We start from the raw sequence: 207891 nt of genomic DNA on the forward strand, positions 1-207891 counted from the left end.
AAAAAAAAAAAAAAAAAATCGTTAGAACAGCAACCATATTTCAAAAGAATGTTCTAATATCAAAATAGCAGGAAGGGCACAATTTCAGAATAAAGAACAGTATTTCAAAAAGAAAAAATGATAACCTTATTTTAAACCTACCGTATTATACTAATTCTTCTCACTTCAGAATGGGTTGGTGATGTCTTTACCTCATTTAGTAATTAGGAGAGAGGAAGGGAGGGAAGACCAAAGAATTCAAGGAAAACTTAATAAGAGTACAAAAGTGGGCAAAGAATATCTTATTTTTAAAAAGGCTTATTCCCTAGAATTAAGAGTTAGTTTCTTATTTACATGTCTCTCCATTGCTCCAGGCTAGATAGCTAACACAGCCAACTCACTAAACTTTCATAAAACCCTCACACTTAGCTTAAAGTTCAGAAGACTTGCAAAAATTTCTGAGCATATTGTAATATTTATTTTAGAATGTTGCTCATATTCTTGGCAAATAATAAAACAGACCTAATGTCTTTGGGGCTTAATAATGCTATAGCCTTCTTTGAGAGGCTCCTAATAAAGATTTTTAAATGGCCTTTCTTAAATACATTCAGGAGGAAAAGTGCTGGTACTACATAATACTTGATTCTAGAACATCAATGATCTTGTTTTCAGGTGAACCCAAGTCTACCTACAGCTGATATTCTTTCAAAACCTACCATGTCACATGACAGCAAGGGCCAGGTCCTATGCATTGTGAATACCACGGTGAGTCCTGACCTACAATGACTTCAAACCAGTACTCACACTGAAACAATAGAGACTCAGAGCAATGTTTTAGAAAGAAAGAAGAAAGAAAGAAAGAAAGAAAGAAAGAAAGAAAGAAAGAAAGAAAGAAAGAAAGAGAGAAAGAAAGAAAGAAGATAAGACAAGACAAGAAAAGAAAAGAAAGGAAAAGAAAAGAAAAGAAAAAGAAAAGCATGATTATGAATATCTTTAAACAACACTACCAGGGAGTTCAGAAATTTTCCCTTAGCATTTAAGTCCAAAAACTACTTTAATATTGGTCATTGCTGCAATGTTTCTAAGCCATCATATTAGTTGATCATAAAAACAATTATTGGGAGGGTGCCTGGGTGGCTCAGTGGGTTAAATCCTCTGCCTTCGGCTCAGGTCATGATCCCAGGGTCCTGGGATCAAGTCCCACATTGGGCTCTCTGCTCAGCAGGGATCCTGCTTCCCCTCTCTCTCCGCCTGCCTCTCTGCCTACTTGTGATCTCTCTGTCAAATAAATAAATAAAATCTTTTTTAAAAATTGAAAAAAAATTATCACCCTATATGAACAACATGCCAAAAGGGAAAACAAAACAAAACATTGGTGGTATGATTGAAAAACATTGGGAATCTTATCAAACTCAACACCCAAAGAACAAATAATCCAATCAAGAAATGGCAGAAGACATGAACAGACATTTCTACAAAGAAGACATCCAAATGGCCAACAGACATGTGAGAAAGTGCTTAACATCACTTGGCATCGGGGAAATACAAATCAAAACCATAGTGAGATACCACCTTGCACCAGTCAGAATGGCTAAAATTAACAAGTCAGGAAAGGACTGGTGTTGGTGAGGAGTGGAGAAAGGGGAACCCTCCTACACAGTTGGTGGGAATGCAAGCTGGTATAGCCACTCTAGAAAACAGTATGGGGATTCCTCAAAAAGTTGAAAATAGAGCTACCCTACGACCCAACAATTGCACTACTGGGTATTTACCCTAAAGATACAAATGTGGTGACCCAAAGGGGCACATGCACTACAATGTTTATAGCAGCAATGTCCGAAATAGCCAAACCATGAATAGAGCTCAGATGTCCACCAACAGATGAATGTATAAAGAAAATGTGGTGTGTATATATATACAATGGGATATTATGCAGCCATCAAGAAAATGAAATCTTGCCATTTAGATGTGGATTGAACTAGAGGGTATTAGGCTAAGGAAAATAAGTCAGTCAGAGAAAGACAATTATCATATGATCTCACTGATAAGAGGAATTTGAGAAACAAGACAAAGGATCATCGGGGAAGGGAGGGAAAAATGAAACAGGATGAAACCTGAGAGGGAGACAAAGCATCGGAGACTCTTAACCTCAGGAAACAAACTGAGGGTTGCTGGAGGGGAGGCAGGCCGGAGAAATGGGGTTGCGGAGTGATGGACATTGGGAAGGGTATGTGCTGTGGTAAGTGCTGTGAATTCTCTAAGACTGATGAATCACAGACCTGTACCCCTGAAACCAATAATACATTATATGTTAAATATACACATATGTATATGTATATGTATATGTATATGTATATGTATATGTATATGTATATGTATATACACACACATACATGTGGGGCTGTGTGGGTGGCACAGTTAGTTAAGCAACTGACTCTTGGTTTCGGCTCAGAGCCTGATCTCAGGGTCATAAGATCAAGCCCCATCTTAGCTCCATGCTCAGGGCAGAGTCTGCTTAAGATTCTCTCTCCCTCTCCCTGTGCCCCTCCCCCTGCTCTCTCTAAAATAAATAAATAAATCTTTTTTAAAAATGTAAAAAAAGAATGAGGAGAAAAACACTGGGAATCTATAGATAAGACTCTTCTTGCACTGGGTTTTCCTAATGTCTTTCATTATACCAGTATTGAGCAATAGACAGGATTAGAAAAGCAGTTCAGTCTGTATGGAGCCTTTCAAGATGTTAAAATAAGTACAGTGAGCATAGCCCAATGACCTCAAAGAAAAAGAGGACCAAAGAAACACTAAAAATTTACAAGTCATGTGCTCAAGGTCAGGTATCGCATATGAAAGAGAAAATCTAAAACGCTATTTTTATATTGTTAAACACTATTGTTTACTAACACTATTGTTTGTAAACTGTGGATATGGAATTCAATAAAGAATTCTGAATTTTGGAGAAGGAGCATGGTGTAAATGTTAAGTCTGTACTAGGAGAGGTCTACCTTCACATCAAAGCTCTTCTGAGTTAATGATCGTAGCTATTACATTCCATATATAATGTCAATGTCTCAAGAACACTTTGGCAGAAATAGTACCATTTAACTTAGCCCACTTTTTGTCCTTCACACATCCTCTGTTAAGAAATAAATTATTGTGCTAAAGAAAGAAGTTTGTGATATTAAATTAACAGATATAAGCTAAGCAGTTCGCCTGGAAATGCCACTGTTGGGGTTATAGCCTTTATAAATTGTTATTGGAAGTTCTGAAAAATCAATTTTAACCTTGTACAGGAACTAAAAGCAAAATAATCATGAAGTGTGTGGAGGCAGAAAGGAACCATAAGCCAAAGAATAGAAAAATGTGGACTTTAGGGGATAAAAACAATAAATCCTAGATCCATTGGTACAATTTCAATAGTAAATCGCTTTGGATTATTTTATACTCTGTACATTTTTCTACCATTATTAAAACAATAAATAACATCTGAGAAACAAAATTGTGACTAAAAAAAAATCCAATTAAAAGGAAATAAAATCTTGTGTTTTGAAAATGCAGGCAAGTATTTGGCCTAAATGAGAATATACAGTGTTTGATGCTTGGTGCTTGTAATTCACTTGGTCCTCAAAGGAGAATTTAGTTATTATATAAGACAAATTAATGCCCCATTGATCTTCCCTTATTTTCCTGCGATAGACACCTGTTGAAGTCAAATCTCAAGGTAAAGACTGAACCTGAACCTAGTCAGGCAAATCTGTACTCACATCTTGAAACCTCAGTTTCTTCACCCAGTTCTTTAGGACAATGATCATCATCTTCTTCATGGGGATGATCAGAAGATTAAATGAGAAAAGTACTTGAATACTGTCAAACATTAAGCATTCAAAAGAATCAGTAGTAGTCACAGTAGGAAAAGTTGTAATATTAAAGTACATGAATCAGAACAAGGGAAAGTAACTGAATTAAATATTTCATGGCATTAGGCATGATAATCTGATTCATCATTCTTGCAAGTAGGATGGTGTTGCCAATGGAATTCAAATAGTCTGTACAGAAGGACATTTTGCAACTTGTTCTATTAGGAATGTCCTTATGATTAGCATAGAAATAGTTGAAGTACTTTCTCCTTCTGAGAGTGGCCGTGGCTCTGCCATCATCTGCTTGTTCAACTTCCATTTTTCTAGGCTTCCCATCGTGCCCAGCCTCTCTTGGGTCATATCCTTGCCACTCTTCCCTTAGATATGCTAACACCCTTAACCTAGTGACAGTCTTACAGACCCCAAAGTCACTGTCCCTTCTCCTATGATGCAAGATGATCGGTTAAGGAATTGATCTTACAGCTTGACTTTCTGGAGGGCAAACTTTACCTAAAATTTCAAGTTGAAGGGGACACCACCAGGAATAATCTAACAAGACTATCTGCAAAATGTAGTCATTTTTATCTTAGTGAGTATGAAATCCAGTTTGAACCTGAGTTCTGTTAAACCTAGTATTGGACATGTCCGGGCATACCTGGAAGACTAGTCAGGTCAACCTGGCAGGGCTCTATTTAAATAACAGGCAAGGAGATTCCTTGAAATATATTCATCTTTTTTTTTTTTTTAAGATTTTATTTATTTATTTGACAGACAGAGATCACAAGTAAGCAGAGAGGCAGGCAGAGAGAGAGGGGGAAGCAGGCTCCCTGCTGAGCAGAGAGCCCGATGCGGGGCTCGATCCCAGGACCCTGGAATCATGACCTGAGCTGAAGGCAGAGGCTTTAACCCACTGAGCCACCCAAGCGCTCTGAAATGTATTCATCTTAAGGGGGACATTAGGATACACATGTTTAGTGAAAGAACAGCAGAGTGCATTGTAGAGGTGATTCTGAGCACAAGATGGTTTCTGTCTCTTACATGTTCTTGAGTACAGGGGCACCAGTCTTACATTCTAGGAAGAGGAGCTGCAAGAAAACTGAATGAAATCCAAAAAAGCCATAAATTACAATCCCTTTAAGAACAAAATCACTACTAGACAATACTATTTTAATCATTTTCGTGAGTGTGGCTCATCTTAGAATGATAGAATTAAGAACTCAGTGAACTGAAGGAGGCAGCTGGCCCCACCAGTGCCAGGAAATCCAGGAGAAGCTTTTTAGTCAGAGACCCTTAGAAAGGACCACTCAGGCATACCCCCTTAGCAGAATTAATCACAACAAAAAGGAAGAATCGTCCAGAAAAAAAAATTAGGGCAAACCATGATATTTCATCAAAACATCCCCAAAAGAATCTCAAAACTATTTGGGGGTAGAGTTTGAGCTGGTTGGGATTTCCATGGAGGAAGGCCAGGGTGTCAGTGAAACTCTATTTTGCTTCTAATGCAGTAACCTTGTTTTTACCTCTAGGCAACTGTGAAAGAGGAATTGTGTAAATAGATTATATTAACATATTATTTCAAACAGTTTCAGCTAACCAACTCAGCTTTTTTTTTTTTTAACTTTATTTTTATGTATTTGAGAGAGAGAAAGAGACAGAGTGCAAGAGAGCAGGGGCTAGGTGGGGTGGGGTGGGGTGGACAGAGGAAGAGAGAGAAGCAAGCTCTCCACTAAGCAGGGAGCCCAATGTGGGACTCAATCCCAGGACCCTGGGATCATGACCTGAGCCAAAAGCAGATGCTTAATTTACTGAGCCACACAGGTGTCTGCCAACTCAGCTTTTTAAAATCATTATATCTGGTCCTTCATGACAAGCCATACATTGGACATAGAGAAGGAATTTTGTCATTTGTTCTGATAAGGAGGAATATTTTACAATCCACCCAACAAGCCAAATTAAAAGATTAGAATAGTTGTCCCTTCTTTCAAACTACCATTTTAATATACATCATTAAACCAGGCAATAGTTGTTAAGAGCATGGACAGTGGAAATAAATCGCATGAGTTCTAATGCCAGCTGAAACACTTACAGCTCTGTAACCCTGAACATGTTCTCTAAATGCATGGGTCACTCTGTCCTTATTTGTAAAATGAAGACAATAGTTGTAACTACCTCATGGTTTTGTTGTGAGAATTGGAAGAGTTAATATGTCTAAAGTACTTAGAACAATGCCAGGTACTTACTTAAGTTTAGCTGACTAAGACTTAGTTAATAAATGACTAAATACACATTCATCCTGCAAATATTTATTGAGTGCACATGAAAGCATAATGAGCACTTCTGACTGGGGATATGGGAAAGAGCAAAACACACAAAATTACCTTCCTCAAGGAACTTCTATTCGAAGCATTCTCTAAACCATAAGCAAGAGCTAAGTACTCCAGGGTACCATATTAAAAATGTTTCCATGCCATCAGGAGGACATTCAGGCCTCATGATGTCTCATGTTCCATATAGCACTACTAAAAATCAAAATTTTCCCCACATTTTGAATAGAATGAATATCCCAAAGTAGAAATACTAGGTCAAAAGTTTTCAACCTTATATTTTAAAGAAGGTATGCCTGATTATTCAAAATAATCGTGCTTAAACCACTTTGGAAATTAACTAAAATGGTGACTGCCAGCACTCTAATTCTGACTGTGTTAATAACAAATTTAGGCTTTGGAAAAAAATATAAATAACCTTAGACCTATGCCTAGATAATATACTTCTGTTGTATTGTCCCTAAGAATAGCTCTGCATGGTAAGGTCTTTTTTGGAGGGATTCCGTACTTGTTGTGATTAGAGAAAAAGCTGTGAATTTTCAACACTCAGGTACATCTAAAAGCTTCAAGAGTTAATGTGTTTTGAAGCATGAATGGCCCATATTAAGATAATTTTCAGTGTCTTACTCAATAAATAACCAAGAAGAGCTTAGATTGTGAAATGCTATACGTTCATGCATCAGAAAACCGATAGTATTAAATCATGTAGAAATTGAGTCATTGGGATCATTATTTCCCACTTGCAGTAGGTTGTCACCCCATTTTCTCAAACTTTTAGAAGACAATTTTGACAAGTATGGTTTTATTAAAAAATGCATCTCTTTTGCATCACATATGAAAACTACTCCTTTGAAGATTTTTTGTTACAACACTGTTGCCTGAAGCTATCATCCATTGTTTTATCTAGTATCCTTTATTTTTACTTTTTTTTAATGATTCATTTATTTGACAGAGCATGAGTGTGCATGCACATGCAGGGGAGGGGCAGAGGGAGAGGGAGAGAGAAACTCCAGCAGACTCTAAGCACGGAGCCCCACACAGGGCTTGATCTGACAACTCGATCAGGGCCTGAGACAAAAACCAAGAGTAGGACCCTTAACCCACTATGCCACCAAAGGACACTTATGTCATAGGCTTTATTTTAGAGCCAGAAAGATTGCTCTCCAGAAAAACCTGTGTGCTTCCATTTGGGAAGGCCAATGGGAAATACAGAACATTTTATGTTTCCTTTGTCAAGAACTCAGCTAAACTTAGAACTTGGCTTCTATCATAACCCTACACCTACTATATTTATTTTCTCTTTTCCTTTAACTAAAATTAGTCCTTTTGTTTTCTTTTGAATTGTCCTATTTATTATGTACTCAAAGATTCAAAACACTATCAAATCTGTGTGGGGAGAAATTGAGCTCAGAAGTCATATGTAAATAGATTATAGTAAAACCAATCACCATTCTTCAATTAAAGTCACATAATCAGTGACAGGCACATCACCATCACTCCTAGTCCCACCATGGCACTTAGTTCAACTAAACATGGCCTCAAAAAGGGTCTGAGAACCGTTTTACCACCAAGTATTTGAAGACTAGCAACTGGCCTTCTAGGGCAACTGCACAGTAGGAAATTTGAGGGGGAGGAATTAGTCTCTGTATATGGGTATAACTTGAATTCTAGAACTACTATTAAAAAAAATAGTTCATTCCTTAAACCAGTAATTGTTCCCACTGAACTGGCAATTTAAATAGAAAAGTAATATCCAAAGCTGACTAGGGTATAGGGAAATAGGAATTCTCATACACTTCTGGTGTGAGTGTCCATTAGCACAACCTTTAAAAAGGCAGCATTGCCTAATGGTGAGCAACAAGAGTTGTTGACTTAGGAAGACCTAAGTCCCAGTTCTGGTTTTCTTACTTCCTGCATATGTGAAATTGGCCAATTTTTTTAGCCCTTTAGGCCTCATTTTTTAAAAACCATCTTTAAAATGGATATGATGGTAAAATTAAATCTTAAGGTCATAGTAAAGTTTCAAACGCAGCATCTAGCACATTGTAAGCATTCATATGTTTGATTTCAGGATGATGATTACTTCTTCATATTCTGATCTGGCTATACATACAAAGCCTTTAGATTAAACATTTAAATTAAACATCTCTGATCAAGAAATTCCACTTTCAGGAACTCAGCCTCAGTAAATAATTAAGGGCACCTACCGCCGAGACGTTGTGGAATTTCAGAGACAGAATTCCGAACATCGCTTGTGCGTGTTGGGTTTGGAGCTAGAGCAAAAAGGCACAAACTGAATCTACAGAAACTTCAGGTCTCGCCTGTTGGTAATTAACCTTTCTAAAATTGTTTCAAAGTGAAATAAAGAACTTAAATGTTTGACTGTTCTATGAGAATAATATTCTCTGGGATGGTGGTCTTGAAATTTGGGGTCAAAACAATACTCAAGAAAATAATTGTCAATTTGCAATTTTCCCTGAAGCTTTAAGTTTGGGTTTTGTTTCTCATCTCTAGTGAAGAAATGTTTTTAGTTGACAATAACTAATTAATAACAAGATTAGCCCTAGGGCAGTGTTTACTTGGTGGGATTCCCTAAACCCCCTGTATGAAAATTCACTGATTTGTTTGTTAAACATGCAGCTTCCTGTGTTCATCTCAGATCTGTGAAATCAGAATGCTGGACAGGGAGTCAGAAATCTGCACATTCTGAAAGCACCAGAGGTTCAACAGGCCGAAGCTTTGGTTCTGGGCCCCATGGGAATGAAGAGAAGCAGCCTGTCCAGGAGAGAAGTTGCAGATCTCAGGTTGAGAGATTCAAGGTCAGGACCTGTCACGGCATTATTTGAAAAGACAAACATAGAAATAAATTACTTTTGAAAGGAAAATGGGAGAAGGTCGGGTGATTTTGCACCCTGCTGGCTTGTGAAGCTATATTAGGTCATAGGTCCTCCTCATCTGTTTCTACATACGTATATTTATAGGATTCTACCAGTAGGTTTTTCCATAGGACTTTCTTCTGTAAAGATTGTACATAGAAGCTTTCCATTCCTTAAGGGGCACTTTCTTTAAACTCTAATATCCCTAACAAAAAAATAACAGCTGCCCAGCCTAGCTCTGGCAAAGGGTTTCATTTTTCTCTCTCTACTCTCTTTGTTGGTGTAAGCCTGAAATTTATCATCACAGATGAATGCCGTTGAAAGACTGGCTTTCGGAAAAAGTAAAGATGGTCCCCTCCATGGCCACCATTCTGTAGAAGAGAAGGAAATTCCTCTGCATTCCTTCTACATTGTCAATTATTTCTCATTTAGGTTGTTTGAGGTGACAACAAGGAATTTTATTATATTGGTTTTCAAGCAACTTTGTTTAAAAAAAAGTGAGAGCAGCATTTTAATAATGCAACTCTATGATTATGGACCTGTTACCAGGGTGTAGAATATTTGCTCTGGAGCTTTCCATATATAATGCCACAGAAGTCAGCTATTGAAAAATGATGTGGCTCAAGGAAATTGCTGATGAAATAAAGAGAAGGGGGCAGCTGATACAGAATTTCTTAACTGGCCAAAGATGTATATATGCATGTGTATTCAATTCATATATGTCAAATATGCTTACATATCCTTGTCTGTACAATAGGTTATGCCTTCTTCTTATACTATATAATTAGGCATAAAAAGGGTTCACATTAATGACAAAAATTAAAATTTAACATGAACCAGAGTTTTAGGCATTTCCCCCCATATTCCAATGTCTGAAATCTGAGTCTAATATGTAAAATCTGAAACCATGTATTTTTTTATTTAGCTTGGTCAGCCTGGCACCATCCAGTCCCATTCACCCCATCCTAACTCCCATTTTCCCCACTCACACACATACACACACAAGTTATCCACATGTAAATAGGCAAAATCTTCCAATGTAATTTCTCAGTAACTGAAATTACAACTCTCCGCGTGGGGTGTCATATCTAAATGCCCCCCCCCCAACCCGGCTGAGATTCTTTGTGTTTTATAAAGGGCTATAAGTCCCCATCCAATGTCTCTCTCTCTGTCACACACAACTGACACACCCTTTGGGCAGTAGTCCAGTCTCCCAGCTTGGAGGGTGTGAAATCCTGGCCAATGGCCAGCAGGGTAGAAAGAGGAGAAGGACCCCAAGAGAATGGTCTCTTGGCATCAGGGAATCTTGAGGCAGAGGGATAGAGACAGGGTGGTAAGACCAGAGTGGAGAAGCAAGAAGGGAACAGTCTATAGTGATAGCTTAAAAATATAGCCAAGGCTGGCAGACATGTCCCAAGCCCTTAGCACTAAAACCCCAGGACCTGTATGCCGAGATCATCCTCTTTAGGCAAGTGGGGAGACTGAGGAAGGGGAGGGAACATTTATCAAATGTTCTTACCTGATCGCCTGGGCATTCTTTGAAAGATTGTTTTCTAAGCTTCCACTGTCCCAATAATCTGCAGTTCTCATTTACAGATTTAAAATAAAATGGATCTTATTGTTCAATTAGAATTTAAGGGTTTTTTTTTTAAGCCTAGAAAATAACATGTTGGCATAAACACACTTTCTACAAAGAGTAAATAACTGTAATTAGAGCCTGTCTTATTTTAATTGAGAGAAATTTCTGTAGCTAAACACAAAATAGGAGCTGGAAGGGGAGCAGGGAGGCCACCAGAGCTAAGGAAAGAGGAAGAGCAGACCAAAGGCATGAGACATGATCTTTGCTCAAGTCCTTCATAGCTTCCCTGAGGACCCACCTCTCTCCTTAGTGATGGAACTTGGAGATATGTAAATGCACTTGCTGTCTTCAGTGTTCTACTTGGATGAGCACAAAGTGTGTTGGCCTGAATGCTGCCTGAGTTAGCCCTGGCGCGGCAGATTTCTCTACTTGGCTTGGTCCATAGTGCCAGCTGATTCCTGAAACTCCTGAAGCATCAGAACAAGATGCTGTTACATTATCCATTTGGAAACTCTCTCACACCTCTGTCCTCCTTTTGGAGTTGCCTTTTCAACTTACCATAGTCCCTCCAGCCACCTTCTTTAATGTTTCCTCCATCCAAACTCCAAGGAGTTCTGTCTTGAGCTTCTCACTCAACCCACTCTTCTAGAACAATCTCATCCGTTCCCATGGCTTCAGTTATAATCTTTATATTCAAAATATTCTAACCCGAGTTTGGAGCTCTGTCTTGAATTCTAGACTGTAACATCCATCTGTACATTAAAGAACTCCCCTTGAATACTCAGCGGATACCTCAAGCACCAGCGTTTAAGATGGAACTCATAGTTGTCTACTCTCCCCCAAAGGCTGCATTCCCCAGCTCAGCACACATCACCATCAGTCTGTTGCTGGGTCAACAACCTAAGCATTGTCCTGGGCTCTTCATTCTTTCTCACAAGTCCCCTCTATCTGTTACATACCATACCAAAACAGTCACCAAGTCCTATCATTCTAAAGGATTCTACCACTCTCCATTTCCCTGCTTCTAGCTTAGTCCAGGCTAACACCAGCTCTTTCCTCTGTTAAGGAAAACTGGTGCTTCATATTCCCTTCTGTCCTCATTAGTCACCATTGGAAAAATCCAAAGTGTTCTGAAAAATGCAAAACTCATGAAGCCAATTCTTCATTAAAGTACATTAGTACTTTCCAGTGCTCACAGATTCAACTCTAAAAGTTCTGATGCTGCTTGAAAGGAGACCTTTGTTTCTCCTACTAGTCTTCATAGAGAGTTATGCTCCTCTCTTGCCACTAGCATTATTTTCAATGTGTTTTTCTTTACACTCTTTGAGGTACCAAGCTCCAAGCCATTCTCGTACTTAACCTTCATTCCAGATTGTTCTTTCAGCTTGAACGTCACTCTTGCTTTGGTCTGGCCACTTCTTCATGTAGTATTTGTGATACTACTACTTGTAAGACCAGCCTTCCCAAGCTCTCAAGCTGGTTAGATTCCTGTGGTAACATGGCTACTTTCTTATGTGGATGGAATTCACTCTCCCCATATTTCATAACAATAGAAACTAGACGGTGTTCATGCAGCAAGGTGACTAGCCCAAATTCTCACCTTCTGTGCAGCAGAGGTCATGTGGTTTAGTTCTGGTCCTAAGAGGCCATTGAAAGTCTCCTAGGACTTACAAAAATGATTTTTTAAAGAGAAAGACTCAATTGGCATGTACCTTTGCCTTTTGCCCTCCGCCTTTGTCTTTCCCTTTCCTTTCTCCTTGGACCCATGATGTCTGAATGGAAGACATCCCAACATTTTAGGATCATGAGGAAGAAACTCACATTGTGATGGTAGAACAGGAGGGTAAAAAGAGCTTGAGTTCTCGATGATACCTCTGGCCTCTGACATATGAGGGTGGAAAAACCTCACTTTTTTGAGCTTATTGCCTTATTCATTGCTCTATAACTCATAAAGTACTAGACACAAAGTAGAAGCAAAAGCTCTGGGGTGAATAAATGTGAGTGAATAAGACTGCTACACTCTAGGCTGTGGCAGTCCCTAGAAACAGTAGGAAGGAGTTTCTTCCAATGCTGAATTATTCCTTTTAAAGTTTTAAAGATCCTGCAAATACTTAAATAGGAATACCTAGATAAGTTTGTCTGATATTCTCTTATTGATCGTTCCTCTGATTTGAAACCCTGAATCAAGGCAGATATTGTGGGGCACTTGGGGGCCTCAGTTGGTTAAGCATCATACTCTTGGTTTCCACTCAAGTGGTGACCGCAGGGTTATGAACTCAGAGTTGTGGGATTAAATCCAGGGTCGTGGGATTGAGCCCTGCATCAGGCTCCACGCTCAGCAGTAAATCTGCTTAAAGATTCTCTCTGCCCCTCCCTACAAATGCACACACGCTCTCTCTCTCTTTTTCTCTTGCTCTCAAATAAATAAATCTTTTTTTTTTAAGATTTCATTTATTTATTTGACAGAGAGAGATCACAAGCAGACAGAGAGGCAGGCAGAGAGAGAAAGAGGGGGAAGCAGGCTCCCCGCTGAGCAGAGAGCCTGACGTGGGGCTTGATCCCAGGACCCTGAGATCATGACCCGAGCCGATGGCAGACGCTTAACCTACTGAGCCACCCAAGGGCCCCTAAATCTTTTTTTTTTTTTTAAAGGCAGACATTATATGGGAAACAAGCTGAGTCGTTAATATTAACAATGAAGTTAGTTTATCAAGTAATCTAGTCATAATGTGCTTACCTGGAGCTTCAGAGAATAGGACAGGACCCCAGACAAATATTCATGAGGAAGGGGAAGCAAACTGGAGATAATGAGAGAGAAGGGGGTGTCAAAATCCAGTCTGAAATGAGGAAGCATTCTACCCCAGAATCTGTGTTGACCATAAACAGAGCTATTTTCTTCCTTTCACACAAAACAGCTCTCTGAGGATCTTTAAATATAATTTTTCATCTCCTTTACATTCAAAACATTTGCCATACTGGCACCGTCGGCAGAGGAGTGATATCATTTTTACTAACTTAAACACAGCTATGTAACTACATTGAAACCTGCTACCGGAAAGCAATTCAGAGTTGTGGCTGGAAGTGTTGGTGGAAATGGAAATACTCTCTTTGTGACAGTTGCTAACCTCTGGCAGCATCCATGGAAGTAATAGGAACTGACCTCCAACTAGCCGCTTTGTGTATCACCACATGTAATGTGTATCATAGTAAGTAGAAGGAGGAAAAGGTAAAAACAACACAATAGTGTCTCCTGCAGTTTGTTTCTTAGCAGGTTACTGTCATTACTATATCAAAACCTAATGATGTGCTGTATGGTGACTAACATAACACAATTTTAAAAATGCAGATAAAAAAAGACCAAAATTAATTATCATTACAGAGTTAATCCTGAGCATCTAAGAAAGGAAATTAAGTGCCCATTGAACTTCCTTTGAAACATGTCACTGAAACGGTGGACAGACAACAAAGTGATGGGATACAGAGAGGAAAGAAATGGATACAGAGTTTTCTAGTATTTTGATGCTAAGTCTACCTTGAAAATTTTCAAAATATGTAAGGAGTAAAAGATATTTTGAGCCAGGGGCGCCTGGGTGGCTCAGTGGGTTAACCCTCTGCCTTTGGCTCAGGTCATGATCTCAGGGTCCTGGGATTGAGCCCCACATCAGGTTCTCTGCTCAGCGGGGAGCCTGCTTCCTCCTTTCTCTCTGCCTGCCTCTCTTCCTACTTGTGATCTCTGTAAATAAATAAAATCTTTTAAAAAAAAAAAGATTTTTTGAGCCAATAACTAAAAAGCACCAAGACAATGCAAAATAGATCAGCAAGTTGACAGCCAACCCATTCTGACTTGAGATGTCATACATGAGCCAAAGGAAATCAAATACAGGTTCATGGAAACAACAGTTTTTTGAAAGGCCTTCTGTTTGGCTTTGGTAAGTGAACAATCTCTGTGTTCAGATAATTAAATGAAAATGATATGCTGTTCCTTTTTTATGTGCTCTTTTAATGAAAGGAATTTCACTAATGTTCTCCATTTCCTGCACAGCGACAGCAATGATCTTCCCGAGTTAAATACTGCGGTCTGTGACTCAAAAAAGACATGTAGGAACGCAAACCTCTCGTAACAATTGAGGTACTATGAGCAGGAAGAGGGACAGGCTTCAACAAGACCAACAGGGAATGGCATTTCTCTTCTATTGGGGGGAAAATAAACAATTTGGAATGATCGAGGAAAGATTGAAAATGTATTGAATGACAAATGGAAGGCAAAAAAAAGATAAACATTTGTCCTCTGTAGGGGAAAACAAACCTTTTAATCTTCCAGAGGGAAAAAAATCCCAGCAAGCTAGGAAAGGTGTTAAAATTGCCGAGAAGCAAACGCAAGAAAAATTCATCCCTGTGCTTTGCCCCGGAAATCACTTAAGAGTGAGTAAAAAGCCCTGGGGCCTGGCTAGCAGGTGTGTGACCACATTCTGATCAGAAGGGAGACGAGAGAAGAGTCTTTCTAGAATTTGTTTGCAAAATGATATTTCCATCTAACCACCCGAAATATGGGTGGTTTATGCTGACATCAAAGGGGGATCTCTTCAGCAAAAGATAATACTGATGGATTGAATCCTTCAGGATTCACCAATGGACAGATTGCCTTCGTGTGCATTGCAGTGTCTGAGGCCTCGTGTAAGGTATATCTGGATAGGCAGAATATTTTGAAAAGACTACTTCAGGAAACATCAGAGCCTAAGAAATGCTAAAACAACAACAACAACAACAAAAACAAAAAACAAAAAACAAGCAAAAAGAAACCCAAAAAACCCAGAGACTCCCATAAAAGATGAATGATGCCTATTTGCAAGTTTCTAATTCCACCAAGAGGACAACCCACCTGTTGTCACTCTGAGGCAGTCACCTGAGAGAGACAGCAGACACGCAACCAAGTCCTAAAGGGAGTAATAAAGGATTTACCAGGTGAACGTTCTCTGCCTTCAAGGAACATGTTATCTTCTCTACTTCCTCAGATGTTTCCCCAGGACAACCCTTGGCACATGGGGAGGGATCCAGGATCCCCACACTGAACCCTGGGCCTCATCTCCGACCACCTCCCCAGGCATAAAATTTCTCTTCTGTAGGACATGTCATCAGAAAGTTTACAAAAATAAGTCAGGGCTGCTGTCCTGGGGCAGAAAGATAGCTGAAATAATTTCTACTTCCTTCCCTTCATCATCTTCCCCAAGGAGAGCCACGAGCAAGTAAAAAGAATAGGTCATATAGTTTTAGATTTGGTATAAATCTTAAACAATGGTACAAAGTACAGCAGAAGCATCATAATTATGAGGCTAGTCTCTGAGGCATTTCCTGCTTCCTTGAAACACAGTCCCTGGTAATTACTGCCTCAGGACTTTATATCTACTTTTATTGCAACACTTGATGAGTTGAGGTAAAATTAATTATTTACATGTCCATCTCTTTGCTCTCTTAAGTTCTGTTAAGTTATGAGTCCCCCACAGCACAGCTAATGTCTTATAGACCACAGCTTCTCACTCCGAGGCCAACCCCCTTGTCCCCAAACCTGCAAGGGTCTAGTATTTGCCCCTTACTAGGCAGTAGAAAAACACACACTTGTTGAACAAAGAAACGAATGACTGACAGATCCGAGCCAGTACATTAAGTGGAGAAAAGTTTCCAAATGGGACATCAAAAATGACCCTGCCACATTTTTTTATCCCCCAAGAATTGCAATATATTAACTTCAAAGCCAGAAAATAAAGAAGCTTGTATTAAAATATATGAAATGTTTCAGGGGTCTGTGTGTACCTATGTATGCATTTTTCTCCAAGTAGAATGTTATTTTGAGTCTAAATGTGCCAAAAGCATTCTTCTGAACGACATGAAATACTGTATTTCTGTTCGTGAACGAAGTTTCCACCAAATATTGGAGCAGAGGCATAAACGACCAAATGAGTGTGTGACAGGAGGTCCAAACCCGGAGGCAGCCTTGCATGGGATCTGGGATACGACGTGCAGTTAGGGAGCTCACAACATCATCAAGCCAAAAAAGAAAGAAGGAAAGAAAAAGAAGTCTTCAAACAAGTCTAGGAAGGGAAAGGAGAAGGACACACTGGTTGTTTAAGGCCAAATCACGCTCACCAGCACAGCCTGTGCCCACTGAGCATTTAGGTTTGTCATTTGCTCGGAACCTGGAGAATTACATTCAGTATTGCTTAAGGAAACTGACACTCCTCACCTCAGCCCTTCCGAACATAAGGTATAGCCAGACATCAGGGGACTGGGCGCCTAGAGACACACGATAGAAAGGTAGAGTTGCTCAGAGAGCAAGTGAGAATCTAACAGCAGAGTAATGTGCCCAGGTGGGGGAGTGAGCCCTCGCTGGCTCCCTCGTGCCCAGGGAGGGGTGGGTGAGATGCACCTACATTAGCAGTCTGCATATATAAAAAGATAACAACCAAAACTCCTTCCTATGCAGATTCCAGAGTCATGTTCACATTTTTTCTTCTAACCTCCTTTCACTGTATTTTGAACAATGGTTATGTCAACGTATGTCAACATTTTGCCTTGAAAATCTGTTGCAAGGCACCTCTTTTGAAACCACTGGGGAAGGTCCAGCTGCTCTTTCTCTTCTGTGTTTTTGGTGCTGCTAATCTGGAGGATAAAATTAGAGAAACACCCAGGGAATAATGCAGGGACCTTGTTAACAGCAGTTCACAGAAGCGATTCCAGAGAATTCCAAGCCTGGTACAGAACACTGGAAGAATGTTTAAGGAGTACAGGGGGCCCTGCACATTGGAGCAACCTCACCCAGACCCAAGGAGCAGGTGAGGTTTTCATAAACAACATTCCTGATGGGTGCACAAAGGGGAGTCTGTGGGTGTCTGCTTTGACCATCTTTTGTCCATCGGGGAAGGAAGACTGAGGGGTAGGGGTGAGCAAGAAGTGTGGGAGAATGCCAATCTTACCGCCATTTGAAAGACTTACGTATAAATCAATAGTCATCCATGTAGCCTCAGTTTCAAGTGTTAGACACAGTTCTTTTTGTTAGAAAAATATAGTGAAAGTTCTAAGTTGCTTATAATAATATATGCTCATGTGGACAAAAATATTTTTTTTCTCATTTGAGGATATATGAACCTATTCATTGTTTTCTTTGAAATAAATCTATTGGTAAGACAGTTATACACAAAGCACACCATCTCCAATAAGATGGTTCTGGCTCTTAATTTGAAGCCCTTTAGCAGAGATCAGAATGCCTTGTTTCTTCTAGTTTGTCTAACTCTTTTTCATCCCCAGAGAATGCTAATGACTATGTTTTTATATGTTATGGGCCTCCTGCTGAAAATTATCTTCTAATCCTCTTTAAAAATTTTCTTTTTCTAATCAACCTCCAGAGGAATTTATTGTCTGAACAGAGATTTTCTTGTTTTGATTTATACAAATCACTGTGTGATATCAACAAATGCTTGCCTGATGATTTCACTTGCATGGATTTGCCTGCAAATAATGAATACCATCCACCTAATATTCTAAAGAAATTGGCATGTTCATTTGTGGCATTTCTACCTACATTAAATCTTTGGGGGGGGGGTTTGTTTGTTTGTTGTTTTTTTGGTTTTTTTGTTTTGTTTTGTTTAGAGATGAGGAAAATCATTCTAAAGTATTCAAGGGTATTTTAATATTTGAAAAATACACTTGTGTCTACTTATTTTCCTTATTCTGCAGCCTAATGTGTATAGTCCTTTTGAATCTTAAGCAATATAAATAACATGACTTGTCAAATAAAAAACTTTGTGTCATCACGATCAGGTGTAGAATTTTTATTATATAGGCAGACCATTTGAATGTTTTACATTAATTTCAGTTCTCCTTTTAATTCTAGGTTTGTTTTTATTGTTGTTGCTGTTCAACAAATAACCTATTAAGCAAATTCTATGTACAAGTTCACCCTGACAATTATATCAGGGGAGAAGAAAGAGGCGACACATTAATCCTATTTCTGAGAAGCTTAAAAATATTTGGAGAAGTTAGATTTTAATAATAGATAATCATAATATTAACAAGTAATGTTTATAAGGTTTTAATAATTTGCCGAATTCTATCCCATACATGGTCTAATATGATCCTCTGAGAAATCCTGAAGTAGAATAGATATTTTTATCTGCCTTTCATAGATGGAAAATGGACTCGGGAGGTAAAATAACCTGCTCGCCCAGTGGATGAGCCGAAATTGAAGCTATTGTCACACTTCATGTATCCTCTTATTTCTCCTGCCCCAAATGACAAGAGCTCCACCAGCATCAAAGGGTGACATGAGAATGGTTTCCTATAGTGTTTAGACAAGGGTACTATTTCCTCTGTTGATAGAGGTAGCATTAAAGCTGAGCCTGAAGATGGAGTAAGAATTTGTCCAATGTAGACAAGGCCAGTAGCATTCCAGGAAAGAGAATTACATAAGGAAAGCCACAGAGGTGGGAAAGGGCAGGACATATCAGGGAGAGATCGAGAGATCAGTTTGTCTGGCTTATGGGTTACATCTTGGACAAAATAGGATTAGAAGGCACCTTAAAATCAGAATGCAAAGGATCTTGTAATGCAACAAAAATCTTCATTTAATAATACATTTAATATGTTAATTAAGTTGTTAAATAAAAAATAAGCAATGGGGAGCTAGTAGAGATATTTTTATTGAGAAAAATGATATGCTGAGTTTTGCACACCAGAAAAATTACTCTGACAGTGGCATATGAATGAGACAGAAGGACAAAAGGTTTAGAGATGAGGAGAATATTGCAAAAGCCTAGGAAAAATAAGAATTTGAACTTGTATTAGAGTATTAGTGGGGGCAGGTCAACAAAAGAATGAACAGGAAGATTATTTCAAAAGTAGAAACAAAAGACAAGACAAAAGACACAGCAGGGGCATATATAAAGAGAGACATCTTTAAAAAAAAAAAAAAGATTTTATTTATTTACTTGACAGAGAAAGACACAGCGAGAGAGGGAACACAAGCAGGGGGAGTGAGAGAGGGAGAAGCAGGGCCTCCCACGGAGCAAGGAGCCTGATGCGGGACTTGATCCCAGGAGCTCCAAAAGAGAAATCTTGAAGTGGAGAGAATTTGAAGATGTATGAAGAATGGCTCCAAGGATGCTTGGGTGACTCAGTCAGTTAAGTGTTTGACTCCTGATCTCAGCTCAGGTCTTGATCTCGTGGTTGTGAGTTGAAGACCACCTTGGAGCCTATTTAAAAAAAAAAAAAGAGAAGGGCTCCAATTTTTATTCTTGCCCCTCCAAAACAATCGACACCAAACAGTGAAAATCACCAAGATCCAATTCTATTTCACGTGTTGCACAGAAGCAGAATTAGACTGATTAGAGCTTACAAAGTATAGCTAAGGATTAGAAAAAAATTAAAATCCATCTGATTCCGTTTAATTTCTTCAGCAGTGCATTAGCAAGGGGCTTAAGTGACAAAGAAGCTTATTTCTCTTTCTCGTTAGTGTGAGGTGAGTGTTCTTTGTCAGAGAGAGTTTCCACACAGTCGTTCAGGGACCCAAGGTGTCCACAGACTCACCATCTTTAACACATGGTTTCCAAGGTGGCATCAACAGCTGTCCAGGAACAAAAATTTCCTCTTTAGGAAATTAGTTGGTGGTAAAGACCTCACTTCCATTCACATTCCTTTGCTACATCCTATGGTCCCATGGACACACCTCATTGTTGGGGGCTTAGAAAATGATGTCCCTTGCTGGGCAGTTACAAGCTAGCTATGATTCTATCTCTAAGGAAAAAGAAGAGCTCAGATGTTGGTGGCAAACAAAAATTCCTTGCCTCTCTTATGTTTAGAAAGAAACACTTAGTTGTAGCTTGTGCTTTAGAAAATGCTCTTCTAAACAAGATTATGGAAATGGCTTTGCTTCTGAGGAAATTTCTCCAAGTTGTAAAGAAATAAGCCTAGAGAAGAGAGTTAACTGATGAGTTTATTTCTTACTGGCTGCACTGTAGCTAACTTTCCCCTTTGGAAGGACAGATAAAAGCCCAATAGATCATAGATGCTTATTAATTATTGACATAAGTAACACTTACTATCCCACACTTATGTGATCTGAAAATTCTCTGGGTGAAATTAATTAGAAATGAGATCAAAGCTACATACTCCTTTTGATGTCCTATTTATATAATTTATTTCTGTCAGAAGAAAATAGTCATAATGCCATGTACCGTGTAAATATAGGCAAGTTCGTTCTGACGTTGTTGTTTTGAATATCTTAGCTTTTTCTCACAAAGTTATGTTCTGTGATGTGACATCTTGTCTACACTCACTGCTTCCTTTTATATATACAGACTTGGTGGTCTTTCTAACTATTTCAGTCTTCTAGCTTATTTTTACTTTATTGATGTAACTTTTTGGGGTTTCATGTTATTCACTTAAAGCTTCTGGACCTCAAGTCTTTTCTTAGGTAAACAACACAATTGAGGATACTGTGCTAATATTTGTTACTGTGCTTAAATTGTTATTCTAATGGTTATTACCTATATTCACTGCCTATGGAATTTTGATAAGATGGGGTTCCACATTTAAAAAGCTATTTGGAAACCAGCTATTTCTAATTCAAACAGTTACCGTTAATAACCTACCAAATATTCTGAAAATACCCAGTTGTATGTTATCAACAAAACGGTGCTCTTTTAGTACATCTGCATAAAATTGGTTTTTGGATGGCTCTGCCGTGAGATACTTCTGTCCTTTGACTCAAGTCTCTTACGTTTTCTGTATTCCTATTCTATCCTCACTTGCCACGTGTTAATAACATCTTCCCAACCTGCCTTATCAGGTGATTAGAAATTAAAAAAAAAAAAATCAAGATACTTTCAGAGGCAAAATTATAAGCATCATTATTTTAATTTCTCAAAATGACTTTAGTTTGCTGATAGTTCCAAAGAATAGCAAGAGTGAACGAAAAACTCAACAGCAAGTGATCATACCAATAATTGCTGGTAGAAGTTCTCATCTCATTCTAAGGATTAGGAAAATCATATTAAAGACTTTTTTTTTTCCCTCTAAAGCTGAGAAAATAATGTCACAGTATTAGCAAGAAACAGATTTTAATGGGGAAAGGATAAATTTTTCTAAAACTATCTCTCATTTTATTTGGGCCATTTTTTAAATTAAAGATCAGATGAAAATTAAAAATCCTTGTGAAATCAATTATAATTGGTTTTTAAATGGGATTCTGCACTTAGAAGAAAACAAGGAAAACTTTAGTTATTGAAGTATCAGCTGGATTGCTGTTACTCAGAGACCGCAAATGCAGTAATTTAACTAAGATAGTTTATCTCTTACACAAATAGCAATCCAGAGACGGGCCGATAGTCCAGGCTGGCAAGCCAACTGAGCTTACACATTCATTCAGGGATTCATATTTCTTCCATCTTGGTGCTCTGCCATTTCTTAGCACAACAATTCCCCAAATTTTTGTCCTCAGAATGCTTTACACTTTTGGAAAATTTCTGGGACTCCAAAGAGCTTTTGTTTGTATGCATCATATCTATCAGTATTTAGCGCCTGTGAAATGAAGACTAAGAAATGTTTTAAGTATTTATTAAATTCTTTGAAAAATAACATCATATTCTTTTCCTATTTCTGCTGTAACAAATTACGGCAAAGTAGGGACTTAAAACAATACATTTATTTTCTTATAGTTCTAGAAGCCATGAGTAAAATGGACATCTTGGCTGGGCAGCATTACTTCTGGAAGCTTCCAAGGAGAATCCATCCCCTTGCCTTTTGCAGCATCAGAGGCTGCCTGCATCACGTGGATGATGGCTTTTCCTCCATATACAAGGTACATCACTGCAATCTCCAATTCCTTCATTACGTCTCCTTTCCTTGCTCCTGGCCCTCCTGTCTCCCTCATGTAAGTACCCTAGTGATTACGTGGTGCCCGTCCATATAACCACAGCCTCTCCCAATCTCAAGATCCTTAATTCAATCACATCTGTAAAGTCAGCTCTATAAGGAACCTACGTACAGGTTCCAGCGATTACAGTGTAGCTATCTTCAGGCGGCCATTATTCAGCTTACCACAGACAATGAAATCATCATTTTTAACATAAATAAGATAGATTTTAATGAAAAATAAGTGTATTTTCCAAAACTCAAAGTAAAGTTGAGTGAGAAGAATAACATTATTTTACATTTTGCCAATCTCTTCGATGAGAGATCTGCTTAGCAGAAACCTATTGGATTCTTATATCTTCTTTGGCACTCTGTCTGTTGTAATGTGTTATGTTGGCTGAAGTCTGTGAAAAAAATCCATTTTCATAGTCCTATAACTGTAAAAAGGAGGAGCATTTTAAAAGACCTCTCAAATAATTATGGGTAGGTTTATTTAATACTACACCACAACTTGACAAGTGGTATTTTATTAAAGGTTGGCTGCAATGTGGAGCCCAAAACAGTATTAATGTAGTTTTCATACTCTTGTCACATGAGAATCCACTATTCCAGCTTTCACTTCGATATTTTTCCACATGAATTATTTCATAACATCATAAATTCATCATTTGGTAAATATCAGTTCACTGAACTGTGCGTATCTTTTGACTATTAGAACACTTTATTACACAACATTAAACAACATTTATGAACATCACGACCAAATCTCATTAGAAAATTCTTTAAACATTAGGAAGCTATCACAGAGGCAGATATAACTTTTCCAATTCTCTCTCTCTTTTTTTTTTTTTTCCTTTAAAACTTGAATCTTATCTCTGGCAACAAACACTGTCAGTTGTTTTTTCTTGAAGCCATAAGCTTCCTTCATTCATTTTCAAGAAAATGTCTGCCAAGTACCCAAGTCTGAATAACCATGGTTTGTCTGCCAGTTGTTTTTCCAAGTAAAAATGGTGTGACATTAGAAAAAAAAGTGAATGGTTCGGTTCTCAACTCAACAGTTGCAGAAGATATTTGCTTCAAGACGATCCTACCCCAGCATGCACAGGTGTGTTAGGCATACTTTTCATTTCCTCACACATACCATTAAACTTATGAACTCAAGGTCCTTGATTTAACAATATTCATTGCTGTGTGTGACTGCTTCATCAAGGATGTTTTTTAGTGAAACTGTCATTTTTCTTCTGTGGATCAGTGGATAAGGCAAATAAAATCCTAGTATTATTACTGAAAGAGTTTTGGCAATGTGGACCCACTGAAAATGTCTCAGGGATCCCTAGAGGTCTGAAGACAGCAGATTGAGAACAGCTGCCTCAGGACATTACCTCGCCTGCCTTTGAATCAATGCCACACCCACAATCCAGCGTTCATGAAAGAAGGAGAGCAGAAATGGAGGGCAAGCAATTCCTTTTTGGAGAAGGGATAGAGTAGTGGTCCATATGACTTCCACTCAAGTTCCATCAGTGAGAACTTAGTCACATGACCAAACCTAGTTGCCATGAGGACGTGACATGGGGCCTCCAGCTTCGAAACCCTGCATGTAGGAAAACTGGATTATTATTAAGGAGAGAACAAATGTTTAGGAAACGAGGAACTTTCTGCTACATGAATCCCATTAAACAGTATTGCTTAAGTTGCCATTTAACTAACTTCCCACCTACTTATTTTAGGGTGTGCACTTCTTTAAAAGGACCATAGGTTTTCCAAGTAGTTCATTTTAGGAGTCAGGTTCTGTGGACAAACATCCATTAAAATGGTACAAATCTGAGATTGAAAATAGTAATATTAACTCAACAGAGACATTGTTAGAGCTAGGATGAGCTCCAAGCCATGGCTCTGCGGTGGTAAGGAGGAACCTAATGCGGGTAGCAAAGCACATTGTCCTGTAGGTGGAACCAAACTGAAATAAGCAGTGGGATAATTTTAAAGAAAAAAACTAAATGTCTGTGGATCTCTTTCTTATGCTGTTCTCCCATTTCAAGACAGGAGCGTTTGCAGTAATGGAAGAAGCATGGCTTTAGGCGAGACAAAGTTTAAGTTGTCTTCTCAGGTGCCACATTTGAAAACGGTGATAAATAATATCCATCTCATAATAATATTGGGATTGATTCAATGAGATAACCTATGCTAATACACTTCCCACAGGCTCCTTAACAAAAACAACAAAACCATGGTAGAAATCATGAGGCAATGAGTAATTTTCCTGGTTAGGGGCCGATGCTAAAGATATTGAATCATCTCTGGTTGTCTACTTTTAATCATGCCATTTAATGGTCAAAGTCAATTCACGGTAGGACTAGTCTTTAAAATATCCCAAAACAGGAGCACTGGGTGGTTCAGTCAGTTAATTGGCTGCCTTTGGCTCAGGTCATGATCCCGGATCCTGGGATCGAGCCCCACATCTGGCTTCCCACTTAGGGGAGTAGTCTGCTTCAGCTCCTCCCCCTACTTGTGCACACATACTCTCTCTCTTTCTCTCAAATAATAAATAAAATCTTAATAATAAAATATCCCCAAATAATTAGGTGAACAATAGGACAATTTCCAAGGTCAAAATTCCCTATATCACAGAGTGTACTACACCCTTGATTTTTCTGAATCCAGTGCTTTTATAGATATGTTTTAATAGCTTCTTCCCATCTAGATGAAAGGATCTATTTAGATCATATCAGTTAGTGCACTCCACAGTCTCTCCCCACAGGGGTGGGGGCAGGAATGAGAATCAAGATGGTAACCAGTTAAAAACAGATAAGGGATCTTAACCAAGAGCTCCTAACATGATCTGGTCCCTGAGAAGGTAAACGCTAGTATCCCCATCATTTACTGATCAGGGGTCTGTGTGCTTTCTGGCTTCTCTTCAGCCAGAGGGGGGGCCCGGGGTGGCCTTAACATATCCTTATCCTCCGCCATCCCCAACCTTAGGCAGGTGCTCTGCCTTTTGTTAGTGCGAGTGTCTACCACCTGTTCAGTAGTTTCCAAACACTGTGAACCTTTGAGAACGAAGACGAATTTTTTTTTCTCAATCGCTTGGTTGGTCTGTAGATTGATCAATGAGAGACTGAATGCCTTGCTTACATAAGAGAAACAAAGCTTTCAATGAACTTGAATGCAGGGATTTGAGGCCACTTCCCATTAGGACTCGGGTAGGGGCAAAGAGAGCGAGGGCACACAGAGGGCGCAAATGAAGGCCTGTCATTCCGCAGGACGCAGGGACGCTGAGCGTGAAGGGAAGGAGTGCGGTCCTGAGCCTCACAGCCCGCGCCACAAGCACGCCCAAGTACATCAAAAAGAAGACGGAACAGGAGAGGACAAAGGGCCAACCAGACCGTGATGGTGCAGAAAACAAACATGATTAGGCTGAGTTAACCCTGACGGTTTCAGAATGAAAAAACAGACCATGGAGTTCTGTCAATCATGTAGTGATTCATCCTAATCATTAGGAGCAGGATGAAGTGACTGCATCTAATGTGCTACATTTTTTAGAACAAATCTGCTTCAGCTACATAAAAGCTCAAAAATAGTTTCTCCTTCTTAAAAGGAAAAAACAAAAAACAAACAAGCAAAAAAAAACCATACCAGAGAGTGGAAATGGCTAGCCATCTTAATTTATATGTGATGACATGGGCTGGAACTCAGATATGCCTCAACACCACGCAGCACAACCCTCCTTCACAGACTTCTTTTCTGGAGGCCCCAGCCCCACTCCTTGGGTGGGATGGAGGTTTGAAGCAAAGCTGCGGCCAGACCAGCTCCACACAAATTCACAGAGTTGACAGAGGCAACAATTACCACCAACCCCTGCTAAAAAGCCCTCAGGAATCCACACATGTTGGAAGCCGGGCATGCTCGGGGCTGTTGAAGTCCTAGGTAGTAACAGGATGCTTAGCACTTCCAACTTTATCCCCTGAGCCTTTCTTAAAAATGTTGAAGCGTGCCCTGGTCACCAACAGAGAGCTTAGAAGAGTCTAAGTCACTTGTGCAATGATGATAGTGCTCATTATCCCATAATCCAGTAAATAAAAATAAACAGTATAAAATCAAATCTAAAAGCAGAGATGGAAAGTCAGAGCATATTAGGAGAGCATAAATAATTTAGAAGTATTTACTATTTCTTATATATTTTTCAGCAAAGTTTTAAGGGAAAGTTCTACTTCACAATAATTACATACTTCAGGGTTGATTTATGTTTTCTTAATATCACCCTCTCTACTTCTCCTTTATTTGGAGAATATATCCAGGTGGTTTTAAAACATTACAGCAAAACAAAGGATGCTTGCTTCCCCTCTGCCTGGGTTGAAAATTTTCCAACTTTTCTCTTTTTTCCATTGTTTGCTTTAAAAATAACACTTTTTATAGAAAATAGAAAATTAAAGGCTAGGAATTCTAAAGCAATTCTGTATCTACCAGACAAACACTGATTTGTAGCAATTTTTAGGTTGGTTTTTTTCTTCCTCCTAAACAGTTAGATTCTCTGGAAATGTGGATCCTACAACGACTTTCTATTCTTATTCTCCCAGGTGTTCATTTCTCTGATTAGAGATCAAAACGCTTATTCTGTTCAGCCCATTGCTGTCAAATTATTGGTACTCAAAAGCTTATTATTCACAAGTCATGCAGGGAGACCTACTTCATTTTTATCATACCTGAAATGGAAATCACATAGTTTAAATGAAATTTTCATCAAGATTAGTGATTAAGTCAACATGTAATTATTTTGGATCTCAAAAATTTTTTCTTTTCTTCTGAAACACAGTACAATCTGTCCCTACCCTATGGAAATTGTGACGCAGCTGAAATCACAGTTCAACACCTTGCTTCCTATAGATGGCCCCATTTCCGTGTCTCCCAGAGTCCTTGCAGGAAGGCTCCACCAAGTCCAGGTCTAGAGACTTTCCCACAGCTACACCCCCACTTGGAATGCAGTAAGCACCCAGTTAATGTTGGCCATTACTATTATAGTCATAATTATTAGGTTTAAAATGCTAACATGATCCCGTGTCTTTAAGGCCTAAAGCTACGAAGCCTGCTGTCTTAGTCAGCTCTGGATGCTATAACCATCGCCATAGGCTGGGTGGCTTAAGCAATACTTCTTTCTCACAGCTCTGGAGGCTGGGAAATGCAAGACCAATGTCCTGGCAGATGGTGGGGAGAAAATGACGGGAAGCAAGTCCCCTGATGTTTCTTCTTATCAGGGCTCCAATCTCATGACCTCATCTAAACTTCATTCCCTTCCAAATGTCCCATCTCCAAATACCATTACATTGGGAATTAGGGATTCGACACATGAATATGGGGGGGGGGCACAATTCAGTGCCTAGAATTCAGCCCCTGCTCTTCCCAAATTCTTGTCCTCTCATGTGAAATGCACTCATTTCATCCCAAAAGCCCCGGAAGACTTAACTCATTCCCAGGAGCCCCTTTAAGCCTAGGATCCAAAGCCTCGTTTAAATATCATCTGAGTCACATATGGAGGAGACTTGTGATAGGATCCTTGAGGCAAAATTCCTCTCCAGCTGTGAACCTGTGAAACCAGACAAATCACATGTCCCCAAAATGCAAAGGTGGGGTAGGTATAGGACAGACATTCCCATTTCAAAGGGGGAAACAGAACCAAGGGAGATGGATCCCAAGCAAGGTAAATTCCATTAGATCTTAAGGCTCAGGAATAATCCTCTTTGGGTCAGTGCTTTGCCCTCTAGGCCCACGGAGTGACAGCACTACCTCACAGCGATGCTGAGAAAGTGGGGTGAGATGCCCTGCCTCCGGGCTTCCTGCAGCATGAGCCCAGCTTTCTCTGAGAGGTCCCTCCCCTGCGGCACTGGGTGCGGGGATCCCAACTGCTGATCTGACAGTCAGAATCCAGGCTGACGTATCAGTGGGTGCTTATTGAGATAGTATTTTGAGCCATATTCCTATTCTTTTCAAAGTGGGTTCTGATTTATCTCCATTGGCCTAAACTTGAACAGTGGGAATTTCAAGTTCACCTGCAAGGAAAAACTATACCAGATGTTGAGGAAAAATCAGAAAGGGCAAAGGTTGGTAACCCACCATCGTCTTTAGGTTTCATACAACATTTAGCAGCCCCTTGCTTGGCAGAGGAGTACAAATGCCTATCCCAAAGCATTGCTCAGTCTGTAAGAGACAATACTTACTTTCATCCTTTGCTTTCCATAGCCTAGAACATAGGACTGCTACCTGTTTTGTCTTCTCTACCTGATAATAAATACACCCCATAGTAATATTTGTCTCTCAGCAGAATACAGCAAACATTTTTATTTTTTTAAAATTTTTTAAGGTTTTATTTATTAGTTGACAGAAAGAGCACAAGCAGGGGGAACAGCAGAGGGAGAGGGAGAAGCAGGCTCCCTGTTGAGCAAGAAGCCCAATGCGGGACTCAATCCCATGACCTTGAAATCATGACCTGAGCCAAACGCAGATGCTTAACTGACTGAGCCACCCAGGCACCCCTACATCAACCATTTTTAATCCCTTTCTTTGACATATACTATATACCTAATGAATAATTAAGTCATGATTCACAATTGGCCAGTTTTTCTTTGCTTTTCAGACTTCAAAGGTAGAAGGTGAGGCTGGTGGGAAATGTCAGCCTGAATTATCTTATCACTCATATGTGTTTTTGCTAAGAGAATTTCATTCTTCAGCTATGATAAGAGAAGGCCCAATCTTCAGCTTCAAAGCTTTCAAGTCTTTAACAAATCCTTGCTCACTTCAACCCATAATTCCGAATTCCACCTGTACCTGCTCACTCATCTGAATCTGGCCAACATGCAGTGACTTCAGCCGCCACCAACCAAGGCTGCCCCCTCCTACTGAACAAAGTTATGCAAGTGGAGGCCAGATTTCCCAAGGTCAAAACACAGACTTTCTATAGCAGTACAGGGTATGAGTGCATAGGGAAATGGAGTGGGTCCAATTTATAATAAAATCTGTAGGACATGCTCTTTACTAAATATTTTGTTCCATAACTTGGTTTTTAATAGCAAGAGGCTAAGCAAAAACAATCATTAGAACACACATCAATTCCTCAACACATCAATTCCATTCTTTAAGGAAAAAGTTAAGTGAATCACTGAATTGAATCCAATTACAGTGGCTAGTAAAACAAAGCATACTTTAGAAATGTGTTGCAGACATTCATTTAGTATTAATTATGGACATATTTGGCCTTCAATAGGTCATGTTCAGTATTTAATTATTTTGTGAGATGTTTGGATCTGATTTAACTTCCCTCGTTTAGTTCCTTTAATCCATTGTTCTTCGTAGGAAAAAAGATGTGTTCAGGGCCCATGAAGAGGATTAATTTAAATTGTCTGCAAATCCACGTTGGCCTCAGGCCTCTGGGTCACCCTCTGGTAGGGGATCCCTGTAGGGGATGGTGTTGGCACTTGTTTGCCAGGGAACTATTCCTGAGCTAGGCCAAAGGCACAACACATAAGCTGCCACCTCCTTAGACAAGTGGACGATTGGCACAGGCCTCAGTGTTGTCCCTTAGGAGTAACGAACGAGTACCTTCCCATAGGATCATCATGCAGAGTAAATGCATTTATTCACAGAAAGTGCTTAGAACAGTGCCTGGCACCTGGGAGGCCTTCAGCGAGCAGCAGTTTATTATTTAGTTAATACTGTTGCTGCTTCTCTTATTGCCTCCTCCCATGAAAGGACAGTTAGGGAAGCAGCTCTTTATTTATCTTGCTGGAACTGGCAAGGCCACACCCAAGGGGAATGAGCCTCAGTAGAGCACTTGATATTTTTACGATCGATTTCATGTGGAGATCTCAAAGAAAGCTCTTTCTTGGAACACCTAGTACATGACTGAATAAAGGTAGCACATGCAGAGGTCACTGCATCAAACTCAGAACAAACTTTTCTCTGTACAACTAAGAAAAAAATATTTCAAGGCTGAAGTTTGGTTCTAAATGGAGGATTTTGAAGACCAGGAAAGATGGGGAGAAAGAAAACAGATGTAAATTTAGGGAAGGAGGAATGTACATCATCAGCGATGGTATCTTTTTGATAGAACAAGTCCGGGCATATTGCATGCCATTCATTCCCCATTCTGAATTTTCCCAGAAGATGATTCAGAAAGGCTAAGTTTGATTCCACTGTCTTCTCAAAATAATTGTGTTCATCAAACCATGCATCCCAATGTTTACTAAATCTGTGTTCAGTCACTTCATTAGTCAGGAGATCCCATTTTCTCACCCACTCTTTCCCACCACCCCAATATAAAAACCTTTCCATACAGCTTGCTAACGCCTAACATTCCATTAACAGAGGGGAGAGCCTTGCATTTCGCAAAAAGGCCCCGTGCATGGTATTCAAGCGCCTCTGATCCCCTCTAACTTTAAAATTCAAATTAAATTATGCACTGCTGAGCTCAGATTGTTTCTAGAAACTGGCAGTGGAGAACAGGTGCTCTGGGACTAAGGGGTGACAGAGGAGGAGAAATGCAACCCAGAGGGGGTAATGGGTGAGTAACAATTAATAATAAAGGCTGGGGGCCCAAAGACCAGTGTGTCTTCATTAAGGATGTTCAAGCATTAGACCTTGACAGCAGATTTGATGGAATAGGAATGAGAAGATGCTGAGGTATAAAGCCAAGGTTAAATTAGATTTGTGTGTAAGTTAAGAGAGTTGCATTTGGTTTTCCATCCTCTAGGGACAAAATGGGCACCAGAGGAGTGAGTTCAGTAATTCCACAGGGAGAGGGAACTGTGTCCGGAGAGCAGATCTTGCTGGTAATCAGTCCAGAAGAGTCAACAGAAATGAGGCTTCTGAACCCTCTTCCTTAAACCAAGCCCCCAGAGTCAATCCCACAGACTCCCCTCATTGGGTGACTAATAGAAATTGATTCTCTCTCAACCCTACTCAAGTATAAACTTACTCTTGGAAAGAACAAATGGGGCTTGCTGCAGCTTGTTCTTCTAGAATCAGTAAGAACAAAGGATTTCCCTAATTCTTCTCCTCCCCCACCCCCCTCATTAACTAAAGCAAACTGCATTTGGCCTCCCACAAATGTTGAAACCACTTGGCAGGCAGTCCAGTATTGGTATGTCTGCCATGAGGGGTTCTTCCGTCAATATGTGTTAGAGTCCCAGTTAATATCCATGCAATGTTCAATTAATATTTTTAATACTTAATTTATTATTTAATTTTTAATTTATTTTTTATTTAATTTATTAATATTCCATACTAATCCCAAGAATATCTGTGGTTTTTAATGTTTTCAGACTTCTTTCATAGCTAGTTTTTTCATTCCATAAAGAATGTTTTAAATGTTTTTAGTTTAATTCCAGTATAGTCAACATAGTGTGTTTTAGCTGTACGATGGAGTGATTGACCACTTCCATACAATACCAAGTGCTCCTTAAGACAAGTGCACTCCTTCATCCCCATCACCTATTTCCCCCGTGTCCCCACCCACCTCCCCTCTGGCAACCATCAGTTTGTTCTCTATAGTTAAGAGTCTATTTCTTGATTTGTTTCTTTCTCTCTCTCTCTTTTTACTCATTTGTTTTGTCTCTTAATTTCCACATATGAATGAAATCATGCAGTATCTGTGTTTCTCTGTTTGACTTTTTTTGCTTAGCATTATCCTCTCTAGCTCCATCCATATTGTTGCAAATGGCAAGATTTCGTTCTTTTTTATGGCTGAATAATATTCCATTATCCTCTTTATTCATTCATCTGTCACTGGATGCTTGGGCTGCTTCCATAATTTGGCTGTTGTAAATGATGCTGCTATAAATGTAGGGTTGCATATGTCCCTTCTAATTAGTCTTTTTATATCCTTTGGATCAATACCCAGTATGCAATTCCTGGATCATAGGCTAGTTCTATTTTTAACTTTTTGAGGAACCTCCGTATATTTTTCCACAGTGGCTATACCAGTTTGCATTCCCACCAGTAGGGCTTGAGGGTTCCTTTTCCTCCATGTCCTCAACAACACTTGTTGTTTCATCCCTTCAGAATGTAGTATCAGTGTGTTGGGCGAGCAAACGTTATCTTCTTCTAAATAAGTAAAATTCATATCTTGGGTATTTGTCACTTCCTTCAAAACAGAAAATAAAAATAGATGGTCACATCCAAAACACCCCTCCAGTGCAGAAGAGCATACCATACCCCAGACTACACAACCAGGGGTGAAAAAAAAGGAAGAACAGGAAAATGACTGCATTTCTGGTCCAATGCCAAGGAAGAGGAGATGTGAAGCAGAAGTTGCGGTAAGGCCTTAGGGTCACACACTGGGCCTTTGAAAGACAGGGTGTGAACCTCTGGTGAACAAATTGAATCTTCATCAAGAAGAAGCCCCAGCTAATGAGCAATAATACCTTAAACTCAAATTTTCAAGCCCAGCAAGATCTGCCAGGGAGGTATGGTTTCTCCAGTGTTACATATGAATAAACCCCAGGGGTCAGGAGATACAGTGATTCCCTTAAAGTCACAGGGCTGGTATGTGCCAGAACCCCGATCTGAGCTGAGGCCAGACCAGTTGAAAAGGTGGGCTTTTCCCACCACACCATGTTGCTGAAGCAAAAACTTGGCTTCTCTGGCAATTCAGTTGGGCTTCCTTTAGGTGGCAGACATTCTGATTCTATATTCATCATCCCATATTTTGTGATATTCCTCAAGCTTAGTCAACTTGCACGTAGACTGCATGGAAATGTTTCTTCTACGAGGCTGTTGTAAATAAAAGGGTCAGCGGCGCTCATCTTATTTGCTGGCGGACTATAAATAGATCCCCTTTGAGTTGCAAATGTAATGCCATGTTCTAGAAACAATGTGGAAATATGGTAATGCGTGGCGTTTCCACATTGTTGCCTTTATCCCCATTTGTAAGTGTTCCTCCAGACGAGCACCAGGTGAGGGTGGGCTCATGGTAAAGAGCTGACCGCGGGAATGTCTTCCATGACACAGTAATTGAGTTCATTATGGCTTCTTAACCTTCTTCTCCCAGTGGCTCCAAGTAGGAAGCTGGGCTGGGGCAGGAAGGGCCCCAAAGAGCCAGTAGGTTCTTCACATGAGGAAGCAGCAGCTCTCTTTTCATGCAGTGAGCTAACAGAGCCTCGGTAACTGGATTAGAGAATTTAAACCTTAGCAACTCGGCCTTTTATTTCTTTAAAAACACTACACCCATCTGTTGGCCTCATGCACAGGCAGCTGCACTAGGGCCTGAGTATAGACATTCTTAATGTCAAGGGGTTGTAAAATTTTGCTTTTGTGACAAGTCTTCAGGGCCATAATTAACAGAGTAGAGAATTTCAACCCAAATATTATAACTTCTTTAAAACTATGCCATCTGCTAGCCTTATGTCCTCAATTGAGCTTGAGTCCTTGAAAACAGCAGGGAAAAAAAATCACAAAACTTAATTTTTATTTCAGTAAAGTTGATCTGGGGAGGGGGGCATGCAGAATGGTGAGAAGGGAAGGGTGGGCATTGTTCACAATGTACAAAGGAAGTGAACAGAACTCTTATAGTTGGACTTGCATTCTGCTTTTTAAATTTTTCTCGCTAGAAGTAGGGTTATAGGTTTGGATTTACTGTGATACGATTAACAAAGTTTATGCTTTTATTATTGCTGATGTTTCCTTCTTCCCTTTCTCCCCCTTCACCTCATTTCTTTCCAGCCTTCCCCAGGTTTGCAAAGCAACCGTGTTTTCTGTGTGTCATGTGGTAATGTGCGTAAGCCTCACACTGACACTTCTTTTGGCCGAGGTGGGAGGAAGTTCCAATAAAATGTCAAAAGCATAGAGTCTGGCATTGTTACATGGGTATCCTTCCAGTCTTTTTTATTTTTTTTTTTCTGTTTATCTAGCTTTTTCCTTTCTTCCAGCATTGAGATCATACCAGAAGCATTTCTTAAGCCCCTATGGCAGCAACTAAGGATATAAAGATGCGTAAGACATAGTCTCAGCTTGAGTGATAAACCATATAATAGTTAAACAGATTATTTCAACCCAGGATGATAATGCTACAATTTAGGAGGCCTCAGAGTACAGTAAACCAAAGAGCCTCTGAGTCCAGGATAAGCAATTCAAGAAAGACTGTCCAGAAGAGGTGTCACCTGAACTAAAGGATTTGGAGTTGGTTTGGTGACAAAGGGTCAAGAGGACATTGCAGATCAAAGGAAGAAGTGGACCCTAGAGTCGCAGCGAATTGACAGCTGCTCAGATTTGTGAGAGCAGGAAAGGCCACGTCGGAAGCTCTGAGACAGCAGAGGCCAGGTCTAGAGAGCTGTGCAGAAGAGCTTCGATGTTATCCTTTAGAAAACAGAAGCATTTTAATTGGCCTTAAGTTGCCATTTAGAGAGATGACACCAGAGGCAGTGTGAAGCTTGAATTTGAGAGAGAATGCACCAGAGCCTGCAAGACCAGTCCGGAGAGACCAGAACAAATTCAAATGGGCAGCGAATAAGAGAAGAGAAGAAAATCCAGGCTGTTTGCTGGGTTTAGTGGACTTGGTGATTATCGTTTGCAGGTAGGAGTTGTGAGAGAGAGAGTGTGTGTTCTCTCTAAATCACCACCTGAGGGAGGCAATAATGACCTAATTAATTCATTTAAGCAAAGCAGGACATGGTGTTTGTATGGATACAGGGAAGGGAGGCAAAAGCTTAGGGCAGTTGTCTAGGTTTCACGCATAGGGTCTAATACACACAAGGCCGGAAGAAATGCTGCTTACATTCAGAAAGAGGATGAGGCATAGAGGTACACATGTAGACTCTACCTGCGCGTCAGTGACAACCAGGACGGCGGGGGAAAGAACCCAGAGTGTACAGAGGGAGAAGAATTGCAGACAGCGCACCCCAACCTCACGCTCCAGAAGCCTCCCCAGTGTCAAATGCTGTGGTCGCCATGTTGAAGGGTCTCGCTGAACACCTGTTTAGTCGTAAATCAAGATGTACCCTCGCTCAAAGCACAAGAGATAACTTATGGGTCGACCTTTCCTCTAAGGTTATTCCCACTGGTTTAACTACTTGCATGAGTCATCTGTCTGTTCATCAAATCTCTGTTAAGCACCATGAGGCAGGCAACAGTTCAAGACACTGTGGGTGATGGTGTGAATGTAACAGTTTTTAATATATTAAAATATTTCTGTACCAGATGGCATAAAAAAACGGTGGTTTTCATTTTGCCTCCTGGGAGATGTTTGACAATATCCAGAGATATTTCTGGTTGCCACGGCTGAGGGTGAAGTGACAATGGAACCTAGTGGATAGAAACCAGAGACACAGTTAAGCCTTCTACAATGCACAGCACAGCTCCCAAAAACAAAGAATCATTGGTCTCAAAATGTCAAACATTCAGACCCTTGGCGTGTAGTCACTGTTACGAGCCCCGTTTACGAGTTTCCTCTCCCTCTTCTGCCTCTTGCTTGGCTCACCACTCCTCCCACCTTCTCAGGATCCCACAACCAAAGGGTTCACATCTGTCGCTAAAGGGCCCTGCTGAACTTTGTTCAGCTTTATGGCTCAGGTCTATTCTGATTGGTCAGTATCCTAGACTTATCAGTGGTTAAATATTTGGAATATTTTATAAATATTTATAAAATATGGTCTTTCTTGTCAATAAGTTTACCTAAATCATCTTAGTGATGACACTGACTGGGGTTGCTTCCTTTAAGAAAGATCAAACCTTCTATTAAATAGTATGTATCACCAGAAAAAAAGATTTGATGCACCCAGCAACTTGTGAAGGGTTGAGAACACATCAGTTAGGCAGACATGATGGCACAAGACAAAATAATAACATGTTTATTGCTAACTCAATAGAAAATCTGGAAAAACTTTGAGAAATTTAGAAGGAAATGACCTGGGCCTATATAGTTTCTTCCAAAGCATATTAAAGTCTGAAGATCTAAACAATGTTCAAAAAGACATTCAGACTTTAATATGCTTTGGAAGAAACTGAATAGGAAGAAACTATCAATAGAGCAGATAACAGGAAAGAAATTTCCTTAAACAGTTGTTGAGTCGATAATTTTCCATCCTTAACCATTATATAAATTGCATTAAATATGTGGTACAAATACCATTGGGATAGGTAGCACATTTTTTTAAAGCTTTCATATAAACACTTTGAAAAATGAACTATCCCAAAGAAATGACATAGCCAAGGAAGTCTGTTTTGAATATGATGTTTCTTTCAGAACATCTTCGCATGGTGACATGGTTAGTTACTAAAGATAAACAAATTATTAACCAGCCACCTATAGTGTTACTTTCTGCTCTGTGTTACTGGGAGTTAAATAACTGAATTATGCTTATTAAAATGCACTGTAAATTAGAAAACTGGTTTTGTAAAGACTTATAATTTTCTTGGTCATACAACTTAAAACAGAGTAGCACGCCTGTCATTTTAACAGCCCTCAAAGTTCCCCTCCATTTTAACAGCCCTCAAAGGTCCCCTCCGGTTCACCAGGTTATCCAAGAGCTTAATAGGTGACATTAGCATGAAAGAAGTCTCCCCCACCAAGGATTTCAGGATTTTTTTTAGCCAACAATGTCAGTGTTGTAACTGTACACTGCTCACATAATGTGTAAGCCAGTGCCGCCTTCACTATGTTCTTCTATTCCTTCTGTGACATTAATTCTCTGCAGGAAAATGCTATCACAAAAAAAAAAAAAAAAAAAAAAAAAAAATGAGGTTGGACCATCTTCCACATAAGATTTCAGCTGACACTTCCCTGCAAGTGTCATCCAAGAATTGACATTAAGGGGACACCTGGGTGGCTCAGTTGGTTAAGTGTTTGCCTTCAGCCTGGGTCATGATCCCACGGTCCTGACATCAAGTCCCACATCAGGCTCCTTGCTCAGTGAGGAGCCTGCTTCTCCCTCTGCCTGCCAGTCCCCCTACTTGTGCTCTCTTTCTCTCTCTGTCTCTCTCAGTCTCTCTCTCTGACAAATAAATAAGTAAACAAAATCTTTAAAGAAAAAAGAATTGACATTAAAAATCAAAGGAGATAACAGAACCAAAGTGCTTTCACAAGCATGAAATAAAAAGTTGCAAAAATCGTCCTTTCATTGTGGCTCATCCACAGGGGACTGGAATGCCAGTGAGGTGGTGACTTCCTCAAGGTTAGAGACACTATTTCTTTTACTCCAGGTACACCTGGTGCTAGCCACAGGGGCGGCTGCGTGAAAGCTGCCTAGAAAGCCATCATCTCTTGTGGTGCCTGGGTGGCTCAGTGGGTTAAGCAGCTGCCTTTGGCTTACTTCATGATCCCAGGGTCCTGGAATCGAGCTTTACTTTGGGCTTCCAGCTCAGTGGGGAGCCTGCTTCTCCCTTTTCCCCTCTGCCTGCCATTCCCCCTGTTTTCACTCTCTCTATCAAATAAATAAAACCTTAAAAAAAAAGAGAAAGCAATCATCTCTAGAAATCAGCTCATGCAGCCAGTCACTGATACTTTCTTAAAAAAAATAGTCACAGTTGATGCTCAGCCATGATTGTTAACAGAAACCAAAAAAAAAAGTGTATAAAGTGAGAAACAAGTATCTTTACTCTCACTGTCACTGAGGAAATCAAATCTTTAGAACAGTGCAGTTTTGGTTTGGCACAAGAAAAGCCACAAAGAACCAGATATGCATTGCCCTTATACTAATAACATGATTTATATATTGCCATCTGAAATCCCACCTGCTAGAATGGCCTTTGATTTGGCCGCTTTTTTCCTCAAGAAGCAAATCTTCATGCTATCTTTAATTCAGTGTTGACTCACGGCATACCTGTATTATGTGCAAGGTTCTGTGTTCTGTTCTAGAGCACAAATGGTCTGGCATTTCGAACTTTCTTGTGGATGCCGGGATGTGCCTCACAGGGCCAAAATGCATTGTGTGTGGTCTAAAGGACAATCAACCTGGACCCCAGGCTCTATCCCATGGCACCTCCATGAGAGCTGACCCCACTCTTGTCCAGGTAGCTCTTGAGACATACTAAAGGTTCAGAGTCACTTAGAATAAAGAGGCCCATAGTAAACGCTTACTAAATACTTGTTACAAGAATGAGTTTCATCTTTTTAAATTTAGAGAACTTTCACTTATTTTTTAAGACATCTTAGACCTAATACATACTATTGATTCACTTGATTCCCCTGAAATTTTAAGACATTTACTTTTGTACACATGCGTGCACACAAATCCAGATGGAAAAGAATCTGTTTTGTGAAATGCTCTTATTGTGTCTTACAAATGAAGGTTTGTATTGAGATGCAAAATTTTTATAATGGTTAAAGAAATCCAATTTTTTTAATGTTTCAGAGCTTCAAAAGACATCAAATGTCTAATCCTTTGAGTCTCAACTACTAAAAATGAACACTATCATGCATGAAAAGTCAATGACTGGATATTTCTGTGAGAATAAAAATTGGAGCACCCCTAAACTTTCATTGTTCAGCATCTATTGAGAATCTGTTTTATCAGATTTTTATTCTCTTTAATTCTATTTCTACACCTGTTGAGTACAAATAATAAAACTACTTGTGGTACAAGTTTGTTGTTAGGAGTAAATGAAACAGTGCATGCAAAGGAATGAGTACATTTTTTAAAGCTAGATTTTATTAGAATTTTTAATTGCTTTTAGAGGAAGAAAAACTTTTTCTTTTAAAGGTTTTTTTTTTTTTTTTTTTGGACAGCGAGAGAGAACACAAGTAGGCAGAGAGACAGGAAGAAAGAGAGGGGAAGCGGGCTCCCCGCTGAGCAGAAAGCCCAATGCAGGGCTTGATTCCAGGACCCTGAGATCATGATCTGAGCCAGAGGCAGAGGCTTAACCCACTGAGCCACCTAGGCGCCCCGGGAGAAAAACTTTTAAAATGATAATGGTAAGCATTAGTAATGATTTTGTGAAATCTCCTCTTTTTTACAGATTAGTAGTGAGAAGCTCTTGAAAATATTCACATACTTTGACCCAACAATTCCAGGATAAAATTATTTTCTAAGGAAACATCTAAGGTCTACTTAAGAATGTTGAAATTGGTATTAGTTGTGAAAACAAACTATAAATAATCTAAATTCCCAACCTTAAAGAAAACTTAATTCAATTATATGAGGAATGAATATGAGAAATGAAACATTAGGGAAATTGGATTTCTCTAACCATTAAAAAAATTTTGCCCTCAATACAAATCATCATTGGTAAGATACAATAAGAGCATTTCTACAAAATAGATTCCTTGAGGAATGAGGAATTTATTCACAAATTGAACTTTAAAGCTTGGAAGGACCCCAGACCTCTTTGGTTTAGAAATGAGAAAATTGAGCCTCAGATGGAGTAAACTGAAGAAAGTCACAAGCTTGTCAGGGCAAAATCCAGAATCAAAACTTGGGTCTCAAGACATCCAGTTCAGGGCTATTTCCATAGAATTATACTAGAGTATGAACAAACTCTGAAATAATAAATAGTAAATTTTGTGTCATAAAAACCCACCATAAACTTCTACCCTCAAGCTAAGCCATTCAACAACAACAACAACAAAATATATCTTATTTTGGATTGTAATGCCAGCCTCAACAGTGACTAATTTGATTTATTTTCCAGATTAGTTACCATAGATGCTTTTCCACAGGCTTTCTCATGGAAGTAGGAGCTAAATATGAACACTCATTAATCTTTTTCTTATATCTGAGAAGGAATTTTTTTTTAAAGATTTTATTTATTTATTTGACAGACAGAGATCACAAGTCGGCAGAGAGGCAGGCAGAGAGAGAGGAAGGGAAGCAGGCTCCCCGCTGAGCAGAGAGCCCGATGCGGGGCTCGATCCCAGGACCCCGGGATCACGACCTGAGCCGAAGGCAGCGGCTTAACCCACTGAGCCACCCAGGCGCCCCGAGAAGGAATTTTAATAGAACCACTAGCTCTCCCATCAAACATCTTGAATTCTTTTGCACTGTCTTCTCATCACTGAGATTGTGAGTCCTTGAGAATGACCTGCTGCCCGCCCCTGGGAGAGCTGTCAAGGAAGTGGGCAAGCACCTGGGGACAGTGGCGGGGGGAGAGGGGTGCTGTTTCAGCCTCTCTACACTTGCCTCTCTTTCCTTCCAAGGCCTTCTCTACCCAAATGATTCCCGAAGCTGGCTGATTCATTGGAACCAACTGGGGAGTCTGAATGTTTGTTTAAACAGAACTTGTTCATGTATTTTAATTTTTTAGCCTTTTATTATAGACATTTATAAACGTGCACGAAAGGAGAGACTGCAATAGAATGAATGCACTGTGTTCCCACCTTGGTTCAACAAGCCAGCCACATTTTGTCCATATTTTCTTATTTATCGTTCCCATTTCTTTTTGCTCTCTTCTGGATTTTTTAAAAGCAAATTCCAGTCACCATATCCATTTCACCCACAGAGATAGTTACATATACCTAGCAGATAAGGACTTTCTAAAAAACAAACAAACAAAAAAACATAATCATAGTTTCATGCTCACACTTGACAAATTATCAGCAAAGCCTTAATATCATCCAACACCCAGTTTGTGTTCGATTTTCCCAGATTTTTTTAAAGATGTATTTTAAAGTTGGTTTGTTGGGATCAAAGTCCAAATAAGATCCTAAGATGGTATTTGGTTGACATGTTTTCTAAGCCTCTTTAGATATGTACTGTCTTCCTGTTCCCACTCTCATTTTCTTTATGCCATTTGTTTGTTGAAAAATGGGTTTTTCTATCTTTGAAGATTTCCCTTATTCTCAATTTGGCAGATTTCATCCTCAAAGTATCAGTTTATATGTTCCTCTTTCCCTCGTGTTTCTTATAAATTGGTGGATCAAAATGCTTAATTAGATTCAGGTTCAATTTTTGAGACACAAATACTACATAGGAGATACTTAATATCTGGTTGTCTGCTCTGTTCCATTTTTAGTGATAAGACTGATCCGTGGGTTCAGATATTATCAGGCTGCTCCGTCCCTTATAAAGTTTTCCCTTTAAGTTTCTACCTAATGATTTCAGGAGCCTGTGTGTTTTACTGCCTAGATCCATTATTTTATTAAAGTTTGCAAAATGAACATTCTCAAATTCTATTATTTCTTCTGCATTTTATTTATTAGTTAATTCCCTTATTTATTTTCAGTTTTATTGAGACATAAGTGACATATCGCACCGAATAAATTTGAAATGTACAGCATAATGACTTGACAGGCTTGTATTGCAAAATGACATGCATTTATCACAGTAACTCTCATCCAAACTCATTACCTCACATATTTACAAATTTTTTCTTCTTGCGATGAGAGCTTTTAGGATCTACCCTCTCAACAACTTTCAGCTGTATTTCATAGCAGCATTAACTGTAGTCACATTATTCCTTATGTCCCCAATTCTTATTTATCTCACAACTGTGGTTTTACCTTTGACCAACCTCACCCACTCCACCACCCCCCACCCTTGCCTCTAGTAACCACAATTAATTTTTTTGGAGTATCACTATTAACTTAGGAATTTTTATTTTATATACTTGATGTGTTGCAATCCATTGCTCTTCTTTTTTCTGCTGAAACTATCATGTCTTTGGCCAACAGACTCTCTCCAGTTGGCCCCTGTGTCCTTTTGGCAAGACCTGGCTGTGGCAGCCTCCTTACTTTCTGACACAAGATGCCCCAGAATCATCTTCTCTGCTGCTGGGCCTGCAGATCTGGTGTAGCAGACCCCACTTATGTGCCTCCCTGGATTTGCTTGGCTGTGAGGTTTTGGCTCAGAGCTACTAAAGACGGTCCAAGAAGGCCAAGCCCCCGTTAAAGCGCAGAGAGGCTTGGGTGAGGACAGGCGCAGTGAGTTTCATCACCAGCTGCGTGGTGGAGGCCCGGCGCTGCCCAGTTGGGCTCACTGCAGCAGCTGCTCCCAGTCCTCCAAGTCACTCGGAGCACGATCCCACAGCGCCTCACCTCATGCCTCAGACCTCATGCCTCTACCCTCCCACCTGGACTTTCTCGGTCATCACTCAAGTGCTCCTGCTCACTTAGCGGGCCTCGAGGCTGCCAGCTTCACACAGTGGTGCTGTAAATTGCACCTGCTCACGAGTTCGCCTTGTGTCCTCCGGCTCTGCTACCCAGGCTCCTTGAATAGCCTTGGTAAGAGAACCAGGAACTCAGGGGAATTCTGACCAACCCAAGAAGGGAGAAGGGAAGGAGTTGGCAAATTCTTTACCCTTCCTCCTCATTGACATTGTTCCAAAATGCAATAGTTCCATATGACCTCTCAGAAGCCATCCCTCATGACCAGACAACCAGCTGTGTTTTCTAGTAGAACTGAGGCTCATTGGCGATATACTATCTTGTATTTACTTCCCTCCTTTTTCTGCTGCTTCTCTGTTTTATTTTTACGCTTGCTTCCCTGGGTTGCAACACTTACACACATCAAGTAAGAGTTAGCATAGAGGTTTGAAAGATAAAAACATATTAATATTTTAATAAATGCCAGCAAAGCATTGTCAGCTGAGAGCACAGAGATCTTGAAAAGAAAACCAGTAAAATGTTATCATTACAATATTTCAGTTTGAAAGATATCAGTTGCCAAAATAATGTTCTCCCTGACTTTGCATATTCATATCCCCCACCTTGAGTCGGAGTTGTGGTACATACTTTGGGTAGAAGGCATTCACACCCAGGGAACACAAATACTCTTAGCACAGCTGCGAGAAAATCTTTCATACATGACAACTTGTAAATGAAATTCGAAATCCAAGGCTCAGTAGGGTAACTCTGTAACTGGGTTGCTCTCCTCCCTTATAAGTTTATAATACTTGTGCAAATCAATTTTTATATAATGTTATTACTTTTGTTAATACTTTTGCATTTCCTGGTTTGCTCTGTTTTTAACACCTGCTTACTGCTTTATACACAGATAAAATGGATAGTATCCAGCAGTGAGGAGCAAATCCAGAAGAGAAACTCAGTTGGTAGAGACTTGGGGGATTGTGATCCCTTGAAAGTAACAGTAATTGTAGGAAGCTTTAAAAAAGAAAGAAAGAAAAATAATAAAGATTCTCTGCCTTATATTTGGAAAATCCAGATTTGGTAGGATCTGAGGTGGGAGCTGGAAAATTATGCTTCCCGGGAGCTCTCCAGATTATTCTGACATGCTGTAGAGTGGGTTTTGTTTTGTTTTTAAAGATTTTATTTATTTATTTGACAGATAGAGATCACAAGTAAGCAGAGAGGCAGGGAAGTAGGCTCCCCGCTAAGCAGAGAGCCCAATGCGGGACTTGATCCCAGGACTCTGGGATCATGACCCAAGCCAAAGGCAGAGGCCTTAACCCACTGAACCACCCAGGCACCCATGCTGCAGGGTTTTGAAGGCAACGCTATACCCCCTTCCTCCTGAAGGGAAGGGAAGAAGTGGCTGAAGGAGTGGGTGAGAAATAATCACGCCCACCCCAGTAGTTCTCTTTTCTTGTCTTCACTTAAAACAAATGAGGGGAAATTGGGCTTCCAGTGCAATCTCTCAAAGCCTTGCCGAGCATTTCTACTGAATTCAAATCAAATCAAATTTTCCAACCAAGTAAGTGAAACGGCATTCAAGAAAAAGGAAATAACAGGTCCTGAATGCTTATTGACGCTCCACGGCTTGGTATCTGTCCATGTTTAACATACAAGGCCCAACCTGCAAATAGTCTGAACTGCTTATTTCTATTGTGTCGGTTTTTTAATCTGAGAATCTCAAAATCCCAGCCTCACTCATCAACCACAAGCCGAAAGCTGCTGGACCCAAGGAGCTGTCAATAAAACAGCACTAACAGAAGCACTGTTCTTTAAAGGATACTTTTTGTTGTGCGGAACAACTCCAATCATAAAGCAAAGCAGGTAGAACAGTGTATCTGCTATATTTGACATTTATTCTGCCTTTTTTTTTTTTTTTTTTTTTTGAGGAACAAAGCTATAGATCTAGGAGAAGCTCTCTATTCTTTACCCCTCAATATCTTGCTATTCACTCTTCTCTGAGAAGTAACCAATTTTCTGAAATTGGAATTTATTATTCTAGTCACCTTACACTAGTTTCACTACAGATATATCTATAAGGAACATGGAATCCTATTTGGCATTTTCTAAAATTTCTATAAATTATATTAAACTATATGTAGCTTTGTGCAGGGTGGCTTTTTTTTTTAACCTTGTTTTTAAGATTTATATATTTGTAGAGAAGGCGATTGTTCATTCAATTTAACTTTTACTCCACTCTGAATATTCTACAATTTATTTATTCTTTTTAAAGAATCGTTAGACCATTTCCAAATGCCCCTGGTAAAACAACGCCACAACAAACGGGTACGCATTGGTCAGCTTTTGTTGGGATAACAACCTTCAAATCTCAGAGGCTCATAACACAAAACACTTACTTTTCTATCAGTGGGACAGCGGTCTGGCTCCAGCTCCGTGCTAAGACGGGGGCAAGAGAGCCCGCAGAAAAGGAAGAGAAGGGGCGCCTGGGTGGCTCAGTGGGTTAAAGCCTCTGCTCACGATCTCAGGGTCATAAGATCGAGCCCCACATCGGCCTCTCTGCTCAGCGGGGAGCCTGCTTCCCCCTCTCTCTGTGCCTGCTGCTCTGCCTAGTTGTGATCTCTGTGATCTCTGTCTGTCGAGGAAATAAATAAAATCTTTAAAAAAAAAAAAAAAGAAGAAGAAGAAAACAAAAGGCAGGGCTCGCTTCCCTCTCTGAGCATGCGCATTCCCTTTCCTGCGCTCCCAGCCTGAGCGAGAGCAGCCTCCGCACTCCCCAACAACTGGCTGGAAATGCAGATTCTCAGGCCCCGACCCCACATACTGAATGGAAGATCTGCGGGTGCGGTCTGGCAATCTGTGTTTCAATCAGCTCCTCCTGGCTCTGATGCCTGATAAAGTTTGAGAACCACCAGCACAGAACAATAAAGAATTACCAGTAATTAAATTCCTAGAGGAGTTTCTCTTTAATTTCCTTAGGGTAGGTGAATGAATGGGTGTTTATTAAACAATGGGATTCTCTTTCACATTATGGGTTACACTAACAAGTATTCAAATTGTATAAACTATGAAACATGAAGAGAAACCAAGAGATGGTACACTATCGACATATTTATAAAAAATCTTGATTGATGTCATAACGGAGTGTATTGCTGTTGATTTATAGGAAGGTTCTACTTTGATTTATGCTTTTGTTTTATTACAACTGACCTTTGTGTGATCCCATTTTGTGAGGAAGTTCTTTGGATCAGAGTACTACAACATTGGTCTCTAAATGAATACTTCTACCAGAGTTCATTTTCTGGCTAATTTGCATCCAAATGGCCTTATCTGAAATACTGATAACAGGGCTAAAGATAGTTTAAAGACCCAAATCTTTGGAAGAAAGCGTATTAGAGCTCAGCATAAAGAGTTGTATTATGCTGGGAGATAAAATTCCCTATATAACAATTTTCTAATCTATGCTTTTTAAAGATATAAAACAGACTTTTAGGTTATTGCTCAAATAAATAGAATTTGAATACATTTTACAACAGTTAATAGATAACAAATACATTTTAAAAGGGAGAAGGTGGAAACCTATATTTGAGGACATGCTGCGTTTCAGACTTTTTCAGGTACTTACACATGTTATTTCAATAATCTATTGGCTAAATATTATCATGTAAGTGTTTAGATAGGAAAACTAAGGCTCCGAGCCGTGAAATAACTTTTCTCACGTTACAAGCGGCAGCCTAAATCCCATGTTCTTTCCTCTGTATCACTTGTGTACTTAAGTAATAACAATTTTTCCATGAACTTTCAAAGAATAATGACCGGGTAGGTGCGTTAAAAAAGGAGTTTTCGCACATGGAAAGTGCAGCACGAGTTTAGCCAACCAAAGGGTCAAATCTGAGCCTAAAATAAAGGTAATTGGTAGGTAAGTTCATAAAATGTGTAAAAACATTCACCACTTTTTAAAGTTGAATGAAAAGCATTCATATTAGCTCTCTACATTTGGCTATGGAATCTTGTCCAAGAGTGAATTAGGGCAGCATGCCAAGATAATGATCACAGGTAGCATAATTTGCTATGAAAAAGCTGCTTAATGAAAGAAGCCAAGGATTCGTGGCCACTCTCCTGGATGATGTGTCTGCCTTGTCCTTTCTCAAGAAGTACCAACGATCAGAGTCACTGTGTCCTCTCCACGAGGCCTGTCTGGGACAGCACCGGGAAAGCGGATACTCAGCAATCTAAATCCTGCTGTTATTAATAAGACTCTTGCTTCCTATGGCGAGTTGTGAAACTGAAGTTGGGCAGACTAAAGGGTTAAAATAAAATGCAATACCGAATAGAAGTTGCCTTTATAATGGAATTCAAAAACGAGCTTTTTGTCCATTTCCAAAGAACATTAGACTTACAAAGAAAGAGTTTCAGGGCACCCTGAAGATTTTCAGAAATGGGTTTACTTGAATTGGTAGACTAAAGTCTACCAAAAGGTTAGCACTCTTAACAGAAACACTTAGTATTTTTAAAATATGCACTAAAATAAAAACACGATTAAAAAATACTGTTAAAAAATCACTATTCAATAGGAAGTATCCGGACCTGAAGGTAGTCCAGAATACATTCCCATAGCTAAACCTGTCCAAAATACATACACATAGTATAAAGGCAAATTATATACATTTTTACTTAAACAAGACATTTCAGAAGTAGAACATTTCTTGGGAAATGGGTATCTTTATAAATATATATACATAATATACAATACAATCTTTATATCATTGTATAAGATATAACTTACATCTTTAAATAGATATAGTACATAATTTTAAATATATAGTTAATATAAAATTATATATATTTTAATATATAATTTTTAATATATAACCACATATATGATATGTAAATATCTTTATATATATTATATATCTCTCCTTTATTCCAGACAAAATTTAGAAACCTGTATCTTCGTTGTCTCTTCACAGGGAAAATAAACAGACCCCAGATGACAAATGTACAAGCTCAAAAAAGAAAAATAAAGAAACAAACAGAGGTAAGCCAGTTACTTTAGCTTCTGTAGTCAAAGTATTCATTTCCAGAACCTTTCATTTCATATCCAAGCAATATGATATCAGGGAGTCAGCGCCAAATGAAGCACAATGTAAACGCATTTTATGGCAGACTATTTAATCAAAATGCACTTTACCTCAGAGAGTCATTAAATGACATGATTAAGGAGGATTTCCAAAAAAAAAAAAAAGCAAGAAATGTTAAAAATGAATAACTCGTAACTTTCATCAAATTAAAGATTGAGCAATGAGGTTTTTGATAGGTTTTCTGCATAGGTGCTATGCGCTATGCAGTAAACATTAAATATTGAACCCCTAAAAGATCATACTTCCTCGGAGCTGACCAGGTAGTACTGGTAGCAATCTTGGAATATTAGGCTATAGTGATTTATGAGGTCATGACAAAACTACTTTTTCGTAGGATCATTTCTAGTTATTATCTAAGATGTATAGGACTTTAGAGAACCATTCCTTGAGCTCTCATAATGGTCTCCCAGACACAATGATGTCATCCACTCACACTGTTGGATTGTCACTTCTCCACGATGTACTGAAATGTAGAAGGGGGAGCTGAGGTCCCTGGAAGGCCCCTCTCCAGTGGTAAATCCTGCTGTAAGATAAGAGGCATTTTTCTCCCCACCATCACAGCTTTCTGTTTAGTAATAACCAGTTCATAAAATTAACATAGTAAATATCCAGGGCACCTGGGTGGCTCGGTTGGTTAAGGGTCTGCTTCAGTTCAGGTCATGATCCCAGGGTCTTGGAATAGAGCCCTGCATCGGGCTCCCTGCTCAGTGGGAAGCCTGCTTCAGTCCCTTTTCCTCTGCTCCTCCTTCCACCCTCTCTTTCTCTATCTCAACTAAAGAAATAAAATCTTAAAAAGTAAACATCCAATAAGCTAGCAAGTTCTTCCTTGAGCTGGAGCTACTAGACTCTGGCCTGCCTCTGCCCTGTTATTGCAAGGAGAGTAATTGTCACACACTGAAATTGTTTTGTTTTGTTTTTCCCACTCACTATGAAATTTGGGGATGGTATGAGCTGTAGAATTAGAGGATGATCCCATTAACACAACTGTCTTCAAGAGGATCCTTCAGTTCATTGATCTCCAATAAAGTAATCTATTTAGGACATTGTTGGAATAGCCTTGAGTCACTGAACACGATGGAGTAATGATCCCCTGAGACTCACCCCACATTAAATTAATCTAGAGGGAATGTTTTTCTCCTGGTGTCTAAGCTTCCCTTCTAACCTCTTCTACCTCTGCAGTGTTGGAGAATTCCATAAATGTCGGTCGGCCAGACTCAGACTGTGCTGTTTCCTGACATGATGGCAGAAAATTGGGACAAGAACCCCAAACGTGTGTTGCCTGTCTCTGGTCCCATCATCTCACCGTCAACTTTCACTTGCAGTTAGGGCTGCTAAATAGGGGATGTGAGTTGGCAGGAACCTAATGTCTTTCACTTGCCCCTCTACCTGCTACCCTTCTACACTTGGCTCTCTGTCTTGGAGATTGGGCCTTGTGGATTATATCAATGGCCTTCCTTGCTCTTTGGTTTCCATCTGAGGAGCTCAGATGGAAATTAGGGGAGGGAGGCTATGAAGTCAGGGTGCTTGTCCCCTGTTTCCCTTCCTGTGTGGTTACCTTGGGTTGCCTGTGTCCTTCAAAGGCAAGTCACTTCTTTCTCAAGGTGGCTAAACCTGACTCTTGTCTTCTGTTTTCTAGGAACACCCTTCTTCCCTCCTCCCTTCAGATTATATTATATTACAAATTAATAGTAATCAAAACACTATGGTACTTGCACAAAAACAGACCAATGGAACAGAATAGAAAGCCCAGAAATAAACCTAAGCACACAGTGTTAACTCTTTTTTATTAATTTTATTTTTAAGCAATCTCCATAGCCAACATGGGGCGCGAGCCCACAGCCCTGAGATCAAGAGTTGCATGCTCGATTGACCCAGCCAGGTGCCCCAGTGTTAACCAATTTTCAACATGGACATCTAAAATATACAGTGGGGTTTAAAAGAGAGTCTCTTCAGTAAATGGTGCAGAGAAAACTAAATATCTATAAGCAAAAGAATGAAATTAGATCTTATCTTATATCAAACACAAAAATGGACTCCAGATGGGTTGAACACTTAAACAAAAGACCCGGAATGGATCAAACTCCTTGTAATATACGGGGGAAACTCCTTGACATTCTTATCTATGAATTTTTGGATATGACATGAAGAGTACAAGCAACAAAAGCAAGAGTAAACAGGGGCTACGTCAAACTAAAAAGCTTCTGCATGTCAAAGAAAATAACATAATGAAAAGGCAGCCTAAAGAATGGGAGAAGATATTTGCCAGCCATATATCTGCTAAGGGGTTAGTATCCAAAATATATAAGGAACTCATACAACTGAACAGCCAGAATAATAATGATAATAAGAATAAGATGGTTAAAAAATGTGGACAGAAGACTTGAATAGACATTTTTTCAAAGAAGACGTCCAGATGGCCAGCAGACACATGAAAAGATGTCCAACATCACTCATCACCAGGGAAATGCAAATCAAAACCACAATGAGAGATCACTTCCCACTTGTTAGGATGGTGGTTATCAAAAAGACAGAAGATAAATGAAGTGAGGATGTGGAGAAAAAGAGGAGCCCTTGGTCACTGTTGGTGGGAATGTAAATTGGTACAGCCACTATGGAAAACAGTATGGAGGTTTCTCTCCATAAAAATTAAAAATAGAACCACCATATGATTCAGCAATCCCTCTTCTAGGAAGGTAGCCAAAGGAAATTAAACCAATACCTCCAAGGGATATCTGCATGCCCAACATTATTTGCAACAGCCAAGATATGGAACAGCTTTAGTCTCCATTGATAGGTAGATAAATGGATAAAGAAATGGTGGTTTACATATATAGGAATATTATTCAGCCTTTAAAAAGGAGATCCTGCCATTTGCAACAACACGGATGAACCTGGAAGATATTATGCTAAGTGAAATAAGCCAGACACAGAAAGAAAAATACTGTATGATCTCACTTAGGTGTGGAATCTACAAAAAGTCAAAATTATAGAAGCAGAGTAGAACAATAGTTAGCAGGGGTGGGGAGTTGAGGAAATGGGGAGATATTAGTCAAAGGGTACAAAGTTTAAGTTTGTGGGATGAATAAATTCTAGATATCTAATGTACACCAGGATGACTAGAGCTAATAATACTGTATTGTACAGCAGAGATCTGCTCAGACAGTAGATCTCAGAAGGTGCTCTTAGCACGCACACACAAAAAAGGTAATTATGTGAGGAGATCACTATTTTTTTTTTCTTTTTAAGATTTTATTTGAGAGAGACAGTGCAAACGAGTGAGCTTGAGGGGGGCGGGGGAGAGCAGAAGGAGAGGTAGAAGCAGACTCCCCATGGAGCAGGGTTCCACGCAGGGCTCCATCCCTGGACCCCAGGATCATGACCTGAGCCTAAGGCAGACACTTAAGCCGCTGAGCCACCCAGGAGCCCCGAGGAGCTGGGTATGTTGACTGGTTTGACTTTAGTAATCCTTTTTCTATGTGCATGTATATCAAAGCATCATACTGTAGACATATACAGCTTTTATTTTAAAAATAGATGTTCAGGGGCGCCTGGGTGGCTCAGTGTGTTGAGCCGCTGCCTTCAGCTCAGGTCATGATCTCAGGGTCCTGGGATCAAGTCCCGCATCGGTCTCTCTGCTCGGCAGGGAGCCTGCTTCCCTCTCTCTCTCTCTCTGCCTGCCTCTCTGTCTACTTGTGATCTCTCTCTGTCAAATAAATAAATAAAATCTTAAAAAAAAAAAAATAGATGTTCAGTTGCTATTGGCTGCAGGATGCTGCTGTATCTGTTGTGATTCCCGTAGGTTCATGGTCCGCATGCTTTAACACATATTGGAATCACCTGAAAGGTTTATTAAAGCGGATTGCTTGGCCCACTACCAGAGGTCTGGACTCAGTAGGTCTTGGGTGCAGCCACACTTTGCATTTCTAACAAATTCCCAGGTAATGTTGGTGCTGCTGGTAGGAGACCACACTTTGAGAATCACCGCTCTATACGACACCTTTGTTTACAAAGAATATAGGCACATTTGTATGGTAATAGCTGCCAGGAAACCACGCCCAGGGTTGCCAACAGCTGGTTTGAGAGAGATAATTAATAGGCCTGCTTGTATCAGTTAGGGTCCCAACTGGAAACAGATGGCACACTTCAAATAAGGTAATTCCCTACAGCCAATAAGTGAACGTGCAAAGCTTGTTAGACCCTGAGGTTTTGTACCAAAGACCGAAGCACACAGGTTAAAAAACTGAACTCTGCTCATCTTCACACACACTCATTTAAAAGAGCTGACACAAGGTCAAGTTACGAGGTTACATCTGTACTCTGGCTAGAAGACCAAGGTAGATATCCTAGCTGTATATTCTGCAACTTTGTTTGTTTTTTCCCTAAGAGTAACTGGTAGCTTTGGCCTCTTGATCCCACTAATTCATCTTTACTCAAAGCATGACTTTTGAGATTTTTAGTGTCTAGGAAAGCTTTTTGTGATGGGTCAGACTTTTATCTAGGTAGTCCTGTCTCCCTTCTTCTAAGCTATGGCCCATTTCCCTACTACCTACTCTAACAGCCTCTTCTCACTTCAACACATGTGCACAGGGTCATTTTATTTCTCTCCATTTCTAAATTTGAGGTTATACTCATTCTTGTTAACCTTCCATCTCTCCAAATATCTGTCAAAAGGTATTCAACAGACATGCTGATGGCTTTGGGTTACAGATGCTCTCTATGTAGCACTGATTATTATAGCATTTTCCTTTGCTCATTTCATTTTGGTATTACGTGTTTTTTTTTAAAAATTTTATTTATTTATTTGAATGACAAAGCTCACAAGTAGGGGGAGAGGCAGGCAGAGAAAGAGGAGGAAGCAGGCTCCCCGCCGAGCAGAGAGCCTGACTCGGGGCTCGATCCCAGGACCCTGAGATCATGACCCGAGCTGAAGGCAGAGGCTTTAACCCACTGAACCACCCAGGTGCCCCAGCATTACGTATTTTTAATAGTAATATATTTTTAAGAAGAGCTTACATAGAATGTTTAAGTTAATAAACTCAGAACAAATATAATCATCTAGGAACTCATTCCTCCATTTCAGGACTGGAATATTCTGTACCAGAATATATCTCCCCATCTCATCCACCAGCCTTCTCTCAAGTAGCCATGAACAGTTTTAAAAACAAATATGGTATCTTACACATGTTTTCCTAAGCAACATATTATTTAGCTTTGCTGGATTTTGAACAAATTTTCTGCAATTTCTATTTCTCCCTCCGTACGCCTTAAAAATCATTCATGTTATTACAATAAATATTGTTACATGTAACAATAGCACATTCATTTTTCCCTGTGAACATGCTGCAAATTATTTTTTCATTAGCATGTTGCATACTCTTGTTGTGTGTACGGTTTCCAGTTTTTTGTCAGGATGAAAAAAACTGCTATAAATTTTGGGGTCACCTGGCAGGCTTATGATGGACCCTTTGACTCTTGATCTCAGGGTTGTGAGTTTGAGCCTAACGTGGGGTGTAGAGATTGTTTAAATATGAAATCTTTAAAAAAAAAAACTGAAATTTTTCCTATACGTATCTCTTGGGTGTGTGTTTTAGAGTGCCTTTGGGGTGTGTTAAACCTAGTGGTGGAATAGCTTAATTAGGAGGATATGTGTAGATTCATCTTCACAAGGCAAGACCCAGTTGTTCTGCAACATACATGCACCAATTTAGAATCCTACCAGTATCATACCAGAGTTCCTATTGAACCATAGCTTCATCACCTTGGATACGATCAGACGTCTTAATTTTTGCCGATATGGTTTGTCTATAAGGGTATTACACTGAGGACTTAACTTATATTTCTCTAATAACGAATGCAAGTTTCTCTTCTTATGCACCGTATTCGTTTCTGAGGGCTGTCTTTTGCAAATTACCATTACTGGGTGACTTGAAACAACAAAAATGTATTCTCCCATGGTTCTGGAGGCCAGAAGTCCAAAATCAAGGTGTCAGTCGAGTTGTGCTCCTTCTGATGACTCTCAGGAAGGATTCTTCTTTGCACCTTCCAGTTTCTGGTAGCACCAGGCATTCCTTGGTTTGTGGCTGCATGGACCCAATCTCTGCATTTGCCTTCCTGTGGTCTTTAGCTCCATGTGTCTCTCACCTGAATGTCTCATAAATCCACTGGCCACTGGATTTAGGCTCACCTGAATAATCAAGGATGATTGAAAGGATCAAGATTCTTAATTTTATTATATCGGCAAAGACTGTTTTTCCAAAAAGGTCACATTCACAGGTTTTAGGGATTAGGGATTAGGACTTTTTTTTTTTTTTTTAAGATTTTAGTTATTTATTTGACACAGAGAGAGAGATCACAAGTAGGCAGAGAGACAGGCAAAGAGAGAGGGGGAAGCAGGCTCCCCGCCGAGCAGAAAGCCTGATGCAGGGCTTGGTTCGGGGCTTGATCCCAGGACCCTGAGATCATGACCTGAGCTGAAGGCAGAGGCTTAACCCACTGAGTCATCCAGGCACACCAGACATGGAAAGATATTTTGCAAGCCACAATTTACCCACTACCTGTATAATCATTATTCATGGCTTCTTCCAAATTACAGGTTTGTGATCTTCCCCATTATTCTATTGAATCTATTCTATTTTTCTATTGAGTCTTTTTGTTTTTGATTTGTAGGACTTCTTTATAGTAAAAATGCTAATTTTTTGGTTAATTATATTTATTTAATGAACATCATTCCAACCTGTGGATTGCATTTACACTTTTTAAAATTATGTCTTTGGGTGGCACCTCAGTGACTCAGTTGGTTGAGCATCTGACTTCAACTCAGGTCATGATCTCCCAATCTTGGGATAGAGCCACATGTGGGGTTCCCCGCTCAGCAGGGAGTCTGCTTGTCCCTCTCCTTCTTCCCCTCCCCCATTCATACCCTCCCCAAATAAATCAATAAAATCCTTAAAAGTAAATAAGTAGATAATAAAATTATGTCTTTTGGGGTGCCTGGGTGGTGTAGTCAGTTAAGCGTCAGACTCGTGGTTCTGGCTCAGGTTATGATCTCAGGGTCATGAAATTAAGCCCAGAGTTGGGCTTTGTGCTCTGCATGGAGTCTGCTTGAGATTTTCTCTCCCTATCCTTGTGTCCCTCTCTCTCTAAAGTAAATACATAAATTTCAATAAATAAATAAATAAAGTGGTGTCTTTTGATAAATAGAGGTTCTTAATTTTTATGAATTGAATTTTTCAGTCTTTTCTTTCATGGTTAGAACATCGTCTGTCTTATCTAGTAAATCCTTCCATAGTCCCAAATAATTTTTTTTCTTATATTTTCTTCTAAATATTTTTAGTTGGCCTTAGAGTCTTACATTTTTAATTCACCAAGGGAAAACTTTTGTGCATAGTTTGAGCTAAGAATCTAATTTTACTTTTCTCCGTGGAGGGGGATAACCACTCACCTTCATCCTGTCTCAGTGTCAGGAGTAGCAGTGGACTGCAAGCTTGAGGCTATAAGGCATGATCTGACATGAGAAGGGATTTTATGTTAAGGATACAGTCAACATTTAAATGACATCAGCTTTATTACAGAGCACAATTCAACATATGTCATTTAGAAAGAATAAGAAAATCCAGATGAACATTCCTGACCTACGAACAACATTACATGCATGGCGTCCTACAAGCTTCAACTAAGACGATCTTGTATACACTTAAGTCTATCTCTCGTTAGATTTAACTGTCATTGCGAGTAACTTACAGTAGTTGTGTTGGCATTTGGAGTCTCATAATTAGCAAACGACCTCACTAAATAAAGTGGTGCCAAGAAACACTCAGGTCATTAACCCTTCCTCACCCATCAGGTGGATGAATCAGCAGTGCCCCGTGTAGTTAAAGTAACAGTGGGCACATTTGGTTCATTGCATGCCTTTTCCATCAACCACGCAAATTAGCCAGTTGTGTGAGCCAGTCCATTGAATCGATAATTTCATGTTTAATAAATTGCATACATACACACAAAGGGAAATCTATCTGACGTCTCAAAAAACCCAGTTTTACAAAATGCATTATTTCTTTTCCTGCAAGGAAGGAAATTTTACTTAAACTCAACCCATAATTTCTGAACTTCATAAAAACACAAGTCTTTCTTTAGAAAGTCATAACTGGTAAAGATAGTATGCTTGTGATTTTTATATACTGGGTTCTTTTGGACTCTTTTTTAGAATAGTCATTTGTTGTTGGGGCACCTGGGTGGCTCAGTGGGTTAAAGCCTCTGCCTTCGGCTCAGATCATGATCTCAGGGTCCTGGGATTGAGCCCCGCATTGGGCTCTCTGCTCAGCAGGGAGCCTGCTTCCTCCTCTCTCTCTCTGCCTACTTATGATCTCTGTCTGTCTAATAAATAAATAAATAAATAAAATCTTAAAAAAAAAAAAAAAAGAACAGTCATTTGTTGGATTAGAAACCTCTAGACCTGTTCTGTCCAAAATGGTAGCCATTAGCCACCTATGACTATTTAAATTTAAATGATTCAAAGTAAATAAAAAATCCAATCCCTCATTTTGCACTAGCCATATGTCAAGTACTGAGCACATACAGAATGGCAGAGATTGAACATTCCTACCTGCACATAAAGTTCTTTTGGATAGTGGTGTTCTAGACATGTTCTCCCACTGTATTTGTATGGCTCTAACATTCACGTATACTTTAAGGTTTTCTCATCCATGATAATACTGAGAACTCACTGTGTTCTTGGTAGGAAGCCATTTTTCCAAATTTCTTTACCCATTGTTGAGCAACAAAGTCCCCCTAACACAGCACTTTAAAATAACAAACATTTATTATCTCACATAGTTTCTGTGGAGTAGGAGTCTGGGAGCAGCTTCATTGGGTGATCTAGCTCAGGGTCAGTCACGAGTCTGCAATCAAGCTATCTCCAGGGGCTGCACACCTCTGAAGGTTTGACTGGGGCTGGTGGATCAACCTTAGCTTTGGCGTTCCAAGTTGGTTGGTTCCAGGTTGGTTGGAATCGTGGTTGTTGGAAGAAGCCTTCAGTTCTTCACTATGGGGGTTTGGAGCTTGCCCCAGAGCAAATAATGAAAAAGAGAGACAAAGAGAGCTCATTGTCTTTTATAACCTAATCTCAGAGGTGACATACCATCACGAAAGCTTTCTCTATGGTCACAGACCCTGGTTGGTAAGATGTGGGAGGAGATTACACACAAAAAAAAGTGAAAGTCAGAATGGAGATCGTGGGGGCCCATCTTGTAGTCCAGCAAATCACATGGCTATTTATGAAGCTCAGTATCTTGCCAGTAGATGTTAGAGGCAAAATTCTCCCTTATATCCTTTGACTTTTAACTCCTTTCTTCTCTAGTACTTTGCTTTCATACATTTAGGCACTATCTCAACCTCTTCGAACAGTCTGGCATTTTTATAAACCAGTGACACAGACTAATAATGTTAACCTGCAAACATTACAGCTGAGATTCAGAAGGTCTTAGAGGCTTGATTACTAACAGTTATTCCTCTCTTTTCTTTGCTTGATTCAGGAAAAATGATTACAGGAGAGTAGAAAGAACAGAAGGAGTCTGCTACTGACAAAGACTCTCCTGGGCCAAACTCTAGAAGGCTTCTTTAAGCCCTCTAGGCTTTGACGTTGATATCTGTCCTTGTCAGGCCAGCAACACTCAGTTGTAGCAAGAAATCTGTTAAGTTGGCTTAGTCAGAATCCCCCACCTTGGATATGTGATCAAATGTCGTCATCCCCATCTCCTCCCAGGTAATATTGGATCACATCTTGGCTGCCTTCAGCAAGAATCCTGCCCCATTCATTTGGTCAGATTCCTCTCTCACTCCCCTTACCTTACATAGATTGCTTTGTTATTTTCTACTTACAGAGAAGAGAAGAGGCTTTTTTACACATTGCTGCTTAGAAAAGGGGCAGAGGCAGACTATCTCCTTTCCTACACATATAAAACAATAAAGCTGATTTAAAGATCACCGTATCTTCAACCATAGCACATGTTAATTAAAAAAAAATTTTTTTTAATGATTCCATTTCAATAAAAGACAAAGTGTGGACAGAGTGGGCCATGGTAAATATAAACTGATTTCACTTTTGGGCTTGGCTTTGGGGTATTGGCAATCAGAGGAACAAATAGATACAAATTCCAAATGTCATGGATTTACTGCTAGTGGGCAATACAGCTGACTGTTTTATCCTCTGATAATTATTTGAAATCCTAGTTTGGTTAACATTCACTGTAGATTCTAAGAAATTACTTCTGGGTGTTCATTACCAAGATATTGGGAAATACGCTAAAAAGATTTTGGCACTTGCAAGGAGAGAACAGTAGGAATGAAGGAAAAACTTTTAGTTGAATAGATAAAATTTCATATCCTTATATTAATCTTCCTCATGGTAGAAAAACGGACAGTGTGCAAGATTGAATCATTTTGTATCTAAAAGCTTCTTTCTCACCATTAAGGAAAAATCTCCAGATGTCCTTCCATCTTGTCATTAGAGTCAGGCTGAATTCTTATTGATCAATGAGTTGGGGAGGAACATCCACTTATTTTTTCCAAACAATTCCTACTATATTTCAAAGAGGATTATCTAGCTGTGGGAGATGATGTCAGGTGCAAGCACTCCAAATCCTGACACAACCCAGATTAAATAAGATGGAAATTTATGATCTCCCATTAAAGAAATCTTGAGTTAAGATGGCCTTCAAAGATGGTTGATTCAATGTCATTGAGAATTTTATTTGCCTTCCCTGGTTTAGGTCTCATCCTCAGCAAGTGGGATAACTATAATAGTCCCAGGCATGAATTTCTAATCTGACATTGTCCAAAGAAAGACATAATGTCTCTTACGGATCTTTCTTATGAAGAAAGCCTCCAGCAAACTTTCTCCAATATCTCATTGGCTGCGGTTGGTCCACATGCCCATGACCAAGGCTACAGAACTACCCCTTGGGCTTAGATAGATCATTTTTTAGAGAAAGGATTTTGGGGGACTATTACAATTCCCATTTCCCAAAGGGGATTCTTTCAGTCTCATATTAGCTTTTATGACCAAAAAAGTTCTCTCAGGAAAAGGTGATGGGATCATAATTGTCCACAAGTATCTGTAAATGGAATTTCCCACATTGTCATATAGGAAAGTAGAAAAGAAAGAAAGAAAGAAAGAAAGGACACACTTGTGGTCGCAGATCAGGAAAAGGAAAAGTGAAGTATAAACTGAAATGCTGATCAGGAAGTCCTGTGAGATAGTCCTTACCAGAATTCATTGAGAACCATTTGTGTGTATTTTTCTGCTGTTCAGACTAAACAAGTTAAGAGTCAGACAATGATTTTGAACCAAAATGTGTTTAAGAGTATGTATATCTATCTAGAAAATAGGAAAGCCAAACAGAGGAGAAGAGAAGAGGCTTTTTCACATTATTGCTTAGGAAAGCCAAGCAAATAATGGGTGTATTACATAGAGATACTCTTAAAGCCCATCAGTGATGCTCTCATTCTGTGATCTCACTTTTATTTTATTATTATTTTTAAAAGGTTTTATTTATTCATTTGAGAAAGATACAGAGAGAGAGAGAGAGAGAGAGAGCGCATGAGCAGGGGGAGAGGGAGAAGCAGACTCCCTGCTGAGCTGGGAGCCCCAGTGGGGCTCCATCCCAGGACCCGGAGATCACTACAGGAGAAGACATTTAACCATCTGAGCCACCCAGGTGCCCCAAAGGACCCACTTTTAAACAATTTCTTTTCCATACTCCATGTAGCTGCTACAAAGGAACATCTTCCTCCAGCCGTCATTTGATAGATTTTTGTGCTTCTCTTAGGACGCTTCTCAAACCGTAACAACCACCTTGGTTCATAAAGGGCTCAAACGAGATAAAGGGTATAGGAATTAGTGTATTAAATTGATAAAGAGTATTACCTAATCTACCTAAACTTTAGTTTCTCATCTGGAACAAGGTAGTAGGGTATTAATTACTAATACCATGTAGAATTTCCTAAGAATTACAGGAGATGATACATATAAAGAAGTCTTTATGGCTTCATAAAGACTTTATGAAACAGAGTCTGGGGCACAATTGGCTTCAAATCAAGGTTACTTTTTTTTTTTTTTTTTAAGATTTTATTTATTTATTTGACAGAGACAGAGAGAGGGCACAAGCAGGCAGAGGGAGAGAGAGAAGCAGGCTCCCCACCAAGCAAGGAGCCCGATGCGGGACTCAATCCCAGGACCCCGGGATCATGACCTGAGCTGAAGGCAGCCGCTTAACCAACTGAGCCACCCAGGCGTCCCAAATCAAGGTTACTTTCTACTACTGGGTCTAGAAAGCCTCATAGCTGGAATGAAGTGACAGGGTGAGAAATTTGAGGAGAATACTGATATTATAGTCATTATCAACACTGTTTATTGGTATCTCACAACTGTCAAGGGAGTTTTTTTTTTTTTTTTCCTGGTGTTCTTAGAAATGCACCTTTGTAAAGGAAAGTGAGACTCCCAAATTCAGTAATAACCAAGCATTAGATTTTATGGCAAAGACCAGATCTACTGACCTTGAGTGCAGTGTTCTTTCCCTTACCTTTATGGAGAAAGTGTTTTAACATTTTCTGAAAAGATTCATTGCTTACTGTTCAAAAAGGTAGACTTGGGATCCTTCAGTCACTGAGCTGAGTAAACATTGTAAGTATTCTATTTATCCAGCAAGATCCCTTTCCAAACCACTTGGGGATGTTGATTTTATTTTTGTAGGGACAGAATGTTCACAACCAGCCTATTCTACTATGTATTTATTCCTAAAATGAAGGTACACTTTTTTTTTAATAGCCCTCCCATAAGTGATCTGTAATGCCTCCAAATATTTGCCCAACTGGCCATGGCATCTGGAATTTCACCATTAGAATAAAATTTTGCCATTAAGTTTTAGCTTTAAGAAGGCCCTTGATACAAGGCACTTGGAAGGGACTAGGAGTATTAACATATTCACACACCTAGTTAACCACTACTGATTCTTATCAGATCGAGTAGTTGTCCGTTCTAATGGACCCCTTGGAGAGTACAAGCAGATCCCAGAGGAGAGCTGTATTTGAATGCAAAGAGTAAAATAATTCCAAAGCTGGGGAAGCAGAGAGAGCGGAAGAGGGTGTTACCTCCAGGAAGTGTAGGCAGAAAGGGAGCTCAGGTAGATGGATGTGAGAGCAGGGACAAGGAACAGAGAAGTCAGTCAGACTACTTAGAATTATTTAATCCTAGGACTAGACCTAGAAGTGTCTTAGAATTCTTTTCTGCTTTAAGTTTAGTGATTTTTCTCTGGTTTTAGTGTTTGGCAATGGAAGCAAACAACTAAAAGTCCATGTTAGGCCGTGTTAATATTTCTTAATCACTAAACATATCTAACTCATTAAAATTCGAGTCCTTTATAATTTCTCATAGCATTTTGTTGGTATTTGATAAATATTTGCAGAATGAGCGAATCCTTCCATAATTCTGGTTGGGTTTTTTTTGTTTGTTTTTGTTTTTGTTTTACTTTGGAAGTGACTCAATATTGGGTCCATGAAAAACTATAATACTTGATGTAGCATTCCAAAAACAATAGCAAAGTCTATAATAATACTGTCCAATAGAATTCTCTGTCATGACAAAAATATTCTTTCATTGGCCCTGAACAAAAAGTAGCCACTAGCCACAAGCTGACATCATATACTTGAAATGTAGCCAGTGAGACAAAAATAACTGAATTTTAAATTAATTTAAACAACCACTTGTGGCTTGTGTATCTACTTGTGTATCTACCTAGTAATACCTATGGTATTGGATGGAGCATGCAGGTCTGGAGGTGAAGAGTTTTCTGCCCCTCTCCCTTTGTTTTTAAAAATAGCTATTTTGATTGGTACCATCAATTCTAGATAAGTTCCTTTTGTTTGTGTTTTTTTTTTCTTTAAAAAAAATGGAAATACTTTGATTTACCTATGGTGACTCTAAAGATCAAATTGACTGGCACAGCAGCATCAAGGGGAAAATGTATGTACCTCATTAATAAGAACTTATACTATGTGGTCAATTTCTAACTTCAACTATTAACATAAAAGGAGTGAGCCTGTGTACTTGAAATAGTGAAGCCTGAGAAGTGTGTCCTCTGCACTGACAGGCCGGCCTCCCAAACCAGTCTTTCTTTTGATTGCCCCTCCCTCCTCAGGAATCTTGCACCTTCTGGCGGCCCTCTGGTCTGCAGAGGCCCCTAAAGTCCTTTCCCCAAATTCTCTGTCTCCTAGCTCCTCACTGCCCTCTCCTCTCTTCTAAATCAAAACCTATCTTGAATTACTTGTGATAACTTCCCTTTTACTCTTCCAAATTTTAGAAATGAGAAAGCTGACCCCCTGCAAAGGATAGGAAGGGTAAGAAAAGGGCTACTGACTGACAGCTGGTGTGCTTGCTAGACATTTTAGATGGTGTTCAGTGAAAGTGTTGCCCACATGAATGAATGTTATCTCCCTGGCAAATACATGGCATTCAGTAATTTTTTTTTTGAATGGATAAATACACGAATGCATTTTTACCGTGTGAAATAAATACGATTCCGTATCACAGATGAGGAAACTGAAATTTAGAGAGGTTACACGACTTCCTCATACACACTACTCCAACATTTAATATTCCTTGTCTGGTAACTGTTTAACTCCTTGCCTTGTTTCCTGTGTCCTCAGGGTTTTGCTCTTTACCCAGCAAGGAGAACGACCAGCTCAACAGACCAGATTTACATCAATGGCTGCAAATGTCCTGATAGAACCCGCTCCCAGCGTCCTCGCCCTTTCCGGGGTTCTCTGAATTTTAATGCCAGCGTTCTGTGAACAGTGTCAACTCACAGAAATGGCTCCCTGGGAATTTCACGCTGATCTCTCCTGATTTTATTTTGGTACTTTAGCGGCATTAAAACACACACACACACACACACACACACACACACACACACACACACTCCACAGTAGATATTTTTCCTGGAGTCTGGACGCCTACATAAAAACGATGCGTTCATTTATAAATTGAGTTTCAGTAGTGTTTGCATTTGTCTTAGTCTACATTACGACTAGACGACTGATTTGTGTCTTGGCCCCTATCACTATGTATGATTTGTAAGACACATTAAAAATTGGCTCCTCCTCCATCTCTTCCCCACACCCCTCGGAACCTTCTACGTTTCGGAGTACCGTGTAAAAACGTAGGCGCGTTTGGAAAGCATTTGAAAATTAAAATATGGCTCTGTGATTTTCAACACAAAGACCACAAACAGCGCTAGAGCACAAGAATTATTTAAAATACATCACATCCAGAAGTTGGAGGGCTACAAAGTACAAGTCGTCCAGGCCAGTCTGCAGAGACTGTGCTTGCTTCCGCCCTGCAAAAACCCGGCAGGCGACACGTCGCGACGAATTTCAGCTGCAGAAGAGGAAGAGCATCACCTGCAGTTCGACGCGTGGGAAAACGCTGCGGGAGGGGGCCTGCAAGAAAGAACACCAGAGAGGTGCGCGCCGCGGGGCTCCGGGGCCGCTCCGGTGTTGAGTGCGAGGAACGCCAGCGCTCGGCGGAGCTGGGGAGACGCCGCAGGGTGGAGAGGGATACGCGCCTCTGAGTACACAGCTCTGCGGCAGGGGAGGCCGCTCCAACCCCGTGCACGCTCGTAGCTACTGTCGGGGAGGCGGACCCCGCAGGAGAATCCCGTCCGCGCCGCGGGGCTGGGGGCTAGGCGGGGCGCTGACGTCACCTCCCCTCCCCCACCTTCTCCAAGAGGGAGGGAGTGGGGGAAAAGGCAGTGATCCGCCGCAGTTCTCGGCCGCAACTCCTAAACTCGGGCGGCTTGCTGCCTGGACATGTCCTGACAAACTTGGCTTCTCCTCGGCCCTATTCCGTAGCCCTCGCTTACTCTCATTTCGCCTCCTCTTAGTGCTCAACTTTCCACCCAGGACGGGAGCCTCCGGAGATGTGGCCACCTGGGTCCCGGCAGCGCGGGCGGATCGCACTCTCGTTAGGGACATGCTGAAGATCGGAGGGTGGCAAAGTTGGTACTTCAGATACGGCTTTTAACAAATACCCAAATTGCTTGGGGATTACGGAGCTGCCGAGGACTTTAAAGCCAGCACCCAAGGACTCGAGCGGCTGGACTGGTGAGTTCTTCGTTTAGTGTAAGCCTTTTGTATTTAAGTTTAAAACGTAAATGAAATTACGTGGGGGTGTTTGGCCCTGAGCTAGTGCACGGAAGCGTGTGCATCCTACAGGCTCTCTTCCTAGCGAGCTGCACACCCCTCTGGTTGTACATGGCTCGGGAATGGAAAGATCAGTCTGCAAAGGTTTTGGAATTCATAAAATACATGTGTAGCACTGTTCAAAAGAACTTGAAAAGCTATACTGTTTGTGCATTATTTTGAATGTAACTTATTATAGAAATGGTGCCCAGGGAGGGCGCAACTTGGGGCCGCGCTATCTGCAGTGGCGCAGCGCCCTCTAGTCCGGGCACCCGGCAAGGCGCGCGATCCCTGTTGGGCTCCGCGCGGACCGAGAACTTGGACCTGCCGGGCGCTCCAGGGACGTGGGCGTGAGCCCCCAGCCTTCACTCACCACCCGCCCCCGCCCGTTCGCTATCTAATTTTCAAATACTAGCTTGGGTGGACTGGATGGAGAGGCCGTACCGGAGGAAAGCGGTTGTTTTTTTTTTTTTTTTTTCCTGGAACCGTTCCCTATTCCCCTAATTTCCAAAAGCCTTTGGGGACAGGGTTAGGGAGGGCCAACGACCGAAAGGACAAACGTGGAGCTTGAACTACATTTTTCTTTCTTGTGAAGGTAATTCGATGGTGGCAAAGAGGCATCTCTATTTCGTTAGGGCTAAAAGAGCAGAAAAACGCGGCAGCGCCAGGGTCTGAAATCTCCATCTCTGGCTCTCGGCTGTTCCTGTGGCGAAAAAGTGCAACTTCTTCCAGGCAGTTACGTTTCGCAGTGAGCTTGGAAAATCGGGATTCCCAAGCAGATGTTTTTAGCTCGAGTGAGGGTTTTTACTAATGAATGGTAGTTTTTGTTTTTTTTTTTTTTTTTTTTTCAGGAGTTCTTTTGTGCCATTTAAGACATCTTGTGATTTTATGTTACGGGATGATGTCTTTTTACTTACTATTCTTTCCCTTCCAATTCTACCTTCCTCCTCCAGCAAACTGTTGGCGTTCTTGTGTGACTGATTTGTTGAGAGTTAGAATTCAGCAAGGGGCGCAAGCCGGTAGAGCTTGGAGATCAGGTCACCTATTTTCTACGTGTTCGAAGTATAAAATTGACCTGTAACTCCAGGAGCACCTTGCGCATTTATGGCCATGGCCAAGGGTTTGGAGGATGGTGTTTTCTGGGTGTGTGGATTTATGTGTATTCCAAATAATGCGCAGGGAATACGCCACATACTCTTAGTACTACGGCTCAGCACATTCATTCTGCAGGCATTATCTTTTCCTTCCCAGCCATAACCTGCTGGACACCTTTATTTTTACAAGCACATTCTTTGGGATGGTTTAAAAAAGAGACTGCATTTAACTTTGAACCAAGGAATTTCTCTCTTTAACCCTAGACTCACCCGCCCGCATCTGCCTCGCAGCTCCCCCAGCAGCCCCCTCCACCGGTTCCGGGGAAATCAGATCTCTTTGTCTTCACAGTGTTAAATGTTCGAGTCCCACAAACTTTCCGAGGTCATGTCCGCCCTCTTCTCTGGGCTGTTTTCCAATGCCCAGGGGCACCCCGGGCTTCGGCCGAGGCTCAGCTATGCGGAGCCTGCGTCTGGAGATTTGCCGGCGCTGAGGATGGGCCCACAGTCCCCGGACCCCGGACTGCTCGCTCGGGCATGGGTTGGAGCGGGGCTTCCCCGAGTGGGGCGTCCAGCGCCCGGGGCTTCCCCTTCTCCCTAGAGAACTTGTAGTTCCACGTTAGACTGGGTTCACAGTTTGTGCGGCTGGGAAAGCGCACGAGGCGACACAGCAGCCTTTTGTCCCTCAGACGTGGGAGTCTGGGGTGTCTGCCGGAAGAGGCCGGCGTTGGGGTTCGTAACCCTGGTCGGGGAGGTTATTTAACTAGCTCTGCAACATGAAGTGGCGGAGGAAGCGCTTTCATTTTCCCTGGATCTTCGTGTAAACCGAAGAAGGAAGTAGATCCGATCCGACTGCATTCCTTTTGAGACCTTTTGGAAGATTTTATTCCACCGAGCAATTGTAGACCCAGAACAGAGAGGCTTTCAAATGCAGATTTAGGAATTCTCCGAAGGTTCTTGAGAATCTAAAGGGAGTCGGGGGAAGTCTTAGTAGCCTTAGCTGCCCCCCCCCTTTTTTTAAAGCTAAACTGTTTCCCCTTTCCTAGCAGGAAATATTCCATACTAATTCCCTGCACAAATCTGTGTACTAGCCGTAACTAACGGCCGCACTACAGCAAGACCCACACCGTTCCTCGGAGGGTCGCCAAGAGCACCCTGGGCACTCGCTTGTCTCCTCGGAGGAGTGTGCCGCTCTAGCGGCAAGGGATCACTGACCCGCGGCGGGGAGTCGCTACCCGGGACCCGCGAGCTCAGAGTCTGGCCGCTAGGGAAAGTCAGATCGAGTTTCCGCGCGGGAGAAACGAGCGCCGGCGCTCGCGGGCGTGGCTGCGGGCGGAGGGATATATTCCGCGCCGGGCGCGTGAGGCGCCGGTGCCGAGCAGGGCGTCCGCGCAGCGGCCTCGGAGCGGGGCGCGCGGGGAGCGAGGGAGGGCCGCCGCCACTATGCGGACCCGCCCGCCCAGTGAAGCCCCGGGAGGACCCGGCCCGCGCTCGGGGGCGCGCTGAGGCGACGAGGCGCGCGTCCCCGAGAGTGCCGCCGCCACTTGGGGCCAACTTTGCTGTAAGTTTGGTAGAAACAAGTTGGGGCTGGAGGGCCGGGTGAACGGGGGGCGCAGCGAGGCGCCGGGGCTGCCGGTGCGCGGCCGGGGCGGAGCCGTCTGCGCCCAGGAGGCATGCAACTTGCTGCTTCGGGGTGGCGGACTTTAGGCTCCCTGGGTGCTTTTCCCTCGCTGTCCAGCCCAGGACGGCGCTCGGGCCGGTGCTCTGGGAGATGGGATGAAAGCAAGCTCCGCGGGAAGGTGGTACAGTGCCGCGGCGCCTGCCGGCTTGGAAAGTCAGGACGGGCTCGGGATTCCGGCGGCGGGGAGGACGTGGGGGCGGAGGGGTGGGAGGGGGATAATTTGCAACGTGCGCCGAATGGTAATTACCTACCCAAGTGCCGCTGCGAGCCGGCTGCGGGCTGTGGCGGCCCGGGGCTGCGTGGGTCTGGTGCTGGAGCCATTGCTGGAAATCAAAGCGGCGGCCGTGGCGCGGGGCTACCGGGCGGCGGGAGGGCGAGGACTTCCGCTGCGCCCTGGAGCTCGGAAACTTCTCCGTCGCGCCCCGCGCGCTCTCCCCGGTAACTCTCGTGCCTGCTAATGGCTTAACTGATCTCGCCCCTAGGTTAATTCTTCCAATTTCTGAGAGTCCCGGCGTAGGTGAGATGAAAGGAGAGGCCGGTAGCCAAAGAGATGGGATCTTTGAAATGGAGTCCCCGAGTTCTCTCAGATGTTTTGTGCCCCGAGGGATCGCTGCCCTGAGGGTTAAGTACTAACTGGTTAAATGTAGATAGAATAGGTGCGATTGGTAACTTGCGGGGGCTAAACCTTTGCAAAAGTGTGCTGCTTCTTAGTTTGTTTTTTTTTTTTTCCTAGAAGAGAAACTTGTAAGGTTTGTTTTGTTTTGTTTTGTTTTTAAGAAGGGATTCTCATTCTTCACTGCTTTCTCTTACTCGCAGTGCTTTCTTCTAGGAAGCTAACTTTTTGTTGTCTCCGTGAGATTTTTTGTTCCCAGTGATGTGAGTTGCAGAGCTTTGAAAACGAGGACGCAATTGTATGCTTTAGGAAAGTAAACTCAAACATTATTTATGCACTTAAGCTTTTTTTTTTTTTTTTGCATGTGTTTGAACTACGGTTTCATTAAGTGGCTTTTGTTAAACCACTCTGGTGCTTGGTAGAGTGGATTTTATTTTCCTTTTTTATTAGATATTTACAGTGAATATTAAAATCGGAAAAAATGTAAAAGGCAAATGATCTTCATTTGTTTATCTTTAATAAAGGCAGCTTCTTAAGGCATGGTCCGTTCAGACATGGGTTCCATAGTTGGAGATATCTGCACGTGTTAAAACTAGGTTATGGTAGAATTTTTTCCAATTTTTAGAGTTGTGGTTGTTACCCATCGTGTCCAGTTGTTAACAGTTATTCATGAAAATGTGTTTCTGCAGTTGTATAGGTTAATATACATGAAATACATTTGGCTTTATCTTTGGGTTTTAAGAGAACGGCTCTGGTTCCACAACTAGAATTATTATTCCTCTGTCCTCATTGTACTATCAAACCTTAAGATGGATTTAAAAATATTTAAAGTATTGATAATTTTAAAAAACAACAGTTGACATAACTCTGATTAAGCTAAACATGGCATTTAACAAGCTCAGAGTAAGGTTTGACTTGAATAAAGTATGTATTTGTGTACCCATTTCTTTAAAAAGGAACATCTTAAATGAACCACATTCTTTTGGGACTCTGAGCGGAAGCAGGATTGTTAGAGGACTTAATAAAAGCATTCAGGCCACCTGTATATTCCTTGTATCTTTTAATTAGTCACTAGAAGTTCCCCCAGTGGGTTATCATAATGTTAATAGATCATTTAATCCATGTTGTGGACAGGTGCCAAAGGGGAATCTGAAAATGATGTGTAAACTAATACAGTTTTCCGTCCCCTGCTCTCCTGCCTCTCTTGTGTATCTCTGTAGACTTAGCTTTTGAGCCACTGCTGAAGCAGTTATTTCTTTGAATGTTAGAGGTGAAAGGGATCTTACTGGTCATTTAACCTCACTTTCAAGTCTGCCACCACCTGTTTTCCACCCCAGTTTGGCTGATTTTACATAGACTCAGTAAACTGAATCAAATTAGTGCATTATTGTTGCATTAAATGTTGTCTCAGTGGCCTAATTTGTGGCCTAAAGGACCTGACTTAATAGCAGGAAGCCATAAGGCTAGGTGTCTGTTTAATCTTTATGAGTGGTAAATTGCAGTAGGTAAGCTTTCTTTTGACCAATTGTATAAATGATGAAGCCAAACTTTTTTTTTTTTTGTCTCACTTAATTGGTCAATTTGCAAGTGTTAGTTTATCCTTAGGCACTGAAAAGGAGTTTTTGAAATGAGTGATCCAGGCTATTCATTTAAGATCTTTACATTGCTATTTTGTCTTCTGATTTCAAATGTAGTCCATCAGAGGAAGAATCTATATATTTCACATTTTAAACTTTAAGGAAAAAAAAACTTACCTTTCTTTAAGTTCCAGATTTAAATATATTCCCCAAATTCTTGTTTAATCCCAAAGGTTTATTTTATGTGTGGATATATATCTATAGTTTAGTGTCTCTTTGTGAACTATTTAGGAAAATGAGGCAGAATTGAAGCCTTACCCTTCATAGACTATTCAAGCAGAGAGCTTCAGGGTACGCTGTGCATCGCAGAAACTGATCTGGCATCTGCTATAGCAGGTTTGGAAGCATTCTGAGGTGGGTGGTGACCTCTTTCTCAGCTGCTAGAAATCAGAGCCATCTCTAGGGCAGCCATCTGCACTCTTGTTACTGGCCTGGTGGTGGTTGCAGCAGGATTTTCAGAAGGATGGATGTGCTTTTTCCCATGTTATCCCTCCTTCCCTTCCATCCCCTACTTGACCCCTGCCTCCCAGTCTCCATGCATTCATGAACAGAGCAACTGCGGATCTCCTCTGTGCCAAACACTGGGCCAGACACAGGATACAGGGTGAACAGATCACATTTTCTGCCCTCACAGATCTTGCAGTCCTTTGGGGGAGAAGGACAAATAAGCAGTTGGTTATATCCACTGTGATAAAAACACGGTAGTTCATCCTAGCATCTTGGTGAGCTGGGCAGGGACGGAGAGGTTGATATTAGGGTGAGTTCTGGGGGAAGAGTGAATCAGAAGGGAATAATGCAAGGACCCTAAATGACATGTGCAAAGCAGATCTTAGAAACCCTAGTTGTGACATGATTTGTTATTGTTAGGAAAAGGGTTGGTGGTTTATAGATGTCTCTTCGATTCTGTTTTTATATGACTTATGACTTATACTTTTTTTTTTTTTTTTTTTTTTTTTTTTGGCACAAGGAGAAAATAGAAAATCCATGACTTGGGCTTACGTTGTTTTATAGACAGGAAGGATAGTTTTTTTATGGGGCAGGCGTTAAAAGGGAAGGAAAGAAAGAAATGTAGAAGACAGGTGACAATAACTAAATGTGAGGAGTAAAGGGCAGAAAAAAACCAATGATTAGCTTATCTTTTATATAAGAAGGTGGGGTGGAGATTTTTTAAGTTTAGAACCCTCACCACCAGGTGGTGTCATGTGCTCTGGACAGCTTGGTTACTCCCAGCCTATGGGAAGTATGACTTTTTGGTTTGAAATAGAAAGTAAGCTAATTAGAGATTCAATTAGTAAAGTAGGTAGAAGTAAAATTATCAGAGGTCTTTAATACAAGGCTAAGAAGAATACACTTAATAAGCAGGCTAAGGGGAAACACTGAGTATTCGCCGACTAGGGACTGATGTCGCAAAGAAGTTTTTGTGAGTGTGTGGTTAATAGGCCAAGTAGTGCGGGGGCCAGAAAGTCGGAATACTGGGAAGCTAGGAAATGCTGTGCCTGAGCAAATACAAGAACTAGGAGGCAGCAGCAGAAATAGGGAACAATTTTCAGAAATTGAGGGGGGAAAGTCCAGTCTCGATAACTTTAGATAGGAAGGTTTGGTAGTTAGAAATAAAAGGAGTGTGTGTGTGTGAGTGAGTGAGTGAGAGAGAGAGAGAGAGAAAGAGAGAAAGAGAGAAAGAGCGCGCCTGAGCGAGACAAAGGGAAGTGGTGGGGGCAGGGTGGGGAGGAGAGAAGTGTCTCCCTGGAGGGAGGAGGCTGTAAAGATTTTAGTACAATCTCTAGCTGTGCGAATAAAGAAATGGAATCCAAGGATTAGGTAACTTCCTTCAACCCACAGAGTTGGTTAGGGACGAAGCCTGGGCAAGATCACAGTTTTTATGTCTGCCAGCCCGTTTTTTCTTACTTGATTTCTTAGGTTGCAAGCCTGAGTGATCTGTGGTTTGGGAAGTGGTGAAACTCTTTGCTGGCGTAGAAACAGTGCAGTGGAATGAGAGAGTGCAATGGCTGGTGTTTTGCAATTGGGGGTGGGTGAAAGGCTGGGTCCCCACAGGTCTGATGGTATCTCAGGAAGGTGTTTCCGCTCTTAAGGGAGGTAAGGCTGGAATGTGGGATTCCAAAGTGAGGTAGTGGGTGAGGTATTTGAGGATGATACCTTGTGCCAATAGTGGGAAGGACGAGTTTATAATGACAAACTTGAAGGCGAAAGAGTGTTGAAGAGAATCAGGACAACTTAGTGTCATTCATCGTTCACCTGTTGTGCTGTGGCTTGCCATGTTTTAGGTAGTCTATGATGCATAAAGGACACAGCAGTATTGGGGAGAGTGTGAGTAGTGTGACCTTGAGTCAGGGAGTGCTGAGAAAAGGGCATCTGATTTGCCATTGGCTTGTGACACCAGGAGAAGCTGTTTGTGAGGCCCTGGAGAGCATTGAGGGGGAGAAATGGTCTTCTTTACAGGAGGCAGAAGTCAAGGTAGCCCAGAGCCCGTTCAGTTTTAGAACTTCCTCTGAACAAGAAAGTGAAACCTAAGGTGTGAGTTTGAAGGAGGGGAAGGTTTGAATGAAGTTTATTTTCCAGAAGGGACGAAGGGGTGTGTGTGTGTGTGTGTGTGTGTGTGTGTGTACACAAAGGGGCCTTTTGAGAACAGCACTTATTTGAGTGTGATGCTTGAGAGGGAGTGATAATTTACAGAGGAGCTTCAGAAAAGGCAGAATGTTTTGGCCTCACAGGGTGTATTTATTTGTAGCTGGGGTGGATCCCGTCTTTGCTAAGAGGTGGGAAGAAGGGAGAATAGGGGAGGAGAGCATTTTAAGGAGAAGAAGAGGAGGGACTCTCCCCGGCAGACTTTGCATTTTCTTACCATACAGGGAACTATTCACATTCCTGATCTATTTAGTGAAATACCTGTACATACATCTGAAAATAACTCTAATTATAATTCGGCCAGTAGTAAAACTTTACTAATTTGGGAGTAAAGGAAGTGGCCAGTGTTAATTACTGGCTACCCTGCCAACGTGACATTTAAGTGATTTCTGTTTGCAGAAAAAAATACATTAGGTGAAATGATCTTAAATCACAGGGGGTAAACTGTGTTTATGGAACCTCTCTGAGCAACGTTTGCCCTGGAGCATAGGTGAGGAGAAAGTGGTTGGAGGTGAGTAACAGGTAGTGGTCACGTCTTGTCTGTAAAAAGAGGAGAGAAGTGAAGAGCGAGGCATCTCTAGCGCAGCCAGAAATGTGTATGCCGCTGGCGTTCTCCTGACTTCTTTTATGTCACAGTAGCTAGGAACAGCCAGAGACCATCCTCTTGAGATACCCGCAGACATGTCTTATAGATCTTATAGATTCATATAGGAGGTAAATCACATAGCAGATTTTATATGGAGGCTACTTAAACATTAGGAGGTCTCTAACTTTCTTAAGGTTTTAAGTCCTGAAGAAGAGTTCTGAGGTGCTGAGGGGAGAGATGTGGAGTTCTCAGCTGTCAGTATTAGTAGTTTGGAGACTGCTCAGAGGTAGACTGGAATCAGTTGTTGATCGTTTGAAGGCAATATCTAAGTCATGTCTTTGCGAGAGTAATCAGGCTTCTTGCAGCTTCAATCAGAACTAACAACATGCAGAATTACCAGAAGCAGTTAAGTGATACATACCGAGCCTAAGGCTGCTCTTCCGTTCTGCATCATAGCTGGGCCCTCCACTCCCATTTTTACCCACAGATGCCTTAACAAGGCTTAAAAAAATCTGGTATGCACCTAGAAAATAAAGAGACCCACCCGTTAATTTTTTCAGTGTAACAATAAAAACTTCTAAGAGTCCTGTTCATGGCTATTATAATTTATTAGGAAAATGATTTTTTTTCTCTTGTCTATGTTATGAAGCTGCGAATTGGTCATAGCTGTATTAACAGACTTCCTTAGTAGGATACAGTCTTTTTTCTGACTCTTATTAAATGATTTTAGAGGCCATTAAACGTTTATTTAATATACTATATTTTTAAAAAACAAGAGTCACTTACATTTCATGTTTTCTTTGACATCTTTGTGACATTTTTCTTTGAAAATGTAGGTATCTTCCCTGCAGTTTAGACATCTTCAAAAATACTTTTAAAAATGTGACACTATTCAAACTGAGCTTTAAGCTCTGAATTTCCGTAATAAGTTCAACTCCAGTGACGCTCTTACTGCTGCTGATACAAAATGGGAGTGTGTGGGAGAGAGCACGGGGAGGGAGAACACAGAGCTCTTCGTGTGAATATTTTTGTGTATTTTTGTCACCACGCGTGGAATTGATACTGTCTCCCTATGGCGTGGAGGACTAACAGGCTATTAAGAATTGGGACCTCTAAATAATAAATGTACAGCAGTTTATAGAATTTATGCATGTGTAGTGCTGCATCCCACCTAATCCTGTCTCAGGAGCATACGAAACAGGCCTGAATCTTCAGCTTAGACCTAAGTATTTGAATTGATGCAGTTATGTTCTCAGCGCCCAGGCTGTGTTCTGTTTTGTGAAGAATGTGCGGTCACAGTCATTGACTCAGAATACTTGACGGGAAGGTCTCCTGAATGAAGAAATATGAGCATGTTAATATCTGATTTCTACTAGAAAAATTATCTTTCTCTCATTTATGGATTTTCAGAAATCTCTGCTAAAGATTTTTCAGCTGTGGACCTGAGGTCCTTTTCTGTAAGGACTGAACTGAGTAAACACGCTTGGTTTTCACTTTGGAAAATGCATAGCAGAACTAACTTACTGTGAGTTCAGGGAGTATGACCACCTTCCAAATACCAAAATATAGTTTCAGCTAAAATCATTGTAGTTTTCATGAGCCTGAACTCTAGGTCATGTACTTTTCAGATGAAATAATACTAGTATCTTTATGGGGTTTTTTTCTTTTCCCCTTCAACCTTGTGATTTGTTTGGCACAGAGGAACGACCACCATTTCTTGGGTCGTGGCATTTTATAGCAGAACCTGAGTTCACGGTTCTGGGTTATGTTATTAAAGGTTAACAGTAAGTAGGAGTACTTAAAAATGGATTTTTCCTTCTCCTGATCCAAAGAATTGCCTTTACCATTGATTGTAATCACAGCGGCATTCTGTCAGCCAGGTCTGCGAGAGTCGGTTCCGGGATGGAAAGGTTTCTGTGATGGGTGTGGTCCATAAGGTGTCCTCAGCTTTGAGGTGTCCCTGAGGAGAGCTGGTGGGTGGGTTGAGGAAAGTGGTCCAGCCTCGGAAAGGGGCTGTGAGAGTGGAGTGGTGCGGGCAGAGCCCAAGTGGCTGAGCTGGAGTGGAGGGAGGACAGAATCAGTGAAGTGATGTGTTGGGTCTCCCCTTGGGTGGGGGTTACTGGCTGAGAAGGCATCTGGGGTCAGGTAGCAGCGTGGGGCCAGCCAGTGTTTATGGGTCATTTCCAAGTTGTGATGTTGGGCTTCAGCTCTTCAGAGATTGTTGGACCTGTCCTGTCTTTACCGTGCCACCGTTTCCTGCTTCTACGTCAGTGACTGTGGCCCCGTCTCCTGTGCTGGTTCTTCTCTTCCTCTGTCCTCCACATCTTGGGGAGCATCAGGGCTTGGTTTTCTTTGCTTCCCCATCTGTGCTCTCTCCCTGGGTGATCTGATTCAGTTTTTGGTTTTAAATAGCATCTTCTGTATTTTCAGGCAACTCTCAAATTTTTGTCCTCAGGCTGGACCTCTCCCACACATCTCCCTGCCCACTTGAAATCATTAGTTGGGTAACAGTGGGCATTTCCACTTTAACTTCCCAGGACTGAACTTCTGATCTTAATCACTAGATCCCGTTCCTCTCGGAGTGCCTGGCAGCTCCTTTCTGCATGCTCAGCACCCAGTCCTTGGAATCTTGGTACCTGTCTTCTTTGTCCCCTCTCTCTCCTCTTGCTCCCTCCACTCCCCCCCACCCTGCCCCTCCTATTCTTCCAGAATTTAACTGCTGCTCCCCACTTCCAGTATTAGCATTTCTAGGCTAAGCCACCAAGGCCTGTCACTTTTTTAGTGCAGTAGTTTTCTAACTGGCTATTAACAGTGTATCAGTACTAGTTCACTAGTTGTGACTAGTGTACCATAGTAATGTGAGATGTTAACAATAGGGGAAACGATCTTCGTAAATTTTCTGCAAGTCTAAAAATGCCTCTAAAATTAAAAATTTATAGGAAAAAAAAAAAATCTCCCTTACTGCCCAACCCCCAACCAGTGTGCCCCAATCTCAGTGGTCTCTGCTGTTTCTCTAACTCCTGCTTCTCTGCTGGAGGTGATTTGGGGCCCCAAGGAACATTGGCAGTGTCTAGAAACTTTTTTCGGTTGAGGGAGTCACAGCGAGTGAGATGGATGAGATCCAACAGGCTTTTAGTCGGGTAGAGACCAGGATAATGCTAAACATCCTAACATGCATCCTGGGCCTTTCGAATTTAGGGTTTTCTCTTTCCCTTCAGGTTCCTGACCACAGTTGCTTGCCCTTCTTTGTTTTCCTGCTTACTGCCTCCTCATTAGCATGTGACACACTCTCTGCTTGTTTCGCACCAGGAAACGTGTCTTCCATGAGGCTTCGTGGCCAGTTGGCTCACTTTTGTATCCCCAGCATCTAGAACTACTAGCCCATAGCCGGTGTTCATTACATAGTTGCTGAGTGAATCAAAGAATTGGGTGAGGGGAGTGAATGGTTAATACAGATACCACGGACCTGTGCTAAAAAATTCATCTAGAAGAGTGAAAGTGGAGCATGAACATTCCCCCTCAGCTGCCCATTCTCCAGAAGTTACCACTGTTGACAGTTTATTTTTTATCCGTCCAGAATTTTTCTATTCATTTTTCAGCGCATTCATGTCTTATGCACACAATTCATCTCCTGTCTCTTTTTACAAACGTAAATGGGGTCAGTTTCATTTTGCCAGTTAGCATATCTGGATGGTCTCCACAGAGCAACATGTAGAGTGCTGTCTTATTCCTTTTAGTGGCTGTATAATATTTTATATGTAGAATATAGCAAAAATAATTGTTTAGAATCCTGGCATAATACCCTGTTGTAAAGTAGATAGCAGTAATAGATCTTGTATAACAGAAGACAGTGCTTGTTAAACATCAGCTTTTTAAGTGTTTTCAAAAGCATTTTCTATACATTTATTTATATACACATATATACATGCACACACGCACACACACATATTATTCCTAGTTTGTAAATGCCGCAGAATCAGAAAGTGACCTTTAGTTCCATGTACTTTACATGATAGCAGATTCCCAATACCTGTAGATTAAGTTGAAGTTTTCCCTTGTTTTGATAAAATCATTGGATCATTACATAATTAAAATTTCCCTGGATATTAGAACTGTTGACCAGTTGAAGAGATTGGAGAGAAAATCGTTTTCATACTTTGTTTAAATGATGATTGTTCTCCTGGAAGCCAAAAATCTATGTAATCTCCTGACTTTATTGGCCGAGGATATGGCAGGAGAGCTAAAGAACAAGGTGGGGTGCCCAGCCGCAGCGTAATTCTGTATCCGTGAAGCGCGTATCAGGGCTTCTTTTTTTCCTCCTCCTAAAATGACTAATGGGGCAGAGTTGGCAGTGGTGCAGTTAAGATACTATAAATTAATGGCGCTGTGCTAATTTCAGCTGGCCTTTGAACCCGCACTCCAGTCCGCTGCCACTTTCACGTTTGGGTAGGGCTCCCATTCGGTGAGTTTTCATCTGAGAGTTACTTCGCCAAGGTGCAGTCTTGCCCTCTGCTGAGTCCTGGGATGTTTTGTGAGGCTCCCTTGATTTGCAAGGTGAATTTGTTGGCATGTAGAGGAGCAGTCGGTCTGAAAATAATTGTTCTGCTCACCCAGTAGGCCAGCCCAGTGGCCTTCCTACCTTCCTGCGTTAAAGGCAGTCCTGTCTCAAATGCCCCCTTGCCTTCCATCTCACCCTCTGACCTTCCTACAGCGCCCGCCTTCTTGCTGCCTTGATCGGTCTCTCTCCATGTGTTTAGCTTAGATGCTTTAGCTGTGTGCGTATGTGCATGTCTTGTATTCAGTAGTGAACACGGGTCGTTGACAGCAGTGGTGAGAACACATTGACGTGGCTGGTGAAATTTGCTTTGCTGACTTAGGAAAAGTTCTCTTTGACATTAAGCTACTGGTTTCCCATTTGTAAGTGGACTCTTTTTGACTCATGTTGTTTTAGAAGTGACCTCAGTATCAAAATGATGTAATTATTTTAATACCCTTAAGTAGTTATGTAGTGCTAAGCAAGACAATAAACCCTTAAATTTTGTAGGGAGTGAAGTTAATTACTCTTATAAAGAAATAATTTCAGGATAAATTTTGAAAGGAGATTACATTATGTCATTATGGGAGGTCATAGGAAACCACCTTTTAGAGTTTTTGTCCTAAATTAATTGTTCAAAGCTTCTTGAGCTTAGGGTACTATAGTGGCATTAAATTTCTGAGTTTTACGGCATTAAATTTATTGTGTATGAGTAAACCTAAAAAATGTTTGATGTCTCCCTTTGTTAACAATTTGTCTTGAAGATTTAAATATCAGAATACAACTTAGTTGTTAATAGTTGGCAGTCTTTGACGCGCCTTACGATTCTTTAACTTGAGTCATCTAAGAATGAGAAAAAGATTCTCCTAAACCTAGTAATTCCAGACATGTTAGAGGTATTGATACCTGGAAAACAGGGAAAACCTAATAACTATTACATTTATTTACGTTTCATACAGATGTACAATACTTTATTAAGATGTAAGGTCCCAGACAAACTAACAGAGCAAATTTACATTGTTTGTTTCATTTCTTTGAGGTCTTGATTCTTACTTCTTTGTTCTATTTTAGGTTCCTGAGGGTTAAGCGATGGGGAGACCCCTGGTCTTGCTTCCGCTTCTTCTCCTCCTCCTCCAGCATTTTGACGATGGTGATGGAAGCCAAACACTTGCCCAGATGCCTCTCCAGTTTACACATTTCCAGTACAACGTCACGGTGCACGAGAACTCTGCAGCGAAAACCTATGTGGGGCATCCTGTGAAGATGGGTATTTACCTTACAGATCCATCTTGGGAGCTACGGTACAAAATTGTCTCCGGAGACAGCGAAAACCTTTTCAAAGCTGAAGAGTACATTCTTGGGGACTTTTGCTTCTTAAGAATAAGGACCAAAGGAGGAAATACAGCTATTCTGAATAGAGAAGTGAAAGACCATTACACCCTGATAGTCAAAGCCATTGAAAAAAATACTAACGCTGAAGCCCGAGCAAAGGTCAGGGTACAAGTGCTGGATACAAATGACTTGAGACCTCTCTTCTCACCCACCTCGTACAGTGTTTCCTTGCCTGAAAACACAGCTATAAGGACCAGCATTGCAAGAGTCAGCGCCACGGATGCAGACATAGGAACCAATGGAGAGTTTTACTACAGTTTCAAAGACCGAACAGACATGTTTGCAATTCACCCAACCAGCGGTGTGGTAGTTTTAACTGGTAGACTCGATTATGCAGAGACCAGGCTTTATGAAATGGAGATTCTTGCTGTGGACCGTGGGATGAAACTGTACGGAAGCAGTGGTATCAGCAGCATGGCCAAGCTGACCGTCCACGTGGAGCAGGCCAACGGGTGTGCTCCTGTCATAACTGCGGTGACGCTGTCCCCGTCAGAGCTGGACAAGGACCCAACGTATGCCATCGTAACCGTGGAGGACTGCGATCAGGGTCCCAACGGGGAAATAGCTTCCTTAAGCATTGTGGCCGGCGACCTCCTTCAACAGTTTAGAACAGTGAGGTCCTCCCCGGGGAGCAAAGAATATAAAGTCAAAGCAGTGGGTGCCATCGACTGGGACAGTCATCCTTTTGGCTATAATCTGACACTGCAGGCTAAAGATAAAGGGACTCCTCCCCAGTTCTCTTCTGTAAAAGTCATTCGTGTTACTTCTCCGCAGTTCAAAGCTGGCCTGGTCAAGTTTGAAAAAGATGTTTATAGAGCGGAGATCAGTGAATTTGCTCCTTCCAATACACCTGTGGTCATGGTGAAAGTCACGCCTAGTTACTCTCATTTGAGGTATGTTTTTAAAAGTACACCCGGAAAAGCTAAATTCAGTTTAAATCACAACACTGGTCTCATTTCCATTTTAGAACCAATTAAAAGACAGCAGGCGTCCCATTTTGAACTCGAGGTAACAACGAGTGACAGAAGAGCCTCCACCAGAGTCTTGGTTAAAGTCTTAAGTGCAAATAGCAATCCCCCTGAATTTACCCAGACCGCTTACAAAGCCTCTTTTGATGAGAATGTGCCCACTGGGACAACGGTCTTGAGCGTGAGTGCGGTAGACCCTGACGAGGGTGAGAACGGGTATGTGACCTACAGCATTGCAAACTTAAATCACGTGCCGTTTGTCATTAACCATTTCACTGGTGCTGTGAGCACTTCAGAAGACTTGGACTATGAACTGATGCCTCGAGTTTATACTCTGAGGATCCGAGCATCAGACTGGGGCTTGCCGTACCGCCGGGAAGTTGAAGTCCTTGCCACAGTGACTCTGAATAACTTGAATGACAACACACCTTTGTTTGAGAAAATCAACTGTGAGGGGACGATTCCGAGGGATCTAGGTGTTGGGGAGCAGATAACCACCGTCTCCGCCATCGATGCCGACGAACTTCAGTTGGTCCAATACCAGATTGAAGCCGGAAATGAACTAGATCTGTTTAGCTTAAACCCCAACTCTGGGGTGTTGTCCCTGAAGCAGTCACTCCTGGAAGGCGTAGGGACCAGGGTGTCCTTTCAGAGCCTGAGAATCACAGCTACAGATGGAGAAAATTTCGCCACCCCGTCATATGTTAATCTAACCGTGGCCGCCAGGCGCAAGCCAGTGCACTTGCAGTGTGAAGAGACCGGCGTTGCCAAAATGCTGGCGGAGAAGCTCCTGCAGGCAAATAAGTTACACAGTCAGGGAGAGGTCGAGGATATTTTCTTCGATTCCCACTCTGTCAATGCGCATGCGCCTCAGTTCAGAAGTACCCTTCCAACTGGCATTGAAGTAAAAGAAAACCATCCAGTGGGTTCCAACGTAATTTTCATGAATGCTACTGACCTTGACACTGGCTTCAATGGAAAACTGGTCTATGCTATTTCTGGAGGAAATGAGGACAGTTGCTTCGTTATTGACATGGAAACTGGAATGCTAAAAATTTTATCACCACTTGACCGTGAAACAACAGATAAGTACACCCTGAACATTACAGTCTCTGACCTTGGTATACCACAGAAGGCCACTTGGCGTCTCCTAGACATCAGAGTTCTGGATGCCAATGATAATCCCCCAGAGTTTTTGCAGGAGAGCTATTTTGTTGAAGTGAGCGAAGACAAGGAGCTGAACAGTGAAATCATCCAGGTTGAAGCCACAGATAAAGATTTAGGGCCCAATGGACATGTGACCTACTCTATTCTTACAGACACAGATAAATTTTCCATTGACAGCATGACGGGAGTTGTTAAAATCGTGTACCCTTTGGATCGAGAAGTACAGCATGTGCATTACTTAAAGATTGAGGCCAGGGATCAAGCCCGAGAAGAGCCCCAGTTGCTTTCCACTGTGCTTTTGAAGGTATCATTAGAGGATGTTAATGACAACCCACCTAGATTCATGCCCCCTAATTACCGTGTGAAAGTTCGAGAGGACCTTCCAGAAGGAACCATAATCATGTGGTTGGAGGCCTATGATCCTGACTTAGGCCAGTCTAGCCAAGTGAGATACAGTCTTCTGGACCATGGAGAAGGACACTTTGATGTGGATAAACTCAGTGGAGCAGTCAGAATTGTACACCATTTGGACTTTGAGAAGAAGCAAGTGTATAATCTCACCATGAGGGCCAAAGACAAAGGGAAGCCAGTTTCTCTGTCTTCCACTTGCTATGTTGAAGTGGAGGTCATTGATGTGAACGAGAACTTACACCCACCAGTGTTTTCCAGCTTCGTGGAGAAGGGTGTCGTGAAAGAAGATGTCCCTATTGGCTCCTCCATATTGACAGTATCTGCTCATGATGAGGACACAGGACGAGATGGGGAGATCCGCTATTCCATTAGAGATGGTTCTGGTGTTGGTGTTTTCAAAATAGATGAAGAAACAGGTAAATATGTTCTTACTACTGTGGTTTTCCTAAAGGAAATTTCTGCCTGGCGCTAGCTGCTTTATCGTTGACCTCTGTCAGGGTACATATTGCATGCTTTTTGTTCTTTTATAGGTGTCTCTCTGTGTAGTAAGCAATGAGTTTGGAATTAAGGAACCTGAATGACTTGGCATAAAATGAGTCAAACAAAAAAATGAAACAAAACAAAAAGAAACCAGGAGAAAAGTGTCATCATCACCACTGATACTGATCTTTTAGTTTGTGCTCTGTATTATCAGAGGCCTAATTGTGGTTTTGCTGTAACTTTGAGAAACCCTTCCAGACTCTTTGCAGACTTAGAACAGCCCCTCGCACTACCCAGCACACCTCTCAGAGATTACTGTACCCCTAGGAGACAACACAGTGCACAGAGAACGCTCTGCTGAAACTTCCATGATGTGGGCTGCTATCCTTAGGAGGTCCTCCAGGTTTTTTTGAGGATCAGAAGCAGGGCAGGTCCGTGTTGCATGGAGGGAACTTGGCTCTTTTCAGGGTGATCTTGACAAGTTAGTTATCTTACTGAGACGGACGTCTTCTCTGAGATGGGCTCACTCAAAATGGCTGCAAGATGAGTGGGCGATAAAGTGAAATAACGTGTGAAGTCTGCCCAGCATGTGTTAGAGAGTCTGTTCGTGTCTTAGAGATGGTAGGAATGCTTTGTTACGGGACTCTTCCACCTGGAGTAAGAGCCTAAAACCAGAATATCCAAGACAGCCAGTTTAGGCTAGAGTGTGTATTGTTTGGTACTTTGTGCAGATCTCTAATGTAGCTGCTTTTCACAGACACTAGAGTTATGGGTCCGTCTCCCTGATGGAGAGGGCTTGCCGTAGCAGAGTGCACAGATGGGGTGGCTTAAACCACAGACACTGGTGTTGTCACAGTTCGGGAGGCTAGAAGTTGGAGTTGGAGGTGTGGGCATGGTTTTCTTGGAGTCTTTTCTCCTTGGCTTGTCTTCTCCCTCTATCTTCACATTGTCTTCCCTGTGTGTGTCTGGGTCCTGATCTCATATAAGGACATCAGTCCTGTTGGATTAGGGACCACCCTGATGACCTCATTTTATTTCTCTCTTTTAAGTTCTTATCTCCAAATCACGTTCTGAGGTACTGGGAATTGGGACTTGAACGCATGAATTTTGGGGGACACAATCAGCCCCGTACCACCTTCCAGGAGAGGCTTTTAGCGCCTGTGTTTTCTGTCCTTAGCCCTAGCAAGAAGTACCAGGCATGTAGAAACTGCTCATTAAGTGTTAAACTGACATATGAGTAAATTAATGATTATTTTGGCTTTGAACGTCCTGCCCTCTGAGAATGATAGTGGAAATAGAAGGAAACTGGGTAGTAATCACAGTGCTAGGTGAACTGTCCTAGATGGAGTTCAGTTTATTAATCTCCTTGATGTTTCCTTTGTGAACATATCCGTTCTAAAAAAGATGCTTTTCTTAATATATTGAAAATTTAAGTTTATATTCAGCAATACCACAAGTAAATTCTTTTCTTAACACCCACCCCAACAACCATGTGTACATCTAATATGTATAAAGTACAAGAACCATGTAATTATCCTAGAAATCAGTTATTTTGGAGGCTATTATATTTTAATGTACTTTTGTTTATTAAAGGGATTCTTTTTCTAATGAGTTATATACCACTCACCTGTGTTAGATGTATCTATGGATTATATGCCACTCATCTAAAATACCAGATTTTTATTTTTCGTTTTTTACTTATTCTTTTAGTTTCTAGAGATTTACTTTTTCTTTTTGGGTTTTTTTTTTTTTAACTTTTTAATTTCAGTGTAATGTATACAATACCACATTTTTATTTTTATTTTTTTACATTATACTGCCATTTATAATCTTTAATCAAATTTCATGAGATTGTCAGCTGTATGATGGGGCCATGATTAGCTTTCTATAAACCACTTTGCTTTTATGTACAAATTAGTCTCCATGGCCTAAAAAATAAAACTGTATACTAGGCAAAGAATTTTATTAGCCTTGTTTCAAACATTATTCCCAGCTTCTTCAGCATAATTAGCTGCAAAGAATGAATTGTGTCTAAGCAAAAACTGAAAAGAGCTGCAGTGTCCACGGGGCTTGGACTTTGGGGCTCTAGATTTTAATGGACCCCAGAACCACATTTTAAAAAGGAGTGCTCATACATGATAGCCTTTGTCAGTAACTTCTTCAGGTTCTGTCTTCTTTAGAAGTTGACTCCTTTCACTTTGCTTTGTTCTTAACTGGTACACGATCTGGAATGTCCCCGTTACCCTGGTCTCCAGCAGTAAGTGGGGCTTTGCCATCTGCAGGTTGTGTGGGCAGAGCGGCAGCCCGTCTTCTTGGACTGGTCAGACCATCTGCACCTAGTTGCTTTGAGATGCCAGGTAGTGTTTCTGTCTTGGCTATGTCTCAGTGTGGTCACCGGGAGTGTTTTCTGCGGGGTAGGCCTGCATGGCAACAGTGGCCAGCCGCGCATCCCTGCTCCTTGGTTTCTGAGCACAGTCACTCCTTTCATACTGGAAATCGTGTTTCCCTCTAACTTCTTCAAGCAAAATGGAAGTTTTTTTTATCATCTGCTGTAGCTGTTCTGTGAACTACCTTCTTTTGACGAGCATGTCTTCTCCCACCGATGTGCATTTGTGTTCACTGTTTGGCCAGCTTCTCCTGGTTCACCATCATGTCTCTCATCTTGTTGGAGCAGAGGTGGGACTGCAGGGGCAGGGTCGGGGGGATGACATAGGGACAGGGGAGTAGGGTTGGTGCTCAGCGTGAGTCTCCAGTGGCCCAGCTGAGATGAGGTGCTCACCCCTGGGGACAGAAGATGGCTGCTAGAGCTAGATTTTTAAATAATAGTTTAACTGACTGCTGTTGGTTATGCTGTTTTCTTTTAGTCACTCACCTAAAGAGAAATTTATATATATATAGTCATACTATCCGGTATTAATTTGAATTTTCAGGTATATGCAGGATATCCAAAATTTAAAGAACTGCAGCTGAAACAATGACTATGTTTGTGAATTTCCTAAAGACCATTATTCCTACCTTTTTTTTTTCCTTTTTTCCTTTTCGCTCTTGAAAGCCTAAAAAGAATTGGTACAAGTTAAAGTTGAGACAGAAAATAGAACCATAGTCTTACTTTACATTACCTGATGACTTAAATTATGTGAGCACTGCCTTTTGGGTTTTTCTTTCAAGGGAAAAGAGTATTTTTATTGTTGCTTTTTATGTGTGTATGTATTATTTTTTAAAGAGATTGAGAGCACATATGAACAGGGGCGAGGGAGAGAGAACCTCAAGCGGGTTCCATGCTCAGCACAGAGCCTGGTGTGGGGCTCCCCAAGCTGGAGTCAAGAGTTAGCCACTTAACCCACTGAGCTACCCAGGCACCACTTTTGTTGCTTTCTAAAGACTCATTTAGAAATGAGTATTTTTTTGCCTATAAATTTAAGAGATTGGGATATTCTTACTACCAGGAAAAAAGGGGAAACAACCAACCAAACAGGTCCGTGTTCTGAAATCTATTAGTAGTTTTCAGAGCTGAATGGCAGTGTCAGAGCTTCCTGGTGGTACTTAGAGGGGGATGAGGGGAGGAAGTGAGACTGGGCAGTGGGGTTGGTGAATATGTAAGAAACTGTTGAGTATCTCTATAAATACTGAGATTTGAAGGTGCAAAGTTGGAAATTCTTGGTCATCTGTTGTGTAGTCTTTGACTTTACAGAAAAATGTACTTAATAACACAGTAGATTAATGTTTATCTGTTTTTCTGGAATTGAATCAAAATTATCGAGTAGTATTTACACATTGGCCTGTTACACATTGTAAGATGTGTTTTTGGCAATAGAATTATCAGCCCAAGTTATTTTAGAGACTCTTGACGAGACGGTTGGTGTCGTGGTACAGAATTCTTTCAGGAAAAGTCAATATGTTTGGTGCAGTAGAAATAGTAAAATTAGGTATGTTCTTTTTTGGAGGTTTGTCTAACGAATTCCTAGTGCAGGTCAAAAGTGTGGAGAGGTACCCGTCAGATGAAGAAAAGTAGAAGTTCAGGAACACAGGCAGGGGGCCCATAGGACATGAAGTCAGCATGAGTTGAAGATGGCCTGGCTCAGGTCAGCTTTAATAGCAGCTTTCTAGAACTTCAGATGCTGTTTATTGCCTGTTTCTTTCACGCTGTTACTTTGTTTTCTAGTGTAACATATTGTACTGGGCTAATTGCCAAGGAAGGGCCTGTGTAGGACCATGAACTTGCCCACTTAACTGTTTGCTTTTTGCCTTTGACTTAACTTTAAACAATAGTGTTGGTTGAGTAATATAAGTAAGTTTTCTGGGTATTGTACTTATTTCAGCATTGTCAAATAGGTGTATCATTTGCATTCTTTTCATAGAACAGAGAATATAATCAGCAATCTGAATTTAGTTCTTACTATTTTTATGGTCCTGTTCTTTAAAAAAAAAAAAAAAACTACTTAAATTTGAAACATCCCCTGAAAAGTAGTTTTTTAGTTTTTTTTTTAACTAGAAATTCAATGAACAACCTAAAATATGTAGGCAAATGTTACAGTCCTGTTAGCTCTGCATTTTGTACATATTTTGCTAATTGGCTTTGCAAGGAGGTAAATGGAATCCCTGCGTGGGGGTGATTGTCATTTGACTCCTCTGATAATCTCTCACTGTGTCACATGCTTTCCCTGGAGTGGCCTCTGGATGTTGGTGAACTGTCCTGACTAATCTGTGCCCACATGATGGCTCGTCTGTTTTGGGTTTGGAGGTTCGGTGAAAAACGATTTGGGAAATAGGTCTTGTTAGAGAGCCAATCTCCAGGGCTCTTATTAAAATCACCCCCTCCCTTTTGTCTCCTGAAAAACCTACAGGGCTGGTCATAAAGCAGATTTAACAAATGTTAGTGGAAGATCTCTGAAGCATGTGTAATTTCACATTTAGATTTTTATTTGTCCGACTTTTTGCTTCTCAGCATTCACCCCCATTTTCAGTTCATGTATGTGCCCAGTTGCTTTGTTGTCAGCTTTAGAGTTGAGCAGAACAGAATCTGGAGGATCCCTCTTGCAGATTTCAGGAATGAATTCAGCTTAGTGTTCCTGGCCAGTAGGTACACATCAAGTTAATTATTACTTGAGCATCAGTAAAAAGGTGCAGCTTCTTGTTAGCCTTTAACCTAAGGTAATGTCTAGAAACATGCTTGGCCAAAAGATTTCTTTTTTTTTTAATTGTTGGTAATTGGGGTCTAGTCCCCTGATGTATGTATTGTAATGAGATGCCTTAAGTATGTTTTCATTGGTCTAGAGTACTTTGGTACAGTTTTTGGCTGTTAGTATAATGCATCCCAGTAAGAGGGTTGCCCTTTTCCACTTATACTTCTCTACTTATTTGGGGAGACCATGTTTTTCATTAAGATAAGAGCAATTTTCTAAACTTACAAATTTCTAAACTTACTAATGCCGTGTTGCTCTTAGAATCCCAGTTGTGGTTTCTGAATTGAAATTTACATTTTGGTGAAAAGACTTGGGAAGAATTAATGTGGAAGTACAGCTCTTACAACAAGATAAATCACCATTCATGAAGTATGGGAGGGAAAATAGGCACAAGAGTCCATGGTTGCATTCACACCACGAGGGAGTGTTACTGCTCGGTTCCTGGATTACCCATCTGGGGACTGGCTCCTGGCTCTCCTTGGTTAGGGGATACAGAATGAACAGATTTGTATAGTGGGACCAGAAGGGAATTTCAATCCAGGCTTTTTTTTTTTTTTTTTAAGATTTATTTATTTATTTGACAGAGAGATCACAAATAGGCAGAGAGGCAGGCAGAGAGAGAGAGAGAGGGAGAAGCAGACCCCCCCCCACTGAGCAGAGAGCCCGATGCGGGGGCCCTGTCCCAGGACCCTGAGATCATGACCTGAGCCCAAGGCAGAGGCTCAACCCAGTGAGCCACCCAGGCACCCCTCAATCCAGGCTAACCTTATTGTTGACCTCAGTGAGAGGGCAGATGTTTCCGGGGCTTCTTTCTGATCTGGCCGAAGTCTGAATATTTTAATTATCTTAATTACTCCAGTTAAAACAAAACACTTTCCCAACTTAAAGTAGGGTATCATGCATACAGCCGAGGACCTAGGTTTTTTTCCTAGGGCCTGCTGGCATGACAGGACATAGAATGCAAAGAATGATATTAATGACCTCAAGTGTTGGGACCAAAAAGTCTGTAAGAGTGGCTAACAGCTGGGCAGTCCTGAGGAGTGTGGTGTCTGTGGAGGGACCTGTTCCCGCTGCTGGAGCTGCGTCTAGAGTGTCTGGCAGCACGGACTGGAACAGGGACTGGGGGGAGGCCGCGTGAGGGAGTCCACAGATTTGTCGCTGGAGGGGCTTTGGTGTGGGCATCTCCTGTCTCCTATGCAGTGGCTCCTGTCTTGTTCTTTTTGTTCTCTTCCTCAAGAAGTTGAACAGAAAAGGAACCGACTTCTTAGCCACAGTGAGATTGAAAATTAGGGCTTGGCAGAAATTATGTGATGATAATGTGCTGTTGCTGGGTTTAGGAGTAACAGTCTGTGCGGGTGTGTGTGTGTGTGTGTGTGTGTGTGTGTGTGTGTGTTTAGGAGTAACAGTCTGTGCGGGGTGTGTGTGTGTGTGTGTGTGTGTGTGTGTGTGTGTGTAACAGTCTGCGCGGGTGTGTGTGTGTGTGTCCCCGTCCGTCCAGGGAGGGAGGGCATGTCATTTCTGTCAGGGGTAGGTTCCTCCTCTGAAGCTGGAGGATGTTAAGGTGAAAATAGAATCTAATTGTGTGTGTGTGTGTGTGTGTGTGTGTGTGTGTCTCTGTCTGAGTCCAGGCAGGGAGGGCATATCATTTCTGTCAGGGGTAGGTTCCTCCTCTGAAGCTGGAGTATGTTAAGGTGAAAATAGAATCTAATTAGGAATCCTAAAGAAGTTCATTTTGTTTTAAGAGAAAAGCGGATCCGCTTCTCTTTAGTTATTTGTATGATACTGAGCAAGTTGGTGCTTGAGGTCCTGATTGAGTACTGGTTGGGGGAGGAGTTGGGTTGTAAATCTCTCGGGGCTGAGATACAGGTGGTATTCTGCAGAATGTGGGGGGGAGCTCTGCATTGCCTTTATATAATCCTAAAGGATGTGTATGGGCCAGATCCAGGATGGAGTAGAAACAACTGAAAATATGCTCTGTGCTTTCGGTGATGATGATAAGGATGAAGGGCGTCCTAGAATAAACCACAGACACTGTCACCACTGGCGGCTGTTCCAAGCACTCTGTGTGTTTCCATTAATTTAGTTGTCACAACTACCAGATAGATAGCTATCCCGGTGTTATTGGTGAGGGGACATTCACAGAGAAGCGAAGTCGCTTGCTTAGGACCACTTGGGTACTAAGTGGCAGAACCAGCTGGCCCGCCAACACTACACTTCACTGCCTCTCACCCTTTACAGAGTGATCTGGAGATGCCCTCAGGAAGCCCATTTGAAAACCACTAGTTGGGGCGCCTGGGTGGCTCAGTGGGTTAAGCCGCTGCCTTCGGCTCAGGTCATGATCCCAGGGTCCTGGGATCGAATCCCGCATCGGGCTCTCTGCTCAGCGGGGAGCCTGCTTCCCTTCCTCTCTCTCTGCCTGCCTCTCTGCCTACTTGTGATCTCTGTCTGTCAAATAAATAAATAAAATCTTTAAAAAAAAAAATGAAAACCACTAGTTGAAGATTTATTTATGAGAGCACAGTGGGAGGGGCATAGGGAGAGGCAGGGAGCCTGATGCGGTGCTCGATACCAGGACCCTGAGATCATGACCTGAGCTGAAGGCAGACGCTTAATGGTGAGCCACCCGATTGCCCCCAAAAACTAGTGGGGTGGGATTCTGGGCTGAACTGGGTTGAGTGGAGCTGGCTGGAAACCTGAATCCTAGATTTGAGACTTGGTCTTGAAGGAGTATTGACTCTAACAGTCTTCTTCCACCATTTCTTCTCAAGGTAATGTATTGGTCTTTAGCATTGAAGTGAACAGGATTTTAGAAATATGTAGGGTGGCATTTAAGCAATTTAAGATTATTCCAGTGAAGTGGTTAGTAGTGGGGGACTCGTGCTGAGTACAGACAGTGAGTTTTCCCTAGTGAAGACGGACTGGTTTGTAATTGTGAAGGTCCAGTCATCTCATAAATAAAAATGCTGCTGGTGTGAACTGTACAGGATGTTAATTGGAACTTTTTCTCATTGAAACAATGTTTTAGATGGTTGTTAGGGTCCTGGCTAACCTTTAAAACTAATTTTAACTCACGGAATGAATAGCTGACGTTAACTTAACAGTCCCCCATTTCTCCACTGAATCACGGTCCTGATAGTCCTTGTTCTCTGGCCTTGTCCTCATTGCAGGTCTTGGCTTCAGCATCTGTCCTCACTGGCCATCTGGTTTGTGCCAGTGAACTTGTTCTCCTTCTCAGCCCTCTTGGCAAGGGACAATTTTTATGTTCCAAGACTTGCTGAAGACTTGAGTGTTCATAACTTGATGAGTGGCCTCAGTGTGTAGACATCTAATGCTCGGCTAATATCTGGCCTGTTTTTTTTTGTTTTTGTTTTTGTTTTTGTTTTTCCTCCTATTGCATACCTTGCCCAATTATGAAAATTGAGTGGATCTTAAAACATTTTAGTGTTTTGTCCCTTGTTGGATTTTGGTTTTTAACCATTGAGTTCCTGTTGTTTTGATTTTGTGGGTTGTTTTTTTTTTAAGATTTTAAAAAATTTTTTATTTGTCAGAGAGCATAAGCAGGCAGAGTGGCAGGCAGAGGCAGAGAGAGAAGCAGGCTCCCTGCTGGACAGGGAGCCCGATGTGGGAGCCCAATGCAGGACTTGATCCCAGGACCCTGGGATCATGACCTGAGCCAAAGGCAGCGGCTTAACCGACCGAGCCACCCAGGTGTCCCAGTTTGTGGGTTATTTTCATTCGTAAGGCTGGATTTGTCAGGATTTTATTATCTGTTTGCTTGTATGTTGTACAGTGTTGTTTTGCAGTTACCTTCATGGCACTTTTTAAAAAAAGTCAAGCAATGTTGGTTATAAATATCCTGTCCAAGACAGCATGCCATGGAGCACAGTCTTTCATATCTTTGTTCCCGGGAATAAATGGGCTTGGAAAGCTTCCTCTTCACAGGCACATGCCTGTACTTGCTGAATTGGCAGGTCCCCGGTGTAACGGCAGTGACAGGAGGTCCAGGGAACGTGCACTTGCTGGGGCAGCCTGCCCAGTGAAGTTGCCTTGCAGGTGACACGGTGGCCGCTCCGGAAGAACTGAGGAGGGTGTGGAACCCGCTGCATGGCAGGGCCTCTGCATGGCTGCGTGAGCTGACCTGTCTGAAGAGATTTGTCAGGATTGTCGTCTTTTTAGTTTCAGCCTCAATGATTTTTTTTTCTTCTTTTTGAAAAAAGTTACCTAGCGGTTTCCGTAGTTTCTTAAGAATTATTTCTCATTTGTGGTTATTTAACCCATATTATCTTTTGATTGCTGATGAACTTTTTCTTTTTTTAAAGGTTTATTTGAGAGAGAGAGAGAGAGCTTGAGAGGGAAGAGGGTCAAAGGGAGAAGCAGACTCCCCACTGAGTAGGGGGCCTGATGTGGTACTTGATCCCAGGACTCCAGGATCATGACCTGAGCCAAAGGCAGTGGCTTACCCGACTGAGCCACCCAGGTGCCCAAGCTTTTTCTGCCATCATCTGTATATAATGATAGGTCACATTAATTGGATGCTTGTTGTGAACCAGCACTGTTTTCAAGTTCTTTTACTAAGTTATCTCCCTAGATTGTCCCAATAATTCGTGAGTAAAATTAGACGGTAATATGCTGTGTTCATGTAGGGCCTGTATGAAATTCTAAAGATAGGATGAGTGTTGGGGATGATGGTACATACTGACCTCGTGCCATTGAATTGTGCAGTCTTCTTGTGTGTGTGTGTGTGTGTGTGTGTGTGTGTGTGTGTGTGTGTGTGTGTGTAAAAGTGGTATAATAAAGATTGATGTGGTTTGAAGTGGGCTTTGAGGGTATTGTGGTAATACAGACCTGATTCTTGAAACAGGGGCCTTCTGTCTCTCATCAGATCTTTTTTAAAACCATTTGGTGTCTCCCTTACATAAAGCCCGAAGTTTTTAGTGAGGCTGACATGCCTCCCTCTGCCACTAGTCCGTGTTCTCTCCTTGGCTCCCATCCGTCCCCTGTGCTTCAGCCAGATGGAGCCAGGCCCTCCCCGCCCTGCTCTGCCCCATTGTGTCCTGTCTCCCTGCCTTGGGGTGACACATTGACCACTAGATGGGCTCTTATTAACCCTGACTGCATAATAAATATCTCCTGACAAGCCTTCTCCTTCTTAGGGAGCTCATTTTTCTTCTTTTTTTGTATGTCTTTTTAAAAAATATATATTACTATAAGTATCACTCTTGTTTGAATATGTATTTGTCCTTTTTCCCCTAAATTGTGAGCTTCTTGTGTGTGTGGATGCTAAATCTTTAACCACTGGACTCACAAAAGAGGCACCCAGTAAACATCGGTTAGGTTGGCCTCTCAAGCTATTGTTGCCTTTCTTGGAATAGGTAGTCTGCTTTGTTCCAGGAGCACTTTCTGTATGTTCTTCTGTCACATGTCAGGGTGGTGTTTATCTCTTTCTTGTCTGTCTCCCAGAACTCAAGGACAGAGTAGTCTTGTCTCCTTTTCTAGCCTCTCCTAAGCACAGTGGCCGACAGGGCCGACAGGGCCACGTGTAGTCCTTGTTTGCACAACAAACAAACCGATTGTACCATATTAATGATGGTACTCATAAGGTTGAGGGAAACCTTTCCTTTACCTCCTGCCATTTCTAGACTTCCAGGCACTGGTTCTTAATAGTTTTGACATCATAGAAACCTCTGAAAATCTGTGGAAAACTGTACGTTCTGTCTTCAGAGACTGCAATTAGGTTGTCGTAGCAGGAGGCTCGTGAAGAGCTGAATCTTCATGTCCCGGGATTTCTGGGTTTATCTCTCTCTGTTCTGGGAGTTCCAGGGCTGCCAGTCCTCATGAGTTCTCTTGAAGGAGAATCAGATAGCAAGGAGAATGGTGGTGGTGGTGGTGGTGGTGGTGGTGATGGTGGTGGTGATGGAGGTGCTAATGGTGGAGGTGATGATGGTGGTGATGGTGGTGGTGATGGTAATGGTAATGACGATAGTGACTGTCGTAGTGACATGCATTTGAAAAAGGCTCAACAGCTGCACCTATTTGTATACACTTCATGGCTTTTAGTCTTACATGTGCTTATTCCACAGTGGGTGTCATTGCTGTTTTATAAATAAGGTAGAGCCAGTGTACGGTAGATGAGTAGCAGCCACTTTCCTGTATACTTGGTGTGTGCTTGAGATAATTCAGAACACTCTGTCGCCTCCAAGTGATGCGGTGGCCTGTAGTTCTTTACAAACCTGTGTCATCAGCCTGGTCTCCTGTGTAAGTGACAAGACAATTACAGTAAAATAATTGCAGTACACACAATACACAATATATCTTTTTTTTTTTTAACAATACATTTATTTTTAAGTGAAGCAGCCCTCTAGGCCAGGATCTGATCTCTTGTGTTGGCAGTTTACCATGGAAACCTCTGCTGCTCTGCTAGCATGCTTTTATTTATTAAGGTAGAATAATCTGTCAGACTTCTAATCATAACGTTAACTTTCTTCTCAGACTGGATTTTATTTAAATGGGCTTAAAAAATCAGAGAATTTGGGAATTAATAAACCATTTTAGTTTTGTGTCAAGAGTCCCTTATTCCATACAAAAGAAAAAAATGAAAGATAATGCCTGTTGTTAACAGGTGCTCTTCTCATAATGAAAAGGAGGTTTTCTCCTATTGTAAAAGGAGCGGTGAACAACTTTATAGTGACAGATGGAATAAATGTATATGTGGCAAAATGTTCTGATCTGCGAATTATACTCCTATCCCTTCAAGTCAGTATGTTTTTTGACCCATGGAGATGAGTCTTTGTAAACAGTTATTCTGGAATCTTTCAGGAAGTTATGTTTTCTTTTTCGTAAGTTGAAGACATTTGGTTAGTTGAAAGCAAGAACAGCTCTTTGGAAAATGACTTTAAAGTTGGATTAACTTTAAAGTGTTTTAAAGCAGTCCCACTGTAAATTCTTAGTTAAAAGTTCCTCTGAAATTCATTTGTTTTTAATTCTTAATATTTTTATTTGCACCTTTACTCTCTCTCTCTCTCTTTTTTTTAAAGACTTATCTATTTATTTATTTGACAGACAGAGACCACAAGTAGGCAGAAAGAGAGAGGGAAGCAGGCTCCCTGCTGAGGGACTCGATCCCAGGACCCTGAGAGCATGACCTGAGCCGAAGGAAGCGGCTTAACCCACTGAGCTACTCAGGCGCCCTGCACATTTACTCTTAAAGCTGCTTGACATCAGGCAGTCCCAGACATCTTTCTTTGTCTTCTGACAGTGCTAGGCACAAAGCTGGTATTTAGTAAATACTTACTCAGTGATGTTCATCTTTTGATAAACCCAGGAAAAGTTTGTCACATAATGTTGTTCTTTTGATCTTTTGCTCAGCTGAAGGTGTTTACATTTTTAATGGAAAAAAGATGAATTTGCTGTGTAATACTGAGTTAATTTGTTGGGTGAAGCATCAGAATAGAACTCAATTTCTTTTAAAGGCTTGATCTAAATACTTTTTTTTTTCTTTTTCAGAAGTATCTTTTCTTGATAGTGTGTGAGCCTCATGTAGAAGATGAAAGCTGATTGATTAAGAAAGCATGAACATGAATAATACCCATGTTTGGTTTTAATTAGCTCAGTACTGTTGATTTTTAAAATAAGTCAAACTAAGGATCATCACATCTACAGAATATAAAGTTTTATAAATTAAGGCTCATAATTTTTTCAGTGGTGTTTTACATGTAGTGTATGTCAAGAGTGATTTTAGCATATTAAAAATCTGCTTTGGTCATTTTCTTCCACAATCTAAGCCTTATGAGCATAGGTAGGGACTTTGTTTTGTTTTGCTCTAGATTGCTGGTGCCTGGATTCCTGGCATGTGTGTGGGAGGTCCCCAGCTAGCACTTGACGAACGGGTCCAATTTGAACTTGAGTTCGATTTTTCCAGAATATTAAAAGGAAACCCATAAGTAACTATTACTGGGAAAGATGTTTTAAATTTGTTCTCTACTCCCAATTAGAATTTCCTTTCTGTATCCATTGGAAGTGTCGTATGTGCCTGAGGATGCCTGTTCTTTCAGTGTGGTTAAAACTGCTCTTCCCTTTCAAATGCCCTCTCGTTCTGTACCTCTGAAGTAGCTAAAAACAAGAAAATTACAACAACATCCATAACACTTCAGTAGCAGTGCAGTTTCCTTTTGTTTATATTTCATTCTGTGAGGAAACAACTTAATATGTCAGATTGAGTACCAAAGCCTAGAGTTAGAAATCTTAAAATCTGTGATGTTTCAGGTGCATAATAGTGGGTGAGGCCTTGCTGTTTTCTTGGGCTGTGGAGTGGGCTATTGCCTCTAGCATCCTCTGGAATGGAAAATACTACTTCCTTTTTTTTTTTTTTTTTTAAGATTTTATTTATCCACTTAGAGCGCGCACAGGTGCTCTGGCGAGAGCATGCAGGGAGAGGAAGGGAGGGTCCCTTGCTGATAAGCTTGTTGTCATCTGCATAAGGTGATTCAGCAGTAAAGGAAATACAAGAAGCAGACTCCTTGCTGAGCAGAGAGCCCGAGGTGGGACTCAGTCCCAGAATCCTGGGATCATGACCTGAGCCAAAGGCAGCTGCCCAACCGCCTGAGTCACCCAGTCGTCCCTACTTCTAAGTATAATAGATGAATATCCATTTACATTATACATTATATGGCAAAATTTTCAACTTTTGAAAGACTGTCAGTAGGATCTATTTTTGTTATTATCACTATTGGTGAATTTCCTAAAGCTTCAAAGAAGTAATTACCTCTAGAGATTCACAGAGTCTTTGAAACTGTCCATTTCCTGGATTAAATTGAGCAGTATAAATGTAACCTTTTAAAAAGCTATTTGTGTTTATTTTAAGTCTTTTGTTGTTTCTGCTGATGGGGTGCTATTTACAGATAAGCAGACCCTTCTTTTAAAGCCTAGTTGAATTAAGGGAAATCCAGTGATGAGGCTTTTTGAAGGAGAATAAAGTATGCGAAAACTAAGAATATTTTTCTCACATAAAGGAATGCATCTGAATAGCAAATTTTTAAAAAAACTTCTGCTTGGCCTTCGTCTGCCTTCGTTACCCTGGTCTCTAATTCTGTGACCCTTTCATCCATGTGAATAGACAGCAGTAGCTTCTTAGGTTAATTCTGTTTTTCTAATTTATAAAGAATTCCTTGGATGACTAAAGGAAGGTCTGAAAACCTTTGTGGAAGTTCTCTCTGCATATTTGGGTAGAGATCTGTTTGAGGAGGCACATTGGACACCTGAGAACAGGTGAGAATTACACAAATGGGGAGATGATGGCTAGGTTCTAGATTAGATGAGGGAGATTAGAAAACGTGGTGGGTCAAGTGCAGAGATGTCCAAAGCTCAGTTGTAACTTTTACTCTATATGGGCTGATAATAAGCACTGTGGAGGAAATTATAGAGAGAATTGTATTATTTAGCCTCTTTTGGGAAATAAACTGCCCTAAAATGTAGCAGCTTTAAACAGCCACCATTTATTTGGGTTACAGTTCATTTGGTTGGCAGTTTGGGCCGGACCCGCGCTGGGTTTGTCCTTTGCTAGTTTCAGCTGGATTTGTTCCCATAAGGTCCCTTGCTGATAAACTTGGTGGCTTGGCTTCTGGGAGTTGGCTGGATGTTGGCGGTAGGCAGGGGCTCCTGGGGACTGTGTGTGTCATTGTTCAGCTGCCTAGCCTGGATGTCAGGCTTCTAAGAGCTGGACAAGAGAAGTAGCTAGATCTCATGGCCTAGGTTCAGAACTCGTACATACTCCTTTCCCCCCATCCTGTCGTCCGCATGAGGTGATTCAGCAGGTAAGAAAATAGGCTGCCTGTCTTGATGGGAGGAGTTGCAAAGTTTGGGGTTCATTTTTTAGTCTACTGTAGAGATACTTTATCTGATTTTTTTTCCCCCTTTGTTGAGGATGTTCCTTTTGGATATAAAATGTGCACAAGAATTTAAAGGCTTTTGAAAATGGGGAAAATATCTGTGGTGTCTTAAAAAACTTACACCTTACTCAGCTATATATTCAGATTCTTAATGCTGTTAAAACATTTACTAGTATTAAAGTACTTTTTCAAGTTATTTTTAATAAGTTTCTACTTAAGCTAGACCTTTAAGAGATACCAGGAGGATTGCATGAGGTCTGGCGATATCTAGATAGTAGCCCTCTCTTCCTTCTCTATCTCAGTTTCTGTCACAAAGAGTTCTTAAGTTTCTTGCCCCTGGGAGGATCCCAGTTCTTGAACTGCATTTTAATGTGGAAGGAAGAGGTGGGTTAAGGAATAGAAGGCAGCAGGGAGTTCTCCACCATGGCTTTCTGCTTCCGGATCCCGTTTTTGCTCATTAGTACCACCTTTCTTGCTAATTAATTTGTCAGAAATTATTTCACTCATTTATTGCTTTTTCTTAGAAGAGGAAAGATGTGGGGGAAATGGCATGAGAAGGAGGTGGAAGATTTGGGGAACGTGAAGGTGAAGATAGAAACAGGAATAGAGGGGAGAACACCAGTGTTGCTTTGGTGTCTTTGGGCTTCATACACATCCCTGTTGTCTCTGCTGAGTTTCAGCTTCAATGGCAATGTATTAAAAATAAAGATGCATTTTGTAGTGCTGCTTACTGTTATGTTAAATTTGGCTTGTATGAGATTTGTTAGGGGACATATTTGCAACAGAATAAATAGGAAATAAGGCTCTGTGATGAGTTGAAATAGAAATCACAGGATTTGAAACAGAAATTCCTAATTATACTGATGCACTAAATATTCTAATGTTTCTGTCTGGGAATTTTGGAAGAGTTAATGTCTTTGAACACATTGACTTGTATGTGGAAAAGGAAACTTGTATCTTTCACAGGGTTCATTTAGAGAAGATATAAGGAAACCCCAGTTAGTATTTTTTTTTTTTTTACCTCAAAGACATTAGAAAAGCAAGTAAAAATCACTGTTAAAGATGAGAAAAACAAGCGACCTCAGTAAAGCGTAAGTGTTTGCCGTTGTTTACTGCTTAAGAGAGTTCAGTGATCATTATTGAAATGGTCAAGTTTCTAATAAACTCTCTCATGAGGGGTTGCCTGGGTGGCTCAGTCAGTTAAGTGACCAGCTCTTGGTTTCTGCTCAGGTCATGATGTCAGGATCCTGACTGAGCTCTGCCTGGGGCTTAGGAGTCTGCTTAAAGATTCTCTCCCTCCCTGCTGTGTGCGCGTGCTCTCTCAAATAAATCTTAAAAAAGTAAAATTCTTTCATGGGATGAAATAGAGATTCTATAACAGAAATATAGGTTTCATGAGAAACCTAATCTAGAGGTGCTGACCTAAAATTTGATACTTTAATAAATAGTGAATCTTGAATATAGACTACAGAAGACCAGTGATCTTAGAGAGTGACAGTCATAAATTCTGTTTTGGAATTAGAGATGATCCTGAATTATAGGTACCTAAACTGTACAACCTGTATACATGAAAAACAACAAAACACTTCCTGTCCCAGAATGTACCATAAAAACGTTTATTGGAAGTATTCCATTGTTTAGATTCTGTTAGATACGAGTATCCATGTGAAAACATGAGCTGATTTTCAGTTTATATTAGCACAATTGTATAAATTCTGCCAGTGTTTACTTTTGCTTTTTATTTTTCAAATCTCCAAAGGAGTTGTGCTAACAGGTTAAAGCAGCACTGCTCAGTAATACCGTCCACATATGTAATTTTAAATATTGTAGTCGCCACTCTAAAGAGGAAACAGATGAGGTTAATTTTATTAATAAATTTTATATAATCCAGCAGATGGAAGAGGGTCATTTCAATCTGAAATCAACATAGAAAAGTACTAATGAGATCTTTTACATTCTTGTATTCACGTGACATCTTTAAATCAGTGTGTATCATGCATTTAGGAACACCTCTCAATTTGGACTAGCCCCATTTCCAGTGTCCATTACCACAGCAGAGGTTTAGAGATCTGTGTAGAATTCAGCCACTTTAAAGAATATTTGTGGATGAAAAGCGAGGTTCAGTCACCTGGGTGAGGTGGTGGCCCCCGTGGTCTGTCCCTTCTGGCAAGACTGGCTGGCGTGCCCTTGCGGGATGGGGAGGTGGAAAGGGTTAAGTGATTTTGCGTGTTGCGTTCAGTGCTGGTGGGAGGCAGATACCCTCTTCTAATGGCATTCACTGAGGATGTTAGAAACGCATTATGCTGGTGTTGCAGAAAATTTCTTTGTCAAAGATGCTGATGGCCTAGATCCTGGCATGGCTTTTAAAATATTACAGTAAAGCAGTTCTTGTGATGTTAAACTAGTGTCAGAGGCAGATGGAAACTCATTTTGCAATTATTTGACTCGGGCTCTCTCTTGCTTTGTGTTAATGGATGTCAGAAAACAACCTAACAGTTAATTTCAAATTAGAATTTTGTTTTCAATTTAAAAATTGTCCAGTGATAGCTTTTATAAAATTCTGAGTGAATCAAGTGCCTTTTTTGTTTTCCAGGATATACATCTGTTATTTAATTTGCCCATTCATATTGCTTTTTTTGCAGGCATATTTGGGGTTGGTGGAAAATCTAATTTGATTTGACCTATGAGATATAAATCTTTTTCTGAAAGTATCATGTCTCAAGACAAATTTGCAGTTATTTTCCAAAAGAATTGGTTAGATGCAGTCTGCCATTTCCAAGTGAAAGCAGCCTTCAGTCATTAACAAATAAGTTCTTGTGGGTTTACAGAATTGTTAACCTGTATAAGAAATTCAAAGCCCTTATTTTTTATACTTCTCTTTGGAAATATGGGCAGTCAAGAGAAGTCCCTCTTACATAAACTTGCTCTTTGTGTTGTTTTGATGTTGTCCTTTTCTGAGTTAAAAAGTCATATTTTTAGATTTTGGAATTTTCTGTGTAAATTTTGGGACGTGCACACCGAGATGACTTTTGCAGTCATCTAGTATTTATTCTAGTCATGACCATTTTTATTGGCATTTTAATGGACACAGACTCTTAAAATCTACTATGTTCTCGCACTCCTGCCCTTGGAGATCACGGATCTACCTGTTTCCATTTGGGCTTCCACAGTTTCACATCAAAAGTTGTGAATGAAGCTTCAGTAAATATGTTTATTTTGTGCTGCTGGCCAGAAGTCTGCTGAAACGCCTGGAGGTTTTTTCTTTTTTTTCTTTTCTTCTTCCTTTTTTTCCCCCCTTAAACCCCTGTCGGGTGAACCATCACTGTGACAGGTAAATAGCATTTCTCTGTAAAGCCTGAACTGGTTCCCCATCCCTGTTCGTTTCTTCAGAACTGTTGAATGTAGGGATTATCTTGCTGGGGACCCCATTGATTAGGTCACAGCCTGGTCTTCGGAAAACAGAGATGCCCTGGGGCCGCCTCACTGCAGGGGTTTTGCTAAAGCCCGTGTGAAAGGGCCCCGTGGGGGTCGCAACTATTACCTTGTGAACAGGAATCCTTTCGGGCAGCAGAGCACCGTATTAAGGACCTATTAACTTCCTCAGGCTTCTCCTGGAATTGAAAAGCACTTGGGAGCGAAGGAATAATAAAAGGAAATTGTTGCCAAAGCCACTGACTGCGTGCCCTGCCCTGTCTCTGTGGGTGCATCCCTTCCGCAGCAGCTTTATTTCCTGCTGGGGAGTCTGTTAGCTTTAGAAGTCCCATTAAAGGTCATGGAAGGGGAGTTTGAAAATGATTATATAATGTTGACTTTTTTTCTTTGAAGAGTTGATTTTCTGTTCAGGCATTTGGGCAAAATGGGCAGAGACCTAACCCACATTCTAAAATGAGCTTTATTTTCCAATAAAACAATATATCACCACTGTAGAAGTTTGGGAAAATGTAGACTATTATATAAAGAAGGAAGAAACTTCTTAAAACTCTACTGTCCAGAGCACCCTAGAAGTTTTGTTAAATTGTGTGTACTGTATACACACATACACACACACACACACACACACACACACACACACACACACCTCTACATCTCCAGATACTAGATTAAAAAAAAAAAAGTAAATACATGGTGCACATATAATGTTGACATCCTTTTAACATATCCACGGCTTTTTAGGATTCTTAAGTATTCTTACAGAACGTGATTCTTGATTATATGGAATGTCATCAGAGAGAGAAAAACTTTATTATCTAGAATAACACCCGATTTAGAACATTTAAATTGTTTCCTTGTTGGTGTGTTTCTGTTTTGCCCTCACATAAATTTCAGGAAGCAGAATTACCGGGTCAGAGAAAATAAAAATTTAAAAAGCTTTTTCTGATACAAAACAAACTGCTGCATTTTTATCCAGAAACAAAAGTCTCATTAGCAGTTTGAGAATATTCATCCCTCTGCATTCTTGCTGACACTAACTGTTTAGATTTAAGAATAAGAAACCAGAAAGGGGCCAGTGTTTTTGGTGAAAAAACTTGCTTCGTTCAGGGAACTGTCATAATTGAAATGGTGGTTGTTAGTTATGTGTCTGGTTGTGTGTTTGAAAATTCTTATTTTTTATAAACCAGCTTTTTGAGACCATATTCTGATTTGCCTAGCTTTTTTTTTGATTTTTGTCCCCAGTGACCTCGTAAGGCTTATTTCTTTAACTTGTCTTTTTTTAAAAAAAATAGGTGTCTCATGTGTGCCAGAGAAAGGTCCTTTGGGGAAGACCTGTAAAAATGGAGGCTTTTTATTTCACTCGGTTAGCTACTGTTCATAAAAGCCTCTGTTTAGTATGAATTTCTAATTTGAGCTGCTGTGAGGGTTTCCAAGTAATAAATGGGATTAAAAATGAGGTAAAGAGGTACACATGTCCAGTTATAAAATTAGTCATGGAGATGAAGAGCACAGCATAAGGAATATAGTCAAGTGATATTGTAACAATGTTGAATGGTGACTGCACTTAGTGTGCTAAGCATAGAGATGGTCAAGTCACTGTTGTACATGTGAAACTAAAATATAATGAGCATGTCAACTAGAGTAAAGTAATTAAAAAAAAGTAATTTTTACTGTTACAACCAACAATACAATTTCTTCTCTTTTTCTTCCCTAAGCGGTCCTTGTGAGTTGATATGACCCAAGTTCCATAGCTCATATATGTACTCAGCAGCACAGTGATTGAATTGAGACAAATTATCTTATTCATGGGATGATTTCAGAACAAATTATCAAAGATCTTTTATCGGGCAGTAAGCAGTTCTTGACAGCTATTAAGGGAAGGACCCAGGAAAGAATATGAAGCAGGTAAAACACACAGGTTTCTATTCAAAACGTAATTGGGCAAATAACAGCTTAAAAAAAAAAAAAAAAGTTTTGATGATTTAGGCAATGAATCTAAGAGTTAAATATTAAAATTATAATATAGGCCCAGATATTATGAGGTTAATACATTGATTTCAATATACTGAGGTAATTTTATTGAGCCCTTGGGAAAAAAGAATCCTCATTGAGAAATCCAGTAATATTTTATTTTTGTTTGCTTCATATTGCATACTTATAATTGCAGTAACTTACAAAAACTGATATTTTAGAGTCCAGTTTACTGGTAAAATGATGAAGATGGGAGGAGGTATGGAGACAAAAAAATCTCTACATGGTTTCTTCCAAATTTGGGTAGGGAAGAAGATTCACAAATAATTATGGTACACAAACTTTCTGCCTTACTTGCCTTGGGGGACTCATTCTAAAGGCGCCGTACTGAATGGATGCATCTTTAATCATCTGGAAGTAAGAAATCCATTATTTTTCTAAACCAGACAGTGGTTGTCTGTTTTAATGGAACAGTTGGTTGATTACAGCTCTTTAGGGCTTTTTTTCCCCAATGCTTCCAGTGCTTACTTCCTGTACATATTTGAATTCAAGCTTTAGGGATTGTTAAAAGTGAGTCAGAGAGTCAAAGAATTTAGAGTAGGGATTTGATTAATTTTGGTTTTTTGTGACATTACAATTAGACTGTTTAACAAAGGGAAGTAGATTTCCTTATAGCAGCAGATTCCTCCAGCCTGGTTGCTTAGAAATGGACCCCTGTCTACAAATACATACAGTGAACTTGGATGTGTTGATGGTGCAGCCTACCTACCAGACAGAACAGGGTCTGCCATTGTGTTCCTTTTTAGGAGAGAGCGCCATGCTTCTTACCTAAGTTGGAGGGAGTAAAGTAGTTTCTTGCAGAAGTTAACAAAGTTTTCCCTGTTTTTTAAAGTAACCAAATGTAGGTTGGCTTTATGGAAATCAGAGATCTGTGTTAATTACAGAATCCCATATATAGAAAGCATTATTCAGGTTGGAAATGACTGGCTAAATCCTTCAGGAAGTTAAAAGAACCTCTAAGATGTATTCAAAGGCAAAGTTAACTGAAGTTAAAAACATTTTTTTTTTAAATATATAGTCCTTACTTATAGACGCTCTCAAGCAACCCCAGACCTCTGTTTGTTGGTTGTCAATCTGTGATTTTAAGAACATCTCAATGAAGAGTTTTCAATTGAAGTAAAATTCTAGGTCTTCATATAATTTATTTTCTAACTAAAACATAGGGAAGTTTGGCTTTCCTATTAGTTTTCTCATGGTCGTGGTCATTTAACGCTCTCTGATTGCCATCCCACGCGCCATCAACTATTTGAAATTTTATTTAAGGACAGAGAGAAATGCTTCATTACAGCTTATTCATTCATGAAATGTAAGACTTGTTCTTGCTGTCCCTGTGAAAAGTGCTTCATATGAATGCCCGTGCCTTTTTGGAATGCTTTGTTTCATTTAAGGGTGATGCCCTTGGAAAGCCCTTCAGGACTGAAAGAAAGGTGAGGTGAATCACAGGCCAGATGAGAAGGGTGCATGCTTCTTGGTTACTTCTCAGTCGTTTTGGTTTTGAGACTATGGCTGTCTATATTTTTTTCCCAAGGGATTAGGACACTGGTTGATTTTTCTTCTTTTTAGATACAGTGTTTTATGCACAGATGGGGTTTTGCTTGCTGAATTCCTGAAATTCATGACTTGATTTTTAGAATAAAGAAAGTTGCCAAAAACAATAAGAGATTAACATTTTCAGTTAGTCCAACTGAACACAGAATGGTAAATGAAAACCCGCACCTCTTATATTTACTATGTTACACTATCTGGAGGGTTACCCTGTAAGTTTAGATTTGCTACATTTTTGTTTTGTTACCCTATTTAAATTATGTATCTGAAAGCGTCACCTGCTGCAGTTAATACTGGTGGGGTGAAGGGATTAATAGTGGTGAGGTAAAGGGACCTGTGTTATTTATTTATTTTTCCCCTTGCTAACCCCAAACTGATGATTAACATAGAGTCATTGACTTGTGAAAAGAAATATTGATTGCCCTGGAAAATACATGGTAATTATTTAAAGTTTCCTAAGAAGTTTCGTAGTTATTTCATCCTGTTGGAAAGAGGCCAAGTGTCAGTTCTACTTTCAGTGCGTTGGAATGTTCAGGTATGGAGGGCAGGCACATTTTTCTCGGGACAAAGCACAGTTAACAGTAGTCAGTGAGTCTTGTATGAGCATCAGCAGGAAATTTGCAAAAACACTCTGGCCTTTCTATAGACTCATTCCGTGTCCAGCACAAAGCACTGAAAACGCTGTGTGGTGGAACCTCCCATCTGGGGTGAGGAGAGTGTAATTGGAGAGGGGGTTCAGTCCAGCTCGCAGACTTTAAAAAAAAAAAGGTAATTAAAAACATCTTTTAAAAATTCTTTTTTTTTTTTTTAAAGGAGATGATCTAGTTTATTATTGTCAAATTCCCGTGGTTCTTATGACCTGAGTGGAGTAGATAAGGCTCTATGGAATGAAGAATTTCTTATAGATTTAATGCATTCATTTTTTTTTTTCCTTAAGGATTTTATTTGAGAGCAAGAAAAAAACATGCACAAGAAAGACCACAGGTGCAGAGGGTTGGGGGAGGTTGGAAGGGGCAGAGGGAGAAGCAGACTCTAGGCTGAACAGGAAGCAGCCCTGCACAGGGCTCAACTCTGGGATCATGACCTGTTAGCTGACTGAGCCTCCCGGGCACTCCTAGATTTAATACATTTTTAAATAAAAATAAACATGATTAATTTTAGCTTATTTTCTTAAGTAGGTAAGTATATATCAGTATTTTACTAAACTATTAATTTGCTTATTCAATTATTTGCTTAAGTGAATTACGGAATGCGTGTGTGTTAGCTTAGTGGAATTAATTAAATAGTCATTTTACTGTGCTGTAACTCTTGAAAACAACAGGAAAATACAGTTTTATTAAATTCTATATGCAATATTTTGTTAAGTTGTATTTAGATTATATTAAAATTTTTTTCAGTGAAGATTTTGGGTGTTACTGCGGGAATATGACCATCTTCAGAGGGACTCTGATTGCTAGCAGGATTAATAACTCTAAAGGGTGAGCAGAGAGAATGAGGAACCAGGTAACAAGCCCTCATGATCTTTGGTGGATCTATGATCTTGTTAGGGAGAAGAACCAGTTTATTGGACTCTCCTAGAAGCCTGGCAGGAGATTGTAGGGATGGAGAACAGGAGAGGGAGGACCGTCTTTGTGGCCCGAGAGAGTCTGTGTGCCAGCACTCTCAGATCCTGGTTGGCTCCCCAAAGGATGAGGACTTTCGGGAAGTCACCAGTGGCCTTTGCAAGTGAAGCTTTGGGAGAATTTCACAGAAGCAAGATTTCAGACAGTGAAAAAAGGCCTTGATGAATTCCTTCGTTCATTCACTTGTTGACAACCATTTCTTTATTTATGTTTATTTTTTATTGTTTTGCCATTGACCATTTAGCGACTGCCTTCCATACACCGGCGTGTGGGTGCTGGGGTTTCTGCACCATACAAGGTACACACATAATCCTGTGGACTCCGTGGGGCTGGCTTTCTAGAGAGAGGAGACCGCTGATTAAACACATGCGGAAGAAGATGCAGACACACACATTCAGCTTAGAAGTGCCATGGAGAACATTAAACAGGGCAGCATGATGGTGGTTTTCTGTAGGCTGCTGATGAGACCTTCTTTGAACCGGTCTTTTCAGAGAAGGACTTCTAAGGAGGCAGTGTAAGCTGGGACTTGAATGACAGAGTGGAGAGTGGAGAGCCAGCCTTTTAGGGCAATTTTTGATCCTAGGAAGAGCAGCCCCCAAAATATGAACAGGCCTGTGTGGCTAGAAGCTGAGATGAGGTAGGTGAGAAAGGCAAGAGCCCAGTCATGCGGAGGCCCGTGGTCGGGGGCTGGGGGTCCAGGGAAGTCAGTCCCAGGGAAGGGAGTAGCCCTGCCTTACAGGGGAGGGGTACCAGCAGCTTGTCTCCCTCCAATTTTGTGGTAGATGCTCCTCTCCCCCCTCCCCCACTGCTGATGTCTTACTGTCCTGCAAGCCCTCTTGCTTATTTTATTTCCCAGTCCAGGCTTTACACTTGGCTCCTTGGGGACCCCTGTGATAGCAGGTAATCATTCTAGTAACAAGCAGAAAGCAAGGAAAAGTCTTTCATTTTCTTTCCACGCCTGTCAGTTCTGATGGTTTGCCAAACCAATTTTCCCCTTTGGTAATAGACTTTTTTTTTCTTTTGGATAAAAACCCTTGGATGAGAGTGCTGTTTTTAACTATGTATAAAGGAAATCATTAAAAGCCAGTTCTTTTCGGGGCGCCTGGGTGGCTCAGTAGGTTAAGCCGCTGCCTTCGGCTCAGGTCATGATCCCAGGTCCTGGGTTCAAGCCCCACATCGGGCTTTCTGCTCAACAGGGAGCCTGCTTCCTCCTCTCTCTCTGCCTGCCTCTCTGCCTACTTGTGATTTCTCTCTGTCAAATAAATAAATAAAATCTTTAAAAAAAAAAAAAAAAGCCAGTTCTTTTCTCTCAGAAGCATATTTTTTTTTATTTAAAAAAAAAAAGTCTTTGAACATATAGGTTATAAAACACTTCGAGTTAGAAACACTGAAGACTTTTTGAGAGAAATCTTGGGAAGTATATGATTCATATTCTTGTACCTGAGTGGGGTCTTGGGTTTTTCTTCCCAGGTCTTAGTTAAGGGGGCACTCAGATGTGTTTCATCTCCATGTGATGCTAATAATTTCCCACATATGGTCACTAAGGGTTAACTGTATATAGATAAAAGGTTTATGCTTCAAATAAAATTATTTTAGTGATCGCAGTACATTCTAGCAGTGACTTCTGTTGAACTTGGTTAGTTTTAACTCATAAATCTGTAACGACCACTGGAACCTTCCTGAAATTTGATCAGAATTTGATGAAAATAAGTGGGGAAGGAGATAGTATGTGGGGCAAAGACAGGCATGTACTTTCTTTGCTCCAGACATTTCTAATTTGATTCTTCCTGGTTTTGACTATCATGCCATATTTGAAATTGGGACTTAATAGTGTCTCATAAAAGTCATTCTGTACTTTATTGGGGCTTAGGGGAGAGTTAATAACAGATCTCAAAGACTGCTTCAGGAAATGCATTAATGCATGGTGTTCACACATAACGTATTTTTTATACCATCGGTGGAAATTATTTATGTCTGTTGGAAGTGTTGCCACAGTGGTCTAAATTTCTTTGGTTCTGCAGGATTCAGTTCAGAACACTTAGGAGTATTTTGGTCACCTGGTTCTTAAGTGATTCTCATAGTTCTGTTCCAGATACTACTTTGTCATAATGTAGTTTCTGTTAGCCAGTTTACTCCCTGGACTGATAGTAGCATCCTTGTAGGACAGAGGTTAGGAATTACACTTCTGGTAAGAGTCGTCTTCAATCTTGACTTTGTTTGAGTTTCTCAAGCATCACAATAGGTTATTAGTACTAATTACCTTTATTTCTCTGCTACTGCCTTAGTCCTTATACTACATCTTATAATACATCTTGTTTTCCTCATTTTTATATATGAGGAAATTGAGGCATAACGTGAGTTTCTGAGTTCTTACAGGTACTGGGTTTGGCAGCAGAGTGAATACTTAAAGTTAATATTGCCTCTAAATTGCACCTCTTAAATTTGTAGAATAATTTGGATTTTTAAAATTTAAAAACTGCTTTGGAGTTAAAATAGAATTTAATACAGAACTTTTTTTCTTTTTTTTATCGAAAGTGAGGGGAAATGTGACTTTAGGATGGATAGGAAAGGGAGGGGAGGTTTGTATTTGCTTCAGCTGGTGTTCAGTTCATGTGAAACGTACCTCCCTTTGGGCAGAGCTCAACCACGTGGGTCTTAGGTTTTATTTTAAGAAAAAGAAATAGGTGCAGTTTTCTGTGTTTAGAATCTGTTTTATAGGAAGCCTAAACAAACGTTAAAAAAAGGAAAACTTGCTCTTCTACCAGCCTGGTGCATTCTAGGACTTGGGAGACAACTGTCTCTTTTGGAAAGAGCTGTGTTTATACAGTGGCCCGCGTAATCTTCGATGGTAGCAGCGGGAGCTCATTCCTTTCCTTCTTTAGCCAGGGAGTGCTTGGAAGGAGTTTGGCATGAGGCTTCGTCATTGCAACTGACATTTTAATCGTTGAATAGCGCCTTGTCTTCTTCAAGCTAAAACATACTTTGCAATACAAATGTTGCGGGCAGTTGTTCCACTGGCTTAGGAAACCTGTCCATCACTCTTCACTTTGAAAGGTTGCTTTTGCGTTGCTGACATTTCTTAAGTTCTGTTGAGGACACTTTGGATTCATCCTTTATACATGCAGGTTTAAAAAAAAGTAGGAACTCTGTTGAATGAATTAAAGACAGTGTCAGTCAGTAATGCCAATTTCAACATTAATGTCTGGGAAGATCTAGACCACTATAAACAACATAAAAGTCCTTTCTAATGAAGAGGGTATTATAAGATACAGTTTTTTAAAAAATTTGTTACTTACATTTTGGGATAGATTAAAAAGCCACTGAGATTTCTTTTCCGAAGAGGGGTGTTTCTTAAAACACCAGTTTTTATCTGATGCCAAACTTACATAGACGGCTTAACCTTTAGCACTTTGGATCTCCTGCCCACCGCTCAGTGTTTTGAAGTTATTAACTGCATTCACAGTTCAAGTATGATCTCACAGTGATCTTCAGTATTATATAACACTTTGTATACCACCTATTAGATTTCATGTAATATAAATATATATTTTATAAATATAATATATAAATATATATAAATTTAATATAAAATATAAAAATATAAAAATAAATATAATATAAATTTTTATGTTGGCAGGATGATAGGAAGAACACAGTTCACCCCCGAACAATGTGGGGCTTAGGAGTGCTGCCATCCCCAGCCTCCTGACAGTTGAAAATTGAATATAACCTGCTTCCCCCAGAGCTTAACTACTAATAGTCTACTGTTGACCAGAAGCTTTACCAGTAACATAATCCATTTAACACATACTTTGTGTGCTACACGTATTATATATGGCTTTCTTATAGTAAAGTAACCTAGAGAAAAGAAAATGTTAAGAAAATCATAAGGAGGAGAACATAGATTTACAGCACTAGAGCGCATTTGTTGAGAAAGAACCACTTGTAAGTGGGGAGCTGTGCGTTTCAAACCCGTGTTGTTCAGAGGTCAACTGTATAGTAACTTTCTGAATCTGGAATAGTGTTGAATGCTATTTCATGTCTTTTTCCCCTTTTTATCCTAAACGTAGTCAGATGAGATTCTTAGACTTTGTGTAGGGATCTGTTTGGCCCACATTTAGTTGGGTTTATACTTTAAGTCCTGTACTTCCTTCTTCCATGGGCAAATGCTGGTAAACTTCTGTTATGTGTTAATTTTTCTTCTCGTTGATAGCGGTGGATTAATGAAGATCACCTACACAGGCTTACAAGAAAATAGCCAAGCTTGAGAGTAAGACCTTCCTGTTGAGTCACAGCTCTGCTACTCCATAGGAATAAGGAAAGTCGAGGAAAGCACCCTGGTGCTTAGGAGTTTGGGCTCTGGAGCTAGTAGGCCACAGTTTGGATTCTTTCTTCTCTGCAGCTAGTTGGGTAATTTAAGGCAATTTAACTTTTGAGGCTTAAACAAGTTATTGAATATAAGTGCTGTGATAAGATAGGTAACTGGTAAGGGAATTCACTAATTAATTCATTGATTAATGTATTCCTGTTATGTGGTGAATAAACGACTTTGAACACGTGACTTTTCAGCTCAAAACCCCTGCATCTGGAACATGAGGAAAGACCACCAAGCTTACAGAGTAATTTTGAGGATTAAATAATACAGTTAGGGGCACCTGTATGGCTCAGTAGGTTAAGTGTCCAACTCTTGATTTCAGCTCAGGTCATGATCTCAGGGTCCTGGGAAAGAGCCCCAAGTTGGGTTCCATGCTCAGTACAAAGTCTGCTTGGGATTTTCTCTCTCTCTGTCTCTCTGCCTTTCCCCCTACTCCTCCCCCCACAAATAAATAAAATCTTAAATAATATGGCATATAGCATTTGCTCAATGTGCATCCAGTAAATATAATGTGGAAAAAATAATCAACATCGACAGCGTCTAACATATACAGCAAACCACTAGAAACATTGCCATAAGTTTGTGAAATATATCCTGTGAATTTTAATGCCTCCAGAGGCTGTTTTATGTATGTAGTTTTATCCAGTTAATGTGTATTCAGATGTTACTTTTGATATCTAAGGATGATCCTCTTAAAGAGAGCTTATCCATGAAAGCCCTCATTAACAATATTAATGATTCTGACTTGGAAATCAGAACTTGGAATCATTTCTCAACAAGGCATGAAAACATGGTTTAGCAGAGCTTGCCATGGGAATGACTCTCTGCAAAGCTGAAGAAATCCCTGGACTTGAAACATGATGCTTAAAATCTGATTATGAACTTAATTAATATGTTTTAGTAAGTTTGCAAGTCAGAAAGCTTCCTCAGCTAATTTTAAAGTTATTGCAACAATCTTAATTGAAAGAGTTGGTAGATCTACATTTTAATTAAGATGATTTAAATAGGCAGTTTAAATAATGAAAAAACAGATTGGCAGTTACGGCATAAAAAACTTTCCCTTTAATCATTAATTTATGACCTAACTCTGGGCAGTATAATTACAGAATTTCCTGGACCTTAAACTTGTAATGCAGTCGTTTCACATATAAATACTTTAGAATTTTAGTTGTTGCTGCTGTCACATTGTCCATTGTTACACATCTGTTTATATTAAATGGAACAGATAAATACTTGGAAAGAAAGTATGTATCTAAAAATAGAAAAGGAAAATAAAATGCGAAGGTTATACTAGCAAAACTTTTAAAGGACTGCTGGTACTTAACGGTTTGTCTTTTTATCATGTGCATTTTAAATAGGGCTTAAAATTCATTGTTAAAGAAATTTAAGGATTAAAAAAATTGGTTCATGGGTTGATTTTCTTAATTGTCCCTCCATCATCTTGTTTATTTGTATGCCTCCCCACCCCCGCACATGTAATTATGTGTTTGTGTGGTTTTTATTTTTAGAACAGAACTAAACAAAACCAAAGTAATACTTTATATTACTGACATTTTTCTATGTAATGAATATACACAACTTTTTTTTTTTTTTCTTTAAGATTTTATTTATTTGAGAGAGAGTAAGCACAAGCAGTGGGGAGAGGGAGAAGCAGGCTCTCAGCTGAGCAGGGACCCTGATGTGGGCCTTAATCCCAGGACTCCCGGATCATGACCTGAGCTGAAAGCAGACGCTTAACCGACTGAGGCACCCAAGGGACCCCATACATACCGTTTTGTTTTGTTTTTTTTAAAGCTTTTACATATATATACTATTACGTATTAAAATGGTTTCCTTTTTCTCCTGAAACTATGAAATGTGCTTAATGTCTTAATGGCACAGAACAGCAAGGTTTCTGTAACATCAGATACTTTACCTAGATCCCCAAATGCCATGAAGACAGCAAAAACAATTTTTTCCATCTGGTCATTACATTTTTTACATTCCACTGTAGCCAGGAGTTTTTCTCTGGAAACTGCAGGCTGTGTTCAGTTGCTTTCGTGCTTCTCTCTAATTAGAGGACACAGCCGGAGACTGGGAGGTGCTACGGCATGATTCTCTGAAGCCCGTCTTTGGGATTGAATCCCAGTTCCACCAAGAACAACGGTGACTTTGGGCAAGTTGTTGACACTGTTTCCTCTCTTGTGAAATATGGTTGGTCATATTACCTCACTTCTTAGAGTTGCTGGAAAGATTAAATTAATTCCTATATGAGAAGTGTTTAGTATTTGGCATATCATGAGCTCTAGATATGTATTTTGGTAATAATAGTATCAGCAGCATCAGTAACATTTCATGGAACTTGCTGTGTTTCCGCTTACAAGTGGCTTCCCATCAAATGACACAGCAAGTCATTGGTTTTGAAAGATTAAGTCATGGTAATAATTAGTACCATGTCTTGAGTTAAACTGGAGAAAGAAGTTTACAACATGACTTACTCGGTCTTTAGCTGTAAGAGGGCAAAGAGCTATCTGTTGAACTGAGTAGTGTGCCCATATACTGCCCAGCAGTTTGCTTGGCCCATGAGGGGTGCTGTGTAGTTGATTCATCTTACTTATTTTGATCTTTCTTTTTATTATCAAAAGCATGGAGTAGAGCTTGTAACTCTTAATCTCGGGGTCGTGAGTTCAGGCCCCATGTTGGGTATAGAGCTTACTAAAAAAAAATATATATATATATATATATATATATATATATATATATATATATATAAATTTAAAAATTGTAAAATACAGTTTATAATTTTATGTATATAAAATTTAGTACTTAATGAAAATCAGATAAAAACAAATTCAGAACAATTTTATCATTTAAAGAAGGAAACAAATAGGTTAACAGGAAAATTGATTGGATAGTACAGAGTTCCTGTAGTGCCCCTATGTCACATACAGTTCACCCTTGTAACATCATACATTAGTATGTCTGTTTGTTATAATTAATGAACACACATTGATATATTCTTATCAGTACTTCATTGAGCGCATAGTTCATTCAGATTTCCTTAGCTTTTTCCTAATGTTCTTTTTCTGGTCCAGGATCTTATGCAGCCTGCTCCATTACATTGAGTCCTGCTTCCTGGACTCCTCTTGACTGTGACTGTTTCTCAGAATTACCTGGTTGGTGATGGACATCCTTTTATCAACAACACATGTTTAACAAGCTCCCACAGTTACCATGCCCTAAACAAAACATGTCGGCCCTTGAGGGTTTGCATTTTAAGAGGGAGCTTATAGTCTACTTTTTAAAATTTATTTCATAACACATTAATATGGAATGTGACAACTGTGGGACTTCTGTTTTTTCGCTAATTAGCAAGAAAAAATTGAGTAACTATGGATTAATTATAGACAGATACTGCATCTCTAGTGTGTAGAAGGAATCTATTCTTTTAAAGTGTATATTGTTGAAAAAAAATTTTTTAGATTAAGTATTATTTTTATATTTGGGAAGACATTTAACTCCAGAAAAATTCTATGTGTGAGACTACAGAATTGGAGGAAGGAGTAGTCAGTTGTTTCTTCCCTATAAGAAAAATATTATACAAAGTTATTTTTCATGTTTAAGTTTTTCTCGTGATTGACTGAAGAGGCGGTCCTAAGTTTGGTTCCAGGAAAGTTTAAAAACAAATAAATAAATAAATAAATGCATGTGGCATGATTACCAGAAAGGAGAGTAAAGTTTGCAAATTTATGTTGCCAGGCCACTGCTGATAAGTATTTTTGAGCTGGAGTTGCTGAAGAATCTGAAATAGCAGCAAGGTTTTGTTGAAACCTCTGGCACTGGGGCTTGATAAGGGGCCAAGACCTGTCGAACAAAGAAAATAGGAAAATTCCAGAAAGAAAGATGTTCTGTGGCCATGGAAATTTGAGTTAGTTAAAATACTTTTGACAGTATAGTGGCTACATATAATTTTACTTTTGCCTTAAAAATGAGTGTGTTGAAAGCATTCTGATCCACCTGTGTCAGCTGGAGGACATGTTGGCCTTTGCTATTCAAGGACGATATTCAGGTTAACATCATTAGCCATCAGTGGTGGATAGTAGGAATTACTTATTCTTGGAAACCTTTCTCTACTTTTGGGTCATTTACTTGAGCAACTGATACTGTACCCTGTGACCTTGGAATAATCAGGCTATGGAAAGACAGCATCAGTGTCTAATTATTATTTATGGTCAGGCGTGAATCTTCCAGAAAGACCTTTTGCTGTGAGCTCCATTTTCAGCCACACTGGTCAAGCTCTTTGAACAATTATATTGTATTTATTTCCCCTTTCAGTCTAGCTGTTCCACTGTATGCACATTTAAAGTCAGTTTCATTAGTGACATCTGGTGGTGGCTTTGAAATCCTGGAGAGTATGTTTGGAATGATAAATATTTTTACTTCAATAGCTCCAGATTTCCGGCTTCTTTCTAATTTTTCAGCTTATTAACAACCTTTCTTGAAAATGTCTTCATTGTACTCTTGAGGTTGGAAGCCAAGTCATTTATTGCCTCTGTCATGTTTCATTAAAGCAAAGGAATGATTCTTTGTAACATTGCTGAGTGTTGCATATAACAGGCTTGTCTAAACTTGTCTCCGTGCTCAAAATATACATCCCAGAATCCCAAAGCAGCACCCCTACTTCACCTACTGCTCGTGTACCAGAACCTCATGACTAGTAGAAAGGTGTTGTTCTCATGTTGCCTTTCTCACTGTTACTTTCTCTTGGAGCACTGGTCATTCCTCCTCTGGCTGGAGGGACTGCTGGGAGAGGTCTGGGCTCCCACCTCTCACTCTAACAGCCTGGGTTTACATCTAGTTGCTCTCTCAGGAAGTGAAAGCAGAATCAAAAAATCGGAGGAGAGATGGCAGAGAAAGAAGCGAAGAAGTGTGAAGACATGAGAAAGACCACAGGGAAGAGTTTGTGCGCCGGTGTCTGTATGTGCCCATCAGTATGGTATTATTGTGGTATGTGTTAATGAGAAGTACCTTAAACACTGGAGTTTGAATATTTGTAATTGTTGATGGTTCCTTAGCAAATTGTTTCAGGAAAAGGGAATTTATAACGTAGTGTGGAATCAGTGGTTATTGGAAGTGGTTATGGGAAGCGGGGTCATGGGAGAAGGAGGAGTGAGGTGGTTTTGAGAATAAACCGTAGATTCATTTCCTCAGCTGGTTGGGAACCTAGTTGCTGCTTACCAGTGTCAAAGGAACTAACTAGAAGTCCCCGTATGGAATTTTGAAGATTTCTGTTTTGTGAATGAATGTAGGTTGCAAAAGACATCTGTGTGTCCATACTGATTGTGTTCCTGGAAGGACTGGGAACAAGGGTAGGACGGTGGACACCGTGATTGGAAGAGTGGACCCTGCTTGTGGTCAGGCTTCCCGACAGTGGGTCTGAGGGTCATCTCAGAGGCCAGGAGATGTAAAGAGACCCTGTAAAGAATGATCAGTTCTGACGAGCCGTTGACTGAGGCAGTGCCTCATTCTGGATTCTAAACTCTTTTTACCTGCTCAGCTTCCTGCCTGTGGCAAATCCTTCCACCTTTCTGTAAAAACAAGGGAGTTGCACTGTTGGATGGCTGAGGGGTTGCTGGTCTACCGTTGTTGATTTTTGAGGTCGCCAAGGCTAGATCTGCTGCTCCGTCTTTCTTGCTGTATTACGTAGATGACTTCTAGCCGGTCCTGGACCAGTGCGGTCTGTTCTTCCTAGGTTCCCGGTGGAACTCATTGCGGTGCTTTATGCCTGCTCCACAAGTTCCTGCCTGGGAGACTTCCATGGATGCATCTCACGACCGAGCAGACGGATGAAGAAGCAGAACATAAAATAGCTTTGCGTACATGTAGTCTTTTCCCACCTACTTTCTGCTTTTAAAATAGTGCTTAGAATTCGAATCAGCAGTTAGAATAGTACTTGGGCACTGCCCCTGAAAGTTTGTTGACCAAGCGGAGTCCTTGAATCTTCTCTCTTTGAATATCCTTTAAGTGTGGGGAGGACCCTTACTTAAGCAATTGGAAACTTGTAGCCTCTCCTGGTGGCCACCAGTGTCCTTGGTGCTGTGGGGTTGTGACCGTGACACTGGGCCTGATCGTGACAGTATAGCCTGCGGTGAAGACCCTGAGTTCTGCAGTCAGATCATCTCAGATCCCACTTCTACCTCGTAACCCTTGACCGGGGCTGTTTCTTTTCTTTCTTTTTAAAAATATTCTGTTTGTTTATTTGACAGAGAGTGATTGAGCACAACCAGGGGGAAGGGGGAGAGGGAGAATCAGGCTCCCAGCTGAGCAGGGAGCCTGGTACAGGGCTCGATCCCAGGACCCCGAGATCATGACCTGAGGGGAAGGCAGATGCTTCACTAACTGAGCCACCCAGGCCTCCTTCTCTCTAACTTTTAATGTTTAGTAATATCTGGAAGTTACCTGTTTAGTAATATCTGGAAATTTCCCCCTCCTAATCGTGGCTAGGAGGTCATGCAAAGAAGGGGATCATTGGTCCTCTAGTTGCCAGGCAAGAGGGGAGAGAAGGGTAGCTCCCAGCAGAAGACGTCTTGGAACACTACAGTCTGGGTGCTCACAGACTAGACTCGAAGCAGAACCTGATGGAAAAGAAATATCTACTTTTGTCTGTGATTTAAACCTTGTATTTGCATTTTATATTATATACTTATTTATAAAATGCAAATATATTTTTTCTTTGTTTTCCTTCTACCTCAAAACTGGAGAAAGCTATTATATGTGAATGGACATTTAACAGAGTTCTTCTGAATCCTGATGTGTAAAAAAATAAGAGGTTTCACTTTTGTCTTTTTAGAGTTTTCACATTAAATTTTGTTTACTACACTTTGTCAAACTACCACAGACTGATGGCACTGACGTTAGAGATTCGAGGAGTTTGAACTCTGGCTCTGACATTTATTAGGACTCTGGGAAAGGTCCTCATCTCTTAATCTGAGGTTTTCATCTGTGGTATGGGCATAATAAGGCCACATGTGTAGTCAGGTTGGCTATAATGACTCAATAAGGTGGTGTGTGTGGGACCATTATCATAGGGCCTGGCATATAGTAAGCACTGAGCAGACTTGTTTCTGTAATTATCATTGTCATTAAATGTGTACAGATCGCATTTAGAGAGACCCAATTTTAAAAAGTCAGTAGCAGCATGAATGATTTGAGTATTAGAACCAGAAAGAAGTGAATACAAGCACCATGTAGCTATCTTCCTGAGATTTGCTAACACTTCTCCTGTCAAATGAATTATGTTCCATTTTAATGGCAGAACACAGAGGAACATACGCACATTCATTTATTAATATGCAATCCTAGTAGAGAGAGCGTTCTGTTATTCCCTGACTTCTGTGTATCCATTGATGGGGCTGATGAAAGGAGAAACTGGAGATTATTTTTCCTTGGTCACTAAGGACGCTCTTCTTTCAGGCTAAAGACAAGTAGAACTTTACTAATTTTGTGAACAGATTGGGTATGCATAGACTATGTTTGGAACAGACAAAAAGGAAAACATGTTGAGCTTTTCTGACCATTACCTCTGTTGCACAGGGAAACCAGTTAGCTCCTTTTTATTTAAGAGTTGTGAGGCTTTGTTCATTATTTCTAAGAGTATTACAGATCCATTTTGAGCATTTGCTAAGACTTAATGAAACAGTTGTAACTATGCTTTCTGAATAGCAGTACTCATTTCATGATCATTTATTTCATATTTTAATAGTTAAGTTTGGTATTTATAACTTATAAACCTTTGGGAAGTATTTGATATAATGATATGACATTCAAAACAAATGAGTTTTTGAGATGTTAATTACTTCACATAAGCAAAGATTTACATTTATGCAGTGATCAAAAAGTAAGAAATACAGATTTATGTTTGGTTGAGATAAATACTGTTTCATTTCTCAGTGCAGATTAAATTGACATTTGTTCTTTTTCCTGTACTATTTTGCATTAAATGGGAAACCTGTAATGCTAGAGTTGTAGGATTTCCAAAGTCCAACCTGGACCATAGTGTTGAAACCCCAAAAGTAGCATTCATTCAGAATGATTAATGCACAAGGAAGAAAATACAGTGACACATTTTGGGAAAGCCAAAGGACAGGATAACACTATTGAATAAAAAGGTGGGATTTGCCTAAGAGTAATGGATATTTTCATTTTATCATCACCCTGAGAAGTGATTAATCCTGGGATGAAGTAAGGTTTTGACTGGTTTTAGTGGCTGGGCCAGAACAAGACAGACACGTTAACCCACTTCTTCATAATCCCATAATTCACCTTTTACTGGTTAATTTAGTAGGAAATGTGTTGTAGTTTGGGTCCCAGTGGAGGGACTTTCTGTACCAACTTCAGTTAAGGCATCTGTTCATGTTTGTTCATTTAATATTATTGGCCCTGGGTCAGGTGCTATCCTGGTACTCAAGAAGGATGTGGCCTCTGCCCTTGGGGATCTTACTTTGTCCTGGGAGACTTTATTTAGCACACTGCTTGTCTTGCCATTAGCCTAAGGGGATTAAAGGGTTTCATTCTGTGCACAAGAGACTTGAGCAAACCTTTATTCTGGACTTTGAGGTGCCGTGCTTTGCAGGGTGTGTATACCAGACTGCCATGTGTGGAGCAGCATCGCTGCAGCCTCTGTATCTAAACTCTGGTGGTGGTCATGGGAATGCAGTGTGGGAAGCAGGGGCTGCTGGGCCATGGCTTTTTGATTTGGAGGTCCCTGAAGGACCTCCAGGAAAACCTGCAAATCTCAAGTGGTCATACATTTCATCTTCGGAAGCACAGAGTATCGGGCCATTAGCTGATCTCTTAGTGCTCATCTCCCTGCTTTGTTTCGAGACTTAAATGACACATTCTTTGTAGAGTGTTCTGCATAGCACCTGACCCCTAACGCTAATAACGATGAACACTTTTACAGCCGATATTATGTGCCGAGCGCTCTTCTGATTGTTAATGTGTCTATTTGCTCATTTAATCAACCTGTGAACATACGTTCCATCTTATAGGAAGAAACAGAGGCACAGTGATGTTAGGCAACTTGTCCAAGGTGTCTCAGCTGTAAGTGACACATAAGCCCTTGAGAAATGAAAGTTGTTATTTGGGTTGACCCTGGGTCCATTGTTGTTGACGTGTCATCTTCGTTCTTCACAGGTGTCATAGAGACTTCAGAGCGACTGGACCGGGAGTCTACCTCCCGCTACTGGCTCACTGTCTATGCAGCGGATCAGGGTGTCGTGCCTCTCTCATCGTTTATCGAGATCTGCATAGAGGTTGAGGATGTCAATGACAACGCACCGCAGACGTCAGAGCCTGTTTATTATCCAGAAGTAATAGAAAATTCTCCCAAGGATGTATCTGTGGTTCAGATAGAGGCATTTGATCCGGATTCTAGCTCTGATGACAAGCTGATGTACAAAATTACGAGTGGAAATCCACAAGGATTTTTTTCAATACATCCTAAAACAGGTATGTGGTAATGGTTTATGTGAAATGTTCATGCTTACACTTCTTGATACGGGGAGGTTAAGAATTTTCTAAATTTACCACTTTTCTTTATTTTGATAAATCATTTCCCTCTTGAGTTATTCAGAATAAGGCTTTATTTCCAGACGAGAATTAAGTCCAAAAGTTTTTCTTTACCCCCTTTGAAGTTGTCTTTATAGAGCTTACTTTATGGCTTTGCTCATTAGTAGAATTTCACTTAAGGTGAAAAAAAACAAATACAGTGTTTCAATAATAGCTCCTAAATTAGTGATCTGTCTTAAACTCCCTGCAAATTCTGTTGCTGCTAAGTATTCCAATTTTCTGAAGTCTGCTTTTTATGAAGAATTATCAAAGGAATTTATTTCGCAGTTCATAGTATTTTTCTGTGTGGTTTTAGCATTTTTTCATAAAGCAGTGCTGTGACTCTACAGCCTGGAGGGGATCAAGATTAAGCAGTTTTCAAATTGGGAGCAGTTACTTCCTTGAACTGACACATCAAGTTTTCCTTGTTTCCCCAGGGTCTGACCCCCTGCTTGTAAGTGGATAGATAGTTCCTTGACTCCAAAATCCTCATCAACTTTTAATCTTTGTTCTTTTACATTTGACAGCACCTCTGATTTTTTTCTTCCGATCTTGCTTCATTTCTCTCTCTCCCTCACACCACCACCACCACCCCCCCACACACAGCTTCCATGTAACTACCATTTGTATCATACTCTCTGATTTCTTGATCACAGTTAAGGCAGAATCACCGTATGACATTGAGAGGACAGTTTATTTGTAGGAAAGAAAACTTACCAGATAGATCACTGGCCTATGAACATAGAGATGTTTCAGTGATGTGGTACTTTTCAGTAGAATCTGATTAACAGAAAATTCTGAAGAAGGAGATTGACTGAAATGCACGTACATTCCCCGGTCATGTCTTTGCTAATTCTGTCTTTTTCCTAATTCTAGGGGAGTTGGCCTGTTTAGTTACTGGGTTGTCTATTTCATACATTAAGGAAGTAATATACAAAAATCAGAATTAAGGAGGTATTCTCTACTTCCTTACCAGTCTTTGCTGCCCCCCCCCTTTGCTTTGTAATGTTCTTTGTCGAACTCAAAGCAATTCTTGAGGTAGAAAGAAGCTTGAAGTTAGTATCTCTGTACCAAAGCTATTGTACAAAGATACCAGGTAGAAATCAGTGTGTATGTTTTTTCTCTTTAAAAAAAAGTTAAAATATTGATTTTTTTAAACCTCTTGTCATTCGTAGAGTCTGTCCTGATTGTTGAAAGTAAACTTAAGTACAAGATTTATCTTGAATGTATGAGATTTACTTTTGCATGGAGTCTGCTTGAGATTCTCTTTCTGCCCCTCCCCACTATGCATGCATGCACACTCTCTTCAAAGTGTAGGGATAGACAGCACATACCTCAATATTATCAAAGCCATCTACGAAAAACCCACCGCAAATATCATTCTCAATGGAGAAAAACTGAAAGCTTTTCCGCTAAGGTCAGGAACACGGCAGGGATGTCCGTTATCACCACTGCTATTCAACATAGTACTAGAAGTCCTAGCCTCAGCAATCAGACAACAAAAGGAAATTAAAGGCATCCAAATCGGCAAAGAAGAAGTCAAACTATCACTCTTTGCAGATGATATAATACTATATGTGGAAAACCCAAAAGACTCCACTCCAAAACTGCTAGAACTTGTACAGGAATTCAGTAAAGTGTCAGGATATAAAATCAATGCCCAGAAATCAGTTGCATTTCTCTACACCAACAACAAGACAGAAGAAAGAGAAATTAAGGAGTCAATCCCATTTACAATTGCACCCAAAACTATAAGATATCTTTCTAAAAAATTTTAAAAAATTATTTAAGAATGATTGAGCTGACAAAGTACAACATCTGTTCATAATAAAAAACATGCAAAGTTAAAAAAAAAAAAAACAAACCAAAGTTTTGAGGGAACATCCCTCAACATAATAAAGGCCTTATATGAAAGCTTATATCATTCTTAATGGTGAAAAAGTAAGAGCTTTTCCCCTACTAAGGTCAGGAACAAGACAGGGATGTCCACTCTCACCATGTCTATTCAACATAGTACTGAAAGTCCTAGCCATAGCAATCAGATAACAAAAAAGAATAATACAAGGCATCTAGATTGGTACGAAAAAGTAAAACTCTCGTATTTGCTGATGACATATACAGAAAAACCTAAAGATTCCACCAGAAAACTGCTAGAACTAGTAAATGAATTTAGCAAAGTCACAAGGTACAAAATCAATGTACAGAAATCTGTTGCATTTCTATACACCAATAAGGAAGCAGCAGAAAGAAAAAAAATAAGAAAACAATCCTATTTACAATGGCACTCAAAATAATAGGATACCTAGGGATAAACCTAATCAAAGAGGTATAAGACCTATACTCTGAAAACTATAATAAACTAATGAAAGAAATTGAAGATGACACAAAGAAATAGAAAGACATTCTATGATCATGAATGGGAAGAACAAATATTGTTAAAATGTCTATATTACCCAAACCAGTCTGCACATTTAATGCAGTCCCTTTCAAAGTACCAATAGCATTTATCATAGAAGTAGTACAAACAATCCTAAAATTTGTATGGAAACATAGATGACCCTGAATAGGAAAAGCAGTCTTGGAAAAGAAAAGGAAAGCTGGAGGCATCACAATTCCCAACTTCAGTTCTATTACAAAGCTATAGTCATCAAAATAGTATGGTACTGGCACAAAAACAGGCACATGCATCAATGGAACAGAGTAGAAAACCTAGAGATAAACCCACAACTGTATGATCAATTAATCTTTGACAAAGCAGGAAAGAACACCCAGTGGAGAAAAGACAGTCTCTTCAAAAAATGGGGTCGGGAAACTGGACAGCCACATGCAGAAGAATGAAACTGGACCACTTGCTTACAGCACAGACAAAAATAAATTCAAAATGGATGAAAGACCTAAATGTGAGACCTGAAACCATAAAAATCCTAGAGGAGAACACCAGCAGTAACCTCTTTGACATTGGCCATAGCAACTTTTTTCTAGATACGTCTCCCGAGGCAAGGGAAATAAAAGCAAAATTAATCTGTTGGGACTGCATCAAATAGACAGCATTTGCACAGCAAAGGAAACCAAACGAAAAGGCAACCTACAGAATAGGAGAAGATCTCTATGAATGCCATATCTGATAAAGGGCTAGTATCCAAAATCCCCAAAATAAGTAATCCAGTTTAAAAATGAGCAGAAGACATGAACAGACAGTTCTCCAAAGAAGACATCCAGATGGCCAACAGACCCATGAAAAGATAGATGGTCAACCTCACTCCTCATGAGGGAAATACAGTTCAAAACTACAATGAGACCTCACCTCACACCTGTCAGATTGGCTAAACAGGAAACAACAGGTGTTGTCGAGGATGTGGAGAAAAAGGAAGCCTCCCGCACTGTCGGTGGGAATACAAACTGTGCAGCCACTCTAGAAAACAGTATGGAGGTTCCTCAGAAAGTTAAAAAACAAAAGAAAAAAAAACAGGGACACCTGGGTGGCTCAGTCAGTTGGGCATCTGCCTTCCACTCAGGTCATGATTCCAGAGTCCTGGGATCAGTGTTGCTCAGGCTTCCTTGCTCAGCAGGGAACCTGCCTCACCTTCTTCTTGCCCCCCCCCCCCCAACCCACTTGTGTACTCTTTTTCTCTCTCAGAAAATAAAATCTTTAAAAATAAAAGTTAAAAAAAATAGAACTGTCCTATGACCCAGCGATTGCACTACTGGGTGTTACCCAAAAAATACAAAAACACTAATTCAGAGGGAAACCTGCATCCCAGTGTTTACAGCAGCATTATTTACAATAGCTGAACAACAGAATCCACTCAGTTGTTCATCCATAGGCAAGCGGATGAAGAAGTGATGTGTATACACACACACACACACACACACATACACACACACACACACACACACACACACACACACAGGAATATTATTCAACTATTAAAAAAAATGAAATCTTGCCATATGGAACAACATGGATGGAGCTAAAGAGTATATATAGTAAGTCTGACAGATAAAGACAAATACTGTACTATCTCATATGAGGAACTTAAGGGGAAAAAAAACATATGAGCAAAGAAAAAATAAAAGAGCAAGAGAGAGATAAACCAAGAAACAGACTTTTAATTATAGAGAACAAACGGATGGTTCCTCGAGGGCAGGCGGGTGTGTGTGTCGGGGGTGGGGAATGTGTGAAACAGGTGACAGGGATTAAAGAGTACACTTACCATGATGAAACAGAATAAAGACCGAAAAATAAATTGAAAAGAATAATTGAGCTGTCTACGAATTTAATTACAGAAGAGAGAAGGGGGATCTGAGAGTTGTTTGGAAGCGCTGGGAGGAGGGTGCAGGAGCCCGAACCTGGGAGAAGGGCTGGAATAAGAGATTATACAGGGATGTGGAGACTGGAATTCACATCTGTAAATGATTCACCAGAGGCTTGTTGAAGCGGCCTAGTTGCAGACTGGTTTTTACCGCGTAAGTGGTAACCAAGTTCAGCTTCATTTTGGTGAAGTAAAATGAAAGAAAATGAAGCCAAAAAATTAGAAGGCACTATGAAACATCAAAGAAAAAAGTTTATAAAAATTTAACAGGATTTTGGAGTCAAACTGGGAGACAAGAAATCTAGAAGTTAAACCCTTGAGGCGATGATTCAGGAATAGAACTACCCCTGATTTTACAATTGTTTGATGAATTCGACTTTAAAATGCTTTCCTTTTTGTCTTCTTTCTCTCTCTCTTAGATTAGGGTGAGTCGTCTGGGCAGAGACAGGCAAACAAACGAGCAGTAAATGTCTTTGTGAATCTCTGAGCCAGGACTCTGGGTCTGGGCATAGTGTGTAATTAAGGAGAAGGAAGAAAGACGCTGAAAGAGCTGGTGTGTCGGTTAGAGCTGCTGTGGGGCAGCCTCGAAACCTTGCTTCTCTCTGGGCCTCTGAAATGACCACCCCACTGCTCTGCGGGTGTGTGTCGCGGAAATGTGATTAATGTGGCATTGCGGCTTCCTCTTAGGGCTCTCATTCCTGACAGCTCTTAGGCGGGCTGTCTGCAGAGACTTCTTGATCTTCAGGGAGAATAGACCCCTTCCAGGAGTCCACGGCTTGCTCCGGAGCCCGGAGCCCGTGGGTGGGAAGCCGTGCATCCTGCTGTCAGCACAGCAGGAGCAAATTCAGGATTACAAGGAGATTTTATTTCTTTATGAGTTGAAGATAGATAATAGTGGGGAATAACTGTAGTTAGAACACAAGAATTTTTTTTTTCCCAAAGATTTTATTTATTTATTCGACAGAGAGAGATCACAAGCAGGCAGAGAGGCAGGCAGAGATAGAGAAGAGGAAGCAGGCTCCCCACCAAGGAGAGAGCCCGATGCGGGGCTCGATCCCAGGACCCGGGATCATGACTTGAGCCGAAGGCAGAGGCTTTAACCCTCTGAGCCACCCAGGCGCCCCCACAAGAATGTTTTTGTTGTGAAATATATTACAAACTGGTTAGTAAAAGAGTCTAACCATTTCACAAGTTGAGTAAAGCCTCTAAAGATCAGGAAATAAGTGTATTTTAGCTCGGACATTACTAAAGGTTAAATATAACTTTACAAGGCCTGTCTCCAGATGATTCTGTTCTCCCAACTCAGCAGAAACTTTGAGCCTGATCCTCAGGGCCCAAACTGCAATGCTTCAAAGTATATATCTTGCTCAAAACATTCAGAGCAGACCTGTTTTTAATGGGTAGATCGGTATTATTGGAGGCCAGATTGTGGAAGCTGATGAAAGAGTCTAGTAAAATGAAGTTCCCATGATTTACCGACCATAACACCACCTGGAGACCCTAAATCATGTTCCTTAATAATTAATGGCTGAATGAGAAAATCACTGGGCTGGAAATCCAGAGATCTGGGCAGCATTGAGGCTCTCACCTCTGGGATCGTGGGGAAAACTGGCTTCCAGGTCCTTCCGTCTTGTGATTAGTGATGAGCTTTTGCACGCCTGTTGAGGGACGTCTACACACAGTGCAGACCACTCAGAATCATTCATGGGAGAGAGGTCTCCGCCCCTTCCATTTGTACAGGCTACATTTGCCCTGTTCACTGTGCATAAGATAATCAAGGTTTTGGTAGGTTGATCCAGGATAAACACACTTGATGGAATAAAATGAATCTACTTGCTCCCTAGTGGTAAACATAAGTTTAGGACCCTGGTGATGTATCAGAATGTGCAACAGACTAGAGAAAGCCTAAATTCATTGTCATTCGAGTCATTTGTTTTTCCATTGAGTGCTTCCTGAGCCTCTCTTCTGTATACAGCACGTTAAGAGATGCTTTGAAAGTTCATCTGCATGAGTGAAATGGCAAAGGGGAACCTGTGGGGTACGGGATAGCGTGGCCCCGAGCTTAGATGGACACCTCCGGAGGAGGTGAGAAACAGACTGATGGGGTGAGTGTAGTTAGGAGGATGAGGCCCCTTGAATAGGTTACTGCACTGGTTTTGAAGGTGGGGAAGTGGGTGGCTGGAGAAGAGGTACGGGGTGCTTGTCCTGGTGGGGGGCACTTTGATGGTGATAATGATTAGCAGCCACACGATGAAGTTAGAGCAGTGTGTGGGAGAATGGCTGCCTGTGCCGGAAAACCTCCCAAACCAGAAGAACGGCTGAAAGATAATATGTATGGTTGTTTTTTTTTTTTTATTTCTTTTAAGATTTTATTTATTTATCTGTTAGAATGAGAGAGTACTGGCAGGGGGAACTGCAGTCAGAGGGAGAAGCAGACACCCTGATGAGCAGAGAGCCCAATGCAGGACTCAATCCCAGGACCCTGTGGTCATGACCTGAGCCAAAAGCAGATGCTTAACCAACTGGGCCACCCAGGCATCCCAGTATTTATGCTATTTTTATAAATAATGACCTATTTTTAAGAATGTGGCTGTAATTCTTTGGAACTTTTGATAACATCTGAATCAGATGACCTCACCAACTCATTTTGGGGAGGAAGGAAATGTGTCCGCAGTGCTTTTTTTCTCCTTTTGTCAGAGTAGGACAAAATATTTTTTTGAAAAGCAAAACAAAACAAAAAAAAACCCTTCCTAGGACTGGATTTGATACTCTGAATTTTAGGTTCAAACAGCACGTTTGAATGAACATTTTTAAATTTTTTTTTTTTAATCTTCCAAAGTTGTTGGTTGTTTTTTTTTTTTTTTTTTTTTTTTTTTTCGTTTGTGTGTGTGTGTGCGCGCGCTCTTGATTATGGTGCCAGGAACTGACTCTGCATCTCGGATTTTTTTTTTTTTTAAGACTTTATATATTTATTTATTTGTCAGAGAGAGAGAGAGAAGGCACAAGCAGGCAGCGGCAGAGAGAGAAGCAGGCTCCCTGCTGAGCAAGGAGCCCCACATGGGACTTGATCCCAGGATTCTGGGATTATGACCTGAACCGAAGGCAGCAACTTAACCGACTGAGCCACCCAGGCATCCCATCTCGGATGGTTCCTATGTTAAGTAGGAGGGCAGAGCTTTTCTTTCCCAGGGTGAATAAGCAGAAGAGACTTGCTTTATTTTCCTTTTCTGACACACACACACACTTCTTTGCCCCCTGAATTTTTGCAACATGTTTTGTTTGAGTATGTCCAATTTCAGGGTAAATTCACTTTTTTGTCCCCCTACCCCCAAATTGATCCCCACCTTTCCTCTGGCAACCATCAGTTCTCTGTCTTCAAGAGTCTTTGTTAAATTTGCTTCTTTTAACATAAATCCTGCCGTTGCTTGTGGGAGACAGACAAGAGCAGAGAATGTTAGATTGTCTGAGCCTCAGCAGCCCTACCTCCTGCAGACCCCTCACGGCTTCTTGTGTCAAGGACAATGAAGAAGGGGGCCCTAAACAAAAGGAACTAGTGTGCACCTCACAGGTTTCATGATTTACGAGTAGCCTCAGGAAACTGAAACCACCCGAGCAAAATGTCTTTATATTCATTGTTAACAATTTTACTGCTACTTTCATAATCGGCAGATAATTTTGAAGTGTTACTTTTGTGCATGGGCGTGCTTTAGAAAAGACCAGAGTTATATTCTCTCATCTGTGTATTTGGTATTTTCAGGTTTTGGATGCGAAACAAGAAGTGCTCTTATTTTTAAAAAGTTATACTGAAGTCTAACTGACACACATTTAAAGTCAACCATTCGATAAGTTTTGGCATAGCAATACAACTATGAAACCATTCCCACACGCAAGCAGTGAATGCGTCTGACTCTTCCAGAAGATTCCCTGATCTCCTTGTATCTTTCTATAAACCCCGCCCCAACCTCGCCCCCATCCCCGTGCAACCGCTCATCTGCTTTGGGTCACTGTGTATGAGTGTGCATTTCCTAAAACTTTAGGTAAATAGACCCAGAGAATGTAGACTCTTTTTTCTTGGTAAAGTGTCTTGCATTTAGCATATTTGAGATTCATGCATGTGGGAGTGAGTACCAAAAGTACGTTCCTTTTTATTGCTGAATATCCTTTGCAGAGAGACACTATAATTTATCCAGTCACCTGTTGATGGGCATTTGTGTTGTGCTTTATGGCTGCTACAAATAAAGCTACCCGGAACATTTGAGAATAAGTCTTCCTGCGGACCTGTACGTCCCTTTCACCTGGGAGTGGACAGTCATCTAGAAACTGTCTTGAGGCTGTAAGCTGGAACGTTTGTAGGTCTTGCCTTGTTTGTTTCCCATCTCAGGGATGGCTTGCTGTCTTTGTTTGATACCTGGTGTTCCTATAAACCTTTACTTCATTTATTTTGTCTGTTTTGTTTGTATATTTCCTGGTGGAGGGTAAATCTGATCCCCTGGCTGGAAGCGGAAGTTCAACTGTTGCTTTTTAATTGGGGGGAAAAAACGGCTTACTTAATTTAGAACTGCCATAAATATGTCTGTACCTTTAAATTAAATTTCATGTAATAAGTAGTATGAGTCTTCTTAGTCTTGTGTGTGTGTGTGTGTGTGTGTGTGTGTTTTAAGGAGTGAAAATTGAGTTTCTAGATTTATCTTAAGCAGAAACTTAGCAACATTTGGGGTATGTTTCTAGAGTTTGTAGAGATACAGATCACTGTACACTTCGGTCCACAAAATTGCATCAAAGTATTGTATCTAATGCCCAGAATGGTGATTCTCAAGTTCTGGCTGGTACCAGTCGTTCTCACTGTGTTCTGTTTACTAAGAATGGAAAGCAGATGTGTGTTTGAGTGTCCATGCTTGCATGCATGCCTGTGTGTGTATAACCTACTTCCTAAATTACTGGTTAGAAATGGGTAATGCATTCAGAGTACAAAATTCAGAAGGGACCCAAAAAAAATCCAGTGAAAATTTTTGTTCCTTTTAAATTACGTAGACATTCTGTTAACTATGTCGTATTTTCTATATCCTTGATGCTCTCATGTCTAGGGGTCCCCTGACCCGGGCAGAGACTCCCTCATGGACTAGCCAGCTTTAGAGAAAGCAGAGGATCCACTTTTCATATGCACAGTAGCCCATCCAGAACCCTACTTGGAATCACTTCTCACAGAGCTGCTATGCATCCGAGCCCTTTTCTCTACACCTGCCTTCATCTCCTAGGCTTAGGTACCAGGCAGCCCTCTCTGCTCCAGAGCCCACTGAAATAATTGAAACTAGCCAGTTGACTTGCTTGTGCTGCTTTGTTTATTTTGTGGAACCCACAACAGAATCTCTTGCCCACGCTTTCTCCTCCTTTCTTCTTCCTCCTGGCCCATGTGGTGGGTCCCTGGGGGCCCGCCCTGTGGTATGGTGTGGCCTAGTGTGTCCCCTCTCTGGGAATTGTAACAGATGACCTCTTCAGTGACCGTGGTCTCTTGAGTTGTTGGCCTCATCATACTTGAATGATAAATTCTACATTTTGAAACACCTAGCGGAAACTAGTGTTTGCAGTTTCTTTCCTTCCTATACGAGCAAGAAGTCCTATTATTTTTTTCTCCTTTTTCTAAATAGGTACCAGCATAAGACACATAGTGATATTTATCTTGGGTTTTTCTCTTTTCTGTAGTAGGTGATGTTGTGCTTTAGGAAAGTGGTTTTATTTATGGATGGACTTTGCCACATTGTTACAGGAATATATGTGCATATCCACATCAATTTCAACACCCATTTTGCTGAGCCAGTGGTTCTGTGCTGTCTAGTAAATATGTTTTTTAGATCTTCTCATCTGCTGATGTGCGTCCTCCTGTTGGGAACAAATAAACTGAAAACAATTTTTATGGTTAAAAATAAATGCATCAGAAATGTTTGTTAAGTAAAACTAGAGGCATTATTTTTTAATATGCATGTGAGCTTATATGATTTCTGTGTGTCTACATGTGCATAATAAAAGGGTTTAGGCTCTTTGACAGGTGTTAGATCCGTTTGGAATTTTAAATGGTTTAAAAAAGAGTTTGAGGCTTTCAGCTATTTTCTTAGCGTTTCCTTTATCAATTTTGGAGAGCTAAAATCTCAGGTCTTTTGGAGGCTGATCTCGTCTCATTATTGGATCTGGAGCACATACCACAGTTTGAATCTTGGAAGTCCTGCTGCTTCTCTCTCTTTGGGCTGATTTCCATCAGGCTCTCTCATGCCTGTTGCCTTTTAGCTTTGAGCTTGAAAAAGACCACCAAAGAGAAACCAGCAAACCGTGGCTTTCCTTCTTTTGCCCCCTTCTGTGCTGTTCTCTGATCTTTCCTGGACCCTCTTCCACCCTGCCACCATCCCTTGACCTCACTTTTAGATCAAGCCGGGACAAAACTTTCGTTAGAAGTCACAGGGGCCAGTGACAAGTGTAGCTCATTATGTATTAGGTGCCTTGTGCTTTAGAGGTTACAGGGAGCCTCACATACTTCTTGAGAAGGAGCCCTGTGAGACGGCCAGAGTGCAGACAGTACCAAGAGCCGGCTGCGTTTCCCATTTGTGTTTTTCCCATTTCACACATCGTCCCATGACTTCAGAGAGGTAAAGACACCTGGGGTTTGACACCGGAAAGGCACATCTCCCCTAACTGCTGCTTCTGGAAGCACCGTCCCTCCCATGTTCACTTGTTCACTTGCTGTGGCCTGGGGTTTGGGATGTAAATGTGCTTTGGAGCCAGTTTTTCTGTACCTTCTCTGTTCTTTGTATTGAGGAATTCCTGCATGACATAATGGTTGGTTTTGAGGCTGATCTTACTTCTGTAATATTTTTAGACTGAAAGGAATGAAGTTTCTAAATAACACTAGATGTTTAAACTTAGTTTCGTTAACCATGTATTGCAGAGGATGTTAAACTTTTTCTGTAAAGGGTGAGGGAGTAAATATTTTAGGCTTTGTAGACCATCCAGTCTGTCACTGAGTGAAAGCAACCATAGACAGAATGGAAATGAATGGGCACAGCTGTGTTCCAATAAAACTTTATTTATGGACATTGAAATTAGAGTTTCATGTATTTTTCATGTGTCTCAATATATTCTTGTTGTGGGTTCTTTTTCTTCCCCCAACCCTTTAAGAATGGTAGAAGCCATTCTTAGCTTGCAAGCCGAACAAAAACCGATTGAGGTAGTTTTCTGGCTCCTGATACGTTGATGTATTTACTAGTTGGACTAGTTAAGTTGTTGATTTGTTTCTTAGGGGTAGACTATTTGATCAAGTAAAACTTGAGAATCTTTCCCATTGCTAAGCAGTAAATACTTACAAAACGGAATCTGTGTTTTTCTTCTCTGTGTTATTAAAATTATTCTTCAAAGAATAGTAGTTAGGATATTTGTTATCACGGTCAAAGTCTCAGGTAAGATTTAGCAAGTTGATGACAGATTATGAGATCTCTTCTGTGGAAAAAAAAAAACCTATTTCTCATTAGAAAATATTTCCAAGTTTTGAGATTTTCACACTTTTTTTTTTTTTTTTTTTGATGCTGGTGTGTCCTGTTAGAAATACTTCAGAGCTTGAAATTCCAGCTCTCACCATTGACTGTTATGTTTACGTATCAAATCTTGACTACTTCCTCCGTTTTTGTTCCCTTTCCCTCATTCTGAGTTAAGATATTCATGGCCCCATGTACTAGATGACGGCTTGTGCTTTGTAGAGGACAGCTTTATACAGGGCCCTGTTTTTCATTCATTTATTTATATGTAGGATGGACTATTTAACGTAGAATTATTTTAAATTCAGGATGAGACCTATTTATTTGATTACAGATAGATTTGGTACTGTTTATATAAATTAGGTACATATATATGCCTGTGTGCGTGTATAGTTTATGTGTAGTGATCCCTAACATGTGGTAAAGACTTGAAATTCTGTGACTCCCAGGTTTGCCGGTAAGCTGGGTACTCATCTGTGTTCTAGTCCAGTAGCACACGGCCACTGTTTTGTTTTGTTTTTTTCTTCTTCTTCTCAAAGCCAATGGTGTTTTATTGTGGCTGGAACAGGAGGCCGAACAAAGTGCAATAGGAAGTAGCTACAGCTACAAACAACTTCCAAGGGTTTCCGGTACCATTTGATAGCCACAAAGGAAGGAAATAAAGGGCCAGTCACTTTACAGAAGCAGGAATTCATTTAAGGAGGGGGAAAAAGTTTACCTATTTGTAGTCTTTTGCCAAAGGAGCAGATATTTTAAAGAAGAATCTTTAGATTTTTTTCTTACCTGTTCCTCCAGATTATTTTTTTATTTTACAGTGAAATGAAAAACGAGACTGAAGTAAAGTTGTATTCAGTGCCTTTTTTGCACACGTTGAAGTAGATACGCTTTTCCTCCTAAAATCTGTTAATCTTAGGGTAAGTTTATTTTTTATTTTTTATTTTTTTAAAGTTTTTATTTATTTATTTGACAGATCACAAGTAGGCAGAGAGGCAGGCGGGGGGTGGGGGGAAGCAGGCTCCCACTGAGCAGAGAGCCCGATTCAGGCTCGATCCCAGGACCCTGGGATCATGACCTGAGCCGAAGGCAGAGGCTTAACCCACTGAGCCACCCAGGCGCCCCATTAGGATAAGTTTTATTAAGGGGTATTCTGGTTTGTTTGTTTGTTTGATTTTTCTCCATGTGTTGCAGACCAGTATTTTAAGATTTTCCATTTACGTGACTTTTTTTTGTCAACGTGATGTGAGCCTTATGAAATGGACTTCTTTCCCTCTCTACCTCTGCTGTATCTGACATTCACAGGAACGTCAAGGGCAATTCCCAATGTATAGCATTGGGCTTTTGATCTTGTGTTTACCTTGGGTTTTAATACCATGAGGTTTCAACGAGAAACAGCCAGTAAAAGCATTAAAGCCAGCAGAGACGTCTTGGAGACGTCAGGGTATAAATTCCCAGCCAGCCACTGCCTGTGTGTGACTTTAGATTGGTCGTTTGATTCATTTTATAAGGGTTTTCCCTAGGACTCTGAAAACTTGAGTTGAGTGAGCACCGAGGGCCTTTGCAGCCTTGACAGCCTATGAATAGAATTCCATTTCTGGCTCTGAGCCTAATCCTGCCGGCACCAGGACCGCAGTGATGAACAGTAGCCGCTCAGATGGCCACAGCTGCCGGAGGGGCTCTCGACAGGCTGCGGTTACACATGTTCTTCGAACACCACCTAAATAAAGACGGCGCGGTCCTTCAGAGTGCCTCTGAGCTCATAGTCTGACGCTCCAAGGGGATGGATGTTGAGTGATAAGTCTAGGAAAAATGGAAAGTTCTCTCTTGGCCTGGGAGGTGATCTGTATTTTTAGAATGGAGCTGGGGTAGCGATGCCCAGCTTCCTTGCCTGTCTTTCTAAGTCCTCTCTGCCTTGTCAGCATGAGTGCTTGTCTTCCTGTTTTGGGTGGGCATTCAGTCTTGGCTTAGGGCTTGAGGGTCAGGACCAACCCATATTCATTTCCTATATCCAGTCCTAGAACCACACATGGTACCTATGGTTCCTGCTTAAGATTCACTTTACAGTTGACAAAGATTTAAAAATTGGTGGAATTCATACGATTTTCATTTCACCTTGGAAGGGGAGTCTTTAAAGTTTTGAACAGAGAAATGCTGTCTTTGGTCTAGGTTCCCTCACTCTGTCTACCGCATGGTAGTCCTCAGGAACCTTTGTAAATTGCAGTCATCAGCCTTGACCTGAGAACATTTTCATTTTCTTTTTTTTTTTTTTTTTTTTTTTTTAATTTTATTAGACACAGCACAAGCAGGAGGGAGAGAGAGAAGCAGACTCGCCTGAGCACAGAGCCCAGTGCAGGACTCAATCCCAGGACCCTGGGATCATGATTTGAACCAAAGGCAGATGCTTAACTCACTGAGCCACCCAGGCACCCACATTTCTCTTTTCCTAAATCTGGTCAGGAACAGATCTGTCAGATACAGTACCCCATGGGAAACCATTTACTGAGTGACAGGCATGTGCTACATGGCATTATACGGTTACTGTCTTCTGCTTCCCTGTCTCATTGTTTGCCTGGCTTTAATACTTCATTTTAAAAATGAAAGTAAGCACTAATTGTGTTTCCTCCCTGATGCTCCATACATGTGATTAGTCCTTATAGTTCTTTAGTAGCTTAATGAACTTAGAGCAGGCTGTAGTGCATCATGGACGTTTAAGAAAGAAAAAAAAAATCATTCAGGAGCCCAGAATTTAAAATACATACCCCATAAAGTTCTGAAATGCTTTTGTTTAACTTCTGACCTCTCATATCTTCTCTATTTATTTTGTAGAGTTAATGTTAATTTTTCCTGGTAGTAGGCATTTTACTGTTTTGTTTTGTTTTTTTCTTAACCTATAATATATGTCAGAGGAATGAGAGGTCATTATGGCTAAACTGGAAAGGATCATTATGGCAAATGTAAGGAAAGCACAGGTAAATTTTTTTTTGATAAAGAATATTTTACTGGGTAAATGGTTTTTGAAACATTTTTTTCGTATTATTCTCATGGTACCCTGAGGCTTGTGGTGCTTATTTAATGAACTCTTAAAAAAGCAGCGAGGAGGATTAAAAAAGGTGAGGAGGGTAGAATGCAGCAAGAAATTGTTTCGGTTTATTCAGAATAAAAGGTTTTCTTCTGTCTTGGTTTTTAGTTGAAACAACTTTCTAATTAGGACTTTACATTTTATAGGCATTAAGGTAGTTATTAATAGGGTTACTGAAAAATATTTAGGCATCTTTGTATTTCTCTGTTTTACTATGGAGGAGGAAAGAATACTAAAAATAATATATTAAAGATACAACTGATACACAGTATTATATTGCATATTTTATATATTAATTAAAAAGAAGACTTAGCTCACGTGTGGCTCTCAAACAGAGTGGTTTAGGAGGTTCCTGCCAGAACTGAGAGCCTGCTTCCTGTTCCTTTTAAAACACTCTTTGGCTCTAGCAAGCTTAGTTTTTACAGTAAGAGTACATTTTAGAACATGTGACATACTTCATTAAATTTTTGTTAAAAAATGTTAGAGGGGCACGTTGGCACAGTGGCTTGAGCCTCCGACTCTCTATTTTGGCTCAGGTCATGCTATCATGAGTCACGGGATTGAGCCGGATGCATCAGGCTCCTCACTGGGTGTGGAGGCTGCTGGAGATTATCTCTGTCCCTCTACCCTCTGGCCTCTCCCCTCTCTGTATGAAAAGAAGTATTGAAAAAATAGTAAAAGATATACTACTATCATATTTCCAAGTCTTAATTTTTTATTATATATGTGGCTAGAGACTCCAGATTTAAAAAGAAAATCCTTTATTTAAGTCCTTCCAGCCTAAGATTAGTTTTCAACCAATAAACACTTTAGTCTTTTCACACTGATTTTTAAACTATTTTCATGTTTAAATTTCTTTAAACAATGTACTTGTTAAAAATAAAAGATTTCCAATAAAGAACTGTATTAAGCAAAACATGAAAGTACCTTTTCTTTTCTTCTTTCTTTGGATCTCTCGTTCCATTTCTCAGAGGTCACCCACTAGTAATTTGAGGTTTAGCCTTTTATGAAGGTGTGTACACATACTACATGTTATAGATACATATATTACCCTTTTAGTTTTTGTAACATTTGTCTGACACTTGCTTGAGCGATGTTGTTTTTATTGCCTACTCACTGGGGTATTATGGTTTTATTGTAATTGTCCTTACTTGTTGCTGATTATTAAAGCACACTGAATGTCCTGGGAGCAATCCTTGCTAAGGTAGGGATTGAAAGTAGAAAGGTAGCAATCCCACTTCCAGATCATAACAACTCCATGAGAAATCACCTTGTCCTCACTGAAGATGCCTAAGTCTTAAACTAAATACTTGTTTTACCACCAAATATGCCACAATTAAAGTTCTTAAACTTAGTAAAGAACAGAATATATATTAAAGTGTTTCAGCAAAATCAGTGGAGAAAACGGTTGAAAATAATAGACCTAACTTGCATGCCTACAGTCAGGGGCTACTCACAATAGAACCGTGATTAGTAAAGCATTGTGGAAAGGATACAGAGTCTTGAGGACATCCACTAGACTGGCTGCTTAGAGGTAACCCTAGATAATGTAGGAAACTCCTGTGTGTTCACTGAATAATTTTGTGGTTGGGTTATTATACATATTAAATATGTAATTATGATCTACACATTCGAGAGTTATTTGTGTGAGCTAAGAGTTTGGGCTCTGGGGTCATATGGACTTAGGGTCACATCTTTGCTTTGCCCGCTTACTAGTCTTGTGACTTTACCCCCTCAAAAGCCTCAAATACCTTAAGATAGTCTGTTAGTAGCTCCCCTGTGGGGTTGCTGTGATTTTTCACCTCTATAAAATGCTTAGCCCAGAGTGGAATCTTCAAAAGCACACCATTAGCATTGCCTAAAAAGTGAGCTATGAGACCATAGTGTTTTGTTTTGTTTTTTAAGATTTTATTTATTTATTTGACAGATCACAAGTAGGCAGAGAGGCAGGCAGAGAGGGAGAGAGGAGGAAGCAGGCTTGCCGCTGAGCGGAGAGCCCAATGCAGGGCTCGATCCCAGGACCCTGAGATCATGACCTGAGCTGAAAACAGAGGCTTTAACCCACTGAGCCACCCAGGCGCCCCGAGACCATAGTTTAATAGTTGTCTATACCTTTTAGGTCTGAGAGCTATTTCCTTAAATGAATTGCACACCTTTGAGCACGTGGGCCTTGTCCTAGGCTTTTACATGTGTGTCTCAGAGTGCCATGTTGGAGGACGACGTTCTGAAAAAATAGGTTGAGTAACTTAAAATGGACTGAATAAGTGGGTGACTTTCAGTTCATAAGCCTATGACAAAGTCATCACTGTTCATGAACACACATGTCCTTGGTTAATTTTTAGTTTTTAGAAATCATCAGAAACCAAAAATATAGGTTGGTAGAATATTGATTTTTTTTTTTTTTCCCCTCCCCAAAGTCTTTAATCACAGAGGCTCTTGATTTTTAGGTGTTTAAGTGAGGCTGTAAACTACCAGCAAGGACCAGGTTTCTTTGTCCCCACCTGAGCCCAGTGAGAAAGGAGACTGGGGGAAAGGGATGATGTAGGGAAGGGAGCATTGTGGAGCCAGCAGCATGTCCGAATCTTGGACATGTTTGATTTTCACTCTTTCAGACAGATATTTACAGAACGTAGATTTTGATAGCAAATATATTTGCCATTGAAAGACTGCTTCAGATTCTAACCACAGAAAAAGATTTTTAGTATGTAGGTGTCATTTTTTGGTTTTGACAGGGATCCTTTGAAAATTGGATCTTCCCTAAAAGAGCAGAAATGACTTGTGACTATTTAAATGATTTAAGTTAACTTAAAAATTCAGCCACATTTCTAGTGCTTAATGGCCACATATGCTGGGGGTCTGTCATAGTGGACAGTACACATTGAAGCATTTATCACAGAAAGTTCTGCTGGACACGTGTTTTTCTACAATATATGTTGCTATAGTTCCTGCACTATTATAAAATGAGCAAAAGGATGCAAAAGCCAAAATAGTTGCAGGGGTTAGAGGAAAACAATCAGAGTAATGGGAAATGTGAGTTAGGTGAGTAGACTTTCTCCCCCTTCCTTGATCTTTCCCCTTCCTCTGCTTATTCTCAAGTAGAGTAATTGGAAAATGGTTCAAAGTAAATTTCCTGCCAAGCAAGGTGAACTCAAGGCCATACTTTTTTGCCTCTGAAACCAAGACTCTTCCCTCCCACCACCCCATTTTGTTTCTCTAAAAACTCCTATTACTGATCACCAGTATTTGCTCTCTCATTGTGGTTGAACCTTAATCTATTCAGAAATTTTTTTCCCCTCCTTCTCTGGCTGTTGTCTAGTTAAATCCGCAGCCCTGACGTTTCAGACCATTTTTTAATAGACCCAGATCTTTCAGTCCCTCCCCACATTTCTCTCATTCTTACTGTAGACTTCAGACTCTGATGCCCTGGGAGTATTGAACTCCCAACTCCCCCCCACCTTGTTGAAAGACCTTGAGTAAGCAGTTTCATCTCTCTGAGCCTGTAAAAGTGTTAGAATTTACTTTTTATGATACAGGTACCACCATTTATATATATCAGGATTAAATGAGGTAATGGACTTAAATCTCCAGCACAGTACCTTGGCGTGTAGTAAGTCAGATAGCTATTAGAGATGAGGTCATTGGATGCATGGTTTGGCTCTTGCTGTGTAGCAAACTATCCCAGAATTTAGTGGCTTGAAAACAAGCACATTGAGTGGAGGATTCTGCTAGGTGGTTCTGGTTTCTCCAGGCTTCACGGATCTTTCATGCAGTGGTGGTCCCCTGGCTGGCTGGCTCTGAGGCTGGCGGGTCCTGCATGGAGTCACTTGCATGTTGGGCAATGCGCTGGTCGTCTGCTGGAACAGTAGATGGCTAGACTATAGGTGTCTCATCATCCTGCCAAGTTCAGGCTTTCTTGGAATACAGAGCTCTCACCCTGTGTTCTGTATGAACCCTACACTCTAGTCTAACTTCCATGTTGTTTCCTGAATGTGGCCTTTGTCTTCACCCTTGTTTCTTGGAAACAAGACTCTGTCTTAATCATGTCTGCGTTCTTAGTGCAGTGCGCAGAACACTTGACGGGATACCGAAACACAGCTCCGCCGTTGCGGACTGTCTCACGCGATCCTCGCCTGCTGATCCTCTGATGCTCGCTTTTCTGTGCTACCTGCTTTGCGACGTCCATTTGATCTCTTTGGGAAGTTTGGAGGTGGTTTTTGGTATTGATGTAAAGAAATGTCAAAGAGTAAAGTTCTATAGTGAAACAGTTAATCTAACGTTCTTTTTTTAAATGGATTCTCCTCTAAATTCTAATACGGCCTTGGAAAGCTATGAAGAGTTTGTGTGTGTGTGTGTGTGTGTGTGTGTGTGTGTGTGTGTGTGTGTGTGTGTTTTTTTTTTTTTTTTTTTTTTTTTTTTTAATTTTATTAGACACAGCACAAGCAGGAGGGAGAGAGAGAAGCAGACTCGCCTGAGCACAGAGCCCAGTGCAGGACTCAATCCCAGGACCCTGGGATCATGATTTGAACCAAAGGCAGATGCTTAACTCACTGAGCCACCCAGGCACCCACATTTCTCTTTTCCTAAATCTGGTCAGGAACAGATCTGTCAGATACAGTACCCCATGGGAAACCATTTACTGAGTGACAGGCATGTGCTACATGGCATTATACGGTTACTGTCTTCTGCTTCCCTGTCTCATTGTTTGCCTGGCTTTAATACTTCATTTTAAAAATGAAAGTAAGCACTAATTGTGTTTCCTCCCTGATGCTCCATACATGTGATTAGTCCTTATAGTTCTTTAGTAGCTTAATGAACTTAGAGCAGGCTGTAGTGCATCATGGACGTTTAAGAAAGAAAAAAAAAATCATTCAGGAGCCCAGAATTTAAAATACATACCCCATAAAGTTCTGAAATGCTTTTGTTTAACTTCTGACCTCTCATATCTTCTCTATTTATTTTGTAGAGTTAATGTTAATTTTTCCTGGTAGTAGGCATTTTACTGTTTTGTTTTGTTTTTTTCTTAACCTATAATATATGTCAGAGGAATGAGAGGTCATTATGGCTAAACTGGAAAGGATCATTATGGCAAATGTAAGGAAAGCACAGGTAAATTTTTTTTTGATAAAGAATATTTTACTGGGTAAATGGTTTTTGAAACATTTTTTTCGTATTATTCTCATGGTACCCTGAGGCTTGTGGTGCTTATTTAATGAACTCTTAAAAAAGCAGCGAGGAGGATTAAAAAAGGTGAGGAGGGTAGAATGCAGCAAGAAATTGTTTCGGTTTATTCAGAATAAAAGGTTTTCTTCTGTCTTGGTTTTTAGTTGAAACAACTTTCTAATTAGGACTTTACATTTTATAGGCATTAAGGTAGTTATTAATAGGGTTACTGAAAAATATTTAGGCATCTTTGTATTTCTCTGTTTTACTATGGAGGAGGAAAGAATACTAAAAATAATATATTAAAGATACAACTGATACACAGTATTATATTGCATATTTTATATATTAATTAAAAAGAAGACTTAGCTCACGTGTGGCTCTCAAACAGAGTGGTTTAGGAGGTTCCTGCCAGAACTGAGAGCCTGCTTCCTGTTCCTTTTAAAACACTCTTTGGCTCTAGCAAGCTTAGTTTTTACAGTAAGAGTACATTTTAGAACATGTGACATACTTCATTAAATTTTTGTTAAAAAATGTTAGAGGGGCACGTTGGCACAGTGGCTTGAGCCTCCGACTCTCTATTTTGGCTCAGGTCATGCTATCATGAGTCACGGGATTGAGCCGGATGCATCAGGCTCCTCACTGGGTGTGGAGGCTGCTGGAGATTATCTCTGTCCCTCTACCCTCTGGCCTCTCCCCTCTCTGTATGAAAAGAAGTATTGAAAAAATAGTAAAAGATATACTACTATCATATTTCCAAGTCTTAATTTTTTATTATATATGTGGCTAGAGACTCCAGATTTAAAAAGAAAATCCTTTATTTAAGTCCTTCCAGCCTAAGATTAGTTTTCAACCAATAAACACTTTAGTCTTTTCACACTGATTTTTAAACTATTTTCATGTTTAAATTTCTTTAAACAATGTACTTGTTAAAAATAAAAGATTTCCAATAAAGAACTGTATTAAGCAAAACATGAAAGTACCTTTTCTTTTCTTCTTTCTTTGGATCTCTCGTTCCATTTCTCAGAGGTCACCCACTAGTAATTTGAGGTTTAGCCTTTTATGAAGGTGTGTACACATACTACATGTTATAGATACATATATTACCCTTTTAGTTTTTGTAACATTTGTCTGACACTTGCTTGAGCGATGTTGTTTTTATTGCCTACTCACTGGGGTATTATGGTTTTATTGTAATTGTCCTTACTTGTTGCTGATTATTAAAGCACACTGAATGTCCTGGGAGCAATCCTTGCTAAGGTAGGGATTGAAAGTAGAAAGGTAGCAATCCCACTTCCAGATCATAACAACTCCATGAGAAATCACCTTGTCCTCACTGAAGATGCCTAAGTCTTAAACTAAATACTTGTTTTACCACCAAATATGCCACAATTAAAGTTCTTAAACTTAGTAAAGAACAGAATATATATTAAAGTGTTTCAGCAAAATCAGTGGAGAAAACGGTTGAAAATAATAGACCTAACTTGCATGCCTACAGTCAGGGGCTACTCACAATAGAACCGTGATTAGTAAAGCATTGTGGAAAGGATACAGAGTCTTGAGGACATCCACTAGACTGGCTGCTTAGAGGTAACCCTAGATAATGTAGGAAACTCCTGTGTGTTCACTGAATAATTTTGTGGTTGGGTTATTATACATATTAAATATGTAATTATGATCTACACATTCGAGAGTTATTTGTGTGAGCTAAGAGTTTGGGCTCTGGGGTCATATGGACTTAGGGTCACATCTTTGCTTTGCCCGCTTACTAGTCTTGTGACTTTACCCCCTCAAAAGCCTCAAATACCTTAAGATAGTCTGTTAGTAGCTCCCCTGTGGGGTTGCTGTGATTTTTCACCTCTATAAAATGCTTAGCCCAGAGTGGAATCTTCAAAAGCACACCATTAGCATTGCCTAAAAAGTGAGCTATGAGACCATAGTGTTTTGTTTTGTTTTTTAAGATTTTATTTATTTATTTGACAGATCACAAGTAGGCAGAGAGGCAGGCAGAGAGGGAGAGAGGAGGAAGCAGGCTTGCCGCTGAGCGGAGAGCCCAATGCAGGGCTCGATCCCAGGACCCTGAGATCATGACCTGAGCTGAAAACAGAGGCTTTAACCCACTGAGCCACCCAGGCGCCCCGAGACCATAGTTTAATAGTTGTCTATACCTTTTAGGTCTGAGAGCTATTTCCTTAAATGAATTGCACACCTTTGAGCACGTGGGCCTTGTCCTAGGCTTTTACATGTGTGTCTCAGAGTGCCATGTTGGAGGACGACGTTCTGAAAAAATAGGTTGAGTAACTTAAAATGGACTGAATAAGTGGGTGACTTTCAGTTCATAAGCCTATGACAAAGTCATCACTGTTCATGAACACACATGTCCTTGGTTAATTTTTAGTTTTTAGAAATCATCAGAAACCAAAAATATAGGTTGGTAGAATATTGATTTTTTTTTTTTTTCCCCTCCCCAAAGTCTTTAATCACAGAGGCTCTTGATTTTTAGGTGTTTAAGTGAGGCTGTAAACTACCAGCAAGGACCAGGTTTCTTTGTCCCCACCTGAGCCCAGTGAGAAAGGAGACTGGGGGAAAGGGATGATGTAGGGAAGGGAGCATTGTGGAGCCAGCAGCATGTCCGAATCTTGGACATGTTTGATTTTCACTCTTTCAGACAGATATTTACAGAACGTAGATTTTGATAGCAAATATATTTGCCATTGAAAGACTGCTTCAGATTCTAACCACAGAAAAAGATTTTTAGTATGTAGGTGTCATTTTTTGGTTTTGACAGGGATCCTTTGAAAATTGGATCTTCCCTAAAAGAGCAGAAATGACTTGTGACTATTTAAATGATTTAAGTTAACTTAAAAATTCAGCCACATTTCTAGTGCTTAATGGCCACATATGCTGGGGGTCTGTCATAGTGGACAGTACACATTGAAGCATTTATCACAGAAAGTTCTGCTGGACACGTGTTTTTCTACAATATATGTTGCTATAGTTCCTGCACTATTATAAAATGAGCAAAAGGATGCAAAAGCCAAAATAGTTGCAGGGGTTAGAGGAAAACAATCAGAGTAATGGGAAATGTGAGTTAGGTGAGTAGACTTTCTCCCCCTTCCTTGATCTTTCCCCTTCCTCTGCTTATTCTCAAGTAGAGTAATTGGAAAATGGTTCAAAGTAAATTTCCTGCCAAGCAAGGTGAACTCAAGGCCATACTTTTTTGCCTCTGAAACCAAGACTCTTCCCTCCCACCACCCCATTTTGTTTCTCTAAAAACTCCTATTACTGATCACCAGTATTTGCTCTCTCATTGTGGTTGAACCTTAATCTATTCAGAAATTTTTTTCCCCTCCTTCTCTGGCTGTTGTCTAGTTAAATCCGCAGCCCTGACGTTTCAGACCATTTTTTAATAGACCCAGATCTTTCAGTCCCTCCCCACATTTCTCTCATTCTTACTGTAGACTTCAGACTCTGATGCCCTGGGAGTATTGAACTCCCAACTCCCCCCCACCTTGTTGAAAGACCTTGAGTAAGCAGTTTCATCTCTCTGAGCCTGTAAAAGTGTTAGAATTTACTTTTTATGATACAGGTACCACCATTTATATATATCAGGATTAAATGAGGTAATGGACTTAAATCTCCAGCACAGTACCTTGGCGTGTAGTAAGTCAGATAGCTATTAGAGATGAGGTCATTGGATGCATGGTTTGGCTCTTGCTGTGTAGCAAACTATCCCAGAATTTAGTGGCTTGAAAACAAGCACATTGAGTGGAGGATTCTGCTAGGTGGTTCTGGTTTCTCCAGGCTTCACGGATCTTTCATGCAGTGGTGGTCCCCTGGCTGGCTGGCTCTGAGGCTGGCGGGTCCTGCATGGAGTCACTTGCATGTTGGGCAATGCGCTGGTCGTCTGCTGGAACAGTAGATGGCTAGACTATAGGTGTCTCATCATCCTGCCAAGTTCAGGCTTTCTTGGAATACAGAGCTCTCACCCTGTGTTCTGTATGAACCCTACACTCTAGTCTAACTTCCATGTTGTTTCCTGAATGTGGCCTTTGTCTTCACCCTTGTTTCTTGGAAACAAGACTCTGTCTTAATCATGTCTGCGTTCTTAGTGCAGTGCGCAGAACACTTGACGGGATACCGAAACACAGCTCCGCCGTTGCGGACTGTCTCACGCGATCCTCGCCTGCTGATCCTCTGATGCTCGCTTTTCTGTGCTACCTGCTTTGCGACGTCCATTTGATCTCTTTGGGAAGTTTGGAGGTGGTTTTTGGTATTGATGTAAAGAAATGTCAAAGAGTAAAGTTCTATAGTGAAACAGTTAATCTAACGTTCTTTTTTTAAATGGATTCTCCTCTAAATTCTAATACGGCCTTGGAAAGCTATGAAGAGTTTGTGTGTGTGTGTGTGTGTGTGTGTGTGTGTGTGTGTGTGTGTGTGTGTTTTAAGATTTTATTTATTTATTTGACAGACAGAAATCACAAGTAGGCAGAGAGGCAGGCAGAGAGAGAGGAGGAAGAAGCAGGCTCCCCGCTGAGCAGAGAGCCCAATGTGGGGCTCGATTCCAGGACCCTGAGATCGTGACCTGAGCTGAAGGCAGAGGCTTTAACCCACTGAGTCACCCAGGTGCCCCTATGAAGAGTTTTTTTAATGATCCTCAAACACAGGAAATGTTGGTTTCTTAGTTTTACCTACATATGTGGGGTAAATTGGTAGCTGCTACTGGGTGAGAATGTAATGTAGTTGCTACCTCAGTTCACCTTTATTTATAATAGTATTGGTCTGCATAGTGAGATGTTTTTCTACGCCAAGGAGAGAAACTTCTTTTCATTTCCATTTTTAATTTAATAGTGCTGTGCAGAAAAGATAAGGCATAGAATTACAAAAGGCAAGCACCTACACACACTTTTTCTTGCTTTTGTCCACTCTGTTTTACTTTCTCACTTGCTTTTTTGACCTACTAAATGAATAATGATTAACTCTTGCTGAGGTGTGTGTGTGTGTGTGTGTGTGTGTGTGTGTGTGTGTGGTGTTAAACTGTATGTAAGTCACAGTTCAGAGTTTGTGGAGACTTGAAATACCAAATTGCAGGAAATTATGCAGCGTAGGGTGATGGGGAGGAAAAGAAATCCCAAACACTCTCATCTGGGCCTCAAGAAAACTAAGCTCTAATCCCGGCTCTGATAATGACTTGCTGGTGGCCTTGAGACAGTTTCACTTCTCTATGGCTCAGGCAGCTGAGCTCGATAATCTTGAAGGTTTCTCTCTAGCTCTGAGGTATCCTGCTGTTTCTGTAATCGTGCTGTTTCTGTTAAATATATGTCCTCCTGGGATTTTGTAATAAACATTACAGATGAGCACAACTGTTTAAAATGAAAGAAATGGATATACTTATTAGGCTATTTAATACCTACAGGTTTAATAACACATCCTGGGTATGGAGGAAAAGTACTCTTTGGGTCCATCTTTTGACACAGGTGTTTGTCAAGTAGGCCAGGCAGAGGGATTGGCAGGACTGCGAGGTACAGGATTCCGGGGGCAGTGAGCGTAATGCGATGCATAAGGAATTCCCCCACCGAGTCGGTGTGGTCAGTCCGCGGTGTATTTGGGTAGCTCCGGGTTTTGTCCACTGCTCTAAGATAAAGGGTACCTCCCGGACTATCTGCAGTTTTCCTCACCTTGTCCTGCTTCATTAGGAAACTGTTTTCTGGTCAGGGTTCATCTTGTATGCAAATTCCACAAGAAGCATGAATTTTCCCCTTGTCTTAGGGGGCGCAGCACCTCTTGCCGCCATCCCTCTCCCCCAAGCACAGCACCCCCACCGCACCCTGGATGGGTGGTATTAGGAAAAGAAAGCACTGAGGCGCTTTTGGTAGGATTTCTTTCGGCAGGAGTGCTGTGAATCTAGAAAGAAAGGTCATCTTGTCAGTCTGAAATGTCTCGTTTTCATGAGCTACTTTATATGGAACTTAACTTCCAGTTGCCGCACAAGGCCCGTGGCTCCTGGACTGGTTAGCTCGGGTCTAGATCTTCATCTTCCCTCCTGTTTTGTGCTCACTCAGAACATCGCTCCATGTGAGGACAGTCTCCTCTTCGTAAAAGAAACCCTTCCCTGGTCTCCTTCCTTCCTGCCTCCCTGACTCTTGTTGCAGCTTCTCTCTTAAGCGTCTCGGGTGTACCTGGAGAAGGGACTTCCTCAAATCCTCTGCCTCGGGCGTCTGGGACACATGGTTTTCTTTAAGCCAAACACTTCTTCGTCTTCTTCATGGCTTCTGAACATGGCGGGCGCCTGTAAGATTGCCACCCCCCCCCCTGCCGCCGTTCTCTTTTTCTCTTCCCACCCTCTTGTGGTGTGACCTGAATCTATCCGCCTCCGGCCGCTCCCCTGCACTTGGGACCTGTGTCTCTCCGTGTCCGCCACTGTCACAGGGCCTGCCTGGCACACCCTGTCTCCAGATGCATGTTATGTGGTCTTCTGCTGGCGCACGTATAAGCCATAAATGTGTGTCATTATTTCCACGTGTAGTTTAGGCATCTGTGTCACTCAGATACCTATTTTTAATGCCGCTGTTTTATGGGTTTAAGGAATTCTTGTGTTCACACATTTATGTATATTTTTTAGGCCAGTGGAAGTAGAGCAGGATAACCAAGATGTACAAGGAAAGCAGAGTCTCTATCCTCTTGAAGACCGCGAGATGAGTGCCTGTAGTACTGGGGGGTGTGTTATGGTGGAGCAAACCTCAGAGCCCTGAGCTCCGCAGCAGGACCCCAGGCTGTACCTGTCAGGGCAGGCGTCAGAAGTGGTGTCCAAGCTAAGAGGCGAAGGACTGGCTAGCAGTAACCAGGCTAAGAAAATGTGTAGAAGGAACATTAGAATTCATTGTACTCGAATGAAATTAATGTTCCATTTGCTTTAACAAAGGAGAATTAATTTGAAACCTGTGGAGAGCACAAGTAACAAACCTAGGTTTGCTTTTTGTCTTTGTTGAATTAGTAGCTGGGAGGCAGGCACATCCTTTGTGAGCTGTCTGGTGTGCTGTAAGGAAACTGGACAGTAGCGAATGTTATTTGCTAACGGAGCTATTCATTTGCTATGGAAGCTTATTTGCTAACAGATATTCGTGCGAGGAATGATTATGCTCTATGGAAGCGGAGCACTCACTCTTCTGCTGTGACCATGCTAAGGTGTTGTCCTTGCAATGTCACCACTGATGACAACTTTCTGAAGGGCCCACTAGGACAATTAGATGGGACTAATCACGGTGATTTCCTGTCCTTCTTGAACTATGTAAAATTACAATCAGAAACTGTAGACTTTTGATAGGAAAAAAGAGGGATTAATTTTAAAAGGTTTTTACTAATGAAAATCAAACCCATGCCACATTAAGCAGCGTTTTCACACCATTAAGCACTGTAAAGCATTTCCTGGAACCCCTTTTAATCTAGAAGTATGGTTTGGGAAAAACCCCCTGATTCTAGTCTACAATATAGCCTTTTGTTCTTATTAACAAGAGCGCATTGCTTCGTTGAATTGTGGGGAAGATAATGTTGATTGAGATCCTTCCTAACTATTTGAGAAAAAAAAAATCCCGTTCAAATTACATGAAATTTACAAATCTTAAAAATTTTAGAGAAGCATTTTGAATAGCCTTTAATTGGTAGTTGTGTGAAATTAGTTAGGTTAATAGGGGAAAATCAATTATAGCAATAAAGTCTGTTCTTAAATATAAATTATTTGAAGTATTTCCCTGTGGTGGGCGGGGGGACACAAAAAGCTGGGCAGGAGAAGGGTCCTTGGCAGTTGTCTTGCTACGTACGGTTCCACCTGAGCTTCAGCTCAACATCAGAGTCATTCAACACAGGCTGTAGCAGATATTTTAGCGGTTGGGAATTTTGTGTTTTTTGAAGTACAGAATATATGTAATCAGTTTTAATGGTCTTCCACGATCCAATGTGTGTTGACAGTCAGCCAACTTTGATTAAAGTTCTAGAGAGAGATTGAAACTATAGATTTTCTAGTTTGATAGATCAAAGAAACAAAGAATATCGGGTTTCTTTGAGGATCACTTATGTTTTTTCTTTCACTGGAAATTGATACTTGAACAGTATTTCCTAGAAAATTACATTACTTTTATAACCGTTCTTCACTTCTGAGGGTAAATGATTTAAAGGTAATAAATCGTAGTCAACATTAGATTTTCCAGTGGTCCTATTTAATACAGTTATGGAAGATTTTTCTGTTCTTAATCATCACTGCAGCAGTTAGAGGAGTTTGAAATCCTGGATAACTTCATCTTAGTTTTTAAAAATCTCTACTGACAAAATGTTTATTCAAACCACTGAACAAACAAAAAAATGTAACTGATTTCAATTTTGCCATTTTCTTCATCCTTCTGTCATTTATCCACTGTTGAAGAATCATTAAAATGAGAAAGTGTGTTATTTGTAAATAAAATAATTGAACCTGGATTAATCATTTTTTTTCCCTTTGGAATCCAAAGATTTGCTCAGACTTTTACACTCAGTGTGGTTTCAATGACAGTATTTTGTAATTGGTTTTATCTGTAAGGATTAATGAACTATTTTCATTTTATAGGTCTTATCACAACGACATCAAGGAAACTAGACCGAGAGCAGCAAGATGAACATATATTAGAAGTAAGCATTTCTTTATTTTAATTATTTAAGAGATTTGGAAATATGGGAAAGCATTCTTGTTCACATTAATATTCATAAGTATTATGATTTTGTTATATTAGCTTCTGGTCATTACTAAAAAGAAAAGTAAAGGGGAAAGGAAACATTTTTTAGTGTAGTTCATGTCCCCTTAAATCCCTCTCTCCCCAAAACAAGATCACTGTGTAAGTTCTTTTCTAATTTTTGTGTGCACATACAGAGCAAACAAACTGGAAGCAATAGTATTTACATTGCCTTTTCATTTACATAAGACATACTTTTTCTTTATGCCTTCTACATCTTTTTCCTTAGTATTTTGTTTTCATGATATTTTTATGATATTAATTGATCTCATTCAGCTGTGGTTAGTTTCTGGTTTTTGTGTTCTCAAATAATTGTATTTTTTTGCATTTTAAATTGAACTGGAGAAAGTTTGTGATTTTTAAACATTTCTGAAATAAAAGATTAAAGACTGTTGTGTGCTTTTCTAAAATGATCTCTTCTGACAGGCATCTTGTTTTCATGGGTAATTTAAAATGTCTAGTCCCTGAAAGAAACGCGGCTTATCCTACACTGGCGTGCTGGTGGATGGTAGGCACCTTGCAGGAGCAGGGATAGGAGGGGGGGAAGGTAGAGGGTCATGTGGAGGTCAGGCCACAGGCGATTGCTGGGTGCCAGGCCCTCCAAGTCAGGAAGAGGCTGAGAAGAGGCAGTTGGGAGAGTTTCCCTTGGAGAGGGAAACTGAGCAGAGCGGACATGTAACCTCTGTTGACTTTATACCACACATAGAAAGGTTTCTACCACACGTAGAGGTTTCGTATGGTAACCACTACCACACGTTAAAGCCAATGTTGGTCTTTGGAGCTGGAGAAGACCGAGTGCTTGTTGACCTGTGAGATACCCACACGAGTCCTCCATTTTTCCAGTGTGGTTGCTTGGGAAAGTCCTGAACGGTGGTTGATTGTTTTTATTAATACTTAGCTCTCCCATTTTATATTATCGCTATTCATAATGCTGCCTGCTTAATTTCATTTCATCCTTGGCCAAATTTCTTTGTCAGGAAAATACTTTTTATAGCTCTGTAGTGTGTGTGTGTGCTTGTGAATATCCTGTCTAGAAAAGATGGTTTCGCAGCCACCATTACAGATAGTAATTATTATTATTTTTTTTAAGATTTTAAAAATTTATTTTGAGAGCAAGAGCGGGAGAGACAGAGAGAGCATGTGAGCAGTGGGAGGGGTGGAGGGAGAGAGAATCTTCAAGCAGACTCCCTGCTGAGCCCAGAGCCCCACATGGAACTCAATCCCAGGACCCCCAGATCGTGACCCGAGCTGAAGTCAGGAGTCGGATGCTTAACTGACTGCGCCCCCCAGGTGCCCCTATAGTTCGTAAATCTCTTCATGTGTTACATCTGAGTGTTCGTCTTAGGTCGTACAGTTCCTTTAAATTCGTTTTCCTTCTGTTGGAGCAGAGTTCAGAATTTTGATTTGGTCCCTACAGTGTTTGACAGAAGGAGACTATGGTTCCCTAAGAAAGGAAGCAGGTGGCCTGCTTTCCAGGGTGGCAGGTCCCAGGCACTCACATCTTGCTACGGCCACACCCTGGCTAGAACTGCAGTGGACACCTGTCCGTCGTGTGCCTCCCTCCAAAAGCCACCTTTTTGTAGTAAAGTCCAAGGCTGGATGGGAGCAAGTATAAGATACTTAGGACTTTGTAGATAATATGAAGAGGTTGATGGGAAATAAGCCTTTGTAATGGTTTGTGACCTACATACCTTGTATGTTTTCTGTAATCCTTTTTGGTGGTGGATTTGAGGGCCAACACTGGCATTGATTTGACTCTCTTAAAGAAGAGGTTTTTTTTCCCAATCCCATGTTAAAAACTGTGTTACTGGCTTTTGATTATTGAACCCAGCCTTAACATTTTGGTATGATTACCACAAACATAGTGCCCACTTCTGTTTCTCTTTGATTTTTTTCTTGTCCCTTAAGACCATATGAGAACTGATCAAAAGGGAGTGTTTTGAGAGATTAAAATTAATAGTAAGTGTACATTTTGTTTTATTTTTAGAGTGTGGGATCGTAAATCATATACTTTAAGCAACTCCTTAAATATTCTTGGCAAGTACCATTAGGATATATTCACGCTTCTATAAACAACAGGATTTATAGTCACCAAGCTTTTTAAAAAACAAAACAGTTCCGCAGAAAACTTCAGTATACTTTAATATTTTTAGTATTTCAGCCATTATTTTTGGAGGATGTGGTGAGAGAAAAAAAGCTATTCCTAAGGTCATTGCTTTTAATGTCCACACCAAAGTAAAAGTGGACATTTGATTCGGGAGGAAAAGACTCTGACTTTTTATTCCTCAGCTGAATACATGAATAATGAGAATGACCATTACTTCACATTTCTTTTACTGAAAATCTTACTTAATAAGTGGGTCTGAATGGAAATTTTTATATCTGCTGTCCTAAATGTGGAGGACTTCTGAACAAGAAAAGCGTCAAACCGAACAAAATGATGACAGCTAGTATTAAAAGGCGTGCTCCTTCACATATATTTTAAATTGAAGGTTTAGCTTGTTTTAAAGTTGAGGCCTTAAAATGAAGGTTTTTAATGCAGTATGTGGAGATTTGATTTTTAAGTGCATAGAGTGTATGTTATTTGTCACCGGACTCTATTTAAAAGCAAAATCTTCATGTATCTCTTCTTGGCTTAAAAATAAGTTGTTTAAAAAAAAAAAATAAGCTGTTTTTGATAGCTTACCATTTTGGCAACATTCATGTTATAGGTACAGTAGTGCAGCGAGAGGTGGTGTGGGGACGGAAGACCCTATTTCTGGGCCCTTGTCGCTCCCCCTGTCCCTGTTTGGAACAGGACACATCATCATCTTGCCTCCTCACAGGGCTCTTGTCAAAGGAGAGAACATGGTGTGCGTCATAGTGTGTGTGAACTCTGCAGGTCTGTGCAAATGTGGCTTATCATTAATTAGGAAGAGAGTCACTTTTTATATAGTTATATTTTAAAAACATCTGTTGATCTGTTACCTTTCAAAAACAGGTTACTGTGACTGACAACGGTACTCCCCCCAAATCCACCATTGCAAGAGTGATTGTGAAAATCCTTGATGAAAATGACAACAAACCTCAGTTCCTGCAGAAGTTCTACAAAATCAGGCTCCCAGAGCGGGAAAGACCAGAACGGGAAAGAAACGCCAAGCGGGAGCCCATCTATCGTGTTATAGCAACAGACAAAGATGAAGGTCCCAATGCAGAAATCTCTTACAGCATTGAAGATGGAAACGAACATGGCAAATTTTTTATTGAGCCCAAAACCGGAGTGGTTTCATCCAAGAAGTTTTCTGGAGCTGGAGAATATGATATTCTTTCAGTGAGTTAGGATCTCGTCTTTGAATTTCTCACGTACTTTCGTTCATCTGGTCTTAATGTCACTTCTTTGAAAACTTTCTCTCTCTTCAAGAAGGGGCCTCAGTGTGTGTGTCCTGTCGGGAAATGTTGCTTCGGGTTTCCCTTCTCAGCCATCACTTCAGTTACTATGTATGTTGAGTGTGGCATGAAGAGGTCGCTCTTTTTAATCAAGGCTTATACACGGGGAATATGCAAATACAGAAACGAAGTGTTTTAAATTGGCTCAGTTTGAGACCAAACCAGTCTGTGCTTCGGTTGTGGGATGTAACTTCTAATTTGCTCCCTTCGTCCCCTCTGCTTATATTTTATAGATTAAGGCAGTTGATAATGGTCGCCCCCAAAAGTCGTCAACCACTCGACTCCATATTGAATGGATCTCCAAACCCAAGCCATCAGTGGAGCCAATTTCATTTGAAGAACCATTTTTTTCCTTCACTGTCATGGAAAGCGATCCAGTGGCTCACATGATTGGCGTGATCTCTGTGGAGCCTCCTGGCACGCCTCTTTGGTTTGACATCATTGGTGAGTCTTCCTCAGAGTTTTATTGTCCTTGCATAGGTTACCCTGAGGAGAACCTATCTTTGGTTTTCTGATTTTTGTATGTATCTCTGGATTTAAAATTATTAAGTGAGACTTAGAAGTGGAAAATTTGTCTTAAATTGCAGTATTTTGATCACAAAAGGTTTTATAACACCTAGCCATGTACTGAACTTGTTTAAAATTGCTGCTGTGCATGTACCATACCCTGAATGTTAAAATAAGGTTTTCAGAAGTGCATGAAGGAGTTAGAAACCTGAATGTTATGGTCCAAAAGCACAACTTTTTAATTTTCCTTCTTGTTACATAACATATGGCACATCGCTATTTTTAGCGAATATGGTTTGAATGCTTAAAATAACTGTGACTGTCACATGTCAGTATTTTATAGGGAATAATGTTACAAATTTAATTGTATAACTTAAAAATGAGAGTGCCATCTGTGGCCTTCTGTGTTTTATTTACCACATTTTGGGGAATGTGGGAAGCAGGGTTCAGGAGGTTCATTGACCCTGTAATAAAGATGATATGCCTTCATGAGTTTTTTGTTTTTCATTTAATTGAGTTTAGACATAGAACATATTCCCTTACTCTCTCGTACGTAGAAAAGAAATTCACCTTAAACTTTGACATCTTTGTTTTTTCAATGGTATTTCCTCATGTTATGTTAATCATCAGGATCTTTAAAAGCATAAGTATGGGTTGTGACTCCTCTCTAGTTGGTCCCGCGGATCCCTGCTTCCCTCTTTCAGCCCATAGCCACCCTCCCACGAAATGTCGTGTCAGCATGTGAGGCGGCTGCGACGTGGGCGGCGCGGGCTTCACCTCTTCATTTCCCCCAGCACGCGGTTCGGCTGCGTCCCCAGCTCCGGGCATTGTATGAAATCGTTGAGGTCATCCACACCTCCGAAACCCTCACTTTTAGTTTTAAAGAAGAGACATGATTTTCACAGTGAACTACAATCAGAGTCGTTTGTTGGCTCCCTGTTAACTCCTGTCAAACTTCCAGATGAGCCAGGCCCCTGCTGGGCTGTGTGTAATGCTGACCGCCGTTGGAACTGGTCTGATTGACGCTCTTCCTTGTTCTGTGCTTGCCTTCCATGCTTGCTTGCTTCTTTGTGGCTGTGCCAGGAGACACACTCGCTAGAGAAGTGTTTTCCATCTTTCAGATGACTTGTGACCCGAACTGTACAGCAGAAGGTATCTGCTGAGATCCCATAATTTGCCTTAGATTATGGGATCTAAAAGAAAAGCATCAGTTTTTTAAAACCTTTGTTATTTCTAGTGACTGTTTTCCATTGCCCCTTGTTTTCATGGCGCGCCCATGGTCACCCATTCCAGTTGCACACATCATGCTGACTTCTAAGACATCCCAAAATCATCCTTAGTTTTAGATTTCACTGAAGTTTTTTGGTTTGTTTTAATGTGTGTGTCATTTTACTTTTTGGTAAGATTTAGTAGTAGAACCTCATCATGGCATTAAGACTTTATTTTCATATTTCCATATCACTTCATTGATAAGAGTCTCTCCGGTTCAGTGGATGTGGGAAGAGTTCTACCTAGAACATAACTGGGAATGCATTTGATGTCAGCAGCACAGAAACTTTTGATTCATTAAGCTTTGTGTTTGGCAACAATGGGGAAAATGTCTTTTTAAGTATATAAGAGGCAGAACCAATTGATGTTAACTGCTACGATTTTTCTCAGAGTTGACATTTGTTTTTAATAGTTAACTTTTTAGGGCAGTATGCTTCAGGTGTCATGAATCTTTTTTGAGTAATTAAGCATTTGAATGGCTGACTCTGTTTAGTAAAGGATGTTTGATATATAGCTACTGGGATATATAAATTAAAGACCTATCCAGAACCCCCAAAAAAGCGAATGGAAAGTAACTCATTAGCAATATTAGCAGTTTTTCCGCCTTCAGAGTTGCTTTCTTGCTTTCCTCTCAGTAGCTTCCCTTGACAGTTAGAGCTCAAGTTTGCGTTAGTAGGCACTGTCTTTCTAATTGGCCCTTCTTTTCTTGTCTTCCAAAATGAAAGCTCCTTGGGATCACCTTGAGCAGTATATCAGAAGTAGGTTTTTTTTCCCCTCTGTCATGAAGAATTAGAAAGCCACAAAAGAAGTGAGAGGTTTTCATACTTTTCTGTATGTCCTAACTTAAACTAGGTGGCAACTACGACAGCCACTTTGATGTGGACAAGGGCACTGGGACCATCATTGTTGCCAAACCTCTTGATGCGGAACAGAAATCAAGCTATAACCTCACAGTTGAAGCTACAGACGGAACCACCGCTATCCTCACACAGGTAAGTGAATCACTGATGATGCGTTTGTCAGAGGTGGACTGAAAACGACCTTCTGATTTTAGGGTGCGCAGGCAACGTGATTCTGCCCTCTAAGGCTCCCAGGCACAGCTGTATTGTTGATAGGGCTTACGTAGATGCACACCAAGGATTTGTATTTAGGGAAAGAAAATGTAGGTTTGGCGTGTAATTAACCAGTTTTGGAAATTCTGAAAGAAGACTTAGAAACAACCACCCACTTTTGATTATCAAGATCTTTCAATTTTATACTAACTTTGAACAGCATTAGTATAAATTGTATTGCTCTTGAGGATGAATGTGTCCAAGTCCTTTTCGTTAAAGCTCATTGAAGTGATTAATCATGTTTTAAATCACTTTTTAAATTCTTTCCCCTTTTGGCTATTTTAACTGAGGGTTGTATAAAATGGTTGATAGAATTGTTCTTGTAATCCCTTTAACATCTTTATTTGTTCCTACATGGTGATTTAAGAGATGGCCAGATTACTGGGATTTCAAATTTAAATGTTAAAATCCTATACCTTAAATTCTCTTTGATTCTTAGTGTGGGCTCTGTGAGAATTTGTTGAACATTTGTTGTGGCAAGTACTGTTCAAGAAACTGAATACTGGGAAACAGTCCTACCCTCATTGAGCTCACCTTAGGATGGTGGAAGCTAAGATTTACATGTATATCTGCTGTGTCCTAAAAGACAAAGGAAGAAATTAAATATTAGGAGAGAAAATGCTTCCGAATTCTAGTTTTTTATCTTTAGATGATACTAATTTAAATCTCAAATGAGAGAGATCATCTGTTAAATCATTTAGTTGCGCTGAAGAGTAAGAGTCTGTGATGTATTTTTAATTAATAAATGAGTAGATGATTCAGAGCCAGTTATGAAAAAGACCTTCTTCTCCATGTGGTTGTGATTTTTAGTGTATTTAAAATTGACATATGTACCATGCTTTGGGGTCATTTTGAGATTGTCATGTAAAAGTTTTAGTACAGTATTAAAATTTCATTTCTGTCAGTAACCGTTCTTATTATAGAAATTAGACTTTAGAGCATGAAAATGAGAATAAAAACATGGAGATGTAATAAATTTAACAGGATGAATTTTGAAAAGTTTAAAGAGTATAACTGTACGTGGACCAGTTCAAATAATCTACTAAGCGGAAATCCAGCAAAAGGATCTTAAGAAGCAGTAGCAGTGGCCGTCCGTGCCAACCATTCTCATTAATGAAGACGATCTATTTACCTGTAGCATTTATTGCTTATGACATAAATGAATGAGTAGCAGTATGCCCCTTCCCAAATAATTGCAGTTTTTAGCGAGTACCATTAAAAACTTCATATGAAATGTGAAGTCGATTGACTAAAATTTCCTGTAAAACCCAGGAAATAAATTGCAGTCTTCCCAGGGACACAAATATCTTAAGTTGTAGTGCTGCCTTTATACCTTATAACTTCTTTTGAGTTATTTTCAGGGGGTCTTGATAATATCCTCATGATTTGCTGGCAGGGAAGGGGAGTCAGAGTCTCAAAGATGTGGTCCCAGAGCCCAGACTCCCCTGTGAAGGTATAAGACGAAGGGGACAGTCAGTAATTAGGTTTCAGTTTCCACATGGGCCAGAGGACAGGGCGATACAAACAGGGATGAGAACGGAGAAGCAAACGTATGTGAAGGGCAACACGGAGGTAAGAACTGGATTGCTAAGGAATGGGAGCACAGGGTAGATTTGGGCTTGTAGGTAAAACTCGGGAAGCACCAGGGCGGACGTCGCTGCGTGCAGGTCGGAGGTTTGGGGAGCACTGTCGCGTGAGCCACGGCGCATCATCAGCAGAGGGGGAGGTGGGAGGGGCTCCCTGTGCTCTGTTGAAAAAGCACTGCTCCTTGTGTTCCTGTCCTGCCGTTTGCTGCTTGGGATCTGACCAGTATCAATTCAAGTCGCTTCACTTTACCCCTATCTCAAGATCACTTACCAAATCCAGTTACGGCTTTTTTTTTTTCTTCTTTGAAACAGTTTTGCTTTCATGTTTCCTTCTGGTTTCTCTCGAGCATCAGCATTATGCACAGGTCTTTTTGTTTGAATGTTGGCTCTGCCTCTTACCCTGTCCCTGGGCAAGTGGCTGTAACCCTCTTGGCTTCCATTTGTCACCGGGAAAGGGGCATAGTGATTTTGTCCTCACAAGGCCCTCTGAGGGGTAAGTGAGGTCGCAGCCGCGCTGGTGTGCACTTGCTGCTGGACAGCTCAGTTCCCTCCCTGTCTCCATTCTCTGTCCCTGCGGTTCACCTGGCTGTGCCCACTACCACAGGGGTCTGCCCGGTTGGGAAGAGGCGGTAAAGGTGAATTTCCTCTGATCAGCTAGTTAGGGCGTACGCGAGCTGTAGCTCTCCAGCCTCTGCCTGCGAGTCCAGGCTCTGCGCACTGGACGCTACCTTCTTCCCGCTCTTACTATCCCTTAGTTCCAAGTCCTTTTCTCTAGTCTCGAGATATAGGGTGTTTGATGCCACTTCTTGCCTTCCTGTCTCTGACCAAGGTCTCCCCCACAACCCCCATCCTAGTAAATATTGATTACCAACCTAAGACCTACGCAAGCAAAGCCTTACCTTCTCCTTAAAAGTTTTCAGAATGTCCCTTGCCATCTCGGGACTCCTAAAGGCTTCCTTGATAACTCACTTGGTAATATGTGCAGCCTCATTGTGCTCGGCGTGTGTAAGACCTCACCGGCCGAGCCTGAGAGCTTCCCGAGGGCAGGGACTGCTGTACGTTCATTGTACTTGCTCCCCAGTAACGTGGGGGAGCGTGCTGCGCGGATAAGGGCTCTGTGAGTGTGCTTCCTTTGAATCGCTGTATCAGAATTGGTGGTTTTTACCTTCCTTGTTCCTACTGAGTTGTGACTAATTGACTTGAGAGCAGGAATCAACTACCTCTACCCAACACTCCATTAGAAAAGTACTATGTAAATGTACAGTGGAAATGAATATATAATGATTGAACTTAGAGAAATTATAAAACCATCGCTTGTGGATCATCGTCGACCTTTAAAAATGGTCGGTGGTTTTAAATGTTTATGTAACTTCCACATAAAACCTTTCTTTGGTTTAGCAAATGCATTTAATACGTATATAAAGTTTAATGTTACAAATCCATCACTGATGTTGTAGTGTTTTCTGAGAACACTGGTATAATCATCATGGAAAGACCTGCAGCTCGTGTGCCTGCACCGGGGTGGGTAATAGCTTCACCTGTGCATTCCTGACACTGCAGCTTCCTGGGCCATTAGGACTAGTGAACCTCTTTATTCCACACATGCCAACGAAGCTCAGATTTCTTGTTCGTAACCATAAACCATCTTTGTAGTCAGTAGTGATTTCCACTATGCCTTATCTCCACACACGTCTTTTCAGTCTGGAAATTAATCCTCTTAGCATTAAAGTAAAAAAAAAAAAAAAACATTTTTTTTTAAATTCATCTAAGTTTTTTTCAATATTGGCTTTTTCCCCCTTTAAGGTTGTTATTCTATGTTGAGGTATTTAAGAGAGCTTATCTTTAGTGTATTTAAAGTGCTTTTAGGAAATGAATGGGTTTACTATTTATATGTAGGCTTTGTGATTGTAAAAATGTAGTAAAGATTTTTAAAGCACATTTCTAATTTATTGGTAGGAATTTGGAGTCTCAACAATTAGAACAAGAAATTTAAATACGGTATTTATCTAGTACCATAGTCACCTCGTTTGCTTGGTAGTTGCAGATTCAGATCTGATAGAGGAAATGATCTTTTGTAAATCCTGCTGAAGTAAATTCTCTGTTATCCTGACATGAGTGCTCTAGAAATCTCTCTCCTGTGGAGACCTGAGAGAAATGAAGTGTGCAGTCAGAAAGAAGTGTGTGAAAGATGTTACATTTGCTCTTCAAAGTTAGTTTCAAGAAATTAGAAAGGTCTTCATTATTTTACTGATCTGGGTAATATATCAATGGAAAATTTTAAAGATTTTTTTAATTCTAGATTTTTGTCTCTTTTATTTCTCATTGTTTCATTTTGCTAAAAAATGGTTTTTTTCAATGTGCATCTCATGTTTCCCCTTGATTCTGTAAATAATAAAATATCACAGTTAAGGATATTACTGTAATGTGAGTCTTTATGTCCTTAATAGGTATTCATCAAAGTAATAGATACAAATGACCACCGTCCTCAGTTTTCTACATCAAAGTATGAAGTTGTTATTCCTGAAGACACAGTGCCAGAAACAGAAATTTTGCAAATCAGTGCGATGGATAAGGATGAGAAAAACAAGCTGATCTATACTCTGCAGAGCAGCATTGATCCACTGAGTCTCAAGAAATTTCGTCTTGACCCTGCAACGGGCTCTCTCTCAACTTCTGAAACACTTGATCATGAAGCCATCCACCAGCACGTTCTTACAGTCATGGTACGGCTTTCTGCTCATTCGTTGGCCGCCGTTTGTTTTCTGAAGGGTTTCACGTCTTTCCGAGTGATCTTTAATCAATGACCGGGAAACCTCCCGACAGCGCTGATAACCTGTTGATTCTTTCAGGTGCGGGATCAAGATGTCCCTGTAAAGCGAAACTTTGCACGGATTGTTGTTAACGTCAGCGACACAAACGACCATGCCCCCTGGTTCACGAGTTCCTCCTATGAAGGGCGGGTTTATGAATCAGCGGCTGTCGGCTCAGTTGTGTTGCAGGTTACAGCTCTGGACAAGGACAAAGGGAAGAATGCTGAAGTGTTGTATTCGATCGAATCAGGTATTTTTGGAACACTCAGTAGATTAAAAAGTACATTTATTTTCTAAAACTAGTTCTATGTGTAGAAACATTTGTGTATCACCGTAAAAATTGCTTAATCTTTAGCTACCATTTTTCATGTTAGGAGAAAGAAGACCTTTTTTTAAGCTTTTAACTCAATAGAAAGCAAAAAGTCTTATGTTAAATAAAAAGATTCACATTATTAGCATAGTTCAAGGCTCTGAGAAGTTCTGGAGTGAAGAAAACTGTATTTGATTCAATTCAATATTTCCACAATTTTTTTTAACCATACAACATTTTCCTTCATAATACTTGTTAACTGTGAAACACTCTTAAGAAACCACTGGCTTCAGTGATTTCACTTTTAGTCAGAGCATTTTCTCTTGGGCATAGTAGGAATTTCCACGGCAGAGTGCTGGGTGTCGTGCCTCCGCTGCCCCTTCCAGGTTTAGCTTTTCTGCCCCTTTCACCCTCCTGAATCTTTAACAGTTTAGTTTCGTTCATGGAATTGGGTTGTTATGTAGGCCCCCAAGGTTGAGATGTTGAAAAGCCCAACGAGTCTTCTGGAGAGCTGGGCAAGGAAGGCCTTGAACATTTCTTCTTCATATGATCGGGCAAGAGATCCAGAGTTGCTGGTAGATACAAAGAGGATCAAAGTAAAATGTTTTGTTCTCTCTTATCTTTTATGATGCTATTCATAGTCTTTCCTCTACTCATTCCATGTACTGATGAAGCCTGTTTTCTGTGTCAAGTGCCGTGCTAGGAGTGGGATGTAGGTAGAGGCCATCATTGGTCCCCAGTTGTATATGTTCATGCAAAAAGGAAGCTTCTGATTGAACTAGGGATCTGCTTTAGAGCATATGATTTGTACAGTCAGAATTCAGTTTGTTTGGGGACCTTCCCTATTTGTGCCACATGCAGTGAGTATGTGATGAAGGATCAAGAAACCTGCTTCCATTTTTCCATGTTTCTCAAGGTAATCGTTAGTACAAAGAATATAGTCTCTCTCATTCTTTTGTCTTTACAAAGATTTTAGAATATCATGCACTTAACTTGATTTGCGTAAGTCCATTCCTCTGCATATTCAAAAATTGTGCCTTTCCTAGACATTAGAATTGGTAGAGGCATCAATTCTAGGTCATATAGTCAAAACCTGAGCATGGAGAGTAATTAAAAAAAAAAAATCAAATCGATGTTTTATGTGACTAAACTATTTTTATTTCTTAATACATTTGAAGCCTCATTTGTTTCACTGAAAACAACCAAATTTAGTCAATTACAAAATAAGATTTTCTGTACTCCCCTGGCGTTCAGGATTCAAATGTAGTATAGTTAGCGCCTTGAACAAATATGCAGGTTTTTCCACTGCTTTAGAAATTTAGCTGTTAAAAAAAACAGTGCATTCCATTTGTGCATGCCTGAGCCGTTCAGCAAAATAATTTTCTCGTAGACAAACTGCCTGGGTTTGTGTAGGAGAAAATGTTAAACTTTTCCCTTAGCTTTCACATAATTTTCAACAACTGGGTGGTTAAAATATGATTGTTGGTGCTTGACTGAAGGCATGTGCATTCTTGAAATGTTTGTAATGACTGATGGGATTAGTAATTTGGTATTCCAAGAATGGAACTCTGTCTCCCCTCAAAGAATAGATGATACCAAGGACTTATTTCAATACAGAATTTGGACTCCTAAGAAGATAATCTTTATAGATTTGGTAATACAAAAAGCATTTGTAGGCAGCAGCTACCATTAAAATGCAGAAGCGTGTGTATGTGAATCTGTTGGAATATTAGGAAATGTAAAATGGTCGTACCTCCTTTCATTTACGTTACTTATATTCACCTGCTTCTCATTTATGTCAGATTACATTTCGTAAAGTTCAAAAAACTAGTTATAGATTCAGGCTGTAACACTGCATGTTTAATTAGCAGCAATTTATTGAGCAAAGAGTTTGGTCTGATTAGGAGTCTTTAGGGAAAAGAATTAATTAAAGGATATTTTCCGTAACAATTGACTTGTGTGTTTAGAGACAATCAGGGCCATACTCTGGATTGTTTGGTGTTTTTTTTTTTTTTTTTTTTTTTTGAGTAGATTATTGTAACTTCAAAACTGTCACAATGCCTGGAAATAAAAGACAGTAATTGAACTTAATAACTAGAATTGATTTCCTTCCCCAAACTTAGGTTAAATATAATTGCAATAGAAACTGGAGGTTTCCCACTCGAGGCCGCCAGTGGTCAGGCAGGGAGCACTTTACTGAACATCCGCTGCGTGTGCCCAGCGGGGAGAAATGGACTTCTGCTCACAGCTCTGACATGCCCTTTGGGGTGTATGTGTGTAATACAGTCCTTGCTAATGCGTACAGATTCACATGTTTGGATAATCGCCGTCTTCAAACAGAACAATCTAAGGCTATTTAGAAATCACCAGTATCTCCAGCTAAAGTGAACGCCTAAGCCCCCAAGCTGGTACAGACTCTGCTGCTTGCACTGTGAGTTCCCTCACAAATACTGCATGTATGTCTCGGTATCTGATGTGTGTAGCTGTTACTAGGTCAGACAGGGGTATGCGTAAGCCACTCAGCAGCCCTTCGTGTTCTGCCACAGGAACATGTGGCTTGCCCATCTGCAAACCCGAGGAGTTCTGCCACAGTGGAGATGTATGTAGGAGCTGTCTGCTAATTGACTGCCTGGCTTCCTGTTTAGCCTCTTGTTAAGATAATACTCCAGGTAGTAATGTTCCTGAATTTTACATGCTGGTAAAAATTTCTCAGGAATTTCCGATTAGTAGACATTTCTTTTGTTAATACTTTCAACTGTAGTGCTTAATCTAACAAGTGGTTGCTGTTGATGATAGAAGTAAAACGCAGAAAAACAAAATCAGGTAAAAATAGTGCCTTATTATCTTTCCATACAACAAATTCAACACTTACCGAGTGTCTCCTGTGTGTCAGGCATTTTTCTAAGCACAGATGATAAATAGTGAGTAAAACAAGCCATGCTTAAATGGGGACTTATGTTCTAGAGGGAGAATGGATAAGAAGGTTGCTATATGTGCTATAAAGAAAAGAAGAGGGTATGGGGGCAGAAACAGCCATTCTGATTATGGAGGAAACGGGAGGCTTCACCATCGCATTCTCTAAGCAGAGGAACATTTGGGTAAAACTTGAATGAATGAATGAATGAATGAATGAAGCAATGAGAATAGGTAGGGAAGACAGTTCCAGAAAGGACCCCCCAAATACAGTCATGCTGCAATGAGCACGCGTTTTCCCGGTTGAGGAGTGAGGAGCCAGCAAGGCTGGAGGGCAGCGAGCACTTTGTGCGGAAGGTGGCAAGTTCTAACGCTCGGAGGGCTGGAGGGCCTTGCGTGTTTGAAGCTTTAAGGTTTCACTGTATGAAATAAGAGAAAGGGATGAGATGATTAAATGTAAACTGTGGTAGGTTGGCTGCTATTAGTACAGACATAGGATAGCCTGAGGGGTGCGGGTGAAAACCGTCGTCCACAGGTTTTCATGGTGACCCTTCCAGTCCCAGGCAACCGGTCATGGTTTTGAAAGACAGGGTGATGTCCACGTAGGAGGAAAGAGGTCCTTGGAGTTTCGATGACTGGCTAAAGCACAATGTGAGAATCTGGGATTGTTGACTCATAAATGCAGACAGGAAGTAATTAGGGGTCTGCGAGGCGTGGTGGAGGCAGTGTGACCCCATTTGTGCATGAGGGTTCAGCTTGGAACTTGGGGGCCTGGAGACAGCCCAGGCCTCTGCTGTGTTGCAGACTGTGGTGCCTAGACACGGAGCCAGGCAAGCTTAATGAAAACCAGACTGGATCTGGCCTCAGAAAAAATGGTATCATAGATTTTTGTAAAACATATTAAAAGAAGGAAATGAAGGCTATAGAGGAAGTGTTGACTAGCAGTGATGTGGGGAAAGGGGTGCTCGGTCAATCTCCTGGTTTGCACATCACTCGGTAAGTCATTCTGGCCTCTGAAGTGTACCCCACACAGTTGCAAAAGTAGAGGAAAACAGAACTTAAAAAAGCAGTTAAGGGGCAAGTCAGCTTTGTTGTGGGGAAGTGTAATAGTTCATTTGGGGAAAATAAATGCAGTTCTGTGGCTAGGATAATGGATTCTGGACTCTGGTGTGAAACAGAAAAGGGATGAAGTGTGGGTGGATGGATCAATCTGAGGACCCCATAGCACTGCCTGAATCTATCCAGAGATGTAAACTGCTAAACTTCAGTAAACTGCTGGTGTCTCCAGAAAGATTTCAGTGATGATACAAAACCGGGAACTGTTATGGAATTGCATTTGAAGCTAAATATATGTATACAGTATAGCTGGAAGAGGTCCAAAGAGAAGCAAGGAACACAGTCTGTTCTGCTCGGGGCGGGGGTGGGGGGTTCGTTCTCTCAGCACTACTGATACTTGGGAGTAAAAAATCCTTTCTTATGGGAGCTGTCCATGCCTTGTAGGATGTTTAACAGCATCCCTGGTCTCTACTCAGCGGGTGTTAGCAGCACACTCTAGGTAGTGATAACCGAAAATGTGTCTAGACATGGCTGCCTGTCCATCTAGGCGAGATCGCCCCCAGTAGAGAGAACCAGGGACACAGAGGGCAGATTCACCCGAATAAGATTAAAAAGGGAGTATGACTGAAATCTCTGAAGCCTGCCTAGTGGGGCAGATTATACACAAGGTAATTCATCAATTCCCTGAATATTTAAAATAAGGGACAACTCTCTTGAAGCTTGTTAAAGTTTCTTAGTGAATTGACGTCTTCCCTTTCATAATGAATAAGAATCTTGAGAACTTAGAGGCGATAAAAGCTGAAACCAGAAGTATGTTCCAAAGGGTTTTTTCGGGACTGGTAGAAAATTCTTACCTTACCTTACAAAAGGACAACCATATGTTCCACAACTAGTATCTGGCTCAACCAATAGCAAGTGAGTTCTGGCTTTAGGTTATAGAGTAATCTTTCTTCTGTTTCTTGCTTTTCATGCTTATGGACAAAACTCGGAAAAATCTACTGTATTGTAGGTGGCTAAAAATGAATGAGTTCCATTCAAATGTTGATAACCCCTGAATTTCTGTTTCATTTTAGAATATCACTTCTGAGGATAGCTTTATCTCTATATCTCCAACTGTGACTTGTATTGGTCCTTATATTTTTCTCTAACGTGTTTTTTTTTCACCCCGCCCCCCCAGGAAATATTGGAAATTCTTTCACAATTGATCCCATCTTGGGCTCTATAAAAACTGCCAAAGAGTTAGATCGAAACAGCCAAGTGGAATATGACTTAATGGTAAAAGCTACAGATCAAGGCAATCCACCTATGAGTGAAATAACTTCTGTGCATATCTTTGTCACAATTGCGGACAATGCCTCTCCTAAGTTTACATCAAAAGACTATTCTGTGGAAATCAGTGAAACTGTCAGCATTGGGAGTTTCGTCGGGATGGTCACAGCCCACAGTCAGTCATCGGTGGTGTATGAAATAAAAGATGGAAATGTAGCTGATGCTTTTGATATTAATCCACATTCTGGAAGTATCATCACTCAGAAAGCCCTGGATTTTGAAACTTTGCCCATTTACACATTGATCATCCAAGGAACTAACATGGCTGGTTTGTCTACTAACACAACTGTTCGGGTGCACCTGCAAGATGAAAATGACAACTTGCCCATCTTTATGCAGGCAGAGTATACGGGACTTGTTAGCGAATCAGCTTCAATCAACAGTGTGGTGCTAACTGACAAGAACATCCCGTTAGTGATTCGAGCAACCGATGCTGATAAAGAATCCAATGCTTTGCTTGTTTATCACATTGTTGAACCGTCTGTACACAAATACTTTGCTATTGATTCTAGCACTGGTGCTATTCATACCGTGCTGAGTTTGGACTATGAAGAAACAAGTACTTTCCACTTTACCGTACAAGTGCACGACATGGGTACACCGCGTTTATTTGCTGCGTATGCGGCTAACGTGACCATCCGTGTAATCGACATTAATGATTGCCCTCCTGTGTTCTCCAAATCACTATATGAAGCATCTGTCTTGCTGCCAACATACAGAGGAGTCAGAGTCATCACAGTAAATGCCACAGATGCCGATTCGAGTGCGTTCTCACAGTTGATGTACTCCATCACCGAAGGCAACATTGGGGAGAAGTTTTCTATGGACCACCAGACAGGGACTATAACTGTACAGAACACAACTCAGTTAAGGAGCCGGTACGAGTTAACCATGAGAGCTTCTGATGGCAGATTTGTAAGCTTTACCTCTGTGAAAATTAACGTGAAAGAAAGCAAAGAAAGCCAACTAAAGTTTACCCAGGATTTCTACTCCGCAGTAGTGAAAGAGAATTCCACTGAAGCCAGAACGTTAGCTGTCATTACTGCCATTGGGAACCCAATCAATGAGCCCTTGTTTTATCAGATCCTCAACCCAGACCGCAGATTCAAGATAAGCCGGACTTCAGGTGTGCTGTCAACCACGGGCATACCATTCGATCGCGAGCAGCAGGAGGCATTTGATGTGGTGGTAGAAGTGACCCAAGAACAGAAGCCTTCGGTAGTGGCCCATGTCGTCGTCAAGGTCACCATAGAAGATCAGAACGACAATGCACCAGTGTTTGTGAACCTCCCTTACTATGCCGTTGTCAAAGTGGACACCGTGGTGGGCCACGTGATTCACTACGTTACCGCCGTGGACCGAGACAGCGGCAGAAATGGGGAGGTGAATTACTACCTGAAAGAGCACCACGAACATTTTCAGATTGGAGCGTCAGGCGAAATTTCACTGAAAAAGCAATTTGAACCTGACACTTTAAATAAAGAATACCTCATCACAGTGGTCGCAAAAGATGGAGGGAACCCAGCCTTTTCCGCTGAAGTGATCGTGCCCATCACTGTTATGAATAAAGCCATGCCTGTGTTTGAGAAACCCTTCTACAGCGCCGAGGTGCCAGAGAACATCCAGCTGCACAGTCCGGTCGTCCACGTACAAGCCAACAGTCCGGAAGGCTTGAAAGTGTTCTACAGCATCGCCGATGGAGATCCCTTCAGCCAGTTTACCATTAATTTCAACACCGGGGTCCTAAATGTTGTAGCTCCTCTGGACTTTGAGTCACACCCAGCGTATAAGCTGAGCATCCGAGCGACTGACTCCCTGACCGGCGCCCATGCCGAGGTGTTTGTCGACATCATTGTGGAAGACGTCAATGATAACGCTCCTGTCTTTAGTCAGCAGGCTTACGCCACAGCACTGTCGGAGGCATCCGTCATCGGCACGTCTGTCGTTCAAGTCAGAGCGACCGATTCAGATTCCGAACCCAACAGAGGAATTTCCTACCACATGTTTGGGAATCACAGCAGAAGCCATGATCATTTCCACATCGACAGCAGCACTGGCCTCATTTCGCTTGTCAGGACTTTGGATTATGAGCAGTTCCAGCAGCACAGGATTTTTGTGAGGGCTGTGGATAGTGGCATGCCCCCCCTGAGCAGTGATGTGATCGTCACCGTGGAGGTCACAGACCTCAACGATAATCCACCGCTGTTTGACCAGCAGATTTATGAAGCCAGAATTAGCGAGCATGCCAGCCACGGGCATTTCGTGGCCTGTGTCAAAGCCTATGACGCAGACAGTTCAGACGTAGACAAGTTGGACTATTCCATTCTGTCTGGCAACGACCAGAAGAATTTTGTCATGGACAGTGAGACAGGGATCATCACACTCTCAAACCTGCGCCGGCACACCTTGAAGCCATTTTACAGTCTTAACGTTTCTGTTTCCGATGGAGTTTTTAGGGGTTCAGCTCAGGTTCACGTAACTGTAATTGGAGGCAATCTGCACAGCCCTGTTTTCCTTCAGAGCGAATATGAAGTGGAGTTAGCTGAAAATGCTCCCTTACACACCCTGGTGATTGAGGTCAAAGCAACTGATGAGGATTCCGGTATTTACGGTCACATTACTTACCATATTGTCAATGACTTTGCCAAAGACAGATTTTACACCAGTGAGAGAGGACAGATATTTACTCTGGAGAAACTCGATCGAGAAACCCCAGCGGAGAAAGTGATCTCGGTTCGTTTAATGGCTAAGGATTCTGGGGGAAAGGTCGCCTTCTGCACCATTAACGTCATCCTTACAGATGACAATGACAATGCACCCCAGTTTCGAGCAACCAGGTATGAAGTGGACATTGGCTCCAGTGCTCCCAAAGGGACGTCAGTCATTAAAGTTCTTGCAAGCGATGCTGATGAGGGATCCAATGCTGATGTCACCTACGCCATCGAAGCAGATTCTGAAAGTGTCAAAGAGAATTTGGAAATTAACAAACTGTCTGGTGTAATAACTACAAAAGAAAGCTTAATTGGCTTGGAAAATGAGTTCTTCACTTTCTTCGTGAGAGCTGTGGATAGTGGGTCTCCACCCAGAGAATCTGTTGTCCCCGTCTATGTGAAAATACTTCCACCAGAAATACAACTTCCAAAATTTTCAGAGCCATTTTATACCTACACGGTTTCGGAAGACATGCCTATTGGGACAGAGATCGATCTCATCCGCGCAGAACATAGTGGGACCATTCTTTACAGCCTAATCAAAGGGAATACTCCCGAAAGTAACAGGGATGAGTTCTTTGTGATCGACAGGCAGAGTGGCAGACTGAAACTGGAGAAGAGTCTTGATCATGAGACAACTAAGTGGTACCAGTTTTCTGTACTTGCCAGGTGCACTCATGAGGACTACGAAGTGGTGGCTTCTGTGGATATCAGCATCCAAGTGAAAGATGCCAATGATAACAGCCCTGTGTTAGAGTCAAACCCGTATGAGGCATTTATTGTTGAAAACCTGCCAGGGGGAAGTAGAGTCATCCAGATCCGGGCATCCGATCTCGATTCGGGAACCAACGGCCAAGTCATGTACAGTCTAGATCAGTCACAAAGTGTGGAAGTCATCGAATCTTTTGCCATTAATGTGGACACAGGCTGGATTACGACCCTGAAGGAGCTTGACCATGAGAAGAGAGGCAATTACCAGATTCAGGTGGTTGCCTCAGATCACGGTGAGAAGGTTCAGCTGTCCTCCACAGCCATTGTGGATGTCACAGTCACTGACGTCAATGACAGCCCCCCGCGGTTCACAGCAGAGATTTATAAGGGGACTGTGAGTGAAGATGATCCCCCAGGCGGTGTCATCGCCATCTTAAGTACCATGGATGCTGATTCTGAGGAGATTAACAGACAAGTTACATATTACATCACAGGTAAAATATTTAAATGCGAGGGTGTAAGTTCAAAATAAATTGTGCTAGAGGTATACATTTTGAAGTGCATGTTTTGGGAAAATGGGGAGTTAAGAGGATGATTTTAGTAACGTTATATCTGAAATAAGTAGAAATAACATCTGTTAAGCTACATTTCAAGTTCTCTGCCTGAGGAAAGTGAATACTTGTTCCATTTGACTGTTTTTGATTTTTATGATTCATTCTGTTGAATTAGCATATGACAAATACATTATAATTAACTATAGTTTCAACATAGGCTGAAGTATTGTTTAGTAGGCTTTACATTTTACTTAGCTCTATACTGTGTTTCAGTACACATTTTAATGCCTTGATTTGGGGAGGGGGTGGTAAGTCAGAAACCTAATATACCAAATTTAAATGTAATAGTTTGTTTTTTTAAAGTAATTCTTATAAAAATGTAAAATTCTTGTAAAAATGTAAAAATTCTTGTTATAATGTATAACATTATATATGTTTTGAGCAGTTTCTTTCTCCTGTTACTTAGATCTTTCCTTATTTCAATAAACTTGACTGTCCTTTTCTTGCATTGATTTAATAGGAGGAGATCCTTTGGGACAGTTTGCTATTGAAAACATACAGAATGAATGGAAGGTCTATGTGAAGAAACCTCTAGACAGGGAAAAAAGGGACAATTATCTTCTGACCATCACAGCAACTGATGGGACGTTCTCATCCAAAGCCATAGTTGAAGTGAAAGTTCTTGATGCAAATGACAACAGTCCAGTCTGTGAAAAGGTGGGCTGTTCTTTCTATATTATGAATTTCTATATTATGATTCCTTGTTCACTCTCTGAGGAGGACTGTCATGGGATGCTGGGTGTGATTCAGATGCGTTTCATATTATAACCTCTTACTGTTTAAGCGGAGGTGAGTGTTCAGTGAAGCAGGAGTTGGAGTGGCTCTGGAACTCTTTGGGGAATGCTAAGTCGTTTAAAAATCTCATTCAAAAACACTGTAAATCATGGGCAGGATCACAGTTTAACTCTAAATAAGCTCTGAGAAATTTTCATTCCCTTTCTTGGGGGATGCGATTATTCTGGGGAGACGCCCGAGCAGTAGTTCATCTGCAAAGCTCCATCTTGCTTTCACAAGTTGGTTTTGGGCGGCACCTGCTCTCACACACACCTGAGAAAACGAAGAGGCAAATGAGGGTTTTCCTACAGCGGTAGAGCCCATTGACTTAGGAGAACAAATACACCAGAGAGGAGCTGCTCCCGTCCGGGACCATGGGGGAGGCCTGGAGCGGCTGTGCTCCCTGTAGCTAGGGAAGGAGCAGCCCCTCAGCCTTGGGGACGTGGTGCTCAGATAAGCAAGGGAATCGGGACTCAGCCCCCGTTTGTACTTGGAAGGTGGCGAGGACGTGAAGGAAGAGTTCCTTAAAGACGATGAGTTTTTTGGGATCAGGCGCACGTAGTTGATGGGTGGGAGGGTAGGAAGAGGGGGCCGAGGGAGAGAAAGGACAAGCCAGTGTCCTTGGTGCTGCCCGCGTGGGACAGCAGGGCAGATGTGTCGGATCAGGATTGACTCTGTTATTTGCTACAAGAAGAGGGAGAAAGACCAAAGATACAGCATAGGGTGGCATTGGTCTAAGAGGAAGCGTGTTGTGTCCAGGTCAGACTTGGTGTGAGGTAACGGGACACTCTGGAATAGGTTTTGTAGACGCTGAGAGAGACGGCAAGACTGAAGATGGGGACTCGGGACAGATGTAAACTTGGCAGTTTCTACCATGAACTAACGTTGGAATCCACTGGAGAAGATAATAACAAAAAGGGACAGAGAGTCCGCAGGGGTATTTCCTGGGGAGAGGGAAGGAGGAAGCAGAGGCGGGTGGAGGGGACCATTACCAGGGCAGTGTTACTGAGAGCGCAGGAGGGAAGGATTTTTAGGAGGCAGGACAGCGAATGGAGGTTTGGTGGCCAAGCAGATGAGGGAGATGTGGAACGGGACTTTGGGACTCAGAGATTGGCTTGGAGACCATGGGTTCTGTATCCTAATGTGGATGGATGCCAGACTACAGAGAGGATGTGTGTGAACACACACACACGGATTTGGCCAGCGAAGAAAGAGGGGAGTCTGAGGAAGGATGAAGAGTGGTAGCTAAAGGGAAGGCTGGGGGAGTGAGGGACAGTGGTCTTGAAGAGGGACAGAGGAGCTGGGGCAGTGTCGCAGCAGTGGAAGGGGACGGAGCCATTCTCCGGAAAGTACAGTGCCCTCAGGAGGGAAGGGAGCTCCAGAGGAATGAAGAGTTCAATCCACATGCAGACTTTCTGGCAGCAGCGTTTTGCGTGGGTTGGTGGCGGAGGAGTGGAGGATGTCTGTGTGTCTTACAGAAAATAAATGTGTTTTGCTTGCTTTCTTGCTTGTCTCTTTTTTTTTTTTTTTTAATATTTGGCATATTATTTGGATACAATGCCTTGTCATCTTTGGGAATAATAAAATTAGGACATTAGATCATTTGAAATCATCAGTATTGCAAAATATCCTGTTTCATGAGCCATAAAATGTCATTTACCTAAAACTGAGCTCACAGTAAGAGAGAAAAGTCAACAAAATCTTAACCTGTTTGTCTTATGTTTTGGTTTATGGCAGAAGTTTCTGATTAGTTGGAAGAGGAACTAACCATTCATTATGTTAGAGTTCGGTCAGCTGGGAAGGGAGGGGGTGGAGAAGAGCCCCAGAGCCCCCCCCCCCCCCCCCCCCCCCCGGGACCTTGGGGATTCTCTGTTTTCTCTCGCGACATGGGGATCACTGGTGTCTCAACTGCAATTATAGCTGGTCATGTGTTGGGAACGATTGCAACTAATGAATTTCCTGTATTGAAAAGAAGTAGACATGATGTAACAGGCACTTACTCTACAGTTTTTGGATAAATATGGAATACTACTTATGTTTTCTTACAAGAACTTAAGTTGAACATGAACCCAACTCAGAGATGTCAAGTATTCAGATTTCTGTGCGTAAATGTCGGGTTAGACTCTCTCTCACTGAGAGAGAGGAGTTACTTGTTACACGACTCTGTTTTGTTTTAAAAGAAAAATAGTTTTCAAAGCTCCTTGGATTTTAAATTCCGTCATGTCCCATGTTTTCTGTGACCAAAGTTAAATGATTTTTTTTTCCGTTATTCCCTTGGCAGTCATGTTAGCCCTTCATGTTTTATGTTCATGACATTACTTAAAATTGTTGTAGACTTTATACTCGGACACGATTCCGGAAGACGCCTTTCCTGGGAAGCTGATCCTGCAGGTGTCTGCTACAGATGCGGACATCCGCTCCAACGCGGAAATGACTTACACGTTGTTTGGTCCAGGCGCAGAAAAATTCAAACTAAATCCAGACACAGGTAAAGATGGGGCTTTGCAAAATTAACTATGTTCCAGTAAAGTCATCTCATATATGTGGGTGGTTTTAGGTCCCATGTAAAATTTGAAATTACATTCTGTTCCTATAAAATGTACTCTGATACTACAAAATTGGCATCTTTTAGAAATCTACACAGCAATGTGCCGTGTAAAATTTGAGATAAAAAATTTAAAAAAGATTAAAAAAAATTAACATCACCTACTTGAACCAAGGATTTAAAATTGAGATTAGTATCAACTTCTTTTTTTAAAAAATAGTTCAAAAATTTAAGTATCTCTCAAACTTTCTGCTTTATTTTGTATATAGTTTGTTTTCTGCAATTCGTGGGCATAAATTATTTAGCATACTCCTTAAAATGATTAGTAGTATTCTATTTGTATTTAAATCTTTAAAACTGTTTACCCTCTTATAATTTGTATTTTATTAAAATTACAGTTTTCTGGCAGCTTCCCCCGCCCCAGAACTAATTGTAAACATATGAAGCTATGAGTCAGTTTAAAAATATTTTAGATTTGGTAAATTAAGTAGTGCTTTTTTTTCTTCTTCTGTTTTTGTGATATTATGTATAATCTGAGAGGCGCTGGCCTCAAAATCTTTGTGCGTTGAAGAGCTGGCAGCCGGCAGGGTCTGGAAACCTAGCTCTCCCTGGGCTCCTGCAGTTGTTGACTCCTGTCACTGATACCACTGTGCCTCCCCAGTTCTGTCATCGTAAGAGAAAAGGGGGAGAAATGGTAAGATGTGCATTTGCAGTTCACATCTTAGCATTTCAAATGAGTCCGTTTACTTCTGTTTGTTTTTAGGTGAACTGAAAACATTAGCCCCTCTTGATCGTGAGGAGCAAGCAATTTATAACCTCCTGGTCAAGGCCACAGACGGAGGGGGCCGATTCTGTCAGGCTAATCTTGTGCTCACATTAGAAGACGTGAACGATAATGCCCCCGAGTTCTCCGCCAACCCATACGCCATCACCGTGTTTGAGAACACAGAGCCTGGGACACTGCTGACCAGGGTGCAGGCCACGGATGCGGACGCAGGTACTGTCTAGGTGATGCTTTTTGTCTTTAAGACGTGCTCGAGGATTACAGGGACCTCTGTCCAAAACACATCCCAAATTCAGCCTCTTTGACTTTACCTTAAGCATATCGAATAACTTGTATTATTTAATTTCTCAGCTTTAAAAGTGGAATGGAATCTTTAGAATAATGAATTTTTTTTTTTTTTTTTAAGATTTTATTTATTAGAGAGATCACAAGCAGGCAGAGAGGCAGGCAGAGAGAGAGGAGGAAGCGGGCTCCTCGCCGAGCAGAGGGCCTGATGTGGGGCTCGATCCCAGGACTGTGGGATCACAACCTGAGCTGAAGGCAGAGGCTTAACTCACTGAGCCACTCAGGTGCCCCATGAATCCATTTTTTAATGAATATTTGAAGTCCCCAAATTGTGCCCCATGTACTTAACTATTGTAGGACATCTGTGGTGTCCCTAAAATTATGGTTAGTGACTATATTAACTGATCTTCGTATCCATTTGAATTAATGAAGTGAGGTGTTATGTTGTGAATAAACCATTAGTACCACAGAGATGTTAATGTGGAAACAGAGCAGAAGCAAGTGTTACATTGGTATAGTTTAACAGACCTTTCATAATTTTATGGAGAGTACAATCCTCTAGGACACATGTTTATAACATTTGCATAGCAGAGAATAAAAATAATTTCTTAAGTCGTACTAGTACTGAAGAATTAGAGCAATAACAAAAATGTTGCTTCTCAGATCTTTGACTTCATTTAAAAAGCGCTGCTGGGTATTCTAGCACACATTCCTGTAGAGCATCGTCTTAAAAAGCCAGGTGACTATGAAATCATGTTTAAGTTAGTAAATTGGTTTTTTGTTTTTTTTTTTTTTAAGATTTATTTATTTATTTATTTGACAGAGATCACAAGTAGGCAGAGAGGCAGGCAGAGAGAGAGAGTAGGAAGCAGGCTCCCTGCAGAACAGAGAGTTCGATGCGGGGCTCGATCCCAGGACCCCGGGACCATGACCCGAGCTGAAGGCAGAGGCTTTAACCCACTGAGCCACCCAGGCGCCCCTAAGTTAGTAAATTGTTAATGAAAACGTTTGCTTTTTAAAGGTGATAGTCATAAGAATGTCTAAGTAATGTGTATTAGCGTTTTCCCTTTTAAAAATATGCTACATGTTTTCTCAAAAAATTTAAATTTCTCAAAATAAAAGTCTTACATATGGTCCTGTATCACCAGGACTGAATCAGAAGATCTCCTACTCACTGATCGACTCGGCTGATGGGCAGTTCTCCATTAGTGAATTATCTGGAATCATTCAGTTAGAAAAGCCCTTGGATAGAGAACAGCAGGCCGTGTACACCCTGATTTTGAAAGCCACGGATCAAGGTTTGCCAAGGAGGTTGACTGCAACGGGCACTGTCGTTGTGTCGGTTTTGGACATAAATGACAACCCACCTGTGTTCGAATACCGTGAATACGGTGCCACCGTGTCTGAGGACATTCTCATCGGAGTAGAAGTTCTTCAAGTGTATGCGGCCAGCCGGGATATTGAAGCAAATGCAGAAATCACTTACTCGATAATAAGTGGAAATGAACATGGAAAATTCAGCATAGATTCTAAAACAGGTAACCTACCCTGTGAATGAGAGGAGGCCCTTTATTCTGCCCCAAAGGCTAGCTCCCCCAGCACTTTACCTCCTACAAAGAGATCAGAAATCGGCTGTGGCTACTCTGAAAAGATAAAACTTGAGTTTTCTTTGTGTTGTTACTTTAAGTGGGATTCAGAGTGGTTTAGACCTTTAAGTGGAAAATTAAAGAATCACACTCTAGTGATCTAGTCAAGATGGCATAAAGATAAAGAGTAGAAGATAGAAGAGGATCTTGCGTAATAGTCCCTTGCTCTCTCCCAAAGCGAGCCCATGTGAAAGTAGCTTCTTATGCAAAACAGTGGTTTCGACCTCTTTGATCTTAGTTTCCACAGGGGGCATCTGATAATTCATTAAAATTGACGTTTTCATTATGCTAGTTATATAGAATAGCCGAAGTCCTTTGAATCAAACTGAGTGGCGGCTATCGCCAAGGTCAAGAGTCCAAGTAGCTAGTGACTCTTGCTGCGTAAACACTTTTGTTGTTTTGTTAACCGTGGTCTGCATCCGCTCTAAGTCTTCAAACCTTGTAAAAAGTCACTCCTTTAAAACCGCATTTAATTGTGTGTGACTGTTTGAGATGAAGAGTAGGAGTGTGATGATGCTGTTTAAAAACTTTTTTTTTAAAGATTTTATTTATTTATTTGACAGAGATCACAGGTAGGCAGAGAGGCAGGCAGAGACAGAGGGGAAGCAGGCTCCCCGCTGTGCAGAGAGCCAGATGTGGGGCTCAATCCCACGACCCTGAGATCATGACCTGAGCAAAGGCTTAACCCATTGAGCCACCCAGGCACCCTAAAAACGTTTTTTAATGCATATCATAGAATTACTGTTTTTAGGGCTCCTTCCTAGGATGGACTATAAAGAAGGGTGTTGTATTCTGTTTTGTTTTTTTTAAAGATTTTTATTTACTTATTTGAGAGCATGAGAGGGGAGAAGGTCAGAGGGAGAAGTAGACTCCCCGTGGAGCTAGGAGCCTGATGTGGAACTCAGTCCTGGGACTCCGGGATCATGACCTGAGCTAAAGGCAGCCACTTAACCGACTGAGCCACCCAGGCGCCCTAAAGAAGGGGGGTGTTATGTTAAATCAAAAAGTGATTTTTTTTTTTTTTTTAGTGACAGGATGTGAATAGTTATTCTGAAGATTAAAAAAAAAGATGTACATTTCTTTAAAAGAAAAACATCTATGAGAAGGAAAAGGAAAATAAAAGCCGAAGAGTTTTTCCTTTTTATGTTATTAGAGGGATGTCTGTAGTAAACTATGTTTTGGAAGAGAGAAGAAATATAAATCACTTTCTAGTGGGATGTGGGTAGTGTTGACTAGGGAAGCAATTTAAATATCACAGAGAAATAAATGAGCATTCCTGAGTGGGCAGATTCATAATTTGTAATTGCTAAGTTAAAATACTAGAAAACCTGCATAAATGATAAGCAAACTTTTGGGGCAGAAATGGTTTGTGTAGAAGTGTGTTCCCGTCACGGTGGGAGGAAGTGGTAGCACTTAAAAGTCCTGAAAGTCATTTTGTTTTCCGTCTAGGGGCCATATTTATCATTGAGAATCTGGATTATGAAAGCTCTCATGAATATTACCTGACTGTCGAGGCCACTGATGGAGGCACGCCTTCCTTAAGTGATGTTGCAACCGTGAACATTAATGTAACCGATATCAATGACAACTCCCCTATGTTCAGCCAAGACACCTACACGGCAGTGATCAGTGAGGACGCCCTTCTCGAGCAGTCTGTCATCACGGTGTGTCTCTTCTCTACCATGTTCTTCTTCTGGATCTTTGCAGGAAATTTCGGAGGATCAGTGGTGTTTTTGTTGTGGCCTTACTCGAAAATAATTGGAAGATGTGGAAATGTCTTTTGTTATCCCAGTCAGTTACTAAGTCTGTTGTAAATTACTGCTTTATAACAGCTAGCTATTGGTATCAGAAATGGGCTTAGTAGACTCCTGCCCCTTCCTTAGCTGTCTCCTAAGCAGGAGTCTAATGTTTTCTAGGTTATGGCTGATGACGCCGATGGACCTTCAAACAGCCACATCCGCTATTCGATTATAGATGGTAACCAAGGAAGTCCGTTTACGATTGACCCTACCAGGGGAGAAGTGAAAGTGACCAAGCTTCTGGACCGGGAAACAGTATGTGCAAAAGTTTGGTTTAAATTGTTTACAAATCACCAAATCAGTACATACAAGTTCCTTGTGCTCATGTCTATCACATGATGGGAAGTATGGGAAGGGTAGAACCAGTCTTGTTCAGGCACTGACAAGCAAGGTACAAACACTTGAAAAGCAATTCCAGTAGGGAAATCTCAAGAGTGTAAGAGATGTGTTTCATATGGATAGAAGTTTAAATAATAAAGGTTTATCTTCAGGAAGAAACTACTCTTGGCTCCATTGTTTGGAGACACTTCATGGAGCCAGTCACTAGGTTTTCAATAATGGCAGAGACTCAGAAAACCATGGTCGTTGAGAGAAGGAGAGGCCCTGTGAGGAACTTCGTCAACAGAGACATGGGGACAGGAGGATGTGTGTAGTATTCAGGTGACTGTATTGGGCTGTATTGGAGTAGAGGAATCCTACCAAGAAGTGAGGGACACAGTAGAATGGTGTGCGAGGAACACATTCGAGGCTCAGACTGGATGCTGCAAGCGCAGGGGTTAGTGAGCAGTTACGAGCCCAGGTGTAACTCTCGAAGGAGACCGGTGGGAAGGTGAGTGCCACGGTAGGTGTGAGTGGTGGTTAGCCTGTGAGCCTCCAGCAAGGCAGGCAGACCAGCCCGCATTACTGTACCATGAGGCAACAGGAGCCCGGTTGGCAGTTGCCGTGACAAGCGAGTGAGAAGGCAAATGTGGAGACTCCGTGAGGGAGAAATCTGAATCTGCACAGCTCAGATAAGGCCCTGCGTGGGAAGTAGCCGCGTCCGAGATGGCGGTTGTCATCCGCCATCTGGGCCTGGGGACTGCCCTCCCAGAGCCAGTCGTGAGGCCGTTGACTCTGCCCTGGGAGGAGAGGCAGTGGCCTATGGGGTTTGATGTGTTGAGTTTTGGAGGAGAGTGGCTTATGTAAGGAGAAATTTTCAGCCAGTATTTGGAGATTTTACTCAAACTTAAGAAATGTGAAAGCTGGAAATACAGATATGGCTCAGGCCTCTGGAAAGGATGATAGAGGCAGTTTGAGGTAGTGAGTTAGTATGAGCAACTGGGGAGAGGAAAACCATGCTGTACCTCCGTCCCTCTGTCCCTCCATTCACATGCTCAGGGAGCTGCCTGGAGAGGTCACAAAGTCCAGAAGTGAATTAAAAGGACATTGGTGGGGGCGCCTGGGTGGCTCAGTGGGTTAAGCCGCTGCCTTCGGCTCAGGTCATGATCCCAGTTCCTGGGTTTAAGCCATGCATCGGGCTTTCTGCTCAGCAGGGAGCCTGCTTCCTCCTCTCTCTCTGCCTGCCTCTCTGCCTACTTGTGATTTCTCTCTGACAAATAAATAAATAAAATCTTAAAAAAAAAAAAAGGACATTGGTGACTGTGGAGTATAGTTTTAGAACACTAGCGGGTAGAACTAAGATGAGAGGGATCTGGGAATACAGTGATGAGCTACCTCATTCAAATCTCAGTTCTTCCATTCCTTTTGCGACCTGTTACTGTTGAGCAGGGACTTTGCAAGAGCTTAGGAAGCCCGACTGTTAGGCTTACGGTTGCCATGCTGCTGGCTGAACAGATTTGAGTGTTTGTGACTGACGTGCCTGTCCGCTCCTTTAATGCACTGATGTTCAGGACAATGGCGTGTGGTGTGTCCCAGGCTGTTTGCCCTTTTCTGTTGGGGCACCCTGCAGGACTCCTATTCTGCAGAACATACTCTGGGGTTTAGCCCACTTTCTGGCATCTCCCACCTCTCCCTCTGGAAGAGAGCTTCACAGGGGCCTGCCCTCGAACAGAATCCACCTCACTTGATGTAGTTTCCCTTGTAGGGAGGGGGTCACAAAGAACTCACCCTAAGGGATTTGGACAGGGGACTGTAATCTGAGTGTAAAAGGGATGGGGGAGAGTGATCTGGAGTGTCCTGAGGTGTTGAAGATGAGGAAACCCTCGGGGTCAGAAGATGGCTTCCCTCGGCTTCCGGCAGACAGTCCCATTTGGGCCTTAGAGAAAGCTGCCATCCCTCTTACTACGAGTGCAACAGCCTTCCAGCTCTGTTAGTTTTTCTCATTGTATTACTTCTCTGTTACAAGTTCCATTAATCTGTTATTTATTAAAGTGGGAATGCTTTCATGGAATGAGGAGGTCTAGAGTGCATCAGAAACTCTAACCACCAGTGGTCGCTTCTGTTGAGCGCACACATTCCGATGTGTAGGTATTTGCAGCGTGTTTGTCGTCGTTCGGAGAATTGCCCGCATACAAGACACGGCACGTGAGGACGGTTACTCAGGTCTGCCCTTCCAGGCTGCCGGTCTGCGTCTGATGAAACCCTGTGTTTGGGCCTTGTGAAGTGGACATGTGTTCTCTCTGTCTGGCCTCCGAACAGATTTCAGGTTACACACTGACGGTTCAGGCATCAGACAGTGGCAGTCCGCCCCGGGTCAACACGACCACCGTGAACATCGACGTTTCAGATGTCAATGACAATGCCCCGGTCTTCTCCAAGGAAAACTACAGCGTCATCATCCAGGTAATCTCGGGGATGTTAGAGGGCTCATCGAACACCTGCCTTTGGAAATGAGCTCTTCTTTCGGCCTCAGTTTGTTGGAAATAGCTTTCTTTCCCAAAAACTACTTTTTAGAAAAACAGGGAGAGTAAAATCCGTCTGTCAGTACTACAAAATGAGCGTTTTCAAGATAGAGCTAAGCTTTTCTCTCTTCTTTTTGTGCTTTGCTTTTTAAGACATTCTCACTGGCTTGATCCTTAATCTTATTTTCTGCTGTCCTGTATTGGAGAGGCGTCAGAGACTCTCATCCACGTCTTCCCGACTCCATCCCCCTCGCACTCCTCCCCATGCATCCTTTCCTCTCAGGCTTGCCCTCCCCAAGCCCCCACCGCTCCCTTCGCCCCTCCCCCTCCACATCACTGCCCCCACCCGCACCCCGTCTTCTCTGTCCTGTGCTGTGGGACACAGCAACGCTTTGTGTTCTGTTTACTTCATGTCACAGAAAACCTGCCTGTGTCTCATACCACATAGATTCGGTCTTGTTGAAAGTCGTGTGTCTTTTGGTCCTTGTATCCTACAGGAAAATAAGCCGGTGGGTTTCAGCGTGCTGCGGCTGGTTGTGACCGACAGGGACTCCTCGCATAATGGCCCGCCCTTCTTCTTTACTGTCGTGAGTGGGAATGAGGACGGGTCCTTCGAAGTAAACCAGCAAGGGGTCCTGCTGACGTCAGCTGCCATAAAGAGGAAGGAGAAAGATCGTTACCTCCTGCACGTTAAGGTATGAAAGTCTTTCTGATTTTGTTGTGGATTCCTAGAGGAGCGCTCCTTTGGAAGCTGTCTCCTTGTGTGTGAACAGCTTACGTTTCATGAGAAAACAAAATGAGTAGAATTGTGGGGGTTTTTTGTTTGTTTTGGGGCTTCTTTGCCATACCTTTGTTTTGATCCCAGTGCGCACTGAGGGGGTCTCATTTATTCATTTGGTTACTTCATAGACCTTGACGGAGCTAAGCTTCCTTACGAGTTAGCAAAAAGGCTGTGAAGAAATATTCCTAGATAGGCTTCTTATATAGAGAAATAAGTATCTAGTCATTGGTAATTTTTTGAAACATGTACAGTGTAAATATATTTTAGTAAGAAATTGTAAACAAAGACAAAGGTGTTTTTGGTTTTGTTTTAATTTTCTCACAGGTGGCAGATAATGGAAAGCCTCCGTTGTCATCTTTGACATATGTTGACATCCGGGTCATTGAGGAGAGCGTCTATCCACCTGCGATCTTGCCACTAGAGATTTTCATTACGGCTTTTGGAGAGGAATACTCAGGTGGCGTCATTGGGAAGATTCACGCCACAGACCAAGACGTGTATGACACTTTAACCTACAGTCTGGATCCCCAAATGGACAAGCTCTTCTCTGTTTCCAGCACCGGCGGTAAGCTGATAGCCCACAAAAAGCTGGACGTGGGGCAGTACCTCCTCAACGTCAGCGTCACCGACGGGAGATTTACGACGGTGGCGGACATCACTGTGCACATCCGGCAGGTGACACAGGAGATGCTGAACCACAGCATCACACTCCGCTTCGCCAATCTCACTCCGGAGGAGTTTGTTGGGGACTACTGGCGCAACTTCCAGCGGGCTTTGCGGAACATCTTGGGGGTGAGGAGGAACGACGTACAGATGGTCAGTTTGCAGCCCTCTGAGCCTCCTCCACATCTGGATGTCCTGCTTTTCGTGGAGAAATCGGGTAGCGCCCCCATTTCAACCAAGCAGCTCCTGCACAAGATTAATTCTTCTGTGACGGATATTGAGGAAATCATTGGTGTCAGAATACTGGACGTATTCCAGAAGCTCTGTGCAGGACTGGATTGCCCATGGAAATTCTGTGATGAGAAGGTGACCATGGATGAAAACATCGTGTCAACGCATAGCACAGCCAGACTGAGTTTTGTGACCCCGCGCCACCACCGAACAGCCGTGTGTCTCTGCACAGGTAACACATACAAGTCCCTGACAGCGGGGGGTACAGATCATTCCATGGGCAACCTTTGAAGTCTACACAGTAACGATCGTTTTCCTGAAATTCCTGTTAATGAGTTTCCCCTCCCCCTCTGTTTTTTAAACAAAGAGGGAAAATGCCCACTTGTCCATCGTGGATGTGAAGACAGTCCGTGCCCTGAGGGATCTGAGTGTGTCCCGGATCCAGGAGACAACAGATACTCCTGCGCCTGCCCGGGTGGCAAGTTTGGTCCGTGCCCGGGTAAGAGTTCAGTGATGAAGCATGCTTCTTTTATAGAGGTCACTTTTTCTTGCCATCGTTCTCTTTATTGGAGTTGACAGATGTAAAGCGCATTGATTATAACAAGTCAGGCTTACAGATGAATCGAGAGCAGTAGTCACTTCTCCGTTCTCTACGTGTAACAGCTCACTGCTGAGTTACTAGTGACGCTCTTCCTTCTCTCTGATTGTGCTCGTGCCGACATTAACAGTCCCATGTGTACATACTCAGAGTGGTTTTCCCCACATTCTCTTTACTAAAAAAAAAAGAAAAACTGGACTCACCACCTCTCAGAGTCTCCTGCTTGGTTTTCTGTGGCTTAACATCTGTTGTGGGCATCTTCCCAAGTCCATGCCCATAAACCTAATGCTTCTGAGGGGCTGGATCATTTTTTGTCAGCTTTGTCCTTAATAATAAATGAGCTTGAGGTTGTGAAGATGTTTTCTCGTTTTAAAAACGAATCCTTTTCTACACTTAATCATGGTGACGCACTGAGGAATGGACAGAATTATTGAGTCATTCCGTTGTAGTTCTGAAACTAATACAACATTGTATGTTAATTGTACTTTAATTTTTTAAAAAAGTACTTTATACATAGAGCCTTTATTGGCGCTTTTTAAAACTAGGATTTACTACGTCAAAGATTAACTACATTTTTAATTTTTAAATATTGCTATTATGTTAGTTTTCCAGAAAGTCACACCAGTTCCTTACTTACAGTCCTTTGTGACTGTCTGCCCATTCTCTTGTCAGTATAAGGTTTTCAATTAAAAAACAAATTCCCCCATCCAGTAGACATGAAATGATAGCTAATTATTTTAGTTTGCATTGCTCCAGCTTCCTGTGAAAGTTTTATTTATTCCTACTAGCATTTCCTCTCTTGGACTGGCCTGTTCCTATTCTTTACTTGCCTGTCGGGATTATTTGTGTCTTGTTTTCAGTGTGTAGAACATTCCGTGTGCTGTGAGCATGAACGTTACCTCCATCCCACTATTACTGGTGTTTTGATTTGTTTACAGTGTCTCTTGTCATTTTGAAATTTAATTTTTGTCAGTTCTGTGTAATTTTACATAACCATTTCTACCTCTGCAGAGTGATATTCATCATTTTTGGAGACTGGGGATTATACTTTGCTTGAAAAGTTTCCCCAGACCACCATAGCTGTGTGAATATTTTCTTCAATTGTCTTCTAATAATTTTGTATTGAACCTTTTTATATTTAGATCTTTTGTTGTTTTAGAATTCGTTTCTCTCTGACATAGTAGTCCAGTCCTCTTCCAAAAGAAATCCAGTTATGCTATGCTCTTTATTAAAGCAAATAAGCATTTTCCATTGAATTGAATTTTATAATGTTGTAACCTTAGCTAAAAACTTGGATCACTGTTGGGGGGAAATCTGACTTTTATAAATATGCTTCAACTTGGTTCTGATTCATGTTTTCCTCTTCATGATTCAGGGAGTTCATCGGTCACATTTACTGGAAACAGCTTTGTGAAGTACCGTCTAATGGAAAATGAAAACAGACTGGAGATGAAGCTGACCATGAGACTCAGAACGTACTCCGCTCACGCGGTCGTGATGTACGCCCGCGGGACTGACTACAGCATCTTAGAGGTACGTTTTTGTACCTGAAGACTTTAAAAACACGAAATTCTGTTTTATGTTCATGTTGTCCATTTTTGGGGAAAAAAATTAAGGGACATGGTTTTATTCCACACTTAAATAGTTCCTTGATACCTCTCTAAGTTTTCAACTTTGGGGCTAAAAAGCTCTTTTTGCTCTCCCATAATACAGAGATTGACTTCTGTTTCTCACAGTGTCTTTAGGTCACGTGACAGTTAACATTCACACTCTCAGTGGTATTACATCTTACTAATGTTATAGAGATAGTTTATAGAGAGCATTCGTAACTGCCTAAAGTGCTAATCATTTTTTTTTTTTTAATTCATGATTCACTTTTGATTTTACCTGATGCTATTTTTGGTTGTTATTCGGTTAACAGCTAATTGTGGGTGATTTCCATGATGCTTTTCGGAGGTGTACTTGGCACTTGAACTTGTGTTAGGTTCATTTTTACTCTCCGGGCACTGATGAGACGAGCGTGTGTTCTGCAGTGCTTAAAGGCAGTCTCACTCACTTTTCCCTTCAGTTGCTAAACGTACCTCTCCTCTGGATGTTTGATCAGAGTTCCTCGTGGACGATCCTGCAAGAGTAATGTGAATGGTAATTGTCTTTGTCACAGATTCATAATGGAAGGCTGCAGTACAAGTTTGACTGTGGAAGTGGTCCTGGCATCGTGTCTGTTCAGAGCATTCAAGTCAACGATGGGCTGTGGCATGCCGTGTCTCTAGAAGTGAATGGAAACTATGCTAGGTTGGTTCTAGACCAAGTTCATACTGCATCAGGCACAGCCCCCGGGACCCTGAAAACCCTAAACCTGGATAATCATGTGTTTTTCGGTGGCCACATCCGTCAGCAAGGCACCAGGCACGGGAGAAGCCCCCAAGTCGGGAACGGTTTCCGGGGCTGTATGGACTCCATCTATTTGAACGGGCAGGAGCTCCCTCTGAATAACAAACCGAGAAGCTATGCACACATTGAAGAATGGGTGGACGTCTCTCCTGGGTGCTTACTAACAGCTACCGAAGACTGTTCCAGCAACCCTTGCCAGAACGGGGGCATTTGCCACCCATCTCCTGCTGGAGGTAGGCCTCGCACGCTAGTCATCTTCAGAGCGCTACACGTGGAGACACTTGGGATGAGCCTCAGGTCTTTCTCTTTCCCCTTCCCATGCGAACGATGGTGTCGGATCCTGCAGTCAGTGTTGGAACTGAGGGAAACCAGAGCAGGGCTGGACTCAGGATTATTCCGCCCCAAGTCAGGCTTCAGAACCTCCTCCTTGTTCGGCACCAGGAACCACTGGTGAACCACAGCTGACTCTGCCCTCTTCTTCCCTGTGGTGTTTATTTTGCACAGTCTTCTTCCAGTCACATCGGGACTGAGAACTGTGCACTCTGTCCTTCCGAAGAGCCCCCTTAGGTCTGATGGCTCAGCTTCTAGGGACTGCTAGTCTTGCTACAAATGGGGTTTGGTTTTCCAGAATGCCTCGAACCCCCTTGGAGTGTAACCAGTCCTGTCCCGAAGCCTCAGAGTAGTAGAGTACTCCGTGGCGTTTGTTAACCTGGCCCCTTTTTGTTCCCTTCCCAGTAATAGATGCTGTGAAAGGACAGGACAGTCACGGTGCCTGATCAGTAGAGCTGTGTGTGATGAATGGAGCAAAAATGAGAATGGCGCTTCAGTGGGATTTCAGAGGATTTGGCTTTGTGTTATTCTGGGGGCATGTTTGTGCATACCCTACGCATGCAAAGAACAGGCCAGGTTATCCCCACAAAAGGACGCCGCATGAAGGCTTATCCTGTGTTCATGTTCCATGTCCACATCAGGTCAGCAGGGACACCGTCCTCGTTGACTCAGGGATGGGACTGAGAGAAGCATTTTCTTGAAACGGGCTACTGTGATTCCTATAGCAGCAGGAGGATGAGAGCGTGGTGCCACACACAGGCTCATAAAGCTTCTGCCTCAGAGTATCGCGTCTTTGGCTAGAGAAGCTCTCACAGCCGTGCCCACCTTCAGAGGCAGCGGGGCAGTGCAGTCCTGCCCCAAGGACAGTTGGAAAAAGTCTATCACATGAGCTGTCCCATGTCACAGTCTTTGCAAGAAATCTGACATTCTTTATGCTCGTTTGGACACATACGACAGTCCCCTTCCCCGATGGTAGCTCATAGTCTCCCGAGTGCTTTCACGTTACTATCACAGCCTTTAAAAGTTTGGGAGCTGCGAATAAACGGGGATGTGTTCGGTCGTAAGTGCTCTCAGTCCGCACGGTCACTCAAAGAAGGGACTTTTTCTTTGCCGTCTGTGCTTGGCCCGCAAGTTCTGATTAACTGAAGCTAATTATGGGTTCCCTCTGCAGCTCTTCTAGTTTGTTTTTACCAACAGTGGAAGTGAGATATTGTTGATACTGTACCCAGAGAGAATGGGAATTGTACGAACTTCTGCGGGTCTCTCACGGTTGTTAACAAGGGCGTCTCTTAAAAGTAAAAACCAGTATTATACTAAGATAGATTTTTTGAGTTATTGAATGAGCTTCTCCCCTCTCGCACCTACAGGTTATTACTGCAAGTGCAGCGCCCTGTACGTTGGGGCGTCCTGTGAGCTGAGCGTTAACCCGTGCTCCTCCAACCCGTGCCTTTACGGCGGCACATGCATCGTGGACAACGGGGACTTTGTGTGTCAGTGCAGAGGCTTATACACCGGTCAGAGGTCAGTGTAGCTCTCGGGATCAAAGTCCTGGAAATGCCTCCTTTTGTTCCCTATTGTGTTGTCCTTTGCAGTACAAGTGTGACACTGATGCCTCTGTCCCTCTCCTCCCGCAGGTGCCAGCTTAGCCCCTACTGCAAGGACGAGCCCTGCAAAAACGGGGGCACGTGCTTTGACAGTTTGGATGGTGCTGTCTGCCAGTGTGATTCGGGTTTTAGGGGAGAAAGGTAACTGGCTTCTTCTAGCACCTGTGTTTGCACCTCTCCGTCTTGTCACATCCATTCGCAGACGTAGCAGAGCTCTGTTCATGTGGGGCAACACTGCTTTAGAATCTCACGTTCTACACCCTTAGGTCTTTGCAGCTGTTATCCTTTCACTCTTTAAAATACGGAGCAGGTAACTGCAAGGTCGTGCTTGAAAATGCCTACTTCCGTACGTGAGAGATCTTTACGAACAAGATCTTTACGCTCACAGGCAGGACGCGGTGGGGAGCGGTAGTTCTGTTACGGCAGACGCACCTGGAGTTGTTACCTGTCTTTTCAGTGGGACAACAGTGACCCCTCTTCAGAATATGTCATAACTCACGTTTATCTAGTATCTAGCAGCTGTTTTCTGCGGGAGGAAAATGGGGCACAGAGGGGCTCGTGGTACATCTTGAAAGAGGCAGGCGTTTCAGTGTTGCCCTTTCACTGTTCGGTTTACCAAGACACTGCACGTTGACTGTCAGTGCCTCCCGCCCCCCTGAGGTGTGCCCTGTCCGTCCTGTGGGCAGGCTGTGCACGCGAGCTGCCGGTGGCTGTCTGCCGACGCTTCTGCTTCAGCGGTGGTTGGAGTAGTGAGTTTTGCCATCAGTCACATGGTCTTAGTTCCTTTTTAAGATTTTATTTGACTGAGAGAGGGAACACAAGAATGGGGAGCGGGAGAGGGAGAAGCAGGCTTCCCCCTGAGCAGGGAGCCTGATGCGGGGCTTGATCCCGGGACCCTGGGATCATGACCCTGAGCTGAAGACAGACACTTAACGACTGAGCCACCCAGGCGCCCTGTGGTCTTAGTTCTTAAACTGACTTTCCTAATTCAAGTCAGCTGATGATATATTTGACAAAAATGTCTCAACTGTTGACTGGCAGTTGAGTACAGGGAAGGGCGGCAGATATATTTTATAAAAGTGGGGGGGTGGCTTTGAGAAGTGTCGGGCACATCTGCGCAGGCCCCCGTTTGGAAAGGCAGAGGAGGTGGAGCGGCCTGGGAATGTTGGGTCAGGTGAAGGGATGTGGGAGGTTTTCAGCAGGAGAAATGTTTTAAAATGGAAAATTTCTAACCTTTCGCATTTTTTATGCAACCATCCTATTTCTGAACAGGAAGATTTTCTTAGAGATCTAAGCTAGCCTTTTAGAACAGCTTCCAGCATGCCATTTATCCAGTGTGCATTCTGAACAAAGAGAATGAGACACAGACTGAATGCTTAGCCGATGGGTTTGGTTTAACCATCTGTGGCAGCCTAAAAAAAAAAAAAAGGCACTTAAATACAGCGTGATGTCATGCATCTCTCCCCGAGGTACCCAGTGTAGACTCACGTGACTAATTACTCCATGAGGGGTTTTTTTTCGTTGTAATAACTTGCTGGTAGCGTTTTTTGGGTGGTTACTCATGCTGTTGTGTTTGTGTTCAGTCCCTGGGCTCTGGGAACTAGGGGGGCTGGCCTGTTGAGACGTGTGTGGCAAGTGTCTGTCCTCGTTCTTGGCAGGTGTCAGAGTGACGTTGACGAGTGTGCCGCCAGCCCCTGTCGCAACGGGGCGCTGTGTGAGAACACACACGGCTCCTACCACTGCAACTGCAGCCGTGAGTACCGGGGCCGACACTGTGAGGACGCCACACCCAATCAGTACGTGTCCACTCCGTGGAACATTGGCCTGGCCGAGGGGATAGGCATTCTCGTCTTTATAACGGGGATCTTCCTGCTGGTGGGGCTGTTTGTCCTCTGCCGCAAGATAGTCAGTCGGAAGAAGAAGCACCAGGCCGAACCCGAAGACAAGCACCTGGGCCCGAGCGCCGCTTTCTTGCAAAGACCGTATTTTGATGCCAAGCTCAATAAGAACATTTACTCAGACATACCACCCCAGGTGCCTGTCCGTCCTATCTCCTACACTCCAAGCATTCCAAGCGACTCTAGGAACAACCTGGACCGCAATTCCTTTGAAGGATCTGCCATCCCGGAGCATCCGGAGTTCAGCACCTTTAACCCCGAGGCTGTGCACGGACACCGGAAAGCCGTGGCTGTCTGCAGCGTGGCTCCAAACTTGCCGCCCCCGCCGCCCTCAAACTCCCCGTCGGACAGTGACTCCATACAGAAGCCCAGCTGGGACTTCGACTACGACAGTAAGCATGGCCCTTTGCACCTGCATCAAATGTCACTGAGCTGAACCGTGACCTTGTACCTTCTGCCAGAGCAGCCGGTGGGCCCGGTCTCGTGGTGGAGCCCATGGCAGGGATCAGTGCGCTGGGGCTCCCAGACCTGGGGGTGTGATGTGAGGTGCTTGTCGTGGCCGAGAGCCATGGTGGTGATAGTCTGTCAATCAAGGACCTCACACTGATATTCAGGAGAGAGCATCTCTTTCTTGGATGGATATGGGCTCTCAGGATTTGGGGGGCTTATTAGGACAAATTAGGAAGAGTATTTGTATGATGGATTTTTTTTTTTTTTTTTAAGATTTTTATTTTTATTTGACAGAGACCACAAGCAGAGAGGCAGGCAGAGAGAGAAAGGGAAGCAGGCTCCATGCTGAGCAGAGAGCCCGACGCAGAATTCGATCCCAGGATCCTGGGATCATGACCTGAGCCAAAGGCAGAGGCTTAAACCCACTGAGCCGCCCAGGCACCCCTGTATGATGGATGTTTTAAAAAGGGAAGCATAGTATTTGTAACTGCAGTCTGTATCGTTTGATGCTTTAAAAATGGCTTTTTAAGAGGAGGTTTTAATTCCCTATACTGTCTCATGATCTCCGCAGGTGGGTTTATGGAGACTTTTTCTGTTCTGGGAATCTGCGAGAATACTTGCAGGTTTGAAGGTTTTCAGTTTTTCAGTCGCTTCCCGCATTTTCTTTCGGTTGCTCCTGTAGGCCGGCAGGCTCAGGCAGTGTTCGGGTGTGCTTGCCTGTGTGAGGACTCAGCAGCGAGCCAGGCAGAGGCCTCACCCTCCTGGAGTTGACCATTGTCCTCTCCTCTTCCTTTTTAGCTAAAGTCGTGGACCTCGATCCCTGTCTGTCCAAGAAACCCCTGGAGGAAAAGCCTTCACATCCATACAGCGCTCGGGAAAGCCTGTCAGAGGTGCAGTCCCTCAGCTCCTTCCAGTCTGAGTCCTGCGATGACAATGGTGAGTAAAGAGTCTGAAACGCCACGCAGGCTTGCTTGCCGCGCTGTGGGCATGGCGTTGCGTGTGGAGTGTCGTGGGTGTGCCCAGGGCGCTTGTGGAGGCTCCGACTGTTCACGTCCCACTCGGGACCACCAGTCACAGCCCCTTGTACAACTTGCATGAGCGTCTGCAGCGGGGAGAATATTTCAGACGTTCCTAATGGGGTAGGTCTTTGCACTGCCGCAACCGGTCGGAAATAGGGAAGAAAACATACTTAACTGAGAGATTTTTTCTGATTGGGTTTTTTTTTTTTTTTTTTCCCACAATAGTAAATGTTCTAGAGGTTGTGTGGGGTTTTAAAAAAATGCTTGCAGCAGCTTTCTTGACCACAGCCCCCCACCCACCCTCCTCCTGCTGCACCCCTGGGAGGCGATGTGGTAGTCGGAATGTTCAGCTCCGGGAGCTCCTTCACTATTACAAGGTTTTATTTGTCTCTTCCCCCAACTCCCCTGCGGCCCCAGCTCCCATTTGGATCAGAGCGTACTGACTGAGAGCACAGTTTAAGAGACTGCTAGTAAGTCTGATTATATTTCTAATGAAGAAAGTTTGACAATGGGATCTTTGATGCCAGTTCTGTTGATCTGATTTCTCTAGGTAAACTGCACCAGTAATCAGCTTTGCCATGGTAACACAGAGCAGTAGAGAAAATGGTCAATATTCAGTAATAAAATAGTTGTTAGTAGAAATTTTTGCAGCTCAGAATTAGTAAGTTTGACTATTTTTTTTTTTGCATAAAAATGTAATGTATTTAGCCATTTCAAATATTTGGTGGAAGGAATTAACCCATTATTATTAATTTCTAAACCCAGAGTAATAGTTCATAATATATTTCAGTCTTTTCCCAAAGTAAAGATGGCCACAAGTTTACTCCATTCATTTCTGATTTCAAGCATCTTATGTGTCAGATCAGAGTTCACCTGTGTTTATTACTTATTACTTAGTGACAGAGTCTATGAGCATAGCTTTGCTTATTAAACCAACAGAACGAATTCTTTCTTCCATTAGGTTTAATTTAAAACATTAGTGTTGCCAGTTTATGTAATTTATATTTTGGTTCCTCAAATGCTCTTCATAAATAAATTTCAGAATCTTGTCAGTGTTTTCCTCAGAACATCATTCTTCTTAATACTGCTAACGGCTTTTAATAAACTGTGGCCCATCAGTTACAAAAGTTAATTGCTGGAAAATTTAGCATGAGAAAGAAAACATATCCAGGAGTGTTTGTATTTTATCAGTCAGAAAGTCCGGATAAAGAACGTGGACTTAAATTATATTTTTAGTTTTCTGAGGCTTTCATAACAGATCCCCACGAAGGTGGTGGCTAAATACAAGGTAAATTTATCATCTTACAGTTCTGTAGTTTAGAAATCCCACCGTAGGTCAGTGGGCTCACATGGAAGTGTTGGCAGGGCCGCTGTGTTTCTGCCCCCTCTAGAGGAGAACCTGCTCCCTGACCTTTCCCAGCTTCTAGAAGCTGGTCTCCTTGCAAAGACAGTATTGCCTCTCTCCATGGCCATTCTTCTGTAGTCCTCGCTCCCTCCACCCACTACAGACCATTTAGGAAAATCTCCCCATCTCCAGACCTTTAATCATACCAGCAAAGTCAGTCCCTTTGCCAGGGATGGTAACATATTCACCGTCTCCCAGGATTAGATGTGGACATCTTGGAGGGCCATTGTTCAGCTTACCACATGCACGCATGTTTATCTTGGCGTAGATACTTTAAAACAATCTGATCTATAAATAAAAGGGAATTTACCTAGGAAACAGCCAGGCAGACAGTCTGCATTTCTCTGCTGGTATGTTAGCTCCCCAGCTGTTAGCCTGTCTGCAAAAAAAAGATAAGAAATTTGTAGTTGGGAGTACATAGAACAGAATTAAAGCCAGTTTTGTATTTATATTACATATTTTATCTTATTATGTAATACTAAATTTTTCTTGGAAGGTACAAATTCATTAAATAAACCCAGAAAATTGGCTTAGCAAGCACTTTACTGTTTAAATGTGAAGTCTTTTGCCCATGAGATGTTTAAATAAGGATTGTTTTGTCATGACTAGATCTGTAAATGAGAAAACTTAGAGCTAAAATATGTCTTAAATTATAGTATAGTGTGCTTACTTTAGCCCTTTGATTAATAACGACTGCGTATAGCTTGATTAGAAAAATACCTAAGATACATAATAGCAAGACTATAGGGGTCATGCATAATTACGTGTTATGTTAAAGTTTTCACATTTTTAAATTAGGAGGTAGAAATTATATAAAGAAATCCTATTTCATGCACTATTTTCTAACTGAAGATTTTCCTAATTTACTCCTTTTGTACCTTTTTACAAGCTTCCATAGTGACTGTAATACACCTTGTCAACGCTGTCGTTGACACGGTGAATGAAGAAGGTATAGTCACAATACGTGTGCTGTGTGTTTGTGTTTATAGTCCCTGCCACAGAGAATCCTGTGCTTTCGCCTGTTGTAGTGTATAAAAACAAAAGTGTGTGGTTTTGAGGGGGTTGAGTACTTCTGTGCATGGTGTGTATGTATACTCGTAATCCAGATATGTTGCAAAAATATCCTTACGTAATGTTACGTCTTTGTCACTCTTTGCCACTCGTCGTGAATTTATATAGACATCAGAAGTGACCTGTGGAATCTTGACGGCTTGGCTTTACATGACATGGTATTAAGAAGCTTAGTAGTTACATTCTAGCTGAACATTTCTTTTTTTCAATCTTCTTCATAGGGATAACACTAGCACACAGCTTTTATAATTACCTGAGTGTGATTAAGGATAATGATAGAACATGGCAGAAAGTAATTATTTTCATTATATGGTGTAGTGAAAATTAATATGAAGCTTTATCTCTGTTTAAAATTCTCTGAAAGGGCATTGATCAGCACCTAACGTTACTTTAAATTAAATAAGCCCTTTATTAATGCACTGAAGTAGGAGTAATCACATGTAAATTGCACAGCCTAGTAGCTTTTAAATTGTAAATCCCATCTCCGGGAGGGCTTAGAATTTACCTTTCTCTACACAATCAAGAGTGCATTACCCTTAGGGGATCGTAGGGTGTGTTTTTAAGATTGAGTTGAGAGGATGGTTTCAGGATAGGGCAGCCCAGGCAGAAGGTTGTAACTCCCCAAGAACAAGTACTGTGTCTTGGGCAATGGTAAGGTGATCTGTATTTTGTCTAGTGGATTTTAGTTATAAATATTGATGGAATTTTAGAAAGCAGAACTTAAAACCATTCTTTCATGGGCTTTCCTTCACTGAAAAGTAATAGAAACTGTATTTAAAGTTGACCGCTTGCTTGAATTTTAAGAATCTAGTGCCTCTGGAGTAACAGGTGGTCAAGTCCTCTCTTCAAGAAATTACATTTTTGTAGACTTTAGAAACAATTCTGTAGTTACACATTGACTAAATACTGGCTTATTTTGTAGCGTCCCCATGGTCGGTTCACTTTTAGCTTTAAATTCCTAGAAGAGAACCACCAGTCCAGACCTCTTTGCTCCAGATTTCTTTATTTATTACATGGGTTTTCCGGAACAATTGTACAATGCATGGAAAGCATTGGTTTTGTTCAGAAAAGCTCTGAAATGACTATTTCTACTGTGATTACTACTTTCCAAGAATAAGAATCATGACAATAGCTAAGAGTTTGGGCTGGACCTACATTATCTGATTTAATCCTTCTAGTAAAGGGATTTCCACTCCCCTTTCAAAGATAAGAACCTGAAGCTTAGCCCAGGTAAGCAACCTGCCCAGGGCAGTGGCCCTAACTAAACTGGGATTTACATCTCCTTTTGTAGCCTGCAGCCTCAGTGCCGGAGTTCTGTGTATGAAACAGGAGCGTGAAGGAGCTAGTGGCTTTGCAGTTCTGGGGTGCGGGCAGGAGTCTGCACAGCCCATGCTCTCTCCTGGGAGAAGGGAACAATGGGAATATCAAGTCACGTTCAGAATGGGCAGGGTTTGTAGAGAGTTTCTTCTGTCCATTCATGAGTCCCTACAATAGTGAATTTGTCTGAATGTAACATACATTTGAGGGCTGTACTGTGCTGTGAAGTGTGTCTTACGTAACTTTGGATGTATTTGGATTGTGTTATCATACTGTTCAGTATCACGAAGGTGTCCTTTAAGTTCCCTCTCAATTTACGTGTTATTGGAGCTTATAGACTGTTCCTAACCAAATTGGGTGTGTTCAGGTTCAGATAGCCAGAAAAAAGAAAAAGAAAGTAAACTCATGTTGAGTTCCCTGGCAGAGTTCATCATCCCAGTCTTTTCCTCTCCTCCCCTGTCCCATTTCATTTGTGCCGCGTGCATTTCTCAGCCATTTGGACCTTCCGGGGAGCAGGGCTCCGAGGCTGGTCCATGGCTGGCTGGGCCTTGATAAACAGTGGGCATTGTATTATGTACTGATCGTGATTGCCTTTCCAGCCATCTTTCTGTTTTAATTGTAAATATTTTCTTTTCTCTCTACTCTGCCACCAAAAGAGTCTTTGGCTGCTCCTGACCTCAGCAAATCAAGAGGTGACTTATGCATGCCAGTTGTTCGTTGAAACTCACTAAAAAATCTGGTAAAGGTTTGCCCCGCGGCTGACTTGCCTCACTTGTCCGCTCCGTGGGCGCCGCGGTAACTGAGGCCAGAGCTGTCTGTGCTGCATTCTAAACCCGTCGCCTCGCTGGCGTGTCCGAAGAGTTCCGTAATCTCCGGGGCGGGGGGAGCATCCCCATATCGGGGGGTTTCTAAAAAAAAAATATATAGTCCAAAATGATTCTTTGTCCTTGTAAAAGTAACAAAAACTGGGTGTTGTAATCGATCCAAACTTGGGCTGTTTTTCAGTTTGGGTTGCATTTTGCTTGACTTGGAAGCATGCTTTGTTATGTACCTTTATTAATGTCTGTAAAGGAATTTTATTTTGTAATGTTAGCATGTCACTGTGTCCTGAGCCTGAACTGATCCCCTTCGGATAGAGCAGTGGGTCTTGAAGGGCTGATGGGAAGCGCTTGTTGGAAAGTACCTGTCCTTCAGATGCCGGCACACTGCTTCTGTTCAGACTTGTTTGCTTTCCTTGAAAGTTAGGCATCTACGTGAAACTGTAGGTCCCCCTTTTGGAACTAGAGCCTAGTTCAGAGAGGTTGTCAAAACTCGGTCAGGGTGAGGGGGGCAGCGGGAGGCCCTCAAAGCATTGAGCAGAGGTTTCCGCAGGGAGGAACCCGTGGGAAGCCTTTGCGTTTGTTCTACACTGAGCTCTTTGTGCACTGGCACAGACAGCGGGGAGGAAAGGCACTGAAATCTGTTCTCTCTCCTACCAAGGCTATCACTGGGATACGTCGGATTGGATGCCGAGCGTTCCTCTGCCAGATATACAAGAATTTCCCAATTACGAGGTCATTGACGAGCAGACCCCACTCTACTCAGCAGATCCGAATGCCATCGACACAGACTATTACCCCGGAGGCTACGACATCGAGAGCGATTTCCCACCGCCACCAGAAGACTTCCCCGCGCCTGACGAACTGCCGCCCTTGCCTCCGGAATTCAGCGACCAGTTCGAGTCCATACACCCTCCCAGAGACATGCCCGCCGCGGGCAGTCTGGGCTCCTCCTCGCGAAACCGGCAGAGGTTCCACTTGAATCAGTACCTGCCCAATTTCTACCCCGTCGATATGTCTGAACCTCAAAAACCAGGCGCCGGCGAGAACAGTCCGTGCAGAGAACCCTATGCCCCCTTCCCTCCAGGGTACCCCAGAAACTTTGACGCCCCGCCCACAGAAACCATGCCCCTGTCCGTGTACGCCTCCACGGCCTCCTGCTCTGACGTGTCGGCGTGCTGTGACGTGGAGTCGGAGGTCATGATGAGTGACTACGAGAGCGGGGAGGACGGTCACTTCGAGGAGGTGACGGTGCCCCCGCTGGATGCGCAGCAACACACGCAGGTGTGACGCTCAGCCTCCCCCCAAAGTGCCTGGACCCGAACGAACCTGGAGCTGGTTCTGTACGTGATCTTCCGCATCGTTCTCCGCAGCAGTGCTTCAGCGCTTTTCTTTCCTTTTCTTCTTTTTGGGTGAGCTACGATGGGCATGGCTGCACTGAGTCACGCACCTCTGGACAAGTTCGCCCTTTCTGGTGTCCAAACCTACTGTAACGGGAGGAGGTTTCCTTTGGCCGTGCCATTTCTGAACCTCTGTCTGCATTTACATGTGTCTGTTAAAATAATGAAAAAATCAGTCCTATCACCTTGTTAGCATGATTCATGTATTTATATAGATTTGATTATTTTAATTTTCTTTTTTTGTAAATTTTATGTACAGATTTGATTTCTCATAGTTTTAACTAGGTTTTTCAATATACTTGGTGCATTTGTTTTTGACCGAAATTTGGTGGTGTTAGCGTCATTACCTAGCACCCTGATTTTTTAATATAACCAGGGTTTCATTATATGTCCTCTTCCACTGAAGTACGACATTTCATTAAGACATTTCAATATAGTCTTTGATTTCTAGCTGTACATAGGAGGAGGAAAGATCTTCCACATGGACATGTCTTCAATGAGTTACTGTATTTTAGAATTATAAACATTTTTCATTACTGGAAAGTGTAATGGGGACCTTCATTACAAAACCATCACGACACAACCAAAACCATCACGACACAGTTTTTATAGTGTCTGTATATTTGTGATGCAACGGTCATGTAAAGGTTTTTACTGAAAACTACCATTAGCCAGTCTTTCTTACTGACAATAAATTATTAATAAAATACTTTAGCGTTACTGCCTGTTTTTCCTGTGTTTAGACCCTTGTTTAGGATTTAAAGAGGAGTTGACAGAGAACCCGGGACGGTGTAGAGAACTTAGGGTTTTGGGGCCTTCGATGTGAAGGGCCCAGATGCCAAACCAGGTGGTACTTACAGATGTAGCCACTAGGTGGCAGTACACGGCCGCATGAGCCTGCTCAGAGTTCCAGGTGTAAGCCCAAGACCCTGCTCTTTTCTGTGTTTTCCAACTAAAACTTCAAGAAAACTCTCCTTTATACATTTTCTCAGTATTTGTTGGGTATCGTTTAAAGGCTTCTATGGTCTTCACCTCTGACTTTATCAAAAAGTATAAAGCATTTTATCTTCTGTAATCGAGGAACACCTACTTGTGTATGATTTAGTCTGAAACCAAGAAGCTATTTGCCATGTGGATACAGTGAAATTGGTACTTAGTACCTGCCCTGTGTCCTATGACATGCAGGACAGATTCAGGCGCTCTCAGAACTTCAGAAAGCTACTTTCTTCAAGTAAATGAAGTAAATGCCTTCTTTGCTTTACCAGAGGAGAGCAGGTGCATAGTCTGAACATCAGACTGGCTCTGATAACAGAAACAGCACCCTCATACCTTCTGCTGTATCCAGGTGCAACTCGGAGCAGTTTCCTGTTTCCCTGTTCATATGTTTATGTTTATGTTAGGCTTCTGGGGTCACTAATTTTTTTAGGAATTGCGTATTAATGCCGCATGATGTTCAAGGAAGACCTTGTAACTGTTAACCCACCTCCATGTAGTTAAACCCTGACTTTTGGATTAATGCACATACAGGGTTCGCACTGTTTTGGTGGTGGTAACACTGCTGCGCTAAGTGTAGAACATGATGTTTATTTCCATTTACCTTGCTACTTTCCCTTTTTCTGAAACAGTTGCCTTAATTTTTCTTTTACTTTTCAAAATCTGAAGCTATTTCATTAATTTATCCAAAAGAATTTTTTGGTCACCTACTGTATGTGATTGTTCACAAAAGGACAAAAACCCCTACCTTGTCTGCTCCCTGTCACGGCATATACACCGTGGTGTGCGGGGGAGGGGAGGCTGCTGAAAACCACAGGTGCGCGATGCGCTGCGTGGGGTGAGGAGTGGGGTGAGGCCCAGGCTCCTCCCTGCCGCCCCGAGGGCTGTGCGGTCAGCGTCTGGATGCGAGGAAGCTTTGGTTGAACGCTGGGAAATCCTGCTCTGTCTCCTCCTCCTGTGAGTTGGTTTCTGTGAAATATAAAGTAGTCAGGAACTGGATCATCTTCGCAAAATTAGCCTGAATTCCTATTGAGTTTTCAGTGACTTCATAGACATCTAGCAGTTAGGTTTGTAATCTGTCAGACCTGGAAAACTACCCCAGCGCCCATCCACCACCCCCAGCCTTGCTCCAGTTCCGGGTTCCCCTCCACTGGCCACCTCCACCTTCTCCCAGCTCACTGACTCCGCTCTGTAACCTTCTGAAGGTCAACGTGGGCTGCTCGTTCTGTTTTGCAGACTGGCGTGGACTTTCTGATCGCTCTTCATCAGAAGCATTAGGTTTAGTTTCAATTAGTGCACCAGCTGAGAGTAAGTTATTTGTCAGAATTTCATTTCCTCACGGCAGTTCACTGCCTCTTCTGCAAACAGAATGAGCCACTTGGAAAGAATGACAAGTATTTTTTTTTCCCCCAAGAAAACCTCTGCTTATGTGAACCCTTAGGGAATGAATACACTTGTCCCCGTGCTGTCAGAAAATGTGGCCCTAGAAGAGGCTAGGTTTTCAAAGGATGCTAGACACAGAAAATGTGTAATGTTTGAATGCAGATGTCATTGGACCTAATAGATCTAATAGATCTCATAGATCTAATCTCTATCTCTAATCTCTAATCTCATAGATCTAATCTCTAATAGATCTAATAGATCTCACAAAGAGCTACAAGTGCAGGGTCCCTAGGAGACATGACAGATAGCTCAGTGGTTCTAAACCAGAGCCGTTATCCAGTTGTCTCAAGAAGTAAAGAGAAATTCTCAAAATGTCTAACGATGGTTGCTTCAATTAATTGTAATGTTTGTAAGTACCACCTAACAGTTTAGGATACGGGAAGAATACAGGAGGAGGAACAAACCCTCATCTACCCCGGTGCTGTGTCAGCCTCTTCAGGCCTGTCAGAGACTGAGAAGCACAGCCCCACCTCCTTGCCAGATACGGAATATTAGCCCCTGCCAATGAGGATGGCAAACACTTTTCAATGATGCTCTTGTGATTTGTGTTTTTAGATAATTACCTTAATTGAGTCTTTCCCTTCTTTCAAGGGTAAGTATACTTTTAGTAGAGGCTTTAAGATAGGGTGGAACAAAATAAAATTTTATTTGTAGACCTCACTAAAATTTCTTTAAACCGAATGTGTAAAATGCACAAAGGTTCTCCAACTAAAAAGCTTACTGGGTTGAGATTTTTTCTAATAATGATCTCAAATGCTAAGTTTTTACTTCTAATGGGGAATTTCACAAGATTTAAAACGTTTTGAAAAAGATTTAAAAATACACTCTGGTCATTGGAAACTGTGGTCTGACCTTTAATTACTGTGCCATAGTTTTGAGTCACACTGGGGTTCTGGAGCTACCCTCCCAATGAGTGTCAGAGCTCGGTTTCTTCTTTACTGGATTAAGAGCAGCAGCGAACACCTGTGTCTGCACCATGCTTTAAGAGCCGTGGCTACATAACCCTTACAACCCCCATGTGGGGGGATGGGGGAGGATCTCATCTCTTGTCATCGTTTACAGTTTATGTAAGAGAAACAGACATTTGTCTGCCGTGAAGCTGGCAAGCAGTAAAGGCCCATTCAGCCTGGGGGGTCTGAGGGCAGAGCCCACCCTCCTCACCAAGACCTGCTACCCCACCCGGCAGGTGCCCTGCTTCCCCGAATGCCCTGCCTCGGGGAAGCAGGGCATTCCAGGACAGGCTCAGACCGCAGTCCGCACCCCTGCTTAGGTAGCTCTGCATATCTCGGGTTCGGTTTAGCTCCGTTCGCGGGAGGGCTCCTTTTTAAAACTGGTTTCTCGGGGTATGCTTGCAAACTCCCATGCCTTCCGGCATCGGCAGGTGGATACTGCTGGCTTTTGAGCCACAGACCTCAAAGTTCAAAGCTGCGTCCTGCCGCTCAGTGGCTGTGTGATGAAGAACAAACTTGTATTTAGGTGCTTCCTTTGAAAAGGAGGTGTGAGCCGTCAGTGCCACACAGGAGCTCCGCAGAATCAAACCAGCGATCTAAATGAGGGTCCTTAGGAGACCTGCTTACATTCCATTCTGCAATTAGTAACTCTTTGAATCTATCCAGTGGCCCCCCTCCCCTTTAGCATTCCCACTTTGCAGATCAGGAAACCCCAACACGAGATAATTTTCTGAAGGTCACTCCACAGGTCAGTGTTGGGACTGAAATCCAGAGCCCTGACTCGATCTCAAAGCTCCATCCCCAGCCTTCCCTCTGAAGCATCACTGAAGCGAACTGGCCTGCACGCGCAGAGCTCCTCACCAGCATTCTGGCACAAAGTAGATGTTCACCAAACGCTTTCGCTGCTGTTACTCTTTCCTCCCTCACTGCCACCCCAGTCTTCAAACAGGTATTTTAATAGTTTATTTTTAAGATGTATCATACGGAAGTTTCATATTTGGGGGGTGGGCAGAAGGAGAGGAGGAGAAAGAATCCATGCCCAGTGCAGAGCCTCACGCGGCTCAAGCTCACAACCCTGAGAACTTGAGCCAAAATCAAGATGCTTAACTAACTGAGCTACCCAGGCATCCCTGAAAGTTTTGTTGACTTAGTGCCTTTATAGAACATGCTCTAATTCAAAGAAGCTTCCTAACCCAGTTTAGATTTGATTAATAACCTCGAATCCAAGAGAGTTTGGGCCATTTGCATCTTCATTGTTTTCTATGAAGTCAGTGCATTCCACGCTAGAGACTGGATGACGTGGGGCCATGTAAAGTCTCAAGATGCCAGTTTTGGGTGCCTGGGTGGCTCAGTGGGTTAAGCCTCTGCCTCCAGCTCAGGTCATGATCTCAGGGTCCTGGGATTGAGTCCCACATTGGGCTCTCTGCTCAGCGGGGAGCCTGCTTCCCCTTCCCCTCTTTGCTTGCCTCTCTGCCTACTTGTGATCTCTGTCAAATAAATAAATAAAATCTTAAAAAAAAAAGATGCCAGTTTTGCTGCTTATTCATCCAGAAGTTGTTTCTGAGTATCTTCTCTAGTCAGTGAAGGCCAGAAGCATCGTGTTTGCCATTCGGTGAAGGATGGGCAAGACTAAGTCCCCAGTCTTAGTAATGAGATGAGTGTTTGGGGTCACGTTTACAGCTTGCTCCCTTGTGTCTTATTTTTCCACCTGCTTCATTTAACAAAATAAAAGTATCCTCTCCGTTCACCTGGGATTCAAACTGTAGTGCTCCTGAGGCACGGGTGCCCCTCCTCACACTCTGTCTCTTGTCTCCATCTGTACGTCCATCCTTCCTTCCTTCCATCCTTCCTTCCTTCCATCCATCCATCCTTCCTTCCTTCCATCCATCCTTCCTTCCTTCCATTTATCCTTCTGTCCATCCTTTCTTCCTTCCTTCCATCTTTCCTTCCATCCATCCTTCCTTTCTTCCATCCATCCATCCAACCTTCCTTCCATCCATCCTTCCTTCTATCCATCCTTCCTTCTTTCCTTCCATATATTCATTCATTCATTCGTTCATTAGTTCAAATTATCTTCTGCGTTGCCTTAACAAACACTGGTCTAGCCTACCCTTTGCTATACCCTACACGCATAAAAGTGGACAAAACTTGCTAATGAGCAGTCGTGTAGCCTTTGAGGAAAAACAAATTTCAGTGTGGTCAAGGGCTGTGTTCCATGCAACAACATATATTGACCAAAAACTGAACTACGAAGTTGAAGCCTCTTTCTCCCAACTCCTAAAGCATTCTAGACTATGTCAACGCTGAAATAGCAGCATTTTTAGTTCTATGCAGTTTTCCCCTTCATCCCTCCTACTGGAAATGTTATAATACACACTTTGGAATTTGATCACAAATTGACTGGCATTTTTCTGCCTTCTCAGCGTGCCTCCTAAAGACCCAAGAAACACAAAGGTATGGTGCCTCAGACCATAGCTACCTCTGGGGTCCACACATGGGGTCCCTGAGTCAAGAGGGAAGTCTCAGGACTTTCTGGCCAAACCAGCCCCTCACTCGCCAATTCCAATTCCAGGTGGTCTGTTCTCATACAAGCATGTACCTGTCCCTTTACTTCACTGATTTCCAGCCAAAATCATGGGCACATATATTTTATAACCCTTGCCACAGTGCATGTAGTTATGATTCTGTAGTGTATTTTTACATATATCACCAGGAAAATGTCAACTATTCTTAATATTCCTCGAACTATTTTCTTCTGCAAGCAATATTTCTCATCTTAGTATGAAATGAAACTTTGTAAATTATATAAAGTAATGGTAAAAAAAAAAGTATTTCTTTAATGGTATATTTAGCTCTTGAAATTAGGATACATTTACATTTAGTGAAAATATATATACTCTAAATAAAATTTAAATTCTTGTGTTGTTTTACAAACTTCTAGAGTACCTAACTAAAACGTTCTTCTTAAAGTAAGCCAGCAAATAAAATCCATATTAACTCCTCTATTATAATGCAACATAAAAATTCTTTGAAAAAATATACTTCTCCTTGTTATTAATGGGAGAAACATAGAGAAAATGTCTCATGACTTGAGGGTGACAAATGCATTAAAAATCCATTAGTCTGACAAATAGCAATGTTTTTACTGATAAATTAGAAGTTTCCAAATATGATGAAAGACATAATTTCATGGAAATTACATCAGCTTAAAGCCAGCAGGCAATAATGGAATCATTTATTCTTTCATTTTATTCAACAAAAAATTGTTGGTGTCTACTGTAGCCCAGATGCTATGCTCAGTCCTGGGGATACAACTGAGAACAAGCCCCCAGCCCAGCTTCCCAGCCTTGCTGTGGGACTCCAGCAAGAAAACAGGTATGGTGTTGGCTTGTAAGTATTAGGATAAAGGGCATACTGTGATCTGCAGGAGCACGAAGGAGGAAAGGATAAGCAAGATGTGGGGCCTGACTTCATGGGGAAAGCAAAGCGATTCCAGAGAAGAGTGTGGAAGGAGCATTCCATGCAGAAGGAATGTATGGAAAACAGGAAGTGGGTAATAGGATGTTTGAGGAAAGAGAGAAAGTTCATGGGTTGGAGGCTGGATTAGACGCCCTGGCTGAGGGAAAGAATGGTTAGGAAGGTCAAGGCTGGAAAGGCCAAGGTCAAGGAGGTCAAGGAGCAAAGGGCATCGTTGAAGGGTGGCCACTCCAGTCTGAGTTAGCCCTTGTCTGTAGGACTGCTTTGAGTGTACTCCTTATATGTGTGGGTTTAGATAGCACTCACTTTCTGACAGGGGCAGTCGGAGTCTGGGGAATCCCCCCTCTGGCTCTTTCCTCTTGGGGAATTTCCCATTCTTTGCCTATTCATGGTTTTCCTGTTGCCTTTCCTCATTCCCAGCCAGAAAGACTGTGGGGTTTTCCATATGCACGTTCCCCCACCCCACCGCCCCCTCAGTGGGAGGCAGCCATCTGTGCCGCTCTATTCACCTATTGATTATATTGATTTATCAAAACCCCAATTATAGGAGGTTTAGGTTTTAAATCTTACAAACAATGCTGTGAGGAACAACCATCTGTCCATACACTATTTTCTACCAGCGGAATTATTGGGTCAAATGAATATGCAGTTTCAAGACTTTTATGTAGTGCCCAGGAATGTTTTTCTCAGATTTTAATATGTATATTTTTTTTTATCACACTTGGACCTACCATTCCTCTTAATGTTTTCAAAAGTGATAGCTGGTAACTATAATGGTAACTTCTCAAACATTGGATTTTTGTTTTCTCAGAGAGAAAATGCATATAGGTTTTTAGTTTTTAATTCTCTATGCCCTTTAAATATATTTCTATCATTTTTCTTATTTGAAAAAAATCCTCTACATAATGAAGGGCATTGATATTTTATATGATAGGATGCAAATCATTTCCCTGGTCTAACTGGCTTTTACTCGTTGATGGCACTTTAAAAAAAAAAAAAAAAAAGAAGAATTTTTAATTTTCGTGCAGTCAAATCTATCCTGGCTGAGAAACACCACCTCTCAGGAGCCCGAGGGGCCACAATGCAAATCCTGCCTCTATGTCTTACCTGCTGTGGCCCTTTGGTGCACCACATGACCTTCTAGAGCCACCAGTCTCTCCATAAAATATTCCCAGCCATACCCAACCCTTTAGGACCACTAGCAGATTGTGTGGGAGAATGCATGGAGAATACTTATCCCAGAACTGGGACATGTTAAGTGTGCAGCATACAGTAGCTACTACTGTTCCTTCGATGGTTATGAGTGCTTTCTGTCCTCTCTTCTTTTTCATGCCAGAGTTCTTTTCACACCAAAGTTACATAAGTATTTACCTACATTTTATTTTATTTTTTTAACCTATATATATATTTTGTTTTTACCTACATTTTCTTTAAATGAATCTTTGTTTTTATAATGTAACCCTCCCTCACTGATGGGAAATGTTAACTTTATCAAAACTTTATCTTGTATTATCTTCAATTGTTGATATTGTTCACATGATTTCAGTTATTGTAATTTTTTAAAAGATTTTATTTATTTATTTGACAGAGAGATCACAAGTAGGCAGAGAGAGGGAGAAGCTGGCGCCCTGCTGAGCAGAGAGCCCAATGCAGGGCACGATCCCAAGACCCTGAGATGATGACTTGAGCCTAAGACAGAGGCTTAACCTACTATGCCCCCCGGGCACCCCACAGTTATTATAACTTTTAATGGATGGTTTAATATTGGCAACTAATACCCTGTCCCCCTCATTTATTCAAATCCTTTTTTCTACACATGTTTTCAAGGAACTTCATGATTTTTTTTTTTTTTTTTATTGCTATTGGTACTTTTGTTGGGCTGGCAAAAAGTATTTGGGAAATTAATTTTCAAGCTTTCAATCCAGGAACATGGTTTGTCTCTCCCTTTGTGTTTTCTTTCAAGATACTCAGTGAAGTTCTGAGGTATTTTTAAAGAAAATTTCTTTACACATCGCCCTGCACATTGCTGATGAAGCCAGTTTCTAGTAATTCTACACTGATTGCTATTACGTATCAGACCTTCCCATTAGGTTTTCTCATTTTTCCTGGAATTTAAGAAAGTACATATACTCCTTTCCGCAAATATTGATTTTTACATTTTTCTCTTTTAATATCATTTCATTATCAGAAACACCTAGCACAATGCTAAGTAGGTGTGATGTTAGCAGGCATTACTTCTTCCCGACTTAAAGGAAAATAACTCTTGCATTTCTCTTTTAAGTTTAAGATAGACATTATTTTGAAATATTCTTTATAGTATTCACTCTGTTCTTACTAAAGTTATAGAAACTTTTAAAAATTGGGAATGGATAGGGAATTCTAAAATATCATTTTAGGGCGCCTGGGTGGCTCAAAGTGGCTACCTTCGGCTCAGGTCATGATCCCGGAGTCCTGAGATGGAGTCCTGCATCGGGCTCCCTGCTCAGCGGGAGCCTGCCCCTCCCTCTACCTGCTTCTCCCTCTGCCTCTGCTCCCTCTGCTTGTACTTCCTTTCTGTCAAATAAATACATAAAATCTTTAAAACATAAGAAAATAAAATAAAATACCATTTTAACATGTATAAATATGATCATGTGGTTTATCTCCTTTGATCTATACATACAGTAACTTATATTAATATATTTTATGCTCTACAAACCCTTGGTTTCTGGAATTAACCCCATTTGGCCATAATAAACTATTTTTGTAAATACTTATTTATTCCTGGCATATAAGGACCTTAGAAGTCACCACTCCATTCTAACTGCAAGTTAAAAATCTAAACAAGATGAGAAATCAGCAACTCTTCCTAGAGCCATAAGAGAAGTGAGGGCACAGGCACACTAATGCCCCCAAAACTGAAGAGAGAGACATTAGATACAGAGAATCAGAACTCAGCAGAGCAGAAACCCACCATCTGTGACAGGAAAATCTGAACTGTAACTGAATTAGTCGAAGCTCAGTGTGGACAAGTCTGAGAGTTAAAAACTCTAGAAGGACTCAATTAGAGAGGGCCCTCACATTTCTGTGAGTTTACCATGAGAAGCCCTTCTAGGCCCTCACAGAGAGTATCACAGAAAAATTCTCTACTGCTTTCAGCAGGCAGAGGGGAAAAAACATTTTGAAAGAGGCCAGAGCATTCTATTCTTCTTAACAAGATCTGCCCTTAGGAGAAACTGTTTACCCAGATTCTAAGCTGCTGGGGGTTTATCAAAGCCTAACCTAACTGGGATGGGGGAGAGAAATACCCTACTCCAGTCAGCTCCAGACTTCTACGTGGGGGAAAGGAAATACAAGTCCTCAATCCCTTCCAGCCATCCTGTCCCATAAAAGAGGGGGTGGGGGGAGACAGAAACATTAGTGAAGTTCACAGTTCAGGGGCACAGGCTCCATAACAGCCTTAATCAGAGGCCTATGATTCTCTCCCCGCCACACCTTCCTGCTGTTTTACTAAAGGCATATTTACCACAGTTCCTTTTCTCTATTGGATAAAAATAGATGATGTGCGCCTTGGAACAAAAAATTACAAAGCATACTAGCAGGCAAATCCAGCTTGAAGAGAAGATGCATCAGAAACAGAGTCAGTAACAGTAGGAATGCCGGAATTATCAGATCAGAATATTTTAAAACTCTGATTAATACGAGGCCTTTAATGGATAAAGGAGGCAACATGTAAGAACAGATGGATAATGTAGGCAGAGCGATGGAAATTCTAAGAAAGAATAGAGAAGAAATGCTGTCAAAAACACTGTAATAGAAGAGGAGAATGTCCATGATGGGGTCATTAGTAGACTAGACATGGCTAAAGAAAGTTTCTCTGAGTTTGAGGATATGATAAGAGAAAATTCTAAAATGGAAAAGCAAAGAGAAAAAATCCTGAAAAAACCCGGAATGTCCAAGAATGGTAAGATACCTGCAAAAGGCCTAACATACATGTAATGAGAATATCAGAAAGAAAAGAAAGACAGAAAGGAACAGAAACAATACCTGAAGCAATAATGACTGAGAATTATCCCAAATTAAAGTCAAACACAAAACTACAGATCCAGGAAACCTGGAGAACAACAAGCAGGATAAGAGCAACACCCGCCCCGCAAACCCCACTCCCCTACCCCCAGCAACAAACAAGCAAACAATAACAACAACCGACCTGCCCAAAATATCTAGGCATATTATATTCAGACTGCAGAAAATTAAAGATAAAAAGAAGGAAAAAAATGCCTTGCCTATAGAGGAGCAAATACAACAATTACATCTGACTTTTCAGAAACCATGTAAGCAGAGAGTACAGGGAAATATTAGAAGTGTTGAGAGGAAAAAACCACCAACCTAGAATTCTGTACCCTGAGGTATTATTCTTAAAAGGCAAAGGCAAAACAAAGACTTTATCAGACAAACAAAGATTGTGGGAATTTATTGCCAATAGACTTGCCTTATAAGAAAAGTTGAAAGGGGCGCCTGGATGGCTCAGTGGGTTAAAGCCTCTGCCTTCGGCTCAGGTCACAATCTCAGGGTCCTGGGATCAAGCCCCATATCAGGCTCTCTGCTCGGCGGGGAGCCTGCTTTCCCCTCTCTCTCTCTGCCTGCCTGTCTGCCTACTTGTGATCTCTGTCTGTAAATAAATAAATAAAATCTTTAAAAAAAAAAAAGTTGAAAGACATTCTTTAGAGAGAAGGATAATATAGGTCAGAAACTTGGATCTACCCAAAGAAGAGTATCCAAGAATGAATAAAGGTAAAATAACAACCTCTTTTTCTTATCCTTAATTCATCTAACACATTACAGTTTGCTCAAAATAATAAGAGCAACAATGTATTTGATTATGCATGCTTATGTACACATATATACTTGTGTATGGCTATATCTAAATGAAATGAATGACAGCAATGTTACAAAGGATGGGAGAGAGAAATTAGAAATATTTTCTTATTATAAAGTACTTATACTACCCAGAAGTGGTATTGTGTTATTTGAAAGTGTACTTGGATTAGTTACTTTTCTTAAAGATTTTATTTTTTTATTTGAGACAGAGACAGAGTGAAAAAGCACAAGAGGTAGAGGGAGAAGAAGCAGCAGACTCCACTGAGCAGGAAGCTGGACGTGGGGCTGAATCTCAGGACCCTGAGATCATGACCTGAGCTGAAGGCAGATGCTTAACCTACTGAGCCACCCAGGCACCACAAGGATTAGTTATAAATGTACATTGTGAACTCTTGGAAAACCACAAAAAAGTAAAAAAAAAATTAAAAAAAAAAGCAGTAGCAGCAGCAGCAGCATTGATACTAAGAAAGGAGAAAATGAAATCATATAAAATGTTCAACTAAAACAAAAGACAAAAAAAGAGCAAATGACAAAGTAGGAACAAAGGACAAATGCAAAAGAAAAAAAATAGACCATAAGAATGGGGAGCTATTAATCCAACTGTATCAATAATTACCTTGAACACATACGGTCTAAATATACCACTTAAAAGAGATTGTCAGAGAGGATCCAAAAAAAAGCCCACATTAAATATAAGGACATATATAGATCAAAATTAAAGGGTTAAAGATATATCATGCTAAAACTAATTAAAAGGAAACAGGAGTAGCTATATTAATTTTAGAGCTGACTTCAGAGTTTTGAGGGATAAGGAGGGGCATTATGTAATGATAAAGGGTTCAACTGCCCAGAAGAAATAACAATGCTTAATATGTATGCACCCAACAACAGAGTCTCAAAATACATGAGGCATAAACTGACGAAACTAGAGAAATAGATGAATCTACTATTAGAGTTGGAGACATTAACATTTTTTCGATCAGAAATGGACAGATCCAGCATGCAGAAAATCAGTGAGGACATCATTGAACTTAAGAGCACAATTAATCAACTAGATATAGCTGACATCTGCAGACGACATCATCCAACAAGAGCACATTACACATTCTTCTCAGGTACATGGGGAAAGTTTACTAAGTTAAACCAAGGTCATAAAACAGAGCTTAACAAACTTAAAAGAATAGAAATCATACATTATCTGCTCTCAGACCACAGTGAAATTAAACCAGATGTTAATAACTGAAAGATAGGTGGAAAATCTCCAAATGCTTGGAGATTAAGCAGTACATTTCTAAATAACACATGGGTCAAAGAAGAAATCCTAAGTGCAATTAAAAATAATTGTAAATGAGGGGAGGAGTCAAGATGGCGGAGAAGTAGCAGGCTGAGACTACTTCAGGTAGCGGGAGATCAGCTAGATAGCTTATCTAAAGATTGCAAACACCTACAAATCCAACGGGAGATCGAAGAGAAGAACAGCAACTCTAGAAACAGAAAATCAACCACTTTCGGAAAGGTAGGACGGGCGGAGAAGTGAATCCAAAGCGACGGGAAGATAGACCGCGGGGGGGAGGGGCCGGCTCCCGGCAAG

At 41.3% G+C, this 207891-nt stretch overlaps 1 protein-coding gene across 1 annotated transcript; it reads left to right on the forward strand.

The window, feature by feature from the left end:
• Window positions 1–77760: 77760 nt before the first annotated feature.
• LOC111144511 (FAT atypical cadherin 1) lies at window positions 77761–195284 on the forward strand. Its single transcript, XM_022498823.1, has 26 exons — window positions 77761–81025; window positions 118336–118650; window positions 147412–147473; window positions 150555–150884; window positions 151234–151444; window positions 153629–153768; window positions 157922–158197; window positions 158324–158534; window positions 163741–167808; window positions 168389–168585; window positions 171037–171190; window positions 172011–172244; window positions 173465–173854; window positions 175412–175626; window positions 175879–176016; window positions 178399–178542; window positions 179099–179296; window positions 179707–180508; window positions 180644–180775; window positions 182250–182407; window positions 183036–183498; window positions 184963–185116; window positions 185230–185340; window positions 186858–187489; window positions 188346–188483; window positions 193839–195284. Exons 1-26 carry the CDS (start codon window positions 77761–77763, stop codon window positions 194465–194467), a joined length of 13767 nt encoding a protein of 4588 aa, XP_022354531.1. The 3' UTR covers window positions 194468–195284.
• The last annotated feature ends 12607 nt before the right edge of the window (window positions 195285–207891 follow it).

The sequence above is a fragment of the Enhydra lutris genome, unplaced genomic scaffold (genome assembly GCF_002288905.1).
Source record: "Enhydra lutris kenyoni isolate GAN:26980312 unplaced genomic scaffold, ASM228890v2 scaffoldscaffold11, whole genome shotgun sequence".
NCBI classification, from domain to species: domain Eukaryota; kingdom Metazoa; phylum Chordata; class Mammalia; order Carnivora; family Mustelidae; genus Enhydra; species Enhydra lutris.

Coding starts and splice junctions, on each gene's coding strand:
- LOC111144511 (XM_022498823.1), top strand. CDS start 77,761: ATGGGGAGACCCCTGGTCTTGCTTCCGCTTCTTCTCCTCCTCCTCCAG. Junction 151,445..153,628: donor TCTTTGGTTTGACATCATTG/GTGAGTCTTCCT, acceptor AACTTAAACTAG/GTGGCAACTACGACAGCCAC. Junction 180,776..182,249: donor CAAGTTTGGTCCGTGCCCGG/GTAAGAGTTCAG, acceptor TTCATGATTCAG/GGAGTTCATCGGTCACATTT.